This window comes from Lutra lutra, chromosome 1 (genome assembly GCF_902655055.1).
Source record: "Lutra lutra chromosome 1, mLutLut1.2, whole genome shotgun sequence".
In the NCBI taxonomy this organism is placed as follows: domain Eukaryota; kingdom Metazoa; phylum Chordata; class Mammalia; order Carnivora; family Mustelidae; genus Lutra; species Lutra lutra.
The window spans coordinates 130,876,056-131,125,722 of record NC_062278.1 but is presented as its reverse complement, the minus strand read 5'-3'; the positions used below and the strand labels follow the sequence as shown (position 1 = coordinate 131,125,722).

Genomic DNA, 249,667 nt, shown 5'->3' with positions numbered 1-249,667 from the left:
AAGCAAGATGACTGGAGTTTGTATACAGAAGACATCTCTAGAAGAGTCCCCTTGAATGTTTGGTGAAATACTAATCTGCATGAGTGTAGAATGAAATTGAAATCTGTAGGACTAAACAAAGAATAACTGTGAGAGACCTGCAAGCTGAACAATTCCCAGCACCCACACAGAGCTAGGAATCATTTGTGCTCCTCCTATAGCCAGAGTGAAGAGATCTAATTGAACATCTAAAGATTTCACTGAAGGTCAGACCTTAGATGTGAGGATAAATAAAGTAGCTGTAGACTAAGGGCTGCTCTATACCTGCCCTGAGAGTGAACTAGATTTGGTAGGACCAGCTGATCTGTAAGTAACTTAAATGCCTTCTAAAATAAGTCTCAGTATACATTAAAGGAAGCCAACAAAATCTAAATATTCAGAAATGTAGCTTATGTAATACCCAGCATCAAATGCAAAAATTACCAGATATGCAAAGAAGTGTAAAATGTGACTCAGAGTCAGAAGAAAAATCAACCAATAAAAACACACCTAGAGGGGCTCCTGGGTGGCTCAATTGGTTAAGTGCCAGACTCATGATTCTGGCTCAGGTCATGATCTCAGGGTTGTGAGATGGAGCCCTATGTTGGCCTTCATGCTCAGCATAGAGACTGCTTAAGATTCCACTTGAGATTTCCTCTGCCCCTTCCCGCCCCCCCTCAAATTAATAAACAAAAACTTTTAAAAAAAAACCCACATACCTAAAAATCAAAGAGATGATGGTATTTGGACAATGGACTTGATTTAAAAAATTTTTAAGTTTTTATTTAAATTCTAGTTAGTTAATATACAATGCAATATTGGTTTCAGGAGTAGGATTCAGTGATTCGTTACTTACATATAATACCCAGTGCTTATCATAAGTGCCTCCCCCTTAATACTCTTCACTCATCTAGGCCATCCCCGACCCACCTCCCTCCATGGTTTCTTCTCTGTGGTTCTCTTATGGTTCGTTTCCCTGTCTTTTTCCCCCCTTCCCATATGTTCATCTGTTTTGTTTCTTAAATTCCACATATGACTGAAATCATATGGTATTTTTCTCCGATGTACTTATTTCACTTAGGTAATACACTCTACATCCATCCATGTTGTTGCAAATGGCAAGATTTCATTCTTTTTGGTGGCTGAATAATATTCCACTATATATATATACACACCACATCTTCTTTATGCATTCATCAGTTGATGGACATTTTGCCTCTTTCCATATTTTGGTTATTGTTGATAATGCTATATACATTGGAGTGAGTGTACCCCTTTAAGTCTGTATTTTTGTATCTTTTGGATAAATTTCTAGTAGTGCAATTGCTGGACCATAGGGTATTTCTGTTTTTAACTTTTTGAGGGAACTTCTTACTGTTTTCCATAGTGGCTGTACCAATTTGCCTTCCCATCAACAGTGCAAGAGGGTTCCCCTTTCTTCACAACCTCGCCAATATCTGTTTCTTGTGTTGTTATTTTAGCCATCTGACAGGTATGAGATGGTGTCTTATGGTTTTGATTTGTATTTCCTGATGATGAGTGATGTTGAGCATCTTTTCATGTGTCTGTTAGCCATCTGGACATTTTCTTTGGAAAGATATCATTTCATATCTTCTGTCCATTTCTTTTTTTTTTTAAGATTTTATTGATTTATTTGACAGGCAGAGATCACAAGTAGGCAGAGAGGCAGGCAGAGAGAGAGGAGGGGAAGCAGGCTCCCCGCTGAGCAGAGAGCCTGATGTGGGGCTTGATCCCAGGACCCTGGGATCATGACCTGAGCTGAAGGCAGAGGCTTTAACCCACTGAGCCACCCAGGCGCCCCTCTTCTGTCCATTTCTTAACTGGATCATTCCTTTTTGGGGGTGTTGATTTTGAGAAGGTCTTGGATACTAGTCCTTTATGAGATACAGGCAATGAACTTTAAAATAACTGTGATAAACATTCCCAAGGATTTATTTATTTATTTATTTATTTATTTATTAAAAATTTTATTTTTTATAAACATATAATATATTTTTATCCCCAGGGGTACAGGTCTGTGAATCGCCAGGTTTACACACTTCACAGCACTCACCATAGCACATACCCTCCCCAGTGTCCATAATCCCACCCCCTCCCAACCCCCCCCCATCAACCCTCAGTTTGTTTTGTGAGATTAAGAGTCACTTATGGTTTGTCTCCCTCCCAATTCCATCTTGTTTCATTTACTCTTCTCCTACCCCCTTAACCCCACATGTTGCATCTCCTCTCCCTCATATCAGGGAGATCATATGATAGTTGTCTTTCTCCGATTGACTTATTTCGCTAAGCATGATACCCTCTAGTTCCATCCACGTCATCACAAATGGCAAGATTTCATTTCTTTTGATGGCTGCATAGTATTCCATTGTGTATATATACCACCTCATCTTTATCCATTCGTCTGTTGATGGACATCTAGGTTCTTTCCATAGTTTGGCTATTGTCGACATTGCTGCTATAAACATTCGGGTGCTCGTGCCCCTTTGGATCACTACGTTTGTATCTTTAGGGTAAATACCCAGCAGTGCAATTGCTGGGTCATAGGGTAGTTCTATTTTCAACATTTTGAGGAACCTCCATGCTGTTTTCCAGAGTGGTTGCACCAGCTTGCATTCCCACCAACAGTGTAGGAGGGTTCCCCTTTCTCCGCATCCTCGCCAGCATCTGTCATTTCCTGACTTGTTAATTTTAGCCATTCTGACTGGTGTGAGGTGATATCTCATGGTGGTTTTGATTTGTATTTCCCTGATGCCGAGTGATGTGGAGTACTTTTTCATGTGTCTGTTGGCCATCTGGATGTCTTCTTTGCAGAAATGTCTGTTCATGTCCTCTGCCCATTTCTTGATTGGATTATATGAAAATAAAACATTTAACAAAGAAAAAAGTGTAAGGCTTAAAGAAGACCCAGTGAAAATCTAGAGTTGTAAAATTTGTGTTTTTTCAAGGAATTTGTCTATTTCACCTAAATTGTCTATTTTTGCCATAAACTTGTCCAAAATATTTCCTTACTATCTTTTAATATTTATAGGTTGTGTAATGATATCTATTCTTCCACTTTCCATAGTGGTAATTCATGTTTTCTCTATTCATTTTTCTTGATCAGTCTAGTTACAGTTTTATCAACTTCATCAAACTTTCAAAGAACAATTTTTTTAATATTCACTATTTGCCCATTTTTCTATGTCATTTTTATTTATTTATTTTTAAAGATTTTATTTATTTATTTGACAGAGAGAAATCACAAGTAAGCAGAGAGGCAGGCAGAGAGAGAGGAGGAAGCAGGCTCCCTGCTGAGCAGAAAGCCCGATGTGGGGCTCGAACCCAGGACCTGGGATCATGACCTGAGCCGAAGGCAGCGGCTTAACCCACTGAGCCACCCAGGCGCCCCGATGTTAAGATTTCTTAATGAATTGACTGCTTCATCATTATGAAATGTCCCTGTTGTCCCTGGTAATACTTCTTAAGTCTACATCATTCGCTATTAATATGATCACTCCAACTTTCTTATGCTTGGTGTGTGCTTATATTTGTTTTCCATTCTTTTACTTTAATCCATCTGTTTATATTAAGGAGGGTTTCTTATAAAGAGCACATGGTTTGGTCTTTCTTTTTTCATTCAGTGTGACAATCTCTACCCTTTTAAAGGATGTGTTTCGTTCATTTATATATAATGTAATTATTAATATTTGTTTTCTGTTTCCTCTGTTCTTTGGTTCTTGCTTTCTCTTTTCTGCCTTCTATTGGCTTGAGTGTTTTTTAGTATTATATTTTACCTTCTCTATTTGCTTTTTAGCTATTCTTAAATTTTTTAATGTCTTCTCCTAACTTTACAATATTTATCTTTAGCTTAAAACTAGTGTCAGATAAGGATACAAAGTTAATATACAGAAATCTGTTGCATTTCTGCACAATAAAAATGAAGCAAAAGAAATAGAAACTAAGAAAACAATAATGTTTACAATTGTACCTCAAATAATAAGATACCTAGGAAAAAACTTAACTAAGGAGGTGAAAGACCTGTACCCTGAAAACTATAAAAGAACTTGAAGATGACACAAACAAATGGATTGGAAGAACCAATATTGTTAAAATATCCATACTACCCAAAACTATCCATAGATTAATGCAATCAAAATATCAATGACATTTTTCACAGAACTAGAACAAATAGTACTAAAATTTGTATGGAACCACAAAAGACCCTGAAGAGCCAAAGCAATCTTGAGAAAGAAGAACAAAGCTGGAGGTATCACAATTCCAGACTTGAAGTTACATTACGAAGCTGTAATAATCAAAACAGTATGACACTGGCACAAAAATAGACACATAGACCAATAAAACAGAATAGAAAGCCCCCCCCAAAACCCACACTTAATGGTTAATCTATCCATGAAGAAAGAGGCAAGAACATACAATATGGAAAAGACAGCCTCTTCAATAAATGATGCTGTGAAAAATGGACAGCTACAAGCAAAAAAATAAAACTGGACCATTTTCTTACACCATACACACAAATAAGCTCAAAATAGATTAAAGACTTAAATACGAAACCTGAAATCATAAAACTTCTAGAAGAAAACATAGGCAGTAATTTCTTTGACATTGGTTATAGAAACATTTTTTCTAAATATGTCTCCTCAGGCAAGGGAAACAAAAGCAAAAATTAAACTATCGGGACTACGCAAAATAAAAGGGTTTTGCATGGCAAAGGAAACCATCTTTAAAACAAAATAATCCAACACCAAAAAAACCCCCCAAATAATCCAATTAAAAATGGGCATAAAATATGAATTGAAATTTTTCCAAAAAATATACAAATGACCAACAGACACATGAAAAGATGCTCAACATCACTAGTCATCAAGGAAATGCAAATCAAAACCACAGTGAGGTATTACTTTATACCTGTCAGAATGACTAAAATTAAAAAGACAAAAAATAACACATTTTGGCGAGGCTGTGGGAAAAAAGGACCCCCTCATGTACTGTTAATGGGAATGCAAATTGTTGCAGTCACTGTGGAACAGTATGGAGGTTCCTCAAAAGATTAAAAACAAAATTACCATATGATATAGTAATGCTACTATTGGGTATTTACCAAAAGAAAATTAAAATTTTAATTTGAAAGAATAGAGGCAACCCTATGTTTATTGCAATAGCCAAGACATGGAAGCAACCCAAGTGTTAATTGATAGATGAATGGAAGAGAAAGTATGGTGTGTGTGTATGTGTATAATGGAGTGTTACTCAGCTCTAAAAAGGAATGAGATGTTGCCATTTGCAGCAACATTGACTGACCTAGAGAGTATAATGTTAAGTACAATAAGTCAATCAGAGAAGACAAACACCTTATGACTTAACTCATATGCGGATTTTAGAAACAAACAATGAACAAATGAACAAACAAAGAAGAAAAAAGAGACAAAAAACCAGACTCTTAAATACAGAAAACAAACTGATGGTTGCCAGAGAGGATGTGGGTGGGGGAAGAGGTGAAACAGATGAAGGGGATTAAGAATACACTTATCCTGATGAGCACTGACTCGCGTACAGAACTGTTGAGTCATTCTATTATACATCCAAAACTAATATAACACTGTATGTTAATTATATTTCAATAAAAATAAATTTAAAATAATGTTATATCACTTTGTGAATAACGTAAGATCCTGTAATATTATAGTTCCACTTTCATCAGTGATTTCTGGATAAACTTTTAAGAAGCAGGTCTTTAAGGTTAAAAAAAAAAAAGGCCCTGATTTGTATCATTTACCAATTTCAGGAAGTAAACAGTTTTATATGGATGATTTCAAGCTACCAAAGTGATGTCAGTGAATTCAGAGTTTAGAAGAGATATATATAATCAGCTTTTGCAAGCCAGCTCAAGCTGACTGCACTACCCCCACTAATTTCCCTCTTTTATTCATGTGTTCTTACAATCATATATTTTATCTCTGCATACATTAGAAACTTGACAATAATTTTTATTATTTTTATATCAAGTATCAATTATCTTTTAATGAAATTTTTAAATGATAAAAAGAAATCTGTAATATCTACCCACATCTTCATTATTTCCAGTTCTCTTCATACCTTTGTATAGATCACAGATTTTAGCTATTTTGTAGGCAGATCTTTCTGGCCAAATTTCATTGTCTGTAGACATGTTATTTTTCCTTGTACTAATTTTGTATGGTACTTGACTACAGTACTTTCTGTTCAACTTTAGGTGAAATTTGCTTCTCTGGACTTTTAGAATAAGGGTATTTTTAGGCAAGGTTTCTTACTTCACAGATCTCCCTTATCTGTCATTTTGTGCATTATTTTAAAATGCAGTAGCTTGCTTTCTCTGGTTTCTTGGTTTTATTTCCTTCTCTACTTTGGTCTAGACCTTGTTTGTTCCTTTATCCTTGTTATGCCTTTTCTGTGCAATTTTGATTCCACTTATAGATCCAGATTGCTCCGGATCCTTTGGTCCCTCTTAGGAAAGGTATTTTCACATCTACTCTTGCAGGCTGCCCCTAGAAGCCAGTTGCATGCTTATATTTTATGTTGGTACTTCCAGGAAGACTCCTGGAGTTTCACCTGCTACAAAGTCCTCAGGCTTTTTTGCTCAAAGCCTCAGAGACTGTTGGCTCTGTGTAGCTTGAATTTCTGCTGTCAATTTTTCCCACCAGAGGAGCCAAATCTATGGGTAATCTTCAGTGGCATAAGGCAGGAGCCCAGAGATCCTGGTCCAGCAGAGACCTTTCACTGGCATTGGGGAAGAGTTGTCATGTACCCTACATCTACTTTCTCTGAATTTTAAGAACTTGGAAAGAAGACCAAGGCATATAATTAATGTTTCACGTTTCAACATATTGAGGATACCACTGGACCCATTTCAGATGTAATAAAATCCTAGGACTATAACCTTAGTAGCACACACACACACACATACACACACTACTTGACCTACAATTTTTGTGTATTTATAGCTCCAGTGCAGTGATTTTTCTGTGACCTCATATCACTTTCCTCTGGAGTGAAGGAATGAGGATAGAGGCTAGTTAACCTGTTTTCAGGCAGATGCTACCTTAGGGGGCTAATTAGTCTTACTAAATCGTACACATAGACAAGTTGTACATATTTACGAATAAGGCCTATCTGTGGGAATATTTAGAAAAATTAAAAGGTTGAAATCATTCAATTGTAGAATCTAACAGTTGACACCAATTCTCTACAGATCGGTGTGAGCCAGAGGTTTACTTTGGAACAGCTGGGAAACCAGGTGAACTTTGCTCTTCTCTTCCCACAGAGAGCAGGGACATCAAACAGTGGCATTTGCAGTGGGGCAGCAGAGGGACCAGTGATCTGTTTGTTTTGCCCCACAAGTACTAGACTATGCTCAGCTCAACCAGCCACTTTTCATGGGCCCACCTAAAGATCTCAGGACTGGGCTTCTCCTGGTGAAAAAGCAATGGGAGATAAAATACCGAAATAACCTTGGAAGAAAATATGAATGAGTTACAGGATGATGGGGGATACCACAGGATGTTGAGTGCAAAATAGGTTCTAGCTTTACCTGCCCTGCTGGCCACCCTACCAGTTATGTCCTCTGGCTGGGCCTCAGTTTTTCTTTCTGTAAAATGAAGTCATTGTATTCAATGGTCTTGAAGGGTTTTGCCAAAGGGACCATCAGCAATAGACAAAGCCATTAAAAAATTATCTGGGGTCCCTTCATTAAGTCACTGATCATGTTGTTAGTACTTAGTCCATACTAGCTGTTTTGTAATAATGATAGTCATTGCTATCTACTGGGCCAGCACTTTAATAGCACAGTGAGTGGACTTCAAAATGGCCCTAGAAGATGGGTATTCATATTCTTTTAAAAATTTTTAAAAGTTATTTATTTGTCAGAGAGAGAGAGAGAGAGAGCATGGGGGGCCGCAGGCAGAGGGAGAAGCTGGCTCCCCACTGAGCAAGAGGCCCAATGAGGGACTTGATCCTAAGAACCCAGGTTCATGACCTGAGCCAAAGGCAGACACTTAACTGACTGAGCCATTCAGGCATCCCTCATATTCTTACTGCTAATGAGAAAACAAAGTTTAGGAAAAGATAAGTAACTTCTCCAACATCATGTAAGTTCTAAGTGGTCTATGACTTAAACCCAGGAATCTCTGACTCCAATTTCATGCCCATTTTATTCCACGGACTGCACATGAAAATACTTAGAACCTGCCCTCAAGAATGGACAGGTAAATAAAAGGAGCACACAGCATCCTTTTGTCTGTACACCAGTTTTATAGATAAAATAAAGCTGCCAGGCTCTGCCTGGTATATTGTCTATGATACATTGTTTAGGATCTAGAGGTCCACAAGCACCTAGGATTCCCTCATGTGATGTGACCTGAGGGGCTGGGATCACAGTGCTGTGTACACAGGACTTACTAAGAAGGAGAATAATGTTCTGGGTACTGTACTAGGTGATTTACTTTAATTGCGAATTCAGTTCTCCTAACAAGTCTATGAAGTAGGTATAATAATTCCCACTTTCTAGATGGGAAACTGAGGCACTGAGCGTTACGTAACTTGCCTAATTCACTGAATAGCTAAAAGTCTTATTCTATAGAAGTGAATGTATAAAGTAAATGACCAAACCACACTAGTTTTAGTGGTGTTCCAAGGCAGGGAGCAGCAGGGGCCATGTTCTTTTCTTGTTCTAATCTTTGCAGTTGTGATCATTTCTCATGCTTACTTCTATCATTATCTAATGCTACTTTTATCACCACTACATTCTTGCTTTGCACTGGGTAGATGATTTCCAAATACAAATCTGGAAATAAACTCCACTTCTAGGAACAGATTCATATACCTGAGATCCTTACCTTATTTAAAATCCAGACTCCTTGACATTCTAGTGTCCTGGCCCACTTTATACCATGTTTTCAAAATTTTGCACCCTTTCTCCATACTCCCTAGTATCCCACTTTGTGGTCAGGAAGAAGCCAATTGTCAGAGGAGCTTCTGGAGTGGGGACTGAAGGAGCTTCTGTAATCTGTTACCTGTTTCACAATCTTGCCTGAAACCAGCCCTGCCATGGAGCTCTAATCTATGCCCCTGGCCCTGACCTCTAACCCTGTTTCCATCTTTGCCAAGCCTGTCCAGGTGTCCTGCAAATGGTATGCTAGAGAAGACCAGCTTTCCCTGAATGCTTACCTTTGACCAGTGACTTTTGTTCCTTTACACATGAAAGTTTCCAGAGTCTACTCAGCTCTAGGGTCAGTGGCCTCTGCACCTGTTGACCTAGAGGTCAGGTACAGCTGGTTTAGGTTGAACATTATACTGACAAGGAAAGGGTTTTCTTGGGAAGTTCTTTTGCTTGAAGAATCGATATCCCTAGATTTTGAAATGAGGACAGTCTGCAGTCTTTCCCAGTATATTATAGAAGAATGAATTCGAAAAAGAAGTCCAGAGCTTTGTAACATTGAATGATGCTGACCACCTCTACTCAGTTACTCCTTAGTCTATAAAACATCCTAATATCTGCCCTTCACAGTATACCCTGTGAGCATGGAGACAGATAAAAAGGTTCCCCTTTTGCTCTTCCTTTTCCCTACCTTTCTCTCTTTCCTTCCTTTTTTTGTTCTTTTCTTCAGTTTAAAAATATATCTTTGTTCTCCACCCTTTCCTGTCCTTGAAGTGGCCAGAGGTCGTAGAGCCTGAGAGTCTAGGGCAAAGAGGCAGCTGGAGGTCAGGAGATTGATTATGTACAGAGGAAGTGGGCAAAGAGCTAAGAATATTGACAATATTGGGATCCAGGTTCCTCTCTGTCAGAGAAGGAAGCTGCAAATATGGAGAGGAAGAAAACTAGAAGATTTGCTGTGGTGTTCAATTGGAATTGGAGGAATCAGTATGAATTCATGGTTGGAGAGAGAGAGAGAGAGAAAGAAAGAGGGAAATGAAAAAAAAAGAAAGGGGGCAATAGATGTAGATGTATGTTATGTTTTGTGTGTGTGTGTGTGTGTGTGTGTGTGTGTGTGTGTGTGTGTATTCCTAGCTATCTGTAGTCCTAGTATCAATTTCTTTCCAACCAACCCAGATTGTGGTTCTTAAATACCATTCTATACTAAAAGGATAATGTTTCTCAGAGAAACAAGATTCCATAAACAGAGATTCCAGAACTGGTGTGGAAACTACAAGATAGGCCTGGATGTCTTAATCTTCCGGAAAGTGAAGTGCTTAAAAAATAATGGGGCTTGTGAAATATACTCAGGAAGAAGCTTGAAGGGCCACCCAGTGGCCAAATTTACAATTTGAACATAAAAATAAATGAGGAGGAAGATTCTTGGAAGATGGCAGACTAGAAAGCCCCAGGAAACTGTCTTCCCACTCAGACAATGATTATACTGGTAAGATCTGTTTGATGTAGCTACTTTGGAATTATGGAGGCTACTGAAGGCTTCCAACATCTAGGAGAAGTCTTGGAAGGAAGACAGATTGCCATTAACTTCAGTTCTTACCTTGGATACCCATTCCCTCTTCCCACCCTGCATCAGGCAGGTTTGCACATATTTCAGAGAACCTTACATACAGCTATGGGAGCCAGAGTGGGCAATAAGGATCCTGTCATGCAAATATCAGGGATCTGTATTATGGTCACTGATTGTTGCTTCTAAACATGGAGGTGCAGATAAAGAGGAGCGAAGACTTTGTTATTTCACCTCCTTTCATTGTTGTAAGTCTTTCCTCCTCTGAGTGATGTCCAGAGAATTTGAAGAGCTAACACCTTTCCCCCACTTTCATATTTCTCTTTTTCTCTCTTTTGAGAGCCATACATTTAAGGCTAGAGCATCCAAAAGCAATGATATGTTCTGGAGAAATTAGAAAGTTACTGCACAAACCCAGAGAAAGAAGTAGGATCAAAAAAAGACCATAAATTTTCATTTATATTTGATCTTTGGTACAGAAAGCGCCTACAGCAATAAAAATGAACAAACAAACAACAAACAAAACAAACACACCTGGAAACACTGGGGAGAAGGAGAATTTTATTTCCAGAGTTACTACATTATTAGATTCCAATGTCCAGTTTTCAACAACAACAACAAAAAATCACAAGGCATACCATGAAACAGGAAAGTATAGACTATTTAAGGAAAAAAAAAATAAACCAACAGAAACTGTTTTTGAAAAGGACCTGATGATGGATCTACTACCCAAAAACTTTATAACAACTATCTTAAAAATGTTCAAGGAACTAAAAGATGTGGAGAAAGTCAAGAAAACAATATATAAACAAAGTAGAAATATCAATAAAAAGAAAACTTAAAAAGAAACAAAAGAGAAATTCTGAAGCTAAAAAAGTAAAATAACTTAAAAAAAAAAAAGTAAAATAACTTAAGTAAAAATTCACTAGAGGGATCCAAAGACATATTTGAACAGGCAGAAGAAAGAATCAGTGAACTGAAAGATAGGACAATTGAAGTTATAGAGTCTGTGGCGCAGAAAGAATAAAAATGGAAGAAAAATGAACAGACCCTAAGGGACCTGTAGGACATCAAACACAGAACAATATATGCATTGTGGGAGCCACAGAAGGAAAGGAAAAAGGAGTAGAAAAAATATTTAAAGAAGTAATTATCAAAAGTGTCCCAAATTTGATGAAGACATAAATATAAATATCCAAGAAGCTCAATGAACACCAAGTAGGGACCCCCTACCAAGACATATAATAACCAAACTATTAAAAACCAAAGATAAGAAGAGAATATTGAACGCAGCAAGAGGTAAGTGACTTATCACATACAAGGATCTTTGATAAGATTAATATTAATTAATCTTATTGAATAATTGACAGATTATTAATGAATTAATAATTCATCTTAAAAAACTTTGTAGGCCAGAAAGCTGTGGGCTGATATATTTAAATGCTAAAAGAAAAAAAGAAACTGGGCGCCTGGGTGGCTCAGTGGGTTAAAGCCTCTGCCTTCGGCTCAGGTCATGGTCCCGGAGTCCTGGAATCGAGCCCCGCATGGGGCTCTCTGCTCAGCAGGGAGCCTGCTTCCCTCTGCCTCTCTGCCTACCTGTGATCTCTGTCTGTCAAATAAATAAATAAAATCTTTAAAAAAAAAAAAAAGAAAAAAAGAAACTGTTAACCAAGAATCCTACATCCAAAGCAAAACTGTTCTTCAAAAATGAGGGAGAAATTAAGATGTTCCCAGAAAAACAGCAGCTAGGGAAGTTTGTTACTACTAGATGTACAAGAAATGTTAAAAAGGAGTCCTGAAGGTTGAGATCAAAGGACACTAGATGATAACGTGAAATGTGTTTGTCTGTGTGTGTGTGTTTAAAGATTTTATTTACTTGAGAGAGACAGAGATCATGAACACGAGGGAGGGGGTAGAGCGAGAAGCAAACTCTCCACTGAGACAGAAGCCCCATGCAGGACTCAATCCCAGGATGCTGGGATCATGACCTGAGCTGAAGGCTGCTGCTTAACTGACTGAGCCACCCAAGCACCTGATAACATGAAATCTTATGCAGAAATAAAGATCACAGCAAAAGACAATAAATGGATTATTATAAAAGTTAGTATTGTAAAAATGATTTGTAACTTTACATTTTGTTTTCTATATATACGTATGAAACTAATGCATTAAAAACCAATTATTCATTCATTTTTATTTTATTTTATTTATTTTAAAGATCCATTTACTTATTTTATTTTATTTTTTTTAAAGATTTTATTTATTTATTTGACAGAGAGAGATCACAAGTAGACGGAGAGGCAGGCAGAGAGAGAGAGAGAGGGAAGCAGGCTTCCTGCTGAGCAGAGAGCCTGACGCGGGACTCGATCCCAGGACCCTGAGATCATGACCTGAGCCGAAGGCAGCGGCTTAACCCACTGAGCCACCCAGGCGCCCCCATTTACTTATTTTAGAGAGAGAGAGTGCACACACACAAGTGGGGAGAGAGGCCGAGGGACAGAGAATCTTTAAGCAGACCACCTGCTGAGCACAGAGCCTAACGCAGGCTTAATCTGAGGACCCTGAGATCTTGACCTGAGCTGAAATCAAGAGCCAGCTGCTTATCAGACTGAGCCACCCAGGTGACCCCATTTGTTTTTAGACACATGATATATCAAGATGTAATTTTACGACATCAACAATTGAAAGGGGTGGATAATAAAGCTGTAAAAAAGCAGTGTTTTTATGTTATTGAACTTGAGATTATATAAATTCAAACAAGAGTCATAACTTTAGGATGTTAAATATAATCTCCATGGTAACTATAAGGAAAATAGCTATATTTATACATAGCCAAAAGGATAAATCCAAAAGAAAATGAGAAGGCAATTGAAATGTTTCACTACCAAAAAAAAAAAAAAATCATCTACACACAAATGAAGATAGTGATGCAGGAAAAGAGGAATAAAAAAGCTATACAGCATATAGAAAACAAATAATATGATGTCAGAAGTAAGTCCTTTCTTATCACAGTAATTACTTTAAATGCAAATGAATTACTCTTCAATCAAAAAACAACTTAGCAGAATGGTAAAAACACACTACCCAACTATACACTGGACAAGAGACTTATTTTGATACAAAGACACAAACAGATTAAAGATTAAAGGATGGAAAAGATATTCCAAAAGGGAGCAGCTTTGACTGTAATATCAGATAAAGTAGATTTTAAATCAAAAAAGTTTACAAGAGGCAAATAAGGACATTTTACATTAATAAAAATTTCAATACTGAAAGAATATATATATAACATTTATAAACATTTATATACCTAATAACAGACCATCAAAATATATGAAGTAAAAATTGATGGGATTGAACAGAGAAATAGTTCTTTTTAAAAATTTTATTTAATTTTTATCTTTTATTTTATTTTTTAAAGATTTTATTTATTTGTCTGAGAGAGAGAGCATGAGCAGCAGGAAGGGATAGGGGGAGAGGGGGAAGCCGGCTCCCCACTGAGCAGGGAGCCTGATGTGGGGCTCGATCCCAGGACTCTGGATCATGACCTGAGCCAAAGGCAGACACTTAATGCACTGAGTCACCCAGGCGCCCCTAAATTTATTTTTAAAAAGATTTGTTTATTTATTTGCAAGAAAGAGAGTGAGGGGAGGGGCAGAGAGAGAGGGAGAGAGACTCCTTAAGCAGACTCCCTATGGAGCATACAGTCTGATGCAGGGTTCAATCCCAAGACCTCAAGATCATGACCTGAGCTGAAGTCCAGAGTCAGTCTCCCAGGTGCTCCAGAAATAGTTCTATAATAATAGTTGGAGATGTCAATACCACACTCTCAATAATGGACAGAACAACCAGGCAGAAAATAAGTGTGGAAATAGAGGACTTGAACACCTTATTAAACCAAAGGGACATATACAGAACACTCTACCCAATAACAACAGAATACAATTTTTTCTCAACTGTGCATGGGATATTTTCCAGGGCAGACCATATGTTAAGCCATACACTAGGTCTCAAAGATTTTAAAAGATAGATATGATACCAGGATTCTTCTGCGACTGCAATAGGATGAAGTCACAAACGAATATCAAAAAGAAAACTGGAAAATTCACAAATCTGTGGAAGTTAAACAATACATTGTTGAACAATCAATGGATCAAAGAAAAAAATCACAAGTGAAATTGGAAAATATTTAGGTATGAATGAAATGAAAACATAACACAATGCGGGACACAGCAAAAGCGGTCCTAAGGGGGAAATTTATAGCTATAAACACATTTAAAAAGATGAAAAGATCTCAAATCAACAGCCTAGTTTCACAACTTAAGGAACTAGAAAAAAGAACAGCAAACTAACCTCAGTTGGTAAAAGGAAGGAAATACCAAAGACTATGGTAGAAATGAATGAAATAGAGAATAGAATAGAAAAACTAGAGAAAATCAATGAACCCTAAAGTTGTTCTTTGAAAAGATCCACAAAATTGCAAACCTTTAGCTTGGCTGACTGAGTAAAACAGAAAGAAGTCTCAAATTACTAAAATCAGAAATGAAAGGAGGAACATTACTGATTTTAAGAAATAAAAATGATTATGAGATTATTATGAATAATACTATGTGAACAAATTGGATAATCTAGATGAGACGGACAAATTCCAAGAAACACAAAACCTATCAAGACTATATCATGGGGTGTCTGGGTGGCTCAGTTGGTTGAGCGACTGCCTTCGACCCAAGTCATTATCCTGAAGTCCTGGGATCGAGTCCCACATCAGGTTCCCAACTCCATGGGGAGTCTGCTTCTCCCTCTGAACATCTCCTCTCTCATGCTCTCTCTCGCTCTCTCTCCCTCAAATAAATACATAAAATCTTTTTGTAAAAAAAAAAATTATTTCATGAATGGGGTGCCTGGGTGGCTCGAGGGTTAAGCCACTGCCTTTGGCTCATGTCATGATCTCAGGGTCCTGGGATCAAGCCCTGCATTGTGCTCTCTGCTCAGCAGAGAGCCTGCTTTCTCCCCCCGCCCCCACTCTGCCTGCCTCTCTGCCTGCTTGTGATCTCTCTCTCTGTCAAATAAATAAATAAATAAAATATTTTTTAAAAATACTATATCATGAAGAAATAGAACACCAGAATAGATATTTATTTAGTAAGGAGTATCAGTATTTAAAAATCTCCCACCATCAAAAAGCCCTGGATCTGATGTCTTGACTGGTGAATCCTACCATACATTTAAAGAACCAACACCAATCCTTCTTAAAGTTTTCCAAAAAATTTAAAAGGAAAGAACACTTTCTAACTTATTCTGAGGCTTATTATATGATATCATACTTATTCTATGATATAAAGCCAGACAAGGACACTGCAGGAAAAGAAAACTAGAGACCAATATCCCTGTGAATATTGATTAATAAATCCTCAACAAAATACTAGCAAACTGAATTCAGCAGCATATTATACACCATGACCAAGTGGGATTTATTTCTGGAATGCAAAGATGGTTCTACATATGAAAACCAATTACTGTAATACACATTAACAAAATGGCAGAAAGCCCCCACATGATCATCTAAATTGACACAGAAAAAGCATTTGATAAAATCCAACATTTTGTCTTTCATGACAAAAAAATCATTCAACAAACTAGGAGTGGAAGGGAACTACCTCAATACAGTAAAAGCCATATATGAAAAACCCAAAGCAGAAATCATATTCAATGGTGAGAAACTGAAAGCTTTTCCCCTACAATTAGGAACAAGGCATTCTTTCTTCATGGAATAGAAGACTTAATATTGTTGTGATGTAAATACTACCCCAAACATTTTACAGATTAAATGTTACCAAAATCCCAACTTTTTTTTTCATAAATAGAAAAAAATCTTAAAATTCAGATGGAATCTCAAATGATCCTGAATAGTTAAAATCTCTTGACAGAACAAAGGTGGAGTACTCAGACTTCCTGGTTTCAAGACTTACCATACGTTACAGATAGCAAGGTATGGTACTGGCATGAAGACAGATGCATAGACCAATGGAATAGAATAGAGAGCCCAGAAATAAACCTTGCATATATGGTTAAATTATTTTCCACAAGGGGGCTAAGGACATTAAAAAAAAGATAGTCTTTTCAATAAACTGGACTGGGAAAACCAGATATGAAGACATAAGAGAATGACGTTGGATTCTCACTCAATATCATATACAAAAATTGACTAAAAACTATTTAAAGACCTAAACTTAAGGCCTAAAAGTAGAAAAAAAAAAACCTTAGAAGAAAACATAGGGCAGAAGCTTTATGATATTGGATTTGGCAATGATTTCTTTGATATGACATCAAGACACAGGCAACAAAAGCAAAAATAGACAAATTGAACTTAATGAGAATTAAAACTTTTGAGCAACAAAGAACACTATGAGCAGATTGAAAGGCAAACCACCGAATGCAAAAATATATTTGCATATCAGGTAACTGATAAGAGGTTAATATCCAAAATATATAGAGAACTCCTAAAACTCAACAACAGAAGAACAAATAACCAATTCAAAAGTGGGCAAAGGACTTGAATAGACTTTCCTGAAAAGAAATTATACAAATGGTCAATAGGCATATGAAAAGATGCTCAATATCACTAATCATTAGGGAAATGTAAATCAAATCTATAATGAGATACTATCTCATACCCACTGGGAAGGCTACTATTTAAAAACAACAACAACAACCTGGAAAGTAATAAATGTTGGCAAGGGTGTGGAGAAATTAGAATCTTGTGTACCATTTGTGGGAGTGTAAAATGGTACAGCTACTATAGAAAACACTAGGGAAATTCCTCAAAAAATTAAACATAGAATTATCATATCCTCAGTGGTGTTGGGAAACTGGACAGCAACTTGGAAAAGAATGAAATGAGTGCTTTCTTACACCATACACAAAAATAAATTCCAAATGGATTAAAGACCTAAATGTGAGACTTGAAACCATAAAAATCGTAGAAGAGAACACAGGTAGTAACTACTTTGACATCAGCCATAGCAACTTCTTTCTAGATATGTCTTCTGAGGCAAGGGAAACAAGCAAAAATAACCTATTGGGGCTACATCAAAATAAAAACTTCTGCACAGAAAAGGAAACAATCAAAAAACTAAAAGGCAACTTGCAGAATGGAAGAAGATATTTGCAAATGACATATCTGATAAAGAGTTAGTATCCAAAATACATAAAGAACTTATAAAACTCAACACCCGAAAAACAAATAATCTAGTTTAAAAATGGGCAGAAGACATGAATAGACATCTCTCCAAAGAAGTCAACCCAGATGGCCGACAGATACATGAAAAGATGCTCAACATCACTCATCACCAGTGAAATACGAATCAAAACTGCAATGAGGGGCGCCTGGGTGGCTCAGTGGGTTAAAGCCTCTGCCTTTGGCCCAGGTCATGATCCCAGGGTCCTGGGATGGAGCCCCACATTGGGTTCTCTGCTCAGTGGGGAGCCTGCTTTCTCCTCTCTCTCTGCCTACCTCTGCCTACTTGTGATCTCTGTCTGTCAAATAAATAAATAAAATCTTAAAAAAAATCTTTCTTAAAAAAAAAACTGCAATGAGATATGCTCTCACACCTGTCAGAATGGCTAAAATAAAAAACAAGAAACAACAGGTGTTGGTGAGGATGTGGAGAAAGGGGAACCTCCTCGCACTGTTGGTAGGAGTGTAAACTGCTGCAACCACTGTGGAAAACAGTATGGAGGCTCCTCAAAAATTTAAAAATAAAACTACCCTATGATCCAGCAATTGCACTACTAGGTATTGACCCAAAGAATACAAAAATACTGATAATTCAAAGGGATACAACACTCTGATGTTTATAGCACATTATCTACAATAGCCAAAGTATGGAAACAGCCCAAGTGTCCATTGACTGATCAATAGATAAGGAAGGTGTGGTGTATATATACAATGGAATATTACTCAACCATTAAAAAGAATGAAATCTTGTCATTTGCAACAGCATGGTTGAAGCTAGAGAGTATAATGCTTAGCGAAATAAGTCAGTCAGAAAAAGACAAATACTGTGTGATCTCACTCATATGTGGAATTTAAGAAATAAAACAAATGAGCAAAGGGCGGGGGGAGAGAGAGAGGCAAACCAAGCAACAGACTCTTAACTACAGAGAACAAACTGAGGGTTACGAGAATGGAGGTGGGTGGAAGGATGGGTGAAATAGGTGATGGGGATTAAAAGAGTGTACTTGTGTTGAGCATCAGATGTTGCATGGAAGGGCTGAATCCCTGTATTGTACACCTGAAACTAATATTACACTGTATATTGACTAGCTGAAGTTTAAATAAAAACTTAAAAAGAAGAATTACTACATGATCCAGAAATTCCACTTCTGACTATATACTCAAAAGAACTGAAAGCAAGGTCTTGAAGTGATATTTACACACCCATGTTTATAGACGTATTATTTGCAACAGCTAAAATGTGGAAGCAACCCAAGTGTTCACTGATAGATGAATAAATAAATAAATATGGTAAATACATAGAATGGAACATTATTCAGCCTTAAAAAAGAAGGAAATTATTGACATATGTTACAACATGTATGAATTGTGGACATTACGGTAAATAAACTAATCACAAAAGACAAATGTATGATTCCACTTAAATGAGGCACTTAGAGTGGTCAAAATCATAGAGCCAGAAAATAATAGGGTGGTTACCAGGGGCTTGGGGTAGAGAGAAATGAGGAATTTTTGTTTACTGGATATAGAGTTCCAGTTTTTCAAGAAAAAAGAAGTTCTGGAAATGGATAGTCACAGTCACAAAGCAACATGAATGAACTGCACACTTAAAAATGGTTAATATGATAAATTTTATGTAATATGTATTTTACCACAATAAAAAATTGAAAAAAAAATGATAGTAAAGGATTATAACCCACTGAGAAAGATGGGAACCCTGAGTCCATGCTGATAAAAACAAATAAAAGGAAATAAATAAATAACTGGAGAACAGGAAGCACTTGTTTACTTTAGAATGTCAATTGATAAAAGCACAAAGAATGATATAAGCAGAAAAATCGCTATTTGGCAATCAATATAGTAATAATTGATCGAGGCAAGAGATCTCAATGAATGCTGAAACTAGGCAGTGCCTGTCTGAGGAGGAATAAAATATTAAATAGTGTCAACATATCTTCCCACAAACTACTCATTAATTAAGAGGAAAATAAATTTACAGTGTAGAAATCTGTCAGACACCACCTTAACCAAGCAAAGTTAACAGAATTGATAATGATACAAGTCACTTTCATGTTCCTTCTAATGCAAACCTGAGAAGAAAGTGAGTTTTATTTTTTTCTCTTCAATTCTTTTACATATTATATTTTTTTGTACATGACTGGATTGGCAAGGTCCACAAGTAAAATGTTGAATAGAAATGATAAGAGTAAAACTTTTTCTTGATCTCAAAGGGGAAGCTTACATTCACCATTCTACCACTGAGTATGAAGATTTCATATATATAAAGAGAACATTTCTTTAAAGTATTTATATATATCACACACACACACACACACACACACACACACACACACACATACACACACAATTGGATTAAACATGTTTCCCAGGATGAATCTGCCAAGAGGTTTTAAAAAGAATGGTTGCTGAATTTTAGCAAATGCTATTCCTGTACTGACTGATATGGTTATATAATTTTCCTCCTTTATTCTGTTAATGTGACCAATTACACTGATTGATTTTTCAAAAGATAACTTGCATTCCTGGAATAAATCCGACTTGCTAATGATTCAGTATCCTTTTTAGATATTGCTGGGTTCAATTTGCTAACATTTTGCTTGGAATTTTTACATCCATGTTCATAAAAGTTACTTTCTTTTTATATTTCATATTTATATATTTATATTTTTATATCATGTCCTTGATGGTTTTTGCTTTCAAACTATACTTACCGGCCTCAAAAATTAGTCAGGGAGTGCTCCTTTTTTTTCTATTACCTAGGAAAGTATGTGTAAGATTGTTATAATTCTTTTTAAACGTTTGGTAGAATTCATTAGTGAAGCTGTCTAGCCCTGGACTATTTGTGAAAAGGATATTTTTGTGGACTCCTCTGGGAAAAGAATGGGAGCCTGAGAATCTTCCCTTGTCCAGGGACTTCTGAAGGATTGGACTGAGACAGAGAGAGCTGGTGGTGTGTGGCATTTCAACCGCCTGACATTTTTCTAGAAGGACAGTGCCCTTGGTCTCACCTCTCTCATCACACTCTCCTTGAGCAGTGGTCTGTGGGATAGTGGGTCTATGAGCATCAGTTCTCAGGCTACTGATCGCACCTTACCAAAAATCCAGACTCAGGTTTTTCAGAGGAGAAGCCTTGGTGTTAGGCAGAAAGCAATGAGGGGGAAGGCGGAGAGGGACTGGTTCAATCAGACAGAAGTTCTTTGTTTGCTCTGCTTCTTTGTAAATGAGGCAACATTTGGAAACAACAAATATTGGTTCAGAGAGCCAATGCATTCCTGCCCATCCCTTTAGGTCAGCAACCCACCCCTCACCCCCTGCACGTACACACAAGTTCAGCTCTTTCTACAAGAGACCCAATCCCACTGAAATTTAAGAGTTTTATTCAGTTTATGGTGGAAGATTTGGGTCATGACTTGGCTTGGTTTATAACTGGAAGCTCTCTTCATTCCCCCCAGCCCCTCTTATCTCCTTCCTTCCCTTCCTCCCTTCATTGCTCCCTTCTATTTCTGGATAAAGCAAGAGAAAATGAATATCCAGAAGTAAGCTGTGGTCTAGAGATTTGAGTTCGGGTCCTAGAGCTCTGTGAAGGAGGAGCTGTCATTTTAGTATAGAGTCCACATCTGAAAAATGAGGAACTGACCTCATCTCTCCAGGTAATTGGTCAAGATCACAAAGATCTTGCCCCAGAACAGTGCTTGGAACATGGAAGGACAGAAAATGTGATACTTTCCTTCCATCTGAGCATAATAAATTGGTGCATACCTGAGGTTCTGCCATTGGAGCACTCAGGCCACTCCCAGAGGGACAAGCCCCTCTGCACACTGAAATGTGGGGTGGTGTGTCTGTGAAGAAATGGCAGGGCTGAGAGGACCCTGTCTGTCCCTTTCAATGTGAGCCTAGATGAGTCCTTTGGTCTCTGTATGTCCCTGTTTCCTGCGAGAGGCACTGTCGCTGGTGGATGGGTACATGCACTCTGGAACCAGACCGCTTGATTATGCATCTGACTCACTAGTTGATTTTGGACAAGGTATTAACCCCTCACGGCCTCAGTTTCCTCACCTCATCTTTAATGCAGAGTCTCTTACACTGACCAGAAGGTGCTCCCTCTAAGGGCCTCAAGCTTGGCTGTGGGTCTGACCCTGGAGGAACTGCCTCAGGAAAGGCTCACTACCCCTCTGGTATAAGAGTAAGAGCCCTAGGGTCCCAGGGGCGAGAATCAAGGTCTCTCTGTCTTCCATGCCCTCCACAGAGCTTCCCTGAATTTGTGGCTTATTCAACATTGGGCAACTCTCCTTCCTGCTTCTGAGCAGACACTACAAGCTCAGTGCACAGCCTCAGGAGGCATCAGCTCCATAGGAGGCTTCTCCCAGCCAGGACTTCTCCTCATTTTCTCCTCCCATCTTCATCTCTGTACCTTAAGGTCTCCCACAGGAAGAAAGGTCACCCCCTAATACACTTGCTGCAGGGGGAAGAAGGAATATGCCCTTTCTGCCATGATTTTGGGTTTTCCATGGCTTACGCAGGAGGGTCCATGAGGGGCAGGGACAGAGGGAGGGCAACCAGCAGCTTCTCTTCCTCAGTGGTGAGGCAGCCTGGCTAGGCTTGTCTTCTGTCCCTAATGCTTTCTAAAGTGGGGTGTGGGTAACCCTCGTATATGAGACAATCTACTGAGGTGTGGGAGAATATAGCCTAACTTCCAGTTGTATTTATTCTTAATGCAAAAGATTTACAAATGGACATTCATTACTATTTTGTATGAGGATTGGCACTGTCTCCCACTGGTCTGTAGGCCAGACAGACACAGGTCTTGTAGAGCCTCTGAAGCCTGAGGGAAGATGAGGAACACCTCAAAAGGGCAGGGGTGAGAAAGAGGGTGCTGGATGGTTGTGACTCTCTGACCTGTCCTTTGCTTTTGGCTTTTGTGGTTCCCTATTTTGTGGTGTTTGTGTGCCCAGGAAATTGGATGTACAGGTGATGTGATGTGGTTTAACTCACCAAACTTCATAAAATGCACAAGTGCCTTAAAAAGATTTCTGCAAAGAAACTAGAATTAGAAGATGATTCTGGTAACACAAACACAAGTGAACAAAAACAAAATGACGATACTGACATCTTCTAGGCCTGGTATAGATTAATTAGTGTAGCTAGAGCCCCAAACCACAATCAACCTGATCAGACTGGATAAGTAACTTTTCGAGAAACCTAAAATTATCTTGAGGACTTTCTGGAGTATTGACTTATATCTACTATCAGGACCCTTGCCCTTTCCCTAAGTGTATTATTTTGCCTTGAGATATTATTCAATGTATACAAGGCAGAATAAACAAAGGAACATTTAAAAAAGAATGTTTTATCTTTGTTTTATTGTTTCATAAATTTCTATTCCTCATATGGTTGAAATGTACACAATATATTAGTTTAAAAAATACACACACAGAATGTACAAGCTCACTATGTTTCCTGATAAGGATGGGCAATCAAAGTCAATTGGAAATCACTTAGCTGGAGGGAGTCAGGGATGACCCAGGCATTGAGACCAGGCTACATCCTCCTCTGGGCCCCTTGCTTTGGGCTGGTGTGTCGTTTTGTTCTGAGTCTCTAGACTTTGTCACGTTCCTGAGTAGCTTCTTGTGGGAGACAGTTTGTCTCCCCTGTGACTCTGTCCCTAGGCCGAGGTGTCTGTCAGGCTGCGTGGAGGGAAGGAAGGTGTTCAGTCCAGGAGTTTTAGATCAGTGGGGCATATAAGGGCAGAACAATGTCTCAGTTAAGAGGGCCTTTGAGAGCCCAGGAGCAGTGTTTCTGGGGACACCTGGGAAGAAGTGAAGGGTTGAGGCCAGCTTTATCTTCTCTGACATCCTCTCTAAAGAAGGTCTTTGCTTGTTATTCCGCGTCTCTAGTCTGGATCTAGGGTAGTTCCTTCCCTCTTTTATCCGTGGAATGAATGTCTAAGACTGGTGCAGGACCAGCTCTAGTAGCATCCTGAGATTTGGGAGCAGAACCACCCTCCCCAACACGCCCCCCGCCCCCCAAGCCCCGCTGTGGCCCTGCTCCTGGCACAGAGAGAGCGCACATTAACAAAGGGTTCATTTTTCCTTAATTCCCTTACAATCAGCATTTTTGTGCTGGATTCCATCCGTGGGTCTCTCCGGAGCTCAGGAAATGAGGTGATCGGCCTGGGGAAGGAATGAAGGGGGAGGGATGAGGGGTGATTGGGCAAGCGGGCTGCACAAACACAGGAGGTCAAAGATTCTGCTTGGCCCGCTGGGCCGGACATAAAGGGGCACTGGACGCGGGGAGGCGGCGCAGAAGCCCACAGGTCTGTGCTCCCGGCTCCTAGCCACAGACCAGGAAGATGAGGCTTGCTGTCCGCACCCTGCTGGCCTGCGCGGTCCTGGGTGAGTGCCGGCTCGGGGAAGGCTCCCAGAGTCGCCAGCTCCGTAGCTTTTTGCACCCTCCACTGGGCCACACAGGCTCCTGGATTCCATCCACGCTTGGGCTGGAAGCCTAGAGAACTTCCTTCGCTCTTCCCCGCCGCATCCCTGCATCTGGTTGAGAACTGCCTTAGGTTCAGTTCTGCGCCTGCGCACAGCTGCTTGTCCTGCTAGTGCTTCTGACCCTTTTCGTGCCCTCCATGCTTCCTTGCTTCCTCTCCATGCTCTCCTTCTTGTTGTCCAGTAAATCCCGTAGTATTAGAATGCAATAAGAGCACTTCCATCATGGTTTATCAGATTCCGTCTATGAGGTCTCCTGAGTCGTGTCTGAACTGCTAAGAATGGCACTCAAGGCCTCCTAAATTTGACTGCGCCCCCACCCTTGGCGGTCTGATGGCCCATGGGTGCCCTTGGCACTGAAGATGTCCGGCTAAGAAGCAGGGCCATTGAGGGATTCAAAGCATATTTGAATCCAGGCTTCTTGTGTCCTCACCAGTGAGAAGGCTGGGCCGGGGAGGGTCGGGTGAGGGTAAACGAGGCCGTGGGTCCAGGCACCAGTGGAGTGGAGTCTGCTGCACACATCCGTGCTGTGGGGTCTGTAATTGGAAGCCCTCTGCTACACGCATCACCTCCTGAGATTGTTTGGCGTCCTCTGTTCTTTAACTTCTGCCTCTCCTGGTGCATTCGTTATACCTTTGGAGCTTTGTGTTTCGTTATTTGTCTCTCCTGGAAAAGTTTACCCTTGGGAGTTGGCCGTGCATTACTTGCCTTTGGCCCTGGTCCCCTCCCACCCTCAAAGCACCTCACAGGGCTGTGCAAGGTAAATGCAGGACTCAGGACAAACTCTGCTCATGAGACCTCAGGAAGGGCACTTTGGGGAGTGGGGGTGGGAGTGGGGGTGTCTGCCACTGAATCCTGATGCCTCCCATGACTTCTCATGGGCAGAGGTGGGATAAAGGGTGGCTGGGGCAGTAATTTCCCAGTGGCTCCTCCTTATGCAACCTGGAGAAGTGTTGCCCTCTCCGCTTCCTGCTTTGCGCTTTGTGGATATTCATCAGCTTCCCTGAGTCAGCCCTGTGCTCTTCTCCACAGAACGTGGAGATGACATAGGTCTTTGGGAGCAGTGCAACCACATGATTTTAATAGCTGCAGACATGGCTGGCTTTAGTTTCTCCTAATGGCAGCCCAAAAGACTGATGAAAATTGAGGGAGGGGTCACTGGAAACAGAAAGAGCCACTGAATATGTGGAGTTCTGCTTATTCCTGGAACAGAGGATGATAGACGAGATTCAAAGGCAAATTCATTATTTCATCAGTCATTTACCCCTACCTACTGGCCAAGCAGATAGAAAATAACTCAGAATGTCATCTTCTTTTCTTCCCTGGGCAGAGACCAAAGGCTGGAGACCTGGTTTCTAGGCCAGTCTTGGCCACTAACAGGCTGGATGACCTTAGGTAAAGCATCACTCTCTAAGGCCAGTTCCATCATCTTTAAAAGATGGCAATTCCTACCTTGCTAGCTTCCCCAAGTTGTCATATCGAGCCAATGCCTTCAAGTGGCTGAAAATGCTCTGTCACACTGATGATGCTTATGTCCCAGGGCAGTCTCATGATGGTGAGATAAGGAGGCAGGGAAAACAGAGAAAAGCAGATTATTGTGGTCTCCAGTAAAGAGCTGATGGTCAAGCCAGCATCCCTCTGGCTAGCATAGGGTGGTAAGCAGGTGACTAGGGGGCCATTAGGGTTCCATTCTCTTGTCCCCAGCCTCAGAAGGCAATGGAATCTGTGCTCTGTGGTGTAATAGGAGGAATAGGAGGAGGACAGGTTGGGAGAGATGGAGACTTCAAGAGCCTTCGGGACTGCTCTGTCTTTCCCACTAACACAACCTCTGACCTCTTTCTCCTAGGGCTGTGTCTGGCTGTCTCCCCTGAGAAAACTGTGAGATGGTGCACGGTCTCAAATCATGAGGCCAGTAAGTGTTCCAGTTTCATGGAAAATATGAAAACTGTCCTTGAAAATGGTCCTTTTGTCAGCTGTGTGAAGAAAACCTCCTACCTTGAGTGCATCAAGGCCATTTGGGTAAGTCACTGTTGCCTAAAAGAGAGTGGAATAAAATCCAAACCTTCTCTTCTGACATTTTGGAACAACTCTACTCAGGTGGGAGGCTGGTGTGTGGGACAGTCAACCCCCAGTGCTAATAAAGGCACTTCAGAAAGGGAAATTGGAGTAGATATCTTTAAAGAGTCTTAAAACAAAATCCAACACACTCTGAAAAGGGGACTATTTTGAGGCACCAAGTTCTCTGAATTCAGGAAAAAAAACAAGAATGTTTACTATCAAAATTACCATATGACATTGTTTTGGAAGTTGTGGTACATCACGGGAACTAGATGAATGATGCTCATGGAGAAGAGGAACACAGTGCCAACGGCAGATGGTTGCTGATCTCTTTGTTTTTCAGATTTTCCAAAAACACATCACTCCTTCATTGTTGTCCCTGCACATCTGAATGGGGGTCAGACCCTGTGCTGAGCAATGGGGCTGCAGTGGTGAATTTAAACACAAATGGCCCTTATTCTTGACAAGATAACATTTAGTGGGGAGAGAAGAAAAATATGCAAACAAATAAATTGTAAATTTCAAAGTGTGTGATGTACGATGAAGGGAAAGAGTACAATGCTCTGGAAGAGACTTTCAGAAGAAACTTACTTTGGCCTGCATGTCAGGCACAACCTCCTTGACAGGGAAGCAATGAAACTAGGACCCCAAGGATGAGCATGGGTACGCCTGCTGGGTGCCACAGGTAGAACACGTCAGGCAGTGAAGAACCGTTTGTGCAAACGGCCCAAGATAGCAGAGCGGGAGTTTCTGAAGTTGCTGTAGGGAAATCAGGGAGAAGGAGTAGAGCAAGCAGGAGACTGGAAGGAGTAATGAGGGGGGAAAGGTAGACTCAGCCAGACGGAGCATGATCGACTGAAGGAATCAGTGATTTGGTCAAAACAACTGGCCTGTGTGTGTTTTTTAGTTGGATCTGTTATGATCATGCTTTAAATTATCACCCTTGAATTGTGACATTTGTTTAGCTCTAGTCCATGCATGCCCCTTTCCATTTTTAAATTGCTGATAATATAAAATGATACTATCCATGAACCTAACACAGGTTCTCAAAACTTCATCAGTACCAATCGCTTACTTCTAGGGCTGCAGTGTGGCAGCACTGGATTCTATGGGAATGACAACCACATAGTGTGGTGTAACCCACTGGCCCTACTTACAGTTACCGATGTCTTTCTCCATCCATTCTCAATCTTACAACTTTCTTGCCTTGTATTTTAGTTTTAAGATGTATATGGGTATGTGTGAATGACTATATGGTTTTGATTCGTAAAAAGTTTCATAAACATGGCATTACTATATGTTGTCTTCTCCTTGTTTTTCCCTCCTTGATATTATGCTAAGATTCACCCACATTGTTGAATATAGCTATTGTTCATTCATTTTCAGAGCCCACAATAGTCCATTATGTTAGTATAACACAATGTATTTTTTCTTTTCTGGTCATTAGGCATTTGGGTTCTTTCCAGCCTTTTGTTATTCTAATCAGGGCTTGACAAAATTTTTTTAAAAGATTTTATTTATTTATTTGACAGAGAGAGAGAGATCACTAGTAGGCAGAGAGGCAGGCAGGGAGAGAGGGGGAAGCAGGCTACCCGCTGAGCAGAGAGCCCTACACGGGGCTCGATCCCGGGACCCTGAGATCATGACCTGAGCCGAAGGCAGAGACTTAATGCACTGAGCCACCCAGGCGCCCCGACAAATATTTTTAACACATCTCCTAGGACACAAGTATTAATAGTTTCTCTTGAATATATATATGTAGGAGCAGACTTGTTGTGCCATGGGATAGGTATTTGTCTTCTAAGACAATGCCAAATATGTTTGATTTTTTAAAAAATAATAATGAATTAACATATAGTGTATTATTAGTTTCAGAGGTAGAGTTCAGTGATTCATCACTTGCATATAACACCCAGTGCTCATTACATCACGTGCCCTCCTTAATACCCATCACCCAGTTACCCCATCTTCTACTCTCCTCCCCTCCAGCAGCCCTCAGTTTGTTTCCTATAGTTAGGAGTCTCTTATGGTTTGTCTTCCTCTCTGATTCGTACGATTTTATTCTTCTTCCCCTTTCTTTATGATCCTGTATTGTTTCTTAACTTCCACATATGAGTGAAATCATGTGACAATGGTCTTTCTCTGATTGACTTATTTTGTTTAGCTAATACCCTCTAGTTCCATCCACGTCTTTGCAAATGGCAAGATTTCATTTTTATGCCTGGGTAATATTCCATTGTATGTATACACACCACATCTTTATCTATTCATCTGTTGAAGGACATCTCGGCTCTTTCCATATTTTGGCTATTGTGGACATTTCTGCTATAAACATTGGGGTGCAGGTACCCCTTTGGATCACTATGTTTGTATCCTTTGGGTAAATAACATACCTAGTAGCACTATTGCTGGGCCATAGGGTAGCCCTAGTGTTAGGTTTTTGAGGAAACTCCATACTGTTTTCCAGAGTGGCTGTACAGCTTGCATTCCCACCAGCAGTGTTTGACTTTTAAGCCAATTCAATATAGTTTTTTTTTTTTTTTTGTATTTACCTATGTAGCTGGTTATGTTCATTTCTTTTAAAAAATTTTTAAATTTAAATTCAATCTAATTGACATACACTGGATTATTAGTTTTAGGGGTAGAATTTAGTGACTCTTCAGTTGCATATAACACCCAGTGCTCATTACATCAAGTGTCCTCTTTAATGCCCATCACCCAGTTACCCTATCCTCCACCTATCTCCCCTCCAGCAACACTTAGTTTGTTCCCTATAGTTAAGAGTCTCTTATGGTTTGCCTCCCTCTCTGTTTTCCTCTTATTTTTTCCTTCCCTTCCCCTATGTTCATCTGTTTTGTTTCTTAAATTCCACATATGAGTGATGTAATATGGTATTTGTCTTTCTCTGATTGGTCTATTATGCTTAGCATAATGCCCTCTAGTTCCAACTATGTCATGGCAAATGGCAAGATTTCATTCTTTCTGATGGCTGAGTATAATTCCATTGTGTGTGTGTGTGTGTGTGTGTGTGTGTGTGTGTGTGTGTGTGTCGATGGACATCCAGGCTCTTTCCTCCTTTTTTTTTTGGAGTGTAGTTGACAGTTAATGTGATTATTTCAATTTCTACTCCTACCACCAGCATATGAGTGAAAAATCCATATCATTCTTGGTGAATTTGGTATTTTATCATTATGAAATTATCTGGCAGTGCTTTTTGACTAAACTCTATTTTTCTATTAACATACTACATCAACTCTCTTTGCTTAGTAGTCTTCTTCTGTGATTTCTTTCATTCCTTCATTTTCAGTTTTCTGTTGCTCCTGCTTCAGGTGCATCTTTTGAGAACTGTTTATTGCTGGATTTTATTAATACAATCTGACAATTAGATTTATTTACTTTATGTGAAAACTCATTTATTTTATTATTATTACTGGTAAATTTGGACATAATTCTGCCATATTACTTTTTTATTTTAGTCCAGCCTTCCCTTGTTTTCTGATTTTTCCTCTTCTGATTTTTAAAAATTGAGTTTGCACAGTGTGTGTTCATTTGCATTGTTTTCCCTTTATTCCACTTTCCCACCTACTGGTAATGAATTTAAACACTTTATTTATATTCCTTTTGAGTTCCTTAAATTTTTACTACATACTTTTAGCTTACCAATGTATTACAGTAAAATAATCCTGGCCCTCCTTCTCAAACAATAAAATGACCCTGGGAAATGGTCGCTCAGACTTCCCTCTTCCCTGTTTAAATATTACCATTTAATATTTTATGTCTATCTTTTTAAAACCCACAATGTAAATACTTCACGTATTTGTAGACACTATATAAAAATATATATGGGGGGGCTTGTAGGTCTATGTCTATGTGTGTGTGTACACACACCCAAAAATTTAAAAAGAGTGACGGAATATTTAGATTTATCTGTATTTTTGCCATTTAGTCTGTTTCCCATCCCTTCTCATTTTTCAGACCATCCTTCTGGGATATGTTTCCTTCTTGATATATAAATTTTGGGGGGATTCTTTAGAGCCAATATCTTGGTGTTAAACTCTCTCAGTAGTTTGCTTTCCTCTACAAATGCTTTAATCTCACGAATGGTAGTTTTGCTGAATGTATAATTCTAGCTTGACATTTTTACCCTGTTTTAAAATATTATTCCACTGTCTCCTGACTTCCATTGTAGTTGTGGAGAAGAGTGGTATTATCCTGTTATTGCTTCAGTCATCTCTGACTGATTTTGAGGTTTCATTTTCTTGGTCTGTAATGTTCTATAGATTCACTATGATTAATTTGCAGTTGTGAAAATCTTGGTACCTCTCCTGCTTAGTGTATATTGGGTCTGTGGAATTATGCTTTTCATCGATTCTGAAAAATTTACAGCCCTTATCTTTTTAAATATGTTTGTTTCAGTCTCTTTTTAAAAAAAATTCTAGGATTTCAAGATGACACATGTTGGGTCTTCTTTAATCTAACCTTTTAATCCTTCTTCCACAACTTCCATCATCTATACCTCTTTTTGGCAGGATCTAGAGTACATTTTTCAGATAGAGCTTCCACTTCACTAATTCTTAATTTTAACATGTCTAATCAACTTATTGCCCATTCATCACTTTTTTTTTTTTAGATTTTATTTATTTGACAGTGAGAGAGAGATCACAAGTAGGCAGAGAAGCAGGCAGATAGAGAGGGGGAAGCAGGCTCCCCGCTGAGCAGAGAGCCCGATGTGGATCCCAGGACCCTGAGACCATGACCTGAGCTGTAGGCAGAGGCTTAACCCAATGAGCCATCCATGTGCCCCTCCCTTCATCACTTTTTTTTTTTAAAGATTTTATTTATTTATTTGACAGACAGAGATCACAAGTAGGCAGAGAGGCAGGCAGAGAGAGAGGAAGGGAAGCAGGCTTCCTGCTGAGCAGAGAGCCCGATGCGGGACTCGATCCCAGGACCCTGAGATCATGACCTGAGCCGAAGGCAGTGGCTTAACCCACTGAGCCACCCAGGCGCCCCCTTCATCACTTTTTTATTTCAACAGTTATATTTTTTGTTTCTAGATGTACCAGTTCAAATAATTTTTCTTTTTATTTCTAATAATTTCCTTTTCTATGCTTTAACTCTGATTGCAGTCTTCAATTTGTATAGAAAAGTAAATCCCCCACAGGCAGCTCTTCTCAACGCATCAGACAGCTTCAACCTCCCTAGAGTTTTTGTTCCTCTTGACACTCACGCATTGTGGTTTATATTCTTCTGAGTGCAGTTATCTGCACCTGTGGGGGTTATACTTGATCTTAATCCTCCTCCTCCTTGCTGGTTCAGGTTCCCCTTGGAATCCCTGCTGCTCTAGTGGATCCCATGAGTTAGGCCTTGGCTCCTTGGTTCCTTTGCCCCTGAGGCCACAGGGATGCCTGATCAGCATCCTGGTGTCTTGGCCATAAAGCCCCACTCTCACTGCTCCAGGAAAAGTTGTTTGTTTGCTTATTCGTTTTTACTCTGTGGTGTGTGGGGTGGGTAGGGGGAGGCTAGAGGTTGTACTTAACTTTTCTGATACCAAGGAGGACACAAAGATTGCTTCATATTTGGTATTTAGTTGTGGAATACAGCTGTCCTTCACCAATGTGAATGCATCTAATGGCACTGAAATGTATACTTACAAAAGGTTAAACAGTAAATTTTATCTGATGTATATTATAATAAAAACAATACCAACCCTTACAAGTTGCCCCAAGATTAACTAACTAAATATCCAGCAAGTAACTGTAATGGAAGAAATAAATCCAGACAACCTGAATTTAAATCCCAGCTCCATGACTTACTAGCTATGTAGCCTGGGGAAGTAACAAACTTCCCGTGCCTTTGTTTTTCAACTGTAAAATGGAGCTGAGTTGAACAGTGGTGACCTCGACATATCTGAATAGTTCATTAAAAAAACAATGAGCCATAACAGAAATAATAATCAGCATTTTACCCTTAGTTCATAGTATAAGTGAGAGGTAAAGCCCAAAGAAAGTATCAAATCCTTGAACAAGACTGTTGTAGTTATGGGGTCTCAGAACAGGAAGAAAAAGTACTGAGTACTGAATCAGAGTGGACACAGTGTCTTCAAGGCTCCCCTCCCCCATAAGAAGGGCTTCACAAAGTGCTTGAGGAAGACCTCAGCAGAAGGCTCAAGATAAAGAGGTTACCAAAGAAAGCAATGTAGTATGAATATGTAGTATAAATACCGCTCGCAGTATAAATATGTGTAAGAGAATGGTTGCAACTTCCTTCAGTGTCTGTTGTGTTTGCGCATTGTACCCAGTCTAGGGTTGGGAGGGCAGCTTTCCCCCATGAGGTCTGCCAGGAAAAGCTCCTCTAATGTGATCTTGAAAGACCACACATAGGTTTCTGGGCCAAGAACCAGACTCCTTACCAGGGGAAAGAAAAACATAATCCGTTCCTTACTCTATGTGGGAGGAATAGGAAAATGGTGGCCAAATCCCCTTACCAGGGAGGTGAAGTCAACCAAAACCCTTGGTGTGATGTGTAGTTGCGCCAAGGTGAGGGTTCTTCTGGCCCCAGATCCAAGAAGCCCTGCCAGTCACCCTCACTTGCCCGGGTATAGGTAGCCCTTCCTCAGAAGTAAGGACTTCATCAGGGTCTGGTCTGTTATCTTACAGGCAAATGAAGCAGATGCTGTGACACTGGATGCAGGCCTGGTGTTTGAGGCGGGCCTGAATCCCTACAACCTAAAGCCTGTAGTGGCAGAGTTCTATGAGTCAGAAGGGGGTAAGTTCTTCCTGGGGACCCAGGAGAGAGTGTGTGGCTCTTGTTCTCTCCTGGTAGATGCTGAGTGTGTCTTGCCCAGGCAGCTAATGTAGACTAAATACTGATGAGCATTTCCCATTGGGTGTCAGTGGGGAATGAGAGGCCCTATCAGCTGCCAGAGGCACAACTCAAGGCCTCTGGGGCTTTGGGATGGTTGAGGACTGGTGCTCCTGACACTCACCTTCTGGGCTATGAAATGTGCTCCCTGGAGAAACAGAGCAGACCGTGCACAACCTGACCTGAACCACTAGAGTTTAGAGCTACACAGTACATACTTGGAGCCCCAACAGCTTTGCATCTCCTCTGAGAGCAACCAGCTGTCCCTGGGCCTGTGTCAGGGAACAGGAAGTACTTAGAATAAATGTGGTCTCTGTGCTACAACTTCAATTTCCTTGTGGGCCTGGTTGGTATGTGTAAGCAGACACACTGCAGGGCCATGGTAGGCAAAAAGCATTTGGGCCACATGTTTATGTGGCCTTCTTGCCCCTGTGTTTGCTTGGACTATTACTGCAAATGTTCTCCCTGTGGTCCTTTCTTCCCCCTGCAAGTCTAGGCAGGTTTTCCTGATCTCTCTCCCTCTGTGAGCCAACCCAACATAAATGTGCCCTGTGGATTCCCTTTCTTTACTCAGGAACCCAGTAGGGATGAGCAATGTTTCCCTGTGGCCCAGGTTAAGGGTCTTTCATTCACATTGTCTCTTTGCAGATCAAAAAACCCAGTATTATGCTGTGGCTTTGGTGAAGAAGAGCAGTAACTTCAACCTGAATGAGCTCGAAGGCAAGAAGTCCTGCCATACAGGCCTTGGCAGGTCTGCTGGATGGAACATCCCTATGGGCTTACTTTATTGGAAGCTGCCTGAGCCACGTGACTCTCTTCAGAAGGGTAAGTAGGCAAGAGGGTGACTGCTATCAGGCAGGCCTACACAGTCCACACTGGGATCACTCAGACATGATCAGGTGATCGTGTATGAAGAGTCTGGGGGGTGGAGGGAGGAGGTTCACCAGTTTTAAACTGGTCAGTTCTGCCACACCTGCAGCCCTTGGCAGGTGTCAGCTGAGTTTTTTCTCTGAGCTCTTAACACCAAACCAAAGGCTATCCTGAGAAGTGGGGGGAAGGCCATGAAGCCCAACAGAGGGCTTCAGTCAGGGCCAAGTTTGCTGGGCCCTACTGATCACTTTCCTAGGGTTCATTCCTATCTGTGGCTGATCTGCTGGAGCTTTTCTGGTAGCCATCTGTTGGCCATGAACTTGGCTTGCACCTACCTGGGTTTCCCATCTCTCAGATAGGACTTCCAGAGGAGACCTCTCTCTGAGCTGTTCCAGTCTGACAGTGACCTGAGACAGGCCTGGGTCAGTGGCAGGCACAGGTCTGGTTCTTGGGGAGGGTGGTGGGAGGACAAATGTTAATTCGTCCCTTTTGGAAAATCTTGATCTTGATCAGTGAACATATGCAAGGGTGTGCTGAGACTGGGTGTATTCATTTTCCTTTAGTCACTCTCTAAAAACCCTAGACTGGGAGCTATAATTGCTTGTCCCCAGGGTGGCTCATGACCTGTGTTACATGTCTTATGTTGAACAGCGGTGTCCAGTTTCTTCGCGGGCAGCTGTGTTCCCTGTGCAGATCGGACAGCCTTTCCCAAACTATGTCAACTGTGTGCGGGGAAAGGGACAGATAAGTGTGCCTGCTCTAACCATGAACCATACTTCGGATACTCAGGTGCCTTCAAGTGAGTGAGACCAACTGCTGCTCCATGATGGCCAAACTGTCCAATGTCCTCAGGCTGGGAGACCCTACCTGGCCCGTAGCAGAGCCCAGCCTACAAAGAGGCATCCAGAGGCCTCATGCCCTTGCAGTGACTCAGTGATCCAGCTGAGACTCTCCAGGCCAAGCCAGTGCATATACCTTTTATGTGACATTTGACAAGGGAGCCCCTCTCCTGGAGATCTTTTCTACCTCCCCAGAGCCCTGGAACCTGCCCAGTATGTTCTTTTGCTGGACTGGGCAGAGCCTAAGGAAACAGGCACATCCTAGTTTTTGAACCATTCTTCAGTGACTGACCCTCTGCTTTCTATTGTAGCAGGGTCTCCTGTTCAATGCACTCTCTCCAGCCTTCCCTCACTGCCCCTGTGCAGACAGCTCATGTGGCTGATTTTTCTCTCCCTCTTTCCCCTTGGTTATATACTAAAGTTTGATGCCAGCTGAGGGACATTTCCTCTCTCAGGAGACTCTATGTCTTTATTTTCCATTTCAGAAATTTAAAAACTCTTTTCTCTATTAAAATATCTTCATTGACTTTTTTTGCTACTGTGGGGCATGTGATAAGGGATTTCTAGTTCCCATGAGCTCATCCCCTCCTCATCTTCGTGGTATATCAGTGCCCCGTAGTGCTTCCTCAGCTATGGGTTGGCATAGAGGCCTCCATCTATCTCTGTCCTTGTCCCAGGCTGGATGGTGTGACCAGACAGACCCTTAAGCCTGAGGTGAAGGGCCTGCCATGCAGGAATCCTCTTAATGTATTTTTTTCCCACAGGTGTCTGATGGATGATGCTGGGGATGTGGCCTTTGTCAAGCATTCAACAGTGTTCGGTAAGTAACAGGAGAATCTACAAATTCCCTCCAGGCAGTGGGCCCCCCACCCTGTACCCCTTCTCATGGTCAGTGGTCACATATAAGCATACTGTATTCCTCCTTTATCATTGCTTGGGTTTCTACTTGTGCAGAGTTGTGTACCTATGGGGTCTACAACTGGACGCCTGGGGCTCTGTCCATCCTTCAAACTCCTAGACATGGGGACCCTTCTTCCTGGTCAATGTTGCCACAGCAAGGGATTGGGGGCACATCTGGCTGAACTTGGCCTGAAGTTGGTCGGCTGAGATGAGACATGTTGTGGCGTATGGGGCAGTTACCCCTGTACTAGGCATCAGATGCTTTCTTGCCTGTAACTGGCTGTGGGATCTCAAGCAAGTCAGTTCCCTTATGTACTCTGGCCCTCAGTGTTTGCTCTAGGTATCTCAGCTTGCACATGCTATAATTCATTGGGATTGCAAGGGATGAGGAGAGAGACTACACAGCTCATGACTCTGTCCTATCTGTAGTTGGCTCATCCAGGCTTTCTTCCCCCAGAAAACCTGCCAAACGAAGCTGATCGGGATGAGTATAGGCTGCTCTGCCCAGACACCTTGCAGAGGATGACAGTAGATAAATATAAGGACTGCCACCTGGCCCGTGTCCCTTCCCATGCTGTTGTGGCCCGAAGTGTGGGGGGCAAGGAAGACTTGATCTGGGAGCTTCTCAACCAGGCCCAGGTACTGAATTCACTGTCCTCCCTCCTGCTTAATAGTCCCTGCTTGGATTTGGGGCATTTTCCTACATTCCCTTTTGTCACTATGGAATAACTTTTTTTTTTTTTTTAGGACATAGTGGGAACTGTGCCACATTCATCTATTTGCTTAAAAGTGCCCAGTGGGGACTCAGAGTCATACAGAACCTAGTCCTGCATGATTGCCTGTCAGACCCTTACATTTTGGCCTAGTGACATAAAGATGCTCCTTATTGTTTAGTTGTTTCTTTCCATCTTAACCAGGACTTCTAGGCCAAGGGCAAATACTCCCTCCCCCATAAGGCCTTCCATGACCTCTGCAGAAGGAAATGATCTTTTTCCTAATGTCCTCTCAGCCTGACTGAAAGAAAGCCACACACACAGCCAGGTTTATTTCCCTAGGGCAGCAGAATGCCAGCCCTGAGCCAACCTCCTCTCGTCCAGCCCTCCCATCTGTCTATCAAGGGCTGAAGTGGTAACCACACAGTGTCAGCTTCTGAAGGAGACTGCATTTCTTAGACTCAGTGAGCTGTCAGCCCAACCAAGGAGACAGACACAGAAACATATTCTGTGAAATAGGTTGTTGCATGACTGCAAGAAGACTGGGAATGGGGATGGTGCTGGGTGGAAAAAGGAGGTCTGACTGCCCTTTCTCCTGGAATCTTGACAATTTAATGGTTTTAATTTCATTTTCTGGGGTTTTGTTCCCTCGGTCCCCTTTCACAGCCTTTCTTGCTGCTGTAGCCAATCACTATTGTGTTTTACTATACACAGGAACATTATGGCAAAGACAAATCTAAAGCCTTCCAGCTCTTCGGCTCACCTTTGGGGAAGGACCTGCTGTTTAAGGATTCTGCCCAAGGGCTTTTAAGGATTCCCTCTAAAATGGACACCTGGCTGTACCTGGGTTATGACTATGTCACTGCTCTTCGGAATCTAAGGGAAGATGTGCGTAAGTACTGGGAAAGGATCATGTGACATTTTGGAGCCTGGAAACCTGGTGGGGGCAAGGACCAGCAATAGACGCTTTCCAGGTACTGAAAACACACCCTGACATTTATCTGCCCTGCCTTGCTGCCTAGTGTCAGACTGATGCTAAATGGTGTCAGTCATCATGAGATGGGCCTGGACATCACCGGAGGCATTGAAGGAAATTCATACTTAAAATGACTTGGATTGATGCTAGTGTTATTTTCCTTGTGTAAATCAGGGCCGCCCTACCCTCTGTGGAGCCAAGTAGGCTGGCACAAAGTAAGTGAAATAGGATACAATTGCTACAGACTTGCACACCTGCTGCCAGTATGATGACCAATGTGTGCAAAGCTGGCACTCTAGACAGCTTGATCCTGCTCCCGAATTTCCTTGGGTCATTGGATGTTTGCTTGATTATATTCATTCATTCAACAGACATGTATTGATCATGTAGCCATAGACTGTGCGAGGTGCTGGGCATGCAATGGTGAGACAAACATATATTAATTAGATTCTGCTCTCATGGAACTTTCTCACCAGCAGAGAAGACAAACATTCTATGAAGAGTCACTCTATTGAATGACTTATTAAAAATGAGAGATTTGCTCAGAAGAAGGGAAAGCAAACACAATAAAACAAAATATCATGGTCTGATGAGACCATGAAAACAAAGAAAAATAGCTCCTAGAGCTGCGGTAAGGCTTCCGTAAGGCAGTGACTTGAACTGAGCCTGTCAGTCAAATAGATGGCCATTTACTCAGCAGACATTAATTGCAATGACCATAAGGCAGGCATTGCCTTTGAACAATGAGTGTGCCTTAAGCCCTTGCCCTGGCTGAGTTTATGTTCTCCACAGGGAGAAGACAAAAAACAATGAACACATAAGTAAGAACAACCCAGGTGGTTAAGTGCTATTTCAAAAAGAAGAAGAAGAAGAAGGAGAAGAAGAAGAAGAAGAAGAAGAAGAAGAAGAAGAAGAAGAAGAAGAAGAAGAAGAAGAAGAAGAAGAAGAAGAAGAAGAAGAAAAACCAAAACAGCCTGAAGGGATAGAGGGGTTGGGAAGAAAGTTGGCATCTAGGAAGAGATTATTGTTAAGCCATATCTAAATGATAAGAAGCCAAGAAAGAGATTGTTACTGCCTTTGTTTTCTAAGATGATGAATTCCTGGAATGGGACCTGTTTGTATATTGCTGGCAAATCCCAGCATTTCCATAAAGACAGTTAGCAGCATTCATAACCAGCAGGAACTTCTGGGGCTTCATCTGAAATCTGGCTCTTTTTCTTATGTCCTAGGCCCGGATACCCCAAGGGATGAATGCAAGAAGGTGAAATGGTGTGCCATAGGTCACCATGAGAGGGTCAAGTGTGATGAGTGGAGCGTAAACAGTGAAGGGAAAATAGAGTGTGAAACAGCAGAGTCCACTGAAGACTGTATTGCCAAGATTGCGGTATGTCACTCCTGCATCCATAGGGCATTATTTCTGCCCCTGCTGCCTGCCTGTCCCTAAGGCTGAGGAAGTGTTCTTGGGAAAGATATAAAAACCTGGGTTCCCAAGGAACCCTGCCCTCATGTGGGAGCCCAGGCCCATGGAAGCTTCAGTACTTTTGAACTTATGGATCTGAAGGGCTCCTTAGGGCTCTGTTTCCTCCCGGTGTCAGCACATGGTGGAGGGCACTCTGAGCTTTGTCCACTTACGGGAGATTGGACCATGGTGTGAGTGTGCCTGAGACCCACGGTGTGCCATGAGAGGTTTGACAGGGCTGCTGATTGTACAAGCAGGTAGAAGTTAAACTTTGCATTCATAAGATGCTAGGTGATCACAAGATCATTCCACGATCTTGAGCATTCCATGTTTGCTTTTAGAGTTTTGAAAATCCTGAATGATACAAAAAGAAAATGAGAAGTACTTGTAATCTTCTAACTCTGAGAAAACCCTGTAAGATGGGATCATATCAGATGCACAATTTACTATATTTTTGCACCTGATACCTAGTTAGCTTTTATTATGTCACAAATCATTTTTCTAAAATAGGATCTTTTTATTTATTTATTTTTAAAATTTATTTGGGAAAGAGCAAGTGAGAGAGCAAGTATGAGTGGGGGGAGGGGCAGAGGGAACCGGAGAGGGAGAAGCAGACTCCCCACTGCACAGGGAGCCTGATGCAGGACTTGATTCCAGAGCCTGAGCAGAAGGCAGACACTGAACCAACTGAGCCAGCCAGGCACCCCCAAAACATGATCTTTTAATGTAATCTCTTTCAGAGCGTGGATGTGATGCAATCCATTTAGCCATTTATCCACATTATCTATAACATCATTTAGTCTGTTTCTGGTTATCAATTATACGTGCATGTTTTACATTGTATGAATCACACTTGCACTTGTACTTTTTTTTTTTTTTAAGATTTTTATTTATTTATTTGACAGAGAGAGATCACAAGCAGGCAGAGAGGCAGGCAGAGAGAGAGGAAGGGAAACAGGCTCCCTGCTGAGCAGAAAGCCCGATGCGGGGCTTGATCCCAGGACCCCGGGATCATGACCTGAGCCGAAGGCAGAGGCTTAAACCACTGAGCCACCCAGGTGCCCCTGCACTTGTACTTTTAATCCAAATAGTTTCCCACATATTTGATTACTCCTTTACAGTGTATTCCTAGAAAAGTAGATTTCTAGGCCCAATGGAAAGCTTGATAATCTTGTGGAATTTAAGCATCTCTATAAAACAGGGCTTATAAACCTGAAAAATAGATCATTTGAGAATATTTTACTCATTAACACTTTGTCTACACCAAGCACTGAAAGAGCACTCATCCACATGGCCTGATTCAGGACTTGAGCCCCCATCAGAAGGTGCTCTATGCCACAGACGTAGCCTCCTGTCCCTGCCTCCACTCATCTGTCTTACAAATAAGAACTCTTGGTGTCAGAAAGTTGTTGTGGAAATATCTCTGGGACATGCATCTTATGAGAGAACAGGAGGACTAACTGTGGGTCTTTGCTCCTGAAGAAACTAAGCAAGGTACTCCAAAATAATCCTTAGTTCATCATGGTTTGGGTGAAAATGAGAGTACATTTTATTTTCTCTGCTGGGTATTCCTGGTGATAGACCCTTGGGTGTCTGGCACAGCACCTGCTCTTTCCTGGGGCCTTCATGGCCTATGATGGGAAGGCTGCCTTAAGGAAATGGTTGGAAGAGTGGGTAGGACAGAGATGGCCTCTTTTCACCTGCTGTAATGTGCTGTGTTTCTGCAGAAAGGAGAGGCTGATGCCATGAGCTTGGATGGAGGCTTCATCTACATAGCAGGCCAGTGCGGTCTGGTGCCTGTCCTGGCAGAAAACTACAGTAAGTGGAGGGGGTGCCTCTCTGTGTTTATTTCCTCCACACCAGGGAGAGAGGAAATGGGAAAATCATAGCCTGATTTATACCACATTGGCCAGAAAGCTTTCGCTTACTGAGCACCTCCTACTTCCTAGACTCTGCGCTCTCTCATCTCTAATCCCCACACTCACCTTGAAGGATAGAGTCTTTCATCACACCTTTCACCGGGAGGACTGGAATCTTTGCACTGGGAAGTCTGCGCTCTCTCATCTCTAATCCCCACACTCACCTTGAAGGATAGAGTCTTTCATCACACCTTTCACCGGGAGGACTGGAATCTTTGCACTGGGAAGTCTGCGCTCTCTCATCTCTAATCCCCACACTCACCTTGAAGGATAGAGTCTTTCATCACACCTTTCACCGGGAGGACTGGAATCTTTGCACTGGGAAGTTCCAGCTAAAGGGGACCTCTGCAGAAGACAGCTGGGATTCTCAGCTGGGATTCCTGGCAGGTCTTCTTGCTTCCCAAATTCACACTTCTGTTGCCATGGTACAGAGATTCAAGTATAGTTGGCAGGCACCACTGTGGCCACAGGTCAAACAGAGCAAGAAACTTGAAATTTACAATTTTGGGCTAAATTCCAGAGGCCAGTGAGCAGAAGTGAATTTGTACAATCCAGACAGCCTGGACTGTTTGGAAATTGGTGAAATATAGATTGTCTTCCTGGTTCTTTTCATTCTGAGCTGCACATGGGAATGGCATGACTTCCGAAGAATATATGCTTAATGACTTCTTCATTTTCTCCTCCAGAAACTCAAGGCCCTCAATGTAGCAGCACAGTAGAGGAAGGTGAGTTGGGGTTGGTAACCTCATGAGTTTAATTTGTATTGCTTTTGGGAAAGGGGAAGGTATGTTTAAATTCAAATCAAAAGTAGGTAAGGTAATGGAAGAGACTAATTTTTAGAATGCAAAAGAACCACAGAAAGATGATAACTGATAATGTTGGTTACTCCTTTACACTTGCCATTCCTTACATACAGGATTTCTCATTTAATTCTGTAAGTGGGTACCATCATCCTTTAAGGATGTCTAAGAGGACCAACAGCTCACAGAGGTTACAAGTTGTCAGGGTTCCTACATCCTGCAAGCAAGTTCACACCCTCCCCAGCACTCCCAACTCCTTCACATTACATAAGGCCTGCACAGTTTTAGATGAGAGTTACACCAGCCAGGGAGTCTTCCTTATATGTGCCTGGCAGGGCTGAGCAGAGAGGCTCACACAGGCAGATGTCTAGGAGCATGAAATTACTGAGCCTCCCAGCCAGGGTTGGGCCCAGGAACCCAGGCCAATCTGGCTCTCAGCTGGTGCTCTGGTCGGGGCGGGGTGGGGGGGTGAATCTGGAAAGATGGGGCAGGAGCAAGACAGGAAATCTTGCCAAGGTGATCACTGGGTCCCACAGCCCCAGTGCTCAGACCTCTCTGGTCATTTCCCAGCCATTAGTGTGCAAGTCTGTCCTTGTGACTTCCCCTAGTACAACCTCTTAGCCTTTCCCCATCATTCTAGGACCCAGGCTCTTTGGCCAAAAATAGGAAGACTTGTTCTTCCTCCATGGATGATAAGGCTTCTCTTGTTTTCTGCTGTAAATAGTTGACTGAATTAACTCATTTAAAAAGTTGAAATCATGGGTTGATCTTCTATTTGCAGTTAAGGAGTAACAAGTATTTTCTGCTAAAGACGGCAGCTGTCATGATTTTGAATTTCTACTTCATATATTTATTTTGGTGCAAACCTGTATTCTCCATATCCCAAAATACCTGGCCAGAATATTCCCTGTAGTTTATTGGTCACTTACTACTCTTCCCTAATTGTTACTGTATAAAATGTTGGGAGTCACGTGCTCCTCAGGATCCACTCCTCTGATATTCCACAGTGAAGGGTGAGTTGCTAGTTTATAACTTTCATAGTTTTATGCATTTAGGGAAGTGTTATATACCAGCCATTCCTTTGATGATGATGTTTTCTTACTATTTTGTTTTTAATGTTCAGAATAATCTCCATCTGACAGAGTGACTGGTACTTCATCTCAGTTTTGGGGAAGACCCTTTCAAAAACAGAAGGAATGATTTAGGATAATTTTGCTTTCACAGGCAGATGGCAGGCTTTGATTGCAGACATACTCTGGAGGGCCCAGGGGTGTTAATACTTTCTTTTTTGGTGTCTTTCTTGTAGGGTATAAGGCTGTGGCTGTAGTTAAGGCATCAGCAGATGAGAGCCTCACCTGGAACAATCTGCAAGGCAAGAAGTCCTGCCATACCGCAGTAGAAAGAACCGCGGGCTGGAACATCCCCATGGGCCTGCTCTACAGCAGGATCAACCACTGTGAATTTGGTAAGTGAATTCTGGGAGGATGCTGTGATCAGGGCCAGGCTGGAAAGAGGTGTTCTGGGAAAAGAGTGGTATGGAATAAAATGCTGTGTCCCTGGTTCTTTAGTAGTAAATTTTGGTTAAAGTGAACCTCAAGGAGATATCTAAAACAGATGGTAGGGTTGGGAAGGTGAATCAGAATGGTTCTTTTTGGCTGCATATATGGCTTCAGTAGATATATGTTCACTTTCATCTCTCATGAAAAGGACCAGGTGAGCAGTCCATGGCTGATATGGTCATTAGAAGCCTAGGCTCCTTATCTCTTTCTGAGCCACCATTCTGAGCCTGCGGCTTCTGTTTTCAAGGTCAACCATGGTTGACATTCACGTCTGTGATTCAGGCAGCCTCCAGGAGCAAGGAATAAGGACAACTTGAAATATACGTCATCTGTGGTTATTGTATTAAAGAAGACATCCAGGAAATAAAAATCAGTTACTTCAAGGAAATTTTCATTGCTCAGAACTTAGACTCATAGTCATACTTGGTTGTCAAAGAGGTTCAGGAATGTCATCTTTTATTGGGCATGTCTCTGCCACACCTATTTTGACCTTTGTTCAAATATTAAAAATAGAATGACCGTATGATTTAGCAATTTCACTTCTGGGTATTCATCCAAAGGAAATGGAAGCATTAATTGAAAAAGACATATGCATCCCTGTGTTCACTGCAGCAGTATTTACTAAAGCCAAGATATGGAAATAGCTTAAGTGTCCATCCATTGATGAATGAATGCATAAAGAAAATGCCATATACATATGCATGTATATGTTATATTATATACATTATATACATATAAAACAAAATAAACTTTTATTCAGCCATAAAAAGGGAAGAAATCTTGCCATTTTTGATAACATGGATGGACCTTGAGGTTATTATGCTAAGTGAAATATATCAGGCAGAGAAAGACAAATATTGTATAATCTTACTTACATGTGGAATCTAAAAAAATCCCAAGCTCAAAGATACAGAGAACAGACTGACACTTGCCAAAGGTGGGGGGCGGTGGAGCAGGCAAAATAGGTGAAGGGGCAAAAGGTATGAACTTCCAGTTATAAACTAAATAAGTCCTGGGGATGTAATGTACAGCATGGAGACTATAGTTAATAATTGCATTGCATATTTCAAAGTTGCATATTTTTTTGTTGCGTATTGCATATTTCAAAGTTGCTAAGAAAGTAGACCTTAAAAGTTCTCATCACAAGAAAAAAATTTTATAATGATGTATGGTGATGGATGTTAACTACACCTATTGTGGGGACCAGTTTGCAATATATTGCAACATCAAATCACGTTAAACACCTGAAACTAATGTAATGTTATATGTCAGTTACGTCTCAATAAAAAATAATGGAGAAAAAATTAAAAGAATAAAACAACTAAGTCTTTGTTACTAAGGAACAGGGGATCTAAATGGCTGTTGGGTGGAAAATCCCTCCCACAGGCTTTTAAGCCTATGAGCTAGAAATGTGAGTGTGTGGATCTCTTTAAGGTCTTGGCAGTCTCACTGAGGGAATGCCCAACATCTAGACCACTTGAAAGGGATGAGAAATCAGTTAATTTTATGTCCTCTGAATATCCTCAGGTATGAAAAGTCTACATGCAAGTTAACCACAGACAAATGCTTGCTTGCTTTCCTTTTTTTTTTTTTTTAGATTTTATTTATTTATTTGAGAGTAAGAGAGAGAGAGAGAGGAAGAAAGAGAGACATGGAATGAATGAGCTGGGGGAGGGGCAGAGGGAGAAGCAGGCTTCCCACTGAGCAGGGAGCTTGATGTGGGGCTCGATCCCAGGACTCCGGGATCATGACCTGAGCCAAAGACAGATGCTTAACCGACTGAACCACCCAAGTACTCCAGACAAATGTTTTCTAATGGTTATTTACATCAGCTTCCTCCTTGCCACTTCCAAATATGTATAACTGCTTTAAAAGAAGAAGTCTCTAAAGACAGTTATGAACCAGACAAGTCCTGTGTGTGGGGACTTGGAGATGAGACCAGATTGCTGCACTGGAGTGTTTTCTGACATGAGACGAAGCAAAATGCGGCTGGGGTGATATCCAGAAAGCTCTGGATCCCCACCAGCAACGGCACTATCTCTGCTTTTCTGAGCTTCCTGGCAATTTCACAGCCATGGGAGAGCAACTGAGCTGTGAGTAAAATCCCCTAGCCTTTAACTGAGTTCAGAGTTTAAAGTTCTAGCAAAGTCTCTTCTAAAAAATAACAAGGGAGGGATGCCTGGGTGGCTCAGTTGGTTAAGTGTCTGCCTTCGGCTCAGGTCATGATTCTAGGGTCCTGGGATAGAGCCCCACATCAGGCTCCCTGCTCGGTGGGGAGCCTGCTTCTCCCTCTCTCTCTGCCCCTCAGCTCTGCATGTGTTCTCTCTCTCTCGCTCTATTTCAAATAAATAAAACTTAAAAAAAAAAAAAAGCAAGGGAAGGAAATTTCTGGAAATAATTAGCACAAGCTTGCAGAATGAGACTTGCAATTTTATCCATTTTAAGTCAATTTTTATGTAATTTCCCTCTCTTCTTTCTTTAAATAAATGGTGACACATATAGGGTGCCCATGGAATCCTCTCTACCTGAATTATAATGGTCTACTGACTTCTATTCCCAGCCTCAATTACGTTTCCTTTTAAAGCCTATAGCCTGGCAGGTCCTGAGTTGGTGGCAGGTCACTGAATATGTTCCACGTATCCTGGGCCATACACACCTGTTATGTATTAGATGAAGGCTATTCATATTGACTCAGGAGAAGCTGACCTCTTCTTGTCCTTCTGCATAGATAAATTTTTCCAGGAAGGCTGTGCCCCTGGATCTATGCGAAATTCCAGTCTTTGTGCTCTGTGCATTGGCTCGGCAAGTGGTCCAGGAAAGGAGTGTCTTCCCAATAACCATGAGAGATACTATGGCTACACAGGGGCTTTCAGGTGAGTATTTTAACCCTGACCCAAATACAGTAAGAAACCCAGCCCTGACAAGATTTCTTTTTAGGGACTAAGGTGAGAGTCTTACGTTCCTGGCCTGTTAGTCTTACATGTGTTAGGGTGCCACAGTTAGCAATCATCTGTAGAAGCCTGTGTGAAGGAGCATCCAAGCCCCTACAAGACACTCTCCAGACTGGCAGAAAAGTGCAGATCAGAAGTTCTCAACAGGCAGTGATTTCTCCTTCGGGGGAATTTTGGCAGGGTCTAGAGATGTTTTTGATTATCAAATGGGGTTGGGTGCTATTGGTATCTAATTGGTAGAGGCTGCTAAACATTTTACATGCATAAGACAGCACCCTACAATAAAGAATTGCATGGGTCAAAATGTTACTATCGCCATGGTGAGGAAACCCTGCCATAATTGAACACAGGAGTCAGGGTTCTGGTTCATGTTCTTCCATGCACCTTTGGGGAACCTAGAGCCAGCCATACTCACCTGGGAATGTACAAAAGTAAAGAACATGATTTCTACATTCCCAAATGCAATTCTATTTCATGGGATGTTTATTACTTTTATAAAGACACCTGTGCATCTTATTACCTTTTAAAAATATTTTATTTATTTGACAGAGAGAGAGAGAGAAAGAATGAGCAAACAGAGGGAGCTGCAGGGAGAGGGAGAAGCAGGCCCCCCAATATGTGGCTTGATCTCAGGACCCTGGGATCATGACTTGAACCAAAGGCAGACATTTAACCTACTGAGCCACCCCAGGCACCCTGACCTTATTACTTTTTAACTGTCTTTTCTGATCCAGACTTGTGTTAGTAGTTCAGGAGTCCATCAACGGCACAATGATAGTGGTATTGTAATTGAGCTTCTCGGTAGTGAAGGAGAAAACAAAGGTTATCCTAATTCTCCAGTTAGAGCAACCTTGTGAGTTTGTGCAAATGCAATTCACAGTCCACAAGTTTCCAATTTTTACAAAGTAGAATGTGAGTAGGGAATCACCTTAATGGAACACTGCCCCTCTGATACCTCTATTGATGACAGGGAAATGCTGTAACTCCACTGTGCCAGAAGTTAGCATTCAGTGTGTGGGAACTGAGATTGCATGACCACAAAGCAAACTGGAGTTTTTTCTTGTCTGTATTAGTTACATGAGTAATATATAAGATTAGTGATAGAATGGGAGTCACAACTGCTGATATCTGATGGTTAGCCCTGGGTCTACAAGCTGACCCTCCTGAATGACACATGTGTCTCTGACCGGCTCTCTTCTTTCTCCCTGTCTGGCACTCTGCAGGTGTCTGGTGGAGAAGGGAGATGTGGCCTTTGTGAAAGACCAGACGGTCATGCAGAACACTGAAGGTACATTCACATGCTCCTCTGTCCCCACAAATTGGGGTTGCTGGGCTCACTTATGCTCGGGATGTCTTTGTGGATGTGTTATGGACTCTGTTAGGCTTCAGAGCTCTGATTCTCAACCTGTTTGTTCAGTAAAGACAGAGGTGTTTATTGGGGTAGGCAGAATAGTGAGGACCGTGAGGTTCTGGTGGTTCTGAATTCTCTTCCAGAATTCACCCCATAGGTGCAGACATTGCCTTTCCCCTAAATACTTCAGAGCACATTTCCTAAGAACGAGGACATTCTCTTACCTACCTACAATGTGATTACCAAGATCAGGAAATTTATACTAACATGGATTTATACTCACTGTGTTCACAGTCCATATACAGATTGGGTGAATTATTCCCAAAAGGTCCTATTTAACTATTTCCTATATTTCTGGGTCCAGTATATATTCCAAATAAATTCTAGGTCCCCTGAGAACACATAGAGACAATAGTACACCAGTGGGAATGAACACCAAGATCTTGGTTTCTAGAACCATTCTCCAATAGGATGAGCCAGGGCACCTTGGAAAAATAGCTGATTCTAGGGCTGGGCAGAAAAAATGAAGGTGAGCCTGGAACATTGTGCTGAAGATGTTGGGATATGTCAAAATATACAGGAGCCATTTTTAAAGCCCTCCTACTGGCCAAATCTGGGACATCTTGAACACTAAAAGAAATAATAATGGTAGTAAGAATAAAGTAGGAAGAACATAGGAATACATGAGTCTATCCTGATTAAACAAATGAAGGTGAAGGGAAAGATCTTCCTTATTGTAGAACAAGAATAAATGTAGAAATAATCATGAAGTTAAAAAAATTATCATTTGGCAAGTAATATAGTAATAATTGTTTCAAGCAAGAAGCATCAATGGGTACTAAAACTAGTGGGTGAATATTAGATGCTGTGACACTGAAACACCAAACAATTTTTTTTTTAAGTTGGTAAGAGCATTCCACCTACCCCCTCTGTATCACTAACTGCTTAGAGAACCCGCTACAGGCCAGGCAGATATTACCTCATTTCCTTTCACATGTCCCTGCGCCCAACCTCAGCTCTTCCCGGAAACTCGCCTAGAGTGAACTAGCTCAGCACTGACTCCTCCGAGAAGCCTTCTCAGATGGCATCCATCCCACAATAGAATCTTCTGTCCGTGTGGCTAGCATTATTGGGTTCATCTCATTCTGTGATAAACTGTGGCCACAGAAACTCTTTTGAGCTCTTTTTTTTTCCCTCTTATATCCCAACACTAACTTTACTAAGTGGCACACAGAAGCTGCTAAGTGCTTACTTGAAGGAATACTGTGCTGGCTAATTTTTCTTTCTTCTCTTCTATTATTTTTGCTTTTTCCTTTAAAGGCTGTCTTTTTTCCTACTACCTGAGTGTTACCCTAAGATTGGTTCTTTGTTATCCCTTGAAAATAAGTTTTGGGGGGTACTCCTCTGAGTGGGGCTTCTTTTGGCTTCACCTCTCTACCCTGCAATGACTCCAAAAGCCTTACACCCTGACGACAACATACAGCAGAGGCCTAACCTCCCATCTAAATAACATCCCAGAGCCTCTAATTGCCATGTGGTCGGTTTTATGTACAAAGCTCATTGGCACTGCAACCTCAATCTCTGTAAGCCCAAACTCCTCATATTTCTCTCAAAATCCACTCCTCTTCTCACAGCCTCTGTCCCTGTTGAGGAATTTATCATATACCCTGCCAGTCAGGCCTAGATTAGTCTCTTGGTGGTCAGTATAGTGGGCAGTACGTGTAACACACCTTACACGCCTACAACCATGCCTCCTCCAGCCAGCTCTCCCTAATGAATATGTTCTCACCAAGCTGGTTCGGCTCACACAACATGCAGAATGTGCTCCACAAAATATAAAATATTATATATGTTTTATTTTGTAGAGCACATAATATATTATATATATTATATATATATATGGGTATATATATATATATATATTTTTTTTTTGGTATGTGAGCTGTTTTCCTCCTCCAATAAGACTGCAGCTTGCGGGGCACCTGGGTGGCTCAGTCGTTAAGCGTCTGCCTTCGGCTCAGGTCATGATCCCAGGGTTCTGGGATCGAGCCCCGCATCAGGCTCCCGGCTTGGTGGAAAGCCTGCTTCTCCCTCTCTCACTCCTCCTGCTTGTGTTCCCTCTCTCGCTGTGTCTCTCTGTCAAACAAATAAATACAATATTTAAAAAAAAAAAAAAGACTGCAGCTTGCAGAAGGCATGCAACATAGTGTTGAGCAAATTCTTACATTATGAAGTGGAACAGAATTGGTTTGGAGAGAATGATGGTGGATTTCATTTGGAAGGAGCTGAGTTGGAGGGACTGGTAAGAAAGGAGAGGAGAAATATTAGAAGATGAGCAAAGATGTATGAAGTTACTTGTGGGAGAGGCACAGGCAATTTGGAGTTTTCTATTAAAACTGTAAGTATATATTTGAGGAGAGTAGGCAAAGAGGTATTTTTATTTTATATATAATACATAATTTTATGATAGTGAAGTCACATATTAGTTACTCAGATAAAAAATTAAATGAGCATTAAATAAAGAAAAAGATTTGCAATTCTGCCTTTTAGATGAGAACTAAAAATTGGGAAAACATATTTGAGAATTGCCTCAGGAGGAAGGAGCTGAAACCCTGAAAATGGGTGCAATTTTCTTTTTTTCAGAGAGAATACAGAAATCATGAAGCTAGGGGCTAAGAACAGGGTACAGATCTGTATGCACAGAGGCATGTGCACATTTTCATGTAGAACCAGTATGAGTGTATCAGATTTAGAACACTCGTCCGGTTTGCAAAAGGGCCTTTGGGAAAGTTCTTTTGCTTGCTAATGCCAGATGGTATTGCACAGAGATTATGAGCCTGCTTAGAGGGTTGCATTCTTCATATGGTAGAGTAATAAGCCTAGATGCTTTGGAACTCAGTAGAAATGAAGATGTTTTTGAACATCATCCAAGAATATATAGCTCACTTTCTCCTGGGGAGGCGGGGCAGTTAGTTTGGGAAGAGGTGGTTGCTAGGAATTCCTGGTTGAGTGTGAGTTGAATCTGACCTATGTAGATGTGAATGTCTCTTCCTCTCCACATCACTGTGACCCCAGTGTGTGTAATTTCTGCTGGCCATTGGCCCCAGGTCCTTCACAAGTCCGTGGGTTGGTCACCTCCCCTCAGTGAGGGCACCTTGACCAAAGCTGTAAGCTGTGACTGACCCACCTTCTCTGTCTCCAGGAAGGAACACTGAAGATTGGGCTAAGAATCTGAAGGAAAAAGACTTCCAGCTGCTGTGCCCTGATGGCAGTAGGAAGCCTGTGAGCGACGCTGACAACTGCTTCCTAGCCAAGGCCCCAAATCATGCTGTGGTCTCGCGGAAAGATAAGGCATCTTGTGTTAGCAAAACATTACTTGAGCAGCAGGTATGGACCAGCCAGGGCCTCCAATTCTTTCCTCCTGGGTGGGTATTATTTTGGGGAGTTCAGTGCTAAATGCAGCCCATACTCAAGCATTCTCTTTCTGAAAACTAAAATAGGGAGGCTCGTTTCTTAGGCTCAACTCTACTTATAACTCCAGGTTGTTGGAGATTAGCTCCCATGTGATCCACCTGTTTTGGGTCCACACATCTGCTTTCTTGCTCAACCCTGACCTTGCTCTGTGGTACACTCAATTTTCTCCACCTTTATCCTTTTTGAAAACGAAGGAGAGTGATCCTGAGTGCCAGCCCTCCATGATATAAGTCATGAAAGGTGGACTGTATTTCTCTTGTTTAGAGAGACCAAGAACCATTCCAATAGCCAGAAAAACACAGGATCCCTGTCCTCAGGGAGCTTGCCCTCTGGGGAGAACAATCAATCCAGGGCAGCACTGCCAGGGAGGTGGGGGTGGGGGAGGCTGCTTGAATATTCTAAGCATCCTCTACCCACAAACACCATTTTCCCCTCAACAACAGCTTCCTGCCTGCCATTAGTTGTTCTTTTTTAAAATTAAGATAGCATATCTTTATGGGTCCTCTTAAGGTAAATAATAATAATTAGCATTCAATGGACATTTTTTAGGTGTTAGATGTTAAACTTTCCATATTCATCATTTCATTATAATCCTACATTCATTCATTATAATCTTACAAGACCTAGAGTTAAGCCTCGTAGGATAGGATCAAAGATGCAGTCAGACATGAAATTTAACAACTACCTGTACCACCTCTCACTGGGGGCGGGGGCTCACATTTACTATCTTTTTTGACAGTAATACTTGGAAGGGACATGTTTCTGTTCTCTCATTTCCTGGAAGCAGTCCCTGAGGCCATAACCAATGAAATGGGGAAGGAGTGACTGGGTGGGTGGGAGGGACCTCCCAGAGGAGGTGAGACCAGGATGAACCCTATAGAGGATGCTGGGGCCTCGAGAAAGCATGAAGCTGGGGCCAAAAATGGGTGGATGCCAGGTGAAGGATATGGAAACACCCCGAGGCATCCTCTACAGCTCCCTTTCGTCCCAGGGCTGGTTCCCAGCTTCTATCCCCCTCAACCCTATCCTTGTATTCTCAGCTGCTCGCTGCCACAGGTCCTCATGCATTTTCCATCCATTTGACAGGTTATGTTTGGAGGAAATGGAAATGACTGCTCGGGCAAGTTTTGTTTGTTCCACTCGAAAACCAAGGACCTTCTGTTCAGGGATGACACAAAATGTTTGGCCAAACTTCCAGAAAGCACAACATATGAAAGTTACTTAGGAGCAGCATATGTCACGGCTGTTGCTAACCTGAGACAGTGCTCCACCTCGAGTGAGTAGGGGGAAAGCATGGGGGAAGCTGATAAGCAAACACGGGGAGGGAGGGGGGGGAGCATTTCTGGGTGGTGGGTAGATAAGGAGGAATGGGTTGTGGCCCTCCGGGGATGAACAATGGAAATGGGCAAGATGAGATGATGAGAGAACACGGTAATCCCCGCATGTGTGAAAGGCTACTTGTATGGGTAGATGGTAAGGCAGACACAGGCTCAGGGCACTAAGGTAATGAACCACTCAGACATGAAGAAATTCCATATTATTACTAAGACAAGGAAGAAGCTGCATGTGCCCATGCCCATTGCTCTGCAGAGACGCCTTTTTTTTTTTTTAGATTTTTATTTATTTATTTGACAGAGAGAGATCACAAGTAGACAGAGAGGCAGGCAGAGAGAGAGAGGAGGAAGCAGGCTCCCCGCCGAGCAGAGAGCCCAATGTGGGACTCGGCCCCAGGACCCTGAGATCATGACCCGAGCCAAAAGCAGAGTCTTAACCCACTGAGCCACCCAGGAGCCCCAGTAAACTCCTTTTTATACAGAGCTGCATCATCCAATAAATACAGTAGCCTCTAATAATCTATGACAATTTAAATTTAAATTATTAAAATTAAACAAAATTAAAAATTTAGTACCTCAGCCACACCAGCCACAATTCAAGTGTTCAATGGCTACACGCAGCTCCAGATAGGTGAGCAAAGAGAAAGTTTCCATCATCGCAGAAAGTTCTTTTACACAGCACTACTCTTGTGAGCTTAACAATGACAAATTTTATAACCATAAAGTTGCTATACCTACTGCTCATCTAGAACACCATTTTTCTAAGCATTACAATACAATAAAACACACCTTTGCACTGTAACTATGTTGGACATCATTTAATCACTTGAAATCATTTGGAAGATGTGGGAGAAGAACATGTGGATGGAGGGAGGTTGTGCTATAACTTTTGTGTGCATGTAAGTGAGCCATGGTCCTTAAAATACTGATTCCCAGGCCCTGGGGAGACTGATTCAGCACGTCTGTGTCAGGGTCCCATAATTCCAATGTAAGGAATGTGCTTACCAATAGCCACTGCTGTAAACACCTAGGTTACATTCACCTACCCTATATGCTCCATAAGGGGAGAAAGTCTGGCTCTGCTCTTCTCTGCTCCTTCTCCAGCCCCTAGCAAAGGAAACTGGCATGTTCTAGGTGCTTGCTGTATTAGTTCCTCACCTCTCTAAGGAGATCAGAGAGGACAGTCCTACCAGGTTCCTCCCAGCTACATGGATTTAGGTGTGGGAGCCCTGCCTATGAGACACAAGGTAGGGGATGATACAGGGCAGGGAAACCATGTTACCATCCTTGCTGTGTGGTACTGCCCAGAAAGACCACAGGAGCTGTGCAGGCAAGTGGAGAAGGCTACTGGGAGAACGGCCTGGTCCACCCATCAGACCCCCAATGGGTCTGAGTGCTTTTATATCAGGCTTAACTAATCATTCACTCAACAGAAAATAAGTATAATAGGTTTTTGACTGCCCTACCTCTCTTCTCTGTCCCACAGAACTCCTGGAGGCCTGCACTTTCCACAGATATTAAAATCCAAAAGATGGAGCCACACCAGATGGAGATGGGAGCTCTCGTGACCCAGAAGCTTCCCTCTGGGTCTCACTGGCCTGAATGGTTTGTTTGGTTTTTCACAGTTCGGCGGTGGTACCTCTGTAGAACATAAAATAAAAATTATTATTGCTGTTATCTTTTAAAAACTTCATTGTTTTCTAAATGTTTGGCCTGGAAGGATTTTTTTTTTTTTTTAAGTACTGACTAAATACATGTGCAAATGAGCCCTTCCTTCAGAGCTTAATGTTCATCTGACCCCTTCCATAGCTTTGGTCTTGGTGTTACAGCCACACCTCCTGGGTACAGTTCAAGTAGAAATTCTTTCTGAAAGGGGTCTGCATGCTTACTGTAATAGAATCAAGTGTATGTGGTTGTATGTGTGTGTGTTGCTAGCGAGGGGTTAGGAAGGAGAGTGAGATATTGAGATGGAGTGTTCAGAAGAGGACAGAAAAAGAATATAGAAGACATATATTTTTAAGATATTTTAAATGAATTTCATCAGGTATACTGAATCAGGTCCTGATTCTAGCAGGTCAGAAAAGTGAACCACTGGAACATCTGAAATTATCGCTTGACCCTGATTCCCACAGTAGTCACTGCCTTGTCTCCTCACTCTTTCCACACCTCACTTATTAATGGTTGAATACCCAGAAACCGGTCTTCTGCTCCACTCACTTCCTTGCAGCTACCCTAGCCAAGGTCACTGCCCATCTGCCAACTGTGAAAACCAATTTTAATTCTTTCAATCCTGAGTCTGTTAACTGCATTTGATACCGCTGACCACTCACCAATCACATGACTGGAGTCCCTGAGTCTAAGATCGTTTCTACCATGCTTTGGAGCTACTGGGAATAGAAGAGGGAAAAATATGTCTGGTAAATGAGACATTATAATTAATGGAAGAGATGGGAAAAATTGTGTCACTACATTTATTTCATTGTAACTTTCCATTTGCTGTTTGAATGAAGAAGCACAACACTTTCAGCAAGCAGCAGTGAGTATCTGCCTGTCCTTCCTTTGGGTTCATCTCCACATACCTCTTGGAAGTGTGTGTTGGTGCAGATGTGAGAGGACAGGAAGCAGCTGATCCTCTCCTGCTCTGATTCCTGAGAACCGCACCGCTTTCCCACTTGAGTGTGGAAGGCGTGCCCATTTCTTCTGCCTTTACCCAGGAAATATACTGGAAATTTAAAAAAAAAGTCTGTGTCTTCTTAAAACCTTCTTTCTTTCATCATTCCCAAAGTTTACCACCAAGGCCGATCTTTCTCATTCACATAGCTCTGACTAAAAATTCTTACACAGTTGGGATAGTAATGGTAGATGTTCCCCCATTTGGCCCTTCCTCCTTCCCTTCACTTTCAGCTCCTAGCAGAGGAATCAATGGTTATCGTAAAGGAGCTCTGTGTGTGTGTGTGTGTTTGTGCACGCACATTGTGGGTGGTGGATACAGAGCAGGGCCCAGGACCACAAGAAAGAAAGAAAAAGAGAACGTGGTAAAATTACTGTCATTTCTGATAGTCTTAACTGATAATGCTAATTTAAAATAAAGTCGTTGGTTTACTTTCTTTAGCCTCACATCTTAAATATCCTTTCTTAACCTGGAGTCCCCATATGCCTACATTTATCAATGAAATGCCTGGAAAATGAATTGTACTATGTTAGAGCATACAGTTAAGCATAAAGGAGCCCATTGCCTGGGCTTAATGGATAAGTTATTTAACCCCTGCCTCATTTGCCTCTGTAAAATAGAATAATGGGTTGCTGTGAGGATTAAGCAAATTAATAAATTAAAATGATTTCAAACAGTGCCTGGCACTAGCAAGTACTCATTAATGTTAGCAATTACCGTCTAACCCTCTTCTCCATCTCTCTGTCTTGCTTCCAAACCCATCCCTCTACTCTATTCCTCCCCTCACTCTTCCCTCCGAGTTTGTTTTTCATTCAAGTCCTCATCATAGGAGCCCCTTTGTTACAAGAGCTGCTGCTGACCACTTCCAGGACATGCCTTACTCCTGTGCCACTGACTCTTCCTTTTTAGGTATCTTTGTGGGTTCCTTTCTCCTCACTTTTCATTCCGTCCCTGATTTTAATGACAACTTACTTATGCTTGAAACTCAGAGGAAAATATAACACCTATTGCTGAGACTTTACCTCTGTTTATTCTATCACCTGGTTTATACAAGATTTTAAAATGCCCTGAGGCACCTGAAACTCAATATATAGAAAAGAGAGGAAATTTTCATTCTGGTTATGACCTCAACCCCTCTAGTTCACTTTATGCACTCTGATCTTTTTAGTATAAAACATCAACTACTTCAGATGCAGTCTTGGTAACTCTCCATCTTAACTCAGCACACCCAAATAATCACCACATCCTATATATTTTCCTTCTACACATCTTTCAGATCTTTCGTCTCATTCCACACCTACACCTGTTTTCCTGGTTCAGACCCTGCACATCTTTTGCCAAAACACAGCAACAACTCCCAGCTGGTCTCCCTGCCTCAGTCTTTCTTCTCTCAAATCACCCTTCTCCATTTATCTACCAATCATCTCTATTACCCCCAACGGAAACTTCTTATCCCATTCTGGATGTTGTCTAGGTTCCTCAGCATAGCACACAATCACTTCAGGTCATACCTGCCAACCTTTTCTGCTTCATCTCCTGCCACTTCCGCTGAAATGACATTAGCTTAGTGACAGACTGCAAACTAGCAGCTCCTAGGTGGGCCACTTCTGGGCCCCCAAGGTGTTATATTTGGGGGCCCAGACAAGTTTTTGTTGTTGTTGGTAGTGGGTTTGTTTTTGTTTTTGTTTTTAGTGTTTTTCATTACTTGATGAAATTTGGGAAAAGTGGAACATTTCCCTTCTGGCTTCTCTGGAAAAACTGGAAGAACAGGCCACTTTGGCCCCACATACCTGCCTGGCAGAAGTAGAGGCTGTCCACTCTGGGCAAGAAGGACAGCCGCACTTTTCAACAGCTTCACCCCACGCACTGATTTTCCTAGCTGCTTCCCACAATGTCGAAATCTAAGTTGCAGCCCTAGACTTACAGTATAGGGACACTGAATTGCTCGTTTTCTTCTACATAGAGCACTTTTTCTCCTTTTACACTTGCAGAGGCTGACCCATCCCTCATGGCTCAGTTCCTCTCACTTTCCTCCACGAGCTTTTCTCTGAACCAGTGGAGGATTATAAATCCCTTTCTGTATTCCCATATCGCACCGTACATTCTCCGTCACATCCCATGCCACATTATACTCAGATGAAATATTTGTGTAATCCTTGAGTTCCTCACAAGACTCACCTCGGGAAGGGAGCGACTGGAAATTCTCAGTAAAGATTTCTTAAGCCATTCATTTTATTCACCCATCATTCCGTCAACACCCATGAAGAGGGAGGAGATATTCAACTCCTACCTAAAGGGATAAGAACGTCCCTCGTGAAATTCCGCGAAACGCGGCTGGTTCGGTGGAAACAGTGCGCAAGAGAACTGCAACTCCCATCAGGACCTTCGGGATCCCCACCCCTGAAAGAGGAAATATAAATTGAGGACTACCACTCCCGTGATGCTCCGCTTCGGACGCCTGCGCAGAGTCTAGGGCCACGTCGCTTTCGAGGCGCTGGAGACCACGCACCTCAGCCATGGCTTCCGCGGACACCCGGCGGGTGGCGAATGGCGGTAGTGTCGGGGGAGCCTTCCAGCCCCACCTAGACTACTTGCGGCAGGAGCTGCAGCAGAGGGACCCGACACTGCTGTCAGCCGTGGTGGCGCTTCTCGCGGTGCTGCTGACGCTGGGTAAAGAGGCGGTGGGTGGTTTTGACGGGTGTACGGCCGGCGGGGTTCCTAGCTTGGACTGGGCTTGAGCAGACCGCGGACGAAGGGCGGCGAAGGCACCTGGGGGGCATCTAGAAGGGAGACTCACCTCTTATACCAGCCTGCTTTGGTGCCTGAAGCACGGGGAGTAACGTTCCATTAAAGAAGATTGCCTGCGACACTTGGAGTGACGTCCTGGTCCTTGGGGGCGCGGGTTATTCTTCCTTTATGGGCCCTGTTACGCCTGAGCGCGTGGTCCTTCCCTTCTCCCGGACTCCCCCCCCCCCCCCCCCTTTGCTCTTACTGCCAAGACTCACGCGGTCTTCACTCCAACAAATTTGCGTCCTGGGCGCTGCGGATACACAGTAAGTCAAGATTGCACTTGAGAAGTCCAGGATCCACAGACACAGAAAGGTTGACAGTTGATAGTGGCTGGCACTTAGAGGAGTCCCTAATGATAGAGTAGAAGGTTAGTTAGACAGGAGGTGGAGGCAAGGACGTTGATAAGTGGGTTACACGTTGAAAGCCTGGGGGCAGAACATCACATTTATGGGAATCCAAGAACCCAGACCCCCGTTCACTCAGCTTGGACTCTCCCACCCATAACACTAACAACAGTAATGATTATAGTGATGGTGAAAACAATAAAAGTTAAGTTCCATCTGAATGAGGTGTTCTGTGATTAACTTCTGTTAATTTCCCTACCCCAACAATACAGGTGTACTGTTGATGATCAAGGCATAATTTTGGTTGTTTTCCTCTATTCCGCAGTGTTCTGGAAGTTCATCCGGAGCAGAAGGAGCAGTCAAAGAGCTGTTCTTCTTGTTGGCCTGTGCGACTCTGGGAAAACATTGCTCTTTGTCAGAGTAAATGCTTTGATTTACACCTCTTCTAAAGTTAATAGGAAATGTTAGGCCATATCGTTATTCCTGTGAGGTCATAGTTCATTCTGGAAAGGAAGCTGATGCTCACAATTTGGGGGTTAATTCTTGATTCACTTGGAAAGACTTGAAAAACTTGAACAGGCTCTTGAAAAATTCATAAACTGGGATTTCTTGACCGTTTCTGTTTTCTTGCACTTGCCAGTTACTAACATTTAGTATTTATCTCAAAAGTTACATAGTTTTATGGAACTACTTTCCTGTGGTGTCCAAGGATGCCAAAACAGCTGAAAAGATAGAAGACAGTGATCTGTATAGGGTGTATAATCTTGTTTAACAAACTTGTCTGAGAACTTGTCAAAGAAGTTTTTTAAAAGGTTGATTCTTTGACATATTGGGCCACTTAGCCATCTTTTCACTAATATTTAACCTACTATTTTAAACAATTTTTCGTTATGGAGAGAAGCAGAGGTTTTCTTATTATTCTTCCTTTTGAGAAGATAAGTTATTTCCTTTCTACTACAGAAATGTAACTTGTAATCATTTGTGATGATTAAAAATGTTTATGGAAGTTTGGTGAATTTGGCCACCAAGGATTTGAAACTAGGTTTTTTGTTTCTGTTTTTGTTTGTTTGTTTGTTTTTTATTGTGGAGGGGGGAATGAAGATGCAATGAATTAGATTTTTCTACAAGGGAAAAACAGTTGTTGCAAGCAACATTCATTTATCTGACCTGACCAACTGGAGAGTTAGAACAAAATTACTCTCTTTAGGTTTGCTATTTACTCTGATCTCCCTCAAATTGTGTTTTTTGTTTTTTGTTTTTTTTACAGTTGTTAACTGGCCTTTACAGAGACACTCAGACATCTATCACTGACAGCTCTGCTGTGTATAGAGTCAACAATACCAGGGTAAGGGGTTTGTAGAATGTTGGGAGTCTGACAATTTTACTTTGGTGCATCAGGGAAGGATATTTGTTATATGAATTAGTCTGATAAACCATTCATAGCTTATTTTTATGGATAGATAGAGGTCATGTAACAAATTCTGCTTTTGGTCATCCAAGCAATCTTGCCATCCCCTGTTTTGTTGTACTTCATACACACTGATGTTATATCATTTTACTAGTTTTTGTTTCTATGTCTTCTTTCCAACTTTACCATGAGTTCTAGAGGGTGAGCATTAAGCCTTTTCCTTTATATTTTGAAGTGGTAATATATATATATGGGACAAAAATTCAAAAGGTTAAAAGGAATATTCAGTGAAAAGTAATTTTGCCTTTCCTGTCCCTACTAAGTCTTCTCCTTAGAGGTAATAACTTACTATTTTCCTATGAGCTCTTCAGATGGTCTGTGCATATGCAAATCTATCTATACATCTGTTAATTTTTTTTCTTAAGATTTTATTTTTAAGTAACTTCTTCACCCAACACAGGGCTTGATCCCACAATGCCGAGATCAAGAGTTGCCTGCTCCACCAGCTGAACCAGCCAGGCACCCCAATTATTTTCTTTCTTAACTCTTTGTTCTGCCCACTGTTTTTTGGTTTTTTATTTTATTTTATTTTTTTAATTTTAATTTTAAAATTTTTAAAAAGATTTATTTATTTTAGAGAGCAAGAGAGAGCATGAGCGAGAGAGAGAGAACACCCATGCACAAGCCAGGAGAGGGGTAGAGGGAGAGGTGAGGGGAGAATCTCCCAACAGACTTCTTGCTGAGCATGGACCCTGACCTGGGACTGGATCCCAGGACCCTGAGATCAGGATCTTAGCTAAAACCAAGAGTTGGGTGCTCAGTCCACTGAACCACCCAGGTGCTCCATATTTTATTTATTTATTTATTATTTTTTTAACAATATGACTAATACAGTTGTGTTGTTTTGTTTTCTCCCTCATTTGTACACATAGTACCACCTGGTTGATTTGTGAGCCACATAGTATTCCATTATGTGGCTGCACCATTCAATTAAGTTCTTGTTTAAGAACTCTGTTAACAAACATTTAGTTTGTTGTTACAATCTTTTGCTTTTACAGTGTTGCAGTGGACATCTTAAAGAGTATACATGAGTATATTTCAAAAATACCAGTAAGGAAATCACGAGAAGAACGTTTTATGTACCTATTTAGCTCCAGAGTATGGATAGTGACTGCCAAGTCTATTGTAATGAATAAGTATTTGGTGAGTGGAAGAAAGGCTGGGGGCTGGTTGGAGGGGTAGGTGTATAGATGAATGAATGAGAATGGTTAAGAGACCTTTTCTCCTTCTTTGTGCTCCTTGCCCCTTTTCTGGTGCCTCCAGAATTAACATTGTAAACAAAGATAGACATTCTTCTAGATATCTTACAGATATTTATTGCTTTTTTTTTTTCAATAATGGTACTTTTTCTAGCCCAGTCCTTTTTAAACTCCCAAGATTTTACATTTTGAAAGGTCAGATTTGGGAGATCTTTAATTCTTGGGGGACTTGTGCCAGATTTTTTTAAGTGGGATATTCCTGGGCATACTTTAGACCCTTACTTTACAATGGAATAGCCATTGGCTGTGTGAGACATATTGAGCATCTGAAATGTGACTAGTCCAAATTGAGGGGTTCTGTAAATGTAAAGTGTACACCAGATCTTGAACTTGGGATGAAAAAGTAAAATATCAACAATTTCTTGATTTTTTTTTTCCTTGTTTAAAAGATACTTTAGATATATTGGGTTAAATAATATATATTATTAAATTAACTTTGTATCTTTTTACTTTTTTCCTTTTGGAAAACTGAACATTATATATGAAACTTGCATATTTTTACTGAAAATGTAGCAGTGCGTGGGTGGCTCAGTTGGTTAAGCAGCTGACTCTTGATTTCCACTCAGGTCATGATCTTAGGGTTATGAGATTGAGCCCTACATATGGCTTTCTGCTAGGCATGGAGACTGCTTAAGATTTTCTACCTTTCCCTCTGACCCCGCCCCCTGCCTACTCATGTGTGCTCTTTCTAAAAAAGAAAAAAGGAAATATAGAACATTCCTCCCTTCTTTATTACCTCCTCCCACCTACCCCCCTCATATGTTTTGGATGTAGTCTGTCTCTCTCAAGTTAGTAATGTGTCTGATATTGTGTCTTTTGAATTGCTTGTGGTGGTATAGTGGTGATTATGAAATGTTGTCCCTAGACTTTTATCAGTATTTTTTTTAAAGCTACCATACATCATATTTTTACCCATGAAAGACTGCACAGACTACATGATGGCTCATAATGAATCCAACTGTAATTATGTGAGATCAGTGCATGATACTGACTCCCTCCTGCTGAACAGTGGTTAAGGCTGGCTATGGATGAGGTAGAACATCTGAGAAATGTTCGTGGGCCTGATAATTACACCAGGGTTATACCAGAGTTTTACTGAGCACAGCTACATCCACACTGAACCTGAGCTCAAGGCCTGAAATGAATAGCTCTTAGGTGGGTGCTTAATGAGTCAGCTCAGTATGGGCAGAACACCTCACTGTTTGAGTGATTGACACAAAATATTGACAGTTGGAACAAATAAACGGTGTGTCTAGTTGGCAGATATTCAAAAGTTAAATTATAGTGGACATGTAAAGGAATGTTTTGTTTTTACAAAGTTTGGGGATCCCCGTAATGGTAACATGCTATATAATAAAGTATAGATCTCCTGTCACATCATTTAGTTTGTGAATATTTACTGCTGTTTTCACATGCTTTTGTTTTTATTCATACTAATGTATTTCCCCAGGCTCAGGTGGACTACACTTCCATGACTCCCCCAGATAGGGTCATTTTCTCACATACCCTGGGAACATTTATCAAAGTTGTAATTTTACATTTATTTGTAATTTTACATTGTGTTGATATTTCTGATTATATTATAAACCCTGTTGGAATAGGGATTATGTTTGTTTTTGCTCACTGTTAAATCCCCGGAGCCTCTACTAATGGTTTATAAATACAGGATGCTTTGTGAACATTTGTTTGATTCATTAATTAATTATGGTGAACATTTGTTTGATTCATTAATAAAAATGGATGCTGTTCTGGTACCTGAAATCTCATATGAGAAGTTTATGTTGTGAATGTGAGCCAGGACCAAAACACTGATTTAATGTTATTGCTGCCATCCTTAGGCCACTAGCCTGACCTTGATTGATCTCCCAGGCCATGAGAGCTTGAGACTTCAGTTCTTAGAGCGTTTTAAGGCTTCAGCCAGGTAAGTAGGATTTGGAGTGAACTTGTCTGAATCTCTTATCAGTGCCACTGGTAGGGAAAAGAGCATGGACCCTGGAGTCAACCATTTCTGGGTTGCAAGCCCACCTGTACTATGATTTTATGAAGATTTTATGAGATAATGTTTGAAAGTATTTCTTTTTATTTTTTTTAAAGATTTTATTTATTTGACAGAGAGAGATCATAAGTAGAGAGAGAGGAGGAAACAGGCTCCCTACCTAACAGAGAGCCCAATGTGGGACTCGATCCCAGGACCCTGAGATCATGACCTGAGCTGAAGGCAGAGGCTTAACCCACTGAGCCACCCAGGCAGCCCTGAAAGTATTTCTTAAGAGTGTTCAGAAAGTGTTAACCCTCACCATATTAGTAATTTTTCATTAACTTTGAGGACAAATTTTAATGTGTGGAACTATTAAAATACGAAAAATGAATTGGAAGGCTAGGCGAAATCCTAGAAGTTATTTAAATCCAACATTATATATTTCTGTTCTTAAATTACCTAAATTTAGTGCCTCAAAAGTAGAGAACAGATTTTTATATTTCTTTTACTATTGTCCTAATGTTACTCTTAAAATTCTTGTGCTGCAGTTGAAGATACTTGTTTCTTGTTTTGTCTCTAACTAACACTGATAAGAACTTAAGAGGAAAATCAATATACCACATTTCATTGATATTAAAGTATTTTAATATCTGTGAAATTTGAATGCTAGTTACAGTTGTTTGTGTCATAGTTTAATTGGTAGTATTTTCCCTTTCTTAGTTGTACTTGAAATAATAATGTGTCTTTTAATTGGTGGAATCTTAGGTTTGATGGAATGAGGCAGTTGTTTCTTTCCTTATTTTTGAAGAGGCCTTGACTTTTATTTTGTTGTTGCTTCCTTGCCCACAAGATGGTGGTGATGAGCAATCTGTTCTGCAAATTAAAAAAAAAGACTATTTTTTAGAGCAGCTTTAGGTTCACAGCAAAATTGAGCAACAGGTCCAAAGACTTCCTATATTACTCTGCTCTCCACACACATGCATAGCCTTCCCTGTTATAAGCATCCTTCTCCAGAGTGGTTTGTTTGTTACAACTGATGAACTCCTACATCGACACATGGTAATCATTCTGAGTCTGTGTTTTTACATTAGGATTCACACTTGGTGTTGTATATTTCTACACATTTGAACAAATGTATAATGACGTATTCACCATTTATAGTTTCATACAGAGTATTTTCACTGCCCTAAAAATCCTCTGCATTCTGCTAATTCATCCCTCTGTTCCCTAATCACTGACAGCTACTTAAATCTTTTTTTTTTTCTTTTAAATTTTCTTTTTTATAAACATACATTTTTATCCCCAGGGGTACAGGTCTGCGAATCACCAGGTTTACACACTTCACAGCACTCACCATAGCACATACCCTCCCCAATATCCATAACCCAACCCCCCTAACCCCCCTCCCCCCATCAACCCTCAGTTTGTTTTGTGAGATTAAGAGTCACTTATGGTTTGTCTCCCTCCCAATCCCATCTTGTTTCATTTATTCTTCTCCTACCCCCTTAACCCCCCATGTTGCATCTCCTCTCCCTCATATCAGGGAGATCATATGATAGTTAACTTTCTCCGATTGACTTATTTCGCTAAGCATGATACCCTCTAGTTCCATCCACGTCGTCGCAAATGGCAAGATTTCATTTCTTTTGATGGCTGCATAGTATTCCATTGTGTATATATACCACATCTTCTTTATCCATTCGTCTGTTGATGGACATCTAGGTTCTTTCCATAGTTTGGCTATTGTCGACATTGCTGCTATAAACATTCGGGTGCACGTGCCCCTTTGGATCACCACGTTTGTATCTTTAGGGTAAATACCCAGCAGTGCAATTGCTGGGTCATAGGGTAGTTCTATTTTCAACATTTTGAGGAACCTCCATGCTGTTTTCCAGAGTGGTTGCACCAGCTTGCATTCCCACCAACAGTGTAGGAGGGTTCCCCTTTCTCCGCATCCTCTCCAGCATCTGTCATTTCCTGACTTGTTAATTTTAGCCATTCTGACTGGTGTGAGGTGATATCTCATTGGGGTTTTGATTTGTATTTCCCTGATGCCGAGTGATATGGAGCACTTTTTCATGTGTCTGTTGGCCATCTGGATGTCTTCTTAGCAGAAATGTCTGTTCATGTCCTCTGCCCATTTCTTTTTTTTTTTTTTAAGATTTTATTTGTTTATTTGACAGACAGAGATCACAGGCAGAGGCAGACAGAGAGACAGAGGGAGAAGCAGGCTCCCCGCTGAGCAGAGAGCCTGATGCGGGGCTCGATCCCAGGACCCTGAGATCATGACCTGAGCCGAAGGCAGAGGCTTAACCCACTGAGCCACCCAGGCGCCCCCTCTGCCCATTTCTTGATTGGATTATTTGTTCTTTGGGTGTTGAGTTTGCTAAGTTCTTTATAGATTTTGGACACTAGCCCTTTATCTGATATGTCATTTGCAAATATCTTCTCCCATTCTGTCAGTTGTCTTTTGGTTTTGTTAACTGTTTCCTTTGCTGTGCAAAAGCTTTTGATCTTGATAAAATCCCAATAGTTCATTTTTGCCCTTGCTTCCCTTGCCTTTGGCGATGTTCCTAGGAAGATGTTGCTGCGGCTGAGGTCAAAGAGGTTGCTGCCTGTGTTCTCCTCAAGGATTTTGATGGATTCCTTTCTCACATTGAGATCCTTCATCCATTTTGAGTCTATTTTCGTGTGTGGTGTAAGGAAATGATCCAATTTCATTTTGGATTTTCATTTTGCATGTGGCTGTCCAGTTTTCCCAACATCATTTATTGAAGAGGCTGTCTTTTTTCCATTGGACATTCTTTCCTGCTTTGTCGAAGATGAGTTGCCCATAGAGTTGAGGGTATATTTCTGGGCTCTCTATTCTGTTCCATTGATCTATGTGTCTGTTTTTGTGCCAGTACCATGCTGTCTTGATGATGACAGCTTTGTAATAGAGCTTGAAGTCCAGAATTGTGATGCCACCAACTTTGGCTTTCTTTTTCAATATTCCTTTGGCTATTCAAGGTCTTTTCTGGTTCCATATAAATTTTAGGATTATTTGTTCCATTTCTTTGAAAAAAATGGATGGTACTTTGATAGGAATTGCATTAAATGTGTAGATTGCTTTAGGTAGCATAGACATTTTCACAATATTTATTCTTCCAATCCAGGAGCATGGAACATTTTTCCATTTCTTTGTGTCTTCCTCAATTTCTTTCATGAGTACTTTATAGTTTTCTGTGTATAGATTCTTAGTCTCTTTGGTTAGGTTTATTCCTAGGTATCTTATAGTTTTGGGTGCAATTGTAAATGGGATGGACTCCTTAATTTCTCTTTCTTCTGTCTTGTTGTTGGTGTAGAGAAATGCAACTGATTTCTGTGCATTGATTTTATATCCTGACACTTTACTGAATTCCTGTACAAGTTCTAGCAGTTTTGGAGTGGAGTCTTTTGGGTTTTCCACATATAGTATCATATCATCTGCAAAGAGTGATAGTTTGACTTCTTCTTTGCCGATTTGGATGCCTTTAATTTCCTTTTGTTGTCTGACTGCTGAGGCTAGGACTTCTAGTACTATGTTGAATAGCAGCGGTGATAACGGACATCCCTGCCGTGTTCCTGACCTTAGCGGAAAAGCTTTCAGTTTTTCTGCATTGAGAATGATATTTGCGGTGGGTTTTTCATAGATGGCTTTGATAATATTGAGGTATGTGCCGTCTATCCCTACACTTTGAAGAGTTTTGATCAGGAAGGGATGCTGTACTTTGTCGAATGCTTTTTCAGCATCTATGGAGAGTATCATATGATTCTTGTTCTTTCTTTTATTAATGTGTTGTATCACATTGATTGATTTGCGGATGTTGAACCAACCTTGCAGCCCTGGAATAAATCCCACTTGGTCATGGTGAATAATCCTTTTAATGTACTGTTGAATCCTATTGGCTAGTATTTTGGCGAGAATTTTTGCATCTGTGTTCATCAAGGATATTGGTCTGTAGTTCTCTTTTTTGATGGGATCCTTGTCTGGTTTTGGGATCAAGGTGATGCTGGCCTCATAAAATGAGTTTGGAAGTTTTCCTTCTATTTCTATTTTTTGGAACAGTTTCAGGAGAATAGGAATTAGTTCTTCTTTAAATGTTTGGTAGAATTCCCCCGGGAAGCCATCTGGCCCTGGGCTTTTGTTTGTTTGGAGATTTTTGATGACTGTTTCAATCTCCTTACTGGTTATGGGTCTGTTCAGGCTTTCCATTTCTTCCTGGTTCAGTTGTGGTAGTTTATATCTCTAGGAATGCATCCATTTCTTCCAGATTGTCAAATTTGTTGGCGTAGAGTTGCTCATAGTATGTTCTTATAATTGTCTGTATTTCTTTGGTGTTCGTTGTGATCTCTCCTCTTTCATTCATGATTTTATTTATTTGGGTCCTTTCTCTTTTCTTTTTGAGAAGTCTGGCCAGGGGTTTATCAATCTTATTAATTCTTTCAAAGAACCAGCTCCTAGTTTCATTGATTTGTTCTATTGTTTTTTTTGGTTTCTATTTCATTGATTTCTGCTCTGATCTTTATGATTTCTCTTCTCCTGCTGGGTTTAGGGTTTCTTTCTTGTTCTTTCTCCAGCTCCTTTAGGTGTAGGGTTAGGTTGTGTACCTGAGACCTTGTTTCTTGAGAAAGGCTTGTACTGCTATATATTTTCCTCTCAGGACTGCCTTTGTTGTGTCCCACAGATTCTGAACCGTTGTGTTTTCATTATCATTTGTTTCCATAAATTTTTTCAATTCTTCTTTAATTTCCTGGTTGACCCATTCATTCTTTAGAAGGATGCTGTTTAGTCTCCATGTATTTGGGTTCTTTTCACAAATTTCCTCTTGTGATTGAGTTCTAGCTTCAGAGCATTGTGGTCTGAAAATATGCAGGGAATGATCCCAATCTTTTGATACCAGTTGAGACTTGATTTAGGACCAAGAATGTGATCTATTCTGGAGAATGTTCCATGTGCACTAGAGAAGAATGTGTATTCTGTTGCTTTGGGATGAAATGTTCTGAATATATCTGTGATGTCCATCTGGTCCAGTGTGTCATTTAAGGCCTTGATTTCCTTGTTGATCTTTTGCTTGGATGATCTGTCCATTTCAGTGAGGGGAGTGTTAAAGTCCCCTCCTATTATTGTATTATTGTCGATGTGTTTCTTTGATTTTGTTATTAATTGGTTTATATAGTTGGCTGCTCCCACGTTAGGGGCATAGATATTTAAAATTGTTAGATCTTCTTGTTGGACAGTTCCTTTGAGTATGATATAGTGTCCTTCCTCATCTCTTATTATAGTCTTTGGCTTAAAATCTAATTGATCTGATATAAGGATTGCCACTCCTGCTTTCTTCTGATGTCCATTAGCATGGTAAATTCTTTTCCACCCCCTCACTTTAAACCTGGAGGTGTCTTCGGGTTTAAGATGAGTTTCTTGTAGGCAACATATAGATGGGTTTTGTTTTTTATCCATTCTGATACCCTGTGTCTTTTGATTGGGGCATTTAGCCCATTAACATTCAGGGTAAGTATTGAGAGATATGAATTTAGTGCCATTGTATTGCCTGTAAGGTGACTGTTATTGTATATTGTCTCTGTTTCTTTCTGATCTACTACTTTTAGGGTCTCTCTTTGCTTAGAGGACCCCTTTCAATATTTCCTGTAGAGCTGGTTTGGTATTTGCAAATTCTTTCAGTTTTTGTTTGTCTTGGAAGCTTTTAATCTCTCCTTCTATTTTCAATGATAGCCTAGCTGGATATAGTATTCTTGGCTGCATGTTTTTCTCGTTTAGTACTCTGAATATATCATGCCAGCTCTTTCTGGCCTGCCAGGTCTCTGTGGATAAGTCTGCTGCCAATCTAATATTTTTACCATTGTACGTTACAGACTTCTTTTCCCGGGCTGCCTTCAGGATCTTTTCTTTGTCACTAAGACTTGTTAATTTTACTATTAGGTGACGGGGTGTGGACCTATTCTTATTGATTTTGAGGGGGGTTCTCTGAACCTCCTGGATTTTGATGCTTGTTCCCTTTGCCATATTGGGGAAATTCTCTCCAATAATTCTCTCCAACATACCTTCTGCTCCCCTCTCTGTTTCCTCTTCTTCTGGAATCCCAATTATTCTAATGTTGTTTCGTCTTATGGTGTCACTTATCTCTCGAATTCTCCCCTCGTGGTCCAGTAGCTGTTTGTCCTTCTTTTGCTCAGCTTCTTTATTCTCTGTCATTTGGTCTTCTATATCGCTAATTCTTTCTTCTGCCTCATTTATCCTAGCAGTGAGAGCCTCCATTTTTGATTGCACCTCATTAATAGCTTTTTTGATTTCAACTTGGTTAGATTTTAGTTCTTTTATTTCTCCAGAAAGGGCTTTTATATCTCCCGAGAGGGTTGCTTTAATATCTTCCATGCCTTTTTCAAGCCCGGCTAGAACCTTGAGAATCATCATTCTGAACTCTATATCTGACATATTACCAATGTCTGTATTGATTAGGTCCCTAGCTTTTGGTACTGCTTCTTGTTCTTTTTTTTGTTGTGAATTTTTCTGCCTTGTCATTTTGTCCAGATAAGAGTATATGAAGGAGCAAGTAAAATACTAAAAGGGTGGCAACAACCCCAGGAAAATATGCTTTAGCCAAATCAGAAAAGATCCCAAATTGTGAGGGGGGAGAAAAGGGATAAAAAGGGGTTCAGAAAGAAAAAAAAAAAAAAGAAACTATTAAAAAAAGAAAGCCGATAAAAAATATAAAAAAGAAAAAAATATATATATATTAGGTAAACTATTTAAAAAAGTTAAAAAAGAAAACGGCAAAAGTTAACAAAATTTAGCAGAAGAAGAGAAAAAAAAATTGAAAAAGAAAAAAAAAATTAAATTAACTGCAAGGCTAAAAAATCATGGGGAGAAAGCCATGAGTTCCGTGCTTTGCTTTCTTCTCCTCTGGAATTCCGCCGCTCTCCTTGGTATTGAAACTGCACTCCTTGGTAGGTGAACTTGGTCCTGGCTGGGTTTCTCGTTGATCTTCTGGGGGAGGGGCCTGTTGTAGTGATTCTCAAGCGTCTTTGCCCCAGGCGGAGTTGCACCGCCCTTACCCGGGCCGGGCTGAGTAATCCGCTCGGGTTTGCTGGGTTTGCTTTCGGGAGCTTTTGTTCCCTGAGTGCTTTCCGTAGAGTTCCGGAGGGCGGGAATGAAGATGGCGGCCTCCCGGTCTCCGGCCCGGAGGAGCCGAGAGCCCGGGGCCCCACTCCTCAGTGCGCCCTCAGAGAACAGCGCCCAATGACTCCCGTCACCCTGGCCTCCGGCTGCGCTCCAAGCTGACTGAACCTGCGACCGGTTCAAGGTAACCCCGAGTTTAGAGCTTACTCTTCGGCTCTGTCTCTGTAGCCGGCTTCCCTGTTCTAATACCGGTAAGCTCTGTGACACTCAGACACCCCCTATCCTTCTGTGACTCTGTGGGACCTGAGGCCGCGCTGACCCCGCCTGGGCTTCACCCCAGTTAAGCCTCTGGAGCGATGTCCCTCAGCGGAACAGACTTTTAAAAGTCCTGATTTTGTGCTTCATTGCTCCGCCGCTCGCCGGGAGCCGGCTCCTCCCCCCGTGGTCTATCTTCCCGTCGCTTTGGATTCACTTCTCCACCAGTCCTACCTTTCAGATAGTGGTTGATTTTCTGTTTCTAGAATTGCTGTTCTTCTTCTCTTCAATCTTCCATTGGATTTGTAGGTGTTTGCAATCTTTAGATAAGCTATTTAGCTGATCTCCCGCTACCTGAAGTAGTCTCAGCTGCTACTTCTCTGCCATCTTGACTCCTCCCCCACTACTTAAATCTTTTGATGGTCCCCACATGGTACTTTTTTTCAGAATATCATGTATTTGGAATCATACAGTAGGTAGCCTTTCAGGTTGGCTTCTTTTACTTATTAATATGCATTCAAGTTACTTCCATGTTTTTTCATTGTTCAATAGCTCATTTCTTTTTAGTGCTGGATAATATGTCATTGTCTGGAGGTACTACAGTTTATTTGTCCATTCACCTATTAAGGACTTCTTGGTTGCTTCCAAGTTTTGGCAATTCTGAATAAAGCTGCTGTAAACATCCGTGTGCAGGTTTTTGTGTGGACATAAGTTTTTGGGTGAATATCAAGGACTGCAGTTGAGGAGCCATATGGTAAGAAATATGTTTAGTTTTGTGAGAAATTGCCAAACTGTCTTCCAAAGTAGCTATACCATTTTGCACTTCCACCAGCAATGTATGAGAGTTCCTCATACTCCAGTGGATGAGTTGCTCTGCATCCTCCCTGGCATTTAATGTTGTCAGAGTTCTTGATTTCAGCCGTTATAGTAGATCCATAGTGATATGTAACTGCTTTAAGTTGCATTTCCCTGATGACATTGATAGGTTGTGGATCATCTCTTCATATACTTATTTGCTGTCTATAGATCTTGTTTGGCGAGGTGTCTAAAGATCTTTGACCCATTTTTTAATTGGGTTGTTTTCTGTTGTTGAGTTTTAAGAGTTCCTTGTAAATTTTGGATAAAGTTCTTTATCAGAAATATGTTTTGTAAATATTTCCTCCCAGTCTTTGATTCATCTTCATTCTTTTGATGGTGACTTTTGTAGAGCAGAAATTTTTATCTTTAATAAAGTTCAGTTTATACTCTTTTTTTCCCATGAGTTATGCCTTTAGTGTTGTATCTAAAAAATCATTGCCAGACCCAAGATGTCTAGATATTCTCCTGTGTTCTCTCTCAGGAGTTTTATGATTTTGTGGTTTACATTTAGATATGTGATCCATTTTGAGTTAATTCTTGTGAAAAGGATATGCCCTGTATCTGTTCATTGTATGTATTCATTTTTTTACATGTGGATGTTTAGCTGTCCCAGCATCATTTGAAAAGATACCTTGTTCTGTTGTACCGATCTTACTCAACGATGAGGTTACATTCTAATAAACCTATAGTAAGTTGAACATATCTCCAGTTGAAAATACATTTAATATACCTACTGAATGTCATAGCTTAGCCTAGCCTACCTTAAATGTATTCAGAACACTTAACACTGGCCTATGGTTGGGCAAAATCATCTAACACAAAGTCTGTTTTATAATAAAGTGTTGAATATATCCATGTGACTTGTTGCATACTATACTAAAAGTAAAAATCAGAATGGTTGTGTGTATTAGTTGTTTACCCTCTTGATCCAGTGCCTGACTGGAAATGGTGGCTCAGTGCTGCTGCCCAGTATCATGAGATTGTACTCCATATTACTAGCCCAGGAAAAGATTAAAATTCAAAATCTGAAATATGGTTTCTTTTGAATGTGTATTGCTTTTGCACCATTGTAAGGTAAGAAGTTTTAAGTTGAACTATTTTAAGTCGGGGACCATAGTAGGGGTCTCTTTCTGGACTTTGTTCTACTGATCTCTACTGATCAGGACCATGCTTTCTTGATTACTAAAGCTTCATAGTAAGTCGGGCAGTTGTCAGTCCTCCAGCTTTGCTCTTCAGTATTGTGTTGGCTATTCTGGGTCCTTTGCCTCCCCATATAAATTACAGAATCAATCTGTCAACATCCGCAGTAAGTTACTAAGGTTTTGATTGGATTTCATTGGAATCTATAGATCAAGTTGAGAAGAACTGACATTTTGAAACTGTTTAGTCTTCCTGTCTGTGATGGTGGAATATCTCTGTTTATCTAGTTCTGCTTTGATTTTGTTGATCAGTTTTGTAGTTTTCTCATATAGATCTTGTACATATTTTATTATATTTATACCAAAGTTTCATTTTTGGGTGGATGATAATATAAATGGTATTGTGTTTCTAATATTTTGTTGTTGTGGGTGCTGTTTTTTACTGCTATAGGATATGAAAGCCTCTCTCCAGAATGGGTTCATATTTCCTTCTGTTGGGGGCCCTTGGAGTTCATCGAATCTGGCCCCGTTTTTATATAAATCTTTCTGCATCTCACGTCGTGAAAGAGTGTAAATTCATACCCCCGACCCCCAATCTGTGTGGCACAGGAGGCCTGGCATTTCAGTTCCTTTGCATTATTTTCCCACACCTCCCGCCACTAGACAGCTTTTAAGTTGTAGGTTTTGTGCAGAGGGTTCAGTTCCAGCTCCCCGACTGCATGTTGGCCATTGCTCGTTTCCAGCTACTCCTGAGCATTCAAACCCTGGTCCCTACAGTCTGTTATCTGTTCTTTCTCCTGTACTGCTTTGCTTTAGCTTTGATACCTCTTTACTTGTGCCACATGAGGATTCTCACTGTTGCTGCCTTAGGTTGGGCCCTACCAGGTCACTGTGCTTCTAGTTTGGTTACCCTCTTAGATTTATCTGTCTTCCATGAAGCACCAATATTCTTTGTAATAGAAAGGCACAAACTCTGGAGGTCAGTGTCATTCCCCTTTGCTGCTTGGCCTGGTTTCCTCCCTGTGTACCAGCCTACCTTGAGCTCTGTAGGCCACGCTGTTCCACTCCTTTGTGCTCTGCGCATACTACTTTCCAGGCAGTCTGTGTCCCGATTTTTTTGTCTAGCTAAAATTCAGCCCAGCTGTTGACACCTCCATTAAGTCATCTTGACCTATTCTCATGTAAACGGTCTTGTTTGTTCCCGTTGGTGCATAGGTAGGTTTTAGCATTTTATGACACAGTTTTGTATATGATGATTTCCTGGTCTTTGGGGGCAGGCATGATTTCCTTTTTTATCTTTTTGGATTATTCATTGATAATATAGTAACACTCAGTAGTCCTTTGTTTTTTGTTGTTGTTCTTGCATTTTTATAAAACTTGATAAAAATTATTTCAAACTGTACAGTCACCAGAAGTACATAGTTAACCAAAAATGCACACACTTGGCATCTCCTCAGTAGTCCTTTGTTAAGTGAGTATTTATTTGTATGGTGTGATTACGTATGTGCACAGTTGCATTTGAGCCTGCTGTGTGTTACTAATTAGGATTGAACTGGATGAAATTAAGGATATAACTTTTCAGTATAATGCTGCACTCCTGCATGCTTACATGCTGGTTTTTCTTTCTCCTCCTCCAGGGCTGTTGTGTTTGTTGTGGACAGTGCGGCCTTCCAGCGAGAGGTGAAAGATGTGGCAGAGTTTCTGTATCAAGTCCTCATCGACAGTATGAGTCTGAAGAACACACCCTCATTCTTAATCGCCTGCAATAAGCAAGGTGCCATCATGTTTTCCAGCAATAATAATTGAGATTTTTCTGGGATTGCTACTAAGAGCTAATACATTTGTTATTACTGAGGATGAGAGGAACTATGAAGGATTTTAAATCTAAAAATTGTTTATATACCTGCATTTTTATTAGTTTTTTTTTTTAATTTTTATTAATTTTGTTACTTTTACCAGTCTGTTCTAAGGAGTGTCTATTACCAGTTTTTCTTTGATATAGTGTTTTACAATTTTCACAAAATTATTAATCATTTTACTTTATTTACCAAGTTAAGTTCGTCCAGGTTCACAGTATATCCTATCACACACAATTGTGGAGGGCCAGGGGACCATCTATCTTTTCAGACAACTTTATCTTCCAGCACATTTTATCAAGGAGGGTTTGCACAAGTTGTGTTTTCTTTAACCTCATAACCATTAAACATTTTCTATCACACCCAGTAATCTGAGGCTTCAGTTTCATTATCTCTAACATAAGATAAACTAGTTGATTTTATAGTGTTCTTTCAGATTAAAATTCTGATTCTACAGAGAGCCTTGTTCATTTCTCAGAAGTGATCAGGTAGGAATAACCCTAACAATGCCTAATCAGGAAGTGGTGTTAGGATCATTACCTGGCCTCTCCGTTTCTTCTCTTTGGTGTAGGAGAGAAGGTGATATTTATTTGGCTTTTGCTTGGTGCCAAACCAGCAAAGAGGGTGTTCTTCTCTTACCAAGGGGCAATTAAGTGACTTACTATCCTAGTATCAGCTGGAAATGTGCTTAGTTTACTTTTATATGACAAGTAGGATGTCTCTGTTTACAATCAAAAAGCTGGTAGGTTTTCTCTCTGATACACTGGCTGGACTTACATATATTTTGATTTAAAAGGTCTGTAAGATGTAGAAACTTTCATGAACTAGTCAATTTTAGGGATATGAGCTTAATATATTTGTAAGCATTATTATAGGAAAACCCATACCTGAAAATTAGAAAGCTTATTTTAGTAGTTAAGCTACTAATGGTAGAAAGCTCTTTAGGGAAAAAAAAAGGGAGAAAGAAACTTATTGGTTTAAATTGGAATTTTCCATATGTGCAAGAGGTCTTGGGAAAAGACCCTTTCTGGCTTAAACTATAACAATGTCTTTATTTCTTTACAGACATTACAATGGCAAAATCCGCAAAGTTAATTCAGCAGCAGCTTGAGAAAGAACTGTGAGTATGAATAAGTCCTATTGATTAATGTAGATTTTAACACTTAGGAAATTTGAATATATTGCTTAAGGTCTTTGGTCATATATAATTATCATAGGCCAAAGAATAGTGTGACATATATTTATGAAGTAATTGACAAAATTAATGGAATTCTAAAAAGCATGAATGGGATGTTTATGGATACTTTAAAAATTCATGGAAAGAAAATCTTAGGTTTATTGAGACTGTAAGCTCAATTTATTTTCCCACTGTTTCTAGTTCATTTATAGTAGATATGAAAGGTTTTAGAAACTAAAAAATTTGAAAGCCATGAAGGCGCCTGGGTGGCTCAGTTGGTTAAGCGACTGCCTTTGGCTTGGGTTATGATCCCAGAGTCCCGGGATCGAGTCCCGCATCGGGTTCCCAGCTCCGTGGGGAGTCTGCTTCTCCCTCTGACCTTCTCCCCTCTCATGCTCTCTCTCTCTCTCTTTCTCAAATGAATAAATAAAATGTTTAAAAAATTAAAAAAAATAATAAAAAAAATTTTGAAAGCCATGGAAATTTTTGTTGACAAAATAAGGAAGGAATGTTTTAAAAGAATTTAAAAATCTATTATACTATTTTATAGCTTATTTTATTATTTTCTAGCTACGTTGCAATATCATTTAGCTTATTTTAGTGTTTAAAAATTTGTAAAGTGAGCTAACTTTTTGAATTTTAAGAAATCTACTAGCATGTCTATACTCTCCCAGTTTGTAAGAGCTAGCTACAGCTTGCTTACCCAGGAGCTATATATGAAGCAAGTAATTTTTTCTTGCTGCTGTTGTGTAGACTTTTTTTTTTTAATTTAAGAAAAGAACCTAATGAGGAAAAATTGTGTAAATTCAACTTTGAGGGGCACTTGGGTGCTCAGTCAGTTAAGTGTCTGCCTTTGGAGCAGGTCATGATCCCAGGGTCCTGGGATAGAGTCCTCTATCAGACTCCCTGCTCTCCAGGGAGCCTGCTTCTCCCTCTGCCCTGCCCCCTGCTCATGCACTCTCTCTCAAATAAATAAAATCTTAAAAAAAAAAAAATTCAACTTCGAGCACATTTTTTCCCTCACCAGGATTTACTTACTCATTTATACATTTAACATCTAGTATATGGCAAGCCCTGCTTTCAGGATGTGGCTGTAGGGGGAACTGTGATGTGGTTCCTGTACTCAGGAGCTGAGGGTTGACAAACTCCTGCTCAGGGTGTGCAAACAAGAAACAGTTTTACATATTTAAAGGGCAGGTTAAAAAAATAGGAAAAGTAGAAAAATATGTGACAGAAACTAAATGTCACCCACAAGCCCAAAACATTTAATTTATGGTTTTTTACAGAAAACTTTTATCAGACCTGGTCTGTCATTTTCTGTGTTTTTTTTTTCTTTTAACTGAGAATGATATATTTAATTCCATATGCTTTAAACTTTTTAATATATGAATAGAAGAGTAAAGTTAGCGGTTCAGTCAGATTTATCAAAGACCTCCTGCTTTCAAGTTGAATATCAAACAAGATTTTTTTAAACCCCTTTATTGGGGGGGCAATTGATATGTAAAAAGCCGTGCATATTTAATGTGTACAACTCCATGCATTTGGGGATAAGTATCCACCTTTGAAGCCATCACCACCATCGAGGCCCTAAAAATACCATTATTTTGTAGTTTCCTCCTGCTCTCTTTATTGTTTGTGTTTGTGTGAGGGTGAGTGAGAGAAAGAAAGAGAGTGTTTCATGAGAATACTTAAGATCTATAGTATTGGCAGATTTTAAGTATATAGTGCAGTATTGTTAGCTATACACACTATGCTATATAGATCTCTAGTACATACTTATTTGCAAAAGTGAACCTTTTTTTAAAAAAAGATTTTATTTATTTGAGAGAGAGAGTAGGGGGAGGGACAGAGGGAGAGGAAGTAGAGAGCCTGCTTCCTCTCCCTCCAGGAGCAGAGAGCCCAACATGGGCTGGGATCATGCCCTTAGCCGAAGGCAGACGCTTACCTGACTGAGCCACCCAGACGCCCCTGTATAACTGAAACTTTATAACTTTTGACCTAATAACCAAAGGCTCCCCATTTCTCCCTCTCCCCTACTCCAGTAACCACCATTCTACTCTGCTTCTATATGTTTGTTTTAGATTCCATATGTAAGTGTGATTATATCTTATTTGTCTTAATTGGGTTTGTTATATCACTTAGCATAATAGGTTCATCCATGTTGTTGTAAATAGTAGGATTTCCTCATTTTTCAGGGCTAAATAATATTCATTGCATGTATGTTCCACATTTTCTTTATCCATTCATCCTTTGATGGACATTTAGGTTGCTTCCATATATTGCCTCTTGTAGTAATGCTCCAATGAACATGAGAGTGCAAGTACCCCTTCAAGAACCTGATTTTAATTCCTTTAGATAAATACCCAGAAATGGAATTGCTGGATCATATGGTAGTTTTATTTGTAATTTTTTGAGGAATCTTCATGCTGTTTTCCATAGTGGCTGTATCAATTTACATTCCCACCAACAGTGTACCAGGATTGCCTTTTGTCTGCATCTCTACAACTTAACTTGTTTGTTTGGTTTTAATGTTAGTCACTATCTCAGGTGTGAGGGTATATCTCATGGTGCTTCTGATTTGCATTTCCCTAATGATTAGTTATGTTGTGTACCTTTTCATGTACTTATTGGCATTTGTGTCCTCTTTGGAGAAACGTCTGTTCAGAAATGCCTACCCTTTGTCCGTTTTTCAATTGGATTTTTTTTTTTTCTGTTAGTGACATGTAGGAGTTTCTTATATATTTTGGATATTAACCCTTATCAGATATATGGTTTACAGGTATTCTTCAGTTCCAGGTTATCCTTTTATTTTACAGATTGTTTCTTTTGCTCTGCAGAAGTTATTTAAATTAGCAGTCACATTTATGTTTCCTTCTGTTGCGTATGCTTTTGGTGTCATATCCAAAAACATTGCCACAACCAGGGTCACTGAGCTTTTCCTTTGTGTTTCCTTCTTGGGTTTTTATGGCTTAAGGTCTTATGTGTTAGTCTTTAATCCATTTTGAGTTAATTTTTGTGTACAGTATAAGCTAAAGGTCCAATTTTATTCTTTTACTTATAGATAATCCAGTTTTCCTAGGACCATTTATTAAAAAGACTATCCTTTACCCATTGTATATTCTTGTCAGCCTTATCAAAGGTTAAATGACTGTATGTGTAGGTTTATTTTTGGCCCCTCTATTATATTCTACTGGTCTGTGTATCTTCTTATATCAGTATCATACTGTTTTGATTACTATAGCTTTGTTATATAATTTGAAACCTGCAAGTGTGTTGCTTCCATCCTTTTTGTTTTTACTCAAGATTACTTTTACTATTGTGGGTCTTTTTGTGGTTCCATATGAATTCTATCATTGTTTCTTCTATTTCTGCAAAAAATTATTCCATTGGAATATTGATATTGCATTGCATCTGTAGAGGGCTTTGCATCATACAGACATTTTAACAATATTTAATTATTCTAATTGAGGAACAAGGATATCTTTTCCTTTATTCTGTCTTCAGTTTCTTTCACAGATGTCTTATTGTTTTCAGTATATAGATCATTTGCCTACTTTAGGGTTTACATTTACACTTAAGCATTTTATTTTTGATGCTTTGTAAACAGGATTGGTAATTCCTAATTTCTCTGATAGATCATTAGTAGGGTATAGAAACATAACTGATTTTTGTATGTTGATTTTGTATCCTGCAACTTTACTAAATTTTTTAGTAGTTCTGTTTCTTTGGTGGTGATTTAGGGATTTATATATATAAGATTAAGTCATCTGTGAACAGAGATAATCTTCTTTTTGATTTTCATGCTTTTTATTTCTTTCTTTGCCTAATTGCTGTCTCTAGGTCTTACAGTGCTATGCTGAATACACGTGATGAGAGTGGGCATCCCTGTTTTGATCTTAGAGGAAAAGCTTTCAGCTTTTCACTGTTGAATATGATATTTTCTGTGGGCTTGTCATATATGACCTTTATTATTTTGAGCTATATTCATTCTGTGCCTATTTTGTTGCATTTTAATCATGAAAGGATGTTGATTTTTGTCAAGTGATTTTTCTTTATTGAGATGATTGTATGATTTTTATCCTTCATCCTGTTAATGTGATGTATTCCCTCTATTGGTTTGTATATGTTGAACTGTCTTTCCATCTTGAGTAAATCCCATTTGATCATAGTGTACAATTCATTTAATATTTGTACTGTTGAATTTGGTTTGCCAGTATTTTGTTGAGGATTTTTGTACCTATGTTCATTAGGTATTTTGGCCTATACTTTTCTTTTAGAATCCTTATCTGGCTTGGCTATCAGGGTAAGGCTAGCTAAAACGAGTTTGGAAGTGTTACCTCCTCTTTAATTAGGAAGAGTTTGAGGAGAATTGGTGTTGATTCTTCTTTAAATGTTTGGTAGAATTCACCAGTGAGCCATCACGTCTTCACCTGTTCTTTGCTGGTCGTTTTTGATTACTGATTCAGTCTCCTTCCTCATTATTGGTCTGTTCAGATTTTCTGTTTTTTCAAGATTCAGTTTTGGTATGTTGTGTGTTTCTAGGAATTTATCCATTTCTTCTAGGTTGTCTAATTTGTTAATAGACTCTTATCCTTTGTATGTCTGTTGTATAAGTTACCCCTTTCATTTCTGATTTTATTAATTTTAGTCTTCTCCTTGCTAAAGGTTTGTCAATTTTATCTTTCAAAAAACTCCTCTTAGTTTCATTGATATTTTCTATTGTTTTCTAGTCTGTATTTCATTTGTTTCTGCTCTGATGTTTATTTTTTCCATCCTTCTGCTAGCTTTGGGGTTAGTTTTTTCTTTTTCTAGTTTCTGGAGGCGTCAACTTAGATTGTTTATCTGAAATCTTTCTTTTTTCCTAGACTAGATATTTATTGCTATAAACTTCCTTTTAGAACTGCCTTTTGCTGCATCCTGTAAGTTTTGGTGTGTTGGGTTTTCATTTTAATTCATTTCAATATTTTTTTATTTGCCTTTGGATTCTTCCTTGACCTTTTAGTTGTTCAGAAATTCTCCACATATTTGTGAATTTTCCAGTATTCTGTTATTGAATCCTAGGTTCATACCATTGTGGTCAGAAAAGATACATGATATGATTTCGGTCTTAAATTTGTTAACTTGTTTTGTCACCTAACATGTTATATATCCTGGAGAACTGTTCTATGTACACTTAAAAAGAAAGCATTCTGCAGATGTTGGCTGGAATGTTCTGTTAGGAATATTTGGTATATAGTCTTGTTCAAATATGTTGTTTTATTGATTTTTGTCTGGATGATCTGTTCATTATTGGAAGAGTGGTACTTAAATCCCCTGCTATTACTTTGTTGATATCTACTTCTCCCTTTAGTTCTATTGATATTTGCTTTATGTATTTAGATTCTCTGATGTTAGGAGCATATCTGGTTACAATATCATATCCTTTTGATGAATTGACCCCTTTATTTTTATATAATGACCTGCTTTGTCTCTTGTGACAATTTTTAACTTAAAGTCTGTTTTGATGTAACAATTATAGCCAGGCCTGCCCTTTTGGTTGTCATTTGCATGGAATGTCTTTTTCTGTCCCTTCACTTAGAACCTTTAATCTAAAATGTGTCTCCTGGAGACAGCATATAATTCAGTCTTGTTTTTTTTTTTTTTTTTAATATATTCATCCACTCGGTTTTGATTAGAGAATTTAAACCATTTACATTTAAAGTAATTACTGGTAGGTAAGGACTTACTGTATTTTTTTTTAAAGATTTTATTTGTTTATTTGACAGAGAGAGATCACAAGTAGACAGAGAGGCAGGCAGAGGAGGGGGGGAGCAAGCTCCCCGCCGAGCAGAGAGCCCGATGCGGGACTCGATCCCAGGACCCTGAGATCATGACCTGAGCCGAAGGCAGCGGCTTAACCCACTGAGCCACCCAGGCGCCCAGGACTTACTGTATTTTGTTGATTGTCTTCTGTTTTTTAATTCCTTTGTCCCTTTCTTCTTTCTTTAATGATTTGTTTGTGGTGTTATACTCAGATTCCTTTCTCTTTATTTTGGGTATCATAGGTTTTTTTCTTTATGATTACAATGAGACTTTTACAAAACATAGTATTGGTAATCTTATTTTAAGCTGATAACAGCTTTAATGCTTGCAAAAATTGTATGCATTAACTTCTTCCCTTCATTTTATACTATTAATTCCACAATTCACATTTTTATCCACAATTCACATCTTTTTTTTTTTTTTTTAAAGATTTTATTTGTTTATTTGATGGAGAGAGGAACACAAGCAGGGGGAGTGGGAGAGGGAGAAGCGGGCTTCCTGCAGAGCAGGGAACCCATTGAGGGGCTCGATCCCAGGACCCTGGGATCATAACCTGGGCCGAAAGCAGATGCTTAACAACTGAGCCACCCAGGCACCCCTCCACCATTCACATTTTTATATTGTATATCCATTAATAAATTACTGTAGCCATAGTTATCTTTAATACTTTTGTCTCTAGCTTTCATGTTAGACTTAAGACTTAAGTGATTTATGTGTCACCATTATAGTATTAGAGTATTCTGAATTTGTCATAGTGAGTTTTATACTTTCCTGTGTTTTCATGTTGTTAGTGTCCTTTTGTTTCACCTTTAAGAACTGCCTTCAGCATTTCTTCCAAGGCAGGTCTAGTGGTTATGAACTCCTTCAGATTTTGTGTGTCTGAGAAACTTTTTCTCCTTCATGTCTGATGGACAGTTTTGCTGGGTATGGTATTGTTGGTGGCAGTTTTTTTTTCTTTCAGCACTTTGAATATATCATTCCATTCTGTACTATCATACAGACTTTCTGCCAAGGCTAAGAAATTTAGTCTTATGGGGTTTCCCTTGCTTGTAATCATTGTCTTTTCTCTTGCTGTTTTCAAAATTCTCTTTGTCTTTGGTTTTTTGTCAGTTTGATTATAGTGTGTTTTGGTGAAGCTCTCTTTATGTTTAATCTATTTAGGGTTCTTTGGGCTTAATGGATCTACCTGTTCATTTCCCTTTCTAGATTTAGGGTTTTCTGTATTATTTCTTTAAAAATAAGTTTTCTGTTTGTCTTTCTCTGCTCCTTTTGGACTGCCATAATGCATGTATTTGATTCCTTTAATGATATAAGTTATCTAGTCTCCCTTTATTCTTTTTTTTCTTTTTGTTCTTCTCATTGGGTAACTTCAAATTACCTGCCTCAGGCTCTCTGGTTCTTTCTTCATCTTAATCAAGGCTGCTGTTAAAGATCTCTGAATTTTTCACATCAGTCAATTGTGTTCTTTAGCTCTAGAGTATCATAAAAACTTTTTATGGCTTCTCTTTGTTGAGCTGCTGCTGCTGTTGCTTCTTCTTCTTTTTTTTTAAAGTAGACTCCATGCCCAACATTGGGCTTGAACTCACAAACCTGAGATCAAGAGTCTCATGCTTACCAACTGAGCTAGCCAGGTGCCCTGAGCTTCTTCTTTTTATTCATATATTACTTTTCTCATTTTGTTGAGTTGTCTGTTCTCTTTTATAGCTCAGTGAACTTTCAAATGATTATTTTGAATTCTTTGTCAGGAATTTCATAGATCTCCATTTCTTTAAGGTCAGTTATTGGTACTTTATTTTGTTCCTTTGATAGGCTTGCTGCTGGAGTGCTTTGGCAGACTGGCCTGGCTCCTAGGCCCATGGGTGTGTGGGTCTACTGCCTGGCTTCATGGAAGTGGGCCCGGCACCGGGGTCCACTTGGGTGGCCTGGCCAGGTGCCTGGTCTACTGGGGCAGGTCTGGTGCGGGGGTTCATTGGGGTGGTCCTAGAGCTTGGGCCCAGAAGAGTGGGCTGGGGCCATGGGGGGTCAGCCTAGTGCTGAGTTCTGTGGCTTAGTGAGTGCTTACTTCACTGTCCTCCTCCCAAGTGAAGCATATCTCTCCGTGCTTGCAGGAAAAGTAACGTGGGTAATGTGAAACTGTCCTTCCTATCCTCTTTGAATCCATCCTTTCTTATTTTTGTGTAACACCCAGTTGTAATCTTGGACCCAGATGCCTGCTCTCTCATGCATGTGTGTGGTTATTCAAATTGATGGTTCTGTGAGAAGACTTGTGCTGGAAACCCCTATTCTGCCGTCTTGCTGATGTCAGTGTCAGTGGTTTCTGTCCCTTCTGAAATTGCATGTTTATCATTTTTTCCCTTACTTCTGATGGTCACTCTCTTAAGAGTATAAATTGCTTGTTGTTAGGCTAAGGAAATTAGAACAATTAGATGATTTGGTTTTCCTAGAAATTCTGGTGCAATTGTTGGGAATTGGTGGGGGGAAGTAATCATAATGTTTGTGTATCCCATTTTGGTTTTTTCTTCTGGTATAGTCCAAGTCTTCCTAGGTTCAAAAAATGTATTTTCTTTAGTCCTTGCTTTTCACTCTAAAGAGCCATAGAAAAGCAATACAGACAGAAATGCTATATTATAAGGTAGTGAGGTAAAATGTTAAAAGTTGGGAAGGTGAACATCAGTTAAATTAGGAGTCAGATTTGATTTGATCTTTAAAGTTTTTTTTGTTTGTTTGCTTGTTTGTTTTTTTGTCAGAGAGAGTGAGCACAGGCAGACAGAGTGGCAGGCAGAGGCAGAGGGAGAAGCAGGCTTCTTGCTGAGCAAGGAGCCCGATGTGGGACTCGATCCCAGGACACTGGGATCATGACCTGAGCCGAAGGCTGCTGCTTAACCAACTAAGCCACCCAGTCGTCCCTAAAGTTTATTTATTTTTATTAGTAATCTCTACACCCATTTTGGGGCTCAAACTCATGACCCCGGGATCAAGAGTCGCATGCTCTTAGAACTGAGCCAGCCAGGTGCCCCAAGAGTCTGATTTTAAATTAATGTGAGAATTTGGCCCTATCAGCATTGAAGCATTTCATAGTCTTCTGAAAAACTTCTGAAAAGGCTATGTTCATATGGCCTTATGGCAAGAGCTGAGTACAGGTGATGTTTGGCCTTTTTTCCTTCTTAAGTTTTTTTTTTTTTAATTGTAAAATATCTTACATATAAAGGGATACATATGACACATATATTGAATTTAAAGAATATTAAAATGAATACCCATGGACCCACCACCTTGCGTATTAGAAGACTCTAGGGGCTCCTCCCTATTAATCTTGAATTTAGTATCTTGAATTTTGTATTAATTATTTTTTAAAGTACTTTTTCCATGTGTGTGTTTCTAAACCAAGGTATCAGTTTTTCCTGGAGATTCTTCACGAATTATCATGCAGTCTTACAGCTCCAGGAAATGCTTTATTTTGTAAGGAAGCACATTGGGAGCCTGTGTTCCGAGGCTTCTGGATCACAGAAAGGGTGGGAGAAGTAGGTGCAGGAGCATTGCTGTGCACTCTTTTTTGGGGCCAGCAGGTGGCAGTAAGACAACTTAAATTTGGGAAGGTTTTCCTGGGTAAAGAGGTTGGAGAGTAGTAATTGTGCCCAAACTGGATATGAGAATCTGGAGTTTGTAGATTTACTAAGCTCTGTATCCACATAGACTCGTGATAAACATAAATACTGTATTTTCCCACACTTAGCTTTCAGAGACTTAAGTTACTGTAACATTTATAGCATGTATTTAAAAAATATGTTCAAAAATGGCATCATGCAGATGATCTTGGAGGAAGGGGATAAAGGGGCACTGGGCTGAGAGAAGGTTGGTATGACCTGGGCACATGAGTGACCTGCTCTTATCAAGCCAAGTCTGGCTAGACCCCTGCCTCTCCTGCCTGAGAGCAATCTATGAATGCAAGGGGTTAATCAACAGTCTTAATAGTGTAATTGACAGTTGTATGTCAGGTACTTAAATGAGTGCTGAAATGTTTAGGAATGGGTGTGGCTTCCTAAGGCCTTTAGTTGCTATATAAATGCTATTACTCTATTCCTGATTCATTTTTCTTTCATCTCACAGCAACACTTTACGAGTCACGCGTTCTGCTGCCCCCAGCACACTGGACAGTTCCAGCACTGCCCCCGCTCAGCTGGGAAAGAAAGGCAAAGAATTTGAGTTCTCGCAGTTGCCCCTCAAAGTGGAGTTCCTAGAGTGCAGTGCCAAGGGTGGAAGAGGGGACACGGGCTCCGCAGACATCCAGGACCTGGAGAAATGGCTGGCGAAAATCGCCTGAGGGGCAGGGCCAGAGCTCAGGACATGAATGTGAATGTGTGTGGCCCACAGTTTTGGAAAAGGGTTTGGTAGCCTGGAGATGATAAAGAAGTTGATAAAGAATGGGTATGAAATGTAATTAGAAACATTTTCTTGTTCTGGAAACAAATTATTGTTATAAGTAACTTGGAACTTTTGTTTTTCAGTTTAGTTCTCCCTCAGTGCTTTCTAATCACTTACCTGCCTGTGTTTCTTCCCTTGGTTAAGGTTTATGTCATGTCCCTTTAGCAAATGCTTGACCTAGGGTCAAGGTCTTTGTGACCATAACAAGTGGATCCACATAGAGAGGATATTATCATGAGAGTACGGTTATCATCTGAAAAGTTTCTTATCCTCTGCTTCTGTGTGTTAGTCCCTTTTCCTGAAAACAAACCTGTCTGTGTATGGAACCAGTTGATTCCATTTGCCCTTGATGTTCATGGGCAGTACGTCATCTAGTCCTTTGTGACTTCTCCGAGTTGTGTGTGTATAGTTACCGTGCGGTCTCCCGACATGCGAAGAAGACAGGTAGGAAACAGCAAGGCTGTGTTGACAGCGGGTCTGTTCTTCATCAACGTAGTGACTTGTCCACACTCCAGCCTCGCAGCACTCAGGTTTTAAAAACTTGCCCTGAACCCCTGGAGTCATTCCCAGATGATAGAACTATAAATGCTAAATCCCTGCACGGCAAGCGTCTGATGTGCTCTCGTGGTTTCCCTTAGCTGAGGAGTATATAAAGATTTAGAAGCTGTTTGTGGTTTTTTGGATGGCTGAGGGCTCCTGGGCTACGTTCCTTTACTGTTTGACCAGCCCCTATTTTGTACTCAGAGCTAGAATGCTGTGGAACACATGCGAATTTAAAAAGTTCTCCATAGTTTTTTAAAGTGCATATTCACTCATGGTTGAAAGAAAAGTCAGCTTTTTCAAAGTGGTATTCCTTGTTGTCTTCTTAAATGTTGACTTTTTTAATGGCTTTTATACATTATTAATGCGTTTCTTGGTAAATAAACAACGTGTCTGGCTCAGAGCAGTTGAGTGGAATGGTAAAGTGAGTACAGCTGGGAGCATGTGTTAGGGTGCAGGCTGAGCTCCATTATTTCCAGGGCCTGAAGACTGCAGCATACACAGGGACAAACTGCTGTCCCTACTTCACACACTCAGGGACAAGCCGCACTAAAGCTTCAGAGGAGACTAGAGTAGCTGTGGGTGAGGGAGAAGCTGGTCCCAGAACAGTGTGGTCAGAGCCAGGACAGGAGAGGTGTCGGGGCTCGGCAGGTGCACAGCAGGGGCACCTCGCCTGGCTGTGAGGGGTCAGGGAGAGTCAGATAGAAGCATGGGGCCGAAGCCATCCCAGGGAGTGCAGTCCCCTTGTCTGTGCTCTACAGCCCAAGCCTCTGCCTTCCCGCCTGCCTGTGGGTCATCCCAGCTCTGCGTGAGAGCCCTCCAGCTCCCCTCTGCCCCCAGCCCTGGATCCTACGCCTTGCTGCTCGCTTGTGGAGGAAGTGCAGGCAGAAATGGAGAAGACAATGGGCCTTGACCCACACAGAGTTCTTATTTGAAAGCCTTATTGCTACTTGTGTTCTTACCATCCTTTGGATTCTTAGTTTTTGCCCCCTTTAGCCAGCAGTAATTTAAGGAAATAAGTAAGAATAATGAACCAGAAATCAACAGAGAATGTGATGAATGTGACACGTTCACATAGTCACAGTAGGTGGTCGTGTGAATAAAAATCAGTGGCTTGATGCTTCCGTTAAGAGGCATGTGTGCTCAGCTTCATTTTGTTTTCCTGGTTAATAAATTGTTTTCTTTACTAGAGGAAGCAATACACCAAAAAAGTCAAGTTCTCTCTCAAGCAGTGATTCTCAGATGTCAGTGGGCATCAGAATGATGTGTGGTGCCCAGCGGACAGCTGTTCTGAAGACCCCGCTCCCAAACGTTCAACTCGGTGGCAGTTCTGGTGTGGTCTCAGGGGTCTGCGTGCTCATTGTGTCCTGGGCCAGGTACGTGGGGCTCCTAGGAGCGCCCTACGAACTCAACCTCCCCTGGAGTGAGTGCCACACATACCTTCAAGAGACTTGGTTTTTAAGTCCTTGGGGCCACATGCCCTGTTTAGTTTTTCTCACAGGGTGTAAAGTAAGCAAGCAAGCAAGCGTCAGAGTCCCTCCCAGGCGCTCTCATCCTGCTTCCTACTCCTGTGCTCTCGTTATCCCATTCTTGTGCGTTTGGGCCAGGGGGAGATCGCGGTGACAGTTCTTGGGTGCTGGGAAGGGGTTCCAAGAGGTCCCATGTATAGTTCTCTAATCTTGGTATCCTCTTGTGGCCCTGAAGCCGTTCAGCCATGGGGACTGGCAGACGAGGCACAGCTATGGGTCAAAGATGAGACCGCTGAGGCTTGAAGCAGCTCCTTCTTGGGAACACAGCAGTGTCTGAGCCACTGGATGTGTATGGGCCCTGCCACCTGCTCACAGGCCAGCTGCCGCCTGATACAAATAACCCCATTCCTTGCTAAGGGAGAGGTGCAGGACGCAGGGAGGTGCCATTATGTGTGTGTGGGGGGTGGCTGTGATGAATATGCCCCGGACACACCATTGCTTCTGGAATGCGGTCCTCCATGGGGTGTGGAACATGTGCAGACTGAGGGTCGGGGTACTGTTGGCCTTACTGTTTATTCCAGCTCTTTTTTCAAGCCCTTTTCCGAGGGGTCTGGGGCCTTGGTAGCCCCTCCACTGCCAGTAACCTGCCTGTTTGCTGGAGTCCGAGTCAGCAACAGCAGTTCTTCGTAGGGAGTGCCACTTACCTTTTCCCATGGCTTCTGTCTCAGCACCTCCTGGGATTTGTGTCCCCCTGGGGTCCTCTTACGTGTGAGGCACTTAGTTTTCCACTGACTTGAGACTATTGTGTTTCAACTGAAATGTGTGTTTCTGTTTGTGGTATTTTTGGTATATGTGTGTATCGGAATACCTTGGTATTTCTAAATACAGTTAAGCATAGGATTATCAAAGCTGCTTTCTCCACTCTTGCTCACTGGACACAACGTAGCTACAGTGATAAGGAAAGCCACCTCGAGCAGCATCCTTCAGTGCCATGCGGGGCACTTCGGACAGGTCATCACCAACCCTCTGTCATCTTCATGTCTGTGTGGGGAATCTCGGGGTGCTCCATTCTTCTGGCAAGGGCCGGGGCTGCTAGACGGTTATGTTGATGCTGTGTCCTACATTTTTTCCTCCCCTTGCTATCTCAAGTCCTGTTAATCCTGACCACAGAAATCCTGGAAATGGGCTCGGAACAGCTTGCCTCTGGCTTCAGTCTGGTTTGTACAAGCGTGTGCACTTCGGCTGTCAGGCCTCTCCCCCTTGCTATCCCCCGGACCTCCTCTACCTCATTTTACGTCTGGCAGCCAGAGAAGTGAGGCTTAGTGGGCAGAGCATCCATTTCCTGTCCCTCCTAATTTAGAGGTGGCTTCTCTGAGGTGGCAGATAGGAGGGGGTTCCAGAAACTTTAGAACCTTCAAAAGGGAAAAATATGTAGTGAGGTTGAGCTCAAAAAAGAATTGAGACCTGGTGAACTTGGCTTACTCCATAGCTCCAGGATTCCCAGCATTCTCAGGCCAGAGCAGTTCTGGGCCTGATCTTGGCCTTTGTGTCCTCTCTGGATTGGTCTCACAGTTGTTCAGGATTTCAGGGCATCTTTTAGTCTGGAAATGACTGACATCTGAAGGGGCCTCTCAGGGATGTTCTCTAATCAGTGTGGGGAAAAGCAGGAGGGGTTATGTGGCTGCTTGGTATCACCTGGAGGATGATTATGGCTCACCTTAAATTCTTTAATGGCTTTCTGGACATCACCAGAAGGGAGAGAAATTCAGTCCCTGCCCCCACCCTTCAAAACCCCCAGCTGTGACAAGTGGGGACCAGGGATGACAGAAGTTATTACACAGCCCTGAGTCTCAGTTCGGCCTGGGGCTTCCCTTTCCATTAGCCTTCAGACAGTGGAGTTGATGGAAATGAGTGAGACTTTCACCTCATTAGTGTGTCTGAGGATGTGAAGGGCCCAGGTGAAGAAGAGGAAGAAGCAAAGGGCTTTGGGTGGTAGACCCCCAGACGTGAGACAAGGGTTTGTGGAGCAAGCATGTGAAGAAATCTGGTTTGGCACAGTGCCCCCCCCACCCCCAACTAGCCCCCCATATATGACTGCACCACTTAGAAACACTGGACAAGAGGTTTTGTGTTGAGAATCAGGACAGTTTATTGTTTGATCAACATGCTGAGTCTTCCACATTTTACACAGTTTTATGTAAAGTCAATGTGGCCATTTATGCCTGCTGAGCCAGTAAAAGATGGAAATGCCACCCTCTGTGCTCCTCATGGCCAATCGCTTTCAAGGGGATGGGTGAGGGAAAGTGAGAGGACAAGTTGACACACCACACGATGCAGGCTGGCCTTCCACATCTGGAAGCTTCTTACTGGAAGGAAGCTTCCCAACCCCACTGCAAGGATGAGCCATGCCCTCTGGGGAATGTCACCCACACAGGGGTCTGGCGCCAGAGAGTTTACACGTGAGAGCCCAAGGTTTTGGAACACCTAGATAGTTCATTTCAAACAAAAACTCAGAGGGTGCCCTGGTGTTTGGGTGCCCATGACGATCAGAGTGGACTTGGGGACTGGCCCTTCTTGGCAATCAGGAGTGTGAAATGGACATGCATTTTTTTCCCAGCTCACTCAACCAAGCTGGCCAGAGTCCTAACCAGAGTAGAGGTGGTCTGAGGAGCACCCGTGCCCCGCAGCCCTTTACGTGCAAGTGCACCGTCACATCTGCACACACAGGTTGATGATAGATAAAGAACGGAAACACCCTGGCTCTGATGGCTTCTGGCTTGCTGGATGACCAAAAGCAAGTGGCCCTTCTCTGCCTTGGTCTTCCTGCCTGTGAGACAGGAAGGGTTGCAAGACCTCCGTGTCATGCTGCTATAGCGAGGTGGTGACGACTCACGTGATCGGGGGAGAGGTAGTTTGGACATCAGTGAGCAGCATACGGCCCTGCTTGGTTGCTGCACCAAAACCTGTTGGGCTGCCCCTCACGTGGCTCGGATGGGACTTAATCCTTGGCTACCTGTTCTCACATCCTAACACCCTTACCTGCCTTCTGCCATGTGAAGGAATGAGGCTGCTCTGCCTGCAGGACACCGAAGCCAGCGGTGCCTGGTGTCACACCTGGTACTTGAGGGCAGGCGCTCCCAGCACCGGCTTGCCATCGGGAGGCCAAAGACGTTGCACTCAAAAGAGGTCTGTATATTTAACTGCCATTTTCATTCTTGTTTCTGTTGCCTGAGATTCTCGAACTGACCTGGCCATTGCTCCTCAGACCCGGGAGTGTTCCAGAATGTTTGAGGATGCTGACAGAAGAGAGTGGTGACAATGATGGCAGAGAGGCCTCTGACCAAGAGGGACTTGCTCCTAACCACCCAGCTTGCTAATCGTGGACTCCATGCTGCAGTTCTCACACTTAAGCTGCTGACCTCACACCTTCCTTCTGGCATGTGTGTGCACTTATAAATACGCTATCTGCTTCTCGCGTCTTACACTCTTTTTCAAATACCTGTGGAATAGGAGCTTGACTGACAGCTTTTGAGATTGCCCCCGCTCAAAGGGGAGAAAAAAGCCTGAAGAGGAGGACTCTGGCCATCTCCCAGGTGAGGGCTGGTCCTCAGGGAGAGGGACTGAACGACGGCTTTGCCTCAGGCTAGCCCATCTGGATTTGGCAGGGATGTACCACTCGCTGGGGACGTGGAGGCAATTTCATCCCCTTTTCTTTAAGGGAACCTGACCATCTTATTACTGGACCTTAACTCCAAGTCACGATACTACCTATAAGCAAGAGAACAGTGATGGTACCTGCTCAAAATGAGAGCCAGGGAACCAACCCACTTCTATGCAAGAGATCTGGCTGCCTCAACAGCCCAGGGAGGGAGGGGTGGAAATTAGGCCTGAGAGGAGGAGGGTCACGGAATGGCATGGCACCACTAAGATGGGACGGCAAGAGAGACAACTGCCCTCGCCTGAAGCCCACAGGGCTGGGGAGAGCCTGGACTCGAGAGAGAGGACCTTGTGTAAATGCTAGGAAGGCAGGGCTCACCAAGGCCACGTCAAGCCATGTGACATCTATCTACTGCATCTCTTACTGTTCCCAGGCTATGATGGTAAATGTTCGTGGTGCCTTAACTACGTGTGCACATGAGAAGGGGACTGAGTTTCTGCTTTGTTTTTACAGGAATGTTTCAGAAAAGCTACTCTTTAGTACCAAGAAAACTAAAATCCAGCCTTCATTCATTTACTGGGACCCAATGCAGATCCCAGCAAATGGGGCTGTCCCACAGGCCAAAAGCAATGGCCCTCACTGCCAACCAGGCCGGATGCTATAATGTGGACTCTTATAAATTCTCATGAGGTAAGTAAGCACTCTTTCAACAAGCACCACTTGCGGGGGTGCTGTGGTTGGGGGTACTGGCCCACACGGGCATGCACACCTATGCATATAAGTATAGAGAGAAATGGTGCACATATTCCCATGGCTATTTTTGCCTGTAGTTGAACACATCTATGCATTAGTTTATTGATGGCAAGACAATCACAAGTTTTTTGACAATATTAAGTATTCCTTATTTCAACACGTTGCAGTACTTTTGAATTTCCAAAACTGTTATCACAATGCAAGTTCCAACTTGAGAGCAGGAAAAACAAGAATATACACTGAGCACATGTATCTCTGTGAGAATGTGTGTGTGGAAGGTGTATACACAAGTCTATCTCTATATATAATTTATGTACACACATATAAAAACTAAACACATGACACTGGAATTACGTTCGTACTTCAGTCTTTGCCTTCTGGAAGAGGAGCTCAGTGAGAATCCTACTTCTCTTCTTCACCTGAAGATAAATTCCTCTCTAAAGATCAGCTCTGACATACACAATCTCCTTAAGCTGAGAGAGTGTGACAGGCCCACTGGACAAATACCAGTGAGTCCTGTCCACTTACTGGCTGCCATTTTGGATTAGTTTCTGAGAAGTTCCAAAATTACAATTGCAATAACTTGTTAGAGTCCTGTTTTGTGGAGGAATTCCCCCCCTCCCACTCCCAGATGGTCATTTAGCTCACCTAGGACATGCCCAACAGCAGCCTGGAGGCAGAGACCATGCCAGCTTGGGAGGGTAGGGCTTATGGGTTTTGGCCAGAGTTGCTGCGTACGGCCTGGCTCTACACAGGGTCAGATTCAGTAAACCTGGATCTATTTGGAATGCTGGCCAAATGGGTTGCAATCCCTTAGAATTCTCTTCAGAGATTTTACAGGCCCTCAGGACTAAGCCCTTCTCAGAAATGAGTCGAAATGGCAAGGATGGCTCTCTGGGCAGCCTTCTGGAAACCCCACATCAGCAGCACCCTCAGGCAACCAGAGCGCTGCTGCAGTATCCTCAGGTACGTGCACAATGACTACAACTGCTTGATGCCAGTGGGGCAAGTCAGCTTTTCCAGAACAGTGCTCAACAGTATTAGCAACTGAGGATCTGAACATGCATCTTCAAGGTCGTGGTACTGGAATCAACACCCCCTTCCCCAGTCACAGACACACACCATGCGATACAGGCTTGAGCTTCCCTGGCGTGCAAGGCCAAGGGCTTCAGGGCAATACACGCTGAGTTTCTCTTTGCTGTTTCCTTAGACTCAACCCATACACGGGTGCTGACTACTGGGAAGGTTGGTTAGAACATTTTCAGAACCACACACGGTGCCCCAAGGGTATGAACCACAGATCGACCTGTACAAGCCCACAGTTGCCAACAGCACCCCATCCTTCCTTCCGATGACCTTTTGCTCCGCCAGTCACTGAGTGGGCCACAGAGGGCACAGGATGAAGGCAAGTGCCCTCCATGCCTTCAAGGCTTGTCAGGGAGGGGATGGGGGAGGCAGGAGTAATTCCAGTGAGGCCTCTGGCTGAGCTCCCTGCCATCCACAAGGCCAGCTCAGGGCCATGGCTGATGTCCCACTCTGGCCACGGAAGGAGGACAGAGTTAAAAGTTGCCTCTTCAGAGGCTGTTTTGTTCAGTGTTTGATTTAACCAGGTAGGGCCTGTTTGGTGGGTGGGGCTTGGGACTGGAGCCTAATTAAGTTGCCCCATTAATTGTAATTTATCAGGCTAGGGTGGAAGGAGGGCAGAGGTGATGACCATTCAAAGAGGGCAGGAAGGAGGAGGTGTGTGGAAAAGGTTCTCTGTAAGTTTACAAATATACAAAAACAAAAAGCACATCTTTTAAATAAAAATGACTACATTTTTATCTGGCAAAAAGTTGTATACACATGATTTAAATTTTTTTTTAAATTTTAACAGTTTTTGGCAATCTTAATAAAGTACAATATATTACAACCAAACCAAAAAATAGTTGTTTAAGTAACAGCTGTTAAGAGTGACGTGATCCCTGATGCCCAGCCTCCCTCCCCACCCCACCCTACTCCTAGAGACAGAGAGAAAAGAAAAATCCTCCCATCTTGATAAGCTCATTTCCCACCCCCCTTAGGAAGCTAACCAATAGGAAGCAACACAACAAGCGAGTAGTGTCAAAGGAAGCTGGCAGGTCAGGCTGCATTAGCAGGAGCAGCCGCCCTCGCTGGCTGGGGGCTCCTGGGGTTTGTCCAGCTTGATGTCAATCACTGCGGGAGGCTGCGCTAAGGAAGATGACTGACGAGAAGCTGCCACCTAGCTCCTGTCCCTGGGCACCCCTCACCTGCCCTGTGCAGATCCTCCACCCTTCCACAAAATACCTAAGGACTGCTGTCTTTGCTGGGCCTGGGGAGGAAGGACGCAGTGTCACCAGCCCCCACCCCTCTTCTTCCCACAAACCCTCCCCCTTATCCACCTGAAGCAAAGCTAGTCTTGGGCAGTGGGATGACCGCGCAAACACCAGCACCACGGGCCCTTCCTCAGAAGCCTTCTTGGTAACCAGTGCCTCAGCCTTGTCAGCAGCCCATCCCATCCTCAAGAGCACTGAAGTGGACAGCCTGCTGGTCAGGTATGAATCCCACATCTCAGCCCAGGGCTAGGTGGGCCTTGCCTAGCCAGTAGCAGACACACTAACCCCTCGAGCTCTAGTGAGAGCGTCACTTAGATTCTGAGGATGCTGCTGGGGGAAGGCACAGCCCCAGGAAAGGCCTCCAGCCCTTCCCACCGGTGCCCTGAGACTGGGCGGGAGGAGCACCCGTCAGAACCACCCAAGGAATGGCTTCAAAATGCACAGCCAGGTAGCCCCCGTGCCCTCAGCAGGCTGACGGGGCAGCGGGCTTGCTGCAGGAACCCCCAGGGCAGCCGACAGGGTGGAAGTGTAGGAAGCACTGCCGTGGGACCTGCTGTGGCCGTCCTAGGGATGTTTGCGTGGCTCCTGTTTCAGGGCTATGGGAGAGACTGTTTTGGCTCTGTACTATAAAGAGCCACGCTTCTAAGACCCCCTTTTCTCTCCTTTCCACTCTCTGGCCAAGGCATATATTTTGAATATGACTTTCTCTGACTTTCCCTATTTTTATTTTCCCTACACCTACATAAATAACATTTTTACCTCATGTATATATACACGAACATCTTTTTTTGGTAACATGGCAGAGAATAAACTGCCTTCCTTCCTACTTCCTTCCACTGGGCCCATCGGACTACCTCTCTGAACCTCCATTTCTGCTTCGGGGTATGGTCTGAGGTTCAGGGTGGGCTGTGCGAGTGGTGTGCAGACTGTCCCACAGGGCAGCGGGCGCTCCGGGGCTGTGCAGGGCCGGGCCGAGGAAGTGGGCAGGACACAGGACAGGGGTATCTGCTGGGGAGCCGGTCTCATGTAGACTAGGCTGAACCGTGTTCTGGGTGTATAGAAGCCTTCCACGCAGTGGAGAGTCTACCATGGAATATAAAGTGATGCTCACTGAGAACCTGGGCAGTTAACTATTTCTCACTCCCCGCACAGACATTCACATCCATCTGGTCCACACCGCCTCCACCCCCTGGCATTGTTTTGGAAATAGAAGCTTAGACTGTTCGAACTGGATGAGGTCTTAAAGCCCTTGGAGTTCAGCCTTGTCCCGGTCAAGAGGTGGGCCCACAACATACCCCTCAGCAGAGAAGGATGGGCTGGAGACCAGGCAAGGGCTCGCTCACTGTTCTGAAGTACTAAGTGAATACATCAATGGATAAATGGCTTCTCTAGCACATCTTTCACTCACTTATCAAAGGAAAAGGATACTCCCTTCTTTGCTTTTCTCCTGGACATTCTCCATCCCAGGCAGAGCTGATGCCACACGTCGGAAGAGCTAGAGAGGGAGGAGACGCAGGATGAGCCCCTGACCCCGTCCTTCCTGCCCCACACTGTCTCCACCATCTTACCTCTTCTAATGCTGACCCAGGGCCATGTTCTCTTGTCTGTCCCACTAACTGTGCCCTGGAGGGCAGGGGCTAAACCAAACTCCTCTCTCCCTTGCCCCTAGGGCCTGTCATAAGTCTGGGCCCTGACAGGCATCTCAGGCAACGGCTGAGGTCACCAGGTCCACGGGTCATCAGGAGCTGAGTGTGGGTCATGCTGACTGTAAGGGACCTAACCCAGTGCAGAAAATGCTCTAGGCCCTGTGAGACAAGCCTTAGGTTTCTGTCCCACTGCCTATGTGGGGACAAGGTGGGGGCAACCTGCCCTTGAGAAAATGACCCTCTGCTCAGGAGGGTCCTGCAAGTCCACAGGCACTGAGGCAGCAGGGTGCTGGGAGCCAGGGCCACATAGTCATGTCAGAAAGAGAGACTTCCAAGAGAATAAGCATACAGCATGTGAATTCGTGATGCTGTGGGTTTGTTTCGGTATGGGTATTAGTGTGATGTGTATGTTCTGTGTAGAGATGTATGCGTGGAAATGTGCATGTGAACGTGCGGTGTCTATGTGTGTGAGTTTGTGTAAGTGCACAGGGATAACCGTGTGGTGTGTGTGTGTGTGTGTATGCAGGTGTGCATGCGCGCATGTGGGCATGCACACTGGGGAGGGGGTAGGCAGGGATGTCAGGGAAGACATGGAACCTAGGAGGTGACAAGTACAAAACACTAGTATAAGGCACCAGAAGATTCTGAACACTCCCTCACTGCTCCCCCCAAAGAAGCCAGCTCTGGGGACTCAGTGAGCTCTATAAGGAGAGTGCGTCTTGTTCATGGTCTCACCCTAGAGCCCAGCTTTGTGGGAGCACCCAGGCTAAATGGCAGGGCCAAAGGTGGTGAGGATCTAGGTGGGGAAGTCACTGGTGGGCCTGGCAGGGTATGGGACCCTCTGGGCGGGATGCAGAGGTTGTTCTGAAGTGGGGCGGGAAAAGTGAGCCAGGTTGCAGAAGCCTGGTAATTCCTGAGCTTTCCTTCATGGCCTTGCCCCAGGCGGCACTGTCCTTCCTGTCTGTCAAAATGGTCACAGCCTCTCTCAGTGGCCAACCCGCCAGTTAGAAGGAAACTCTTGGAGTCACAGGTGGGGCTCCAAAAGCAGCTATGATCAGGATTGGAATCCAGGAGTCTGCACTGCATGAGGACTCCTCAGAACCACAGAGTTTGACCTAACCACATGTAATTCGTGCTTAGACCATCACCTGGGCTCCAGAGCATTCTGAAAAGGGAGGCACTGGCGTCTCCCTGCCTCCGACCATTAGGGCAGAAGCTACCTGCCTTATGAACTGCTGCCCACTGCTTCCCCTCGTCCCAGGACTTTCCATCAGGGCCACAGAAAGCAGCAACCCACTGCCTCCGACATGCCTCCAGGGACAGGTAGCTCCTGCTCCAAGAGACACCTCAGTGGCACTGGGAAGGGTATGGATGTGAGCAGAGCCACACTGAGGGCGCTCTAATTGGGGAGGAAGGCACTGAGGCCTGGGGACTAGAGGGCCCCTCATCTGTCTCTCTGCTCTTCTGCCGCCTTCCCCAGTGCCATGGGCACCACCCCTGTTGGGTGAACCGCCACTGTCTCCAGGCCAAGAGCTGATGGGCAGCTTGTGTAGTGCTCCCAGGTGCTGCTGGGGCCGGCTGGGCGGAAGAGACACCCCGCCAAGCCAGGCTCTGCACTCAGAATCCCCTCCCTAGGCCACAGCACCCCTCCCGCCGCACCTCTGCTTGCATGCTACCCTGGTCTGGAACAGCCCCCCTCTCTTCATTGAAGGCAGGGGCTCCTAACCTCTTGTGAACCAGAGACCTCCCTGACAGTCTGCTGAGCCTACGGTCTCCTTGTAAGTGGGTGACGTCAGTGACGCAGGAGTATAGAGAAACCCATTCAGAACTGAAAGACACTTGAAAATCTCTGAAGACACCAGTTGGTTATGCACCAGCATTCTTCTGGCAGCAGGTCTAATCACCCCCATGAACTAGAGCAGCAATGCGTGTAAACGCCAAGAGACCCGTAACCCCGCGAGGGGACAAGAAAATGGCTGGGGTCTGTGCTGTGCCCAAGCCAGCAGCATCCTGCTGCCCACGTTCCTGGCTGAAGGTAGTGCTGAAGAGCCGCAGAGGCGTGTGAAGATGGAGGGGCGGTTCTCTCCAATGCAAGGCCCCTGAGCTGTGGACGCCCATCCCTGGGGGTCCACGGACCTAGGGAAGCCCCTGGCTTCGAGGGTTGGCCATAATCTCCTCCACAGCTTCTCTGACCGTGGTGATTCCCCAGGCTTCTCCCACTGTAAGCTCCAGCCGCACCAGGGTGGGCTCCTTTCTCCAAGCCTGTCTGGCCCTCCACAGCTCTGAGCACTTGCCAATCCCCAGGCATGAACCCACAAATGCTGGTTGGACTGAATTTCCCACACCCCCATCCCAAGTGAGGTAAGATGCTAGAGAGATGCTGCTTCTCTCACCTGGAAGTTGACGGCTGGATGCCCAGCGCGTTATAAGGCACGTGACTGGTTGCTGTGTGATGGCTAACGAGGACATGGTCCAGACACCTCCACCCGCCAGAGTGAGTGCTCTTGCCCTCTCTCGTGCTTTCCCAACACTAGAGGTTAGCTTGTTTCCCATTAGTTGGGGTTCAGGGTGCTCTGATTGCTTGCCCCAACCCGCACTAGCCCCTCAGGGCAAGCTGGAGCTGGGCCCATGAAGGACCAGGCCAGAAGCCACCCATGGCCTCTGGGCCAGATTAGCGCCAGGTGCATCCTACCTGCTTCACGTTGTAGCCGGTCTTGGCGCTGGTCTCAATGAACATGACACTCAGTTCTTTGGCGCGCTGCTCCCCCTCCTCGATGGTTATCTGCCTGTGAGTAAGGGGAGAGGGGAAAATGAGTCCCTGGTAGAGGCAGAGGGAGCAGCATGAGATGAGGAGGCCTAGGTCCAGGACTAAGGTCCAAATGAGGAGGTCTTGGGTGCAGGACAAAGGACACAGGGCCACAGCAGTACACCAGCCTGCCCTTGCCCTGTCAGGTTTGCCTTCCATGGTGCCTCTCAGCTCAGAAGCAGGCCCTGTGGCAGGCAGTAAACCATCCTAATAGTCGTGTGCATCTGTGTCTAGAAAGCTCTTCGAGCCACACAGTGCCCCTTGGGTGGTGTCATCAGTCCCCATCTCCACAGGACAGTGAGGTTAAAAGTGACTGCCTGCAGGTTGTATGGAGAGACACTTAGCAGTAGAACTGGACTTTGAGTCCCATTTCCCTTACTTCAAGGACAGACCTCAAATGAAGCAGGCTCGAAGTCGGATATTCGTGTAGATGGTCAGAGGACACTTCAGAAGGCCAGCGGTCCAGAACCTGTTGCTTTAGCTGACCAAGGTGGGTCCCCTGATGTGAGTGAATGAATGGGTGCAGGCGGCACCTGAGTCAGCCATGTCTCCACACTGGAGACTGAGTGACAGACAGGAAATTCTGCCCGTTCACGGGCACGGGCATTTCGTGGGGACAGAGACACAAAGCAGAAGCAGAAGCCAATGGGGGCCCGAGGGACTGCCATCTGCAGCTGCGCCGTGGCCACGGCCAGGCCCCAGACCCTGCGCCGCTGTGCAGCCCTCTTGCAGAGCAGTGCCCCTGCAGACCATGGAAGGTGGGGCCTCAGAGCTGAGCCGCTGCCATGGGCAAGGGTCTGCCAGGTGCTCGCAAAGCCTCCAGTGTCCCTTGGGGACCTTTCTCAGATGCACGGGGACAGGTCAGAAGCACAGACTCAACACTCCCGCATCCCAGAACTCCTTCTCCAGGAGGAGCTGCAGGGGACTGGAGGGCAGGCTGGGCCCGCCAGCACCCTGCACCTTGCACACCTACCTCTTGTCAGCCAGGTCCGTCTTGTTGCCCACCAGCATGATGATGACATCGCTGCCCCTCTCTGTCCTGACGTCATCGATCCACTTAGAGGTCTGCTGGAAGGAGTTGAGATCTAGAGGTGGAAAGTGGGGAGACAACAGAGTGGGAGTCACCCTGAGCAGTAGAGGGCAAAGGTGGGAGGGAGCATGAGACCAGGAGCAGGAGGGAGGAGATTGTGCACTCTCATACCCAGACCAGTGAGTGCAGACCTTCTAGCAGTGGGGAGGTTGGGGTGGGGAGCATGTGTATCTGGGCAGCTGCTGCCCCAGGGCCCTGAAAGACCCTCATGTTGCTGAACGATCCTGGGTTGTGGGGGGTCACCCTGTTGGAAGGTCACTGTCATGATTTGCTACATGGACTGGTGGTTTTAGGGGCCCACCTGAGAATCAGATCTGACTTTGGGAGTCAGAGCGGAGTGTGAGAAATGGTGCTTGGCAGCCAAGCCAACTGGACTTGGCTGAGCTCAGAAACGGGTGTGCATATGTGTGTGTTGGTGGGGAACCAGAGCAGCTCCTGGGGGAGAAGGGCCCTATACAGTGGTCTCCCACTGAGGGGGGTGGCACTGGGAAAGGCCAGAGTTTCTGAAGAGAACCCTTGATCTGTAAGTAAGAGGAGGGAGAAGGTGGCCCCAGGAGAGACAATAGCCACGAGAGGTAAGGCCATTTCAGGGCAGCCCTCTCCTCAGTCAGAAGATGTGACAGACTTTAGGGAGTGGTCGCAAGGGCAATGCCCACCACTCAGCAGCCCACGCACCTGAGAGGGGGCAGGAAGCCTGTCCCAGGAAGCCTCAGTTTCCCCCAGCCTGCTCTCCCTCCTGCTCACATCAGGCTGCACAAACCCAGGCTGAAGGGCCCAGGTCCCACCTGTACTCAAGGTGGACGGGGTGTGTGGTCAGAGGGACGCGTGGAGAGAGGAGATGGGCAGAGCCTGGGGCAGTGGGCTTAAAGCAGTGGGGTACACGTGCTTCCCCATGTGATTTCAGTGCTGTGGACAGCACCCAGGTGTCCTCCCCACACAGGTGTAGGCACAGCACAAGGGCTAACCAGGTGTGCTCTGTTACACCTGTCTGCGCAGCTGAGGCTTCGCAGCAGGCCCTCTCCCTCCCCCCACCATAAGTCTTCCTCAGAGCTGTGCAGTTCTCTCAGGAACAGCTGTCCCAGCCAGAAGAGCTACACTGTGTGGGAAGCGCAGCCCACCACGGCTCTCCAGACCTGCTTGGCTTCCCCACCCAGGAGAGCCTATGAGGAGCTGGCATGCCACCTGACAAAACCATGGCTGCTGGGTCATGACTGGCCCAGAGACCAGTGTCTTCCCCCATCCTGACACATGCACACACACAAGTCGCTCCATAAGGGTCTTTCTGGCCATCAGGGCCAAAGGGGGCACAGAGGGGTGGGAGCAGGCCAGCCTCATCTCTGCTCACCTCTACACACAGCCCCCCTGCTTTGGGCAGGGCCAGCTCAATCCCATACACCCATGCCTGTCCCAGGAGGATGGGTGAGGCTGGAACCCATGCTGGTGTTCGAAGGCAGCTCACCCCCTACAGCAAGGACCTGTCTTCCTGCAGTCAGAAGACAAGCATACACAGCATACACATGTGTGTGTGCGCACGCACGCACGCACACACACACACACACACACACCCCGGAGCCTCTGTGAGCCCCCCTCCCTCTGGCACCTGAGGCCCAAACTCACTTGTGATGTCGTACACCACCACAGCCACGGTGGAATCCCGGATGTAGCTGGGAATCAGGCTGCGGAACCTCTCCTGGCCGGCTGTGTCCCAGAGCTGCAGCCGCACCTGTCACAAGGAGAGCAGGGGGTCAGGGTAATCCTCATGGTGGGGTGGGGCTGGGGGAAGGCCCCGGCTCTGTGATGTGGGCACTGCCAGCTCTGTGGTAGGCACAGGCCCTCTCGGTGGTGCCCGGCTAAAGGCTCCAGGTGGTTAAGTCCAAAGGAGCCCTCCCTGTGCTTCTGGTTCTAAAGTCAGGCACTCACCGTACGATCTTCCAAGTACATGGTTTTTGACAAGAAGTCAATCCCAATGGTTGCCTATTAGAGAAAAACAAGGAAAGGTTAAAATGGAAAGGTCTCAGGCAAAGGGGCAAAAGCTCAGTGATCCAGACAGTGACAGCCAGCAAGAGAGGGGACACCCATGCCAAGCCTAAGGCAGGTCCTGCTCTGCTGTCCCTGCCTGCTCCCCACACTCAACAGTGAATCCAGTCATGTCTCTCAGAGGAAGCAGGTTGGAGTTAAGTAAGGATGAGGACAGATTTTCAGGGAGTGACAAAAGTGCTGTGAGAAAGCAACAAGAGCCAGGTGAGGAGGGTTCCTCAGAGTCAAGGCCACTGGCAGGTGTATCTCCTGCCCTGCTCAGGTGGGGCCCTCGAGGAGAACGGGCTGGGCAGTCTCCCAGCCCAATCCTGCTTGGCCTCAACTGCGTCCCACACTCATAGCCTCCTCTTGAGGCTCCTGAGACTCGGGTACCCAGGCTTGGGTTCACCTCTGCCTCCAGCGGGCAGGGACGGAGTGAGGATCAGGGCAGCTTGCTGCTGTGTGGGCAGCAGAGAGCAGCTGGTCTTCCTCAGGGCCATCACAACCCACCTGGAGCAGCATCTTCCTGGGAAAGCGCACTCTTTCCTACCCAAACCAACATATTAGGAGCCAGCTGTCCCCAACACACCTATGCCACACCTTTGTGCTCTTTCCTGGCCTTGGGCAGAGGCAGCTGGGCAGGGTGCCATCAGCCTTGTGGCCAGATGGCCAGGACCAACCACTCACTCGCTGTGTAGCCTTGGGCAGGCCACCCAACCTCTCTGGGCTCACCTGCCTCACAGCATCTATGATAGGAACTCAGATGCTGTTGGTGCGAAATGGAGATGACACTGCTATGCAGTTCCTAGTAACGAAGACTCAGACACGGACTGAGCGCCCAGGGCACTGATTCAGTACAGTGTGGCACACCCATGGGATTAGAATCCTTAGCAGCCATTTAAAATCATGTTCTTGAAAAATATTTAAGGATTTGAGAAAATAGGTTATCAAGTGAAAAAAAGGTTGTAAACATCATGTATAGTGTGACCCCAATGCTATGAACTGAAGTAGAAGTATTCTTCATATTTTCTTAGATACTAAAATGAAGGGAATACACTAAAGCCTTAATAACACCAGTGTGAATAATGACATCATGGGCAATTTTTTTTTTTTTTTTTTTTTTTTTTGCTTCCCTCATTTTAACTTCCTCTATTTTCCACATCTTCTACAATGAAAGTATAATAGTTCTGGAGGTAGAACTAGAGTATTTTGAAACAAAAATAAAAGACTAAACATAAGCTTAATTGTATGGGAAATTGTGCAGCAACTTCCGATTACAAAAACCACAACCCAGGGAAGCCCGAGGAAATAGAAATACCCACGTCCACAGGTCCCAGGTTGTCTGCAAGCATACATGCACTTTGGGACCTCCAACTCATTCCACAAAGGAGTTAAAGGAGCTATATCCACCCAGAAGCCTGCTTTAATGCAAAGTTGTGGAGTGTTGAGACATCTCACAATTCTAGAACATGAGTGCTAGACACGCACCTCTGGAGATGAAAGATCAGGGAAGTTAGAGGGTACACACCTTGTGTGACTTTACAAGTCAGGGGCAGAGCTGGAAGGGTTGGCACCAAAAGCTTCACAACACTTGGGCTCTTTCTACCCCAGCTTGGCGCACCTTTCCTACGTGGTGTAGTCACTGGGCAACAAGTCTGGAATTGACAAGTGGCTTGCGCACCCAGCCTTGTTCCTTAAGTCATATAACAATCACTAATGAATGAAGTGCGACAGTCCTCATCTTCGCATACCCTTAAGGAGAAATGTGCAGACCAGGTGGAAATCTCTCACTTCATCAGTGGTCCCTGGGCTCCCCAGGGAGTGCCAAGCTCCTTCAGTAAAATGATCCTGGAGCTGAAAACTGGGTGTATGACCTCAAGGACTGGTGGCAGGGACTGCTGGCTGTCCTCCATATGCAGTCTCCCTTTCCACTGTAATAGGATTCTAGATGTGTAGATGGGTCAATGGCTGCCCCAAATAAAGGTGATATTTCCCAGCTTTCTTTGCAGGTAGGTGGCTAAAGTCTCGTCAGTGGGATGTAAAGGTGATGTATGCATCTCCTGGGATGGGTCCTTCATGTGGGGATGGAATGGGGTGACATGCTCACAGCTGCCCTCTTTCCCTTTCCTGTGGCTTAGAATGAAGACAGGTAGAGAGATGGTGGTGAGTCATACTGGCCCATCCAGATGAAGGTGATATGGGAGTGATGACAGAGCAACCAGATGGAGGAAGCCTGAGTCCCTGACCCAAGGGAGCCACCTCAATGCTCTAGACTGCTTACACCCACACTGTTGGGTGAGAGTGAACAGAACTTCTATTTTGCTTTAGCTACTATTATTTTGGTTGCTTTTAACACAGACTAACAACAGTCTAACCAATAGAGCAAAGAACCATGGAGAAACATATCCCTCAAAGGTAAGCAGCATGGACATAGTGATATTCTTTTTTTTTTTTTTTAAAGATTTTATTTATTTATTTGACAGAGAGCGAGAGATCACAAGTAGGCAGAGGCAGGCAGAGAGAGAGGGGGAAGCAGGTTCCCCGCTGAGCAGAGAGCCCGATGTGGGGCTCGATCCCAGGACCCCGGGATCATAACCCGAGCCGAAGGCAGAGGCTTAACCCACTGAGCCACCCAGGCACCTGACATAGTGATATTCTTGAGGACAGTGTAACAGTGAAAACCCCAATCTACTTCATGTGGGCACAAGCCACTTCTACTTCCATGGAGGACTGAGAAGTCACCAGATGACATGACAAGAATTATGCCGTTTGGACCAAGCCTTAGCAAAGCTCAACTCAGTGGCCTCCACAATCATAAACGCCATTATTGGACACCCACACACTTTATCTCCGTCGCTCCTCACGAAAGCCTGACCACATGAGTGGTACTGAGGAAACAGTCTGGAAGAGGCCAACCTCCTCCCTCTTCAGCTCTCTCCCCACTTTCGTCCCACTTTCATGCTTCTTCCACATCAGAGAGTCTTCTGATTCCTTAATTGGACCACTCTGTCCCTAGCAAGCTAGGCCACTGAGCCGCAGCAGACCTTCCCATAGCTATACAGGTTCTTGCCAAAACATAGGCATTGTCCCTGGGAATGACTGAACCATCAACTTGGCCCAAAAATATATTCCTATGTTTAGTTTCCAATAATGGCTGTATAGTTTCTATCAAACTAACCCTCCCACAGATAACTATTCCAAAACTGTGGAGAAATACAAGAAATAATTTTTAAACACTGAAGACTAATCAAAAGTTGACAGAAAATGGAGGGGTTACAATCTCTGAAGGAAGGAAAGAGAACCAAGTACAATCCAACATCTAACCAATTTTTTCCCCCGAGGTTAACTTCCTAATCATTTAAGTTAGAAGGACTTGGTAAACACCTCAGACTTTCCATGGGAAAACCACAAGGGCTGGCTTTGGGAGGAAGATTATCATGTCAGGACTAAAGGTCACACCAGAAGACTGAGGGAAAAACCAAAAATGACCTATCTTAACAAAATTTAAACATGGCAGATAATCCCTGCTCTCTTACCCCCCCCCCCAAAAATTAGCTGTCCATAATTTATTTGCCTATTAAAATAAAACGCAACACTCTTCAGAAGAAAGTAACAGAACCTAGCAATCTCTATAACTTATTATAGGCACACTTCATTTTACCCTGCTTCACTTTATTGTACTTTGCAGATAACGGTTTTTCACAAATTGCAGGTCTCTGGGAACTCTGTGTAGAGCAAGTCTACTGGGGCAATTTTTGCAATAACGGTTGCTCACTTTATGTCTTTGTGTCATATTTTGATAATTCTCATAATTTCTCAAATTTTTATCATTATTACATTTTTTATGGTACTCTTGTGATGAGTGATCTTTGGTGTTACTATTATAATTGTTTTGGAATGCCATGAACTGCACCCATATAAGACAGTGAACTTAATCAATAAATGTTGTGTGTATTCTGACTACTCCATGGCAATTGGCCATTCTTCCATCTCTCCCTCTCCTCAGGCCTCCCTATCCCCTGAGATACAAGAATATGGAAATCAGGCCAATTAATGACCTGCAGTCATTGCCTCTAAGGCAGAGTTGCACATCTCTCACTTTAAATCAAAAGCTATAAATTATTCAGCTTAGTTAGGTGAAATAGGTTAAAAGGTAAGCCTCTTGCACCACACAGTTAGCCAAGTTGTGAACAAAGGAAAAGTTCTTGAAGGAAACTAGAAGTGCTACTCCAGTGAACAGATGGGCCAGATGGGCCATAAGAAAATGAAATAACCTTATTGCTGATATGGAGAAAATGTTAGTGGTCTGAATAGAAGATCAGACCAGCCACAACATTCCCTTAAGACAAAGTAAAATATGGAGATAAGCCCTAATTCTCTTCAATTCTATGAAGGCTAAGAGAGATAAGGAAGCTGCAGAAGAAAAGTTTGAAGTCAGCAGAGGTTTTAAGGGAAGTGGCCGTCTCCATACATCAAAGTGCAAGGGGAAGCAGCCAGTGCTGATGTAGAAGCTGCAGCAAGAGATCCAGAAGCTTGAGCTAAGATAACTTGCAAAGGTGGCTGTGCTAAGTAACAGATTTTTAAGGTAGACAAAGCAGCCTTAAGCAAAGATATCATCTAGGGTCATCTAGCTAGCTATTGACTGGCTGATTGATTTGAGAGAGAGCACGAGTGAGGGGGAGGGGCAGAGGGAGAAGGAGAAGCAGGCTCCCCACTGAGCAGAGAGCCTAACGTGGGGCTCTATCCCAGGACCCTGAGATCATGACCTGAGCTGAAGGCAGATGCTTAATCAACGGAGCCACCCAGGTGCCCCTAGGACTTTCATAGCTAGAGAGGAGAAATCGGTGCCTGACTTCTAAGCTCCAAAAGATAGGCTGACTCTCTCGTTAGGGGCCAGTGCACATGGTCACTTTAAGTTGAAGCCAGTGCTCATTTACCATTCCAAAATCCTAGGGTCCTAAAGAATTTTGCTAAATCTACTCTGCCTGTGCTCTATAAATGGAACAATAAAACATGGATGATATACCTATTTCCAACATGGTTTACTAAATATTGTAATACTAATACTAATACTAAATGTTGAGACCTACTGCTCAGCAAAAAGAATTCCTTTCAAAATATTATTGCTGATTAACAATGCACCCAGTCATCCAAGAGCTCTGATAGAGACGTACAATGAGATTAATGTTGTTTTTGTGCCTGCTAACACAACATCCATCCTGCAGCCCATGGACCAAGTTGTAATTCTGACTTTAAAGTCTTGTTACTTAAGAAATACATTCTGTAAGGCTTTAGCTGCCACAGATAGTGATTCCTCTGATGGATCTGGGCAAAGAAAATTGAAACCTTCTGGAAAGAACTTACCATTCTAGATGCCATTAAGAACACTTATGATTCATGGGAAGAGGTCAAAATATAAACATTAACAAGAGGTTGGAAGTTGATTCCAGCACTCATGGATGACTCTGAAGGATTCAAGACTTCAGTGGAGGAAGTTAACTGCCAATGTGATGGAAATAGCAGGAGATCTACAAATGAAGCCTGAAGACGGGACTGACTTGCTGCAGTCTCACGAAAAACTTGAATGGATGAGGAGTTGCTTTTTATGGATGAGCAAAGAAAGGGGTTTCTTAAGATGGAATCTACTCCTGGTGAAGATGCTGTGGAGATTGTTGAAGTGATGACCAGGGACTGAGAATACCACATAAACTGAGCTCACAGAGCGGTGGCAGGGTTTGAGGGCACAGACTGCAATTGTGAAATAAGTTCTACTGTGGGCAAAATGCTATCAAACAGCATCACATGCTACAGAGAAATCGTTTATCAATGAGTCAACTGCTGTAACAAACTTCCTTGTTGTCTTACTTTAAGAGCCACCGCAACCTTCAGCAATCACCATCCTGATCAGTCAGCAGCCACCAAAAGTGAGGCAAGACTCTCCACCAGCAAAATGATTACTACTTGCTGAAAGCTCAGATGATGGTTAGCATTTTATAACAATAAAGTTTTTTTTTAAAGATTTTATTTATTTATTTGACAGAGAGAGATCACAAGTAGACGGAGAGGCAGGCAGAGAGAGAGGAGGAAGCAGGCTCCCCGCTGAGCTGAGAGCCCGATGCGGGACTCGATCCCAGGACCCCGAGATCATGACCCGAGCCGAAGGCAGTGGCTTAACCCACTGAGCCACCCAGGCGCCAACAATAAAGTTTTTGAAATTAAGTTATGTATGTTATTTTTTAGTCATAATGTTATTATATGTTTAATAGACGACAGTGTGGTATGAACGTAACTTCTATATGCACTGGGAAACCAAAAAATTCATTTGCTTCATACTGTCATGGTCTGGAACCAAACCTGCAGGTATCTCCAAGGTATGCCTGTTTTTGCAATGTCCGCTATGCAATAAAACAAGGTTTAGGCAAGTGAAGAGGAGGAAATTCAAGTCATAATCAAGAAAACAGACCCCCAAATGAACCAGATGCTGGATGTGCAGAGAAGGGCTTCAAAATGCTTGTTATATATATGTTAAAAATACAAAGGAAAAGAGGAATGATGAATTTCAAGAGATATATGGAAATTCTAAAAACAAAAACTGAAAATCTCAACACTACAAAATACAGTACCTGAAATAAAAACTCACAGGATTTCTGTAACAGCAGCTCGAACGCTGCAGAAGAAAGGTCAATGAACTTGAAGACAGGCTAAAATGAACTGTTCAAACTGGAGCCCAGTGAGAAAAAAAAGATACAATAAAAATGAAGTCTCCTGAACAGCTAGGACAGTATCAAGTGATCTGCTATACATGCAATTGGTGCCTCATAATGAGAATAGACAGAATCAGCAAAAAAGATTTTTGAAAAAATAAGTTAAATTTTTCTCCAATTTGGTTAGAAACATCAACCCATGGTACCAAGAAGCTCAGTGAACCTAAAACATGATAAATACAAAGAAAACCACACATGGGCATGTCATAGTCAAATTACTGAAACCAAAGATACAGAGAAAACCTTGACAGCAGTGAGAAAACAGAAAGACACATTATGTACAAAGGAATAATGCTGAGAATGATGGTTGATTTCTCATCAGAAACAATGGAAGACAGAAGACCGTGGAAAAGAATCAAGTTCCAAAAGAAATAGTATCTCCGTCACCATTATGTCAGCCTACAATTCTATAGCCAGTGTCACTTTTGTTCAGAAATGAAAAACAAAACATTTTCAGATAAGGGAAAGCTGTGATAATCTGTCAGCAGTGGGTCTTAATTAAGAGAAATACTTTAGGCTAAAGGGAAATGTCACAGATGGACATTTGCATCTTTAAAGAAGGAATAGAAGAGTACCACAAATGGTAAATCTATGGGTAAATATAAAAACAGGTGACTTGTCCTTGATCACCACCTAACTTCCATCCATATCAGCAACAGTTCATAACATTCTCCCCTCTTCTTCTGTCCTCAGTGTGGCTCCCTCTCAGAAATGGCCTCAAATCCTACTTTTCAACATTATTTATAAAGCACTTCAATTCCTTGTATTTACCTTTAGTACAATAACAGGGGTAAGCACGGTACGATGATGAAACATCTGAGTACTTAGCCTTTGCCAGTTATCCTGCAGAGCGCTTGACATGCCCTACTTCATGTACTCCTGATAACCTCTGTTATGAGCTACGTTCCTCAGTATGCGAACGCCACTGCTAAGACACCTGAGTGTGAGAGGTGCTAAGTCACTTGCCCACGGTCAACAGCTGCAAGTGGCAGAACCAAGACTGAAAAGGGTATTTGCAAAGTTGTCTACAAGTGTCCAGCCCTACCCCACATCCCTCTGGACTCTGAGTGTTTGTTCCTCCTGTTCAAAGCCAGCCTCTCCCTGTGGGTCCCCTTGTCCCTGGCCCCCTCCTGCCAGATGATGCTCTGTAAGCCATCTCCTTTCTGTATTTTCAATCTTTCATGCACTACTCACTCTTTGCCTTTGTCCAAAAAGTATTCTCAGAAATCTCATGTCCCTGTCACTAAATGTTTTTCTAGCTACTCTTCAAGTGATATGCTTTCTGGAAAAGGACCCCAAACCCAGTCTCCCCTTCCTCCCCTCCCACCTGCTGCTTGACTAGGGTGGTATGGCTTCTGTCCTCTGACCACTGAAGCTGCTCTTGCTATGGTTGCCAGGAGCCATTTCATCTCCAAACTGTAAGGACACTTGAAGGCCAAGCTCTACTTGATGCCCTTGACCCTGATGCTAATCTGTTTCCCTGGCACACCTCCTTCCTTTGCATTTCATGATACTACTTGTTTCTGGCTTCCCTGCCTCTCTAACTGCTGTTCCTCATTGATCTCTCATAGGAACTTGTTCCTTTCTCTAACATGTTGCTTGTCATTCCCTGTCCTGTGTCAGGGGACCTCATAACTCTCCCAGCTTCAGTCCATATCCTGGGCCTTACCTCTGTCCTGCACCCCAAGTCCAGGCATCCAGCTGTTCACTAGACATCTCCCTAGACACAGTGTGTCCCACCCAGAGCCCACCATCTCCCTCCAAACCAGCTTCAATTCTCCTCCCTCCATGAACAGCACCGCTACCACCCCAGGTACCCAAGCCTCTGGGAGCCCTCCCGAGTCTCTGCTGGTTGCCTGCTCTCTCGTCTGCTCCCTCACATCAGAAGAATCACTGAGCTGATGGCTTCACCCTGGAGCATTTCGCCTCTCTGTTCTCAGCATCCCCCCAGCACTGCCCCGGTTCAGACCTCCAACTTCTCTACCTGAATAACCTCAACATCTTTCTAACTGGTCTCTCTGCCCTCAGGCTCTCCCCCTTATAACTAATCTGTCACCAGCATGAGGGTTAGCTTTCTAAAACATAAATCTGATCACTTCCCTCCCTGCTGTCCCTAGGAAACAGTCTAAATGCTTCACTTGGTCTACAAACAGTTCAGGGCCTGCCCTCACTTCCTCTTGTGTCCAGCTGTTACTTTATACTTCACTGACCATGGTCTGGTCAAGACACCACACACACAAGTCACTTTGTGTTTCTAAGTGTTATCTCGTGCTGTTCCCTCCTCAGAATGTTCTTCCATGTGGCTAAAACCTATTCAGATTAGGCTCCTCTGCAAGTCCTGTTCTGCAAGTCACTTTCTGCACCCTCAGGTTGGCCCCAGGGCCCCTCATTTAACAGTTTCTATATGAAACAGGGAAGATCTCATACCAGTCAGTCTCTCCTACTGGCCAGGGATTCAGTGATTCTCAATAGGTAGTACATGGGCCACTTGCTTCAGAGACCAGGATTCCAGATAAGCCTACGGTAACTCATTTGTGCAGGGAAGTTTTGCAAACAACTGCCTAGTCTCTGAGCTTGCGCTGTAATCAGCCCGAGAAGGCTGTGGCATCCAGAAGAAGTAAGAGACAGAGGGAGATGCCCATGTAAGAGGATGGTGCTGTTCATGAGGAAACCAAGGCTCACCCAGAAACCGAGGTCACACAGGTGCCCTGTGTGGCAGAAGCAGGATTTGAACGCAGGTCTCCGGGACTGCAAAGCCTCTGCTTTTGACTACTTGGCTGTATTCTCTCTGCTTCCTGAAATCCCTTCATTTCTGAAGCTGTCACCGTGCCCTGAAGCTGTCACTGGGTTTGCATGGGGGTCACATCGTGTCTGGCTTCTTATTGTCAGACTCTTATGGTCGTTAGCCATAATAGCTCAGCAGAGCCCACTTAAGAGGAACTTCATTTGCATTTTAACGAGAACTACAAAAGAAGGCTCTCTAAGGAGGGAGCAAAAACAAGAACATTTAAGATGGCCTTGGCTGGGCCTTGGTTACCAGGAAATCTCTAGCTCCCTGGCATCATCTATTTTCCCAGACAAGGCACAAGCAGTTGGCCCCACACCACCATCAGCTGGAGCCCGTCTCTCTCAGGCCCTGGGCAGCTCCTTCCTGGCAAACACTGCGAGTAAATAATAACTCATTCACTTTCTCATCCTCGAATGCCTACTAATTGTTAGGCCCAGAGCAGAATGAGCCCCTGTCCCTGCCCGTAAGGACCCATTCCCTTCCCCGGAACGCTCTTCCCCATGGTTAATGCCTATTTAGAGTTTCAGATTAAGCCTTGAACTTCCAACCCTGTAGAGGAGCTAAGATTACAGCATACAGAACTGTGGTCCTTGACAGATGGAAAGGACCAGTGCAGTGAGTACTCTAAGAGAAAGGGGACCCTGATTCTGATTTCCTGAGGCAAGATGAAGGGACTATACAAGTCCTCGAGTGAATATGATCTTTCCAGCAGGTGAAAATGGGGGTGTAGTGGAGGATGGGAAATGTGGGGAGAAAAGTCCCAGATGGAGGGAATGGGTGAGTTCTGATTTCCGTCACGGCAGAGCTCCTGTCAGACCAAGCCTCTTGCAGATTGCTATCATGAACTCTGAAGAGAATACAACCAACAACTATCTGAAGGCACCGCAAAGGGACCCAAAGCAGGTAGAAACTGGAGGGGAGTCAACTTTAAAAAAGGGAACAGCCCTGGGTGAGATTCCTGCTTTTATGACTGAGGACAGCCCTGGTTGGAGCCCAGGGGTCACTAAAATTTGGCAAGAAACCCACAGTCTTGCTATTTGAGAAACAAGTCAGATCCCAAAGCTACCACAACAGCCAGAAAATGTGGGAAATCCTAAACATGAGAAAGCCACAGAGAGGGCACTCCAAAGTCTACATATGAAAGCTGCCCAAATCTGTGACTGACCCAAGCAGATCCCAGGCAGCCTACCTAAAACTGAAAACAAAACAAAGCAAACAAATCTGATAAAACTTTAAAACTCAGTGCCTACTACAGGGAAGAAAATGGAGAAATTGTGTCCAACCAATACTCTTCCAAAGGAAGAAACATAATCCACAGTCTAAATTACCATGTGTAGGATAAATCTTGATGTACTCAGCATGTTTAGTGCAAACCATATTCAAGGAAAAAGAGAACAGGTGGAGGCCAACATTGAGGTGACCCAGATACTGTAGCAGAGTTTAAAGTAGCTAATATAATTATGCTCAAGTATATACAGAAATATGCTCAAGGAGCAGATTTTAAGAAAATCTCAGCAGAGAAAGAGAAACTATAAAAGAGAACCAAATACAAACTTAGAATTGAAAAATAAGTATCTGAAATCTTAAAATCATTGATAGGTTTGACAGCACACGGCAGCTGAAACAGCGAATGTGAAAACAGAACAACGAAATTATCTGACAGGATGATGGGGGACACCAAGCAAAAAGAACAATTAGCCACCCAGGCAGAATCCTCTGTGATTCCCTCTTACCTGCCACAACCCACACTCCCTCTTGAAGGCCAGCACGTGTCACAGAGGGGGTGTGTGTTGATGGGAACGTGTGCGTGTGTGGGTAGACCCCGGCACAATGGAGATACACATGTGTGCATGCAACTACGTATTCATTTGCAGGTATAAGTATGTGTATGCGGGTAGGAATGGGTGTGGTATGCTTGTGTGGGTGAGTGTGGGATGGGGAGAGTCACTTCTGCTTTGAAGGTAAAGCCCAGATCCACGCTATGCCCACAGCCCTTATGCTGCCAGGAGGCTCAGAGGCTGGAGTGATCAGGAGCCTTCATAGGCTCCTGGGGAACGGGCAAGGGCAGATTTCTGCCAGCAAACACAGGCTTCCTTCAGCGCCTCCCTGGGCTGACCATGACCAGTTCCAGAAGCTGCAGCTAGCAAAGTGCCCCACCTTTGCCAAACGGACCTGGGTGGGATCATGTGCTGTTTTCAGTGACCTCTGCCAGTGCTCTGTCATGGGCTGGGAAAAACACTGGAGTGGGAACTTCTTCTCTCTAAAATGGGGATTATCATAGCCTCCTTGAAGGACTGCAGATCACATGAGTTAGACTACACACAGGTACTCTGCATAAACGAAAATGAAGGCTGACCAACTGACCAAAGCATTTCTGAGAGAAGCAGTAAAAACCTGCCACGGAGAAGACCCTCCCTCCCACGTTTCTCAGACTTGGCTCTTGGAAATACATCCCCATGTGGTGACCTACAGGACAAAGGTAAACTGTAATCAAGTGTTTCTGAGAAAGGCTGCATGTTCTAACTCCTAGTGGAGAGCCATAAAACACGCTGGCGCAGTAAAGTTTCTGAGAAGTCCTGCACTGAAGGAACATGAACAATTACACAGAACCCAACATTTCCCAAAGCTCCCTTGGTCTAGAAAACTTTGTGCTTATAATCCTTATTAACATCCCTTATTAATAAACTAGTGTTCCCAGGGCTGTAGGAAAGGCTGACTGGATTCTAAAGGAGACCACATCTCTCTTCCAGCTTGTCATGAAGTCTGAGTCAAAGTATGCATTCTCTGTTCTTCATTTCCTCTTATAAATAAATTAGTCTTGCTGGTAACTATGCCACAGGAATGCAAAGAGGATATCAAGACACATGAGCGGCAGGCTTGATTTCAGGGGCTCTCCTTCCAGTCCATGATCCCCATGGACTCAGCTGTGAGTCCTCAGCTATGCTGCCTGCTGCCCATCCCCCAGGAGGATGGGCTGCGCTCTACACTCCACTATTTATTCCTGTAGTATCATGCTTACAAAATGCACTACTTACAAAAAATGGCAGGCATTTCATCGTACACAAACTATGAGAAATCTTAACAAACACAGATTTCCCAGCTGCGTCTACAACTTCAGAAGAAGGTGGTACTGCACAGTGTCAGCGAGGGCTCAGACACCATGCAGAATGATGGTCCATTGTACATCTCCCTCTGCACAAGACAGCCACTGGCCCAGTGGATCCCCAAGAAAAGAGATGTTTCCTAAGGCAGTTGTTAACATCTTTTTTGTTGTGTGCTTCTATGATGAAATATAATTTTGCATCCACGTTCTGGCAAGACACAGTAATAAAGTCTGCAGTGGAAATCTGCATGCTGATTTGCATAAATTGACTCAAGACTCTTCTCAGGAAGAGAAATCTTGAAAAGGAGTGTGTGTGTGTCTTTTTCTAGCGTTGGCCAGGCCTTGGCCCACGGCTGGGGAAGCATCCACAAGTGGCAGAAAGCAGCTGGGCATGACAAGCCCTCGACAATGAAGCTGCTGTCTGTGCTCTGCACCAACCATCAGATGAGAGTATAGGGTAGAGTCATGCAAATTAGCATGCAAATGAGGCTGGCAGAACTACGGATTCAGACTGGCAAGTGGGCGCTGTGGGGGAGGGAGGCGGCAGCCTCTGGAAAACATGCTGGTCAGGGTCTGTCCTTGCCAGCAGCTCAGCACTGCGCTCTGGGGGAGCAGACACTGACTCAGGAGGCCACGGCACAGGTACCTGGCTTCTTTCAGCCACTTCAGCCTCAGAGTCTGCACAGTCTGGGGGCCACTGTCCTCCCAGTGGAGAGTGGCTTGTGCCTGTAACCACCCAATTTAAGTATCTATATCAATTGGTCTTTTATCTCCTGTGGTCTGAAAGGTCAACCAAACAGTATGTACCTTCTGACTTACATAGGGGTTAAATTTCATCAGAATCAGTCAATCCCTTCAAAGCCACGCAGATGGCCAGGGATGTGTGGCCTGAGGGCCACAAAAGGGTCCAAGCACAAAAGCCCTCTCCTTAACAGGGCGAAAGATGCTCCAAGTGGAGGACTTTTGAGGGTGTCTAAGAGCCATCTAAGGGTCACCTACAAAGTGAACAGGACAGACTGCTGACATCTGGCAGAGAACGGCATCATGAGCCCCTTTAACTCACAAAGCAGAGCAGATGCTGCTGGTGGACTCACCAATACCTACCGGTCACCTCTTATTCCTCTACTTGCCTAAAGAAGGTCATGGTGATCTTCTGCTCTCCCAGCCTCTCCAGAGGCTAAGGGTGATCGGGTGACCCAATTCTGGCCAATAGGACTTAAGCTGCAGTCTGCTAGAGGGGGAGGGCATTCCAGGGAAGCACTTGCTTTCCTTTTCTGCCCTGAATGCAGAGGTGATGTCTGCAGCAGCAACAGCCAGCCTGCATGCAGATGAGAACCCACAGAGCAGAAGGAGCACCAGAGTGGGAGCCAGAGCCCAGGGACTACAGCACACTTGTGCAGTGGTGTCCCTGCAAGTCCCCCCTGTGACAGCGTGCACCTGGAAAACTTCAACCCCTCTTCTCAAGCCACCATTAGTCAGCGTTCCGTACTAGGAGGGGACCGCATTCCTAATTTGTATATGCTCAACAGAAGAGAGGCAGGAAGAGGAGAGGAGGGCAGGGAAGACAAGAGGTCAGAGACAGGGCAGGTGTGCCCTCAGTCCAGAACCAGATTATTTCCAGATGGAGCACGTGGGTGACTGGTGGCACCCCAGCAGGTCTCTGAAGGCATGGCGTTCAGGGACATTTTGCTGTATAGGACTGTTGCCTCCCATTTTCACCACAGAACTTAATGTTTCCAAAGATGGAACCCTACTCTATGAACATAATAAAATCATCAGGTTGCTAGAGTTAAGTGAGGACTTGAGGTCCAGGTTCTGCCAGAAGCACAGCAGAATCTGGCAGAGCTGCCAATCCCTGCCCGGGGGTAAGCGCAGGGATGGTGGGGACAGGGGCACGATGTCCTAGCCAGACACTCCATTAGGGAGGTGTTGTTAGTGCCATCTTGTCACTATCGACCTAGCTGGAGGTAGAGCCGTTGCTGTTGTTGTTGAGTTTTTGTTCTGTTCTGCTTCCCTACAGAGTATACTGTGACACACATCTATGCCAATGGTACTGTCGGCCTGTGGTTTTCCATCATCTAGACTTTAAGACCCATGTGATGAGCTATGGTCAAAACACAAATGATCCACATTCTTACCACTAAAGTTAGAGGCAACTGGTCTAGGTCATACAGGGTTTAAATCCTATCCAAATAATTTCCAGGTTAAAAGAGAATGCAATACTGAGAAAGCAGGAAGCCAGCCCAGAGTCTCTGAGCTAAGTGACAGAGTTGGGCTCTTACCCCAGACCTCCTCGGCATGCAGCATCATTCTGCAGGAGAAAGAGCGAGCTGAGGTAAGAGGGAACGTACTGCATCTGTCTCCTTGGTGTGTGACCCCACTCGGACCACCTCTACCATGGGCAGAAGATCCTATCCTTGTCTTCCCCAGGTGCTGGGTGGTTACCAGAACACCCCATGTGGATGGGCGGCATCTTAGATTCTGTGAAGAGAGGCCCTTCTGTCTGGTCCCCCACCTCCTTTCTACACTCCAACCCACAACTCATCAGTTCTTAGGGCTTCGGTAATCCAGCTTCCATGCAACCATTCAAGGGTCCGCCCCTTGTAATGGTCATTTTCAAACACCTTCCCTTGGCTGTTCCATTATTCCTTCCCACTCAACTCTTGGTTTTTCTTGGTGCTAATGGCACTGATGGTTTTCCTGGGTATCTAGACAGAAACCTAGGGTCCATTTCAGCCTCTCCCTCTTCTGCATCCCACAGACCCTCTCTGTTCATTCATTCCTTCCACTGCCCTTGGTGTTTCTGTCCTTGGCCCAGGCCCCTCACTCACCTCCCATGTGGCCCTGCATAACTGCTCCATCACACTCCTCCCTGCTCTGCCCCACATAGTGGCATCCAAGTCTGTGTGAGCCCCACCTGCATCCAGCACCCCTGCCCCAGCCCAGCGCTCCGCATCTGTCTCCTGCAAACTCTGAAATCTTTGATCCCATCAGTGCCCACAGTAGGAACCCTCAATAGCTCTGTTTCCTGCCTCCTGAGCCCAAGTCCCTCTGAGCTTCCAGGGCATTCCCCAGGCCCAAGCATCCAGGCACGTTATCCACGAGGCAGGGCAGGCTCAGATCCTAGGGCCCAGGGCACTTTTAGGGGACCATAAAAATATTTTTTGACTTTTAATTTCTTTGAAAATCAAGATAAAACTGAACATAATAAAAATCTATAATAATGAATCTAGTTGGGATTATATGTTCTCTTAAAAACAGCTGTAAAATATAACTTCATAGATACGTATATATGTGTATATATATATATTTAACAAAGGAAGGAACAAAGTACCCATAAAGGCAAAATTGCATAAGGTCCATGAACATCAAAATGTAGCCTGCCAATAACCCATCCAAAGGCCCCACTCATCCTCCACTGCCATAGGCAGACCCCTCCACACACACACACACACACACACACACACACACACACACAGTGATGGATCATCACACTTGGGATTTCCACAAGGGCTTCTCCTTCAGCACATAATCATTCCTCCCTCCAGCACAGCTACAGCCAAACTGTCCCACGCTCCCCTGCAGGACCTTCTGTGCCCACCAGAACAGCCACCAACCCCTGCCTTGTCTGAAGCTCCAGATGGTGCCGAGGCCCAGGCCAGAAGGTCTGGTCCCCACTGGGATCAGACTGGGAGGTGCTGTAGTGGGCTGAAGAATGTCCCACCCCAAATTTATGTCCACCTGGAACCTCAGAATGGGACCTTATTTGGAAATACGGTCTTTGCAGATGTAAGCAGTTAAGAATCTCAAATGAAAAACCACCCCGCATTTAGAACAGGCCTCTCAGTCTAATGAGCGGTGTCCTTTTAGGAAGAGGAGAGGACACACAGAGGCCCAGAGAGGAGAAGACTGCATGAAGACGGAGGCAGGGACTGGAGCTTCGCAGCCTGAAAACAAGGGTCTGCGGCCTATAGCTGCCAGACGCTGGGGGGAGAACTTCATAGGGAGTGTGGCTCTAGACTTCCAGCCTCCAGGACAGTGAGAAATTAAATTCTGTTGTATAAAACTACTCAGTTTGGGGGCACCTGGGTGGCTCAGTGGGTTAAAGCCTCTGCCTTCGGCTCAGGTCATGATCCCGGGGTCCTGGGATCGAGCCCCGCATCGGGCTCTCTGCTCCGCAGGGAGCCTGCTTTCTCCTCTCTCTCTGCCTGCCTCTCTGCCTACTTGTGATCTCTGTCTGTCAAATAAATAAATTAAAAAAAACAAAACAAAACAAAAAACTACTCAGTTTGTGGTCATTTGCTCTGGCAGCCCTGGAAACAAATCCAGAGCCCAGAGGTGAGAGGAAAGCCTCAGGCAGAGCGACCGGCAACAACAGTGCAGATGGCTGAGGGGTGAGGGGCTCCTCAGGCATCCCTCGGCCTATGCCGGCACAGCAGTCACTGCTGTTCTGTTCCTTTCCCAGAGGCTCTGTGGGATCCCCAGAGTGACCCAGCATGGGCAAAGCCTCTCAGTCCTTCAGGAAGGGTCCTGTGCTCCTGGGGCAGCTGAGTAAGCTCCAGCAGGCCGGGACCCTCTCCTAGGAAAAGCCGCTTAGGTCAGCCATCTCCTAAGTTGTGCTGTGGTGGGAGGTCTAGGGACAGGCCGCTGGCTCTGGCCTTGGCTAGAAGGTCATCTCAGTCACCTCAGAGATTCAAAACCACTACTGCCTGAGCCAGCCTATGGATCTCTGGGCCATCTCTGCCGTGGGTGATGTTAAGGTACAGCCAAGACAGAGAGCCTCTGAGGGACCCATGAGAAACCCCAGAAGAGTACTGTTCCCAAATCCTGGTCTCCCCTCCCAGTGGCCGCCGCAGGGGCGTGAAACCTCTCATCATGGCCCTAGTGCAGGTTTCCAAAAGGCGGCCCAAGAACCAGGCCTGCAGGTGTGTTTCTTCAGGCCTAGGCAGAGGGTCAAGTCTTATCACAGTGCAGGCAGCAGCAGGGGTCTTCTACAACAACTTCTGAAAGCAGTTTTTTAGTTGGGGTTCTACACAAGAGAATTACTGCAAAGTTCATCTCACCAGGCTGTAAGTCTTGATTTGGGGCTTAATCAGGTAAGTGGATTTTGATGGGGGGATGGGAAGCGGGTGGTGAGAGGCTGGTTAGCAAACGTGTCAAGAGGAAAACAAGGGGCTGTGCCAGGTAGGAGTGGCAGGAGACCCCGTCTCCTGAGGCCCACCAGCTGACCAGGTGGCATCCCCCCAAGGCCTGCCAGGCAGACAGGACCCCTCCAAGGGGTGGAACAAGGAAACCCAGCTCTGCATGCCCCTGGTCCTCACAAGTCCTCAGGCCAGCCCCTCAGGGCCTCAGGCTTGTCCAGCACCAGACTGAGGGAGGGGGAGGGCTCACGCACTGCCACTCAGGATGAGGTTGAACCCCCTACTCCCTGTCCCCCTGCTGAGGGCAGGGCCAGATTCTGCAGCCAGACCATTGTCTCCCACTGTCCCTCCAGACACAGAGAAGGCACTAGACAAACACCTGCTGTCAGAATGAGTGGATGAGAAGCACAGGGGATGAGAGACAGAGCCAGAGGCATATAAAAGGATGGGAGTGAGGGAGGGATGATTCTGTCCTGGGAACTGGATGTCTCAGCTAATGGGGAGGTACGGGGCTCTGCCGGCTGATGGAGAGGAAGTTTGAGGGGGTTGGTGGGGAGAGGCCAGGGACAACTAGCAACATTCCCCAGAGCCCTTGGGGATCTTGTCTACTTCCCAGATGTTTCAGCCACCATCTTAAGATAAACAAAATAAACAATACCATTTCCCCCTCTTTCTCCAGAGAGTTCATTAAAATGGCCTGTGTATGCACAGAACTGGATCCCTGGCCTCCCAGCCTAATTACCATTTTAAAGAGCATTGGGAAAGAAATTCTATCTGCTGCAATAACAAAGTCAAAAAAGCCTACGGTGGGCAAGGTCTTACTTCCCTTTGGGCTTTCTCTCCTTCATGCTAAGACATCTGGCCTCTGTGGCCTCCGGGCCTGGTGGGGTCTGAAAACCAAGGCAGAGAGTGCCCCTCCGAGCCGCTCTGGTGCCAGCAGGCACTTGACGCCAGCGATGTCCAGGCCCTGTGCTGGGCCTACGAATGCAGGGGCAGATCTGAGGGGTGCTGGCCTCAGCCAAACGCAGAGTCAGTCCAAGGAGCCAGAGCACACAGGAGTTCCTGTGAACTGGGAGACTAGAGGAGGCCTGAGGACAACGTGATGGGGCAGAGGGCTCCAGAGTAGAGGGAAGGGGGAGGGCCCCACCCGCAGAGCAAACAAGTGCTCAGAGTCTTGATGAGCCAGAAGACTTTCTCACAGCAGAGAAGCAGAGGGGGAAGGTCATTCCAGCTGAGGTGACACTATGAGCCAAAGTGTGGAGGTGTGACTGTTGCTCATGTGGGGAGCAGCAAGCAGAGAGAACCATGGGACCAAAGGGCGCAGGCCAAGCAGCAGGCCATAGGAGAGGACACCGGAGGAGGTAGGAGAAACTCAAAGGACTTGGGGAGGAGTTGAGGCTTGATCCATGCCCACAAGAATCACAGTCACTGCAAAGGCCCCGGGGCCACAGTTGCTGCTACCCAGCGCCAAGAACAGCAGCCAGCCAAGAGTCCCACTGTTTTCAGTGGGACACCAATGAGAGGCATTATAAATAACTTAGAATTTTTAAAAAATCAAATAATCAAAATAATATCTGCCAGGTCATTTGCATACAAACACACACACACACACACAAATAAATGCATATCCAGTTAGACTTCAGAACTGAGGTGTGTTAGAACTGTAATCTCAAGGGAAGACTGACGTGGCAGAACTCCCTTATGGGAGGCCTCTGGGAAGCTCTGGCCTGGATAGAACACAAAGTGTGGCCAAGACAGACGTTCTAAAGCCACTACCCAGGGTTTTGCAGAGAATTCAGGGCCCCCTCTGAGAGCCGCATGTTCTTATCCTCTGTCAACTCTTCCCAAGGCCATTAGTTATCTGGTGTTTCAGACACAGCAGAGGAAAAGCAGGGAATTAAAGCAGGCAGAGAAGAGAGTATTTGAGGCAAAGACGACGACTGGTCCTGAGGGAGATAGACAGACTAAGGAGCAGACACAGACCTGTCATTTGCCTTGAGCTGTGCTCCATATCCTGTGTAAGTCTGGGGAGGCAGAGGGACCTCTTAGCACAGCAGTCCCCAGTTTGTGCTATAAATATGTGTCCTCTGAGGACTCGGGAACAAAAGGATCCCATGATCAAACACCACTGGGAGATCCTGCACACTATATCCCTCTTTCAGCAAATCAAAACCATCTATCGATGTAGTAAAAGCCTTGAGAAGTCCTGCAGCAGGAACGTCAATTGACTTTTGTATACCAGGGTTCCCTATATCTGTGTAAGCACTGAACCTTCATCCCTATCGTTCCCTCTCAAGTGACACCAGCTAACATCTCTTGGAACTCAAAGCTTACAGAACCCACTGGCTTAGAAAATGATTACTTGCCCTTTTGTTAAGGAAGAAAATATCTTTTTTTCCCCTTAAACATAGTTGAAATATTTTCAATTTTGTGCATTTCACAAAAAGCTATAGTTGCAGGGGAAACTTCCTTTATCTGCATGATCCTCCAGACTCACCAGTAATGCCAGCAGAGTGCAATGTTAGTGAGTCCCAGGAGCTCAGTCTTTGGGCTGGTTGGCCCCAGACCACTCTCAAGAGCCAGGAGCTACAGAGGTTACTCTGCCCAGCCTCCCACCCTCACAGAGCAGTGCAAGCCCATCACAACCAGCCTCTCCAGGAAGGAAGTACCTCAGCCACTGTGCATATTCATGTGCACACATGCCCCTGTGTGTAGGGGTGAGTCAACATAACCATGCTTGAGGAGCAAGTTCTCTTACTGCTCTAATTTTCATTTCCCTCATTTTACATCTTGCCTATCCACTCTCTTCATGATGACACTCCAAGTAACCAAACAGTGTGGTGGTTTAGACCTGCCCATGGGGAGCAAGAGAACAGAGACTGAAACGTGTCCTCTCTGTTTCTAGAATTTTCCTCTTGGAAGTGTTTCCTTTATCAAGGTCTGGACTTTCAAAAGGGCTCTGGATCTTTAGTGGGCTGGGCCCAGCGCACAGAGGGGAAGCTCTTCTGAGACAAAACAGATGCTGGCATGGTGTCCAGGTGGTCATCCCGGCTGCAGACACGGTGGGGAGGCAGGGGCACCCAGGACCTCACCTGGTACGTGTTGTCGAAGCTGTCGTACATGAACCGCGTGATCAGAGACGTCTTCCCGACTGCAAAACAAGAAGAAGAGAGGGGTTCAGCTGGAGCAGGTATGCTAGACTCCTCTAAACACGTATCATGTGAAGCAAATGGATAAGGAACCAAAAAAGCCTAGAGGAAAGGAGGAAATGTCCCACGTGGGTGTCCCATGGTGAGGTGGCCAAGGCTCTACCAGGTGGGCTGTAGGGGAGTTCCTGCCAGAACTAAGCAGGAGGCCTCCCCTGCCCGGAGAAGTCTCACCGCCCACACCCAGGTCTTCTTTGACCCCCAGAAGCTATATATGAAGAATCAGAGCAAGCCAGTGCAAGACAAGATGCCCTGCTCACTTGGGCCCGCGTCCACCTGGAAATATATCCTTGCCATTGGCCACAAGTTGGGGTGGAGGCATGCTCTTTTCCCCCATTCACTCAGCCTAGGGACTGGTAAGGAGGATGGCTTTCCAAGGAACTGGAGGGGGGCAGCGGAAGTAAATGGACTACCCCCTAGTGGCTCAAGGGCAAGACTGGTTTTTGTAGTGTGTGCCTGAGGGTCTAGCTCCTCACAGGATGTTTAACATCCTTGGAGCCTGCCAGGTAAATTCTGGCAGGATTCCTAGTCACGTGTCAATCCAGGACCCCCCCCCCCACATTTACAGAAGCCCTCTGAGGGGCAGTAACACCCCCCAAACAAAAACCACTGGCACGGCTGAGAGAAATCAGGTGAGGCTCTTGGGAATTCCACAAATGCTGCTAATTTCCCAAACTGCAGGGCTGGGCTTCTGACCTAACCCTGTGCAGGTCCCCTGGGGCCTGGTAGTGGCAGAAATACCTATGGCTGCGTTTCTCATTATCTGGGAGGGGAGGAAGGGTGACAAAGGAACAGCTGTTGGGTCAGACCCAGCACAGACTCCTTCTCTACACTGTCCCATCACGTCTCTGCCATGGGCCCGGGAGACTCAGAGGGGAGACTAGCCCAGCTGAGCTTGGCTCAGAGCCCCTCCTGCTCTGGGCTGCTGGAGATAGATGACCCTGGCAGGGAAAGCAAGAGAGTCAGCTCCTAAAGGTTCTCTATTCTGCCTCTCCCTGATTCTTTGGTGGGATGTCCTTGGGCTGGGCCTGGTCGGGGGCTGCTCACTGCCTGGATGGAGCAGGGCAACCCAACTCGGCTCCTCTGGGAAGGGTCCTTTGCCAGTTTTGAAGCCTTAGTACTACACCACATAAGAGACAAGCAACCATCTTCCAACAGCCGACATTTCTAAGGGAAAGGCATCGTCTTCTAGCCAGAAGGCACGTCTGACAGACTGGGGCAGATTTAGATGGCCCCATCTTTGACCCAGAAGTGATTAGCTGGATTCAAATCCTAGCTGGGGTGCTATTTAGCTGTGTCATTTTGAAGTGGCCACAGCTCCTATGGACCTCAGTTCCTCATTTCAAAGTGGGTACAATAACAGCAAAGACTTCAAAGAGCAGTGTTAAGAATTAAATAAAACAGAGGAGCACCGGGCACATAAGAAATGCTTAAAAGTAGAAGGAGGCAGAAGGCAACAGAGATATTGAGATAATTTCCAGAATATCAGATAAAAAAAACACTATCACAGCCACTGGCTTGACCTTGCCCATAATATGTCTCTTCGTTTGGCTGTTTCTGATTTGCATCCTTTATTTAATCAAACTATAATCGTAAGTAGAACTCTTTCCGGAGTTCTGTGAGTTGCTCTGATAAATTATGGAACCTGAGGAGGCTCTGCGGCCAGCTGGTCAGTGTGGTGTCCTTGGGAAGCCCACTTGTGGCTGGCGTCTGAAGCGGGGGGCAGTCTCACAGGGCCATGCCCTTGAACGGGGGATCTGAGGCCAGCCCTAGTTGGTAGTGCCAGCTCATATCCCAGCTGGCGTCACAAGAGCCACATTTCTATCCCAAATATCTCTGACATGAGCAGTAAAAGACCCATGATGTCTTCTAATCTAACTTGGAACCTGAAAGGTATGAATCTGTTAGGTGCTTCCTAGTTGCTTTAAATCTCCCCTTACCTTTCACATGAAGGTGAGAAATGGAGGTTTCCCGCACAGAAAGGCCTGGCTGGAGAGGGCTAAGGGGACCACAGAGTAAAACCCGGAGCCAGCGAGAGGCAGACAAAATCAAAGAGAACACAGCAGCCACCTTTTCTAAGAGACAGTGGAAAGTTACCACCTCCTCAGGAAGAGGGGGGTCGCAGGGCATACTAGTAATTTCCCCAGGTGGTGACACACCACATCTCGCATCTCGGGGGAAAGGGGTGAGAGCATCAGGGAGCAGGACGGGGAGAAGGAAGGATGACACCAACTCTCTTCCTGCGCTGGGTTTTCCCTGGGGCAGCCAAGCAGGCAGGGAGGAGAGCATGCAATGGCAGAAAGTCACTAGAAGAGCAGGAGGTTCCATGGAGTGGCTGGGAACTTCTAAATCCCTGCTAGGGCTCCAAAGGCCAAGTTACCCATCTGGAGACAACAGCCACAGGCGGTGGGGGAGCACTGGCTGGCTGGGTGACTGCCAGGTGGCAGAAGAATGCCCCGAGACAATTAGTTGTTCCCTGGGGTTGTGCAGGAGGAAATTTCAGGTGTGGAGTCCTGCCAGAGCTTCCTGGCGTTCCCCCGATAACCGTAACGGGCAGCCCCTCCCGTATTTGGAGTGTGCTCCAGGCACACGTCTGGCACAGATTTACCTGACGGCAGTGAGCAGAGGACGCGAGACCCCTCCCCGCTGGAAGCTTGCAGGAATTTTATGCCTGCAGCAACCCCACACCAAGTCCTTAACACGGTTTAGGCCTCAACTCCGAAGCAGGTGCTCACATCAACCTCATTTTCACACGTGTGGAAATGAGTTGACAGCTACTTGCCCAGAGCCAGACTGAGTGGGGCCAGGCTGGGGTGGCCTCACCAGGATACAAGCTCCTCTCCCTGACCTGCCTCAGCATCTTGGGGTCATACTGGGTCTCAGGATTTTTCCAGGTCACTGCTACCACCACCATGGATGTCACAGGATTCTGGAAATGGCCCCACCAAGCCAAGGCTCCTTTTCCCTAGGACCAGATAGAGGTGGGGAGCTTTGCCCCCCTGGGGTCTCACTTGACCCAATCTGGAAGGTCAGAAACTGGGAAGTGAGAAGCACGAGGTGGGCTCAGCATGTGAGGGTGAGTGAGCTTGAACACCTGGGACCCAGCACTCCGCCTCAGGCCTGGACTGAATGACAGGTTCATTACTAATTTATTGCCAAAAGGAATAATTTCCTTCTGTTCCTCCAGGCCCATCTTTCTCATTTCTCAGAGCAGAAGCCCACCCTCTTCACCACCTCAGAGCTCACCCCAGACCACCCGTACTCTGCCCACAGCTGCCAGGATAATGTGGCTCAGACCCTCCACCCCTGCCCTGGGTGGAAGTTTCGGGACCCTGCAAACGGAGAGCTTGCACCACCCACCTCCTCAGCAGCCTATTCTCTCACTCTCCCCAGGAAGGGTGGCAGGACAGCAGCAGCTGTCACCTGACTGGGCACTACCACTGCGCCAAAGGCGGGGGAGGCCTGCAAGGGGCAGCCACATCGTGCCTCCAACCAGCTCCTGCTGCCTCTGGGACCTGTCCTCCCCTCGCAGCTCTGTTCTCAAGGTCACACTGTCCCACATGCCTCCCAACAGTAGCTCACGGACACCACTGCAGCAACGCAGAGCTGATTCTGAGGACAAAGATTCAGCTCCACTGGCAGGATCATATTCAATAACCAGGCATATCGTTACTGAGCTCTTCTCTCTGCTCATGGCTCAGCAGTATCTTCTGGTAGTTTAGTCCCACATGATTAAGCAGGGAGATGCATTTTTCCTCTTTCAACCAAATGAGGGTGAGAAAATTCATTACTGAGCATTTGCCAGGAGTCTTTACAAAGGAGACCGACTCTCTAACTAGGCTTCTACTCAGTGCCAGACGAGAAATGTGCTGCCTAACTTAGGTTCCCTCAGTGAACCCCGATCATGGTCCAGTGGGTTAGTTACTGCCTCAAGGTCACAGAGCAGGTAAGCACTGGAGCTGGGGTATAAACCCAGATCTGCTGCCACCGTCCACACCCCATGCATGACATTGTGCTGGTTTATGGAAAGGCCTGACTGGCAGCAAAGCAGGAGATCACTAAAAACGGGCCCAGGTGAGGGGCGCCTGGGTGGCTCAGTGGGTTAAGCCGCTGCCTTCAGCTCAGGTCATGATCCCAGGTCCTGGGTTCGAGCCCCGCATGGGGCTTTCTGCTCAGCAGGGAGCCTGCTTCCTCCTCTCTCTCTGCCTGCCTCTATGCTTACTTGTGATTTCTCTCTGTCAAATAAGTAAATAAATTAAAAAAATCTAAAAAAAAACAAAAAAAAAACAAAAACAAAAACAAACAAACAAAAAAAAAAACGGGCCCAGGTGGCTGGGCAGTCAGGAAGGCCACAACGCGGAGGCAGGGCAGTTGCCAAGCTGTAGGAGGGTGAGGGAGAATGGGTGTTCCAGACGGAGAGAACAGTGTGAGGCAAGGCAGAGAGGCAGAGACACAAAACTCATGTGACAAGGGAGGCAACAGATCAAGGGGAGCAGAAATGTGTCTAGGAGCCATGGGGGACACACTGGGAGGTCTCCACATCTGAGTTTTATCTCAGGGAAAATGGAGCCTGACCCTGGGTGAGGAGAGGCATAAGTGACAAATACTGTTCAAGGAAGCTCCTTGTGGCCAGTGGGTTGATTTAAACCAAAATCAATCTCTGGGCCCAGCTGTGGAGGGAAGGAAGGAAGGGAAGGCAGAGAGCGGCAAGGCCGGCAGGGCAGGGACACACCAAGAGGACGGATTGTCTCCCAAGGGTGGCGGCAGCTTCTGAAGTGTCTCAAGCAGAGAGGTGGTGGGAACAGGGGTGGCCGTTCCTAACTTCCATGACGGCTCACCAAATATTCCACATCCCCATGCTCTTTGTACAATGTGCCACTGACGCTCTGTCTTGGGGTGAACTTGGGTGGGCCTGTGACTATGGCAGAAATGGCACTGTGACTCTCCAGGCTGGCTTAGGAAAAGTGGCACAGCCTCTGTCTGGAATGCTTCTGCTCCCTCATGCTCTGGAATCTGTCCCTTCAACACAGCCACCATGCTGTGAGGAAGTCCAAGGCAGCCTACCTGAGGGAGGACCACACAGAGACGTCCACCTGGCAAGAAATGGAGGCGCCCACCAGCAGCAGATCTGTGGGTGAGGGAGCCATCCAGTGACACCAACCCACAGCCTCAGAGCCATCAGCTGATGGCCAGTGAAACAGAAACACACCTTCCCTGCCAGGATCTGCCCAAACGATACAGATTCCTGAGCAAAGTAAATATCCATATTGTCTTATGGTATAAGTTTTGGGGTGTTTATATAAAAGAGCATTATGTAATCAGAGCAAAAGAGCTGTGCTTTAGGAAGAAAACTTATAGCACTTTGGGTAGAATGGCTTACAGGGGCCAGAATGAGGACAGCAGTCCAGCAAAAGACAGCAGATCTCAGTGAAAGCAGAGACAGCTAGGCTGGGGAGAACAGAGTTGGGACAGCAGGACCTAGTGACAGGTCAGATGCACAGGAGAGCCTGGGACACCTCTCTGTCACCTGGCTTTGTGACCAGCAGACAATGGAGCCATTCTTTAAGCCTAAGTAAACTGGATGAGGAGCAAACACCAAGTAAGTCAAGTCACCTGGATTCAGGTCACCCATTAAAGTTTTTTTTTTTTTAATTGTCAGTTCAAAGCACAAATGACAGCATTAATCCAGAAAGAAAACCATTAACAAATGATTAGGAATAATTTTTCAGTCTCATGAGCTGAGAATCTAAACTTATTATTCATGACTGTCATTATCATAAAATAGTTCTTTTCTCACCCAAGTGTGTACTGTGACCCAGAAGTTTTGCAAACCTGTCCAGATGAGCTCAGTCCCACATGCCCTTAAATTCCACCAGTGCAATGTGGACTGAATGCTGGCCTTTCACAATCAGCTACCAGCGCACACCTGGACCTCACTTCACCAGCCTCCCATAGGCCCCGGTCCCCATGTCAGTGGCAGGTCCCAGATAAGTAGACCTTCGTACATTTGGGTGGCTTCTAAGTAGCTACAGAGGCCTCTCTACCCACTCAACACACACACACTGGGGGCTTACTCTGCCAGGTCCACAGTGGCACAGAATTCCCAGTGAGAAAGCAGGTGCACCTCTGCTCTCTCCCGTGCCCTGCTCCAGTGGGGGAACTGTTCAGGTGCGGATTCCTAATGGGCCAAGCAGCTTCGGAGGGACGGTTGAGAGTCGACCAGAAGACAAGGCCGCTCAGCTGGAGAACTGCAGTCGTCTCCTGAAGGAGGCAGCCATTTGAGCTGGGTGGGGACAGGGCATCAGGTGGAACGGGGTCCTCAGGGGAGGGGCTGGATGGAGCTGGGGATGTGAGGCTGAGGTATTCTTTGCATACAGCTGTCATCCACACTTCTCCATGGCCACCATGTGAAGCCCAAACCTCCCAGGACCTTGGGGTCAGTAGCAATGAGGGCCCCCGGGCTTGGTTTGTGCCCCGGTCATAGGCTGATAGTTGAGTGGGTCTTGAGCCCCCAGACTTTTGCTCTAACACCGTCTCCTCCATGAAGGACCCCTGTTATCTCTACCAGTTATCTCCATGGCAGGTGTAGATGTGGTGGAGAGATTGCTGTGAGGGCCAGAAATGGGGCAGAACACGAGGGAGAGCACAAGAAATTAGCTGGAGACTTCGTGGAAGGTCTGGTAAGACCTGGCAGAGCAGGAACTGCCCACAGGTTAGCTCTGTCACTGAGCCAGAAGCTTGGTCCATAATCTGTCCTAGGCCACACACTCACATTTACCACCCACATCAGCTACGGGATGCTGCTGGACGGTGGGGTTCTGCCTGGTATTCCGTGGGGCCACAGAGCTAAGCCGAGTAGGAGGCAGGAAAGACCTGGAAGAGCCCCCTGCCATTTCTAGGCCACCCTGGCAGGCTGCCCATCTCTTTGATACCTGTGTTTTTAGCAGAGCAGTCCACATGCCGGGGAAAGGGTCTCTGCATCCTTGGCCCACAGCCAGGCCCAGGTTAGAGAATGTCTATAGCTGTCAGAAGGCGGCCTTCAGGACTGAAAAAGCAAATCTACTTCCCCACAGCTGAGGCCCAGGTGACTCAGGTATTCTATCAGCTCAGTTTCCAGAACACAAGCAGGAAAAGCTGTATGTGTGCTGGGGAGGGCCTGTCTGCTGAAAGGCTCAGTCCTTGCCCTGCAGGTAGGAAGGAGACCAGGCCATCCTGGGCCAGTATCTCTGTTCTGCAGGGGCCTGGAGAGAGGACTACATTGTTCCCCTGCACCTCCATGCCCACAAAGTACCCCCATTTGGCCTGCCCATGGGTGCACAACCCCTGTGTCCTACAGTGATGAGAGGAACCAGTGAGACACTAAGCTACATCTGTCTGACCCTCATTTCCTTTTGTGCTGTTTTCACAAAACAGCAAAGTCTACTCTAACCTCCCTGCAAGGTTGACAAGCCTGGAGGGCTAGGGGCCAGACTCCCCATGCCATATCCACCCTGCCACTCCACGTTCAGAAAGGCAGCTCTAGACCAGGGTTTTGCTGGCTCCTACCTGAGCCCTGAGGGGCCAGCTGGCTCACTGTAGGCTAAATGAGGAAATATGAAAAATCCCATTTCAAACTGTCCCCCCAAAGACTCAGAGAGTAATTAAGAAATATGCAAAGCTATTCATTGGATACTTTAATTAAGTGTGTTAATTCCCTCTGACAGAGGATGCTCAGCCACCTGGGCCTCACTGAGGGACCCAGGGAAGACAGAACAGAGGAGGGAAAAGGGAGTGGGAGGAGGGGTTGGCAGGACAATGACTGGGCCTGGCTTGGCTGAGGTCTTCTCTCCTCTTCCAATTGGGAACATGACCTGTTCCTGCCCCTCTTTCTTTCCCAGTGTCCTCCACCCATCCCTGTCTCATATGTGCAAGCACAGGGATCCTAGGAGAGCCTACGCTGCATCAGGGGTATGGGGTGCCATCCCCTCCCTTGGCCCCCTACCAACATACATCTCAGCTCTGCCATTCACTAGGCTAAGAGGTCATTATTCCAGGGAGGTCGGGCTAGATGGTCTTACAGGTCTGCTTCTGCTCTGGGGCTGGTGACAAATGCTTACCAAGCCTGAAATACAGCTTGGTGAAAGCACCAACATGAGCTCCTCTCCTGTTAGGCCAGATTCTCTCTGACCTTGGGTTTTGCCAACCTTCAAACATTTCATCCCATCCCCACTGCTGCCCCAACTGGCCTGGAACCCTGAAAGCCCCAAAAGGGGCTGTTCTCTGGCTGTCTCATCTGCAGAGAGGGCTGGGGCGCTGGAGCCAGGGAGGGGGCACTGGCACAAAGGGAGAGGCTGTGCTATCTGCATGTGACTGCTGAGTCTGAGAAGTGCCTATGCTTATTGGGTAGCCTGGCTTAACCCCTTCTCCCTGACTTTTTTCCTCCTAAAGGGTTATTTGTTACTTTTGAAAATATATCTGCTTAAAATAGTATCAGGATATAGTAGTTACATATCAGTAACAATACTGAATAGCCTCCCAATCTTTTTGAATACCCCTCTTACACCTAAGGAGGTCCAAAGCCATCCTCCTCAGTAGAGGGCCTTTCTTGGAGCCATATTATAGGCACCTGACTTGGCTCTCCTATGGGACCCTCACATGAGACCTCACTAGAAATGGCCAACATGAATCTCTGGGGGTGGGGGAGACTCCCTCCTGGTTCTGCATATAGAGGCAGCCCTGCTGTGGGTTTCAGCATCAGCTTACACCAGTACCCAGCACAGGAACAGTGCCTCCTGCTGGATTAGTCCTGGTGTGACTCAGGCTGCTGCTCTAGGCCTGGTCCTTTGACCCTCCCAGTGACTCTGAACTTCCCAATCACTGCTCACATTCATTGTCTGCTCTGCTCAAATCAGCTGGATAGTAAAAGCAGATGTCTCTTGCTTGCAACTGAGAATTCTGAGAAGGATATAAGGCAAAAGACAAGTAAGCTAAAAAGAGAAGGCTGGAGCAAAGAGTTTGTTTACAGAAGTACATATTATAACATCTTACCAGCTCCAGAAGTCAGACTAAGAAATTATCTGAGCTCCCTGGCAGGCAGAGGAAAGAAAGAAAGAAAGAAAAAAAGAAAGAAAGAAAGGGAGGAAAGGAATGGGAGGGAGGGAGGGAGGAAGGACGGAAAGAAAGAAAATCTCAAAAACCAAAAAAATAAAAACAAACAAAAATCATGACCAACTGTAACATTCAGGATATTCATGAGATTAACCAAACTAGTTGTTAATACTATGCTTTTTATACGAGCTGGACAATAGAAAGTTCTTGAAAAGAGTCGGAAGGGCAGAAATCATGTGGCCCATTGAATTACATGCTAATATAATCAACATGATGAACATTACTGATGAAAAGCAAGGGTGCTACCAGCCCCAACACCACCACCTGCCCAAGTCACTGTTCACAGTCATGAGTCCAAACCACTGTTTCCCGTGAATAAGTGATTAAATGAAAAACCAAGGGCCTGGGACTTTGGCTTGTGGTCAAGATGGCATAAAAGGGACCAGATTTATCATCTCACTTGAAACAAGAAAGCAGATAATATATATGAAACAATGATTTCCAAGACCCTGCAATGAAGAAGAGTAAAACCTGAAAAACAGAACAAATGACACGAGCCCCACAACTGCCCTCAAATTGTTGTTCTGAGGACATTTCAGGCCATAGCACAGGAAGGATGGAGCCAGGTGGACTCCTTGAGTTGAGGAGATCGTGCTCAAAAGTCCAGAGAAAACAAGGCAGCTAGAGTTGATAGGACAGAGTGCTGGAGAGAAGGGAGATGCATAGAGAGAAAGAGAATTCCAGGACATCCTCAGTCTTCAGCTAAGGATGGATCAGCAAATGCGTATAAGGAAACTACTCAAGGTTGGGGGAAGAACCACTCAAATGAATTAAAGGAAATTGCCTGGCATCCACGCAGGCCTGGGGTAGTACCTGTTTCTACCAGCTAGAGTGCAAAGCCTCATCATTTACAGGACACTGGGCTGTGCCTCAGAAGTAGGCAATAATTAGCCCCACTCTGGTGAGCACCCCTCTAGTCCCAACTAATAAATCTTAAGAATATTTATAGGAATACAAAAACTATCCAATACACACCAGGGCAAAACTCATAATATCTGAAACCTAATTAAAAATTACTAGGAATGCAAAGAACCAATAAAATAGATCTCTAATGAGGAAGAAAAGAACAATCAAAACCAGGCCCAAACTGACACAGATGTTAGAATCAGCAGACAAAGACACTAAAAAATTGCTATAACTCTATTTCATATGTTCAAAAGGTTAAGTAAAGATGTAGAAGACATTTATTGACACAAATCAAACTTCTAGAGGTATGAGATTTAAAAACACACCAGCTAGGATTAACAAGAGATTACTCCCAGATTAACTGCAGAATGGATCAATGAATTTGAAGACATGGTGATATCTAAAATGAAACAAAGACAAAAAAGAATAGAAATAAAGGGTTGGAACCCCAGTGAGCTGTGGAATGATGTCAGGTGGACGAATATATGTGTAATCAAAATCCACAAAGGATTGGTTGTAGGGGAGCAGTGACAGAAAAAAATATTTGAAGAAATAATTACTGAAAATACTTGAAATTTGAGGGGGCGCCTGGGTGGCTCAGTGGGTTAAGCCACTGCCTTCGGCTCAGGTCATGATCCCAGGTCCTGGGATCGAGCCCCGCATCGGGCTCTCTGCTCAGCAGGGAGCCTGCTTCCTCCTCTCTCTCTCTGCCTGCCTCTCTGCCTACTTGTGATTTCTCTCTGTCAAATAAATAAATAAAAATCTTTAAAAAAAAAATACTTGAAATTTGAGGAAAACTATAAACACACAGATCCAAAAATTTCAATGAGTTCCAGGCAAAGGAAACACGAAAGAAACCACACCAACGCACATAATAACCCATTTGCCAAAACCAGTGATAAGGAGAAAATCATAAACGTAGTAAGAGAAAAAAGATACATTATGTACATAGAAACAAAGAAACAAAGATGAGAAGACAGCAATTTCTCCTCAGAAACAATGCAAGCAGGAAGACAATGGAGCAATATCCATAAAGTACTGAAAAAGAAAATCCTATCAACCTAAAACACCATAACTCTCAAATATATATTATCTAACACCTGTCAAAACCAAAGATAAAATAAAAATTTTTTCAAACATTCAAACACTGACAGATTTCATCACCCATAGACCCTCACAATGAGGAACGTTAAAAGAAGTCCTCCAGGAGAAAGTGAAATGACACCAGATGGAAATGTGGATCTATACTAAAGAATGATGAACAGGGCGCCTGGGTGGCTCAGTGGGTTAAGCCGCTGCCTTCGGCTCAGGTCGTGATCTCAGGGTCCTGGGATCGAGTCCCGCGTCAGGCTCTTTGCTCAGCGGGGAGCCTGCTTCCCTCTCTCTCTCTCTGCCTGCCTCTCCATCTACTTGTGATTTCTCTCTGTCAAATAAATAAATAAAATCTTTAAAAAAAAAAAAGAATGATGAACATGAGGAATCATTAATACATGGTTAAATATTTCTTTCATATTATTTAAATTAAATATTTCTTTCATATTATTTAAAAAGTCTTTGGGGGCACCTGGTTGGCTCAGTTGGAGCATGTGACTCTTGATCTTGGGGTTGTGCGTTGGGTGTAGAGATTACTTAAAAATAAAATCTTTAGGGATGCCTGGGTGGCTCAGTTGGTTGAGCGGCTGCCTTCAGCTCAGGTCATGATCCCAGCGTCCTGGGATCAAGTCCCACATCGGGCTCCTTGCTCAGTGGGGAGCCTGCTTCTCCCTCTGCCTCTGCCTGCCACTCTGTCTGTCTGTGCTCATGCTCTCTCTCTCTCTCTCTAACAAATAAATAAAATCTTAAAAAAAAATAAAAATAAATAAAATCTTTAAAAAAAATAAAAATCTTTAAGAGATCATTGACTTTGTAAACAAAAATAACAATATGTTGGATCACAGACCTAAGAAAACATGGAAGAAAAAAATTTATGTTTCCTTCTCAAAAACCACACAAGCAAGAAGAAAATGAAGTGACATTTTTCAAGTACTGAAAGAAAAGTATTGTCAACACCGAATTCCATCCTCAGCAAAAATCTTTTTAAAAATGAAGGTGACAAAAAGGAATCAAATGCCAAAACAATTTCTGCTAGGAGACCGGTAACACAAGAAAGTAAGTTCTCTGGGCAGAGGAACAGGACACCTGCACACTCATGCTTACATCACACATATTACATGCACTTAAAGTCTGGCGGATCTGGATTTGAGTCCTGGCTCTGCCACTTCTTTGCTATGTGATCTTAGGTTAGTTACTATCCTCTCTGGGGCTCAGCTTCCTCATATGTACAATGTAGGTAGAAATGCCTATCCTCACCTCTCATACTACAAATTCTATGAGAGCAGTGAAAAGTTAACATTCTGAGTGAAACACACATGGAAGTCTTTGCACTATTCTGGTAACTTTTCTAAAGGCCTAAAATTATTTCAAGATAAAAAGTTAAAGGAAGAAAGAAATATGGTGTTTTTTTTTAAACAACGCACACACGTGCACACATCTGTGTCTTTCAGATTCCTGGCACATTCAGGAAATGGCTTGTTCTGATTTATTAAACATTCTGGTAAACATGAAGTATTCCTAAGAAACCAGAATATAACTGGACTTGGCATCAACTTAGTCTTTTACAGAAAACCAGGACCTAGCTGGGCACCGGGAAGCTGCTGGGAGCCTTTCTAACCATGGGCCAGGGGACTGAGCAAGCCTGAACAGATCAGCTCAGTGGGGAGAGCCTGTGTGAAACCACCACGTGTGCATGTGCATGGAGATGCATGCAAATACGCACATGCGCGCATGCATGCGCGCACATACACACACAACACATACAGTCATGCTCAATCCAGCACCAGAAGCCTTAGTGTGCATCGGAACTCCCTGATCCTCTTCATGTCTTAGCTGTGAAACTGAGACAGCATCTGTGGGACCTTCCTGACAACCACTTGAGACCTGACCACACAGCTTTTGTGGACTGTAGAGATAGTCTCAACCACAACTAGTGCACATACTGTCTGTACCTTCTCTGCCTCACTGAGTCATCTCAGACACTCCTGTCAGCTTCAAAAAAGGTGCAGTCTCCCCTCCAGGTCCCAACAGCACCTGCTAGCTTTGAGTACTAGCCACCCTCCACTCCCTGTTCAGATCAGGAGCCCCCACCCACAGCACACAGTTACCCTCTGCCATGGCTTCCCTGGAGAGCCAGCCCAGGGTGGGCAGAATGACCTGAGGCTCAGTCCAACTCCATTCAGACCCTACACAGGCTAGTCGTGTCCTCATGCCTGAGTAGCTGCACTCATGCTGTGAAAAACTGATTCATAGTGAGGATATGTATGTTTGTTTGAGAGAAGGAGGGAGCACAGGCTAAATTCCCACCACCAGATGATCTTTTGACAAGGCCGGTGTTAAAGCAATCTGGTCGTTTATTGAACTGATAGGAACTCTTGGCCCATCCGCGGCACGGAGTTTGGCAAAGCTGTATTTGTGCTCATGTTTATCCCTTCTTCTTGAAGCAAACTGCTGGTGTCATTGACAGTAAAAGCCTCACTAACAGAGAGAGAAGAGTGGGGCAGTGAGAATGAGCAGGCAGTGCTGAGAGGCATGGCTTATGCTTCCAAGGCTGTCAGCTGAGGTGCAGTCAGAGCGGCCTTGTGATGGTGGACCCACACCTACCCATCCATGGGAGCACTGCTATGGTCTGGCCAAGAGAGCAAGTTCACTCAGGAGGTGAGGGTGGTGTCTAGATTGTAGGCTAACGTGAGCAGGGCACCTTCCCAGATGCCCAGGCCCCTCAGAGGACCCTGGGCTGACATCCATGGGTGTCCATGAGCACAGAGAACTATTCTTGGCACTCTTTTTGGCCCCAGCTTCTCCTCCTCTCCTGTGTACACTCTCACACAGTGGCTCACCTTGCTGCTTTGATAAGGAGGCAACAGGCAGAATCTCAGCCCCTGCACCTCTAGAGCCAGCTGGAAAGGGAAGAATGGATATACAGAACTCGCCCTTCAGTCAACAGAAAGAAGATCTTGTGAGGAACTCAAGGTCACCGGCTCAGGGTTCACTTGGGGAGTAGGGTTGGCCTTCCTCGTGAAGTTGAGAGATCGGCATCATCGTTACTGAGGTAGAGAAGGTGCTCTAGATCTCCAGGGCCCGGGACCTGGGACTGGACACAAGGCCACCCAGTAGGGAGAGAAGAACACTATGTCTCCAGCCCCTGTGAACCAGGGACAACTGCTGACTGGGCCCTGGGGTGACCTGAGGGCCAGGCAGAGGGAGGGAGGGAGCGGAGTTAATCCTGAGGTGTGCCCTCTGGACTTGGATGTCTGGGTCTCAGGACAAGGAGTTGGTAGCCAGGCTCATCCAGTTCCTATCCCACAAGCTCTGGTTCCCTAATAAGCCCTCTCAAAAGCTGCACCAGAAGTGCCATGAGCCATCAAGGACTCTAGAGTTAATCTTGCCCAAGTCCCTCATTGAGCTGAGGAGATGTGAGGTTAGAAAAGAGGGGCCACTTGCTCAGAATCACATAGCACCAGGGCCATGGTCAGACATTTTCTCTCCTGGTTCACAGCCAGATCTCTTCTTCAAAGGTTTCTCTGAGCCTGTAAGGCTTATGGAAGTGTGCTCAGGACAAGGAGATCCTGCCTCCTGAAGTCCCAGTGGAAACACGCAACACAGAAAGTGCCAAGGAGCAGCAGGGAGTAAACTGCATGAAGATGAAAAAGCCTGGTCCCAGAAGGCTTACAGATCAGAGTGGCTGCAAAGTACCACGTCAGGGCAAGAGGGCAGGTAGAGAAAGTCTGACCCAGCCCTGACATGTGACATGATCCAGCATGTGGTGGGGAAAATGGGGTTCAGGGAGCAGGAGGGTTTGTTCAAGGACACGTGAAGAAAGCAACAGTAGAGCAAGAACCAGGGCCCCAGTCCCAGGGGCCTCTCTCACTCCCTTTGGGTAGCCTGAGCCAGCGGCTTAACCTGGAGCAGGTCCTAGCCCCACCCTGGATGCTCCAAATCCTTGTCTGCAAAACAAGGGCATCTCTAAGGTGTCTCCTTCCTGGAAAAACGTCACCCCATTGTATTAAGTATTGGTTATTATGTAATACCACAACCTTAGTGGCTTAAAACAACAACCACTGATTATCTCACAGTTTTTGTGGCCACAAGTCTGGACACGGCTTATGTGGGTCCTCTGCTCAGGGTCTTACAAGGCTGCAATCGTGGTATCAGCGTGGTAGCAGCTCTTTTTTCTGGCACTTGGCGTCCAAGCTCTTCCAAGCTCCTGTGACTGCTGACAGAATTCAGTTCCTTGTGGCTGGAGGGCTTAGGCCCCCATTTTGTTGGGGCTGCCGGCCAGAGGCTACTCTTAACTGCTAGAGGCCCACTCACTGTTCTACGCCACAAAACCCCTTCCAGGCCCTCTCACACAAGACAGCTTGCTTCTTCAAGGCCAGCAAGAGGACTCTTCTACAGGAACAACCATGGGAGGGACATCCACCAGCTCTACCATACCATACTGGGTAGAAGCAAATCTCAGTTTCCACGTGCGCTCGAGGGGAGGGGCTATGCCAGGTCATGACTCACTCGGGATCACCTGAGGAGGCATGTGACACACTATCTCACATTCACATATTCCTAAGAGATACCATCTCTACCCTTCACTCAGCCTCTGCTTCCTCTCCCACAGTGGTGACAGGCTGGTCGTCTACAACAGAACCTCACGGGCCTCCCTGCCTCAGGACAGAAGCTACCAGCCCCAGAGAGAGGCTTGGGGTGGGGGGTGGAAGGCTGGACCCCTGATGTGTCTACTGCACTGGGCATTTGCACGCTGCTCTGCCCGGTTCTCACACACCACATCCAGCCCTCCCAAGCCAAGGTGGACAGACGTGCTGACACCGTCCAGACTAGAACCCTGGTTTAGAGTAGCCCTTCTGCGGTACGATGGAGGCAGAAGGGAGCTGGGTTCTGGCCCCGCCTGGGGAATTCTGCCCTCTTCTGATGTAGGTGGGAGAGAACCAAGGCGGGTGGTCGGCCTGGCACTTCTTCAGGCCTGCATTTCAGACTCTGATGTGGGCAGCAGCCTGCGGCACACTGGCTGGGTGTGGGAGAGGAAAGGAGGGACCTAATGAATCAGAATCAGAGAACTTCTGGCTCCTGGTGCTACAGGTAGGATCTGTTAATATTCTAAAAATTCAGCTAATTTGGGGGGAGGGGGGCCTTTTTTCCTTCCTAAAAAGAAGCCCTTCTCAGAGGTGCTCTACGCAGGGAAGAGCAGAACTAAACAAAGACCTCCTGCTCCCAAAACTTGACCCTGCAGGGTCCCAGTGGGGCAGAGCCAACCCGCCTCAGAGAGGGAGGGACAAGGCTGACACTGCTCATCAAAGCACAGCACTGGGGCAGGACTGCTGAGCATCCTCTCTCATTGTCCCGGACAAGGTGAGAGCCCCTCTCTCCACCCCTGCTCTGCCATGCTGGAGGTGAGCAGCCCTCCACTGCTGCAGCCCCCGCTGCTCACCTCGTCCTCGACCCAAACACAGGTCCCCACACTCCTGTGCCAGTACACATCAGTGCCTCTGTGGGAACCTCCAGCCTTTCATTCTGTGCCATCCAGCACCTGGGCTGGAAGGCGCCATCACCTAGAGCAAACCTGGTTCTCCCATTGCCTCGGTGCTGCTCCAGGAGCCCTGTGACCGCACACCTAAGTCTGTCCGTGTCTGGGGGAGTGCCACCCCCCCCACCCCCGGCCCAATGCTTCCACGGCTCTCCCTTCTCCATTCCTTCCCCCTAGCCCGCTCCCTTCACCGGATGCAGAAACAAACAAGAAACACTTGTTCAAAATGCTTCGCTTTATGCTCTTCGGTCTGCGCAGTGTTTACTCCCCGCTCATCAACAGGGTCAGAACAGAACATTCTCTCCATGTCTCTGTGAATTAGCACACCATCCTCAGAGGGACCTGTTTCTCACTCAAAGGGCACAGTCAGAGCTCTCCAGTCCTGAACCGGCGGGGATGGGTCTCCAGGTCCCACCTCTGTCCCCGGGGCTGGAGCAATGAGGAGAGAGCACAGGGGGTTCAAACGGTCAGAGCTGCACTGAGCTGCATGTGGCCAGCTTCTGGGCCCATTCATCTCCAGGCCCACAACTCCAGGTGGAGGAGACACCTCTGCTGAGCACCAAGCAGGGGAACAGGTCTCTTTACCCATCCTGACCGCACAGACAAGAACTCCGGCATGGCTCCCAGGGGCCATGGGCAGTGATTGCAATGTGCTTGATTACTGATGATGAGGACATTCTTCACTCACCAGCCACACTAACAAACAATACCCAGGGGGTGCTTAGGAACTTGCACGGGTACTGCCTGGGCAGAAGACAGTAGGGACAGGGAGCGGGGTGAGGTTCTAGTCCTTGAGAATAGACCACGAGCAGCCTATGGGCAGGGGATGGCACCAACTGGCCTGAACAGGCCACCCTCTCTGGGCTACTCCCCTGCCTCTACTCTGGCTCCCTGTCTCTGGCCCTCCACTTTTGGGCAGCCAGACAGCTTGAGATTGGGTTTTTGTCTCCAGGTCAGGGAGTGGGGCTCTCCCTTATACAATGCTGCCCCCCCTCAAGTTCTCAGGGACCCCTAAGCTTGTTGGGGAGCTAGAATTCAGCAAAGAAGAGCAAGGGAATTCATGGGAGAAAGCAAAGACAGTGGGTCAAGCATCCATTGGAAGAGGAGCCCAGCAAGGGAAGAAGTGACCAGAAGTGGCATACAGGGCCTGGGGAGCTCACAAACCCAATGACCAGGAGGCTGGGGGCGCAGACACCTAAGAACCAACATCACACCAGGTGGTACGTCCTGTCTTGAGCAGGTAGCAGAGGGGAAGATTCTGGAAGGGACGCCAGCAGCCCTGGAGCACCCCTTTGGCAGGAGAGAAGCAGTGAAGGGACCCAGGGCATCGTGGAGGCAGGAGGGACAGAGGACTCAAGATGGCTGGTTCTGGAGTATCCAAGTACAGTGTAGCCATGTAGAGAAGCACGAGAGCCCCACCCGTACACGCCTTCATTACCCTGGAGTTCTCACCCTAGAAAGAACCAGGAAAATTTATGCGCCCAGAGGCCTAATTCTCAGAGCTGGAAGGAACCTCAGGCTCACAAACCCTCCTTTAGATTCTAGCCTCTAACTGTTCCCTGCTTGGCCTGATTCAGGCTGCCTGCATCTCTTGCTTCCAATGAGGCCATACTCCACCTTTGTCTTCTAATCCATGAGCATGTCCCTCCTTGGTCAAAAACCCCCAGTTGTCCCCACTACCTGCAGGGAAGACCCAAACCCTGTGTGTGGAAGCAAGGTTCCCTGGGGCCTGACCCTCCTCACTTCCCCAGGCTCAATGCTTTTTCCAACCATGCTCCTTACCTCACCCCCTACACCTGTGCTAGAGTCCAGCCACCCTGAACTACGCCCAATTCTCCCAGAAGCTCCAATCCTCTCCCAGTCCCCTAGCCTTGGTATAGTCAGGCCCTCTGCTCAAGATACCTCCCTTGTGTGCCTCTGAATTCCTGCTCACTGTGCAAAACCTCCTCTGGGAAGACTTCCCTGACTTCCCCCAGCAGACCGCCCCCCCCAGCAGACCATGCCCATAGCCTTGTCTATGTGCTTAATAGTCATGTTACCACGGGCTGAGATTTATTACCTGCTGACCTCACCAACTACTGTTGTAATCACAACATGGCAAAGCCTCGGCCCCTGTCGTCTACCCAGGTGGCACTCCTTGTCTTTGGGGTATTTATAAAGCCATGAATATGGGGCTTTCTGTAAGCAGCTATGGGGGCCCAGCAGAGTAAGGCTGGGTGAATCTGTTCCACTTCCTGCGGGGATGGGCTGTGGAAAATGCCAACTAGGGAGTCTGAGGCCTGGGAGCTCTTCCCAGATCAGCAGTAACCGGTCTGAGCCCTTCAATCTGTGAAAAAGCTGTCCCCTCTCAGAGACACACTTTCTTCATCTATAAAATGGGTATGCAGCTCCACTCATCAGATTACAAGAGTGTGGGCTCTGCAGCTCACTACACAAAAATGACCCATCATTGATTCTCAAAACCTCCACCCCTACTTCTTTCTCCCTCATTCATCTACAAAAGGGGGGACTGTGGTCACTGTTTCATTAACAAAATTACCTATGACTTGAGTATTTACCATGAGCCATGCGTTGATGTATTTGATCTTCTTGCAACCCCTGCTGTCTGGTGAGGAAAATGAGCTCGGTGGTCCTATTACATCCCAGCCCCACACAGAGAGTGAGGAGTAGAGCTGGGGTGGAAGTGCAGGGAACAGGAGCAGGGAGTATGTAGGTGATGGGGCTGGAGCAGGCGCTGGGGCTGGCCTGGTAGGGACACTGCATATACCCCACTTGGTGCTAGCCATTTCCCAGCCCTCCCTGCTTACCACCCACCCACTGGCTACAGAAAGAGGTGTCCCCTTTTCTGCTATCTCAATAAAAGGTCCTCTCTGTACGGTTAGGAATAACCGCATGCCAGCGGGAAGGGCAGGACAGCTCCATCCCTGTTGCCTGGCAACCTGAGTCAAACACACCATCAGAGGGGATGAGCCACAGCACCCTGGGGGCACACGAGGGAGGAGGGCCAGGAAGGCCTCCCAGGAGAAGAGGTAGCAGGCTGGAGAGGACCCTGCACTGGGGCCTGGCCAGGGAAGTTCTGGGGGAAACAGTTAGCAGCGGCCATGATTACATGCCTTCCTCTCTGCAGTCCCTCTCACCTTTCTAGCCAGCAGTGCTGTCTCCCAGCTGGGAGTGTTACTGGCTTGGCATCATACTCCATGCTGGCGCTGAATTCCAGGACCCGAGTTAGAGCTCCATGGGCCTGAGTGGTCACCCAGCCCAGTACCCTCTGAGGATATATCAAGAAAGCCAGAGAATGGCTGGGGCTTATCCAATTACAGAGGCTGCTGGTGGCTGACCCCCAAATGGGATCAGAGTCTCCAGGGCCCTGATATCTCCAGGCCTAGGGGAGAATGAGGCCAGGAGAGGGGTGACCCCAGACCAGGGGGGAACCAGCCGCTTGGTATGGTTGGTTCTTCCCTGCGTAGGAATTCTCCGCTAGAACGGGGATGGCATCTACCTCCATATAGCAATGCAGGGCTGACCTGGGAAGGCCTTAGCCGCCCCACACTCTCTACAACTAACTCCTTTCAAACCACCCCAAATCAGCAGTTCATTCTGTGTAAGAATGGAGGGTCTGATATGCAATCCAGCTCCAGCAGACTCCCACACTGAGATCCTGTTTACTTTTAGAGCAATCCCCCTGTCCTCCTCCCTGCCCCAGTGTCTCTCTCCAGCCAAGGGGAATCAGAGGACTCTTCCCACTCACTGTAATCCACTGGCCAATCCTCAGCAAAGATCTTGGCATGTAATTCCCCAGAACACACTTACAGCAGACTTCAAGTCTCTAAGGCCTCGGTGTTCTTCTGTCCTCTCTTCCTCACAACAGGGTCTGAACCTGCCTTTGAGGCATGAGATCCAACACATCACTATGTGTTTCTCATAGTGACTTGGGTTCAACTTCAATGCTGCCACACTAGCAGTGAGTCTGGGGCCATGACCAGCTCGCTCTCAGCGTCTGTCTCCTCACCTGCAAATCAGGGAAAACTTCACATCTATCACAATATACTAGGGAGAAAGTGCCCTGTTTGGAGCCTAGGGCATAGCGGGTATTCCTAACTGCTACCAGGAGGAAGAACACAGAAACCCCGCAGAGTCAGCTCCATTTACCAGGAAAGGCAGACTTGTTCTGGACCCCTTCCCATCCATCATCCTCTCTAAGCTGTAAGAATGAAGAATCCTTCCTAGGTGTAGATGTGACTGTGACACTTCCCAGCTGAGGACCCTCCACCAGCTCCCCACTTCCCTCAGAATCAAGTCCCAGTTCATGGCCAACCTCTGTGACTTGCCCTCACCTCATCTGCAGCCATGGGGGAACCTGGGTGAGCCGGTTAACCCAATACTGGAAACCCCCTTCTCTGGGGAAATCCTAGTAAGCCATCATGCCCCTTCACCAATTGTCCACCCAGGCCCTAGAAGAAATCTGTGGTCTCTAGCACAGAATGCACACAACTCAAGTCTTCCTCTCTTCCTGGCTCACTACCCACAGCACCAGCCGGGGCATCAGACTGCCAGTCCTCCAGTGCATTTCCTGGAAGTAACCATGGCTTTTAAACCCTCAGGTGCAGGGTATCATCTGTTTTCTCCTGTAGCCTGGCCTGTCCCTTGGGCCTGCCCAGGACACGTGGTCAAGTCACCTGGGCTCCCACTGGTCTTATTACCAAGAGCCCAGGATAAATATGCTTTTTTACTAAAAATAAATCACTTCGCTAAAATGACATTCACAGCAGTGAACATTTACTTTTTAGAAAGATTCCACTTAGTTTAGGCCAATAGTTATGGAAACAAATAGGAAAATTGGAAGCTTCAAGCCCTAAGACAGAGTAAGGAACTTCTCCTAGGAGTCCATAGACACTATGAATCTTTATCCTCTCCTTCCCTGTCCCATGAAGCAGAGACTCTGCCTGGTGCCTGTCTTTTTGGCTCTAACCAAAGCTGCCCATCTCAGGGTGTGTCTGGTACTTCTCCCTGACAACCTCCCCCATCTTCTCTATTCTGTGCTGATAAATGGAAAAGGAGGACAGACAATTGAGAAAATGCCCAGCACAGTTTTTCAAGCAGTCTACTCTGGATGTCTATGGATTTTTGCTGTTCACCCTACTTCTCTCACCTTGATCAATGGTTCTGCCCAACAATTTCTCTAAGTGATTTACACTGAGACCAAATAGCCTTGCACATTCAATGGTTCATTCATTCAGCAACAGCGGAAGACACAAAGGGTGGGGGATGGAGAGACACTGCAGCCTGGATGGACACAGAAACTACCACTCTCAGGTCTGCCCCATGTGAGTCTGCAAGGTCAGGGTAACACCTATAAGGGTAAATATTCATGGACTGACTTCAGGGATGTTATAATTAACAAAAGAATTATAAGGTTATTTTGCTGTATTTTAATTTGGGGGCTAAAAATGATCAGGATAATCAGATCAGGCACAGGATGGTACTATTACATTTGCAGAACCAGAACACATGCCAACACTCTCATTTTTCTCTTCTGGTTAGTTCTCTTGTCTCTGACTCTCAGCATCGAGGGCACCATGCTTGTCTTATGCCCAATACAGGTTAATTCTCACCTTGGGGTCTCATCTGACTCTCTCTCATCTCACGCACACCTCTTTAAAGAAACATAGCCAACATTCTGGGTCCATACACAACACCCACGTTTCTCCCCATCATTCTAGCCACTGAAGAGGGGAGGAAAAAAATTGGGAGGAGAGAAAACAAGACCAAAAAGCTGAAGCACAGAACCACCTGGTGATTTACCCCAGATCTCCAAGTGAACTCTGGCAACCTCTGGTTTGGACATGTCCCTTCCTTCCCACCTTGGTGGTCTTGCTGCCTTCTCATATTTCTTTAGAGAAGGTGGTGGGGATGGGGGTACCCTGAGAAGTTCAGCTTTTGTGAGATGAACTGTGGATTGGGCACAACCAAGGCTAAATGCTCCAAACCCCAGTGAAAGATTCTAAGTGTTGCTAGTAAAGATCTCTAGGCTTGAGAAAGCAGCAGGTGTCAGGATGAAGAATCCTGTTTCAAAGCTGCCTTGACTCCCCTCACTTTTAATGGACTATCAGTACCTATCACATAGTGAGGATAATCTCATCATTTTTAAATGCAGATATTTAATGAGCACAAACCCTCTGCAGATGGGAAGAGGGGAAAGGAGCTAAGACCTGGTCCTCTTAGATGTTTAAGATCACCTTTAAGGGGCTTAAAATTCAGTTAGAGGTTTTGTATCTGAAAGAAAGCTAATAAACATTTGAAAATCCAGAGTGACTGAGACAACAGAGAGGTCATGGGGCAGGATGTAATAGTTTTTTTTAAAATGCTCAGAAAGAAACCAAAGCTATGCCACGGTGTGTGCCCAGGTGTGCTGGCCACAGCAGAGCGAGCGGGTCTGGGAGGTGGCAGGAAGCAGACTTCTGAGATGGGCCTCAGGTACAATGCCCAGGCCAGCAAAGGGCTCCCTGTGTGATTAGGAGTGGTGTGTGGTGGATGGCAATGGACAGGCTAGGCCATGTCTTGGGTGGGGCAGGGGGAACCCTCTGGGCGGGAGGTGAGGGAGAGGACGACTGACCACTCCTTAACCTGCAGGACTGAGATGACTGTGAGGGAAAGCCCCCACTCAGCACTAACAAGCCAGACACCCTCGTCCTCCTGCTCCCCACCCCACCCCTTTTTTCTCCACAGCAGGGAGAAGACAGACCAAGCCCCCTGGAGAGGGTGGGCCCCTTGTAAGACCTACTCCCTGCACTCAGCCCACCGAATTAGTAGCAGCTGGCTGCCTACAGAAGCATCTCCTCTGAAGCCTTGGAAGCCATCTCTGACACCTGCCCACAAAGGTGGGTGGGACGCCCCGCCAGGCTCTTCCATGGCAGCTGTTCTTCCTGTCAGAGCATGCCGAGACCTTTACTGTAATTACAGCCACAGATGTCTGCACTCCCCAGTGGACCATAAGTCCTGGGAGGCAGGGATATACTCAAAGACCTGACTAAATGAATAAATGGATGATGGAAGGAGCAAGGGAGAGAGGGATGAGTGAAAAAATGACTGAGTGGCCAAAGGCAGCCATGTGCAGAGTCACTGTGTTGCACAACTCTGGGGACGTCATTTACACTGTGCTCCCTGTGATGGCCCCTCCAGCAGCACAACTGTCAGGGACAGGACAAGGAGGACACATGTCAGAGGGAGACTCAGTCATGTGGCCTCAGCCTGGAAAACCAGACCGAACTTGTGGTGGTCCCTCAATCTTCCTGCTTTGGCTGGAGGAGTCTCAGGGAAGGGAGGTCAGAAGGGGCCGGAACACCCGCAGGTCTGTCCACATCCTTAGTCCCCACGACACATTCACATGCACTGAGGGAAGCCTAACCCCCCACAGAACACCATCAGAACTTCGGAGGAAGACGTGTGTCCCCCAGGCCTCCTCTCCTTCCTCATACGCCAGCCCATCTGGTCTGGATGTTATCAAGTGTCACCATGGGTCTCAGAGTGCCTGCCCTACTACTGCCATCAGCACAAGAGCATGGCCAGCAGACCCAGGGACAGCCATCTGAACACCAGCAGGACTGCACAGACTTCCTACTGGAAGGAGTCCCCTCATTCTGGGTCCACAGCCCTCTCCACAATCCCACCCCTGCTAGCCTGACATTGCCAGCCAGCAAGCCTGTATTCCATGGTCTAGGAGACAGCAGTCATTCTGCTGTCAGGAGGGGGGCCTTCTCACAGGCTAGAGGTGTTCTCTCTAGAGTGGTCCTTAAAGGCTTCCCACTCAAACCAGGCCCTGGTATTTCTGAAGGCTTCATGCCCTCCTGGGATTATCTATTTCAGGGTGTCCTCTGTATCACTGGGCTTCAGCTCAGGGACACCTTTTTGGAGTCCAGCTATCTTTACCTACTAGCCTAGGGAGGTGCCACCACTATACCAGGCACAAGAAACATCAGAAGGCCACATCCCTCCAGGCCCTTCCCCTGGCTTCTATCCAGGGAAGTCAGCACTTATATCCAGACCCATGTGGCTCTAGAAGGCTCGGTCAAGCTCAGCTGGCCCATGTGTCCCAGGTACAGAAGGTGACGGACCTTCAAGGTCACATAGGGAGGGAGAGCCAGGGTAGAGGGAGGATCAGACTTCAGAAGCTCCCTGCAATACACAGGCTGCAGTGACACAAAAGACCAACACACACAAAACTTAAGTGCAGACAAAACAGAAGCAGTGTCTACAAAGGCAGTTCCCCAATCCCCCCTAGGCTCAGGCATATGTCCCCCACTTAACTCGGGGGCCCCAAAAGACTAAAAGGTATACAACCCACTATACACTCAAGTAGGAGGCGGCTTCTCAGGGCCCTAGGGCTCCCAGTCAGAAGGGACCAGGTCCAATAACCAATCACACTGATGGCAGAGCATTTGTCTCTAATGACTTGTGTTCCAAGGGCCCACAAACCCTGCCCCCAACCCAAATAGCCCAGCATTCCCACCAGGTCACAGCCACAAGTCTGGCCAGAGAGTGACCTCGATTCAGGAAGACTTCCCCATTCTTCGTTTCCCTGATTCAAGGTCATCTTAATTTCCAATGACATATTAATGATTGGGAACAGGAGATGGGGTTCCAGCCCCAGAAGTGCTGGCAACTCACAGTGGGACTCTCCACAAATCCTCCCCATCCCTGTGCCTCAGACCCCTAATCTACACATGCAAGGTGGGAGCTTCATCTCTGAGGCCTTAAGCTCTCATTTCTGTGATTTAGGAACACAGAGGGTTGGCATGGCTTCTCAGGGGCCTCAGCCTATCAGAGATTATGAGGGAGTCCAGAGTTTTCACTCAAACTCACAAGAGATATTCTCCTCATCAAAGCCCTGGTGCTTTACTGAAGCATGTTCAGACTTAGAATAAATGAATGTTTCCTGAGACCCTAGGGCCAAGGCCTTTTGAGAGGCACTGGGGAAACATAAAGGAGTACAAGAACCTCAAACAACCATTTCACAGAGACAGAAACTGAGGCTCAGAAAGGCCTGGAAATCTGCTCAAGGAAACACAGATAGGAATTCAACTCCCAGGCTGCCTGATTAGGCTTCTAGCCCAGGGCTCCAGGCCAGGTAAGATTAGCACTGAGATGCAAAGACTCCTGAAATCCTTTCAGGCATGGGAAATAGTGAGCTCTGAAGCTGAACTCTATAAAAATCAGAAGCTCAGAGTCCAGGACACAGGGCTGGCTGGCTGAATTGATCTTGTTCTGAAATACCCAGCCTGGTCCCAGGATCCATCCCCCTGTTAGGACCTGACCTTCTGACATCCTTCTCTGATCCATCCATCCCAGGGAATGAGCAGCAACACAGGAGACTGCCATGTGAACTTCACAACCCGCTTGTACCCACACCAGGTGAGCACTGTTCCCTGAGCCCATCAGGTCCTCCTAAGGTTGCTTGTGTCTTGGCCCCTAGTACAGATAGGCACCAAACCAGGTGAACTGGACTGGTCTGCAGAGCTAGAGCTGGGGATCCCATCCCCAGTCGCCACCTTCTTCCTGAGGTGAGCTGGCAAGGCCCAGAAGGTCTCTCTGCAGCCCCAGGTGAGAGGCCTCTGGAGAGATGCTCTGAGAACCACTCCTTCCTACAGGTGTCAGAGGGGTCCACGCTCTTCAGTCTGGTCCTCCCGCCTTGGGGCCATCCCGGGTTTCAGAGATGCTTCCCCCAGGGAGGCTGCTGGGCGGCAAGGAAGCCGTCTGTCTCCCCCTCCCCCCGCCCCTGGCCGGCTGCCACGCTGACCTCCCCTCCCCCAAGACGGGCGGTGAGCTGGGTGGTGGGGGTGGGAAGACTCCTCTGCCATCAGCGCTCTCAGGAGGGGTGCTGGGAAGCCAGGCAGGGCGTGTCGCCTGGTCCTTTCTCTGCCCAGCTCCAGGCTTCGCCGCCTCTTGGTGCGAGGCACCCCTGTACCATCCCCCAAATCTGCCTCGCACCAGGGAACCCTCGCCGTCCTCGCCCAGACCCTCAGCCCGAGAGACGCTCGCACACGCTGGCACCGGGCAGCGTCTAGAACCTTCCGTGCCCAATCCGACGTAGGCCAGGGGAGGTAGGCACCCTGTTCCCCTGCAGCCTGCGCCCGCTCTTTCCACAGGAGACAGGTGCCGGCCTTCCCCCACGGCCCTCTGCTCAAGGGCCTGGACGTGCCTGTCATTCAACAAGGGTCCGGGCAGGGTCCGCAGGGAGCCCTCCGGCTAGACGCCGGCTCCGCCTCATTCTCCGAAGAGGGGCGCCCGTCCTCCCCCGGCCCCCGCCGGCTCCTGGCCACCTGCGCTGTCGCCCGCAGCCGGTGCCGCATTGCGAGCGAGCGGGCGAGCCCAGCTCCTTCACGCCCCGGCCGGCGCGGCTGAGCGAGCCGCCGCCCTCCGGCCTCCCCGCCGCGCCGGCCCCGCAGCGGCTCTAGCCCCGCACCCCACCTCCCACCCTCACCTCCACCTCGGGCCCAGCGTCCCCTCCATCCCTCCCCCGGAACCCCCCACCCCGGCCCGGCCCCGCCCGAGCCGGTCCCGACCCCCACATCCCCGTCCCTCCCCTCCACCGGGGCTTGGAGGGGCCTTTCCCGGCCGGGGCCGGGGCCCCGGCGGGGCGGAGGATGTGCCGGCGGGGGTCGACTCGGCGCCAAGCCAAGAGAATAAGCGGGGTACTTACCGCTCTGCTCCCCCAGGAACACCAACTTGAATTTTCTCAGTGGGTTCCCAAAATCTCCCCCTGCGGACATGGTGCTGGCAGCCGGGCCGTGCAGGAGGAGGAGAAGCGAAGGAGCAGGGAGGGAGGAGGAGGGCGAGGGGAGGCGGCCGGCGGTGCGGGAGCCGGAGGGGGAAGGGCTGGTTGCGCGCGTCCCTGACTCCCCAGCTGCGTCCCGGCCCCGGCCTGCGGCTGCGTGTCCGGCGGCGGCGGAGGAGAAGGCTGGGGCTGGGCTGCTGCCGGCGGCGCTCGCTGCGGTGCGAGGGGCGCGCTCTGGACGCCCGAGGCGCGGCACGGACAGCGAGGCGCGGGCGGAGCGGGGCGCAGGGACGGCGCGCGGGGCGGAGGAGCGCTCTCCCGAGCCGCGCGCCGCGGCCCCCCTCCCGTCTCCTTCTTCGCCGGCGCCTGCGCTCTGCGCGCTCCCTAGCCTCTGATGTCATGCGGGGCCCGCGCCGCTGCGGGGCAGGGGGCGTCCGCCCGCCCACCCGGAACCCGCACTCGGCGGGAGAGAAGCGCCTGGCCCGGCCTCCGAGAGACCCCCGGACCGGGCCGTCTCTCGCTGCCAGTCTACGTCTGTCTTGCCTACTCCCTCGACCCCTCCTTTGAATCCAGAGAAATGACACGAAATTGTCAGAGGACATTTGTTTCTGGTCTTTTAAAACCTAGATGCCGGTCCCTTCCTCCACCTCCCGTAACGCCTATGCACGCTCCCCCACCCAGAAGACCGAAAGAAGGGACGATGGGGGAGACCAAGGGTGTGGTGGATCATGTGAGGGATAGACTGAATTGACTGTGACCCCATGGCTCCTCTAACCCTCCCTCCCTTCTCTAGATCCAGGTCCCTCCTCTGGGCGCCTCTGTGAGGTCATAGGTGTCCCGTTAGACCTCGCCAGCAAGAGAGGAGGACCAGAAAAGGTGCACCAATCTCAAGCCAACCGCCTCCACAGATAATTTTGTCCTAAATCTGCTGTCCCTTGGATACCTGAATATCAGCGTGGCCATCTCTGGACAGTGCTCTGGAGTTCCTGACTCTGGGTCCACCAGGCTGACAAGGCCACTGCTTGCCCTGGCAATTAGTTGTGTCTGAACAATTAGCTCCCAGAGGACAGCAGGGTTGCTTCCCACTCCCCTCTGCATTCGGCTGGCCCACTGAGGCATATGGGACGAGTTGTGAGTGGGTGAGAGCAAGAAGCTCAAGTGTTATGAGCACTCCCAGGACAGCCCAACGGTAAGGCATTCCCATTGATGGAGGTTTCACAAAACTACCTCTTACCATCCTAGTGCCACATGGTCTCCTTCTTTATAGCGGTTCGAAGAACATTTATTTATTTGGGAACAAGCTGTGTGTGTGTGTGTGTGTGTGTGTGTGTGTGTGTGCGTGTGCATGTACATGTACACAGAGAGAGAAGAGTGAGAAGCAAACTCAACCCCCAGAGATTACCAAAGGACAGTGGTTATCCTCTGCCGTCAGTGGCTTGACTGGGTTATCTCCCTGTCTATCTCCCTGGTTTGTTTATCTTAAGTCCCTCTCTCACTGCTTGTTTGAAAACTAGAAGGTGAGTTCCATGACAGCAGCTGTTGAAGGTCCACTGCACGATCTCAAGGACCTGAGAACTTAGTATATAGTTGTTGAATGTTTGAGTGAATGTCTAAAATGCAAATCAAAATAACTGTTCTATTTCTCAGAGCCACCCTTGCTTGGGAGCCCCAGGGATTGGAGGCCAGCACTCTGGGATATCTACCCCACTGTGCCTGGCATCAGGCTTGGGGGCACCTTCGAAACTCCCACTCTCCTGCTCCAGGGGTTCTTGCCCTCTCTGGTGACTGCATCCAGCTTGGAGCTGAAGGAAGCTCTAGAAGGAGAGGAGGCTCCCATGCTGCCCCCGCTTCCTCCCCCTGAGCGGTCTCTCCACTGAAATTCCAGAGGAGTTACAGGCAAGCTGCCATCTGGGGCTGTCTTCCTGCACCCTCACATCCTGTGCCGAGGACATTGTCAGTGTCAAGACAAAGCCATTGAAATGTGACAGGAAAAGGGCCATCGTTTAGGTAAGCCTGGGCAAGTCCTATACCCTCTCTGATCACCTGGTCCTGGTGGTATGCCAGGAGGCGAGGGATAGATGGGACCCACGCCCCTCTGCACACCTAGAAGCCTCAAAGTCAGACCCAGCTGGGCTGACTATGGGCCAGGATGCCTCTGGGACTCTCAGGATTCTTCCAGTTCAAACAACGAAAACCCAGCTCCACCCACTTTAAGCACAGGAGACAGGTTGGCTCTTGTTGCTAGAGCTGATACTGGTGTTATTCACAGAATGTGGTCATTGTGCTTGAAAGTCCGAGTCTGCTCTGCCCCATGTCCCCCTCCTTCTCCATCTTTTATCATTATTTGTCTCCCCTTATTTGGGGTTTTGTCCTTAACCTGCCCTAGAGGAGACAGGCTTTCTTCCAGTGGTAAAACATTGTGGAACGTGGCCACTCTGGCACTCAGTTTGGTAATCCTACCAGAATGAGTTACTTCCACATAGTATCTTTGTGTTCCTTTATTTTTTAAGTTAGTTAAAGTTTTTTTATTGCATATGTACAATGTATATGTAAGTTATAAAGAAAACCTATCATTGTGAATGCCCATTGGGCATTCCACCCAGCTGGAGAAATGAAATGCTACAATACTTCTGAGGTCTCTAGCTATTTCCCTCCCCTGCGTCCTTTTCCCTTCCTCCCTCCTCAAGGCAGAAATGCACAACTCTGGCTTTTCTTTGGGCATTATCACATTTGGATATGTCCTTCAACAATACTTTGTTTTGTTTGCGTCTTTTGAACTTCATGTAAGGTATCAAACTATATAGTCTCTCTTATGACTTGCATTTTTCTTAACATTATGTTCCTAAGATGAGTCTTTTGACGCATATAGCAGAGGTTCTTTTGTCTTCACTGCTATTTTGTGAACATTAGAGTGTATGCTCCAGTTTTTGTACCATTTCCAGTAAAATGTGTCCAGATAAAATTTTTTTATTTAAAATAATTTTAGATTCACAGTGATACCATCTCCTGTTGCCATCATACATTAGGGAAACCAGGAAATGAACATCAGAAAACGCCCAGAGTTTTCTTTGTGCTACTGCAAATGCTGCTGTGAACATTCTTTATGTCCTTCCTGATGCACCTGGGAGAAGTTTTTCCAAGATATGTATCAAATAGATGCATTGAGGTATAGAACCAAGTATGTTTAATTTTAAGACAAACTGTTTTCTAAAGATTGTCCTCAGGTCACCTGCTTCTCCTTCTTCCCCTATATTTGTTATTTCTTTGAGAAAGTCTTGGCTAGTCTTAGCCCTTTGCTATTATATATACATTTTTAAAATTAAACTTTTTATTTTGAGGTCGTTCTAGATTCACAAGTAGTTGTAAGAAAGAAGACAGATCTTGAGTATCATTTATCCAGATTCCTCCAGTAGTAACATCTTGCAAAACCGTAGTACAATGACACAGCTAGGGTGTTGTCACCGATCCATCTCCGTTGCCACAAGGGTCCCTCACAAGGTCTTTTTATACTCACACCAACTCTCCTCCTGCTCCCCTGTGCGCCCAGGGTGTTGAACATCGAAGCTGACTCATTTTACTGCCATGCACTATTGCACTGTGTGAATGTATCAGAAGTTATCCCTCTATTGGAGAGGGACATTTTGGTTGTTTCGAGTGTTTGCTTATTACAAATATTGCTGACTTGTCTGGGATCAGTAAATGCTCCCAAGGCAGAAGCAGTCCAAATGCTGAGCATACTTTCCTGAATTCCCATTTTCTCTGAGATCTCCAAGCTCCCCTGCTACTTCTTTACTACCTTGCTCTCTCTCCATTATCTTTAAGTATGTTTTAAAAACTGTGCCTGTTTGTCTTGCTGTCCTGAATGAATTTCCTATTCTTCTATCAGAAGAGGCACACGTTTGTCTTCTTTGATTGCTTCTTGTTCTTCTCATTCCTTCTTTTCTTTTTTTTTTTTTAAGGTTTGTTTGTTTGTTTATTTACTTATTTATGAGAGAGAATGAGCCATAGGGAGGAGCAGAGGCAGAGGGAGAAGCAGGCTCCCCGCTGGGCATAGAGTCTGATGAGGGGCTCCATCCCTGAGATCACCACCTGAGCCGAAACTGAGAGTTGGACATTAAACCAACTGCGCCTCCCAGGCACCCCTTCTTCCTTCTTAATTTTAGCAATATTCTCTCATGTCTCTGAATATCTTTGTTATATTTTGTATACTTATCTTGGGCTGTTGATCTGTCTGTGGTCTGCATTGTGTCGTTTGTTGTGTATCTTTTTAGTGGTTTTACTCCTCAGGTCTCCACTGACTCTGACTTGTGAACTCAGGTTTCTCTTGTGGTTATCAGCTGCCCAGTCAGATAATGGTGGCGGGGGGGGGGGGGGGAGTACGATTGAGGTCTGCTTTTGTCCCTCCAGTGAGTATGAAGGAGAGTGAGGATGAGCCCTAGGATGGAGAGCCTCAGGTACTCCAGAGTCACTACTTAGCATCCCTTTTGCTTTCTTTTCACAGAGAATGTTCTCTAGTCAGGATTCCTCTTTAAATTATTGGAAAAAAGCAGCACTGAAAGAAGGCAAGCTCTTTTGACCCGTCAGTCACCATTCACAAGGAGATCATCCACTGGCCTTGAAATGGTCATCTGCCATCCATGAGGATTTTGGGGACATTGGGACAGAAGAGTAAATGCCCAGCCATCTAGTCAGCCTGTGTGTGTTTTTGTCAGAATCTCACCTTGGGTGTGGCTCTGATATTACTTTGACATTCCCAGGCAGCCAAGCTATTCCCACTGATCTCTTTCTTCCAGTGGCAGAGGCCACCAGTCACTTCCCCTGGGAAATACGGGAGAGAGGAATGAGCAGAAAGGAGAGTCCCCCGTCCACAGTCTTCTCTCCCCATCTCTGTACCTGCCACCCCCACCTGAGACTGCTGTCAACTTTTCACACAAGTTCACCCTAGCTTTACTCTCCCCAGCAACCAGTCATAGTCCTTATGTTGTTTCTCTGTCTCATCTCTGTCATTTCTTTGTTGCTAATTGTTTTGGAAGCAACCAGAAGCTAAGGCTAGTTCTCTAGATTGTAGGACACTACTATCTCTCTCTCTTTCTCCCTCCTCCTCCTCCTGGAACTCCTTGTCACTGTCATTAATGCCCTCTTCTTCCTCCTGCTCCTTTTTCTTTTTCTACTCGGAGTTTGGTTACAGTTTCTTTATCTCTGCTTTTCAAAACACTCTGCAAGAGAGCCTTTAGAATTTGTTTTTATTTCTATACTCTTTTCTCTTGATTTGTTTTGACTCGTCTTTGTCACGAATAGCCTCAATCTAATCATTCTAACTGTGAATCACTCATCTGAGGCACTGAGCTTCTCTCATGTTCAGTTCTTTTTTTTTTTTTTTTTTTTTCCATGTTCAATTCTTACCGAGGTCCACCAAATGGTGCGTCCAGGCTGCTGCACCGACACTGGGGGTGGGGAAAGTGAGGTTAAACTAGGTAGAAATTGGCAAGTCGCGTTCAGTGACTGCACGTGGATGGCGAGGGAGCTGTGCAGTGGGTGGACCGATGGAAGGTTGAGACAGCGATAAAAATGTCAGGACAATGATAGAGGAGATCTAAAGGATTCCAAATATGGGCAAAAATTCTGCCTCATGGTCTGAGGTTGTAATCTTCGCTGAGGACTCTTCAATAAAGAGAGGATTCGTTACTGTATGAACATTAGAAGTTTCAGTTATTGGGGTGGTTACTGAAGGGCTCCATATTTAATAGGGTACCATAAGACCCACAGTGTCTGTTGCAAGGATTTTCGTACACGTGAGAAAGAGTTAGGGACTCACAGGCCTCCTTATTGTGCTGGTAGAATGCTGTGGTCTTCTCTTGATGGCTGGGAAATGGAACAAGAGCAAAAGAGAATCTTAGAAGGAGACAACTCCCTATTCAATGGATATGGATATAGATACACTGGTTGGATGAGCAGATGAATTAATACAAAGGATAAAAGGATCCATGGGAGATGGAATGGACTGATTTGAGAAAGGGTGGCTCCATGGGTGAATAGAGAGATAGAAGAATGTCTGGACCAATGGATGTATCTATTTACGTATCCATGTATAGGTGGATGGATGGATATTGGAGTAAATTAGTATGGATAAATGGATAGATAGGTGAATGGGAGGATGATGTGTTGATTGACAGATGAAGTCAGTGGAATGTCTGGATAGATGAATGGCTATGTATATATGTATGTAAGTTTGTATCATGTATGTGTGAGTGAAATAATGGATAAATGGATAAATGGATACAGGGCTACACAGGTGAGTAATGATGGATAATGAGCAAATGTATAACTGAACGGGAGCAGTGAATAATGGATAGATGACGACAGGGTGAGATTTGAAATTGGGCCTTCATTTGCATTCTGACTTTGCACACTAGCTGTGTTACATTGGGTAAAATCTTTTACTTTCTCTAAGCCTTGGGAAAAATTTTAAATTTTCAAGAAAACATAAGTTACAATTTAGAGTAAAAAATTTAAGGGGAAGTATTGTTGAATAAAAGTATTTTTGAAAATAAAAACATTTGAGAAATATCACTAGCTGAGAGGGGATAAAGATTTTAATTGAAGTTAAATTTCTGTAAGTCAAAAGGAAGATTTCAGGAGTAGAGAAGCTGTGGTGAGATTTGGAAACATTTAACTATGAAGTAATATTAATAGAAAACATTTTACAAATTATAGTTATAAACTAAAATATAAGCACTATTTATGTAAGAATATTAATGTCACAATAAGTGAAGATGTGGGGGAGGGGAAAGGAAGGCTCTGGATCTGACGTCCTCATTTTTCATTGCAGGGAGTCAAAGGATGATGCTTAAATCGAAGTACAGAATGTAAAAACAATTACTGAAGTTTCAATGTGCTTTTCCCCTAAATCTCTTTTTGTGATTATAAAAAGATCTTTAAAAAATATCTCATATCTAATATAACTAAGAAAAATATATCTAATATCTAAAACCATACCTAGTAAAAAACTCTAGTATCTAATATAGCTAATATGTATATAATTATTGTATGTTATATATAATTATATGATAATTTAATCTATTAGATATTATTAACATAATAATTAGAGTTAGATATAATCTTTTAGATTCCTTTTGATTTCTTCTTCCAGTTTTAAATACAAATGAAGTTAAATGTAATATTGCAAGTAGCATATATAAAGTAATCACATATTTATCAGAACCTTTCAGTATATCTATTTAACCTTTCTGGAACACCCACATGAAAAGATCCTCCTAATGTAAATGCTAATTATTTATGAACAGTGGCATTTGAATTTTTTTAACCCCCATGTGGTGCTTGAATAATTTATAATAAGTGTGCATTCTTTTTATAAAACTCATACTGGTTTCCTTTCGTATAGAAAAGAAAAATTTTTAGGGGTGCCTGGGTGGCTCAGTGGGTTAAAGGCTCTGTCTTTGGCTCAGGTCATGATCCCAGGGTCCTGGGATCGAGCCCCACATTGGGCTCTCTGCTCAGTGGGAAGCCTGCTTCCTCCTCTCTCTCTCTCTCTCTGCCTGCCTCTCTGCCTACTTGTGATCTGTCAAAATTTAAAAAAATTTAAAAAATCTTTAAAAAAGAAAAAAAAATTTTAAAAATCACTTGCTTATTCTAATCTTGTCATCATTACCTTAAGTAGTTTATTTGCAGGAGCGCACTGTAATCTTCAGCCGTCTACCTCTAGAATTACCATTAATTTTCTTTGGAATGTAACCTCTCCTCTCAAGGCCTTAGAAACTGCAATTCTTATTCTGTGTATTTGGTAGGGAAAAGTGTTATTTTTTTGTATGTTCAGTAGAGAAAAGTAGTTATCAAGATGCTTGTAAAAAATTATGAATGTTTGCCTCGAGTTACAAACTATATTGATGGTAGGAAATTGATTTGCTCACAACCACTTGACAAGTAATTCTTGACTATATCCCCTCCAACCTTGTTTATAATTAATCTGAGAGTTTATAAACTAAGGAGAGCCCCCTGGGGAATACAAAATTAAAGGTAAGATTTCTTCCTTAAAAATATTTAGGCAAGAATTTGTAGCATATGTATTTTAAAATAAAACATAGAGTCCCTTTTTAAAGATTTTATTTATTGGTCAGAAAGAATGAGAGCACAAGCCGAGGGAGAAGCAGGCTTCGCACTGAGCAGGGAGCCAGAGGCAGGGCTCGATCCCAGGACCTGGGGATCGTGAACTGAGCCAAAGGCAGACGCTTAACCGACCGAGCCACCCAGGCACCCCACATAGAGTCTCTTTTAGGGCAGTTATGGAATCACAGCCAGATGGACAGGACGCCTGGTCTCCCTGGCATGGAGCTTTATCTCATGGGATGTCGAGGATACATTTCCCTGCCAGCTCACAGCTAGGAAGGGCTGATTTTGCTGTATAATCATTTAATCACATATAGAAAGGAAATACCAGCTCGCCAGCCAGTTGGGTTGAGGACCAAAATTTTAGAAACTTGGTCCCAAGGTGAATTTAAGGTTCTAGCTGAGAGGTCTTATACTAGCTTCCTACGGCTGCTGTAATAAATGACCACCACTTTGGTCAGGCTTTGTTCTGACGAACAGAGAACAGAAAATTATTCTTACAGTTCTAGAGGCCAGAAGTCTGAAAGTAAGATCACTGGGTTGACATGAAGACCTTGGTAGGGCTATGCTATCTCTGAAGATTCTAGAGGAGAGTGGTTCCTTCTTCCCATTGCCTTTTCTTCTGTGTGTGATCTTCTGCCTCCCTCTTATATGGACTTGTGATGGTATTTAGGGTCTCCCAAGATTATCCAGGATAATCTCCCCATTTTAAGATCCTTAAATGACACTTGGAAAGTCTTTGCCATATAAAGTAACATTCACACCTTCCAGGGGACTGGGGTATGGACATATCCTTGGGGGCCAACATTCAGCTTACCGTAGGTGGTAAGATTAGGAAAGTTTCTCTTCCCTCAAACAGGTTTCCATCTCAAAGCTGGGAATGCGCCACCGTACTCAGATCTGAATTGTGAATCCCCCACCTGGGAGGTTTCCATCGCTGTCCCAAGGCAGAGGGTCTGGCTTTCCTCAGGCCTCCCTTTGTGAGGCCTCTCTGCAGAGAGGATAAAGCCTCAGTCAGAGAAGACACCTGTGCTGGCTGGCTTGAGTTTTTGCCGTTTGGGATCCTTGGTAAGGACAGGAAGGCAGAAGGGGCTGTGCTGATCCACAAATGGCCAGTCTAGGGCTCTCATGCTTCTGGCTCCAACTTGTTTCAACAGGAGTCAGTTCTGACCACATTGTCTCTTTCCTTTTCTTCACTGTGCACAGGGCATTTGTATGGGGGCATCATTCACGTTTCAACAATAAGACCCACAATATAGGAGCCAGAATGAAAAGGAGGGGCTTACTGTGTATGTGTCAGGGTGTGTAACCCCCTCTCTGGAAGTCACCTTTGGCTTTCCACCCCTGAAGATCTCCCTGCTTGACTAAGTCATGTGGGTTGAGAGGCCCTTCTGGCACTGGGTTGGGTTGTTCCATTGTTTAAGTGGGAAAGATGTTCCCCACCAACACGGTGAAGTGGGAGGTGACAGGAGGGTGTGTCTCTAGGGATTCTCACTCAGCACATATGAATCACGGCCATATGAAGTTATCTACCCAGAGATGCTGAATAATATTCCAACAGTATTCAAATAAACAGTACGGCGATCTGTGGATTCCTGACTCATTATCTTAACAACCAAAGGCTTGATGAACATTTTGTTCTTCCTGCCTGTCCCCCAAGTGTCCTTATAGCCCCAGGGGGCCCATTTTTGCAATCCTATAGAAAGCCAAGGGAAAGAGTGTGATTTTGAAACTCCAAGATGTGTGTAAGCATATTAAATAAGTTTTAAAAATTCATGGGTAGAGAACGGACTTTATATAAAAACTTTGCTTTTGAAATAGGTAGCTTGTGGGTATAAAATTAAACTATTAATAATTAAGCTTCTATTTAACAAGTAAATATTGTGCTCTGACAAGAGAGAACAAATATATGCAGATATTTTGGGGGTAGAAAGCTATTTATTATAACATTTTAAGTTCCAGATGAATTTCAAATAAAGATTAAAATGTTATTACAATTTATGCTGAATGTTAAAACTGATAACCCTATTTCTTCTCACATAATTTTTTTGCCCTATCAGACAGTGCAGACTGAGCAAGTGGGGAATTTAAAAAAATCATTTCTTTTATTTTACTAAGTTAAAAATCAGACTTTTGGCTCAAAGCCATCTCCGTTTCAAATAAATCACAGGGCAGGTGGTAACTTGCAACATGGTACTACCGGCCCTCGTTAAAAAAAATCGTAAATATAAAAGTAAATTGGTAAAAGTTTTATAATGGAAAAGGCTTTCCATTTGAGGGCATTTTAATACAAAGACCATTTACTTAAAAAGATGGTTAAATGTTATTTTACAATAAAACCATGCGTGTAAATCTAAAATGTACTCAGAACCACCAATTCAAGCAACCTTGGGAAAATCAAATCTGAAGTGTGAGTTTGACTTTAAGGACGACTCTGTGTCCTCCCCCCACCCCCACCTCCCCACCGGGGTTGATGGTGGGGCTACGGCGGTGCCCGACTGAGATACATGCGTGACCTGTAGGCACTTCATTCTGCAAACTGGAAGACACGAAGTACAGAAAGCTCAATGAATTCTCCCCAAACCATGGACCCACCATGATTCCAGAAGCAGGACATGGCTGCAACCCCAGACCCCTCTCCTCGTGCCTCCACAGTGCCTAAGCTTTCCCCCTTTATTTTCTTCTGTCTCCAAACCTTGGGTCGGATCAGCCAGAAAGCTGGGGTGCCATGAAGTGCGGTGGGAGAGTCAAGGAGAAGAGGTCCGGCCAGAGAGACGGGGAGTTCAGTTCGGACGCCGCTCTCTAGCACCCCCAGCCGGCAGTCCTCCGCCGGCTCCTTATTTCTCAAGCCCCTCCCTTCAGGCCTTTTCCAACAGGCTCCGGATTTTCAGTGGCTCCGCTGGACTCTTCCAGGGCGTGTGTATGCGTGGAAATTGAAATACTCACAGCCGGTGATGTGGGCCCCATAGCCACCCTAGGAGTACAGGGATCATCTAAAAGAGTGCTCTGTACTCAGCTCCAACCCCTTGTCATCTGGCAGGAGTGCTGGCGCTCAGGGGTTTTTTTTTTTTTTTCAAGAGAAAATCCAAAATTCAAACACTCCCCACGTTCGCAGCAAGCTTGAAAACGGGAATGTCCTGTGGGCCTATCAGAACCCAGACACCGTCGGTTCCCAACATCTGCTTTCTAACAAGGCGCATTCTGGCCCCGGCATCAGCTCCAGCCCTGGGGTCAGCACACAGCGGGGCTGCTGCGAGCCTGTGGGGCCTAGGGTGCTCTGCCGCTCACAGGCCCTTTCCTCAACTCTGGACCCACGAGAGCATCCCAGCTCTGATCTTTCCAGCGCCGGTTCCCCCAGCAGCCGTAATGACAAGAAGGAGGCCTCCTTCCGTAGAATCCACCTTGCCAGCCAGGCTCCCCTTTCCAAGTACACCTGCAGCCCCAGCGGCCTTTTATTAAATAACCCAGAAACCTAGTTGCATCTTGCCTCCGTTAACAAGCTGTCAATGCCTTCCCATTACCCACAGACAGCATCCAGTTGCTAAAGGAGGTGTGTGTGGTACAATGACCACCCATTATGCTCCGGCAACTTGTAATGTGCACTCCCTGCCCCTGCTTTCCAGGCAAACATACCCCAGCTTTCTTACCTGTGAACCTTCACTCCTGCAGCCCACTCTGCCCAGAATAGCCCCGTTCTGAGGCCTTGCTCAACAAACTTGCCCTAGCCTTCAAGGTTCAGCTGGAGTTCACGGCCTCTATTCTTGCCCCCTACCACCCCCCATCCCCCCCCCCCCCCCCCCCCCCCCCCCCCGGCAACTGGCCTCTCTGAGGTTTGTGGGAGCCCCATGGACCTGCTCTTCCCCCTGCATTCCAATGGAGGTATCCATCTGTCTGTACTTCCTCACGGCACTGCTGCACCTGTAACAGATTATTAGCAATTGCCATGCAATTTCCGTGCCTACTTGGTTATGTCTCTCCTGCTTCCTGAATTGTAAATTCCACGGGGGGAAGGGGTTCTGTTTGTCTTGTTCACACCACAGGCTGGTGCCCAGTGCTTGCTGGATGTCTGATTCCACAGGATGGGCAATTGGGTTACTCCCCAGGTGACGATGGCCAGGACACAGACACAGCTTTCTCTCTGATGCCCGCTCCCATTTCAGGGCCAGGCCCTCGAATGTGCTCTGGGGACCCGAGCAAACAGGGTTCAGGGGGGACCTGAGCCCCCTGCAGCCGCGGAATGGTGGTCCCCAGAGGGCGACGCTGTGGAGAGGCTGTGAGGACTCCACATTGCAAGCTGGGTGGCCGCTCTGCTCACAACAGGTCAGAGAGCGTCAGGAAGCCGCCTGCGCCCTTTCGTGCTTCCCGGCATCTTGCCCTTTGCTTTCCGTGTTCTTTAATGTGTTCACTACACATTCGTGCTGAAAATACAGATGAACAGACCAAATGGTGCTTTGTCGCCGAGCGGGAGAGAGGGACATCTCCTTAAGGCCATGAGCTGTGAGCTGGTGCCCAGATTCCGGGCCGCTCCGGGGCGCCAGGGTAGGCGGTACGGGACTGGGGTGGGCGTGAGGACCAAGGGCGCCCGGGCGGGGTCAGCTGCGCGGCCAGAAGCCGGGCGGAGTGCCGGATCGCCGCGCGGAGCGGTCCCGGCCGCGCGTCCCCTGCGTCCACCGGGAGTGGTGCCTCCATGGGGCTCCTGGTAGGGCCCGGGCCCAGGGACGGGCGCGCCCTCTGGTGGTCGACCGCTTCTCTGCGGGCTCGCAAGGCCCGGCGGGGCCCCGCTCTCCGCGGACCCCAGCGCCCGCCTGCCCAGCGCGCGCCCCCTCACAGCAAAGGAGAGAAATGCAACCGAGACCGCTGTGCGTCGCGCCTCAGGCTCCTGGTCTGTGAAACGGCAGAATGGTGGCATACTCCAGGGCTGCAGTGATGATTCAGGGTGCTCGCCTGTCTACCGCACTTGGGACGGCGTCTGAGCTGTCGGAGCCCTGAGGTTCAAGAGTCCTTCTGAAATCTCAGTGTGTCCGGAGAGGCTCCTTGGGTCAAGGAGCCAGACAGAAACAGTGTGAAATTGGCCTGGGTCCTTTCCCAGTGTGGACACAAAGGAGAGCTTCTGTCACATCCAGCCATCTCTGTTCCTCTTCTGTAAACTAGGGGTAGTGAGGTGTAATGAGGACCAAGGTTTAAACAAATGTTAGTCCCTATCTGGGACCTCTGAGGTCACTTCTAAGGATTGGATGTCTGTAAAAGGGGATACCTCCTGTATCTCACACTGATGGACTGCAGAGTAAAGAGAAAGGGATTGGCAACAATGGGGGACTTAAATTAGTTGCATTTGGCCCAGAGATGAAACCTCTCAAATCCCAGCTCCAAGCTTGGGGCTCCAGGGCCCAGATGGTCAGAGGGAGGAGGTGGAGGGAAAGGATGGACACAGAGCAGCTTTCACCCCACCCTCGGCTGGGGCAACTTTGGAGCATTGACCAAGGGTGAGGCTGCAAATGGGTGGCTCCTTCAAGCACATGAGGTAGGGGCTCCCTGAGTGTGTGGGGTAGGGCTGGTGTGTGCTGGGAGTACGGTAAGGCAGCCCCCTGAGGGTATTGCATGGCCCACTCAGGCGCCCCTTTCCAGTGTAGACTCCAGAAGGAGACCCCGAGCTAGGAGCACCTTCCTGGGATTGGTTGGCTGGGGTTCTGAGGCTCTTCTCCCAGGCCCTGACCGAGGAGCCGGGAATTGGCTGGCCCCACCACTCACAGCCTGCCATAAGCCAGCCTCCAAGACCCTCCAAGGGCCTCTAAGCCTGGATCCAGCTGCCTCTCCAGGTCTTATGTCTGATCTCCTTCGTGGGTCCCGTGGTCCATGGTTTCTCAGAGCTTGCCCAGGTTTTCCTGCTTCCTTCCCGTTGCCTGGAAGGTGTTTGCACCTTATAGTCTCTTGAGATCCAGTCCATCCTTCAAGACCTGGATCAACCCCCTTCTCTGATCTCTCAACCAAATGAGCTCATAGCACTTGAACTCTGCCCTCTGTTAGTCTTATTCTGGCTCCTAATAAGCCCCTGAAGGCTAGGGACCATGTGTTTGTCATCTCTGGTTCTCATCTGCATTAGGTACTAAGTGAACAAATGGAGGCACAAGTGACAGCTAGAAGGGGGCCTCATTTTTTCCATTCCGAGGATAGGATTAGCCATACTGGCCTTCCAGGGCCGGTGGAAGTTCTGGCTGAGGTTCCTCCAGGGCGCGTCAGCTCACCCCTCTTCCTTCCCAGCGTTGCTCAGACAGCTGTACTTCTCTTTGGCTTCTCAGCCTCCCCAGGAAATCTCTCCCATCTCAAGAGAACCTTCCTGGGACCTGCCTCTCTCTCAGCTGCCGCCCCAGCTCCCCTTCCTCTGCTTCCTTCCCCATCTCCCCACCTCTGTGCAAACTGCCTGTGGGCTGGGCCTTGCCTAGAAATCATCCCACCCCCTTTCAGAGCCATCCCACCCCCTTTCATGGAAGCTGCCTCCTTTGGAAAACACTTCCCCCTTCCCAACAGCCTGACGAAGCTGGCTTAAAGGTGCAAGAGCACCATGTCCCCCAGGTTCACCCCCGGTGGTAGAGGTTTCTAGCACTGTCCGTACCTGCTTTCTGTTTCTCTTGAGCTCACGGAATTATCTTTCCCCACTCCTGTGACAGCCAACACGCTGGGGACAGAGGTGGAGCGTGTCACCTTGGGGCCAGACTTGACTTACCAGTGCAGGACCTCTGAGGACTTTCTGGGCCTGCCTGGTCAGTGCTGGTGGCACGGTGTGACATGGAGGGACCCCGGCATCCAGGCAGATGGCGTTGCGGAGCCACTGCCCTGGAGAGCCAGCTGGACCCACAGGAGACTTTGGGTGAGCAAAAGAAGGGCTCCTGTTATGTCCTGTGACAGACAGGGACGGTGACCATGGCTGGCCCTGCCTATCCTGACTGAATTCCAGTTAGAGGAGCTGGCTGGATGAGTGGCTGGGCAGCAAAATCCCTGTGCATTTTAGTCACTGTTACTGACTTCAAGATGTGGCAGTACCTGGGGTGGGGTGGGGGGTTGCAGGGGCCTTAGCAAGCTGGGTTGACCCCTGTGTTGTGTGGGGATGAATGGCAGGGTGTGTCATGGGAGAAAAACTTTCTCTCGCAATTTGCCAAGGACTTGCCTGGGGCCTGTTTACATATTTAATCTCTGAGGAAAGGTTATAATGAATCGGGTGCTATTGGCAGGAGATGGACCTTTTCCCTAGGTATGTAGTTCCTATGGTTGGAAAAGAGGATTTCTCCTTTGGATTTGCAGAGTTTCTCTGTCTGTCTCTCTTTCTCTATGTCTCTCTCTGTCTCTCTCTCTCTCTCTCTCTCTCTCTCACACACACACACACACACACACACACACACACACACACACACACACACACACACACAGCCCCTGCCAGTCTCATCACTTCGGGAATCTGTAATATGATATTTTAGTAACAATCCGAGACAGCTGGATTCAGCCCCCAGCTTAGCTGTATATCTCCACCTCTGCGAGGGCTTGGAGAAGATCACAATGTGGCTTTGTTCCTAAGCGAGAATCTGCTAACCTGTCACCAGGTGGGGGTGTTCCCTTGAAGGTCTGTCTGTGTGTAGCTCTCTCCAGGGCCTTTTTGTCTTGAAAGCCTTTTCTTCTTTGTCCATTTTCTCTGTGACTCTCCTTTAACTCATGGTGCTATGGGGCAAAACCGGCCCTGTGGGATGAGCACGGTAATGTTCTTGCTACTTGAATGGAAGGTGGGGGTGAAGGACGTTGTACCTGGTCCTCCCCGCCTCCCTTCCCCCTTTCATAGCCCTCAACAGATTCCTCCACCTCCCTCCATGGGCCAGTGAATTTCAGTGGGAATAGAGGGGCCTCCCCCTATTTCAGAATCTCTCAGTAGGGAGGCTGGGGCTGCCTCTGAGTCTGGAGGAGAAAGAGCTGGCAGCGTGATTTAAGTCCAGACCCAGCTAGGTGTCATTTGGGTAAAGTAGGCCACAATGATTTCCCCAATTTCAGGTTCCTTATCTTCGAATGGGGCCTTCGGACCAGTGTGGCCTCCCTCATGGGGCTATGATGAGGATCACCCCCAGAGGGCCTGAGACCCAAGGATAAATCGTGAAGATATGATATTTGATTTTCACTGCATCTCCCCCCTCCTGTGCTAAGAAATTCCAGGAAGGATGAGGTACAAAGTTCCTACAGACCCTTTCTTCCCTGGCTTTTTTTGTTCAGCCCTTGAGGTGCTGGATTATGCTGGCAGAGGGAGTGGAGCCAAGAGGTGGGCTTCCTGGGGCTGGGCAGGGGGAGGGCCTAGGCCTGTATCTAGCCTCTGCATGGTTTCCAGGCTAGGGGGGAAGCAGGGCAGGTCGGGAACCTCAGCCTGGGAAGGGACCAAGGACCCATACTGGCAGGACCCAAGGGACTGTGGATGTCTTTGGGGACCAGACCATTGAGGAGGGTCGATGCTAACCTTCCAGCCAGCTGGCTGGATGACAGCTAGAAACCAAACCTAACTGATTCAGAGAATAATTGTGCCACTGTCTGTGCACACTCAAGCTGGGAGAGTAAGACTCCCACTCTCAGTACGTGGTACGCACTTAACACAGCACAGTGAGCTCTGTTCTTCATGCCCACTGGCTCCTGGTTGCAGCAGCCCAGGGAATCTGATTAACAGGCACCCCTCCCCTGTCAGGGGCCTACAGAGTCTGAATTCTCAGCGGCCCAAGCACTGGTGGGGGTCACCAAGGTTCTGCTGCACTCAAGACCCACCACCCAGGTGTAGCGACTCCCCACGTTGGCCTCACAGGAGGGGCCTGGGACAGGAGCCACTCCCATAGACCCAGGGTCTGGCTGGAGGGGTTGGGAAACTGGGTTTTAACCACATCCTCTGTGAGTGTCCAGCCCTCCAGGAAGTTTGCTCAGCCTTAAGTGTTTGCTCTAGAAGTGAAATGAAGGTGGCCCCATTATAGTCTCTGCTGGCCGTCAGGGGAAAAGCTTTGCTGTGGGGAGGGGTAGGATGGCTGTGACCAAGGGACCAGTGACAATTAGGATATGAATGCTGATCTGTCTCATGGACTGAGCTATTGTTGCTCCACTCCATCTGCAGATATGAACTCAAGGCACCGTGGGCCTTTGATGGTAGTCTGCAGAACTTCACTGAAGGACCAGCAAGCACCTGCTGCTGGCTTTGAACCAGGCTGATGGGGGGGGAGTCATGCTACCTCCGATCCCCATGGCCAGGCGCCCCTGTGGTTGTGGCATGGGCACCTCCTCCGGCCAGAAAGTGCAGGTTCTATTGGCTTTCTGACGGATACAGATGACATTACAAATTCACAACCAAGTTATATCAATAGCAAAATTATAATATATTAATAGCAACATCATAATAGAATAAAGCCTTGGGAGGGCAACCAGTCTTCCAGAATCTGCAAGTTGGCATTCATTGTTCATGAGCTTGGCTGAAGGCAGTACCTCCAGAATTTGGTTACATCACAGAGAGGAGGACCAGGACGACTAGCAGGGAACCATTTTCCAAGCGGAACCATCTTAAAATGCTGTCACTGTCCCCGGAGGTTGCATGGAGCCTCCCTTCCTGAGTGAGATCTTTGGAAATAAGGCCACGTGTAGCAGTGTGACTTTCACAAAGACTTCAGTCTCATAGCAGTTTGGCCACTGGCATCCAAGTTTGGCTTACCACCACAGGAGTCTTTTCCAGAGACGGCTTCTGGTAGGGTTCTGGAGGGTTCTTCCAAGAAGAGTGACACTCAAGAGGGCCATGGATGGCAATAACCAGTTCCAGCTGCTCCAGAGGATGCGGTGAGCCAGGTCTCTCTCTGGCAAAGGGCCCTCTGGTGGGACACAGATGGTCAAGATCCTATTGACAGTCTCTGGGTTTGTGCTGGGTCTCCCCTGCTGCTGCCCACCGAGCACACTCTGGGAGAAGGCCCCGTGTGGATGGAGGGAGGGAAGGGGAGCTCCTAGGAAGGCCCAGCGGAAAGCCATGTTTGGCACTACCTTGCACAAAGCTGGTCTGCAATAAATATAATACTTGTTGATGAAAGGCCTCCGTTGTGGACATCTGATTCTGAACCATCACCACACAGCAGTGGGGTTGCTCGACCCCGGGCCCTGGAGGGGCAGTGAGGAGAGGCTGAGAACACATTGACGAACACAGGCGTGTCTGGAGCCAGAGAAGCCGACCACCCTGGCTTCTGTTTCACGGACTCACCATCCAGCTCGGTAGACCTTGACACACACCCCCGCCCCAAGCTTCACTGCCTGCTCTGCTGACATCTCGGACTGCCTGTCTGTACTCTTTGGCACACAGGGTGAGGTCCAGCAGGGAAGCCCATGAGCGGCCACCTCATCTGCTCCCAGGGAAACTGGGTCTTCCCCGTCACTCTGAGTTGAGCAGTCTCGTCCTCACAGAGAGGGTGGGGGAGGCTGGGCTACTGACCACTTCACAGCCCTCCTTGGGTCTTCACCATGGTGTGGCTTTCTTAGCACAGAAGAAGCTAGTTAAGAGGAACAGCATGTGGATGACCCACCCTCGGGGTATCTTGGTCTCTGCTCTGGTACCCGAGTGTGTGGTACCTGAGAGGGAATCAGCTGGCCATATTCCCCAACATGGCAGCTTCCAAAATGGCCTTTTGGGGAAGGAAGCAAAGATCTGAGGGGAAGGAGGCCAGTCCCTCCTGGGTTCTGTGCTGATGCTGAACCAAGACACAAAGTGGGTTACAGCCAAGCCCCTCCCTCCCCTAGCCTGCCTCTGGCTGTTAACCATAACCTAGCCCTCTCCCTTTCGCTCTGGGGAGATAATGCTTTGCTCTCTCCACTTAGGAAACCAAGCCTTCCCCACAACACTGGGGTGCGGGGCAGGGGCTGCATCCTTGCTGGGAGATCCAGCACCGAGGAGATCCTGGGCACAGGGCTGCCTCCCAAGGAGCTGAGAAGGCCTGGCCCTCCAGTCCAGTGCCCATCCAGCCCAGGTACACAATGGACCTGAGGAATCCTGCCATGGGAGAGGGGTGGAGGGGAGGCAGAGAGGGCAAATGGTGACTGGGGTTTTCTCTTATTTAAAAAAAACGGAAACAATATGTTAACATTAGTAAATACAGACAGTTGTGGAGGGGCAGGGTCCACTTTCTGGAGCAGGCAGTGGCTGGGCCAAGGGTCAAGGGTCAGATGAGGCCCGCAGCCTTCTCCTGCACGTTGTACTCCTTGTTCTTCTTCACCCGCCAGCTGATGAACAAGAGCAGCAGCACACCCAGTGCCTTGTAGCCCACCTGCAGGCCCAGGTACCTGGGGGGCAGGAGGAGATGAACCGGTGAGGCGGGGCGGCGGCTCCGCTGCCCATGTCCCAGGGTCAGGGCCATCAGGAAGGGCAGCTGCCCAGGGACTATGCTGTCACCACTCAGGGAGGGATCCATTACCACCCGGGCCATGGGGGCATGCGGGGCCCTCACCTGTCTCGGAGAGCATCGTTGTCATAGTACGCACAGGCCCCACGCCTCCCTGAGCACTGAGAGCTCCACCGGATGCACGAGTGGTCGATGGTGAGACCGTAGAGGGCTGGAGAGGGCAGCCAGGCTGGTGTCCATGGGAAGAGAGTTCAGAAAGCCCAGGTTACATAGAGCTGTAGGTGGAGGTTCCTGGCAGGGTGGGGGGCAGTCCTTGCCCCCAGTACCCCTGCATGGTTCCCATGAATGAGAGTGGCTCTGCCCCACCCCTGGGAACTGCAGTGCCTTTGCACAGCCAAACAGCTTTCTGGGAAGCCTGAATTTCTCTTTCCCTAGAGGCTTAGGAGAGAAAAGAGACCTGAGCCATCCTTTCAGGGCAGTGAGTCACAGAAGTCACCTAGCTGCCAGCTCAGACCGACAACACGGTTCTCACACTGGATTGGCCTCGGAGAGATGTTGACTTCCACAGTGTGGCAGGGATCTCTGGAGGGCAATGACTCCTCATGTCCTGACAGGGCCTGGAGGTGGGTGGGTGCCCTCGTTCTAAGGAGGAGGAAGGTGGGCATGGCTAGCTCACACTCTCAGAACCAAGAGGGTCGGGGCTGGACTTTGAACCCTTGTTTCCTCGAAGCCCATGCTCTTCCAGGACACCAGGCTGCCTGCTGCCTTAGACAATGCTCCCGGAAGACCCCGGACACCCTGGCTGCTCAAGAGTCTCTCCCCCAGCCCCCTGAATTTCCCCACAGTTGAATGGTGAGACCCGATCTAGCAGAGGCTCTAGAGGCCTTCCTGCTGTTAAGTATTCAGAATGACCCCTGTATTGTTAGCTACAGATCTAGGCAGTCACTGGACTAGGGAGGAATTTGTCCAGGATCCACATCCTGAACCACTGTGCTCAGAACAGGCTGGCCAACCCTGTGGAAGATCCTGAGAGAAGCTGCTTCAGGAGGAAAGAAAGAGGAGATCTGCCTGTGGCTCCACCCATAAGTGGGAACGTTTGAGAACCAGCCTCTCTACTCAGACCCTGCTCACTTCAGAGTCTCCGGATAAGCAGGGCATGGAAACTGGCCATGGGGATTGTCCACCAACATAGTAAATAATAGTAGTAAAGTAATAGTAATAATATAATATAATAAAATAATAGTAATAAAGTAATAGTAATAAAAAATTCCTACGTAGTAAACGAAGTCCAGAAACATTACTGGCCAAGTCCTGGTGGGTAATTTTAAACTTGCTGGGTTTTATCCATGGGAAATCCTGCCTTCTACCCCAGAGTGTGATTGCGTTCTTGGGTGATGAATGGAAGGCCTCCAGCCTGGATTTTCTTTTATTTATTTATTTATTTATTTATTTATTTATTTGACAGAGAGAGATCACAAGTAGACGGAGAGGAAGGCAGAGAGAGAGAGAGGGAAGCAGGCTTCTTGCTGAGCAGAGAGCCCGATGTGGGACTCGATCCCAGGACCCTGAGATCATGACCTGAGCCGAAGGCAGCGGCTTAACCCACTGAGCCACCCAGGCGCCCCCAGCCTGGATTTTCTAACTGTGATCCCATATTGAGTTGTCTGAGCTCAAGGGACAAAAAAAGGTGGCAGGTGCCATGAGTGGTGGGACAGTGGTTGTTTCCCAGGTGGCTGGGAGAAGCTCTTTCAGGGCCCATCCGGGCCACTGGCTGCGCTGGGTGCAACGCAGGGCTTCCTTCCCAGCACAGGTCTCAGAGCGAGTTACACATGAGTGCTGTTTGGTAAGAAGGAGCTGTGATGATGGCCATACCTCAGCCACCAGGACATGGCAGAGCCCGCTGCCCTGTGTCCTCCACGCTGGTAATACAGGCCCGAGCAACAGGCTCTGAAGTAGCGGTGCTGGCATGAAGGCAGCCAGGAGCCCGAGGCTGAGAAATCCCGTGGAAAAGACTAGTTTAATCATCATCTGCGTGCCCCACCCAACCTCCGTGGGAGATGGCCCTGCAAAGGTTCTGGCTCAGCAGGCCCCAGGAGGGACATCACCAACACAGCCCAGAACCATCAGGGAAGCTGCTGGAGGGCCAAGTGCAGCCTGGCTCCCAGATCAGGCATGGCGGGCTCTGCAGGGAGGGATTTCAGCACTGGAGTCCAGCCAGGACCCTCTAACAGTGACTGAAGTCCTTCCCGGGCAGCTGCCATGCTCCCCCCTGCTGTGTGCACCCACCGGATCCTGAATCAATGCTCTGTTCCACGTAGTCCTTTACTTGGCTTACCAGGCCCTGCAAGGGTCTGCATGCCATGGCCTGGATGGGACTGCGAAGGCATGGTCCAGCCTGAGCCTCTGAGAGAGGGTGGGCGAGGGGCACACATGAACCACCCCCCCAGCCTCGCCGCCAGGGAGAGGGCCAGGTGTTCCCAGCTCCCTCAGGCAGGGCTCTGTTTCACGTGGTCTCTGGGCTGCTTGAGTGTAGGCTGGGTTTGCCGGCAGAGGGCCCCATACTGGGAAACACTTGCTGAATAGAGGCAGGAGGAGTGAGTTCTGTAAAGTGGGAGGGAAGCCAGGGCCGGGCTCAACTGCTGTTCTGGCTGGGACAGGAATGCAGAGGTTTGTTCCGACAGCCAGTTCTTGGAAAAAGATGAAAAAAATACCTGCGTTCAATTCTTTATTAGGTATCCTCAGCTGTGTCCACTTTTCACTTTTCTTACATAGTTTTGTTTGGAATTAATGCCATAGATGGAATCTTTCCTAACCTCAAGTAACAGGGAAACCGCCCATATAGGGTCTTGGCCTTTGCTGACGCGTTGATGATGCACTGCCTCTGCCTTACAGCAGAGATGAGACAGGGTTTCCCCCGCGCCTGCCCCTGGCAGCCCCGCCCTCCCATGCCCTGGAGCTCCTCCTCAGGAAGGAAGGGGGCATCTCAGACACTTACCCAGCAGGCGCATCAGCAAGAACTGTACCCCGATGGCAAATGACTTTTCGTCCTGGTTCACCACACTGAAAAGGAAAATAGGAAGAGTCAGGAGCCAGAGGACTCAGGGATGTGCCTTGGCTCAGTCAGGGGCAGCCTGCCACAGAGCCAGCCAGAACCTCCCCTCAAATGGCCCGACAGCCACCTGGCTGGTTGGGTTCACCCCGGCTGAGTGCTCCTGTTGTCGGAATTGGTGGTTCTCAAAGCGTGGTTGCTGTGCCAGTAGCATGAGCCCCCTGGGAACTCGTTAGGAATGCAGATTCTCGGGCCCTACCTTAGACCTAAGAATCATGTCCCCTGGGGTGGTGCCCAGCCATCTGTGCTTTAGGAAGCCCTTCAGGAGATTCTTTTTTTTTTTTTTTTTAAAGATTTTATTTATTTATTTGACAGAGAGAGATCACAAGTAGATGGAGAGGCAGGCAGAGAGAGAGAGAGAGGGAAGCAGGCTCCCTGCTGAGCAAAGAGCCCGATGCGGGACTCGATCCCAGGACCCTGAGATCATGACCTGAGCCGAAGGCAGCGGCTTAACCCACTGAGCCACCCAGGCGCCCCCCTTTAGGAGATTCTGTTGCACAATCAAATTTGAGAGCCTCTGGTCTTGTGGCTTTTAGGGTTGCCCCTGCCCCCTTCAAGAGGCAGAGGGCAGAAGAGGCTGGGAATGGAGAGAAGGATGGGAAAGGGTGTGTTCACAGCAGCAGGTCTGAACAACTCCTGTGAAGTGTGAATAGCAATAAAGACAGCCCTGATGAAAGTGTAATTAAGGCTCCTGGGCCCTAGGCTTCTGTGTGCAACTGAAAAAATCCTTTACCTAGGGCCAGCTTTGTGGGCGTGTGGCCTGTGCTGCCTCCCAGGGCCCTGTCCTCAGAAAGGCCCCAGGCTGGATTTAATGTTCTGCTGTGGCTGTATTGAAATTCTTAATAATTTTGGAACCAGGAGCCTCTCATTTTCAATTTGCACTGGGTCCTGCAAATGAAAGAGCTGGTCTTGTCCCTACCCTTCTTCCCTCAAGAGAGGACAAGTGTTCAGCTGAGGAAGGAGATTCAAAGAGAGACAGGGAAGCTATCTGGCGGTGGTATTGCCAGGCCCTGCCATCCCAGCTGGGCAGGGGGCAGAGAGAGAAACCCCATCCACAAGGTGGGGAGCCAGGAGGTGGCCTGCAGAGGCACCAGGCTTCTCGTGCTCTGAACACCCACACTCCTGGGGGATGGGTGCCATGGGGGAAGGGTTTTTGGGGCGGAAGGGACATCAAGGAAGGGAACTCAGAAGTAATGTCCAGGTCTCTGCACACATTTTGTTCTGGCCCCACACTCCTGCTAGCAACATGGAAAAGGGCCCTCTTCCAGGTCCTCTGAAGGATGGCCCAGTGAAACAAATACTCATGGGCTTGAGGCACCCATTTGGGACCCCCCCACCCGTGAAAGGTGCCTCAAATCTCAATCTAGTGGATACTCCCTTTATGCCCACAGTTTCCTCCAGTGGCCCAAGTTCCATAATAGTCGTGGTCATTGTCCCTGAGCAGACTCCCCTAGATTCTGGACTGAACGTGGCTTGGGTACCCCAGTTTGGCTTCTGATGAACGGCTTGAGCCCCTTCCGGTGTTTGCCCTCATCGGCTGTGAACTAACTCTGGCATTTGGCCTGCTGTCTCCTTCCAAATTTCTCCCAGCCTGTATTTCCACACCTGGTTAGGGGCCAGGGTACAAATAACACTTGGGTTACCTACAAGGTCCTCTTTAAGCCTCACCTTCTTCACACTAAATAGCATCCATTCTCTCATCTTTCCCAGTGTGATCTATCTTTAAACCATTTTGGGATCCTGGGGCCTCTTCCATTTTGCTCCAGCCCCTGATCAGACTTAGAAGAGAGAGGTTTTCTAGGAAAGCCCATCCTGTGGTTGAAAGGATGCTCTTTCTCCACAGCTTCCCTAGCCCTGGGGCTTGATGGAGCCCTCTGGGAGGCTGACTGACAGGGACTGCCCCTTACCTGCTGCTCAGGAACTTCCCTGTGAAATGTCCTTATCCTGTTCCCTCTCCTCGTCATGGCCACCCATGATATTTCTTGGGGTTACAGGGTCCATCATGGCCCATCTGGCCCAGGTGTAAGAAGTAACTCCACTCAAGGTCTTGGATGAAAGCACTGGCACTTGGAATGCACAGGGTGGGGAGGGACAGAAAGAGGGTGCTGATGGTGTCAGGAAGGGCAACATGCTGGGGCTCTGAGCAGCCCCACCCGTTCCCGTGGAATGTGCTAAGAACACAAAATTCTGACTACTATTTTCCTGGGCCACTTCTCAGGCGTGTGGTTGCAGTAAGCCACCCGGAGGCATGGGGTGAACCCTTACGTTAGACCAAGAGCAGGCTTGGTCTATGTAGGTGGTGGCTTTCCCAAGCTCAGTGTTCCTTACCATGACAGGAGCTCACTGTGTGGGAAGCATACACCTGGGTCCTCCAGGTCACCCCGTGGGATGTGGGGCACAAGGATGAATGATGCAAGGTTCCTGCCCTTTGCATGCACCTGTGAGTAATAGACCTTTGTCTTGGAACCAGGAGTCTCCTATCTCCTGCCTGCATTCTTGAAATAGTAACAAGAACAGGAGCTTGGTAGTTTGCAAGCTAACTTGTCAACAGGGTAAAATCCCAGGCCCTGACAGATGGCTGCTTCTGTTCTTCATCTCCTAGCCTTTTGGGAAAAATAGGCCATTGGCACCTAGCTAGCTGTTAATAATTCTTAGAATTTGGTTAACAGTGATAATTAACCAATACATAGAGTACCTTATATTTACAAAGCAATTTATCAGATAATCCTGACACCAGTCCCTTGTGGTCAATATCACGAACCTCTTTTCATAAATGAGGAAACTGAGACTCAGTGAGGTCAGCAACATCCCAGGACATCCAACCAGTGCACGGCTGAGCTGGGTCTTTGACCCTAGCACTAGACATCCAGGTCCTGTGTTTTTCCCTCTCTGCTCTCAAGGAGGGTGAGGACAGAAAAAAGGCAGGCAAGGGTGGGTTAGGTGAACTTGGTTGAATTGTTGTTTTCTCTTTGGCAGAGGGTGAGGTGAAGGAAGGGTCAATTCCCTCTCAAAAGCGCAGAGGCATTCCACCGCCACGCCACCGTAATGGGACACCTCTGCTCTCCCCTCCCACCTTGGCCAGCCTCTCCCTTCTGACCTGAGAACTTGGTCCTGGCTCCTAGCACACTGGGCTTTTCTTATTTTCATCCTTTCTCAAAGCCCTCATTCTGTCTCTGGAACTTTCCACATTTTTTTTTTGTTTGTTTCATCTTGATTTTGTGCATCTACCTGAATTCTCTTCCTTCCTCTCAGTTCTCTCAGGATTTAAACATAAGTGAATCTTCAGGTATGTCCACAGTATGGAGCCAGGCAGCCTGGCTTCCTCGAGGCCCAGCCCTTTGTGGCTCTGCCCTCCTGGGGATGGGGTCTCTGTTGGTATCAGGAAAGGAGGAGAGACAGAATCCAGCAGGCAGGGCAGGCAGGGCAGGCAGTGCGGGGGAAGGAGAGGCGCACTCACCGCAGAACCATCATGTAGAGTGGGTTGTGAGAGATGCAGGCTATGAGGGCCACGAAGGAGATGAGGAAGATGACTGGGAGCAGGAAGTGGGCACAGGGGATGGGGCACGATCCCGTTTTGGCTGAAGCAGACGCCCCGGTCACACAGCTGCAGTTCAGATACGTCTTGGAAAGGAGAGGGAGGGGGAGATCTGCAGTCATCATTGCATAGCCACACACTTCAAAGGCCGGCAGAGAGTCCCCTGGGTCTGGGGAGCTGGGCGATGATGCATGTGGAGGCGGGAGAGCAGACCTGGTGAGGTTTCTGAGGTGCCCCAAGGATTCCACCTTTGACCGCTGTTTGGGCCATCAAAACTGTCTTCATGGAAATCGGTCATGGAGCATGGGCGGGGCCCCTCCCCAGTTCCACCCCTACCAGGACAGGCAGGATCCCATGGCCAGGCAGGGCCTACCCAGCAGGGGACTGGGGTGGGGAGGGGAGGGGAGGGCTCTCTCCTGCTGCCCTGTGCCCAGCCACTGTGATTTTATGGGTGCTTGTTTTTGCTGTCTGTGTGCTTCTTACAGGGAAAGCAAGAACGGTACAAATAGGAGACATCAGTGGGAACCCAGCAGAATCCACTAAGCTCTCCATCAGTCAGGCCTTTGCCAGAGCTTCCTGCCTGAGAGGAGCTCCTGGCCATGAAGGACTATAGGGAAAGAGTCCCTGGCTCTGGTCTGTTCATATGGTTCATACGGTTCAGCACTCTTATACAACTGGCTTTGGGGGCCACTGCCCACGTCAGGTGGTGTTTGCCTTTCTTCTCACAGCATCTGATGGACTAGCTTGTGACCACTTCAATGTCCCAGCAGTTACAAGGCTAGGACTGGAATTAACCAGCTAGCAGGCTTCCTTCTGGCAGATGGCAGAAACTATGCACCCTCTTTATTTTGGCTGCTGGGAAGCTCAGAAATAAGTCATATACAATACAGCTGTTATTTCTCTCAGTCTGCGTTTTTTTTAACATACTTTTTTCTGTTTATAATCTACTGTCTTTTCTTGAGAATGGATTTGTGCTGTTTTTGGAAACCTGTCAAGATAACTTCTGGAAGTAGATGAGTCAGACGTAAGTAAATAAGGATTAGAAAACCACAGAAGCCACCACAGACTCCTCTGACTAGAAGACAATGGAGAGACCATCTTGTTTGCCCTCTTTGTCCTCCCTCTGCCCATGAAAGTGGCTGTGAGAACAGCCCTGCCCAGTCCTCTTGGAGGAGGATGCTAAAGTGGCGGCCAGCCTTGTCCATGGCCTCCACACGGGCTTAAGGGAATGAGGCACGTTCTTCTCCTTAGGGCATTTCTAGCAGAACTGCACAGACTTCCCACTGCTCTCAGGAAAAGGCACATCCAGCTCCTAGGCCCAGCCTGCCCAGCCTTGGCCTGGGTGTGGCATGGCTCTCAGCGCCAACCCTGGTCTTCTCAGCTTTCTCCTGTGCCCGGCTCTGTCATGTCCTTGCGCCCTGCACTTGCCATTCCTTTACCTGCAAGGCTTCACTTCCAGGCCTTCCTAGGGTTTTCTTCTTCAGGTTGTTCAGTTCTAATGTGTCACCTCCTCAGGGAGGCCTCCAGCAACTAGAGAGGCTAGTCATTAAGTCTCTCTGCAGCATGGGTTACATTCTAAGATTACCTTGTACATTTATTTGCTAGAATGAAAACTCGACGAGAGTGGGGACCTTGTCTGATGGGTTCACCACTGAGACCTCACACCTGTGGTTGTGCTGGCTGGTCACTAAGTATTTGTTGAATAACTGAATATGTGTCTTGACTTGATTTGCTTCTGGCTGACCCTAGAAGCCAGGAGCCTTAGCCCTTGGAGGGCTGGTAGAACCTCACCTCGTGGACCCAGTGAACGTGGGCTGTACAAGTCCAGTCTGGTGGCCAGGAGTTCCATGACCTTGAACAGACGTGCCCCAGACTGAGGCAGGGTCCTGGGTTCTAGTCTCACATCTGCCCCCAAGTAGCTACATGACCTCAGACCAGTTGTAAGGCTATATACACGTAAGGGCTGAGAGTTTCGACCAAATGCCCTAGATCGCGCTTCCAGGTTCTGATCATAGAAAACCCCCTGCTCTCAATTCCTCTGGGCCTGTTCTTATGGCTTCGCACACAGTCAGGATGCAGGATCCAGCACTGCCCCTTAGGATCCGTCAGGATGAGACTCAAAGGCGTCAGCTGAAGGAGTGCTTTGGCTCATTTCTGCTCTGAGCATTGTTGGGCCTCAGGAATGTGAATTTTTTTGAACATTGGCCAATCTTTAATTGACTTTGGGCTGTAGGCATCTGGTCATGACCTTAGGGAAGGGGAGGTGGAGAGAGGGCGGGTGTGGCGCAGAGGCCATGAGGCTGGGAACGAGTGTGGCTTGGGTGGCATTCTGCCCATCCTGGTGCCGAGGAGCAGTCTGCGAGGGCCTGCGCTGAGCACAGAGACCCCTGTGGGGCCTTTCCTGCCCTTACCAGCTGCTTGGAGGTCACGGAGCTGATGTTGATGCCAGTGCAGCCGGCGTGGCACGGTGAGAGGTACTCAACTCCGTTGTCTCCGCACACTGGGTGGAAGACGGAATCTGGGCACGAGCAGTGCCTGTAGCAGGAGGGAAACTGCAGATGTATAGAACTTGATGTCCTGCCAGCAAAACAGGAAATGGGGAATCAAACAAAGCAAGACCAAAAGAAAAACCTCCCCACACCAGCCCAGTGTGAGTTCCCTGCCTGGTTACTGTGCCTGTGTGTCTCTGTTTATCTCGGACCAGCGCCACCCTGGGATCTGAATTATGCCTATTGGAGCCAATGGTGAATTGACGGCTTGGTCAGTGCTCACGGCATCACCGACTGCTGCCAGGAGGACGTGGTCAGCAAACCCCACACCGCAGAGGGGCATTAAGACAACCAACCAACCAACCAACCAACCAGAACTCCAGTGAAAGAGATGGCAGATGCTACATCAAAGTCACAGGCAATACTTCCCTTCACTCCTCCTCCACCCGGGCTTGGAGTGAGGGAAGACTGGGGCCCCTGGTCCCTGCATTCCCCCTGCACTACAATCCAGGGGGTTTCACCGGCTGATCTCACCATTCCCACCATTCTTCCTCATCTGACATTCATGATTATTCTCGGGGCGGGGGGTTGGGATAGGCTGACAAATCACAGATCAGGGCTCTGCTGAAAGAATTACACTGCTGATGGTTAACATTAATGGGGTATCTCTTATGTGCCAGGCACAGTGCCCAAGACTTTTCATGCTGCCATCATGGCAATTCGACAATTAATCATATTCCTTTCATGATGAGAATACTGAAGACTAGAAAAGTAACTTTCACCAGCTACAAAGCACTGTGCTAGAACTCACCCCAGTCTGAGGACAAAGCCCTGTGCTAAAAACTCCCCACAGGGTTGGGGGCATGCCTGGGTGGCTCAGTCAGTTAGGCATCTGACTCGTGATTTCAGCTCAGGTCATGATCTCAGGGTCTTGGGATCCAGCCCTGAGTTGGGCTCTGTGCTCACAAAGAGATTCCTTCTCCATCTCCTTCCCCCTTCCCCCTGCTTGCTCTCCCTCAAATAAATAAATGAAATCTTTAAAAAAATTTTTTTTAATCTTTAAAAAAAGACTTCATTTATTTATTTGAGAGAGAGAGCAGAAACAGGGGGAGGGGTGAAGGGAGAAGCAGGCTTCCCACTGAGCAGGGAGACCAATGCGGGGCTTGATCCCAGGACCCTGGGATCATGGCCTGAGCTGAAGGCAGATGCTTCACTGGCTGAGCCACCCAGGCACCCCTAAATAAATAAATCTTTGAAAAAATAAAAGGCTCCTAGTGAGAACCACCTGAAGGCTCAAAGTCTTCTCAGCTTCTCTCAATCCATAGTCAGCTTGCAGAACAATACAAACTGGGTGGGGGTTTTTCCTGAGCAATCCTCCCTTCCCTCATACCCCTCCTCTCCTTCACCCACCAAAGACAAAAGAGGGTATCTCAAAGAAAAAGAGAAAACACGAGCACTGAAAGGTAGTTTCTCCAAGTGTTGCAATCTCATTAGGCAAGACCTAAAAGAAGAGGTGGTTGGAAGGGGCACCCAGGAGAAAGTACACGCTGCTTGCTCAGCACCCTCCCGTCACGGGCCCCTAAAGCTCTTGCTGAACATGAAGCCAGACTTCAAACTTGGGGCCAGGTTGCTTTATGCCGTCTGACAGGTATACTTTACCTGCCCTCTTCCTCACCTGCCCTAATCTTTGGTTTCTGCCATTGCTTTCATTGTTCTTTCCCAGATCTTTTCAAGTCCCCTTCTCTCATCTTTCTTCAGCAGCTCAAGAAGACTTTGTAATTGTAGCCGGCACAGAGCGGATGCTAAACATAGCTTATTTCCTGGTTCCTGAGGCTTATGGCCCTACAGATTTCACCCTGAAACCAAACTAATTAGTTTTTGGTGCTCCTTAAAAAAACAGAGCCCTGATCCCAATGGCTTGTGGCCCACTAGAACCCTCTCATTTCTTCCTATAACTGAGCATATGATTCAAGACCTCATTTTCTACATTGCCACATAAACGGTTAGATCAAAGAGTGAAAAGGAGAGCAGAGAGTGGAAGAAGCAGGAAGGAAGACAATGGCAGCCAGATCCAGGCTCTGGCCTCACAAAGGGGATCTTCTCACCTCTCGTTCCCATTACCTGGGGGGATAGACACCCTCTACAGTGGGGGTGGAACATCCCATGAAGAAGAGCGGGGCACAGAGGACCATGGAGATGGTGATGATGGTGGCAGCCACTCGGGGAATGGTTTGCAGAGAGAAAACAAAACGCTTCATGAGGATTCCTCCAAACAGCATTCCCAGCGCTGCAGCAGGAAGGTTCACAGCACCTACAGAAAAAGAGAAGCTGTCTGGGTGCACAGGACTGGGAGTGGGGGCAGGATCAAGACACTGGGCTGAACTATGGACAAGGGCCATGGCTCCTTGAAGGAACATTTGATACATTCAATTGCAATGGTACTAGCTAACATTAAATGAGCGCTTACTGTTTGCCAGGCACATCTAGCACATTGCCCTGCTTATGCAAAGAATAAAGAAACAAGTGAGTCCTTGCAGCCAGAGGGAGGTGGGTTGACGGTGCATTTATTAAGCACCTTTCATTACCTGGCCCCTCATTGTATTCTCACTGTGACCACATGGGTCACACGGTGGTGCCCCTGTCTAATGTGCTAGCTGGGAACTGAAGGCTAAAGGGATGAGGTCACGGCCAAGGCCTTGACCACCTTGCCACATCCACATGGCCAGGCTCACCTGTAGACTGGGCTCAGTAGTTCACTTTGGTGCTTAGTGGGACCACATCAGTACTTCTCAACCTCAGCTGCACAAAACACCAGTGCTGGGCCCCACCCCAGAGACTCTGCTTTCAGGGACTGAGCATGGAGCCTGGCTGTCTGCATTTTTTAAAAGTTGTCCAGGGGATCCCAAAGTGCAGCCAGGGTGGAGAATCACCGGGCCGCATATTCCTTACCCAGGTGAACGTATTCAGTTCCTTGGTGAAGAAGGAAAAAAAAAAAAAAACGCAAGGCATTTTGCCTAACCTCAAATTCTAGCTTCTCTCTTTCCTCTGTTGCCCCTGATGATGTCAGGGCCTTTGGGAGGCTGTCAGACTTCCAGTCCCTCTGATGGGGAGGAAGGCAGACCCTAGCCTCCACCCATCCCTGCCTGGAATGATGGGGGCCCCAGAGATCTGCCAAGAACATTCTAGATCACTAACCAGGAAAAATGTCCTTAAAATTCTTTCCTCTGGCTCTTGTCTATGTCCGGTCTGACCTCGCCCCTCCCTGGATGAGTGGAGGAGGGTCCAGCTGCTCCCGGAAGCAGGGCCCAGGCAGGGTCCCCCAGTTCCTGTAGCATCCCCACCCTCCAGGACTCACCAATGAGGAAGTTGGCATAGGCCGCGGAGGCACCATACTGCTTCTCTAGGAACTTGTTGAGGAATGTGGAGAGGCCTGCGATGACCGAGGAGAAGGTGCACTGGGCCAGGACCACCAGCATGAAGAGTGGGTTCATCAGCAGCCTCAGGAAGATACGGGGGAAGCCTGCAAACAGACACTGTCAGGGCCGGGCCCTCATGGCAGTCATCACAGGGCTACCTTGGGACTAGTCACTGTCCTTCCTCCTCCTCTAGGCAGCCCTCCTGTCTTCCTCAGGGCAGATCTAAGGCACCAAGATGTTCAGTGGCCGGGGGCACGCAGCTGCCCAACTCCCACTCCACATGCTCACGGGCCAAGGAAAGTGAGGGTGTGCCTAGAAGATACCAGGCAAAGCCTGGCTAGAAATAGAGCTAATGCCAGGAAACTCCTCCCTACATGATAGCCACCTCTGTGTGAAAGGAGAGGAGAGAACACTGGGGCCGGGGCCGGGAGGTGGGGCCGACTCTGCTTACATCTGAGTCTCTTGGAACCTGCACAGAAGCAGGCACCAGGACCCCTGGCAGAACCCCTCCTGAGAGATGGGACCACCTGCTCTTACTGCCACTTACCACACACCACATCACATGAGCTGGGGCACCCCCTGACCCTCAGCTCAAGCCAGCAGTCCCCCACCCCGCCCCAGTGCTTTGTGGGGTCCACTGGTTACGTTTAATGAAATCCATCAGGGAACTTCTTGGCTTGGCATCGTCCATCTTCCTTGCTTCATCCACTATGGCAGGAGACCTCTGTGGGCAGTGAAGGGGGAGAATGTTAAGGCCCAGGTTCCCTGTAGTGACCCTTCCCTGTGCCCTTGCCCCTTCTGGGCAAGGCAGCACTGAGACAGGCAGCACTGAGCATCCCCAGGTGTGTGGGAGGGTGCGCAGAGAATGCTCTCTCCAAGCAAATGCCACCTGCATGTCCATGGGCCCTGTGCTATGGCTGCCAGCCAGGACACGTCCATGCCAAAGCCTCCGGAGACTCCTCTGGGCATGTTATTCGTGTCTAACTTTCCCTTGCCTGATGCCAAAAGGTGTCCGATCAGATCTCACCCCTTGTCTGTCTGTCATGGCTACACCTCTTCCCCATCCTCAGATTCCAGGGGCCGTAGGCTTCTGGGATACACTGGTCTAGAAGGACCTCTGTTTCCAGCTCTTTCTTACTGTCACCTCTATAGAGTCTCTGCTTCCTTCTGGGCCCAAAGCTGAGTCCTGCTCAAGGCTCCATCCTGGACCCTGGCCCACACTTTCTACCCATACCACCTCAGTGAGCTTGCCTATCTTTTGTGAACTCATCAGCAGCAGCTTTGAACACCTACCCACGGTGTGCAAGGCTCCCGAGCTCTGACGCCATTAGAGCTCCCTGGGGGAACCCACCACCAGGGCATGGGAGTCCCCGCGCACTGAGTGCTTACTCCACGCTGAGCGCCGCGCCCAGCCTTCCACACATACCAGCTCTCCTCACAGCCTCCGCTGAGACAGGTGCTCTATCTCCAGTATGTTAGAGGAAACTTAGAAACAAGGGAACTTGCCCAAGATCACTTAGCATCTGGACCCAGATGCAGGTGTGCCTGACCCCCAAACCACCACGATGCACTGACAACCTCTGAAATTCTTTCCCAAGCCAAGCAGAGGCCCTCCCACCCCTGCCCCTCTTCCCACTGCTCCGCCTAGATCTCACACACCTCACTGCCAAATGTTGAGCTCTGGCTCTGGCTCAAAACCTTGGTGCTAACTTCGGCCCCCTTCTCCTCCAATCTGCCCACTGCTGAGTCCTCAGCACCCTCTCCAAGAACATCGCCCCTGCCCTTGCCTTGGCTGCCCGGCAACCCCCGCTCTGGTGCTCAGCCCCATCCCACATGTTTACACCGGCCTCTTCAGATGGCCAGCCTTCCCTCCTTCCTGACTCCCCAACCTCAACCCAGCTGCCATGGTGTCGCATGGTCACCCAGTCACTGCAGCACCCCCGAACCTTATGGGATCATACCCTATGCCTAACATCAAGGCCCCGCTGAGACTTCTTATCTCTATTTTCCCCTCTCATCCTTTTCTGACTTCCTTCCCAGCAGACAGGGCTGGTAGACACACCGAAGGTCCCTCTGCTCACAGTTGGCTTGCTCTCAGCCCACCCTCACACTCTTCAGCTCCAAGGGTCTCCTTCCGAGTCAGTCCTGTGGGTTCACACATGATGGGCCAACTGTGCCAAGTCATATATTCAGCTTTTCCTGACTCTTAACTATGAACTTGTTGTTTCCCAAACTGCGTTCCCTGGAACCCCCCAGATGCCTGAGATGCTGATGCGGTAAGGGGAGGCTGGTGAGAGACCATCTCTTGGAAATTGACCAGCACTCTTAATTCTCCAAGCCTCTGAGGAGTCCTACACCTTATAACTTCTCTAGATTTCACCCAGAACTTGCTTCACTTGCGGAAGCTTCTCAGTTCATTTTTTCCCACACCTCCCTTTCTTGAACTCTAATAGGCAGAGTCATGGGCTCTCAGAACCTTACCTCTCCTTCCCTGAGCATTGTTCGAGGAAAGAAAAAAAAGGGGAAAGAGGTGAGAACCAAGGAGCCTGAGGAGATGAGCAGGCCCAGCCACCAGGCTCCAATCCACCGGGGGTCTCCGGGGCTCAGGTTAATGGCAGCTGGAAAGACAGCAAAAGGAACAAGTGATTTCTGGATGAATGTGGGATCTCATTTTGCTGGAAAGAGGGCCTCTGATCAGGAGGACTTTCTTCCCATGATGCAGAAGAGGTAAGACATGAGCTAGAGTCTGATTCAAGACAACATTCCCTCTCTAGGCCAGCTGGTCTGCAGAGCATGACAGCCAGAATCAGAGAATCCCCAGGCTGAAGGAATCAGAAACTTGAACTCACTTTATTTTATTCCCAACCCTTGGTAGGAATAATAGTGAAGGCGGCTCCATCCACCCACCTCCAACCAGTCAGAAAACTGAGGATCAGAGATGTTAGCTTTGCCCTGGTCCAAGGTCAAGGCTGGTAAGTATGATCTCCTTGGTTAATTTTAAATCCATGTCTCCCTGGTGTCCAAACCTGCACTCTTAACCACTGAATGCTACTGCCTCCCAATTTTATTGATCCCTAAGAAAGGAAGCCCCATAGTCCTTTGGAGCCTGAGGGAACAACCGTCATCAGATTGGGTTGCTGAGCCTCCAAAGGAGATACTTCCAGCAACGTCTCCCACCTGCAGCTGCAAGTCTGCCATTGTGTCTCTCTGTAAAGAAACTATGTAGGCGTGGAGGGAGGGAGATGGTAGCAGAATGGCCCTTAGCCAAACAATGCCAGGCATCACTGGGCACTCTCCCTGGTACTGGGAGCTCAGCTTCGAGTCTCTTTGGGCAACTAAGAGGCAGGAATCAAGTGCCAGTGAAAGTGCCACTGAAAGGGCAAAGATGGCTTGACCCTGAGGCAGAAAGCTCCCGCCGGCTTTTCCTTGTCATGTGAAGTAAAGGCAGGGGACACCTCAAGGAAGACATCGTGGTCTGACGGCCCCCAGGAGCAGCAGTTTTGGACTCCGGCAGCATGATGGCTCTAACGCCTGTCCAAATTCTTTGTGTGATGGGAAAGCTCCAATCTGCGTGCCAGGAACTGGTGGGAGTATCATTCCTGCAAGTCTGGCTCAGACCTGCCTTCTAGCCACATCTTCCGGCTGGTGGGAGGGAGCTTTCTCTATTACCCTCACACTACACGCAGGTTCCCTCTCTTGGCCTTGTCCAAGTATTCTTCTCCATCTGGAAGGCAGAAATCCTCCCCCACCCCCCGCCCCGATGGGGCTCAATGCAGCTGTCAGCGGCCTGGGACGCCCTCCCTGAACACCTCAGGCAGGAGCCCTGTCTCCTGCCTTGGAGCTTCCAAAGCACTTCACCTGCCCCTCTGTGAGGCTGGCTCTCCCTGCCCTCTGAGAGGCGGGCTGGCATCAGAGCTTACAAAGGCCATGAGCTCTTGTAGGATTCCCTGGGGGGCTGCCTCCGTGAGGAGTTACCTGGCCTATAGAGCCTATGGCCTCCTCATTCTAAGATACACAGTGATTTCGTCCATACCATTTTGTGAAGTATAAGAGCTCATTCCTGTAAACCTCTTCATATAGATCAGGCATGTTCTAATCCTGACAACAATTCTATTGTACTATCATTAGGCCCATTTTACAGATGAGGAAACTGAGGCACAGAAAGATGTAGAAACTTGCTCATGATCACTCAGCTGGTGAGAGGCAGAAGAAGGATTAGACACAGCCCATTTACTGCCAGTGCCCATGGAGTCCCACATGATACGAATCATATTCCATGTCTGTATTTTATGTAGTGCCTCTTTTTTTTATCCTCAAAAGAGCTCTTATTAAATCTTTTTTTTTTAAATAATCAAACACCATCTTAGAATCCAAGGACTATAAAACTATTTTTAATACCACCACCAAAATAGGCAGCTATGGTGGCAACCGCTGAGGCCCTGCCCCAAGTCTCAAGGTTTCCTGCTCCAGACTTCCCAAGGACAGACAGGGACCTGTGCAAGAGGCAGCACGAGGCCCGGTCCCGGCTGTCTGAGGCTCGGCAGGGGTGACTGAGTGAGGGCAGGAGGAGGCCCAAGCATGTGGATTTAAAGCTTCATTTTCTGCCCTGCCTGGCTGGGGCCTGGGGAGGTTGTTTCATGGAACCAGCAGTAGACTGGGCATCCTTGCCCACACTCACCTGTGTCCACTCTGCCGTAGTCCACGAAGATCTGTAGCATGACGGAGCCCAGCAGGTACCCGAAAGCCGGTCCGAATACAGAGATGGCAAATAAAATGGCTGGAGGGAAGATTAGGAAAAGGAGGCTGAGGGAGCTTGAGGGAGTGGGTCAGCCCCAGGTTCGCCCCCTAGCTGAGGGATTCCTGAGCTGTCACCCTGTCTGTCCTCTGGCCCTCACAAGTCCACACCCAGGGCATTTCCCATAGACAAGACCAGGATCACTCAAGATCCTGAGATGTGCAGAACCAAAGCTGCTTCTCTTGCAGCCAGCTGCCAGAGAGACCCACTCGCCAGGAGGGAAAGCCTCCCCAGCATTTAGTGATTCCTGCTGGGCATGCTGGTGGCCAAAACTCCCCGCAAATACAATGCTGGGGGCCCTGGCAGCAGCTGTGGGGCTACTGAGCCAGTGCATGTGCTCTGTCTGGTATGAGGCGTGGGCCTCGAGAATGCTCAGCGAGGTTTGTTCTAAGGGAAGGATGGCAGCAATAGATGATCATTTGTTATCTGCCTTGTTTGTCCTTCCTTGAGGCCATCTGGTCCCTAAGTGGATGGTTTGGGAAGAAGCAAGTACCCCAGCCTGTGCCTAGAGGATTGGACAGCAGCAGTTCCAGGAGCTGGTAAAGGAGCTCCCCGGTGCCCGGTGTGGGGCTACGGGGTTACATACATTGCATATTTAATGCCACGGCTGCCCAGGGCACAGATACTATTAGCCCTGTTTTGCAGGTGAGGACCCTGGGGCCCTGGGGGCCAGCCACCTGCCCAGGATCACAAAGTTGATAGGTAACAGAGCTGGCCTTGCAACCAGATCTGTCTGCACCACCCCCCCCCCCAAAACCTCGGCACTCCTCTGCTGTGTTGTGGGGCAACGAGGGTCTGACCTTGATTCAGCCCCTTAGGGCCTCACCAAGTGCCACTTCGAGAATGGGCCCCCTCCCTGAGGCTTCCCCAAGCCTGTGACTCACAGATGTACAGGGGTGAGTTGTTGGGCTCAGAGAAATCGTCCACATAGGAGATTCCGAACGGCTGAATGGGCACCGTCCCAATGCCTGCCAGCAGCTGGGCCACCACCATGAGACCCCACATGCTGCTGGTCTCCTTCCGGGAGTCCTGGGTGGTGCTATGGCACTTGCTGGGGGGCTGGTCCTTCCAGTGCTTCTGACAGAGCTCGGCTTGGAAGTGGCTGCTGTTCCCTGCAATGAGAGGGCGTGCTAGTCACCACTTGGTCTTCTGGTTCCACCAGCAGGCTTCCAAACCTGCCTTTCCTCTCAGGCCTTTGGGAAGTGACTGTAGACACAGAGGTCAGAGTGTGGCCTTCCTGTTCTGGGAGCAGCCCTTCTTGGGTGGGAGAGGAATCTTCCGCCCATGGCTATCCATTCTGTCCATGGCTGTCCTCTATGGGTACAGGTGGGGAGCTGAGCATGGAGGCTGAAACCGTCATTCCCGGAGGAAAGGGTCACTCAGTTGAAAAAGGGGGATCCAGGATCAAAACCCAGGCTTGCTGGCCTGAAGCGCCCTGTGCTCAGCCTCAGGCTTGGGGTTCCCAGGGTGTGGCTCTCTTTAGCAGGACAAAGGCCATTCTGTCTCACAGAAGACAGTGTCGGCCCCACCTGGGATGCACAGGAGGTGCACCTGAGACCTCCTGTGTCAGGACCCTTGGAGCCTGACTCTTGGATAAGCCTGGCATTTAATGTCCTTACGGAAAGTGGGCAGCAACCAAGGATCCTACAACTTGGGGAGTTGGAAAGGACTTGAGACCGTCTAGTTCAAGCCCTCCTATTACAAACAGGGAGATGAGGCTGCACCCACAGGAGCCAAGCTGCACCCTGAGACTCTTCTGTGAGGCTCCCAGAGATTCCCATCATGCCGGGAGCACCATGCGGTTTGTGGCTGTGGGCACCAGGCCTGGCTGTACTGTCACTTCCATGCGGCTGTTTTTAACTTGGCCCATATTAGCCAATCAGCACTGTCACCTCTCCAAGGCTTCGTGAGCTCTCGAGGGCTCCCTTGCATAAAATCCCTTTTTCTCTTACCTTGTCCAAGCCAATGGACACCACTGACATCCCTGATCTTGCTCTATTTTTCTTTTCACACTAACAAAATCCCCTTTAATTCTCATTTGGGATGCTCCCAGAGAGGGTATAAGCCCTGATCTATTGGGCCTCAAAGCCCCACAGAAAGGAAATTCAAAGGCTGCAGACTGGATCTGCCCCTCTTGCTCCACTCTGCCCCAGGTTGCCCTGGATGGTGGGGTGGGCGGGCCTGCCCTCCTCATCCCCCAGGATGAGGGGATTCTCTCTGTCCCCCAGGCATGCACGCTCTGTCCAGCCTGGCCCGACCCTTACTCCTTCTACACTGGTGTTTGTTTCATAGGACACATTTGAAAACTGCTGGGGCATACGGGGCTCTCCCATTGAACGGGAGGCCTGTCCCAGGAACAGCAAGGAAGGGCAAGATGTCTTCTTGTCAGGGTCATCCAGACTGGGGGAAAGTTTGAATGCTGAGACCTGGAAAAATTCCTGAGCCAGGGGTGCCTGGGTGGCTCAGTGGTTAAAGCCTCTGCCTTTGGCTCGGGTCATGATCTCAGGGTCCTGGGATCGAGTCCCGCGTCGGGCTCTCTGCTCAGCAGGGAGCCTGCCTCCTCCTCCTCTCTCTCTCTGCCTGCCTCTCTGCCTACTTGTGATCTGTCTGTCAAATAAATAAATAAATCTTTTAAAAAACAAAAATTCCTGGGACGCCTGGGTGGCTCAGTTGGTTAAGCAGCTGCCTTCGGCTCAGGTCATGATCCCAGCGTCCTGGGATCGAGTCCCACATCGGGCTCCTTGCTTGGCGGGGAGCCTGCTTCTCCCTCTGCCTCTGCCTGCCATTCTGTCCACCTGTGCTCGCTCTCTCTCCCTCTCTCTCTGACAAATAAATTAAAAAAAAAAAAATCTTAAAAAACAAAAATTCCTGAGCCAAATTTCATCTATCCTCAGTTGGTCAGTCATTTGGGAATAGTGACCGTGGGCAGGCACTCTGCTGGGGTGGGGGACAAGGAGGTGACCGAGACAGGCACAGGTACTGCCTTTATAAACACCTCGGCCCACTCGCTACACAGCTCACTAAAGAAGCAACCACAGTGTCGCCTGGTCCAATCCAAACCACATCGAGATACTCTCTCACGCCCATCAGGATGGTCATTATCAACAACAACAACAACAACAACAACAAATAGGAAACATCAAGGGTTGTTCATATAAGATGGGGGAAAAGTTAGAGCCCTTGTACATCGCTGGAAGGAATGCAAAATGGTGCGGCCACTATGGAAAACAGTACAGCAGTTCCCCCCCAAAACTTTAAATACAACTACCATATGATTCAGCATTTATACCTCTGGGTATATACCCAGAAGAATTTAAAGCAGGACTTAACAGATACTTGTACACCAGTGCTCATAGCAGGGTTATTCACAAGAGCCAAAAAGGTGGAAACAATCCAACGTCCATCAACAAATGAATGGATAAACAAAATGTGATAGATACATATAATAGAATACTATTGAGCCTTAAAAAGGAAGGAAATTCTGACACGCTCCGTACAAAATGGAAGAACCCTGAAGACACTATGCTAACTGAAATAAGCCAGACATAAAAGTACAAACATCGCAGATTCTACTCACACAAAGAAACGCAAATAGGCAAATTCCTAGAGACAGAAAGTAGATTGGTGGTTATCAGGGGCTGGGCGGGCGGGGGAATGGGGAGTTAGTGGTACAGTTTCAGTTGGGAAAGATGAAAAGTTCTGGAGATAGGTGGTGTTGATGGTTGTACAATAGTGTACAAGTGGTTGTACAATAGTGTGAATGTGTTAATGTCATTGAACTCTACACTTCAAAAGAGTTAGAATGGCAAATGTTATGTTATATATACATATATATTACCACAATAAATAATGATGTAGCCTGCTCCACACTGAGTCGGCAGAGGACAGGGAGTAGGTGGGAGAAGCGCAAACCCAGTGTCACTGGGAGAGGGTGTAGGACAAGATTCCTGGAGAAAGTGGCCCTGAGCTAAGAAGAAGCAATGGGAGTAGATGAAGATCAGCTTCAGGAGGACTGGGGAACAGCAATGTGGAGGGGCTCAGAGATGTGGGTGACACGCTCCATGCACAAAATGCAGCTCGGTACGAGCTGCCCTCAAGTAGAAGCGAGTGAGTCACGGCCGCTCCTGGACGGCTTGTGGGTGCTGGGAAAGGGCACGGACTGTGTCAAGAAGGGTCAAGGGTCTGTGTGTCACAGAAGGGTCAAGATCCTGATGGGAGCGGTGCAACGAACACATTGGAGGCATTAGACCCGTTTACAAGGCCCATATGTAGGGAGTGGAATTGACCCCAAAAAGAGCTATTTTGGTGGGAAAATAGGTGAGGCCGTGCATTGCATGCAGGACAGCGAGGGCTGGCCGGCTCTGCAGATGTGCAGACCGGATGCACAGCCCAGAGGCGTGCGTGTGAGACAAGGCCAGGCTGGCTGCGGGAGCGTGTAACAAATGAAGGCCTGGAAAATAAGTGTTTTCTTTTAAGAGTTCTAGTCCACGATCTCTCTGATTCTTACTATTTTACTATACGCACACTTATGAGAACACTGTTGCCGGCTTGAAGGGCAACATTATTTTCTGTGGGACATGTATGGTCACTGAAGATCATAAAAATGTCGACTGGCTTATTCAGCCTTTGCATGGCACAATGCAGCGTATGCCAGCACCACAGAAATCCTCAGGAAATTCCATCTGATGAAACGTCCAGGAGGCAAAACCTTCTGGGGGTCGTGGGCTGTCATTATCTTTTAGAATGTCACACTCCGTGTCAGGAACTGCCTTTATTAAAACGTGTACTTTAAAATATAGGCCATTGGCCCCAACTCCCAAGTGTGTGGAGTTCCTCTTTGGCTCTTCCACATTCTGAATTGATTCATGATCTCCTAATCAACTGTCTTTTCCTTATGCCAGCCCTGAATGGGGCCATGTCCACCCTGGCCCAGTCCGTGACTCATGCAAAATTCACCTGCAGAAGAGCAGGCTTCGTTCCCCAGGAGCGCTGCCCACAGGGAAGCTGCAGCTGGCTGTCCTGGGGGCAGGGAGCCCCAGAGCCAGGAAGAGCAGAGGGCGGTGGTGGCTAGGACCTGCCGCTCCCTGCCTTGATGTGAGCACAGGTGTTTATACCAGATATAGGCACAGTGTGGGCTTCCCAAGAACTCATGCCTGGGACTCTGGCAGTGGGGGGCTACGGCCGGCTTCCTCTGGTGAGAGTGGAGTTGTCTAGAATTTAGACCCTTAGGCTCTTCTCTTAAAAATCTAGGGGACAGGGATTGGTGAGCCCAAGGGCTAGAAGAAAGGGGAGGAAAAGACCTTGTGTTGGAAGACCTTAGCAAAACTGGTGATGGGTGGGGGGATTCAACTTTCTTTGGTCCACTCCACCCTCTCCTCCCTGGAGTGGATTTCTCAGCTTCCTTTAGGAGCTCAGGCCCATGTGAAGGGAACAGAGCCACTTCCCCCCAGTTTTCAAGCATTCCAGCAAAGGCCCTGTACCTAGATACTCTCCATTGACTTACAGAAGCATATCACCCTCCTCTTCTGATATTGCTAGTTCTGACCTTCCCACCATGTCAAATCCTGTGGTGAGGTCAGAGAAATGCCTGCCTATTCCAGCCACCACAGACTCCAAAGGCTGCCTGCCCACCCAAGGTCCCTTTCCTCCATCTTGGAGAGCCCTGAGAATGGAAGGGAGGGGAGTCTGTTCATCAGAGGGATGTCAGTCTGTTTCTCATCTTCCCTGAGGTTGACTTCTGGAAGGCTCAAGTTCATCAGAGCACATTCTTTTCCCACAAGACACCAGAAGTCTGGCTGTGCCAGTTTTCACAGGGCTGTGAAATGCTAACTAGAAACAGGCTGGGACCTCTCTCCTCCTCCAGCTACCCCAGCACCACCCCAGCTGCACGTGAGTCAACCCTCTGACTCATTCCACAATTTAAAATCAGTTTCAGTTCTAATTTCTGGACCCCTCAGTGGGTTTGGAAAGATAGGAGACTCTGTGGCAGGAAGGTCTATTTCCCCAGAGTGGGATCTACAGAGACAGGGCAAATCTGGGCAGACCAAAGTCTAGCCATTCCATTGTTCAAGACTTACATTCCAGGGGCAGCCAGGCTGAGGCCAGCTGGGGGGCTGCCAAGGGTATAGGAGGTCTCTGCACAGAGATCTGAAACTGGGTCTGAGAGAGGACCCTAGAAGGAACAAGCAACATAGGAAGTCCATGGCAAATGGGCTTTCCTTTGACTAGTCATGCTCATCATTCTGGTAGAGGAAAGAGAGTTCTTCTAGGGAACAGAAGGGCAGCAGTGAGTTCTCCTTCAAGTCATGTTCCTTGAAAGCCACACATACCTCCCTGTTCAGAAGGGGGCATGGTTTGCAGATGAGTAGGGTCAAGTGAAGCAAAATCCAAGCCTCAGAAGCAATCCATAAGAGAATAGGAAAAGGCCAGGGGGTTCTTCTGGAGAGTCTTCTGGAAACATGTTCAAGGTGCCAAGCCCTTAGGCTATCAGCAAACCCCTGGAACCTCATTCAGAATGTTCCACTCTGAAGGACCTGTTTCCTAAATTCAGCTACTCAACAGTTCTTCCCGAAAACTCTGGCAACACCCACTAGCAGGCCTGGAACAGACTGTCCCAAACTCAGACATGATTTGAGGTCTCAAAGTGGTTTGCAAAGTGGGTTGTTCACACATCAGAAGTAATTGGGTTCCCAGGGCAGTTCACAAAGCCTTGTTATTCCCTAATGCCTCGATAATAATATGTGGTCTCTTCCAACTAGACCAAGTCTCCACTTACAAAATAATTTCTATGGGCATGCATTCTAAGTTTCATTCTGGAACACTAGGAAACTGTTCTCCTCCTTCTGCACCAGCAGAAACCAACAGAGTTAGGTTTGACAGCCTGAGACACATCATAAGGTAGTGAAAGCGATTCACAGTTTGAAACCAGACAAATCAAGTTCAAATCTCATTCTACCACTCACTGGTTGGGGGCCTCTCAGAACCTCAATGTCTTCATCTCCAAAACAGATATCATAATACCTACCTTGCAATATTCTTACTAGGATTAAAAATCATGGGTATATTATAATCTGGGGCATAGTGATCAGATAATATAAATTTTCATCCAGAGACCAGAAACTTTGAGAAATTTAAATGAAGAGAGGGGATAGTGGAACCATGGAGACAGGCGATAAAGCCCAGGTTTCTAAGAACCTGGGGGCTGGGTCTAGAAACTAGAGACAAGTAAGATCAGTGCTGATCACCAGCAGAGGATGGATTGTAATAAAGGAGCTGCCTGGAAGGGTTCATATTTTTGAAAGAAAAGAGTGAGCTCAGGGAGTGGAAGAGAGCTTTCCTGGGTTCTATTCTCTGAGTTTGCAAGACTAGTTCTGAGGTTGAGGCTGGTCACTCCATCACACACTGAAACCCCACCACTAGTGGGGACCCCAGGGAAAACGCCTACTTGTATAAGGAGGCCTGTGACCAATGAGCCAGACATGAGAGGGCCAGTCCCCTGCACATGATAAAAACAAGGCTGGATGTTACCCTGCCGGTGAGGGGCTTTCCGCACCCACACCCTTGGCCGTGCACCCCAAGGAATCACCACCAGGTCAAGGAAAAAGGAATCACCTGGCCTGGTTCATCATCAAACTATTTCTTAGTGGATAGTAGGGGTGGAAGCTCTACCTGAGTGAGAAGGATGGTGGCTGAAAGCCATTTAATTTTAATGTTGGAAGAGATGCGAACTTAATATTCACCCCCAAGTGGGAGTGAAGCAGGACTTACTCTTCACAGATTGATTCAACAGTCTGATGAGGAGCTCTTTGGAAAAAAAAAAAAAAGTGCTTAGCTGAGCCAATATGAGTTCATAAAGAGCCATTCATGCCAAACCAACCTCATTTCCTTTGTTAGTAGGGCTCGCAGGCCAGCAGGAAGTTGTAACATGGTGTTACTTGACTGGAGGAAGCCTTTTGACAAAGTCTGTCATGATAGCCTGGTAGACAAGATGTGGACACGTGGCTGCAGAGTCCTCTGGGGAGAACCGGCTTAAAGCGCCCAGGGCTGGCATCAAGGGCCCGTGTGACCCGGGAGATGACCCTGACTGCACACCACTCAACACTGTTGTCACAGGCTTGGGTGAAAGCAGGAGCAGCTGACAAATTTGTGAATGACACAAATGACACAAACTGGGAAGAAGAGTTAATAAGACAGGCCATAAAAGACTCTTAATCACAGGAAATAAACTGAGGGCTGCTGAAGGGGACATGGGTGGTGGGATGGGGTAACGGGGGGATGGACACTGGGGAGGGTATGTGTGTAACAAGCACTGGGTATTACCTAAGACTGAGGACTCACTGACTTGTACCCCTGAAACAAATAATACATTATAGTTAATTTTTAAAAAGGAGGAAAAAAAGACAGTCAAAAACCTGAAAACTTAAAATTAGGCTTGAGGCTATAAGGAGGGGCTCCAGTCAAGGAGAATGAAGCGAATGGAATCAGTCTGGGCTGCTATACCCAAGTATCCTAGACTGGGGTGGTTTAGAAACAAGAGAAAATTATTTCTCACAGTTCTGGAAATTGGAAGTCTGAGATCAGGGAGCTGGCACAGATAGGTTCTGCTGAGAGCCTTCTTATTGTGTCCTCACAAGGCAGAAAGAGAGTGAGAGAGCTCTCTGACCTCTTATGAGGGCTCTGATGTCATTCATGAGGGCACAACCCTCATGACCTCATCACCTCCCAAAGGAGAACCATCAGGGTGGTTCTGGCTTCTCTTTGCTGTTTTTTCCCCTTTAGATCTGAGCCTCACATCCTTTCTGACGGTGGCCAATTCAAGCTGTGAATCCTGAAGAGTGCTTTTGTCCTTGTCTCTTGCTGGTTTCCTGCCTCCTGGTGGGTAAAACACTACCCAGATATGTCTGGTGGTTCCCATTTCAAACCTTTGGGCCACAGGAGGTGTCTGGGCACAGCCAATGGTTCTGCTCTACAAGGTGTGGCAAGAAGGGCAGAATGTTCCTTCCTGTGTCCTCCAGGGAGCCTCAGGGAGCCTCAGGCCTCCTGAGTGAGAGATCAAGGATTTCTTCAAATCCTAATCCCCAGGGCGCCTGGGTGGCTCAGTGGGTTAAGCCGCTGCCTTCGGCTCAGGTCATGATCTCAGGGTCCTGGGATCGAGGCCCGCATTGGGCTCTCTGCTCAGCAGGGAGCCTGCTTCCCCCTCTCTCTCTCTCTCTGCCTGCCTCTCCATCTACTTGTGATCTCTCTCTGTCAAATAAATAAATAAAAATCTTAAAAAAAAAAAATCCTAATCCCCAGCGGGAGAGGGGCCCACACTCTGTTTCTGTAGGGCTAGTCCTCACTCCCTAACGGTTTTTCTGGGGCGCCCAAAGCCACTGGAATAGTAACCATATTTTCTTTTCCACCCTGTGTGCTGACTCTCCCACGGGAACTAACCCCCTGCAACCTCCCACCACACCCAAGGCATACAATCAGCGGGGGGGGGGGGGGGGGGGGGCACTGGAGGAGAGACTCTCCCCAGGGCAGCGGGGTGCAGGATACAACTTGCAGGGTGCAGCTTGCTGCCTAGGGCTGCCCACCCCCCCAACCTGGAGCCAAGCAGGGCTGACACCCCAGCCTCACTCCTGAACAGGGGAAATGACTAAACCAGCCTTGGGGGCCTGGCTGGGAGGGGGAGCCACACTCAGGTCCCTACTCAGACCTCAGCTGGAGACTTGGGAGAACAAGGGGTTCTCGTTTCCAGGCTGGCCAAGGGATCCCGCAAAACAGATGCTAACAGAGCCTGACAGTCAACTACTCTCAGATCAGCTGCTGGGGCCTTTAGAGAGACCACAGTCCTATTGCCATGGAAACGACCAGTTCACCTGAGGAGCCCCAGCTCCTTCCCCGGCCTTCCCCTAATGTTCAACACTACAGCCTAGTGTTTTCTATCATTTCTCCCCATAGGTTTCTATTCTTTCCTACAGTATGCATTAAAAATGTTGCACATCAAATTTCATTAGGTTTTGCTCATCTGTTTAGGGCTATTTTTTTCTCAGTTGATTTAATCACCCCCATGTGTTTTGTGACCCCCACCTTGTTATTTTCTCTTCCTTTTCAGGTTAAATAGATCCAACTAGCCAGATTGAAAACTTCCACCCCAACTGCCCACCTACTCAACTTCCCAACATACACACTTTCCCCTCTGCCCCCATATATACCCCCACATCCACACCCTCACCAACTCTCGCCATACACACTTTTCCCTCTCACATCCACCTCCATCTCAACCCTCCACACGCCTCCCCCACATTTCTTCCCTTGCACACTTCCACCCTTCCCACCTCCATGTACAACCACTTCCCGTCCACACCAGTATACCTTCCCTCACACACACACCTATACACAATTACCCCATAGACACACTCACACTCCCAACCCCCACGCCAACCCCGGATACCTTCTGAGCATAGCCATCTCACTCCAGCTGGGCGTTCACCACCGAACAGCCCTGAGCTTGTCTGCCAAGAGCAGTTCCCTCAGCGGGAGGACCCTGAGTGGCTCCCACCTTTCAGCGGGGCGGGCTCTGCTCTGGGGGTTGGGGAGCTGATTCTAGGCCCTGTGTGCTGTCCACCGAGGAAGAAACCGTCACTCAGGAGCCTGAGGCTTCCTCTCCTTATGCCTCCTCACCACCCTCCTTCCCAGGGACACCCATGGGATGAATGAGCAGGGATGAGCTGGCACGTTTATGAATAAAGGACTGGAGAGTGACTCTTCCCTTTCTTCTCTTGCCTGCTTCAAAAATGCAATCCAACCCCCACCTCTTATCGTACAGGAAGCTCCCTGCCTGTGTGTATCCATTGTCTGCGTAGTAGTTGACTTCCCTCTGGATGTTCCTTGGGACCTTTCACAGGTTACACCTAGTCCTTCCAGACACTGGTTTCCGAAGACCCTTCTTTTATTTCCTAAGGGAATTGGTGTCACCTTGGCCTATTTCCCATCCACCAAAACCTCTCTGTGCCTTCCAGAAGTGGTCTTGGAGGCTTGGCTGGGTAACTAGTCTTTTTTTTCTAAAGGCGCCAGGGCACATTTCCGGACCCCTCTGACATTTAGAAAATCTAAACATTCATAAATGTCTGCCTGGCCTTTTTTAAAATTAGCAATTAGTTGTTAAAGGTTTCCGTGATTCCCACAATGTTCAGTCCCTTTTTATTTTTCTTCCTAAAATACATAGTTACTCTTCATTTCCCATGTTCATTTCTGGAGTAGCTTTGCTCCAGGGGAGGAAATCAGCAATCAAGATATAATAGGCCTGGGGGTCATTACTTACGCGTAACAGATTTCAAATGTCACAATAAGGGCAGGCAAAGAAAAATTTGCTGGACAGCCAACATGGGCACTTTACCTGTACTATTTTGTGTTAATTTTGCCCTCAGAACACCTTGAAAGTGAAGGTTTTATGGGTACCATTTTACAGATAAGGAAACTGAGGTTCAGAAAGGTAAAGTAGGAGCTTGCTTAAGGAATCTTGGCAAGTAAATGGCTGAGCTACGTTTGAATGTTGAAGTCCGTGCTCTACCCATCATACCAGGCTGCTCCAACTGAGGGTCTGGGAATAGAACAGAATAAGCAGCCCAAGCTTCAACTTAGAGACTCACTGAGGGCTCACATAGGGAGAGTGCAGCTGGCACTATGTTGAGGGAAGATCCCTGCTCCAGGCCAGAGCAGAAGACCTACAGTGAGGATGGGGGAGAAGCTGCCTTCAGATGGCACAGGATGCCCGGCCCATCAGCCATGAGCTGTGAGACTCAGCTTGCTACTGGAAGCAGGATGCTTCTTCATTTGGGACCCCAGTTTATCCAGCATAACACATATCTTGTCCCCATTACTGCCGATCATTTTTGTTCAAAGATTTTACTTATTTTTTTGAGAGACAGAGAGAGAGAGAAAGAGAGTGATCGAACATGAGCTGGGGGAGGGGCAGAGGAATGAACAGGCTCCATCCCAGGACTCCAACGTTATGACCTGAACCGAAGTCAGACACTTAACCGACTGAGCCACCCAGATTCGTCATTCTACTACCATAGGTTATAAACACCAACATTTAACAGGCTAAATTCTGAGCAAGCATCCTCCCACCACTTATAGCCCTGTGGGCAAGTGTCTGTTTCCTATGGGGAGGAACTGAGTCTCGGCTGTGGAGGAGGTGGCCCGAGGGAGGGAGTCTCCATTCCCAAGGACTGCCTGACTCCAGAACACCACTCAGGGTGGTACATTTAATAAAATGCATTTGTTCCTGATTGCCTTGCATAATTCAAACCTAAAGTTCCCGTAGGAATACATTTGAAATAGGAGTTGCTTTTCAAACTTTTCCCATGAAATGAGATTTCTGGCTATTTTCATTCGCACATGTTAGCATAGCACATGCCCATGCTGCACTGGTACCCAGCGCACAGGCCCAGATAGATGCCACTGATGTGGCTCCTGGGCCGAAGTCCTCCTCATCCCACCTCCTGACCCCAGGAAGATGCCCTGAAGGTGGCTCGGCCCTAAGCACTTCCAGTTGCGGCTCTGACCCTGGCCAGAGTAAGGGAGACTGCTGTGCCTGATTGTCCAAACAGAATTTACACAGATGAAATGAGCAACAACACTAAAAAAGTTAATTTTCCTGGTCTGGGGTTCCTCCCTGCAGGCTGAGAGGCCAGCTGTGGTCCCTGTTCCCGTCCCCTTCAGTTCCCTCTCTGTGGAGTTTGGTTAAGAGAACTGAGGTCAAGGAGGGAATGGCAGAGTGTTTCCCTCCCAGCAGGGAGGATCATGGTGGGCTGAACTCCGGCCAATGGACTATCCCTAAAAAGGAGCGGAGTGATTGCTTTTAGAGGCCCGCCCATCTCTGACCACCCTCTGTGGTGGCTGCTCTGTGCGGAGCAAATTCTGTTGGTATGTGGCTCACGCTATGGGCAGCCAATCCACCAACCCACAGTGTGTGATGCCTGGCAGGATGCCCTTCCCTCAGCTTGGCCCGGGTGCCCCAGGCTCCTTGCTGGTTTCATTAACCCAGTCCTCATGGTGCTGAGGAAGGGGTCTACAGGGAGCTTGGCACAGGGCTGTCTGGGATGGTAGCCAGCAATGTCCGACTCTCCTTCAGAGCTGGCCTCAAATCCCTTGTCTAGACTGAGGAGGGAAAAGAGCATGGCAGGACACCTAGATTTGGGTCTATCTTCCTCCTGGACCTACTTGAAGGATTCAGTCTCTACATAGTCCAAATAGATACAAGGCCACAAGACATTCATGAGAAAAGATGAGTTCACTGGTGATTTACATGGTAGTAGGGAAAAGATTCCCATGATCAGAACCCAACAGATATTTCATCATTAGACACCGCTACTCTGGCTCCATTCTTTTTCCATTCCAGCCTCCATAATAGAAGTCTCACAACCCATAAAGGAATCCCTTTGGGGCACCTGGGTGGTTTAGTTGGTTGAGCATCTGCCTTTGGCTCAGGTCGTGATCTTGGGGTCACATGGGATCAAGTCCCATGCGGGGCTCCTCACTCAATAGGGAGTCTGCTTCTCTTTCTCCCTCTGCCTACACCCCAGCTCATGTGTATATTCTTTCTCTCTCAAATAAATAAATAAAGTCTGAAAAAAAAAGGGAATCCTTTTTATCATTCTAAGTGATTCAACTCTTGAACCTGACCTCTAGATATGACCAAAAAAACCAAAAACAAAAACCATACAAAAAATCCAAGCCTGACATTTAAGTAAATAGGTAAAGAGGAATCCGAATCAGTTATTCCCTTAACATATCCTTTGGTGGCTCATTTATCCTCAGACATCTTTAGCTCCAATACAGTGGGCCAAAGATGAGCATTTGTGGACTGTGCCTACCACTGCTGCCATCACAAAACCACTGCCACTTCTTACATCCTTCAAAACATGTACAAGTTTATCCCAAGCCAATAAACTATCATAAAATTAGCTCCAAAGCAGCATTGTTCCTGGGGTTCTGAGTGAATGTAAATGCAAAACCACTTTGTAAGGCTATTTCCCCAACACAGACCACACAAAATTTCTACACGGGAAAAAAATCCCACTGCAAATGATCCCACAGCCAAACATTATAAAACATATGGGAAATAATCCACCATGAATAAGAGCAAGCAAACACAAAACACGGGAGGATTCGTATTCCCAAAACTTTAGCTAAGGGGAGCCAACTGAAAAAGACTATATAAAATAAATACGTTTAAAATAATTGAAGAGACCAGAGGAAAAACGGGAATCATAAGACAATATAAAAAATCATAAAATAGGGCAGAGATATTTGAAAAACTAACATAACTTTAGAAATTAACAAAATATATAGAGCCATTAAAATGTACAATGTAGAGTATGAGCTGAATCAGATTAAGAGAGCTGGAGGGAGACTAAGTGAGCAAGAAGACGTACATGAGGAAATCACCCAGGAGGCAACTTAGATGAATTAAGCACTCAAAACTATGAAAGACAAGAGACCAGGAGGCCAGACATCAAAACATATTATGTATAACACATTTTGTAACATATGCATTAATGTATTATATATAATATGCTATAAATTATATACGTTTACATATATTTTCTATATTTTTATATCTAATACAATATATGGATTTTTAGAGGAAAGAATGGAGAAAATAGGGTTATGCAATATCAGGAACATTTTTGGCTGAGAGTTTTTCAGAACCAAAGGAAAACCTTAATTTTCAAAAGAAATAATAGCACTTTGAACTTCTAAACAGGTAAGTAAAAATTAACCTATACTGAGACACCATATGGTAGACATGCAAGACCACAAAGAAGAGAGACAATCAAAGTCAACTGGAGAGAAAAAATGGAATTCCCAGAAAGGATGATGTTGAGACTGAAGGAGAACTCCTAATACCAATAAGAAGAGCCAGAAGACAGAGGCATGTTACCTTCAAATCACTGAGAGGAAATAACTATGAATTTAAAACCCTGCTTGCAGCCAAACCATAATGCAAGGACAAGGATAAAACTGACATTTTCAGACAGACTTAGAGATTTTCTCATTCATGGGCCCACCTGCAAGTAATGCTAATGAATATATTTCAGGAGAAAGGAAATTAAATCAACAAGGGTAGGTGAAATGCCAGAAGCAATTGTGAGCAAATAAACCAGTACACTTGTGGGTAAATACATGTAAGTGCCGATTTATTTATAATTAACAGTGACTATAATAATAATGGGTACTAGGGGGAGGTTAAAGACAGGCAGAACGGAAGTACGGGTCAATAAAACGTGGAAGATGGAAGAGGACAGTGAGTAGTAATACATCTCAGCACCCTTACTTTGTTCTGTTGGAGAATAAAGACATTCATCAGCTTTAGGGATTGTGAAGTCATAGGTCAGTGTTAAAATGTAAGGGCAAGGGTGAGGCATACTGTGTTCATGGACTGGCAGATTCCATAAACATGTCCAGTATCTCCAAATTGATCTATGAATTTAATGCAATTCTAAATAAAAATTCCAGAAGCATTTTTAAAGATAGAGACAAGCTGATGATAAAGTTTTTATGGGGAAGCAAATGAATAAGAATAGATAAAACAATTTTGAAAAAGAAGAAGAAAGTTGGAGGAACCATAGTACCCAATTTTAAGTCTCAACTACGAAGTTGCAGTAATCATGACAGTGTGAGAGTGGGAAAGAACAGATACAGAGACTAATGGAAAAGAACAGAAAGTCTAGAAAAAGACCCACACGAGTATAATCAATTGATTTTTAATAATGATGTAAAAATATTAAGTGGAGAAAAGGTAGTCTTTTTTTTTTTTAGATTTGATTTATTTATTTGAGAGAGAGAGCATAAGCAGAGGGGATACCAGGCAAGGGAGAAGCAGGCTCCTGCCTGAGTAGGGAGCCCAATGCAGGGCTTGATCCCAGGACCCTGGGATCATGACCTAAGCTAAAGGCAGACGCTTAACTGACTGAGCCACCCAAGTACCCCAAAAGTTAATCTTTTTGGTGAATGATGCTAAAACAATTTAACATCCATATGCAATAAGAAGAAAAAGAATCTTATAGAAAATTAACTCAAATTAATCATAGATCTAAATGTAAGTGGGAAGCTATAAAACTTAAGGAAAAAAAAAACATGTATAGGAGAAAATCTTCCTGACCTGGAACTAATCAAAGAGTTCTTAAATGTGTACCAAAAGCATGATCTATTAAAGAAAAAAGAATTATAAGTTGTATTTCATCAAAATGAAAAACTTTTGCTTTGCAAATGACAGTTTTAAAAGAATGTAAAAGATAAGCTAAGACCTGGGAGAAAATATTTGCAAATCTTCTACCCAATAAAGAATTTGTATCCAGAATTTATAAAGAACACTGAAATTGAGCAAGAAAACAGATAATCCAATTACAAAATGGACAGAAGGCTTGAACAGACACCTTCCCAAAGAGAACACATGCATGACAAATAAACACATGAAAAGATGTTCAACATCATAAACTTATATTTATAAAAGACATCCCCAGACACAAATATTTATAGCAGCTCTACTTGTGCTTGGTACAAACTGATAACAATTCAAAAGTCTTTCAATGGATGAAAAGGTGAACTGTGGTATATCCATACAACAGAATACTCTTCGGCAATAAAAATGAATGAACTACTGATACATGCACCAACTTCAGTGAATTTCAAAGGCCTATGGCCCAGGAAAGAACCCAGTCTCAAGATGTTACCTGCCTGATGTTGCCATTTCTATGTCATTCTCAAAGCTACAAAACCATAGTGATGGAAATGGGCTAGTGGTTAAGGTGCTTGGGGAGAGTGTGACCATGCAGGAATAGCATGATGGATGTGTTGGAGCGATGGAACTGTTCTGTTTTCTGATTGTGGTGGCTACCCAAATCTATAAATGTGTTCAAATTTATAGAACAGTGTGTCATGCCCCAAAAAACTCAATCTTACTCTCTAATAGTTTTTAAATATTTCAACATAAGGATAACTAATAATGTATAACTTCCAAACCTGTAGAAGAAAAAAAGATAAGGCTGAAGAAATAAGACATAGGGGTGCCTGGGTGGCTCAGTGGGTTAAGCCTCTGCCTTCGGCTTGGGTCATGATCTCAGGGTCCTGGGATCGAGTCCTGCATCGGGCTCTCTGCTCAGCAGGGAGTCTGTTTCCCCCCCCCCTCTCTCTGCCTGCCTCTCTGCCTACTTGTGATCTCTCTTCCTGTCAAATAAATAAATAAAATCTTAAAAAAAAAAAAGAAATAAGACATAACACTAGAAGGAAGAAAAGTATACTGATATGCAGTGAGCTTAAGCATACCAACTGCTGGTGAGTGGCCACCTCCTGTAGAGGAGGAATTGAGGAGCCAAGAGGGAGTTAATGTCTTCTTTCTTTCTTTTTTTTTTAATTAAAAAAATTTTTTTTAACTTAAATTCAATTTAGTTAACATACAGTGTATTATTATTTTCAAGGGTAGAGTTTAATGGTTCATCAGTTGCATATAACACCCCATGCTTGTCACATCACACGCCCACCTTAATACGCATCACCCAGTTACTCCATCCCCTACCCATCTCACCTCCAGCAACCTGCAGTTTGCTTCCTAGAGTTAAGAGTCTCTTAAGGTTTGCCTCCTTCTCTGTTTTTATCTTATTTTATTTTCCCTTCTCTTCCCCTATGTTCACCTGTTTTGTTTCTTAAATTCCACATATGAGTGAAATCATATAGTATATATCTTTCTCTGACTGACTTGTTCTGCTCAGCATAATGCCCTTGTCTCAGTTCTTTTTTAAAAAAGAGGTGTCTGGCAGCCTAAGTGTCCATGGACAGGTACCAGGTACATAAAATGTGCTGTAGCCATACAATGGCATATTATTCAGCCACAAAGAAATGAAGTTCTTGATACATGTTACAATACGGATGAACTTTGAAAACATGATGCAAAATGGAATAAGCTAGGTACAAAAGGACATATATTGTATGATTCCACTTACATGAAATATCTAGAATGGGCAAACTCACAGAAAGCAAATTAGAAATAACCAGATGCTGGGGAGAGAGAGGAGTGGAGAGTTACTGCTTAATGGGTACAATATCTGTTTGGAATTGAAGAAAAAAAATTGGAAATAGCGGTGATAGTTGCAAAGTATTGTGAATATAATTAATGCCTCTGAATTTATGCTTCCTAGTTAAGATGGCCATTTTTATGTTTTCTTTTTAAGATTTTACTTATTTCAGACAGAGAGAGAGAGCATGAGTCGGGAGAAAGAGTAGAGGCAGAAGTGGACTCCTCACTGAGCAGTGAGCCCAACATGGGCTTATTCCCAAGACTCTAGGATCATGACCTGAACCAAAGGCAGATGCTTAACTGACTGAGCCACCCAGGTGTCCCAACATTTATGCTTTATATATACTATATATACTTTAGCACAATTAAAAAATAACATGAGAGGGGCTCCTGGGTGACTTAGTTGGTTAAGCCTCTGACTCTTAATCTCCGTTTAGGTCTTGATCTCAGGGTCATGAGTTCAAGCCCTATGGTGTGAAGCCTACTTGAAAACACAGACACAGACACACACACACACCCCAAATCCATAATATACCAAAACCCTGGGCTGTATACCTTAAATGGGTGAGCTGTATGGTGTGTGAATTACATCTCAATAAAGCTGTTAAAAGAAAAAAGTGGAAAGAAGAAAAGAGGCATTTGAAGGAAAACTGATAAATCTTAATGATCAGTATGTTTAAGTGTTTGTTGTATTATTTTCTTTACTTGGCTATATTTTGATTTTTTCATATTAAAACATAAAATATTTTTTCAAAGAAAAGGGAACCCTTACCAGGCAATTTCATGTTACTTAATTCCTTGTTTATTACCTAGGTAAAATCCTCATACATGTCTCCCTACCACAGGGCATATCACTAAGAATCAGAAACTCTCTGATCAGAAATCAGAGACAGAAGGGGCTACTTGTCTAAGAATCGGGAGACCTGGGTCTGTCTCTCCCTAACTGACTGGTGCCCTTGGGAAAGTTACTGAACAACTTTGAGTGCCAAGTTCTCATCGTAGACCTTTTCTCTCCCCTTCGCAGGTGTCCAGGAGAATCAAATGAGATCACAGTTTAAGTGTATTGTAACCTAAAGAATGACGGACAAACATACAAATTTCAGGAAGTACTAAACACATGATTGAACATGCAGAAAATCCACAGATCTCATCGTGGGCAAAGCTTTGACCCTTTGCCAAGCCCATCACAGGCACTGCTCGAAAGCATCACCACTTGCGTGCACCGGATCATTCCTTGCAGGAAGCAGAGGGAAGTATGAGGAATCACGGGGGAGGCAAGCCACCTGCTGTACGCTGTGACCTCAGCAAGTCAGGACTGCTCCAAAGCTCTGCATAATTCTGTACGTTTTCACTTTCAGGTGTGCTTTGGGGAGAAGCAAAACAATAAAAGCCAAGGACTCTTTCTGGTGGGAGAGGACAGCATGGCTCTAGAGTGGTACCCACTACCCCAGAAGCATCCCCACCAACTTTGGCGAGATGCCCACTCCTTCCTCATTCCCTTGAAGCAGGGGTTGGGGCCCACTCACCAACGCTGGCCATGGTGTACTGGTAGGGCTCTGAGAGGAAGTGTGGGAGGGTGAGGACGAAAGCACCCAAAGCTAGGAGGAGACCCCCAATGCCGATCAGCCGTGGACGGTGCACCCGGCTGCCAAAGTAGCTGACGAAGATGATGAGGATGGCGTTGCTGATCTGCAGAGAGAGCAGAGGGGCCGAGTGAGGCCTGAGCCTTCGTGCCTACTCACACACAGAGAAGACTTGATTGTACCTGGCCCAGGAAAAACAGGGATGCAAGAGGCCACCTTGTGTCAGCCTCACTCAGAGAGCCCCACAGTGGGCCCAGGAGATGCTGATTCAGCTCTCCCCTATTGTCAGAATCCCTTCCCAGCCTCAGCCTCTTGGACTAGACAAAGGAAAGTACCTAAGGACCATGAAAACCTCATAGCCTAAATTTCAACCATCTTAGGCCCAAACCTCTTGGGGCAAAGTCCCAGGAAGCTTCCAGTTCCAGAGGGCTCCTAGGAATAGTATACACTGACTAAATGCCCTAGGAACACTGGCTGAGTAATCAGAAAAACCACCAAGCAACGTGTACTATCTCATTTCCTCATGCAACAACTCTCTTTTTGTGACAACAGTGGGACTCAGAATAGTGGGTAACTTGCCCTGGCTATGAGGTTAGGGACTGCCCAAGTTTAAAGCAGCCAGTCTTAACTGGACTGGTCTACTGCCTCTTGGAGAAGTGGGTTTCTGCCCCACAGCTCTGCTACTGACCTGGCCCTGGCCCTCCTTGGGCTTACTTCCACTCCTGTCAGTGAGGGAGGAGGACTAAGACACCCCAAGCTCCTTCCCAGCTCTAAACATCAGTAACTCCACGTTCTTGGTGCTCCCTGGAATGTGTGGTCTCTGAGCCCCACCTAAGCCAGGGAAGGGAAGTGAAGGCTCGGCTTAAGGAGCAAAGTCTTAAATGATAAAACCGAGTGTGGGCAGATCTTCTGACTACAACTCTGTCCAAAGAGATGATCGTCTGGCCCAGAACGTAAGCTCCTCTGGACTGGAGGAGCCCTGAATGTCAGTACCCACAGCCCTGCCCCATTCACACCACGGTCTCCTTCTGGCTGGAAAAGCAGGTGCCCCTGTCTCAGGAAATAGGAGCCAGAGTCTTGGTATGTGGCTCTTACCAAGATCACCAACTGGCCACATCTCAGTTTTCTTACTTGATCTCTCAGCACCATGTGATTCAGGGAACCATTCCTTCCTGAAACATTTCCTTCACTGAGTTTCCCAGACACCACCTTCTAGTTTTCTTCCCCTGGTGGTTCCTTCTCCCTTTCCTTGGCTGGTCTCTCCTTGCCTCCCTGAACTCTCAGCTCTCCCAACTCAGGCCCTGAACCTCCGCTCTTATCTTGGTGAGCTCTTCTGGTCCCATGGCTTTCCATGTTCTGTGTGTGCTCCTAATTCTCATAGGCTTAGCACACCCAAACCTCATGCCTCCTCACCTACCTGAAAACCTGGGCTCCCACCCCAGTCCTCTTCATCTCCGTAAACGGCACCTGCATCCTACCAATGGCTCAACAAAACACCTGAGCGTCATCGCTGACGGCTCTTTCATCAGCCACATGCCACCGTCAGCTAGCCCACTGAAGGACCTTCAGTGACCACCTGGAAGCTGCTTCTCTCCACCTCTCTCACTACCTCCTGGTCTGAGCCATTGCCGTCTCCTCCCTGAACTTCTCACAGCGGCCTCCTCCCTGGGCCCCCTGCCTCCACTCTTGCCTCCCTGCAGCCTATTCTCCACCCAGCAGCCACAGTGGTCCTACTGACACCTCATGCCACTTTCCCTCTGTTCAAACCCCAAACAGTAAAGGCAAAATCTGCCCCAGAGCCTCCACAGCCCTACAGAGCCAGTTCCCCTTCCCCATGAAGGCTCTGATCTGCTCTCCTCCATCCCTCCCCTTCACGCCACCCCAGCTGCTCTCTGCCTCCAGCTGCTCTCCTAGCTGCACACATGCACCCTCCTCAGGGCCTTTGTACTTGCTGCCCCTTTCTCTTACTTGTCCACAGGGCTCCTGGACATCGAACCTACTTTAGAGCTATGCTCAGATGGAAACTTTTCATGAAGGGCTTCTCTGAAAAATGAGGGGGTGGCGGTGAATGAAATGGGTGAAGGTCCTCAAAAGGTACAAAATCCCAGTTATAAAAGAAGTAAGTACTGGGATGTGATGTCAAGCATGGTGACGACAGTTAATAACATGTCCTCTTTATTTGAAAGTGGCCAAGAGAGTAGATCTTAAAAATTCTCATCAGAAGAAAAAAAAGTTGTAACTATGAGAGGTCCTGGATGTTAACTAGACTCATTGTGGAGATTATTTTGCAATATATACAAAGGTCCAATCGTTATGTTGTATACCTGAAACTAATACCATATTGAATGTCAATTATATCTCAATAAAAAAGAGGTAAGTATAACTTATCTTTATAATAATTAAATATCACTTATAATTTAAGTTCTATTTAAATATTTTTATAATTTCAATAGTTATTTCAAATATAGCCACCATTGCCCTCCACGACTTTATTTTTCTTCATGGCACTTGTTGTAGTCTGATCTACCAAGCTTTATTTATTTCTATAAACAAATGTTACATTTATCACTAGAATGATATATGAGCAGAGAGTTCTGTCTGTTCATTGCTGCCTCCCTGTGCCTAGAGCAGTGTTTGACATATAGTTGAGGCTTTTGAAATATTTGTTGAATAAGTGAATGAATGAACAAATGATAGGCTTTTTCAAGAGGACACAGTTGCCCAGAAGACCCCTCCTTTGTCACCAAGAGTAAGATTGTTTATAAAACACACAGAAAGGGGGAGTGAAGGTGTGAGGGGGGAGGGGAGTAACCCAGCCTGATCCAGGGGGTTGCTCCAGCCTCAGGCCAGATATCATTCTAGGAGATTCTGAAATGCATTCCTGGAAGCAAAGCATTATTCTTAAGCTTCTTAGATTTTATCTCCCCATGTTCTTATTTCTCTATCATCTTTTAAAGACATGATTGTGTCAGACTATACCAGCTAAGCTAACTGAAGCTGACTTTAAAAGGTCTGGGTGAGGGATGGCAGAGTGCCCCAAAGCGGGAGGAAGACCTGGGGCACCCAGGCCCTACCCATCTGGACTGGCCCTTCCAGCACTCCCAGGGCATGTGCTCATTTCTCAGCGGGAAGTAGGACCTCCACAGCTGTTACAGCTGAGGCTGGCTTAAGTCCTTGGTCTCCAAACTTTTCTTCAGCAGTGGAGTCCCTTTGCAAAAACAGTTTTAACGTAATATAACATAACATAGCATAACATAAACATAACATAACAAACATATATTATGCTATATGGTACAATGTAATATAATATGATATGACACAATATAATATATCATTTTATAGATATACGTGAAGCTGTTCTAGCTGAGGAGAGGAGGGCCTCTATAGTCCATGCCTCAGCCTCTCAGCCCCTCTACAACCCAAGCTCCATTGTAACACATCCATGCCCATCAGTGTCCCCAATCCAGGGGGCCCCAGGCATTAAGGATGGGGCCTTGAGGGCGCCCTCTGATTTTGTCTGCTCTGGCCTGGCCTTTAGCAGTGGGCAGGAGAAGCAGCCACTTCACTGGGCAAGATGCCTGTGTCTTCTCCCATCAGCCAAGCTCCTCATCCTGCTGCTGGCCCTTTGTACCCAGCCCTCCTCTCCCCTTCACTCACTCATCAGCCTGGAAAGCTCTGAGACTGGGCAGCAGCTTGATTCTAATATGATACTGAGTAGCAGTGTGCTTAGAACACGGTGTTGAGAAGAGTCAGAACCTGGACTCAGCTGGAAAGACGACTGTGGTTGATTAGTGACACCTGCTAGGGATAGGACTTCAGTGACCCAAATGTCAGAGATTCTGTCTCCCCTCCATGAGTGAGGACGATGTGTGCCAGGGGCATTATTAAAGTCATAGGCCAGCCCAAGGAGGGGCAGTCCGTGGAGGGGTGCCAGGTCCCTGTGCTGTGATCCACGTTGTGCAGGAGCTGGCCGAGTGGCAGGAGCACAGCCTATGTGGAGGCATCACCAGGAAGCCGAGACACAGATGCACAGACAGAGACACACGTGTACACACACACACATACACACACACTAAAACACACAAACATAGACAGGAAGCAGTGGCTCTGGGAGGGAGCTCAGAGGAGAGGGCTTGAGGCCAGCAGGAGTGACTGATGGGCCATAGGGCTGCAGCTGCGCAAGTACCTGCATGTCCCAGGTGCAGAGACAACCCAAGTTGGGGGGTGCGTACAGAGATTCTGGCCATGTGTTTGCAGGAGAGGATTTGGGGCAGAGCAGGGCTGTGGACAAAGGAGTGAGGAGGACTGGTAGAAGCAGTGTGTTGGGGTTCAGAGGGAGGCCTTAGCATGGGGGCCATCAGCCAGACCTAGGCTCGGACGCTGGCTGCCCTGTATGTGTGGCTGTGGCCAGCCTCAATGGGGCAATCAGGCTTTAGCTGTAAGCTTCCTCATCTAGAACCATGGCTAGGCAGAGATGCCCCCACTCCTAGGACCTCGAGGGGGATCTGGCCCAGGGCAGGGGCTCCTGAGGGCACTGCTGTGTAGGCCACTGAGAGTGAAGGAGTAAAGGGCAAAGGAGCATTTCTAGGTGGGAGCAGGATTGGGGATGGGGAAATAGAAAGGGGCCAGCTAGAAGCACCCCCCCCCACCTTTTTTTTATGGCTCTTAGAAGCTGGCCTGGTGGAGGCCAGGCTTTAAATTACTACATCAACCTGAATTTTCACTAAGGGAAGATGGAATTCTGCTCTGGGAGGGAGAGGCCATGCCTCCACCCCAAAAGAGTGGGCCTTGTGGAAAGAGAAGAGAGAAGCCAGGCCAGGGAGACCCATCGCTTCACATGGAATGACCAGCGTTGCAGCCACAACAGAGGGGGCTCTCCTCTGCCTCTTCCTCCCTGGTTTCCAGTGACTCCCAGCTGACCATGCCCTCTGACCTCCCACTCCCAATCTCTGGGGCCACCCCATCTTCCTCTAACTCTGATATGCGGTCACTGAGGGACAGTGTGAAATCCCTGTTGCAGGACGTCACAGAGAGCTGACCTTGTTTGGAAGTCAAGGCCACTGCGGGGCTCTGGCTCCTGTGATCCTCCTAAGACAGGAGCTACGGGGCCCGGGGCTGCTTCTCCACCCGCACACCTAAGACTCATCTACCCGTGGACCATGGATGAGCAGAGGCCACGTAGCCTTGTGCCTCAGAACTCAATGAGATAGACGCAGAGTTGGGAGGCAGACGGCCCAACATAGCCGGGACAAGCCACGGCACACACTCAGCCCCAGTGCCTGCATCTGTCGGGTGGGGCGAGGAGAGCACTTGCTCACAGGGCTGCAGTGACTGGGCCCCAGAATCTTGAGTTGCCAGAGGCTCTTTGCTCAGTGCCCAGTGCAGGGAAACCTCAGGAAATGCAGCTGCCACCACACCGGCCCCATCTAGCAGTCCCTATTCCCCATGTGTACCTCCCAGCTCCCCCGTTCCCCTGACCCTCCCAGAGCCCCCAGATGAACTCTGGATCGGGGTGGGAGTGCACAAGTGGGGTCTGAGGGACCAGAACCTCCTGCTTACCTCATTCAAGCTGGAAATGAGCCCCGAGGAGGAACTGGAGAGCCCGAAGCGCTTCTCGATGGTGGTGAGGCAGCTCTTGAAGTAGGCGCTGTAGAGGAGCTGGCAGAGCTGCAGGAGGCCGTGGCAGACCACGAACACCTGTGGGAGGAGACACGGGCTGCTGAGGCCTCCAGATAGCCAGCCCCGGCCACGACCTTGGCCTTCCACTGTGGGACCTCAGAGCAGGGAGGCTAGCAGTCTGGCCTGTTTCCTCAACTGTTACGTGGGAACACTCCCATCATGGGATGGTCTTGAGGGTGAAACAGTATCATGGTTACACCTGTGATTTATACCCCACTCCAGGGACTGGCTCAGTGCCGTCCACCATTCCCTTCATTCCTGCCATTCACATCCGGTCAGCATAAACGGCCCTGCAGGACCACGGTGCTGGAGAAGCACCCCCAAGGCAGGGGCCTGACTCACCAGCCCCACATCCAGGGCACTTAGCACTGGGGAGTGCCCTCACTGCACCACCGAGCCCAGCGGGCACTGCTTTGCCCTCCCTCCAGTGTCCTGGGAGGCCTGGAGGTGACTCTCCAGCCAGTGCGGCTCACTCCCAGGGGCACAACAAGCCCTGGGTCACATTGCTTCACTCCTCTTGACCTGTCCTCCATTCCCCTCTCCAGCATCAGCACCCATTCTCTGAGGCTCACCTCTAATTCACCGTGATGGCGCAAACCACCTGGTTTGAATGGCTACCCACCCCCCAACTCCACCTCTCATCTGGGGTGTCTGTGGTTGTGCTTGCTTCTCTTGCATGGATGATAGGGGTCCCGGGAAGGCCCCAGGCCATTGTCCCTGCATCCCACCCCGCCCCATAAGCCTGTCCCTGTGGGTCTGAGTGAATGTGAATGTGAGTTTTGGGTTGATGGGACAGATACACAGCTGCGAGGGTGGACAGCAGTTTGTAGCATCTGGAGTTGGCTCCAGGCTGAGCTCTGGATTTCCTGGGTTCTCGGCTGGTGTGCTGGGCCAAAGCAAGCTCAGAGACAGGAGCCCCACATCCCTAAGCTCCCCTGTGAGGTGCCCCTTTCTGGAGACTGCACTTTTCCATCAGGGAAGAGTGGGGTGCCCTTACGTTTCATGGCCTGCCAAAGTTCTTCTCTTAATTGAAGGCCTGGCATCTTAGCACAGCTATTGGGCTCCACCTTCATTTCCGTTTCCTTGCACAGCTGAGCCCACCCCGTGTGCAGGGGCCTCTCTCCAGGCTGTGGGATCAGAGCTGACTTTCCCTCTCCTACCTGCCAGGGCAGAGCCTTTGTGAGGCCAGCCTGGGGCTTCTGACAGGGCCCGGCACTGGCTGCCTGCCCATGCATCGGGCTCACGGTTTCCAAACCCAAGGAGGCCATTACACCCACAAAACCACATGCCTCTCCCGACTGCCTCCTGCCTGAGCCCGCGGTCACCTAGCTCCTAACCAGGGACAGAAGGAAGCCTGCCCATCTGCAGGGGGAGGGAGCACTCCTTCCCTGCCTCCCTAGGGAGACTTTGCTCTGCTTCCCCTCATGTATTAGCATTCTTGAGATTTTATGATAAAGGTGTTTTTGAAAACTAGTCCCCTGTCTTTTACAAATGGGGAAACTGAAGTCCAGAGAGGGGGATCCCACGTGCCTGTCCAGCATCCTGCACACAGTCAGCCCTCTGGGCTTACAGGCCAGGCACTGGAGATGCCTGGGGTGGACCAGTCTGGGGCTGCCTCTCCCTCCACCGAGCTCCCTTAGCCAGTTCCCGCCCTCTTGGGCCCCAGATTTCCCTGTGAGATAATTGGGCTAAATTGGTGGCTCTTAACTCAGTTTTGATCCATAACCACCTGGTGGGAGGTGGTGGTGTCTTTGAAATCTAGAAGTCAGGCCCAACCGCAGGCCTCCTGAATCAAAATTGGGGGAAGCCCCCTGATTTCTCCCCGGCGCCTCTCTTACTGGCCCTGTGCTATGCGAGCAGGTCCTGCCTCATCCCTAATCCACCTCTCTCCCTGGATTACTGCAGCCATCTCTCATTGGCATCCTGTCTGCTCCCTTAAAACCCTGCATCCCACCACCCCAGAGACAGCTTTCTCAAACTCAAATGCAAGCAGGCTGTCCCTCAAGTAACATTGCTCACTGCCCCCTGCCCCCATTCCCTATAAGATAAAAACCCATGCCTTTGGTACAGTATTGAAGATGCTACAGATCCTAGACCTCGTCTGTCTCTGGCTCCATGCCTTGCTGTAGCTGTGTTTCATGAAGACTGGCTACACCTGTATTTCCTGTCCTACATGCATCTCTTCCAGTGTGACAATGACATTCCTTCATCAAGAGGTGGGGTCTCTGTTCCCTCGCCTTCAATCAGGGCTGATCTTAGTTGCCTGCTTCTAATGAAGAGAATGAAGCAGAAGTGACGCTGTGTGACCTCTAAAGCTAAGTCCTGATAGAGGATCCATCTGGCTCCGTCTCTCTTGGGACCGTTAGAAGCCAGACATCACATCGTAAGGAAGCCCGGTCTCCCCTGCTCGTGGAGCGGTCACACGTCGCTGTTCCCGCCAACTCCAGCTAAAGTTTCGGTCTGCAACCAGCATCTGCTGCCAGACGTGTTACTGAAAGAGTCTCCAGAGGATTCCAGCCCCAGCCTTCATGCCAAGTGGAGCAGAAATGAGCTATCCCACCAAGCTTATGTAGACGACAGATGTGTGAACAAACCGAATGCTGTCATTGTTGGAAGCACTAAGTTTTGGGTCGCTGTGTAATGCAGCACTAGATGCTTGCAACACCTGCTGTCACACACCTTGCCCTTCAAACTTCATCAAGGTCATACGACTCAAGTTCCCCACAGCACACATTCATTGTCTGTGTCTTTGCTCGCTATCTGGACAGAATTATCTTCCCCTTCTTGGTCTGGATAATTATGTCTTCTTGGCTTGTTTTGCCCAGCATGGGGCTCAGTCATGAGTCTAGTTCAAAGTCGGTTCTAAAAATCCCAGTATACCATTGCTGCAGAAGCCTCTTGCTGGCTTGGCTCATGGTTGGCATTAGAAGGAGCATCTGGCAGGAGTGAGGGTTGTCATAACGGCCTGGGAAAGAGTACGAGGTCGGACCAAAGGATGGCCGTGGGGATGTAGGGAGAGAGCTGCAGAGGTTGAATGGATAAGTCTCTCACCGATTCAAAGTGGAAGAAAAGGGGCAGAGTTTCCAGCCTCAGGGCCAGGAATGGGGCAAGGCCATTCCTGAGACAGGGGCCCCAGGTGGAGGGGTGTATGCGGAGAGGGAGGGCAGCAAGTTCAGTTTTTGAACACCTGAGTTTCTGAGCATGAAGCTCAGAAAAGACCAGTCTCCCTCTAACCAAATTAGTAATGAATTAACAGGAGTGACTAACCTCTACCAAATTCCCCAGAAGTGTCATGAGAAGAAGGTGAGGACAATGGGAGAAAAAAATCTGTCTCAGGTCTTTTCTGAAAGGTGTGCCTTGGGTCTTTCCAGAAAATGCAGAAATCCCCCATTTTCTACCCCCTGATATGAGGTGGGAGACCCACTTAGAGCCAGTCAGCACCTTTCCACGTCCTATGCCCCTCACAGGTCCATCACCAGCTTCTGGCCACTGCAGCCCTGTCGGGTCTGGGTGCATTCTGGGTGTCTTGGCAGAAAGGCTGGTGTACACGTGGGCCCTTCATTCCAGTGGCTTCAGCAGATGGAGAGGAATGAGAAGATATATGGCCACCAGGGAGAAGATGCCAGCAAGGAGAAGAAGTGGATGGATGGTCCTTGCAGAGCATTCTGGCCAGGGCCACTCAAGGTCACAACCATCTGGCCCCACTTACTGAGCTGACGTGGACTGGACCCTGGGGCCATCATCCAGGTTGCTTGACCTTGCCAAGAACACATTCCATGGCCAGCATGAGATGGAGCAACAAACTGTCAACACTTGCAGGAGAAATAGAACATGGGTTTTAAGTCTCTGGGGACGCACTGGTGGGAGGCGTGTCGCACAGAGGAGGGATACTCAGTAACTGGAGACTTCTTCCACTCCCCTCACTTGCCAAGTAACTGAGCCTCTCTGTTGCTGCCGGAGAAGTCTAGAGCCGAATTTCCCACAATGTGCCACGCAGAACACCCCTCACTCGAGATGCCTGAAGTTGAGAGTATTCCCAGGAGAAAAAAGTTTGGAGAATTTTGCTTACGATCATCCTGCCTCATGAATATTTACAATTCATATTAGCATATTAAAGACTTTGAGAAAGTCAAGAACTGCTTAACTGCTTTATCCAAATTTCTCCATACTTCACCAACCATGGAGACCCCCTCACCCAACATACACTTCTAAAAAGTATACTTAACAGATAGTAGCTCCTTGCAAAATATACTTTGAGGGAGATCCCATGTCACTTTTAGAAAGCAGCTTACTGGCAGAATCAGCCCTGTGAATTCTTCACAAGACGAAAATAAAATAAAGATGTGTTACACAGCCCTATCATCTTTCATAAAATAGCGCACCATGATTTCCTATCCTCTCGCTCTACTTTTTTTCTTTCTCGTGGCACTTCCGGCTTCCTAAAATTATATCATTCTCACTTACTGGCATGTCCCCCCACCAGATAGAGACTGCAGGGAAGAAAGATGATGAATGGTTTTTAGCGTGCTACTTCCCCATTGCCTGGAACAGTGCCTGGTCCGCAGCTGGGGCTCAACTGTCAAGTGAATGAATGTGTCTTTAAATGCGCTAACTCATGAATCCTTGCTCCAGAAACTCGTCCGTCAGAGTAGCCATTCAGGAAGCTTGAAGGAAGCCATGCAGGTTCGTTGTAATGGTCTGTCCTCAGTCATATATGAACCCCTCCTTCAGAGCTGCCTTAGGTCAGTCCTCAGGCTATAAAGGTCACCAGGCACAAAGAAGCATGTGTCCCCTCTGCTGCCCCATTCGTTTACTGGGCTCAACGCTAAATCATTGTTGGGTGTTTCTAAACTCAAACTAAAAAGTTCAACAATGAAGGAGCTTTCTAGGGTGGTAGAAATAGTTTATGTTTTGATTGTGGCCGTATTTATGCAGGTATTTACATCGTCAAATCTCATCAATCATTTAAAATCTGAGCTCTTATTAGATGTACACTATATTTCAATAGAGTTGATTTAAGGAAAAATTAATTTTTAAATAGACTTGCAACCTTGAAAGCATTCAAAATAATGTTCTGAGGCTTTGAAGGGAATTTCACAATTTTGTTTTTTCCTTTTTTTAGAGGGGCAGGGAGGGGCACAGAGAGAGAGAGAGAGAGAATCTTAAGCAGGTTCCACAACCAGTGAAGAGCCCGATGTGAGCCTCAATCCGAGGACACTGAGGTCATGACCTGAGCTGAAATCAAGAGTTGGATGCTTAACCAGCTGAGTCATCCAGGCATCCCATTTCATTTTTTTTTTAAAGATTTTATTTATTTATTTGACAGAGAGAGATCACAAGTAGACAGAGAGGCAGGCAGAGAGAGAGAGAGAGAGAGAGGGAAGCAGGCTCCCTGCTGAGCAGAGAGCCCGATGCGGGACTCAATCCCAGGACCCTGAGATCATGACCTGAGCCGAAGGCAGCAGCTTAACCCACTGAGCCACCCAGGCGCCCCCCCCCATTTCATTTTTTAATATTGTGAGCATTGGCAGTGTCATTGGAATACATGTATTTATTCAAGGAGCCCACTTTGAAGGGGGAGAACCCATGTACAGGGCAAACTCTGCATGGGTGCCAGTATAAACAGCTAGGTTTCCATGTGTGTAAAACTGTGCACGTCTTTAGACACATCTTGTAGAAGGAAGTTCAAGGAGAAGGCTAACATGAGGGAATGTTCCCAAATCTTCACACCCACAGCTCCATTCCTCCCACAGCACTAACAAACATAAAGAGGACGCCTGGAGAGGAGACTGGGGTGGTCATGCAGATCTTTCTTCTAATGAAGAGAAATCTTTTTGCTACCTGTGTCCAAGAGCTACAAAAGGCTGATGAGCAGCTGTGATGGCAAGTGGAGGTTCAGACTGGGGTCCTGGTCAAGCTTCTGGATGTAAGGAATAAAGCCATAAGAGTGAACCATAAGGACACTATAAGGACAAGGAGGGAAAGCTTCGCAGCTCAGGATGTATGAGAAACGGTCAAAGTGCAGCCAAGATGGGGTGTCCTTGACTCTACCTGTTCATCACCCTCTTTTTCAACCTAAGCGTTAGGACGACAATCTGAGGCATCCACTAATGATTACAGAGACCCTGGGCAGAAGTTCTGAAATGCAAACCCCATGAGGTTGCTACCTGTTTGATCACTGACTCTGCTGTGAACCACTTCTGATTTTGTCTACACATATCCTGGGGAAGGCAAAACTCCAAAAAATTCACCGAGCCTGAGGTCCACTAGGATGTGATGTCTCTGAGATAATTTGGTATATAAGGGAGCCTAGGAGTGGGAGGAAAACCCTTCGGGGGGGGTGGGGGGACTGACCAAGACATAGGATGTGACTGCCCAGTTGGAACAACTGCTTCATTCTACCAGTGGTTGCTGCCGGAAATCCCAACAGAGCTATTCTTCAGAAAGAAGGAAGGAGGGAAGGAGGGAGGAAAGGAGGGAGGGAGGGAAAGAGGGGAAGGAGGGAGAGAGAGAGAAGAAAGAGAAAAGAAGAGCACAGTAAGACCTTATTCTCACTTTCCCCAGCAATTTGGGGAGAGGTCAGGGGTGCGCTGAAGGCCCCTCTCCAGCTCTCTGAGGGAGGGAGGAAGCAGACCCCACAGTACTGCTTGCTTTCATCCCTCCAACCTCCGGGAGTCAAAATCTGGCTGCAGTGTCCTTTCTGTTGTCCTTGTCCCTAGGCTGGAGCTGAGTGTACCCCAGACAGGCTCACACATCTGGTGGGAAGCACCAGATCTGCACAGTCATGCTGACAACCCGAGGGGGTCTGAGCAACACCTGGCCTTTGGAAACCCTTTTTCACAGTCAACTGGAATCCCTCCTATGTAATCACAACTCCACTTCCATCTCTTTTCTTTTTCATCTTTCCCCTTTATTCTGAATCAATGTATCACACACATATGTTAAAAAAAAAAATCAAGTAACACTGAAGTGCTTAGAACACCGAGGCCCTGGCCTGCACTCAGCTCTAGCCCACCACCCGTGCTGCAGGTCGGGGACAGCCACCTCTGGGGTCAGGTTTTCTGTGCATTACACCCATGCATATCAAAATAACACGCTTGTTCTGCAGTTTCCTGATTTGCCACTGTAGACTGCCTGCCATTAGAGGAGAGGATTCAACTCCCTCGCTCTTGCGTCTCCCATCCTTCCCCCTCCTCCTCCCAACTTGTAATCGTTCTCTGCATTTGTGTGTTAATATTGGATCATTTCACTCTGTGGCAAGCCAGCTGGGAGTCTGAAGGAGCAGGGCTTCCCTGCTCAGCACACACCCATCCTAGCTGATGGTTCCTCAGCTCATGGAGAACGTTGTTTGTGCTTTCCAGGGGTCAAAGGATGCTCTATATTGCCCCCTTGGGGTTCAGCCCCACTTCTCATTTCTGTCTCTGCAACACCTTCTCGTTCTAAGTCTGTTGCTCTCTAGGGCTGTGCCCAGTCCAAGGGTTCCCCACACTGTAGGCCCCATGCATGCACCTGGAAACGGTCCTTCCTTGGTCCATTGACATTCCCAACCATCTCCATATTGCTGAAATTATTGCAACTGTTCATCTACTCATAATCTCTTTCCCCTTTCCCTCTTTTTTCTGTTACTGGCTTTCACCATTCTTTCATTCTTTATTCTCATTATAATGAGAAAGAATGATGGAATTGAGGGAAGACAAACATGTGCCCAATCTGCCATCTTGAATCATAAACCCAATGTCTTTCTTGATGCTAATCTAGCAAACAAATTGATAATTCTGTGCCCACTTTTCCAATGGGGAAAAAAAGCAGTATACACTTGTCAGTGGACTAAACAGTCAAAGCAAAATGTGTACCCAAGTCTTTCTCTACAACTCTCCCCCACACCTCCCTGTTACATTCATGCATTCTGCTACCTCATTTATTTGACCACAGTCTTCCAGAGTGGTTGGAGTGCCTCCAACAGAAGGCACATGGCCAGAGAGTGGTGCTGGCTCTGGATGTCTGCCCAGCTCCACTGGTATTTGTGTCTTTCAGTGTCTCTACCCTCATGGCCCATTGTCAGTCCTGGCTGGCAGTTCACCACATGGGTAAGACCTAGGAGGTGAGGCTCTGGGCAAAAGAGGTCATAGTGCAAATGGGGATGAAGAAGGCAACTCAGAAAGGGTAACTCCTAGCTGTTGCCCAGTGACCTCAGAGACAAGTAGGCCTCTCAAAGGGGAGGCAGGTCTCTGGGAGGGCTCCTCTGAGGCCCACCTGAGAGGCTCCTCAGAGCTGGATGGGAAACAGGTATCCTTTTCCTTGTCCACCAAAAGAAAAAGAAGGGAGCCAAGCAAGGACTCAGATGTGAAAAGCCTTCACCAGTTGGCCTCTTTACCCCTCCTGTACCTTTTGCAGGGTGTGACTTTGGATCCAAACCATGGCCCCATGGCCCCAAAGGGAAATGTCTCTTTCAAGAAGTGATTCAGGAAATCAAATATTTTCCCATGCAGGAAGACTGTCTGAACAAGATAAAGTTCAAGAGATTCAAAATAGCCAGTCTTGGGTCAAAGTTGATGGTATTCATAGCGGCGATAATAAAAGGTATCTTTAGTGTTATTATGAACTAGAAAAATGCCTTTGATATGACCCTTCCAAGGGTCCTGGGAGCCCTTGGAAGTCTAAAAATCAGGATAATCTAAAAAGAAAAACATGATTTCCACTACTGCTTCCATGTTCCTTAAGAGGGAAGTAGCCAGGCTGGAGAGTTGCAACTGGGAACCAAGGGGAGGCCGGTCAAGCCAGGCCCCTGATGGGTCTCTCCAGCGCCCCCTTGGCAGCCTCTACTGTCCACACTGTGGCCTTACTGTATAGCAGGGTTCTCCTCCTATTACTGAGAAAGTCCCCTCTCCGAGGCCTGTGAGAGCTGCTTCAGGGAGGATGGAGGCTCAGTGGAGGCCAGGAGGCCACAGGAACTCACAGCTGGCACGGAGGAGCATCACACCCAAGTGGGCTCTCTCCCACTTTCATTTTGCCCAGGGGGTCCTGGCCAAGGCACCTCTTGGAGCCGGGTCCCCACCGAATTGAATTAGGTGAGATCTTTCGGTCATTTTTTTAGTTTAGTCTACTCAGCTTAGATAAAAATCTCACCTGAAGGCCTCTATGTAAGAATGAAATTAGGATGGACACTGAAAGTCCCAAACTGCATAATTCCTTTAGTTTTTGTTATTATTTTGTGTTTTTGTATTTAATATTGTTATGAGCTAGAAAAGGCCTTTGATAAGCCAGAGTCCTGGGGGGGGGGGGGTCCTTGCAGGTATATAGACCAGAACCATCTGTAAAAACATACAGCTTCCATTGGTGTGTCCTTGTCTGAGGGGACGCCAGGCACAGAAAAGGGAGGTACAAGACCTCTCTAGCTCCTAACCCCAGTGATCCTCGAATACTTCGGGCCGTGGTTGTTTTGCTTAGGTTTTCTCCTGTCTGACACTTGGCTCCAGGGAGGGAAAAGGCAGATGGCTGGGCTGATTTGGTATCATTTGTGAGGGAAGATAAAATGAAGAACAGAGAGTGAGAGATGGCCTGGGATGATGGGAACCTGAAGTCTGGGCTTTAGAAATCATGGATTAAAAAGAAAATTCTGGTAGAGATGAAACATGAGCACATGAGACTAAATGAACTTATCAGATTAGCTAGGAACATGGTGCTCAAGGGTTCTCAGAAAAACCAAAACTTTGAAACAAACCTATCATTGACATTTATGTGAATACGTGTCCAAATTCTTCTGCAGAAATTCCCGAAATTATTTACTTATTTTTTAAGTCAGAAAAGCTTTCCTTCGTGGAGTACAAGTGTCATTTGTGTTTTCCGGAATCTGGCACAAGAGTAATTTGTTAGAATGAAACAAGGCCCGTTAGGGGCCTGTCACGTATGACAGGAAAAGAACATTCAAACTGTATTAATATGGAGACTTCAACCTATTTTATATTCTTCCTATACTTTGTAGTAAAAAGACAGGTTGTTACTATTTTCCCCTCACTTCCCTGAAGGAGGGGGAGCTAGTTTTTCAGAAAGAGAGAAAGGGGGGACTGGAGACATGGTATCCAAAGAGTTTAGGACACTGAAGCTGATCCCCGGAAGCTGGTCAGGAGGAAGTCTGGCTTGCGGCTCTGGGGAAGCACCAAGGGATATTTTCTTCGCATCACCTTGTCTGTTTACTTATTTTGTCTTCCCCCGTGTGTCAGTCTTGGTCACCCCGTATCTTCTGCATCTGGCTATCTGGCACATAATAAATGTCCAGTCAATATTTGCTGCGTTCTGTTCATCCCCATACTACCCTGAGAGGCAAGCAGGATTCCTTTCATTTATGGATGAGGAAACGGAGTTTCAGTGAAGCTTACAGAATTGTCTCATGTCACACACCTGGTAAATGGTAGCAGCCAGCTGACACCAAATCAGGCTGTCATCCTGCTCCACCGAGCTGCCCAATCTTATGAGAGAATTTGGGGGAAGAAGGCATCCCTAAAATTGTTTTTATCACGATTGGTTATCGGGGCACCTGGGTGTCTCAGTCGGTTAGGCGTCGAACTACTGGTTTCAGCTTAGTTCATGACCTCAGGGTTGTGAGACAAAGCCCTGAGTAGCATCAGGCTCTCTGTTCAGTAGGGAGTCTGACTGGGATTCTCTTCCTCTGCCCCTCCCCCACACGTGTGTACGTGCTCTCTCTCTCTCTCTAATAAATAAATAAATCTTAAAAAAAAAAAAAAGATTGCTGGCTATGTAATTGCCAATCCAATGGCCTCCAGAGGTGGCTTACCTAAGTTCTGCAGTGTTCGACACATTTGTTCCCCTCACCTTTGTCATGTCACCCGCCATCTCAGTGCTCTTGCTCTGTCTGACTGTCTCTTCTTAGAAAGCCCTTTTCTGGCTTCCCAGATAATGAGGGTGGTGTCTGGGCTCTGTCCTCAGCCCCTTTGCCCATCTCCCTATACAGGCTGGCACTGGGCACCCCACTCACCCCCTTCAGGGCCACCCTGGAGGCCCACTGATGCCCCCTGGCGCAGCTGGAGGGCAGACCCCCTCCTCTAGCCCGGACCATGCAGTGAACCGCATTCCACACATTGCAGCTTTGACGCCAGGCCAGTATCTGAGCTACATGACCCGAACCATTATCTTCCCCTGGATCATCTCCACTTCTCATTTCAGTTCTTGCTCTGGGACGTCAACCTCCAAACCAAGACTCAAATCCACACCAAGCTCTCCAGCCCCACTGCCGCCCTCTACTCCAGTCACTATCAGATCCCACCCAGCCACTGTGACAGGTTTCTACCCTTTTCCTCAGCCTACTCCCTCCTCCTTGCAATCTGCTCTTGGGCCAGTAGTCATCTTTTCTTGAAAACTTGAAGTTTAACATTCTTACAAAAGAGGCATAAGTCACAGAGAACAGCCTGACAAAATTTCACAAACTGAGGCCACGTAAGGGACCAGTACCCAGATCAAAAAGCAGAAAGGGCCTTGCTTCCCAGAAGCCCCTCGTGCCCTTCTCTGCCAGGCCCCACCTCCCAGAGAACAGCTCTCCTGACTTCCAGCAGCACAGGTCAGGCTGCCTGTTCCATACTTCACAGAAATACTATGGATCACATACTACGTCAGCATGATCTTCCCAACATGGAGATCAGAGCCTGTCCTGACCCTGTCAAAAACCCTCCAACAGAGTCCGACCAGCTCAGATTAAAAACAAGCAAAGTGCCCCAGCCTCCAGGGCCCTCCCTGTCCCAGCCCCCAGGCACCTTCTGCTCTTGCCACGTCACCCACCGCCTGGGCCTCTTCTCAGGTACCGAGCTGCCTCTGTTCAGCCTGGGTAGAAAGTGGAAACTGAGCGGAAAATTTATAGCCCCTGTGAGACGAGGTGTTGCCTTAGAGCCTTTGAGGGTGGAGGTCATTCACCCTCCCCGGGGGCTCTTTACTCCCGTCCCCTCCCTGATCTTTCTGGTGGTGGAGAATGTCCCTCCTGTTACAACTTCCCCATTGTTCATTGGGGCAGTGACCCTGGCTGCAATTACAACCACCTGCCGTATTTGGGGCCCTGAGGCAATTCTGGTGCCTCATGTGTACCTGTCACCGGGCAGGAGGGCAGAGGAAGGAAACAGTTGCAGAAGCGGGGCTGCTATTTGATGAGAGGAGGCTATGGCTTGGCCCATGCTTCATAACCAATAAATCAATGGGAAGGATTACATTACGGCAAGTGGCACCACTGGTTCCCAAGGTCCCTGTAAGCCATAAGCAAGTGGATGTGAAGTGATTAAAAGGTACTGTAAATTCCTTGTACAATGGGTTGTTTCTTCCTTCCTACTGTATTCCAAAAAGTTCTGGAGCCTGGTAAGTTGCTTAGCAAGCCCTTGTAACTTCTTTCCCTCTCCTCAGAGTTTCACCCTGGACCAGCTCCCTATCAGAGCTCCCAAGCATCTCCATTTGTAGAAATGAAAGCTCAGACTCCTTTTTGACTCTTGGCCCCGCCAGGTGCAGCAGCAGAGGAGAGACTGGAGCCTCACCCCTGCAGGGTGAGGAAGGGAGCAAGTGAGTGAGCATCTGGGTGTGGCCTGGTCCACTGGGTGAGAAGCCTGAGAAGGTTCAGTAGAAACAGGTGGGTACCCTGGCAGGATAAGAAAGGAGCCCTTGCCCAGGGAAGCCCCCGCCAGGGACGGTCCATGCCCACCTACTCTCCGCTGAGTAAACCATCCCTAGCCTCTCCCGGTAAACCATAGCGTGCTCAGCCCATCAAAGCCACAGGGAGGACTGAGAACAAAGCATCCAGAGCCTGTAAGAGAGTCAAACATAGCTTGAGAGGAGGCTGAGCGGCTGCCCAGCCTGAGAGGCCAAGGCACAGACATGTGTGTGTGGCTGCCCATGGGTGCAGACCCAGACACTGCACTGGGCACCGCTCTGGTGGTTCAGCACCCTCTGTCCTGCCGCTCTGGTGACAGGGTGCCCCCAGAGGCTCTGGCACAGACACAGTGGGGCACACAGGTACACACATGCACCAGATGGGCGCGCTCAGCCCACTACGTCCATCACGTGCACGAACAAAGGTGGGGACTCTCCTGCAACAGGCCTGTCAGTGGCAGAGACAATGCTTTCCCACATGGGAACGTGTCACACCCCGTTCCGATCATCCTGGCATTCCCCTGCATGCTGAGGGACCCAGGATTCACAGCCCCGGGCTGTTCTCCCAGAGGCCCACACCCTTCCAAGATCCCATCACTCTGGAAGAGAGGCAGCCCCCTAAAACCTTGGCCCCACGTGGAGCAGGCCCTTGGCAGCCAAGACATTCAAAGGAAAACCCAACCTGCAACAGAGTGAAGTGATTGCTCCCACGTAGGAAAACCACATTTCTGTAGTTATTCCCTCCCTCTGTTCTCCTGGTGGCAGATGGAAGGATGGCAGGAGGAAAGGGCTTTGTCCCACACTCGAATTTCTCTACCCCCTCTGATACTTCAAGTGAATAAAATGTCTTCCCTCAGTGCTAAGCTATGATCATGATTCCAGAATCTGCCACCCGACCTCCTGTAGATCACAAGAGGGGCGTTCTTCCTGGTAGTCTCTGTTCCCCCCACTGACCCATTAGAGTCAAAATATCAAAGCTATAGACCCAAAGGGTTATACCAAGTACCGTGCTGTCCCCCAACACTCTTTCTTATGATCCTCATGACTGAGCTCATGTGTCTCTACATCCAACTCCCTCTGCCTCTGAAACTCACAGTAAAGTACTAGGGACACTCTCTACCATGTATGCTGGGCCCAGCCTCCTTGCTGGGGATGACGGGTTTAACTCTATCCTTGGATTAGGTTAGGGTCAAAGCCCTGACTCCTGGTACCTGTGAAAGTAACATTATTTTGAAATGGGCTCTCTGCAGATGTAAGCAAGTTAAGGTGAGGTCATACTGGAATAGGGCAGGCCCCCAGCCAATGACTGATGTCCTTATGAGAAGAAATTTGGATACCGAGATACACAAGACAATGGAGGCAGAGAATGACTGATGTGTCTGCAAGCCAAGGAATACTAAGGACTTCTGCCAGTCACTAGAATCTGTGACCCCATTGGTCTTCATCTCCTCATTCAGTGACAGAACCCTGTCCCTCTGGTCCAGCTGTCCTCAGCTGACCCTCGCAGAAACCTGTTTCACCTCGCTGGGCCACCACCTCTCCTCCAGCTCCGGGAGGGTGTTCTCACTGACTTTCCAGGTGACTGAGGAAGCAGGTTGCTTTATTTTTCAATTGTTAAGTCCCTCCAAATTCACCCAGCTATTTCCTATTAAGGAGCCTCCTTCCTTTGCATGGCTGGCTCTGGGAGGCACTTGTGTCTATTCCTTAAACACACCTCTCTGCGTGTGGGTTCTGCCTCCTGTTCACGCTGTTCTCTGCCTAGAACTCTCTCGAGCACCCTGCCCTCCCTTGACCCCTTGTCGGCCTAGCTCTGATTGCCCTGTTAAGCTCTGTTTGCACATCACTTTAATGCCATCACCCTTGTGATTTCAGGGCAGTCATGGTTATATTGGGGGGGGGGGGTCAACTCCTAAAGACCTCACTTAGTTCAAAACACACACAAGTCAAGACTTACCTTCACTGCATGTGGGCTCTCCCTATGATGACTGAAACAGCACCTCCCTCTGGCAAAGGTGCAGACACAGTTTATGATTCCTTTGGATTGCCAGCTCTGATAGATTTGATTGGGGGCTGTGAGTATGTGCGTGTGTGTGTGTGTGTGTGTGTGTCTATTTGGGGGGGGTGCATTATTTGCTCATTTTGCCCAGACGGAACATAAAAAATAATGTGATAAGCAGATATATATTGAATACATCATGGGCCAAACATTCCATAGGAAACCAAGGGCCAAGCAGGGCCAGACTCTTCCTGGGGTTCCCATTTGTTAAGAAGATGAGGGATATGTACACAATAGTAGTATCTGCTTGTAAGGGGATATAGAAGGTGCTGGAGTGGCCATACACGTAATGGTGCCAGAGGCACTCTGAATGTGAGACCGCGAGGGAGAGGTCCCTGGAGAAAATGAGGTCAGAGCTGGGTTTTGAGGATGAGGAGAATGTCAGAATGTAGAGAGGAACAAAGAGGTCATCCTTGCCCAGAAGACAAGATGAGGAGTGGAAAAATGCAAGTATGACAGGATTAGGGGTCAGGAAATAATCTGGTTAGCCTGAGAAAGTTCTGGTTAGGTGAGAGGAGAAGACCAAGTCAGGAAAGAGGATCAGTGCCCAAGGAGAGCCACAGAATTTTCTCTCTTGGGCCATCACTGAATACTTGTGGGCAGTGATAACACTTGTCAACCAGTTCTAGAAAGGTTAACCAGTAACAACAGGAGGAAGAGAGGAGAGAGGAGGAAGAGAGGAGAGAGAAGGAAGATGAGAGGCAGGTAGGCCCATGAAAGGTCTTGGAATAGTTAGAAGAAGCCTCCCGTCTGGGGGTGGCCGTGGACCGGTGGATGTCAGCATGAGAGATGAGCTCAAGGGGAGGCTGTGACTAAATGACGAAGTGGAGGTGGGGGCTGGTGAGCAGCCAAGGAAAGGGAAGGAAGGAACTCAAAAGACAATGGAATCAGGGTGAGTGGTGACAACTATTCAACCTCACACCCAAGGAGAAAGGAAAAGATCCTTTGGACCATATGGAATTCAAGGACTAACCTCCAAAATACAATGGAAACTTAGTAGCTACATGTAGGGTTTTGAAATAAATCCCCCCTTGGGCTTTATGCAATATTGACACTATACTCCTTGAGTAAGACTACAGCATGGGAAGATGTCTTGTCCCATTATCTCTTTCACCTTTTGCTCCTTTTCCCCGAGGCCAGAAGAGCTCTGTGCCTTGTTAGAATCCACAGAGCTGTAAGTTACCATCTTTGAGATGGAGAGTTTGCCTGAAATGGAGCCCCGAGGAATACCCCCAAACAGAACTTCACTTGCTAGATTTGCAGGAGAGCCAGGAGGCTGCATGGCTGTCTGGGACAAGAAGTCTAACTTGAAAGATGAAGGATCTGGAGCAGGATGGTTGCTAACAACATATGTGATTCGGTCCAAGTTGAGTCTTTTGTCTAACCTCCAGGAGCGGGCAGCTCAATCACCAAAGTCTGCACCAGGATGCAGGTGGTTCTCTGCAGCCATTCCCAACAGCACAAGGCCAGAGCCATCTAGTCTAGGTCTACTTTCTCCATTCCTTCAATGTATTTCTGGACTTTTGCAGACAGAGGGCTACTCCTTCTGTGATCTCGCCTCTTTGACTTTCCTATGTATCTCCTAAGGTGCTCTTCTCCCCTCCCCTCTGTCTGCCTTCCTCCCAGTTCCACTCCTCAGCTCGGCAAGGAGGGCGAAGAGGGAGAAACACTGGTGGGCCTGCAGAAGGAAAGGCAGAAGGAACTGGGTGGGAACAAGTCTTCGGGCAGAGAGTAGAGAGGGCTTGAGTCCGCACTGCAGAAAATGCCCAAAGCCTCCCTTGGAAACCTTCCTCAGGTCTTAGGCTGGTGTTTGAGAGGAAAGGAAACTGTTAACATGAGAGGTCAAGGCAGGAAGTCAAGAAGGCATGCTAGCCTCTTTCCCATCGGAAAGCTGTGTTTAGATAAAAGCAACCAGAACATCCTTCCCTCTACCCACACCCTCTGGCACTCCTTCCCACATCCCCTGCCCAGGACCCCAGGAACTGACAAGGAGACAAGGCCGCAGTGATCTCCCCTGCTGCTTGGAGGGCTCACTCATGTCAAAGTCTCTTGTGCACCGCGACATAACCCATCTAAACACAGGAAATGTGAGAAGGAGTGGGAGCAGGGGGGAAAGCAAGCCAATTTCTCAAATTCTCTGTTTACCTATAGTATCTGATTTTAACCTATAAATATCATTAGTTCGAACACCCCTGACCTAAGAACATTCGTCATCTCCAAACGACCTGGGGTAAAAAAGATTGAAACAGAATTCAGCCTAGCACACGGCAAGTCTGTGGGCCCAAAGCACCTCTGGAGAGTCTCTGAATTCCAGCATGCGGCCAGCCACGCTCCTGCAGGCTGAGAAGCCTCTGTGCTCTGCACCCTCCCAACCTCCTCTCGCCTGGCCCAGGGGCAGGTCTCAGGGTCTGACGTGCATAGCCCTTGACTTTGACCCTGGCTACACGCAGCAGGAAGCTCCCCAAGTTCCTCCCATCCACTATGGCTCCACATTAGAGACACTCCCTGGAAACCATTTCAGTTTAATTGACTACTTCCCATCATTTGCTTTAGCGGAAATTTTGGGGACAAGGATATCACAGACAACCCAGTGACCTCTGCATGGGAATCAGTGTCCTGATATGTGCCTTGCCTCAGAGTAGAGGTTCTAGAATTTCAGGGTGCATCAGAATTACACAGAAGCCTTGTTGAAACAGCCTGCTGGGCCCCACCTCCAGTTTTAGATTCAGAAGCTCTGGGATAGGGCCCAGGAATCTGCATTTAGAACAAGGTCCCATGGGATGCTGATGTTGCTGGTGCAGGGACCACACTTAGGGAACCACCGCCTCGGACCCGAGTAAGTGCACCTGAGCTTTAACCCAAATCTTTCTTTCCAGACATTTCTTTCCTGGAGACGAGGCCCAATCTCTGTGTGCAAATCTATTACCAAATAAAGGGGGGGTGAAACTGAGGCAATCTCATGATTTCTCAGCACTTCCCTTGGCCACCTGGCCATGTGGACATGCGGTCCCTTCACGTGGGTCAGGCTGCACTGCTGGTGGAGGCCAGCACACTGGCCCTGGCTGTGTACTTCCATCCACCTCCCAATTCCTTTGACTATCCCACGCTGCCTTACCTAGTGGTGTTGAAGGCAAGTGCAAGGTAATGTGGTCTCATCATCCACACCCTGTTTGTTTTGGCTGGGATTTCTACCTGCAGGTTTAAAACTTATGAATGAAATCATCAATAAGCATCCTTAGACGGGAAAAGATTAGCTAAGCAAATACTTGACGCCTACCAGCTGCAGCCCTAGGAGCAGCAGACATGAGCTCACCCACCTTTCCAGGACCGATATCCACTCATGTCTGAAGCCCAGGGGCCTGTGACTGCCACAGCACATCACGGGACAAATACTGATAAGCAACATAAGGAAGGGGCATCTAGGCATGGGTGATATGCTGGGCATCTGATCTGTGCAGAGGACGGAAGGAGAATGCCAGTCATGGGAAGAAGTGGATGGAATGCCCCATTCTAGGCTTCCTTGCAGCAGCTCACCCCAAAACGCGCCTTCCTCCCCTCAGTGACTTCAGCAAAGCCCCTCTGGCCCCTGCAGACCTTTTCTGGGGGTTTGTTTACTGCCCAGTGGTGCTCACCTCTCCTGGAGCCCTCTGCCTGCTGCTGCCGCATTCTGTCACATGCAGGTTCTGAATGTCACTGCCCTTTGACCCTGTGACAATGTTTTTGATGTGTCAGTTTGGCTAGGCTACAGTCCCCAATATTCAGTCAAAGAAATGTGGGTGTTGCTGTGAGGAAATCTGCAGACCTCACTACAATATGTAACGAGTTGACATTAAGTAAAGGAGATTATCCTAAATAATCGGGGCAGACCTGATCAAGTAATCAGAAGGCCTTACAAGCAGGTGTGGGAGGGAGAGAAAGGGAGAGAGGGAGGGAGGGAGGAAAGGAGAAAGGAAGGGAAGGAATGAGGGAGGGAGGGAAGGAATGAAGAAGGGAGGGAGGAAGGGAGGGAGGGAGGGAGAAAGGGAGGGAAGAAAGGAAGGAAAGAGAGAGGGAGAGAGGGAGGGAGGGAAGGAAGGAGGAAGGGAGGGAGAGAGGGACACAGGGAGGGAAGGAGGGAATGAAAAAGATAGATTCCCCTGAATAGGAGCTTTGGCTCAATGCCTGTGCTCATCTTTTCATGACTGTCTGCCCTATGAATTTTTGACTTGATTATCCAGCCCCCACAACTGTATAAATCAATTCCTTGAAATACATATACATATACATACATGCATGCGTATCTTCTATTGACTCTGGTTTGATCAGACCCTGAGACAGACAAAACAATTACCTCCCCAGTGTCTCAGTCCCCGGTAAATACGTTGCTTTACATGGCAAAAAGGACTTAGCAGAAGTGATTACGTTTTTCAGAATAGGAGAATATTCTGGATTATCTGGGTGGACCCAAGGTAATCACAGGATCTTATAAGAGGGAAGCAGGAAAGTCAGAGTCAGAAACAAAGGTGAGAGGGAAAGAGACTTCAAGAGGCTCATCTACTGACTCTGAGGGGGAAGGAACCACAAGTCAAAGAAGTAGGTGGTCTCCAGAAGCTAGGAAAGGCAAGGAAACGGATTCTCTATCAAAACCTCCAGAAAGACCAGAGACCTACCAACACCTTGATTGTAGGTCTTTGTCCTCCAGAACTGTGAGATAGTAAATTTGTGTTGCTTTAGGTCACTAAGTTTGATGGTGATTTGTTCCAACAGGAGCAAAAAACTAATACAAACGCTGATTTGTCTGGGACCCTTCCCTTCTTCCCCAGTAGTGACGCCTTCCTTCATTCAGCCTACCTCTTTTCCCTCAGCAGTGTCTCCTAGAGGGGTGTTCTCTTCCTCTCTATAGGAAGTCTCAACTTTCTGGTCTGTTCAGCCCTCCTTCTGAGACCAGCACTGCCCTCCTCCTTGTTCTAGAGAAGGGCCTCTATTCAGCCACAGGGTTCCAAGAGGAGGCCCCTGTCAGAGGACACTGCCTTGCCTCAGGTAGGGGAGCACGACCCAACAGAGCCAATCAGAGTCCTGCCCTGGGATTCTTTCAAGGTGGAACGAAATGAAGGGCAGTAGGTATGCTGGTTGCTGAGCATGACTCAGCCGTGATATTGGCAGTGACATTCAGAGAAAAGTACAGAGGGCAGACAGAGCCCAGCTGGCACTCCAGGCCATCTGCCCAAATCCTTGCACATTTTTCTATTGTGGTTCTTCTCTTTCTCTTGTTAGGAGATCCTGTATGGTCTAGATATTCGTCTCTAGTCAGTTTTAGACATTGCAAGCATGTCACATTCTACCATTCTTCTTGCCTGAAAAAAAAACTCTTCTTTAGTTGACGTTCTCCTGATGTATTTTCTTTTATCCTTTGATTTGCAACTTTTTCTTTGAAAGACCATGTAACTAGATTCTCTCTCCCTCCCTCCCTCCCTTTCTCCCTCTCCCTTCCTCTCCCTCTCTCTGTCAAAGCACGTAACTAGATTCTCTCTCTCTCCCTCCCTCCCACCTTTCTCTCCCTCTCTGTCTCCTCCTCTGTTTCTGTTTCTGTATCAATCTGGCCTGAGATTCTCTAGCTCTGAAATGGTAAGAGTGGTCTGTTTTCATGTGTTGTAATTTCTGACACATCTAGATTTATATCTACTTCGTTTAATTGTGCTCCTATTTCCATGATTTTTTTTGTTTTATTTTTATTTATTTTTATTTTTGGCCTTTCATTCTCTTTTCCAGCCTTCTATTGGTTTGATTAGGTTTCAACTTTTTACTCTTTTCTGCTTTGGAAGGTATACATTCAGTGTCTTTTCTGTTCATGATTACCCATACATTTTAACAGACATAACTGATTTAACCAAGACTAAAGTTAAATAAATTTTCCACTCTCCTCCAAAATAAGCCAAGGACTCAAGATTTAACTTCAATTTTCCCTTCTAATTTTTCATATGAATGGTGTGTATTATCCTTCTTCCATCTTTTCTGCCCTCCATAAATCTTTATTATTTTGTCTACCTATAATTAATTACTACCACTTTTTGCTTCCTATCCTTTTCTTCTGTTTTATTTTTTGCTTTATGAATTTCACCCTTCCTTATTTTAGTGAGGACTCATGATTAGTAAATTCTGTTTTTGTTTGAAAAATCTCTAATTTGTCTTCTTGAATTATTTTTTAGTTATAAAATTTGAATTTGGTGGTAATTTTCTCTTAGCATTCTCAAAATTATTCCATTATTTTCTAGTGTCTATTATTTACTTTGAGAAGACTGGTGTCGGTCTAATTACTGGTTCTTATAAGTAAACTGCAATTTCACCCTGAAGCTCATAAAATTTTACTGTCTTTATTGTTCTGCAATTTCAGTATACTATGTAGAGGTATGCTCTTACTGTAAATTCCTGCCAGAATTTACTGTGCTTTTTTATATTGCAGTACGATATATTTTCTCAATTCTGAAAATTCTCCGTCATTTCTTCAATATTGTCTATCACCTACTCATTCTACTCTCTTCTTTGGTACTTGTTTCAGATTTTTATTGGACGTCATCCTTAATGTTTTCATATCTCTTAACCTGTCTTTCACAGTTTCCACTTCTTTATTCCTCTGTGGCTTATTCAGGGTGACTTCTTCAATCCTCTCTTCCACTTAGAAAATATCATTAAGTGCAGAAGTGATTAAGTTGAGGGTTTGAAATTGGGAAATTATCTAATCTGTTATTTAACCATTCACTGAATTTTTACTTTTTATATCTGCGTTATTCATTTCTAGAATTCCCATGCGTTTCTCAAAACTGCCCATTCCTTTTTCATAGTGTTTATTCTTTCCTGGTATTTTCTATTTCTTCTTACACCCTTTTCAACATTTTAAACTTTTTTTTTTTTAAGATTTTTTATTTATTTATTTGACAGAGAGAGATCTCAAGTAGACGGAGAGGCAGGCAGAGAGAGAGAGAGAGGGAAGCAGGCTTCTTGCTGAGCAGAGAGCCCGATGTGGGACTCGATCCCAGGACCCTGAGATCATGACCTGAGCCGAAAGCAGCGGCTTAACCCACTGAGCCACCCAGGCGCCCTCTTTTCAACATTTTAATATGGTTTTATGGTCTCTTTCAGAATGTTCCATTATCTCAAAATCTTGAGGTGCTAATTTTCCTCATTGATATGTCTGCTGCCTGTTGCTTATGGTGGACCATTTCCTTGTGTAAATTTTTGTTGTAAGCCCTTCTTGGAAGGGCATTGTCTTCTCTTAGGGATTCTGGTTGGTCTGGATTACAGAAACATACTTCCAGAGTGGTTTTACTCTCGTGCCTGCCAGATGGCAAAGAGTTATCATCAGCCCCAAAACAATTTTTATACTACTTTATTTGCTTAGAGATTCCCATACCATGTGCATAGTATAAATTCTGTTTTCAATTCTATGTGGCATGACTTGGGGTTATGATTTCTTAGAGAAATTATTTCACCCAGAGGTCCTGTTAGAGAGTCCTCCTTGCAGTCCCTAGGGAGGTGGGCAGAGTTTTATTAGTTCCCTTCTCACCAGGGGGCCAGCTTTCTGCATCAGTCTGAGGGCCAACTCCCCATGTCATCTTTGCTGCCTGTGTGATTACTAACACCTACTCTCCATTAGGAGTTTCTTTACGGGGGTGTCTGGATGGCTCAGTGGGTTAAAGCCTCTGCCTTTGGCTCGGGTCATGGTCCCAGGGCTCTCTGCTCAGCGGGGAGCCTGCTTCCTCCTCTCTCTCTCTCTGCCTGTCTTTCCGCCTGCTTGTAGTATCTCTCTCTGTCAAATAAATAAGTAAAATCTTTTTTTAAAAAGGAGTTTTTTTAGGGTTTCTTTACTGGTCTAGTCATACCACACACACTTCTCCCCTCCATCCCCGCTGCAGGGTCAGTTGATACACTCACTGTTTTGGTGTTCAACTCATTCTTCATTTCTTGAACCTTGAAAATTTCACTTTCTTGCAAACTTGGCTCCATTTTTAAATATTTGGTGGTGTTCTATTTTATGAAGCATTTATAGTAAAGTCCCATGTAATGTGAACCTGTCATGTTGATGGGAAGCATAGTTATAATTCACTATAGTTCTTTATGATCCATCTTACCCTAACTAACCAGAGCCTTGAAAGATAGGTACCTTATCTGATATACAGCTGTGATCCCCAAGCAGAGGTTATACATCAGAAGCATGAAGGTGACTTTAGAATTCAGAGCCCATGGCCCCAAATGGATTAAGCAGAATCCAGTTCTGTCACTAGCCTCTTCTCCTTCATAGAACCCAGTTCTTTTCTCTCTTATTTGATACACTTTGTAACTAGGTTTATTTGTACATCTGCCCACTGTTTATATATCTCTTGAGAGGGCTTAGTTTGTTCATCGTTGTATCCTCGATGGTTGATGGTAGTTGATCAATGATAACATGTTGCATGAATGAATGAACAAAATGAATGCATCTCAGGCAGCCTTCCTGACACCATTCCTGGCCTCAGAGTTTTGAAAGCCCTGCTGAATACAACACTTGTAAAGTGCTATCATACAACAGGGGGCGTTAATCACGGCTTACCAACTGATGGGGAGAAAACCCACCCAGGATGTCCCCGCATCATCCCAGGTGTAAAAGTCCAGGCTCAGGACAAGATCCCAGGCAGTACTTGCAGTTCTTGTCCCAGCCTCTATCCTCTCTCCCTCTCCCTCAGGCCCACTCCTCCTTCATGGCATGGAGCCCATCAGATACACTCACTTCCCTAAGATGCTTGGCCAACTTTAGGGCTGGATTCCCAAACTCTGAGCCAGCCCCTTGGAGTGGGCACCAGGAGAGCACAGACGGAAGTAGAGAAATGCCTCTCAAAACTTCCCCAAGAAGAAAATGTTCCATAGTTTTGCCTTTCTTTCAGAATTAAAGTATTGTTGTGGCACCTGGCTGGCTCATTCAGTTAAGCTGCCTTCTGCTCAGGTCATGATCCCAGGGTCCTGGGATCCAGCCCAGGCTCCCTTGCTCTACAGGGAGTCTGCTTTTCCCTCTCCCTTTGCCCTTCACCTCACTCGTGCTCTCTCTCTCTCTCAAATTAAAAAAAAAAAAAAAGTCTTAAAAAAGAGTATTAAAGTATTGCTTTCTGACTTCACCTCCAACTCTGAGGAGCCATAAGACTCAAACACAAAAACAAATGTAATAATGCATTGGGAACAGTGGTGGGAACTGCAGGAACGGTCCTTCTAGAGGAGCCCACACCCCTGCCGGCCATCCTGGCTTCACCTTTGCTCCATCCTTAGGTACCAGGAGACCAGACACATCTCGTCTTATATGGCATTTCATATCCCACAACAAATGTCTCGCTGTATCCACCAAAGGGGGGTGTGGATGTCACCACAAGCTTTAGGGCTTTTTTCTAATTATAAGTACAGGACGTTTACCATAGAAAAATGGAAAACACAGACAGTCACAAAGAAGGAAAACAAAACCACTTGTGGGCTTCTCACACAGAGAACTATCTGTTTAGGTGTACCCTCTTCAACTCTTCCCGTGACTTAAAAATTTGGATCATCTCAGCCTATGGTTGCCTATCCTGCAGCCTCTGCTTCAGATCATAGAATGAACCCTTCCCCCCAAGTTTAAACTATTCTCAAGACAACTTTTAAAAAACTGTAAATATTCCATAGATGGATGTCCCTTGGTGCATCTGACTCTCCAGTTGCTAGATATACAAGTCATTCCCTCATTATAAGCCTCTGAGCACATGCGACTCACGTTACACGTTGTTCTGCTGTGAACAACAAAATGTTGTTCCGCTGACTGGGTTTCCATTTATTCTTTAGGAAGGGCTTCTCAGCCACCTTCTTCTGGCTGGGTCCCTGGTCCAAATGCCTGTGTGCTATGCAGCTGTAGTATCTGTCTAGCGTGATGAGCACAGGGGAGGGGAAAGAGAGGAAAGCTGAGGAACGAAGACCTTCAGGGCCACTATTATCAAAGTTGGCTTAGGAAAATAAAATAATACATATAAATAAGTAGCCCTGCTTGTGTCTGTTGGTATGAAGGACTGAAGTAGTAAAGCTCTGGCTCAGCTGGCTGGGATTTTATTTATTTATTTATTTGAGAGAGAGCAAGAGTACCCATGAGCAGGGGAGTGCTGCGAGGGAGGGTCAGAGGGAGAAGCAGGCTCCCTGCTGAGCAGGGAGCCCCATGGGGCTCCATCCCAGGACCCCGGGATCATGACCTGAGCTGAAGGCAGGCGCTTAACTGACCGACACAGCCAGGTGCCCCAGCTGGTTGGGATTTGTGGTGGGATGCAGGAAGCAGCCGTAAAGGAAAGTCATAAGACAGTCCCAAATGCCAGTTTTGTCACTGTGGAATGTGGCAATTCCCATGAGTTGCCTAACAGTTTCATCCACTATAAAATGTGATAATATGCATCTTAGAGCATGGGAGGTAGGATTCAGTCAGATAGCATTTCTGAAAGGTCTGCTTATTATTTTACTAATTGGCACATAATAGGTTCCCCCAAATGTATTTGCATTCACAGTTAAATATCCATATGTCCCATATATTTTCCCATACATATGTGCCCTGATAAAATGTATCCATCTTTGTGATGATAGCTCAGAAGATCATATCATAATTGTTACTAATAAAAATGTGTTGCCGAAGGAGTGAATTCTGAATATTTGTAATTTTCAGGCAACCAAAACAGGCTTGTCCCCACTCCTTGTGAGTTTTACGTGCCTACATGTTAAATTTACATGTTGATTCAGTAGGACTGTGCTTTCCTGGGATACTGACTATGAAGAAGAAGGAGCCCCAGGCTGCAGTGAGCCTAGGAGGGCAGCTTCCTGACATCAGGGCCAATGTGAAATGAAATGGACAACCACAAGGCCCTGTAGGCTCACTTTCCAAATCAGTAACAAGGTCCGGGGTGGAGATGACCCAAAAGACAAGGCTGGTTCTATAATTATTTGGCCCTGCCATTTTGGAATGGGAGGGTTGTGTGGGGTGTATTCCTGGAGTACATCCCACAAGTATGTTCCTGCTGGCATTAGGCCAGATCCCTCTGTGAGGGTCCCTGCTGGGCACTCCGGTGATAAAGTCAGGACAGAGTCCCCTGTGAGCCTCTTTTCTACTTCCTCCTGAGAGATGTCATCTCGTCAGAGGCCAGAGGATAGACAATGATTTAGCCAGGGCTCTTCCAGGCTTGGCACAGACACTCCATGAAGGTATGCAGAGTCAGGGGGGAGTGAGAGCGAGAGGTAAGAATAGAGGAAGATGGGAGTAAGGAGGAAGAGTGTGACAATTGGGTTGGGGCGGGCCTCACAACTCATGAAGGCATAACAAATTTGCAGAGTCTGTGGGGGCAGAGGTCCCCATCATGGGAAGGTCTCTGCTGGTTCCAGAAAACTCAGGGCCCACCAGCCTCCACAAAGCTGGAGGCTCCTTCATGAATGGTAAACCAAACTCCTCGCAGTGACTAGGACCCACAAGAAAACCTTTGTGGTCAGGGACAAAAAGATTTGGGGACCACACATAGCCTTTAGCAATGCCCAAATTCAGAGCTGGTTCAGCTTTCAGAGGAAGGTAGCCTAGACCACCTGGCTTCCCATTTCAACCCTGCCAAGCAACTCCTCAGTTAGAGAAATAGGGGAGAAGGGAGACTGCTTTTTACTGGAAATATGTAGGAGAGCAACCAGGCAGAGGGGGTTCTGCTCACTTTCCTCTGGGGACGTGCATGGAAAGGGACGGTTTCAGCTCATCATAGGAAAAACTTAAAGCCTGTGGTGTTACTGGTTCCTGGACTTGCCTTGTGAGCGGATGAGTTCCCCATTACTAGGGCTATGTCAACAGAGGTAAGGACATTGTCAGGAGGATTCCTGTGCCTTTAAGCAGATGGTCTTTCTTATCATGTTCAATTTTGAAATTCAATAAGCCAAGAAGCACTATCTTTCCACAGGTCAGTTTTTATCATCACTTGTATGAGATGTTAAAAATGCTATATATCATGACGAGCAACGAAGACAGGACTGGGCAGGGGGATATCTGCATACAAATAAGAAGGAATAACGGGGCTGCTGCTCCATAAGCCCCACCAATAGTGTCCTGGTTCCTGCTTGTCTTCTCTCTGGAAGACTACAACCTCTTCCTGCCATAGATCCTGGAGGTTTATTTCCATCACCGAGCACCATCCCTGACCCTCCATCAGTAGCCCCTCTGCCCCACAGTCAAGGTGGAAGTCCATTCTTGTACAATGTCACAGCGAGGGAGGCAGTAGGGGGACCAACTTGTCCCAATCTGTCCAGAACTCTTCCAGTTTTAAAACTGAAAGTCCTGTGTCCCAGAAACTGCCTCAGTCCTGGGCAAAACGAGGCTGGTGGTCATGTTGAGAGGAAGGGAATTTACGACTCTTGCTTCTTGGAAGCTTGGGAGCAGCTTAGGCAGCCAAGCACAAGCAGTAATAGCTGGTATGGAGCCTCACAAGGGGGACGCTCAGGAGAGGCTCCTGAGGGAGTGAGCCCCAAGCGCCCGCGCCAATGCTCAGCTCCCGACACTTCCCTCAAATGCCCTGAGAATCAAAGACAAAGCAGGAAGATTTCAAAGGGGCCTGAGGCACAAGGCAGGAAGGATGTGAAAGGGACTGAGAAAGCGGGCAGTCTAATCCCATCCTGGGCACCTGGATGGGCTCAGTGGGTTAAGTGGTTGCCTTTGGCTCAGGTCCTGGGATCGAATCCCACATCGGGCTCCCTGCTCAGTGGGCAACTTGCTTCTCCCTCTCCCTCAGCCTCTTCCCCTTGCCCATGTTCTCTCTTTCTCTCTTGCATGTGCGCTCTCTCAAATAAATAAATAAAATCTTTCCCAAAAAATCCCATCCTGCAAACTTGTTGGCAACCCATTATGCAGGGTAAGGGTGACTCAGAAAGCCTACTGTCCTCTCCCTGCCCTTCCCTTCTACTACTATCCTTTTCCTCCAAGCCCACAGAGACCTCAGTACATTCTCTAGCTGGTTCAACTCCCTGGTCAGTGGGCAACTTGCTTCTCCCTCTCCCTCTGCCTCTTCCCCTTGCTCATGTTCTCTCTTTCTCTCTTGCATGTGTGCTTTCTCAAATAAATAAATAAAATCTTACCCAAAAAATCCCATCCTGCAAACTTATTGGCAGCCCATTATGCAGAGTAAGGGTGACTCAGAAAGCCTACTGTCCTCTCCCTGCCCTTCCCTTCTACTACTATCCTTTTCCTCCAAGCCCACAGAGACCTCAGTACATTCTCTAGCTGGCTCATCTCCTGGGGGTCCCAAAGGGATCAGCCCAGGAAACGGCTGACATCCACACCCCACAGCTGTCCCACTTAAACTATCTAGGTACGGTTCCCTCTTCACTTAACAAGCTGGCTGAGTGAACTAACTGGATAAACTAGTTCTGACTTGAGGTCTCCCTGCGTCGTGTTTCCCAAACTTGGTATGTTCTACCTGGGAGACACATTTGGGAGACACGAGCTAGACATAGCATAGCTTCCTAGAGCTTCAATGCAGGACTTTGGGGGAAATACAACATATTTGGAAACATATAGCTATACTATGGAAGAAAACATAAAATTTACTTGATTTTAAGATAAAACATAAAATATCCCAGAAATGGAATACTCTTGGTTCATCCACTCCTCCTCTTGTCTACCCCATGTGGAAACCTGTTCACTCTCTCCTAGAATTCAGGGCATCTCGCTGGGACAGCTGGACAAACCCTGGCTTACTGCCGCCCTCCCTAATGACATCTGCATTTCAACTGAGGCCTTCTGTGCTCTAGGCCAGCATCTCCCAGGGGTGTTAGATGAAACATTCTTCGGAACATAAAGAGGTATTACTGATGTTTGATGAAACAAAATGAAACTTGTTACCAGAACTCCCAGATTTCTACAGGACTTAGGTGCAAACTAAATTTCTACCAAAGGGTTAGTGTGCCTACTTTCTGGGGGGCAGGGGGGCAGCCCTGTGGGGAGCTAGCACCAATGGTGACCAGACTGACTGTCCCCAATTCATTTAGGGTTAGTGTCCCAGGCTGGTTCTCCTCGCCCCCAGCCATGCCAGAGCCTCCAGCATTTCCCCTGAGACTCCTGAGCATCTTGTTCAACATGGCAAAGAGGCTGGGAGGACTGACTCTGGGAGAGGGCTACTCCCTGGAGTATCTACCCATCCTGCAACCCCACGGTGCAGCCTGACACTCCCTACCTTGGTTTTGTTCCGCACCCTGATCCAATGTAATCCATCCCAAATAGGAGGACACACCCAGGGAATCAAGGTCCTCCAAACTAAGAGAGCTGAGCATTGATCAAAGACGACCTGCCAATCTGCACCCTCCACTTCTGCCAGGTTTCACAGCAGGTCTCCCAGCAAAGCTCAGACCCATTGGGCCCTGCTCCCAGTTTATGAGCAACTTAACAGCATGAGATGAGAATCTGAGAACTTGCAAGGAGCTCAGAGATCACTGAACTCAGGTCCAAATGTTCACAGATGAGAGAATCCAGAACCGAGAGGCATTCTGTGGCCATAGGAAGGAGAGGGCTGGGCAGTGAGCTGACCCTGAGAGGCATTTCCTGCTTGCTATTCGCTGGACAGGTGGCCTTGAATGAGCTTCCATTTCCTCAAGTGTGAAATAGAGATGCTGAAATCGCCCTTGTAGGGCTGTTGTTGAGAATAAAAAAGGTTTAGGATCGAAGATTAACAAATCAAGCTCAAAGGAAAAGACAACTATTCAGCTAAGCCCAGAAGAAAAGCTGGAGCACAGAAATACATAAGATCCCATCCAGTTACTAAAAGTGAGGTTCAAATTTGCCTTTGTATCTTCTTAAAAGGCAACATCGAAGGGAAGCTGAATGGGTTATGTATGTAATGTGGTAACGATAAGATAAACACATACCACCGCAGACTAAAGTCAACCTTCTACCTAACAGCGAGAATTGCTGAGTAGTTACAGTAATCAAGACAGTGTGGTCCTGGCAGAGAGGTATACATATACATCAGTGAAGCAGAACAGAAAACCCAGCATAAATCCACACAAGCATGGCCAACAGGCTTTTGACAAAGGAGCCAAGGCAATTCAGTAGAGAAAGGACAGTCTTCTCCACAAACGGTGAGGGGGCAATTGGATAACTACAGATACAAAAAAAAAAAAAAAAAAAAAAGAGTGAACCTCACACCTATACAAAAATGAACTTAAAATGGATCATAGATTTAAATACAAGATTATAAAACATTTACGAGAAGACATAGGAGAAAACTATCAGGAACTAGATTTGGTGAAGAGTTCTTAGACATACACCAAAAGCAGGACCCAGAAAATTAAAAATTGATAAATGAGATTTCATCAGAATACAAACACTTTTTTTTTTTCTGTGAAAGACCCTGTTAAGAGAATAAAAAAATAAGCTACAGACTGGGAGAAAATATTTGCAGACCACATTCCCAACAAAGGACTTGTATCTAATATATATAAAGAACTCTCAAAGCAATAGTAAAAATTCTGATTAGACAAAGGACAAATTCTACAAACAGACATTTCAATGAAGAGCACATACACATGGCAAATGAGCACACGAAAAGATGTTCAACATCACTAACTATTAGGGAAATGCAAATGAAGACCAGGTTGAGATGTTCTACAAACCCATCTGAATGAGCTAAAGTAAAAAGTAGTGACAACACCAAATGCTGTCAGAGATGTAGAGAAACTGGACCTCTCCTAAACTGTTGGTGCAAATGTAAAACTGTACGGCCACTTCGGAAAAAGTTTGGCAGTTTCTTTAAAAAACAAACAAACAAACAAACAAACATGCAACTACCATCCAACCCAGCAAATGCACTCTTGGGCATTTATTCCAGAGAAATGAAAGTTTTTATCTATCCAAAAACCTGTACATGATTATCTGTAGCAGCTTTACTTGTAATAGCCCCAAACTGGAAACAACCGAAATGTCCCTCCATAGATGAATGGTTAGACAAATCACAGGACATCCATACCATGCAGTATGACTCAGCAATAAAATGGAACAAGCTATTGATATAAGCAACATCCTGGATGGATCTCAAGGGTATTATGTTGAACGAGAATAGCCAGTCTCAAATGATTACATATTGCATGGCTCATTTATGGAACATTCTCAGAATGACAAATGGTCGTGATGGAGAACAGATTTGGGGTTGTGATGGTAGTCAGGCAGAAGGGTGTAGGCAAGATGACAGGGGAGCAGCACAGCAGAGATCTTGGTGGTGATAGAACCAGTTCTGTGTCTTGAGGCAGTAGGGTGATGGTTCCACGAATCTCTACGTGTGACAAAACGGCATGGAACTACACACACACGTTGTATCAATGTCTATTCCCTGCTTTTGGTATTATAGTGCAGAATTAAGATAGAGCCACTGGGAGAAACTGGGTGAAGGGTACACAGCACCTCTCTGCACTATTTTTCCTAGGAATAGATGATTGTTTCAAAATAAAAAGTTTTGTTTTTTTTTTAAAAACTCAAATAAATCAAGCTTTGTCTGTACTAAGGACTCAACTTTTTCCCATGGTCCCTCAAAAGGAGCCCCCAAGGACCACGGTGATGACCCATCTGTGCTGGTCCTGTGGTACAGACAAGTGTAAATTTACATACCTATTTCTTTATGTCCTTGTTAACAGATACTGAGAGTGCAATGCCCAAGTACACGGTCATGAACTTATGATTTAAAATGGGGGCCACTGCCTGGGAGCGTCCCAAGCTTCTTCTTAGCCTCACCATGCCCAGCTCTCCGGCTTTGGCACATAACTGGAGCTCTCTGCAGGCCAGTGCCTCCACAGGCAGAAAGTGGGGTGAAGCAAGGGCTGGAGGAGGCTAAACCCACTGACGGGATAAAACCAAGCAGGGGTGGGAAGAGGGAGAACAAGGAGGGATGATGTCTGCATTGGGGACCACCTACGTTCCTCTGCATTCCACAAACAGAACAAAAGAAGGTGAGGGAAAGCCATGCTCCCAATCCAACATCCCAACATCATACCTTCGTCTCCTAGAATGGGGAAAAAAAGTCACAGACAAAAGAGAATGATCAGAAAGAGATAAGATAAGCGATCCATATTGTGAGACATAAATCACTCTTCCCTTTGTTCTGTGGCAGTATAGGTCCCAATTCATTACCAGGAGTGGGGTCCTGAGTATCATCCCAGGAGAAAATGGTCGGAGTGAACTGTGACCCCCACCCAACCAGTTCCCATTGTTCTCCCCTCCCCATACCCCCACATATAAGCAGGGCAAGCTAGGCCCTCCCAGGGGATAAATAAATGGTGTCCTCAACATCAGAGAAATACCCACCAGCCCCAGGGCAGGAGGAGTGGGCACCTCTTAATCCATGAGGTCAGTTAAGGAATTCTTTGGCCCAGAGATTCTCTTGAGAGTGTTTTCCCCAGGCATAAATAGTCAGGTTGGTGGCATATAGCACTTTCCTCTGGAAACCAAGAGGTTAAGCCCAGGAAGTTAAGACTAAGCTGTCTCCCCACATTTGGGGGTCAGAGGCCTTAGGAAGTTACAGACATAGGCCAGGATAAAGTACCTCTCCCTCATTTGGGTGCCTCCCTCCCAAGTCAGTGGTCACTGGGCACTCAGGCCATGCCGTGAGATCTGTCTATCCCTTTCTTCCCACTGTGCATCCCCCGCCCTCCATCCCCGCTGGATTCTCCCTCCCTGACTGGATATACACTATTTCCCTACGCCGGGGCTTGAGGTGTGGGAGTTCCTGAAATTTGGGCAGCAATTACCAATGGTCTACACCTTTTGTAAGATAACCTCAGTTGGGCCCCTCAAAGTTCATTTTAAGAAGAAACAGATCTCTTTGAGGCTGCCAGGACCCGGTAGCCACAAAAGTTCTCTCCTTCCTCCTCACCCCTACCCCCATCATTGCTGAATGAACCTGTTTTTATTTTTATTTTTTTTAAAGATTTTATTTATTTATTTGACAGAGAGAGATCACAAGCAGGCAGAGAGGCAGGCAGAGAGAGGAGGAAGCAGGCTCCCTGCTGAGCAGAGAGCCCGATGTGGGGCTCGATCCCAGGACCCTGAGACCATGACCTGAGCCGAAGGCAGCAGCTCAACCCACTGAGCCACCCAGGCGCCCCTGAACCTGTTTTTAATTTAGAGTTCTGGAGGTTGAATTACTCTCTCTGACAATGACTAGGGAGGAGTTCTACTTCTTAAGAATCCTGTAGCCAGAGGCAATACGGACTGTCTCCAGAATAAATACAATTGTATTTACTCCTACAGGAGAGAGTACAAAAACCTCACCCCCTAAGTGAGAGCCACCAGGCCCTTTAGGGGAGAGTTGTGAAGAGTGAAAAGGTATGACGAGCCCATTTCTGACTGGAGACATCCATCCTGTAGCTATGAACCGTGACCCCTGCTCACAGCTGGGATTCGTGTGTGTCAGCAGGGCCTGAAGAAAGCACTGACCCCTTAGAACAAGCGTACCTCCAGCTTTCCCACGTGCTCAACCAAAACTGAGCAGCGTTGTGTGGTGCTGAGGGCAGGGTGTATGGCGGTTAGACTCTAACCCTGGGGTCTCACATATCTAGTTCCTCAACACTCCACTCCTTTCTGGCTGTGTGTCCACACCTCACTAAACCTTGGTTTCCTCATCATTAATGGGGACAGTAATAGTATCCACTAGGTAGAGTTGTAATGGGGATTAATCATGGGTGGAATACATCCAAAGTTCTTGGTACATCCAGATAGCTCCATTAGGGTTAGCTACAATTACATCTATTTTAGACATTAACTGTGGTTTCTCTTAACTATTGACTATGCCCCATGTGAGGCATAATTGGTGGAACAACAGATCCTAAATGGTGTTTAAACGTGCATCCTGTTTGTTGAGGGAAGAACTGACATCTTATTGATGCCAATCCTGGAGAGTTCTGCATGGTTTACAGGACCCATTTCCTATGCCTCATCCCACATAATTCTTAAGGAGCCCCCATGAGGTGGGGATCATTCTCAGCACCTGTTTTTTGTTTGTGGTTGTTGTTTTAACATAAGGACTCTGCTGCCCAGGAAAGGTGAGAAATGCCCCCGCCATGTGTTAGTAAGAGGTTGGATCTACATCTTGGACCTATGTCTCCTGGCCTCATCCCCTTCCCCCTAAACCATATGGTCTGTAGGGTTTTGCAGGAATGTCACAAAGCCAATCATTTAGTCTGCCTCAGCATTGAGGAACCCAGGAAATGATGGGTCCTTAGGTTGGGTGTCCCCTGTTAGCCCCCATGTCACACATGTTCACAAGACACACACAGTCCATCCACCAGTGAGAGAGCGTGCAGGGTAGTCACCCAACCTCTCATTGGGAGGAGGGAATCTCCCAGGAAATTGCAATTCCCCAGACAATTATTACTGCCCTCTGGAAAAATAGGCTTACATGAGTTTAACTAATGGAATTCCAGGCCCCAGATTTGCCTTGAGATATCCAAACTGTACCTGATTTCAGGTTGACTAAGAGTAGCTAATTGAAGTCTCTCTAAACTTTGGTTTCAGAGTTACTATGGATCCATGGAGATAAAAATTAAGAGGATCTGATTTTTGGAATTAAGAAAAACTCTTAACTGGTATGAACCTTTCAGAGGCCCATTGGCCTGGGTCCAGGCCTCAGGCACATGTGGTTAAATCATCAACATATGAAAAATTATCTCATTTTTACAGATCTTCAAAGGCACTGCTGCCATAAACTTATTTTTGGGGCTCAGGGCAGGTCTAAATGGATCAGTCTCATTGCGGGTGACCTTCACTGTCAGAAAACTGTTCTGGGGCAAGCAACCCCACTTCCCCTTGTTGGTGAAATAGGGAGAGGTGCCCCCACCCTGATTCTCTCCTGGGCCTCTTTCTTTTCGGACCACCCAGCTGTTGCTCCCACCCTTTCCTCCCAATCCCTAATTTATAAACACCAAATTTTCTACAGTTCTCTGCTGAAACTTCTCCAAGTCTCTTTTGAATGGTGGGACCAAAACGGCACACAGTGTTCTCATCCAGGTCTGGCCAAAAGTGAGGCAATTTGAGGGTTATCTGAAACGATCTCAAAATTTCTGTGTCTTATTGACACCCAACCATGGAATCAACTCAGCCTTTATTTATTGTGGTGTGGAGATAGGGCAGAAGCAGGAGTGGGGATCCCAGCTCCACTGCTAACAATATGACTAAGTATATAGGTGGGATTCACTGTGACAGCCAGATCCCTTTCTGTTGAACACTCAAATAATCAGTCCACAGGGACACCTCTCCCCATTCTGCCTTTAATTGCACCACTGGAGGCTTTACCTAGCCCCACCTGACTGTATGATTGCTGAAAGAACCTCTCAGGACCATCCTCTCCCTCCCCAACTCCGGGGGGGGGGGGGGGTAGGGGGGGGAAGTCTTCATGTGGGCTCTGCAGTCCTCACCACAGCCCCTCTACCCTCCCAGGAGGTGCAATTCGCGGTTGTTTCTGCCCAGGCAGAACCAGCCAAAGAGCCTGAGTGTGGATTCAATTATTCCAGGTCCCCCTGGAGCGCGGGAGGAAGTGCAAGCATTCCCCAACCCCCTGCGGGAGAAAGAGACCTCGCCATTCGGCCACCTACACCCCATCTTCACCCATTCCCAATACCTTGCCAAGAGAGAGGCACCTGCTCCGTGTTACTAAACGTACTGCGAGGGCCTGCTGCCTCCCTGGGGCCATTTCCAGACCAGGAAGCACGCAGCGTTGGTTGCCAAGCCCCCGGGGGGAATTCTGAACTTTGCAGGCAGCGGCGCAGAGAGGTAGCAGTGCCGGGGACACTGCTGCTTTTAGGGAAGGAGAAGATCCCTTCCGCCACCCACCCCAGGATGAGTTAGGCTCTGAGCTCCAGCTCCGAGGAACCACACAGCCTGTCATTTTCCGGCACCTCCAAGCCACCCCTTCCCGAAGTTCATTGCCCGCCGGAGACCGAAAAAGTACCCCGCGAGTTCTGTTTCAGTCGAAGAGCAGGACAGTTGCCAACTGAGAAGAGTTCAACCAACAGGCAGGTACTGTCATTGTCCCGCTTCTTGCCCCGACGAGGGTGTGGGAGCGCGCGCGCACACGCACGGAGACACGCACACACGCACACACCCGCCCAGCGCGAGCTCTTCGGTGCGGGCCCCCTTCACCCGCCGCGGGCCCCGGGGATGAGTCCCTGGCCGCTGCACGGAGGGCTGAGAGGAAGCCCCCGCGCTTCGGCGTCGCGCTTCGGCGTCCCCCTCCGGCTCCGCAGCACCGACGTCGGCGCCCGCCAGAGGTGAGCCCGCCGCGGCTCGGGCGCCGACGGCCGCGAGTTCTGCGCTCACCTTAATGTTGCTGAAGACCGAGCGGGAACAGCGGCCGGTTCTGCCCGAAGAGGCGTCGCTGCCCTGGCGCGCGCCAGGCTCGGGCCAGAACCCCATGGTGGCGGCCCCGGCGGGGCGGGACGGCGGCTGCAGGGCCCGGGCAGGCGGCGGGGCGGGCAGGGTCCGGGCGCTTCGGGTTGGGGCTGCAGCGCGGGTGGCTGGTGAGAGTGTCCGCGGCCGCGGGAGGAGGCTCGCAGCGCGGAGACTGCGCGAGCGAGTGCGCGCCCAGAAGTTTTATAAGTGGCCGCCGCGGTCGCTGATGATGAAACGCGCTCTCCCTCCTCCCTCTCCTCCGTAGCTGTCGAAGGCGCAGCGAGCCCCCGCCCCGCCCCCGCCGCGGCCGCCCCCTCAGACAGGTGTGACGCGGCGGCCCACGCCGCGTAACCTCGCTCCACGCCCGGGGTCGTCTGTGCTCCCGGAGCCTGGCTGGGACCTGCGAGGCTTGACCGCCACTGAGAGACCGCCACTGGGCGGCGGGGGGCGTTGGGTCCCGAGGAGGGGAGGTAGCGGCTGGGGCGGGGGGTGGGGGTAGGAGCCTGCACGAGGGTGGGGGCGCCCGGAGGACTGGAGGGGCGGGGCGGGGGGGGTCAGCGGGGACCGACCGGCTGGCGACTAGAGCGGACCCGAGGAGAGGTTGGCAGGGCTTCGGGGGCAGGAGAGGCAGGAGGAGAACCGAGAGGCGCCGGAGGGGCCAACGGGAGCTAAGGGGCTTGACGGGGAGTCGAATTTTCAAGGAGAGGGGTGCCGCGGCGCCCCTCCCGACGCGCTCAGGGAGATTTACCGAGCGGGTCTCTGCTTGTTTGCACTCGCTGAAAACCTGGGCTCACAGTTCCGGTGATGGCTCTGAGACTCGTTGAAGCTGTTTGTGTCGGGGACTGATTTATATTTAAACTGCTCGTTGCGCTGGAGAGGGGGCCGCCCCGGGCAGGGCCCGAACTCTCTGGACCTGAGCCAAGGTAAACTGCAGGGGCTGTCAAGTGTCGGCATGGCTGGGTCTGGCCTGAAATATTGAGGCCAGGAGAGAGGGTCCCCCGTGGACATAAGAGACGCACCCTACTGACCTCCTTCCCTGGGGCTGGAATAGAACAGCGGCTTTATTTTTTTTTTCCCCCAAGATTTTTTTCCACTAGGATTTCTACTGCAGAAAAGAGAAAGAAGGTGAGGCTTTTTAAGAG

The 249,667-nt window shown here is 46.7% G+C and overlaps 3 protein-coding genes across 4 annotated transcripts; 1 reads left to right on the top strand and 2 right to left on the bottom strand.

Annotated features, from left to right (window-relative positions):
* Positions 1-24,016: 24,016 nt before the first annotated feature.
* On the top strand, positions 24,017-86,439 carry LOC125104222 (serotransferrin-like). Its single transcript, XM_047736719.1, is given in 24 exon segments — positions 24,017-24,158; positions 26,101-26,273; positions 32,972-33,080; positions 33,825-34,001; positions 34,698-34,845; positions 35,650-35,705; positions 36,243-36,424; positions 37,213-37,390; positions 38,704-38,858; positions 40,661-40,751; positions 41,539-41,577; positions 42,959-43,117; positions 45,940-46,084; positions 47,386-47,450; positions 50,716-50,900; positions 52,074-52,263; positions 57,400-57,489; positions 57,492-57,662; positions 58,452-58,546; positions 59,394-59,471; positions 62,692-62,774; positions 73,877-74,013; positions 75,161-75,215; positions 85,182-86,439. Coding segments are annotated over 24 exon segments (3,018 nt in total). The 5' UTR covers positions 24,017-24,115; the 3' UTR covers positions 85,396-86,439.
* A 3,197-nt stretch (positions 86,440-89,636) lies between these two features.
* On the bottom strand, positions 89,637-150,571 carry RAB6B (RAB6B, member RAS oncogene family). Its single transcript, XM_047736718.1, has 8 exons — positions 150,190-150,571; positions 122,699-122,757; positions 101,715-101,768; positions 101,412-101,517; positions 99,678-99,789; positions 98,591-98,684; positions 95,681-95,747; positions 89,637-94,112 (listed from the first exon to the last, which is right to left on the bottom strand). The coding sequence occupies exons 1-8, from the start codon at positions 150,257-150,259 to the stop codon at positions 94,048-94,050; spliced, it is 627 nt and encodes a 208-aa protein (XP_047592674.1). The 5' UTR covers positions 150,260-150,571; the 3' UTR covers positions 89,637-94,047.
* Positions 150,572-167,749: 17,178 nt separating this feature from the next.
* SLCO2A1 (solute carrier organic anion transporter family member 2A1) lies at positions 167,750-248,994 on the bottom strand. Of its 2 annotated transcripts, XR_007128608.1 has the most exons (15): positions 248,454-248,994; positions 212,314-212,451; positions 206,698-206,860; positions 187,992-188,219; positions 186,991-187,089; positions 184,794-184,930; positions 182,958-183,036; positions 182,252-182,416; positions 181,018-181,207; positions 178,819-178,984; positions 176,330-176,493; positions 172,759-172,823; positions 169,869-169,992; positions 168,997-169,704; positions 167,750-168,917 (listed from the first exon to the last, which is right to left on the bottom strand). XR_007128608.1 is itself a non-coding variant. In XM_047736671.1 (14 exons), exons 1-14 carry the CDS (start codon positions 248,547-248,549, stop codon positions 169,584-169,586), a joined length of 1,935 nt encoding a protein of 644 aa, XP_047592627.1. In that variant the 5' UTR covers positions 248,550-248,994; the 3' UTR covers positions 167,750-169,583. The 2 variants fall into 2 exon arrangements, 1 of the variants encoding a protein (XP_047592627.1); XM_047736671.1 differs by having other exon boundaries at positions 167,750-169,704.
* Between the last annotated feature and the right edge of the window lie 673 nt (positions 248,995-249,667).

Excerpts from the sequence above, each read along its gene's own strand:
- RAB6B (XM_047736718.1), bottom strand. The coding sequence starts at position 150,259 with ATGTCCGCAGGGGGAGATTTTGGGAACCCACTGAGAAAATTCAAGTTG. Across the intron at positions 122,758-150,189 it reads GTTCCTGGGGGAGCAGAGCG|TCGGGAAGACGTCTCTGATC; the intron begins GTAAGTACCCCG and ends CTTGTTTTGCAG. Across the intron at positions 99,790-101,411 it reads GGTGGTGTACGACATCACAA|ATCTCAACTCCTTCCAGCAG; the intron begins GTGAGTTTGGGC and ends TTCCACCTCTAG.
- SLCO2A1 (XM_047736671.1), bottom strand. The coding sequence starts at position 248,549 with ATGGGGTTCTGGCCCGAGCCTGGCGCGCGCCAGGGCAGCGACGCCTCT. Across the intron at positions 178,985-181,017 it reads GAGGGTGTCTATCCCCCCAG|GACATCAAGTTCTATACATC; the intron begins GTAATGGGAACG and ends TTTTGCTGGCAG. Across the intron at positions 169,705-169,868 it reads AACGATGCTCTCCGAGACAG|GTACCTGGGCCTGCAGGTGG; the intron begins GTGAGGGCCCCG and ends CCTGCCCCCCAG.